This window comes from Centruroides vittatus, unplaced genomic scaffold, assembly GCF_030686945.1.
Source record: "Centruroides vittatus isolate TY-2023 unplaced genomic scaffold, ASM3068694v2 scaffold_944, whole genome shotgun sequence".
NCBI classification, from domain to species: domain Eukaryota; kingdom Metazoa; phylum Arthropoda; class Arachnida; order Scorpiones; family Buthidae; genus Centruroides; species Centruroides vittatus.
This window is the reverse complement of record NW_027122722.1, coordinates 2,259,679-2,521,528: the sequence shown is the minus strand read 5'-3', so window position 1 is coordinate 2,521,528 and position 261,850 is coordinate 2,259,679. Positions and strand designations below refer to the sequence as shown.

The following is a 261,850-nucleotide window of genomic DNA, read 5'->3' as shown; positions in this document are numbered from 1 at the left end:
GAGGGTGAAACAATAGAAAGAAAGGATCCCTCCGAGTGGTGCACGTAAGGTTACTACTACTATGTTTAATGATGGCATGCAGTTTTTAGAGAGGATGCGCACACAACGTGCGACAGCGAAAAGCGGCAGAATGACATCACTTTTTTCGCCGCAGAAGTCAATTTTGTGCCGCTTTTCTTGTGTCCCCATTTGGCCTTCTGGTGCGGCAAAAACAATTAGGCCCTCCTACCTGTTGTTCCGGCGTGCATCCTTTCTAACAGAAACCCAAACCTGAGGTCGGGAAAACAGGTGGAAAACTAAAAAGGTGAAAAATAACTAGAGCTCCAGGTCTTATGGAAGGGGAAATTCCCGGGGAGAAAGGGAGATACAGGCAATTAGAATAAAGAACAAACAAAATTTATAAAATAAAAAGGATTTTTATTGACAATATTGACAATCTATCAGTAAGAGTGGTGTGGAAATCTCTCTTCCTACTGTCACAGACAATAGTCTAGTCATCTTGATGGAGAAAACTCCGGGAAAAGCACAGTGTGATGTTAGAAAAAAAGCACAGTATCCAGGATCAGCTACAGCGCCTCTGGAACGAAATCTTCTTCCCACAGTTCTGCTTCTAATGAAGGGTAAGAAGTGGGTTGGCTGCCTGAAATCATCAAATACACCTCCTTATTATAACCCCAAATTGTGGTACTCGGGGTACGTACCTGTTGGCATGTCTCCAGACGGGTATTCGGGCAGACAATCCTACAGAGCAAAAGAAAAGACAATGTTAGATGGCAATAAAGAGAAAGGTCCAAAAACTGCAACCCATAGACAGCAAAAGTAAGGGGACGACTGGCATATGGGACACGGATGCAGACTGCAGGTAGAAATGGTCGACAACACCAATCGTCATCCTTTCATGTGAATCCTGAAACCCATTGGCTAAGGACTGAGGGAATAAACTGAGCCATCAAATAATCGGTAATGGCACAGCAGTTACTGGTGGTTGGTCTTCTGGAGATGAGGTTTCCCATCTAAGCTTAAAAGACTGATAGGGAAAAAATACCAACATTTCTTCTACAGATATGAGACAAATGACAAGATTGATTCATCCCTCTCCCCAGGGGCGTAGCTACCGTGGAGCAGTTGGAGCAAACTGCTCCAGGCGCACGAATCATAAGGGCGCCAAATTAGAAAAGCGAAATAAAAACTTGTAAAAACATTTGTAAAAAAATTACAAAAATTTCAAATTTTCGAACAAAACAAAAGTAATTAATTTATAGAAATTCGCTGAATTTTGTAGATTTATTAGTCACACACAGACAAAACGAACCTCTTATCTCTAAAGCCGGCTAAGTATTTTATTGCCTTGTTTACTCCATTCCTGACTAATTGGCCGCGTTTCTTTATGCAGCGAGAGTGTAGCGAAAATAACGTCACAAGCAGTTATCGCTACACATCGCTGAATCATAGTTTAGAAACGCTTTCCGCTCGAGCGAAACATGGACGCCGTAATCTATCCTTTAATTCCAGTTACAGCCAAAAGTAGTGCTTTAGTTAAAAAACTACAATATTTAAATAAAAAGATATAAAGAATTGAGCATTTCTCTTTCCGAAAATGTGAACGAAGTAAAGAGATGGAAGATGTAAAATTGTATTTTCTTATTCTTTAGATAACTTTCAGAGTCATTTTATAAAATTTAATTCTTCTTAATCTTTACATAATATTTTTATCAACACAACAGTCACTTCGACTTTTTTATTTTTACAGAATAATATCGTATTATACACATTAGCGTCCATTTTGCTTTACACGTGTAGTGGACGTAAAAGCTGCTTTATCTTTGCTGTAGCGATCTCTTGCAGCAAACATTTAGAAACGGTTCGCTACATTGCACCGCTGCATTTAGAAACAGGTTTCAGTGTGTTCGCTGTAAAGCGCTTCTTGAGCGCTGCATAAAGAAACGCGGCCATTGCAAGGGCGGTCTGCCTCAGGTAACGTAGATCAAAGTTCGTGAACGTATGTTAGAGTTTGCGCTTGCCCAGTACGATTTTTGAGGATGTGTATCCTTTGGTACCGTTTTGCTAATGTCTTCATTTAACAAGAAATGTTGAAAAGCACGAAGAGTCGAACCAACATGGAATTTCTTGCAAAGTTTACTATCGATGGAAAAGTGGTTCAACCATAGATGTTAGTCAGCAAGAAATTAACAATGGGGTAAATTATTGATGCAAAGTGTTGCGATGTATAGATGTAACTATAACGCTTGCTATAAATAACGCTTGCTTGTTAAAAACGATGCCCTTGAGTTATCAGCTATATGGAATATTAAACCTTCTTTTCCCCAAAAAAGATTGCAAAAATTCTTTGATGAATTACAGGTATATGAGCACATTGAAAACAGTGAACAATGTTTCAAATTCCAAGTGTTTTATAAAGTAATGGATTTAATAATTAACCAATAAACTATTAGATTTGAATCCATTCGAGAATTATGTACACTTTTTAAATGCTTATCACACGCATATCTTGTCGCGTCATCTGATAAAAATATACTGGAAAGATCAGAATTGTTACAATCGGCATATACCTCTCACATTTCGCCTAGTTTTGGACCTCAATTGCTTCAATTTAAAATGTAAAAAACACATTTTAAATTGAAGCAATACTCACTCACTTGTTTTAATACTCACTTAAAAGAAATTACCTCTATACGCCAAGTTGCCCAACTAATTTTTAATTCATGCTGCAGCTTCGAGTGGATCCTCCAACATTATTGCAGCATGCCTCATTTTTTAAACTTTACCAGTGACAACAGCGACAGCAGAACAAAGTTTTTCAAAATTGAAATTAATCAAATCGTATTTAAGAAGCAGCGTGTCACACCACCTTCTTAGCTATTTGACAACTATATCAATTGAAAAAACAATAGCTTGTCAACTTGATTTAGAGAAAGTGATTGACCAATTTGCAAATGAAAAAACCAGAAAACAACAATTTTGAAGCTTTTTTATGTATTATTAGCGAGGTTGCGGCCCAAGTTTTCATCTCTAAAATGTGAACGTCAAACTTTGAGCGCCGCTTACAAGATAGTGGCGCTCGACATTCAACGTTCACGTTTTAGAGATGAAAACTTCAGCGCCAACCTCGCTATTATGTATTTGTTATTAAACTAAACTTGCATACATTTTGTCAATACAGTTATGTAATATGTAGTAAATATTATTAGGTATTCCGTACTTAAAGAATTATATTTGCATTTACTAAATTGAATATCTAATTATTGAAAATGCCTTGAATCTCAAATAAATTATTAACAAGGTTGAGGCCGAAGTTTTCAATGAGAAAATGTGTACGTCGGACATTCAGCACTGTCTTCCTGTAAGCGCAGAAGTTTGACAATGGCGTTTGGAATGTCGAACATGATTCCGCTGACGTTCGAAACGCCATTGTCAAACTTCTATGCTTACAGGAAGACGGTGCTGCACATCCGACATACATGTTTTCGCATTGAAAACTTTGGCCTCAACCTCACTATTATTGAGTAAAGTTTTAAATTGAAATAATTAGATATACTTTTTTAAGTTACATGTTCAAAACAAATTTTGCGAGATCTCTTTGGAGGAACTAGGGGGCACACCGACTCTACTTGCTCCAGGATGCTGAATATGTAGCTACGCACTGCCCTTTGGTTCAATGGTGGGTGGCCATGGGAGATTAAGCAGCCAATATCTTTACTCTGTTTTGTTTATCTTTTGTTGAAAATAGAAGGGTTTTAACTAACTCTAAAACATATAAACTTTGTTTTAGGTAGTGAAGAAAGGCAAATTTTCTGGCCATCAGATCCTGTTCCCATGTTTGGTGAAATAACCATTATTAATGCCAACAGCCCAGCTTAACCTTTTTGATATTGTGAAAGAAAGTGCCAGCAACTGTGTGGTGATGCTAACACTGCTTCAATCATTGGCCTCATTAGTATCACTACTGGTACCGAGGCACTCTGTTCCACTGTGACAGAAACAGCCCAGCCCTGTAAATGTGTGAAGAATATCCCTAGACCAAACAGACAAATTTTTTTTTATCCAGTCTCAGATTTTTCCTGTGTGTCAAACCAGAACTAGCAATTTTTCAGACCTTAATCCTTTTTGTCCCGTGGAAACCTGGAAAAACATCATTTTTGCTCTTTAATTTTTATTTGCTTTATCAATGCTTTAAAAATAGTTTGCCATTCATGTTACGATTTTATCTTAAAAAATTTTTTTAAGGTAAAATGATGCGTTTTATAAAGATGCCAATGGTACTTAAAAAGAAATAAAAACAGTTTTTTTATTAATTATTACGGATGGAAAATTAACGGTGTGCCTATTCATCTGTTATCTCGCGATTCTCTTCCAAGTATTTTAAGATGTGAACATAAACCCAACCTTGATCGGATGGACACTGGCAACCACTTCATCTGTTTAAAACTAGTTGTATTTTAAGAAGCCAAGTCTAAATATTACAGTTGTATTCCCAGGCAATGGAATGGAAGGAAGAGAGTGAAGAATTTTTAAGAAGAGAAAGGGAAACCTACCAAAGTCCAGGCATTTCCTGCAGCTTGGTCATCAGTATCGAACAGCTGTAGAAAAAAAACAAAACAGATGAGAAAGTAATACAAAAAAAAAAAAAGACAAATAGGCAATGCTTAAAGAGAATCAATTAATTGTCCCTAAGCCAGTCTCATCCATTATTATCCACAGACTAAATCTTTTCCCTAATAAAAGTTGTTCTGTCATCAAATAATACTGCGTACTTATGTTCTTCTCCCAAAATAATTAACTTTAAATGTTTATTTTCAGACATTTCCAGTCCGATGATTCTTTGAAAGCATTGTACAAATTACAATTTTACAACATAGCAAATTTGATTGTTACAAAATCATTAGTATAAAAATAATAAATACTGTTAAATGCTTTGGACACAATGAAGTAATCACATTTCCTATATTCCAAATTCATGTTTAAATAAGATGACAACTCACCTGCTTATTCGTATTTTTCAACTATTCAAATAAGTAACAATCTAATATAAATCATTATTCTTCTTAGTCTTCACATATGATAAAGGTTCTTAAACTTTGCAAGTTCACAGTCCCCTGTGAACAGGGCCGGATTTACCAATCCAGGGGCCCTGGGCACAAATTCAGTGGGGGCCCCCTTTAAGAGTAGGCAAATTTGATGATTTAGAAAATTTACACAGAATACTTTACATAGGTATTTTTCAATTAAATTATTTTAATTTAATTGAAAACTACCTATGTAAAATTTTTTCCTGAAATTTTCCGATGTTTCATAGGTTTTTTCCAGGGTTTGGTTTTCTTTGCCTGTGGCCCTCATAATTAGGCCACACTAGGCTGTCGCAGTAATGGAGAAAAAAAAAAAAATTATGTTTAAGCATAGTTTTGTGGGGGCCCTGGACACCAGCCCCAAATGTCCCTATGTAAATCTGGCCCTGCCTGTGAAACAATTTTTCCAGTGCATTTTGCATACAAAACTAAAAACACATTAATATACAGTGGTGCCTCATATAACGTACTTAATCCGTTCCAGGTGCACGTCCGTTAATTGAAACGCATTTTCTCATAGAAATACACGTTAAAATGTCTAATTCGTTCCGCAGCATAAAATAACCGTACTGTATCATAAAAGAATGAACATGGAGTGCGTTCTTTTATTCCTCCGCGTAACTCTGCGCGAGCGACATCCGTTTAAAAATTCCTGCGGAACGCGTTCCTAAATTCCGGTGGGAGTGCGCGCCGTCGAATGGCAAAAACGGCCGCTTGTAGCAGTAAAGCACAAGCGGCCGTTGCTTGTGGAAAGCAACACAGCGTCCTCCATGGCTCAGATAGTTTCGTTTCCGGGTCCATTATGTGGTTTTATGAATGAAAATTTAGAAATTGTGAAAGCGCAAGTTAGCGCACGCGGTGATGTAAGTGTCTTTACGAATTTTTTTCGAGGCTATTTTGAATGCTCTTTCAACAAATAATCCATTTTATGGTTAAATTTTACAATTGGGACCCTTCTTTTGCCTTTAAAAGCTCATATTTTAGAATTATAGATTCCTCCATCGCGATACTATCGATAGTGCGGGCGCTGCCATCTTTCTTTCTTTCACCGTCATTCCTAAATGCCTACAAACAGCAGCGCACTCCCATAGTAGCGGAGACGCAGAGCGACCGCTATTAAAGAACGCGCCCATGGAGCAGTCACCAATTATGCCGAAAAGTCCGTTGTTCGCAGCCAGTCCATTGCTCGAGTCACGTAACGGCCAAACAGAAAGTCCGTTGTTCACAGCGTCCGTTATATGAGGCACCACTGTATTTTAAATTAGGACCAGCTGCATACTATAATAATTAAGCCTGTGGTCTCAGCTTAGCTATCAGTCAACAGCAGATCTAATAAATCTTTGTACAATTACTTCTTAAAATATGCTTTTGTGATAATCAGAATCTTCTTCTGTCCTGATAATGCACCTCAGAATATTTTGAAGTTGCCAACATATGGTACAAAGTAAAATTGCCCAGATAATCCGAGATAAAATTTTAGTTACTGTAATATTAAAATTATTATAGATATGTTCTTAAAGACACTTTTTAATATTTAAGCTTCTCAACTGTTTTGGAATCATAACATAAAACTTCACCAACTGCTTCTGATTTGCATTTATTTGATAACACAAATGTTTTCAAATAAATGCAAATACAGGCTTTCTTCCGGTTATGATTTTGTTCTGCTGAATGTGTTTTCCATTTTTTCAGAATCATTTGTATAAAAACAAATGATGGAATGGAACAATGATGGAATGTTTTGTTTCTGGTTGAGAATTACTAAGAGAAAAGATCATAAAAGATCTTTTCTCTTAGTAATTCTCAACCAGAAACAAAACATTCCATCATTGTCCTCCCAATCATAAAGCTCTCTTCTGCACTCAGATGGTCATTTTGAAGCTTGTTATGTTAATTATGGCTGAGGCTCCTTCAGGATTGTCGTGTTGTTCCCTTATCCAAAATAACATCACCACCTGGGAATTGTTAACAGTGTTCAATCCTCTTCATTTTTTTTGTGTCTTAGGAACCTGTGACATTAGAAACGTGTTCAGAAACATTAAAATTCATTACCACACAATTTTATTGTACTTATGTTGTATTGGTTTCTGTTCTTATATCAATTTTATTCTTCTCTCTAATAATTGGCAAATACAATATATTTACCAGTCATACTGCTTTTCCTTCTTCCTGGAAATATAAAAGAAGGTCTAGTTGAAGAGATTCTGTGTCCTAGATTTTCCAATGCTCTCTAACAGGACACACAGCATTATGGCATAGAAACAAATACAGTAATATTTATTTTTTAATTTGGATAATCCAGTTTCTCACCTGCTTAAAAATTTATATGGAAGTTGATGGATTAGCACAAATTCCTTACTGACAAAAATCAACAACTTCTCTTCATTTTCATCAAACTCCAACAATACATCAATACTGATTTCAACCAAAAGATAATCAGACTTCATCCTGGCTGGATATCAAGGTTGTCCTAATGCTACATTTTAATAGTTGTGGAATTACTACATTCATTGCAAAACTAAAATCACAGCTTTTTCCACACTCCATTCATCAATTCTTGCAATCTCAAATTGACAATTGAGTTGTGAAAACTTCAATATTTTGTCTAAAAACTAATTAAAACTTGAAACACCATTTAGATACAAAGAAACTACCATCTAGCCAAACTGGAAAACTAGCCAAAGTCAAATGAACAAAATGTTTCCAATAAAGTCTTATTTTTGTCTTTCTTAACAAGTAGCTTGAGTTTTCTTTCTTTTCAAATATAGTATTTTGAAAATAAACTTGTTGAAATTCAGAACTGTGAAACATTGAAATAATGTAAAAATCTCATGTAAAAGAAAAACACCATGGGCGTGCATGTAGAAGCTTACTGTGCATCCACTTAAACATCTATCTGGGAGCAAAAGAGATCTTTCTGGTATTGCACGAATGTATGTATATGTGATGCATGCTTGTTCCAGCAATGAAATAACTAAAAGAAATCAATTTAAGACAATTTAGCATAAATTACAAATCTCTGATTTTTAAAGGATAAAGACAACATTGCAGAATTCATGCAAAAAAAAAGGAGCTTTAGTTTGTTAGAGAATGTGTTTGAAATAACTGCCTTCATGGCAAAGACACAAATAATCAAGTGTGACATTATATGGGTGGCAAGTAGCACTTCCATTGTCACCATTTCGCATGCATATTGTATGTCTCTCTCTAGTTTGCCAATGTTGCATAGTACCATTATGTACAAATCATATGCAAATGATTTTGGGTAATCCTGTGATAAAAATCCAGAAGGGTTGGTCCTGGAGAATGGACCTTGGAATGGGACAGAATCAGCCCATCTGGCAATTGTCAGACTGCCTGTGAGCCACTGATGCAACATTGTCAAGGAACAAGGCAATGTGCCATCTCACCAGAACCTAATCCAATGCAGTCGAGCTAGTGGCAAGTCATCAAGCAATCATATTTTGAACATTCAGATATCAATCTCTGTTTAATTAACTTTTCCAAAAATGAATGGACCAGTAAATATACATTGTTATCTATCACCTATGCAAATTTCATGAATTATTTTTGCTGTGAATATTTATTATAATGTGTTATTAATTAGCTAATTAATTGTGCAATTGTATTTTTATGAGAATTTTTTAATCAAATTAATTAAATTGTTCTAAACTTCTATTTGACCAATTTGACATCGGTAAAATTTTTAAAAATGCTATTGGATGTTTTCTATGACATCAGTAGGTTTTTTGTTTTTTTATTCAGTAGAATTTTTTTTCCATACTTTTTTTTTGGGTCCCGCCGTATTTCAATAGCATAAAAATCGAAAATTTTGTGTTATATTTGAATAGATGTGGTTAACTAGTTCCCCTCCTGCTTTAAACTGATCTTCCCGAGACATACAAGAATATCCTGGGAAAGCAGTCACCAGCTGTTCTCAAGCTCAACCCATTTGTAAACAATGTAGACTGCATGTGTGAATTTTCACATGCTGTCAAATGAAAGAACAACAATCCTTGCAGCTATATTTATCACAAAAAGCAGCTTTTTAAGATTATTTTTAATTTTTTATACAGTTTTGCTATATAAACAATTTTTGGGGGTATTTATTTCGCAGCAATTTTTTTGGCTGTCAGATTTGCTTTTAAGTGAAAATAATTATTTAATATTAAAAATAAAAAAATGACATGCTTCTCAATCAACACAAGTAAGTCTTAGGCATCAGTTTAGATATTTCCAAGGCATTTGACAATAGGGTTTATACAAAAACCAACTTTTTAAAACACCAGTTTTCGAAACTCAACTTTTCTACGAAACTGATTTTCAAATTTTTACTCAAAAGAAGGAAATAAGAGATATTTACAACATGCCAATTCCAAGCTAGACATTTAGGTAAAATGCACTCTGTGTCACATACATTGATCTGCCTGGTAATAAATGTTGTGATAGTTGTGACTCCATTCCAGGAAAACAATGATTCATCAATCCATAAAATGTACCAAGTTGCAACTTGCAGTGCCATAGATTTAATATTGTGTTGCATCACTTGAATCAACATGCAGCATCTTTTGCATGTCATGTCAGTTACAGATGGCAATGGAATTGGTGCATGTTGTGGCGATATAATATATCTGGTGTATTTGTATTTGCTAAAGTCCACACCTAATTTAATCTAACCAATGCTGGAAAGATCATTTTTTCCCCTGGATAGATGTTTAAGTGGATACCCTGTATATGTTTTATAGAATGTCACATCATTAGTATTTTCATAATATAGTAATAATTATAACAATAGCAATAAAAATTTCTAAAAGAACAAACAATTTGAAATTTTTACCGAGAGCAAATCTGATGGATCAAGGTTTATTTGTTCTCCAGAGAGTTGATTATATAACCAATTTAATTCATTGTCAACATGATCAAGATGTTCTGTAAATGAACTTCTGAAAATAGAAATAGCTTTCATAAGTCAAAATATAAGTATTCATAATTTTAAAAGACCTAAGAAGTTTTCAATAATAAAATTTTGTTTGAGATATTAAAATTATAATATAAATATGATAATTAACAATTATTCAACTTCCAATAAACAACTTACATAAAATCTCAAAAACCTGACAAATTAGTCCAGCAGTTGTTGAAATTATCACCTTTCTAATGCTTTCCACCTACTCTTAAGATCATCACAGGAAATTAAATTACTGGAATGCTCAATTAATTACAGCAAAATTTTAAAAATGTATTTGATTTGAATGAACATTTCAGTATTCAAATTTCCAGATGAAGACCTCCAGAGTAGGTCAAAAATTTAGAAAGCTGATAATTTTGACAACTGCTGGACTAATTTGTCAGGTTCGTAAGATTTTATGTAATAGATATGATAATTTTTATTTCTTTAAAAAGAAAACCTACTTTGATAAATTTTCTATTTTAGGAATAGATTCTAAACTTGATGCAGCTACTTCTTCACTTTTGGCAATCTCCGTACTCTTATTCGGCATCACTTTTGTTTCGGAAGGAAGACTGTCTGCAATTTTGACATTGTCGATCAACGTATCACCAGAAGCCATTGAGGGAGACTCAGATAGCATCTTTTGATCGGCATTTGTTTTTTTTGTCACCAAGTTCTCAGGATGCAATATTTCCAAAAGTTGAGAATCTACTTGATTTGGATTAATTAGACTGTCACTAAAAAAAATAGCAAAACAGTAAATGACAAAAGTAAAAGTAATTAAACAACAGTTAATAATAAATTGTCCTTCAACAAAATTATTTACATTAATCTATTTATTCTAGAGTAGAGTAAAATAAAAAAAATCAAAATCAATATTCACTGAGATATCGTAAAGGTTTGCAAGACTTAAATGTCAAAATTTACAGGTTAAAATTTTCTAAGTCACAACATAATTTAGGGTGAATAAAAACACCTCAATATCTGAATGATTACACAGGTCTGCAAGTAAAAAACTGCATGGGATTTTTATACATTTTCTTATAGATTTCAACTTGGTAAAAACCAAAAAAATATCAAAAAAAATTCCATCTTGTCAATTTTTTTTTTGTTACACTCAAGTATTTGTTTGTATTTAGCATAAAATTCCTAGTTAACTTAAAATTTAGTTTCTTTTTTCTTTATTTAAAAAATGGCCTTAAAATAGAGACTTCTCACATTAATTCTATCAATTATAGCTGAACTTGGCAATAAATAAATAAAAATGTCAATGGTTGAAGAGAATAGTGGTAGGGGAAGGTGGGTTAAGTAGCTTTAGCATTAGGAGGAAGGTCACATGATCATGTAGAAACAGATTAAAAGTTAATAGTGAATAATATTACTGGTGAGATTGAGCATGTTTCGACATGTTATCCAGAATACTAGGAATAAATATAAACAACCTGCTGTTGGATTAGATCATGTTTCAACAAGCTAAATAAGTTTAATATCTCGCTGGCCATCTAATGCCACATTCAGTTTATATCCAGCATTCGAACGCTACTGTGCTTGTATTTTTATTCCAGACACCTCCTCACAATTTTGTCAGAATGGCCTAGGTGGTATGATATTCGGTGAGACGACCATCCATCTTCTCTCAACCTGATGATCCTTCCCCTCTCAAACTTGGTTAATTGTTCATACGGTCTTCAATTGTGATGTAAAGGCATCTCTAGTGATGCAGTGTCCCTCTGCAGCAAATAAACTACAAACAAGATGCCTCTGCATGCTTTTTTTATAGACCAAGCTGGACACAGTTTAACACCCTCTGCTAGCATTACACAAAGAAGCCATCATGCTAAAACTTTAATGATTTTCATATTTACTTGAGTCTTATCTGCATGCTAAGTTTCACAGCGATATGACAACTCCTTCTTGGTGTGCTTTTTATGGCAATGAGTATACATGAAGACTATTTTTATAGGAAAGATACTAATAAGAAATTAAATTAAAATTAATAATGATGAATACCAAGAATATTTAATTTTTAAATTAAAGATTTTCCAGAAATTAATAATACAAAAATTAAAACACAAATTCAGTTAAATAATTTCATTTTGTCATGAGAAAGATATTAATATCTTAATGAATCTATGCTACACATCCACAAGAGCCGAATTATCGGGCTAGAGTTGGCTATAATAAATAAATAATTAATAAGACAATTTGGCACTAGAGCTCGGCGTTAGGCGCCATCTCTTACTAAACTTAATAATTATAATTAAATTAAATAAATAATTTTAATAATTTGGAACTGGAGGAAAAGAAATCGGCCCGAAGCGGGACTTGAACCCGCAACTTCTGCGGTAGCGTAACTGGTAACGTGTCTGCACGGATAGCAGAAGTTGCGGGTTCGAGTCCCGCTTCGGGCCGATTTCTTTTCCTCCAGTTCCAAATTATTAAAATTATTTATTTAATTTAATTATAATTATTAAGTTTAGTAAGAGATGGCGCCTAACGCCGAGCTCTAGTGCCAAATTGTCTTATTAATTATTTATTTATTATAGCCAACTCTAGCCCGATAATTCGGCTCTTGTGGATGTGTAGCTTTGTAACGGGTTAGTCGTTATTTATTTATAATGAATCTATAAATGTACAAATTTTATAAATCCCGAAGATGTTCTTACAGCATTGACTATTTGAGTGTAAGGAATTATCAATTGTATATAATGAATTTAATTGCTTTTGAGTAATATGAATAGAATCATGGATCATATTTACTTTTTAATCAATAAAAGTTGTTCTAGTACTTCCATCTTTACATTACATAATCTGTTAAGTAAGATTTTTGTAAAACTTTCCATCTTCCAGGGATATGTTACTCTTAAAGAGATTAAAAAAAACTAATGAATGATGGTGTGAGGAGAGTTTGTGTGGGGTGTGTGTGTGTGTGTGTGTGTGTGTGTGTGTGTGTGTGTGTGTGTGTGTGTGTGTGTGTAAACAACAATTTCAAATTTATAACTTACAATAAAACCTAATATAATATATTATAGTTAGTAGTATATAGATATATAAATTTACGTACGGTGACTGTAGTGGTTCCAATATATTTAACTCTTCTAATGTTGCTGTAGGATTCACATTAGTATCAAAAATTGAAGACATTGCACTATCTACAAATTCAACAGAACTTTCAGCATTTTTGGTCTGCGATGACGAAGAACAAGAAGCTTCGTTTGTCGGAGAAGAAAGTAGATTTTCATTGTCTAAGTGATCGGTGACATCTCGAATAGTAAGACACTGCTTTTCCTTTTAAGTTAAAAATAAAAATTAAAACTACGAAAATGTAACAAAATTTTGTACTGTAATATGTTATTTAATTCAACAATCACTGCTAATTTTATTAAAATTTATCAACTTAAATGAGATAATGTACATATTTTATATTAAATATTTCTGTTAGCATTTTTACCAAATATAAACAAAATCTATAAATTTTAAAAATTATAAGAATTTAAACTTAATCATATTTTGTTCTTTTTTATCTCAGCCAGTGTTAAAAGCACAAAATTGCATGCATGTCCCAAACAAATCAATCCAGACATGCCTCACTTAACAATCAAGACTTGGAGCTGGCACATCATTTTAAGTTTTTTTAGTTTTTTACCAGCTTCATAGTCATTTATAATAATCATTTTCATCTCAAGGTTGATAGTCTTCCTTCAACCCTTGGTACTTCCTCTAGGAGAAATCATGCTCTTTCTTTTCACTGGCATCTTGTAACTATGGGATGCATAATAGAATACACTTATAAACAAAATATGTAGCCTTGAAGATTGCAAGTGCTTCATGTATTAAATACTGACCAACTGCAAGAATGAGACTCACACTGAGAAAGGGGATTCCCCACACTGGAGAGCTGGTTGTAAATCTGAGTGCAAACAGGTAGGGCATTAAGTGAGACATGACCATATTTCCAAATTTAGTCTTCCAATTAAATGAAATGCAAAACTTATTCTATTGGATAGTAGTTTTAAGCTGTGGACAAACAAAGTAATTCTAGTTGACAAAATAATAATAATAATAATAATGTAGTTATTTTATTAACATTATAAATTAAAATGAATATGTAAGATTAAAAAAAACAAAATTTTTTTTTTACTGTACCCAAATTGTTGTAAGTTTTGCAGAATTAATTCAAATTCTGGCCAAACACATTAAACTGTAGAGCATTCATAATAGTATAACATTAACTTTCTAATAGGAATTTAAAAAACTGTTATTCAATATTGTCTTAAATAATCCATATATAAACACCATATGTCCTTGCTTCTAAGATAAAATCTGATTTCAAATTCACGATAAAAAGTTTTTACTCCAAAAATACTTGTAAGAATTCAATTTTATTAAGTAACAAGTTAAAAAAATAATAGAAAGTTACAATAGAACAATAAAAGTTAGTAATGTCATTAAACAAGTAATGTCTCTTAAAGTGCATATTTTAAATATTATTTTGTTGCTGAAGTTTAAATTAAATGCTTGTTAATGGTGATGTTCACTTGAATTAATGTGAACACCAAATAGAGTATATAAAAACACCTACTGTACTACCGATTAAGACATCATTGCCTCTCTTTTATCCATTTTTGTTAATCTAAAGTAAAGTGTATCTTAGAATTGAGAAATTAATTTCATAAGTTTTAACATATCTTAATATCTACATGCCTTTCTTACCAACACAAATTTATTTAAAAATTAACATTTTTCAAATATTTTAATCTGTCATTGTCATGCTTAAATCTAGGAATGCATGTGCAACTTTCTGGTCACAAGTATGAAACATCATAAAGAAAATTTCAAAAAAATCCAGGACAAAATATATTTATATAAAATACATTTTAAAAATACAAAATATTAAAGACTAATATGAATAAATTATTCTTGTCATCCTCTTCGTCATCACAGGAACTGATTTACATAAACATAGGCAGGGAAAGTAGCCTAAAAGAAAAGTCAACTTCAACAGTGTGGATCATGTTCCTGTGACAATGAAAGAGGATGACAAAGAATAATTTATTTCTATTAGTCTTTAATATTTTGTATTTTTACAATGTATTTTATATAAAAATGAAACAGTTTTTAATACGAATGTGCACATAGGCTGCCAAATAATTGCAACAATTAAAAAGATGCAACCAGACCTATTTTTAGCCTAAGAATATACATGCAATTTTCTTTTGTGCCTATACAAATTCTTTGTCTCATCTGAGGGGGTCTGCTTTTCTTGCAGCATATGGTGCATTAAAAGTGTATAGTTTCTAATAATAAAATAAGTCAAAATTCTACATCCTAAAATGTAGAACTTAGAATCAACCATATGCAATATTTAAAAATAACAAAAAGTTAACAAATACAGCTTTTTTACTTAGATATTGCAAATGATAAATACATATAAAATCACAATTAACTTATATATATATTTTGAGTCTAAACTTTAACACTTTAATATGTAATGATGTCAATACAGCATTCTTTATGCATTGAATGTTACTTTTTACATCAGTCTAATTAATAGTTTCTTTCTTGACTAAGCTTAAAAATTTCAAACAGTTCTATGTACTTGGCTAGGATCAGATCTTTTGTGTTTTTATCATGGTTGCTCTGTTTCACAATATTGTATTTTCACATAGCAAATGCAACAATAGCTAAGATGTAGTCCTCTCTTTATTCACTACTATCACATTGTAGATCTTTAAAAGTTAAAATTAAAGAAGTACCCTTGACAGAACCTGTGAATTCCTGCTGGCTATTGTTCCACTCATTTTTCTTTGTCTTTCCTGAATATCTGATTTTTAAATGTAACTTAGTTGTATACTATGTTGCTAGTTCCTCAGAACAATACAGTATATATATACAAGGTGGTTTGTCAGTTTTATATAGATATCAATTTTTATGACTTTATATATATTATACAGTATGAATAGTGTAATCTGAATGAGATGATTTAAAAATGCTTTGGTATCAGTTCTAGTGGCATCAAACATTATCTAGGCCTCTGGCATGACCTCTTTTGTGTGCTCAAGAGAATTCATATTGGGTGCATAATTCTTTTAACGTGGTTTCTAACATTTGCAGATTAATTTTTCTGAATTCTTCAGAGATTATCATCCTCAAGTCATCCAGACTTTTAGGTCATCGTGTATAGGCAATATTCTTCACAAACTCCCACAGAAAACTGTCAATTTAATTTTTAAATATAGTACAATTAATTCTAAGTTCTATATTTTAGAATTTGAAATTCTGATTTACTTTATTCTTAGAAAGTACTGTATATATTTGCAATGCGTCACATGCTGAAGTTAAGCAGACCACTCCCAAATGAGGCACAAAAAAATGTGTAAAACCCAATGATTGAATAAGATATTCAAAAATGTTAATTTTAAATAAATCTGTATTAGTAAAATTAATATATTTTCTTGAAATTCAAAATAAACTTGAGTAAATAACTGGTTATTTATATAATATTACTTTCTCAGCAGTTAAAGAATACATCATAGGGAAACTATGATAGGGTAGATGTACCAGTTCTGGCCAAAAAACAAATTTAACTAAAAATATAATCACAAATGAAACAAACTTTTATTGTTAACTGTGTGAACAGTTAGCAATAAAAGTTTGTTTCATTGGACAGATTTGAATATGTGGTGATTATATTTTTAAGTTAAATTTGTTTTCTGGCCAGAACTAGTACACTGGTCAAAACTGGTACATCTACCCTAATTGGTCAAATTTTGACTCTCCAGGAATCCAAAAATGTAAAACAACTCTTACAAAATTCTGTGTCTGTTTGTCTGTGTTGTGTGCACACAATGGGTAGCTCTTTTATATTTTATCTCAGGAACCACAGGAACTTTGGTTCATATCATCCTGAGATATAATGCAAATTTTGAAGCTTGGCAGGGTTATTTCTATACACGCAGCATTGATGCTATTAATTAAATTTGGTAATTAAAAGTTGAGAGGTGGGTAGATAGAGGGAGGGTCATGTGTCATATCTCAAGTAAAGTGAAACTTAATAAGGTTTTACTCGTTACTGCCATATACATTTTTTTAGAAACACACTCCTACCACCAAAAATAAGCATCTATCTTTTTAATAAAATCTCCTAACAGACAGCACTGCACACAACTTTACCTCTGTAAATTACAAGTGCCAGAAAATCAAGCAAGAGCTCTTGCCAACTTGTTTTTCCTCTTTTATGTTCCCAGACAAAGCTCCTACATTAATAAAAAAATTGAACTGAAGATATTTTATTAGTACTTACTGGTAAGTTATCATCTCTCTTTTGCTTTTTCTGAGATACTAATTGATCATCATCAACTTCTTTTCCTTCCTGAATCATCAATGGCAAGCTTCTTTTGACAATTTTTCTCCTGTTGGAAGTTGGTTGTATTACAGTCAGTAGAAACTGGATTAGCTATAAAAATAAATGGCAATGTCAATTTCCAATTTTAAACCAAAATATACCATCACACTAACATATTTTATGATACAACAGACTTTTGTTAAAACTAATATCATAAAAAGAAAGTTCACAATTACTCAGGGGTGTGGATTATTCATGCATGATATATATACATCACACAAAGCCTGATATAAGCCACCTATCTAACACTTGGTTCATTAAAGGCTAATGTTGCAAAAGTATAAGTTTTCAGACTAGCTCAAAAATATCTTTTATGATATAATTATTAGCCTAATATCATAGTGTTTATTTGGAAATAATAGTTTTACATATATACATTAATAAAACTCCAAATTAACATAAAAGTGAAAGTGAAATATTAACAAAGGTAAGAGAGAAACTGGAATTTCATGTTCAAATCACATACCTTTCTATATTCTAGAAAATAAAGCTTTATTTAGCTAATACTTTTGGCTTCTTTGCTAAAAACATCCTTGAGTTACACCCACACAGAAGAGAATGTTTGTTAAAACATATCTTCAAAAACTAAACATTATGTAATAGAACATGTATGTTTAAAAAGGAGAATGTAAAATGTACATTGAAACAGACAAATATAATGTTTCAGTGCCATGGCTCTTTTTCTTTAGTATTGTATATTAATGAATGTTATCTGAATATTTGAATTGTTATGTTGAATTTGTTTGAATTGTTGTATTTGAAAATGTTCCATTGTTGAATACACATTGAAACAAATGTTCTCCTCTTTAGATATACATATTTTATTTCAAAATGATTGATTTTCGAAAATAAGTTCTAAGCAACATTCACTTCTGTATGATGTAATCAAACAGGTTGAAGTTAGTTTAGATTAGTTATACAAAATTTGATTTGTCAGGACAGAAAGGTGTTTGTATATGATTTGAGTCAAATTGTCAAAATAAAAGAAATTGTTTTCAGTAACTAAATGCAAAGCTTCCCTTATGTGTAGAAGTGTAGAATTTAGACATTGATTAGGAATGTGTTGGCTAATATGATCGCAACAAAGAGAGGAACCGAGCAATATCATAAAACGACAGCAATTTTGGGTATAATCAAATGACATTGATCAAAAGAATGTAATAGGCTTTGGCTTTGTTTTCTGTTGTATAAGCTACAGTTTATACAACAGAAAACAAAGTATAATAGGTTCTTTTGCATGTGGTCTTCAGTCTCCAATGACAAAGCAATTACATAGAGGAAATTAGAGTGGAATGAAAAAAAGAGATGTCTTAATAGTCCATTGTACTTTGTGGGCTTTTGCCTCAAAAATCTCAGGCAGACAATATTAAAGAAGGTTGACATCTAGTCCCGGGTGAAGGTAGCAGATCAGCAAAAAGATAATCCCTTTTGCCTTGTTGGAGTACAGAGAAGGATCTGTGGCAAGGCAGATTGAATGCAACTGCGACAAGAAATTTTATGCTCAAGCAAGAAAGTCTTGTTTACAAGTCACAAACTGCAAATTAATAATGCAAAAAATAGAATATAGCACTTTTAAGCTTTGTTTCCACATCACAGAATGTTTCGTATATCTCATTTAATGCATATTAAATGAGATACAGTAGAGCATTGTTTATCCAAATCAATTGGGGACTGGGGTTGTTCAGATAACTTATTTTTTGGATAACTGATTATGTATGAAAAAATATATTAACTTATCACATGCTGAAATTTCTCTCTATTGTGTGTCACTATGTGTTGAATTTTTGTCGATGTTAAGTCTAGCCTAACGTAAATTCTTTAAAATAATAATTGTGGTTATTGTATCGTTAAAAATTATTTCTTTATTTTGTACAAACAAAATAAATATATTGAAAAATATAAAAACAAAAAAATTGAATTTTGGAAGTTAATCTAGTATCAAAAACCTTTGATTCAGCACGACACAGTCTGACTGGAATGCTTTCAGTTAACCGACATTTTGGTTGATCAGTTTTCGGATAAATGACACACTACTGTATTTTCTTATTAAAGATTGCAGCATTACTTCTTGCTGCCTGCAGATGGCTTTGCTTGGTCAGCCATATTCAGCAAATGAAATCAACAAGGTAGCTAAGGAGACAAATTCCGACTTTTTGACAATTTTCAACAATTTGTTGAAAATTATATATATATATATTGATACTAAGTAATTTGCTACTAGAGGTAGACATTAGGCATCATCTCTTATCTAAATTAACAATTATAATTTTTAAATAATTTATGAACTAATTTAGAATCATTTTCTTCTAGATGATTCTAAATTATTTAATAAATTAGTTAAAAGTATATATCAAACCAAGTTATGCTCCTCTGTACATTCCATCATGGTCTAATGACCCTTACAAGTGTAAACTTTCTGCATTCAGAGCACTGCTTGGAAGAGCCTTTTTGTATTATTCCAATATGCAGAACGGCTTAAAAGAAATTAGTAGAATTAAAGAAATCGCAACAACTTTAAGGATATAAAACATCCACTACAGAAGAGCTCATCAGGAGTTATGAAGAAAAAAACGATGAGTCTCCAAAAATCAACAACAGAATCAATAAACTCACAATACAACAAATGATTGGGAGACACCATAAATAAGTTGGCAACTTACAAAAATTCAAGGATAGTTTACAAAAGAGCTCTTAATATTTACAACTTACTGAGGAATGATAAAAGACAAACTAAGGAAAAAACAACAAACTGGAGTATACAAAATACCTTATGAAAATCAACAGATCCAAAAAGATTACATTGAAGTCACAAAAAGAAACTTTATGGTACAACTCACTAAACACAAGTACAATGTATAAAAAGGCCACAATAATACAATTTTAGCAGCAATGTCACAAGAGAAAGGTTCTGTTATAAAGTACAAGGAAGCAAACATTATTAAAACAGTATGTTCTCTAACAATCGCTATGAATATGAAAAAAAAAAAAAATATACAATATCAAGGAGAAGTGCCTTAAATGCAAACACATTACCTACAGCTTGGAAATATATCATTGAACAAAGATTAGGACATGAAAACCCCAAAATATGTTCCCCCTACAAATCATATTTGACTTTTATGTTAAACTTTCATAGTTTTTGTTTTTCTTAATTCCATTTTTATTTGTATTTTGTTAGCCTTATATATGTATTAAGTTTATATTTATTTATTGTTAAGCTTATATTTTTGTAACTTATTTAATTTGTTTAACTTTAAATTTGTATTTAGACTACTTCAAAAGTTAAAATTTAAATGGCATGTTCTATTTGAGAAACATTTTCTAAAATGGATTTAAAAACCTGATGATGGCCTATGGCAGTAGGCTGAAAACATTGGTTAATAAAATTCTCTCAGCAAATGCTTAGGTGTTGTACTAAGTTTGTAATCTATATCTTCTGAGTTCTTCCAAACTACATTCAGACCATTGTATCAATTAAAAGTAGATTTAATTATAAATATAAAATCTATTATAACGGAATAGAAGTAGAAAGGAAGTGGCAAGTCCAGAGAGATCTATGCCATCAAACTGTGATTCAAGTTGTGATATTCTTAAACTACCACAGGAAGTTTGGACAAATTTTATGAAAAATAATCTTACCTGTATTATTTGCTTCACCTGCATTACAAATATCTTATGATTTAATATTTAAACAATTTATATTAATTAAATTATTCATTTAAAATATCCTAATTCATTAAAATTCCCTTGTATTATTCTCATTATCATGTATAAATGATGCCACAAATGGCATACAGCTTCGCTATTCCAAATGATAAAAAAAAAAAAGCTTAAAAAATTATCCACACATTTAATTTTGTGGATTTATGTATTAATTATCAGTTATTTAAATGTATGCTCATTGCCATAAAAATTAGCACACCAAGGAGGAGTTGTCAGAATCTAACAAAATTGTACATGTGTGAGTATAATGTGACAAACAATGTGAAAAACAAATGATATAAGTAAGTGATTACAAAATGAAAGCAAAAAAATCATGTATTGCACAAAAAACTACAAACAAAAGGAGGTTCTAGTATCCTGTTGGATCACCTCTTGCGTGAATACATGATGTGATATAGGCAAACATAGAGGCATGCAGGTGCCATATTGTGTCCTGCATCATCTTGATTCTCAGTTGCTGCAAGTGGTCCTCTAGTTTGGCCAAATTCCTAGGCCAGCGATTCTCAACCTTCTTAGCTCCGCAACCCCCCAAATAATAAATATAAATAAAATTAATACTTTGCAACCCCCCACCCAAAGAAATAACAGTAAGCCTTACTATTACTAATTGAATTTTGACTGTAATTATAAATGGAAATTTTTAAAAATATTATATAATCACATTGCACTAATTTTATACATTAAGAAAATACCAACAGTATAAAATATGTAATACAACTATTCCTATTATTTTATGTCGCTGCATTTATAGTGACGGGTATGAACATGCATGTATGACGTGTATATACATGGAGCAATTTACAAGTTCCAACTTGATGTGTACTGTACATGCTCTTTGTAATTTGACCCACGTATGGAGAAAATTTTAAATGAAAAACAAATGCAACCATCAAATTAATTTCTTTTCTTTACATGTGTACTTTATTGTAAGTAAAATGTTTATAAGTTTATAATAAATGATTTTTCTCATAAAGTGATTTCGTTATTGTCTTGCGACCCCCCAGGTTAAGAAACACTATCCTAGGCTGTTCAACCTGGCATCCCAGACAAGTTTGATCAACAACAGATCAGAGAACAGGGCAGGCTGGGGAAGTGTGGCAATGTGGCAGAGGAGGTTCTGTGACACCCTTGCTGTGTGTGCTCGAGCACTGTCCTGTTAAAAAATGAATGTTGGAAGCCCTGCCACAAGAGGCAACACATGTGGCTATAGGATGTCGCTGGGCTGTCACGGTCCCTTGGATCACTACTACAGTGGTAAATAAAACTTTACAGACAAGCAAAAATCCCACCTGAACAACTAACTTAATTAAAATTATTAGTTCAATCATGTTCATATGCTTTAAAAAAGTAAATCAATAGGTTTATACAATAATGAAAGGATAGCAATGACAGACTTCAATGCCACCCCACAAGCAAGAGAACTTCACAATCTACAAGGAATTTAAATTTTAGACATACAATCAAATTGTTCATTAGTCTTGAAGTTTGTAAGTCAAATATTCAGTAGGGTAACATTTTGTAAGTTAAACATAGGTAGGGTAGTTCATGTAAATACTTTTTAAAGTGATAAATTTTTATATTCTTGATGATGAACTTATATCAATAAATAAATTCAAAATATTATAAACATGGTTATGTGACTTTGTCACTTTTTTAATACAAATCAAATACATTTCAGTATGAAGTGGGTTATTTACACAATTTTTAATATACTATACACCAGGGATGAGCAACCTCTTTCTATGTAAGGGCTGCATTTCAAAACATTTGAACTGACATGGGTCACATACAAGAGAAAAGAGGGGGAAAAATGCCAGTAAATCATAATTATTTATTCATATATAATTATAAATTAGCATAGGTATACTTAATTTAGCTTCTGGAACTGACGTGAACAGAATATATCGAAAATATTTGGTTAAATATTAGTCACTGCTAGTTTTAAATTAGTTTTTATGTGAGTCTGTTAGCTGGTTTCTTGTTTTAATTTTTACTAAATTCATTGTGGGAAAAACTATTCACATACATAAGTTGTAGAAAATAACATTTGAATTTTTGCTGACTATTCCTTAAGCTGGGAAATTGATATATTTATTCATATTTCATGTGACACTGGCTGCAGGTTGCCCATCTGTTGTACACCTTCATTTGATTAAACATTATATTTACATTTAAATATATTGCTGGCCATAAAAAATGCAACACTAAGAAGCAAGAGATATCAAAGCCAAATGTCTAAAAATACATAGTATATGTTACAAGAATGAAACCATTAATATGAGTTGATTAGACTTCCAGAGTATGAATTATTCAGAATCGCATGTAGCCACAGTAGACAGCAATAACTACTGCTCATTTTGGCAATAACAGAATGAGATGCCAAATGTGTGCTTAAGTAATGTTGGTCCTTACATATTTGACATGTAGCCAAAGCTGTTCTGTAGTAGCAGCCAGTGGTGTCTGGTATGCTAGCTGTTGAGAGTTCATTTACTAAATGTGGTGTATGGAGAACAAATCCAGTGAATGCACTGGCCAAGGAAGAAGCAAAACATGGTGGCTATCCAGGAACTACTGGACATTGAGTACCAAATGTGGTTGCTCACTGTTGTATTGGTAAATGGCACAAGAGAGGCTCTCAAGGTAAAGTACCACCACAGGCTCCAATACTGTTTTTTTGTGGTTTTAGGCTCTTTACCACTCAGAGAGCACAAAAAGGCCAGAGTGATATTTTTAGACGGGTGTCTGTGCTGGTTAGTAGGTGGTGTCCCAAAGAGGGCTCATCACTGTCCCATATAGGGCTCATAAGAAAAAACTGGTTCCTTGTGAGGGCTCATAGATTTTATTCTGTGTGTTATGTGTTTATGTAGTGCTTATTACTTACCAGTTTTAATAATAAATACAATAATAATAGTTGTATAGGAAAGTTGCAGATTGCATGTTGTAACCGAACCAAAACCTAACCTGTCTTCTGGATTAATCAAAGCTACTGAGGAAGAAAGAGTAGCAGCGAGTAATTCAATGATAACAAAGTCCAGCAATTTTGAATAGTAATTTTAAGAGGAAGAAGTAAAATACTCCATTGGAGTAAGAGCTTACTGCCTTCCGGGAGGACTTTAGAGGGGAGCTGGCTCCCATTTGGGCAAAAAGGCGGAGGAACCTGAGAAAACTCCTTCCAGCAAGCTGGGAAAAGCTTACATAGTAATTTTAATGAATGGTTGTAATAACATGGTGCTGGGGCTCCAATACTTTCTTTATGTAATGCTAGCTGGACATGGCAAAGCATTACGTATGCCTCATTGAGCCTATCATCTTAGTACCATCAGAAACATTCACACATCATGGTGTTTCATACTGAAGTGGAATTCTTCTAAAATAAATGATGTAACCCCATTTGCCTATCTAAAAATGATGTTCCTGATACCATTGCAGTTTTAAATGCCTATGTTGTAGTTAATGGCAACCAAAGCAATGAGCACCTATAAAAAAAAATACCACACTGCTACTGACTAAATCTAATACTGGTTGATGTGTAAAACTAAACTGTCGAGCTAAGGTGTTTAAAATGGCTATATGATCACTTAAAGCCACATGCACATGTCCATCCTGCTATTCATTAGTGACAGAACCATAAAGAACTTTCACATCCAAGTTTGTTCTGTTCCTTTTCTACTCACCGACACCATTTTCTCATCAACCCTGCCACATTCCATCAAATGCAAGCACTGATTTCTCAAAAGGATAATCTAAAATCTTTCCCATAATCTCAGTTCTTCCCCAATCAAAGCCTGAAACTTTATCATACAGTTTGCTGCTCTTCAATGGGGCATACTTAATTATTTCTGTAAGCAAAAACTGTAATGTACAATTTGCATGTTTCCTATGTTCTAATCAACTTGTAAATTTTGGGTCTATTTGATATAATCTTCTTGGTGTTGCATTTTTTATGACCAGCAGTGTAAACAATAAGTATATTGTAGGAAAATATAATGTACTCAATAATATATATACTTTAGCAACTATTTGTTGTTGTTTTGCATGCTTCTGTCTAAGAAAGGCAATTTCTCTCCATAATGCTTCATTTTCTTGTGTCATGGCTGAGAGTAAGGAATTGACACTCTCTTGTCTAACTTGAAGTACTTTTACATCATTAAGTATATCTTGAATGGTGTCAGAACTATTACTGATTGTCTCTCCCGATTTCATATTCGAAGACTATAAAAACAAAGAAAAAAAACATGCTATAATACATACTTACAAACATAGGTGTAAAATATATATAAAACTTACAGATGTTTTCCTTTTTATATACGAAAGTAGTTCTTTTCTTTGTTTTGTAAAACATGGATGATAAAATTCTATTTCATCATTTTCTTTCTTCAAACTAGACCTTGTTACATTGGTTACTTTCCGAAATCCATCTATCAACAAAACAATATACTTAGTAAGATGCATCCACATTAGTAAAAATTTGCATTGTATCTGGCAAAAAGTTTTGTGCATGCAAACAAATTTTCACAAGTGTTGACATGCATGTCACACAGAAATGCACACAAGAATTTTTGCCACATTCAAGATATGTGATCCATTCACTGTTGGTTTTTGGAAAGACATCAGAAAGATTTATTTGTGCCACACCCATATTTGAGTGAGGACACTTAAGAGATTTTGGCACGTAGACACTTAGTTTTCATGATAGTGACTGGAGTTGGTGTTATACTACTGTGAGATGCCCATGTTTTTCTTACTCTTGTATCAAAAGTAACACATTATCTTAATCAGCATAATTTACAAAACTAAACAATTGACAAAAACAACAAAAAAAGAGAAGAAATGTACAGCAGTCTTTTAATATCTCTCAATTAAAAGTAACAAACATGAACAAATTACCACATATGATTCGAGTGCTGCCACACAACGCAAAAATTTTTGTGGAAATAAATTCAAATTTGCAGGGAAAATATTTGTGTCAAATTCTACATTCAATGCACAATGCAAATTTTTACTATTGTGTGTTGTGTGGCAGCACTCAAATCATATGTGGTAATTTATTCATGTTTGTTACTTTTAATTGACAGATATTAAAAGACTGCTGTACATTTCTTCTCTTTTTTTGTTGTTTTTACAATTTAAACAAAACAATAATTTTTTTTATTGAAAAATTGATTATAATGTGTTTGGCACATGTGCTATAATGTTTATATGCAATTCTTATTGAAATTTTTTAAGAAGAAAATCTCTGTTTTTATATTTCATACAAAATAATTCAATATTGAACACAAATTCTTAAAAATTCAATATTTTTAACCTTAATTTTCATCACTTTTCTCTGCAACTTCATAACTTAAATTTTGAAATATGTTATTATATATATAACATTTGATTATATATATATATATATATAATCATATTTTTATTTTTTTACTTTAACAAAGCTATGTACAGTAAGACCCTGCTTAATGTTGATTTGATATAATGCGGTCTGCTCGAAACCTAAAAAAAATCTCAAAATTTATGCCAATTCAAATTAACGGCATTTCGTTGATTCATAAAAAATACGATTATTCCCAAACACGAACCAACCAGCAAAAGATGGCAATTCGTCATAGTGATGTACTTTCCTTACATCTATGTTTGTTTGGTGCAATTTTGAAAAAAATAGATCATCATGCATGTCATAGGCAATATTGACTTTGCTTGGCAAGAATTAACTGATAAATGCATGAACAAAATGTGGAAGAAGTTATGGCTTAAGGTATCCAAGAATTCTCAATGAGAAGAGTCTATCATTGACCAAACTCTCAACCTAATCGATAAAGCAAGACTAGATGTAGCCAAGCAGGATATTGAGGTGGTTTCTGGTGAGAGCCTTCAAGAACTGGCAGAACAAGGAATTCATGTAGAACTGGAAAATAGTGATTCTGAAAACAAAGAACCCAAAGAATATCTCTACAGATTTCCTTAGTAAGTTTGGTAATGATAACCAAAATCGTCGATCAAATTGTAGTGAATGATCCAAATTTTGAAAAAAGTGCAAAAGCAAGCTGAAGTGTTTTGGATGCGATCTCCTGCTACCAAGATTTGCTTAAGAAAAGAAAAAGAAAGCAACAAATGATACTAGATGATTTCATTGCAAAAAAATTAAGAATTTCAGAAGAGCCAGAACCTTCATCACAAACTGAACTTCATATTTCTGTGTATATGTTTGTGTGTTATTTAACATATATTATTATGCAAATTAATTTAAAAATAACTTAAAATTAAAGTAAAATCTGTTTACTTTTGGTCAAGTGTTCCACTTTCCCTATTTACTCTGTGTTAAAATGACTTTGTTTAATGCTGTTTCATTTAGCACTTTGTCATATAGGAATGTATCCCCTGCATTAAGTGGGATCTTACTGTAATTGAAACATTTTTCATGATTAAAGTTATAGTTATGAAGTTGCAGAGAACAGTGATGAAAAATAAAGTTAACATTGAATTCTTAACTTTATATATATATAAAACTTATATAATACGTACGCATGTGTGTGCGTGTGTGTGTATTATATATAAGAAGCATAAAATGCCATAGCAAATGCCAAAAAACAAACTTTTCAAGCAAGGTAAAAAATGCTTTCTAGTGAATGAATTCAATTTTACAATAAAATGGTAAAAAACTCGCTAGATTACAAATTCTCTATAATATCAAAATGATGTAAATGTAAGCTGTAATGTTTTAAGTGCCAAAAGTCATGACTTTTATTTTGACACTAACATTATAGTTTCACTCAAATAAATTCAACTCCAAAATACAGCCACTTACACTACCAATACCACCACAATATTTTTTGCAGCAAAAAATATTTTGTTTAGAATTCAATTCTTCAATAAAATGTATTTAGAGAAAAATGGCATTTACAACATTATGGAATTGCATGCCTCTATATATATATATATATTATTAACATAATAACTGTCTGGATAATCCAACATTACTATAATTTTATGAGCTTATCTGTGTTCCGATGTCAATTTAAAAACAGGTACAGGTTATGCAACAATGCAAGTTATCTGCCAATTTTCACTTACAATTATAAACTTGTCCAATAGCTTTTTGACAAGACTATATCTTGTTTATAGTCTGCATCTTTCTTTAAAATCGTAGAAAATAATAAAAGTTAACTCACGCCAAAGTTGCATATACTTCTGATAAGTAGCACTGAGTTCAGCGTTAACGTAGATTCTTCTTTTTATTGCAAGTACTTTCGACGAAAAATTACGATCGTCGTCTTCAGGCGAATGTGGAAAGAACAAATTTGAAAGAGGCACGATTGACGGTGCATGCGCCGACAAGCGCACACGTAGCGTGTGTGCTTTTCAGCGCATGCACCGTCAATCGTGCCGATTTAAAATCTCCTTCGAACCGGCGAAGTTACCGAACGCTAAAAGAATACATTATTTTTAAAAATTTGCCAACGAAAATCTTCCGTTATCGGTTTGGAACGTTCGGCACGTGCCTCTTTCAAATTTGTTCTTTCCACATTCGCCTGAAGATGACGATCGTAATTTTTCGTCGAAAGTACTTGCAATAAAAAAAAGGAAGAATCTACGTTAACGCTGAACTCAGTGCTACTTATCAGAAGTATATTCTTTAAAATCATACTGCCTGCTGTCTTATCAGCTTACAGGTATGAAGGAGTACATGTTAGGAGTTGAAATTTGGCACAGAGTATTAGGTGCCCAAATCATGCGCACATAAAAAAAAACCAAACTTGGAGGTAGTCGGGGGACCAAGAACTGAAACACAATAAAATACAAAATGGCGACACTTTCTACAAACAGGCAGTAGTGCAAGATTTGCACATGCGTTGCTCGTTGGTAAGTTGGAAATACGAATATTGTGAAATTGAATTTTGACAAATGAATCTTTGAAAAAAACCCATTTACCTGTCCCGTGTTATTCCCCACATATTTCTGGTTGCCACGTGCTAACCTTGATCGATTGACCAGATATATCTCATTTCATCATTGGAATTTTTGAAACTAGATGGCACGTCGTTATAATTTTATATTAAAACTAACTTCCAAAATAGAATTATTTTTTCTTTTTTACATTTATTAATATATATATATTTTGTTTGTACAAAATAAAAAAATAATTGCGAACGATACAATAGCCACCATTATTTTTTTCAAAAATGGGAAATTTTCACATTGACAAAAATTCAACCTGGGGCATCATGCAACAGAGAAATTTCAACATTCAATAGGTTAATTTCAATGAAAATGCATCGTGGAAGACCTCGTGGCTGTGGCCGGTGAAGTTTGAATGATTGCCCTCAAAACCAGTGATACCAAAGATGATTGGAGAAAGAGAACAAGACCCGCCGTGAGAGTCAAAGTGATCCTGCTTAGTAGTGAATTTCCAAGACATAGTCTTGTCCCAAATATGGCCTTGCCGTTTTACTTGTTCTGTTTAAATTCACCAAAAGTATCTTAAGAAAATATGAAAACTTTTAAACTAACACTTCTCCCACACTGGGTTGTATAAACAAAAATTAAATACCTTCTAAAACCGATAACCGGCGTGAAATATTTTCAAAATGGCGAACGTTTTCGCTGCTTCTCCTGGGCTCTTCCTCAGGCCAATTCTTTTTGCTGGAACTGGATTCGATAATCAAACAGCATAAATAAATGGAACGTGTTCCGTATTTAAAAGATCGAGTACGTGCGGCAACCACATGCCGTTCTAAACATTTAAATTTCTTTTATTCCGTTGGGAAAACGATGCGTGCATCTTATGATAATTACGTGTGACGTTTACCGATTTACGACCTTTCTTCCAATAAAAATTGCCAAGCAGTGGAGAGATTCATTTCTTCTTTGAAATTGATGCATGTTGTTGTGCGACCGGCCTTGTAAATTTCTCTCTCTTCCAAAGTTCTCAGATGTTCTTGATGTTGGGTGGTGCGGATCACTTTTGCCTCATTAAAAATCGGTGTTATATCCGGGTTTGCTGCATACGTGGACAATGCCGTTGTGTATTTATGGTGGGTAATGTTGGATTTATGCTCCTTTATTCTAGTGCATAGTGGGCGTTTAGTGGATCCTATGTACAGTAATTGTTTCTGCCAAGGGATACTATATACTCCCGGAAGTCTATACGGGTTATGTGCGTCTTTTCCGTTTCTCAATAGGCTGTATATGGAAGGGTTTCTCCGATAAGCGATTTTAATTCCCTTTTTCTTCGCAATTGCGTTGTATATTGTTTTAAGGTGTGGGTTGTATGTCACCGGGGTCCTTTCTGTGTTTTCTTCTCTGGCATCTTTTTTCACTACGCTTTCTTGGTTCGTTTTACTGCTTTTATGGAGGTGCCGGTTATATAACTTTTTTACGATGTTACTGTAACCATGTTCTCTTGCTATTTTATTGATAAATGCTAATTCCTGTTGTAGAGCCTTGTTTGTGGAAGAGTGCGTGTAGGCTCTTTCTACTAAAGCCCTAAATGCAGCTATTTTATAGGAGTCGGGGTCACGGGAGTTGAAGGGAATGTACGATGGTATAGTTGTGGGTTTTCTAGACCCCAGTTTGTACTATCCTTTTTTCAATCCTTATTTCCTCCAATCCAATCATTCATTCCCTTCAACTCCTGTGACCCCTACTCCTATAAAATAGCTGTATTTAGGGCTTTAGTAGAAAGAGCCTACACGCACTCTTCCACAAACAAGGCTCTACAACAGGAATTAGCGTTTATCAATAAAATAGCAAGAGAACACGGTTACTAGGGTCCACTAAACGCCCACTATGCACTAGAATAAAGGAGCATAAATCCGATATTACCTGCCATAAATACACAACGGCATTGTCCACGTATGCAGCAAACCCGGATATAACACCGATTTTTAATGAGGCAAAAGTGATCCGCACCACCCAACATCAAGAACATCTGAGAACTTTGGAAGAGATAGAAATTTACAAGGCCGGTCGCACAACAACATGCATCAATTTCAAAGAAGAAATGAATCTCTCCACTGCTTGGCAATTTTTATTGGAAGAAAGGTCGTAAATCGGTAAACGTCACACGTAATTATCATAAGATGCGTGCATCGTTTTCCCAACGGAATAAAAGAAATTTAAATGTTTAGAACGGCATGTGGTTGCCGCACGTACTCGATCTTTTAAACACGGAACACGTTCCATTTATTTATGCTGTATGATTATTGAATCCAGTTCCAGCAAAAAGAATTGGCCTGAGGAAGAGCCCAGGAGAAGCAGCGAAAACGTTCGCCATTTTGAAAATATTTCACGCCAGTTATCGGTTTTAGAAGGTATTTAATTTTTGTTTATGAAAACTTTTGCATGAGACAGAGATATTCATCTGCCATTGCAATTTTTCCCAAAATGACCAACAATAAATCATATATACTTCACCTTTATACAGTCAAACCTCTAAAAAGATACCCATTACAACAATAAATCCCAGTACTCTGTACAAAGATAGAATTTCCACAGTCCCAGCCAAAGTCCTATACAAATACTGTAATTTATCACCTGTTACAATAATATGACTCTCGGGATGTGTTGGCGCAACTTGTGGCTGACCGATGTAGGTACCATGCAGCAAAGAACCAGGAGTACCTACTTGTTAATTGTGTTACCTATTGACCTTCCACTCTCTCCAGAATGGTTTGCCTACAACTAGCTAATTGGTGGCATTGATAGCGTCATCACTGGCTTAACCAATCCTACTGTGAGGAACTGAAAACACCAATCAATCACGTGTTTCCTTTCCTTTTCCGACCAGAAAAGAGCTCCAGCTAGTAGCAGAGGAGGAGGAGGAGGAGGAGGAGGAGGTGGTGGTGGTGATACTAACATGTGGAGAGAAAAAAGTAGCAAAAGCACAGCAGATAAATTTGGATCTTTCAAAAATACTGATACTGGAATGAAATTAACAGAAGTTGTAGTCAACTTCTGCTTCATTCCACTCTATATTTGCTTTGCTCAGTCAATCCTAGCAATATTTTTAAAAAAACAAAGAAATAGAGTGCAGTGTAGTAAATGAAAACTTAAAACCTTCTCAGAAATATCTAAAGACACCTAATTACAATGTTGTAAACATTGCAACATTCCATTGGTTTACTGTGGACTTACAATGTATTTAAACTAATCTTTACTTTCTTAATGATCTTGGTTCTTAAATTTCAAGACTGCATTACAACAATATCTCTGGTGTAACAATACTATTTTAAACCTCACTATGATATTTTGGAGACCAAAATATCATAGTGGAGTTCAACTATATGTAATGCACATTTAAAGTAATAAACACATACATCATTCCAGTACTGACATATTCATTTAAACTATACATTAAGCACAAAACTAGAACAAATTCCTACAAAAAAAGAAAAAAAACAAATAAATAAAAAATGACTATGATCATCATAAGTTCTCCATTGAAAGAATACAGTAAATCTTTATTACAAATCAACAAAAACAGAATTTTTGTACAAAAAGCACGAATTATCAAAATTACACATGGCTGTAACTATTGCAGATAAAAACAATACACAATTAAACTTACATAATGCTGTGATCTAATATAGTACAAAAGAGAGAGGCAGACACCATAAAGCAGTTCTGTATCTAGAAGATACTCCACAGCAGTTATCCTAACAATTGTGACTGGCATCGTGTTGACTGAACTGTATCAAACTGCTAGCTGATTTGTATTGTAGATGGTTCTTTGAGAAACAGAAGGATTCATGAATGCCACACAAAACCTGGTCAAAAATATATGTATATAGTATTGAGTTTAATATATTGTATTCTTTTGTTAGTTGATGTTTCATTTATGAGTTTTCTGCAATTTTGGCCTGCTGGAATCCTAAATATCTATAGCCCTCACTCATACACGGATTCAATGAAATGGAGACATTATTGAGATGTTTCTATTTCAAAGTGCAAAGTCCTCCTTCAGAATTCTTTTTACAATGAATTATTTTGTATTTGTCTTGATAAACTTTAAAACTGAATTTAAAAAAATATAACTATAATCCTAAAAATGTTTAAAAAGTTAAATTTATAGAATTATAGTTATATTTTTTAATTCAATTTTAACTAAATAAATGATCCCATTGAAAAATTTAATTTTAAATTTTAAACTTTATTTGGATGTCTTTGGAATAAGTGTGTGTAACTCCTAATAACTGCTTTTGTGGATGAATAAAATTTCTTGCATTCATATATCTCATGTGAGATAATATGTATGTGCTGTTCTACTGTATCTGTACTTTTTGTTGTTTAACCTATTTAGAGTTTGTTGGTTTTTAAAACCCGGTTTTTTGAAGAAATGTACATAATTTGAAAACCGGGTTTTCCCAACTAAAAATCCAGTTTTTGAATTTAGACTTAAACATAAAAATTAATTAATTATTTGATTAAAAACATCAACATTTTGACACAAAATCGTCTCTAGCATAAAATGGGAATATTGTTAAATACTAAGATTCATAAAACTAACTACAAAAACAAAAAAAGCATCCAATTCTCCTACAATAGGGAAAAATCCCGCAACAATGGAAAAATGATAGAAAGATTTCTACACTTAAAAAAATGTGTTGTTTTAACTTTGATATCAATGCTTCTCACATTTAGAATGAAGCAAAATATTGTAAAATTGTAGAGCTCTAAAGTTTTAGGCCAATACATTTAGCAGCTGATGCCTTAGAATAACAAGATTTGCATCTTGTCATCCTACTTATTAACAAGTGAAAGCATATGCGAATTTTTGTTATGTGAATTTGAAAATTTGTAAACTGAAATTAGTTCCAAGTTGTTAAATGTTGTAGAGGTACAAATTCAAGAGAGAAGAAAACGGGATTAGTAACACTTCTCCTTTATTTACAAAATCCACAAAACGTTTGAACAAAGTTATCGAACATATTTCTTCCACTTGATGCAAAAATCTGCTATTATTAAGTTATCTGGACAAATATTATCGAGATTATATCCAAATTATTCTATAGAAGATGACTGCGATGTTGAAAAAGTGGCAAAGAAAATCAAGCAATAGCTTTATCAAATGCTATGGAAAAATTGATTCATAAATATATTCAAGAACCTGAAGAGGTGAATTTATCCAGCCCCAAGACACTAAAAAAGGACTTTTCAGTATTAGAGTACAAATGGAAGAACGAAAAATTTAGATTTATTATTTTTTAATACTTTAAAGATGATTAATAGTGAGCTAAGTAGCTCACCAGCTAAGTAGCAAGTGAGAGTTTTTTTTCTATTTCTGGCAATTTTGTGTGCAAAAAAAAAAAAACACGGTTGAGCAATAGATCTATAGACATTTTTTGCTTTCTAAAATCATATTCTCTTAGGAAAAATAAGAAACAAAATAATATTTAGTAAGCATTCATTGTTATTTGTTTTTCTTTATGGTTTTATATGGAGTAAATTTTATAGTTTAATGTGATAATCTAACAATTTCTTTTTTTTTTTGTTTTGTTTTGTGACGATGTCGGTCAATTTTATTTTGTTATATTTTTGAAATTTTATAAATATTAAATAAATTTAAAAGTTTTAAAAGTTGTAAATATTCCTTATCTCCATTGTTTTGGATGGGTGAAAATTTGAAAACCGGTTAAAAGCAGTTTGGTAGAGAAGTTGAGATTTGAAAACCAGTTTTTTAAAAAGTCGATTTTTGTATAAACCCTAAAACTATTGAACAGTAGAAAAAGAATAAAACAAGAATAAATTTAAGGAAGCTCTCTGGAAAATGCTTTGCCTAAGGTGTATTTTGTTTCTTTTGAAGCTTGTGTTGTGAAGTGAGGTATAGCGTTGGGAATAAAAGTATTGCACTATGTTTTCTATGAATATAATGAGTGTTGGCTGCATGTGGGTGAGTTTAATATAACCGGAGTGTGGATAATTATCTGCACTCTGGTTATATTAAAACTTCTGTTGGCCACACTGTCTTATCAGTACTTTTTGTATGAGGTTGCTCTCTCTCCAGTCACTGCTGTGCAGGTTCAAACGCATTACATCAGTTCAGTTGTGACTGTAATGTGAGAAATAATTGCTGCCCCACTTGTGATTAGGAAATGCTACAATTAAGAAGAACCCTTTGGATGTGGCTGGAGTAGTTTATAAACTAGTGTACATGCACAGATACGAAGGTTTACATTAGCAAAACGAGAAGAAAACTCGGAATAAGACTAAAGGAGCATGAAGCGGCGATAAGATTGAAATGAATTGAATTCCCCTGATATCAACATTGTAGCAATAAAACCTGTATTATTGACTGCGATAATATAAAAATATTGTATAAAATACAAAATGTAGTTATAAGACGTATTGTGGAACATTATTGTATTAATAATTATGCAAATACCATTAATTTGAATACTGGAGTCAGCATAGATGCATGCTGGGAAGTGTTAATAGAATATAAAAGCACTGATGATGTTAAACAAAATAACCACTGATGAGGCTGTAAAGTGAAATGCATATGGTGAAAAAAAGTTTAATAAAGAGTAATTGTTAACTTCAATTCTTCCCACTTGTGTGTTTGATGTTCCTTCGAAGTCGGGTAAAACAAAGTAATTTTTAATTCGTCAGTTTTAAAGAATTTTAAGTATTTTTTAGACTGTTTATATTTTTAAAAGTTATAATAACCGATCCCATTGCTTTTATTTATTTTATACATTAAAATGAAAAAGGTTCTCTGAAAACAAGTTCCATCCACTGAACAAGGTTCTACACTTCACATTCCAGTCACAAAAGTAGGTAAAGGTGGAAGAAATGCAACATTTTAACTATTGTATATATGTGATAAATGATGGATTTTATCAACTGGCAACCAAACAAGGTATTCTGAAACAGCCATACTCAAGATTGCAGTTCACAGTGTGTAAATAGATACTTTTAATGCTAAATGATGTATAGTACCCAAAGATAAAGAAGTCTCTCTCAAGTCAGCAGCAACTGAGCAGTAAACAGGTACTAGGACAAGGATTTGTGAAGTGCATGTGCAAAAATACTTGCCAGAACCTAAAATGCTGTTACCCAAAAAAAGTTCTTTGTAATTTAAAATGTCATAGTGCTGCATGCTGTAATAAATAAATCAGACAGAACAATGAATAACATTAGCGATATAATTAATCATTTTACTTTTACAGATATTAAAAATAAAAGACTATACAATAAAAGAGTCTTCTTTTGTCCTCTGGAAATGTCTTATAGCAGAGTCGACCTTTATTGAAAGGCTACTCATCCATCTCAACATGCAAAACGAACAAGTAGCCTCTAAATAAAGATCGACTCCACAATAAGACTTATTTCCTAAGAAGTGAGAAGGGACAAAAAATGACTTTTATCGTAGTCTTTTATATTTGTGAATTTACATTTAATGTCCTGGCCATTTTTATCAAATAAAATGATGTTGTTGTTATTATTATTATATACTGTTGAACTTGTCTATCTTAAACACATTTATCTCAAAAATTAATTTTTTCCTTGCATTTTTGGGATAAATTCAAGACATTTTCCATATTTGTCTCAAATAACTTTCTCCTGAAACTTCTGTATCTGAAACTGTGTGAAACTAGTAAAGTTACAATTACAATTTCAAAGCTCAGTGACTATATTTTAATAACATAAATTGTAGTTGAGAAACATTTCTTGCAATAAAATACATAGCTGCAATTAAACCTATTTTTCTGATTGGTTAAGAGTTTGGTTTGATTTATTTGCTTACAGCAATATGACACACAGGCAATCTGCTGAGGGGGATGTCTCACAAGAGGACTTCGTGGGGAAACTGGCCACTATTTAGATGTTACAAATGCAAAGAAAATCCAGAAAACTCTACATGGCCAGCCTGTTGGTAAAGTGCAACCTGCAACCAACTATCAGTGTTCAGTGGTTTTATCTACTTGGCCACTGGTGGCTAAGGCTACAAGTTTGGCTTGCATCTGATTGGTTGAAGAAAATCAGGCATTAGAAACTATTGACAAACTATTCCTGTTAGGATATGTTAAAAATCTTTTATTAATATCTAATACAGGTATGTACTGTACTTATTATTGTATTAATAAAATACTATCTCTCCAATCAAACCTATTACTGTTTACTGTGTAGGAACCTCTATCTCAAAACCTATCTATCTCGAATATTTTTCTCATTCCCATGAGATTCAAGATAGACATGTTAAACTGTACTTGTACTTTGTTCTATATACTTTACCTAACAAATTACAAGTATTTTATAGAATTCCTAGGTATTTTATGGAATGCCTAGGCATTCTATACATCTGAATTTCATAATTTATCAGTAGCACACACTAAATATAATAATTATAGCATTAAAACTCAATCAAGACAATTAATTCAACATAAATCATCAATCAATAAATAATAGAAGTAATAATAAGGCTGACACTGGGCAGAGATGGAAATATAAATAAATATCCAAATTTTTAATAAAAATAAAACATACCTGAAAAATATCAAATGAATTCCAAAATTAGCCAACCCTCCATCAAAGCCCAGTGCCAACCCTGTAAAGTTAAGGTAATATTTTTATGACAAAAAACTAGTTGTTAAAACAAACAAAAAATACATTATAACCACAATAACTTACATTTTAACATACAATAATATAATCTATAGAGCAATAAAGAATCATTATCATTTAAAAAAATTCTTTTCTAAAAGTATACATACTCCTAAATATTGATAGCAGAAATGCTTAAAATAATCACAAGAAAACCAATCAAATGATAAGAAATAAAATCAAAGTTTATAATACACACAAAATTCTGACTGGAAAAGAACCATTTAAATACATAGAGGACAAACTTCAGGTATTTATACAAGAATAGAAAATAACTCCATCTCCATAAAAAACTTAATGTAATAATTAAACCACCATATGTATAAATAGATCTTTGATACCAAAATCAATACTATCAAGTAGTTTATCACAAAAACTGTTTTACTACCTTCTTTAACTGGGTGTCTTCTTAAAAACACTCAAAAACCAAAAATCCAGCAGTTTGTAAAACTAAACTTTACTGTCCAAATAAAATGAATATTTTATGTTTTAAAACAACCATCATCAGGTTTATACAAAATTTAAATATGACATGCACAGTCAAATGCCAAGTTTAAATTCTAAAAAGTTCTTTTTAAAATGCCATCTGATTGGGTGTCGTAAGGTTTAGCTACTAGCTTCCAAATGACTTTTCACCATTGTAGTTCCACCACTGATGTACGATCAGACAAAGTAAACACAATGATGTTCACTCATCAAAGAACTATGAAGAATGCTTTGCAACTTTATATTTGAAATCTGTTAGAAAACATACAAATATGTATGTTAAGGAGAAAGCAATACCAAATTTTGTCCTAGCAGCTGAATCTAAGTAAGATTTTTTTTCCAAAAATCAAAACTGCAAACTTAGAATGGTACTGTACATATAGCAAATTCAGCCAAGATTTGCCAAATAGTTCTTTCTACAGAGAGCTTCAACCACCTAAAAAGTAGGTTCTTTAATTATGATCAGACTGTAAATATATTGCACTCTGACAATCATTTCTCATCACAAGAATCTTGACCAACTTCTATTAATCAAATTTCACAAGAAACTTAGTCATCAAAGTCTTATTAAGATATAAAGTTTGTAAGAAACTTAAAATTTTTTGGGTATACTATAGATTACTCCCTATGGAATTTCGTGTGTTTGGGTATATATCTGAACTCAGGGGACCGAGACGAGTTCAACGATACTCTACTTTTGGACCGGAGACGAAAAATAAAAAAGTTATCATACTTTTTTCCGGTGATCGCGCAATGATAGGGAGTCGCATCGCTCTCCGCTAAGTCAGCCTCGCTATTGCAATCGGGAGTCCCGTCACTTGCCGTTAAAATTGCCTTTAGTAGACGTTTCCCCCCTTTTTTTTACTTTGTTCAAGAACTACCGTGAATCGATCACTAGTTTAGCACATGGCGGCGTGTGGTGGCGCCCATACGAGAGGTCAGTCGGGCAACCATGTTCGCTGCCATAAGTAACATTAACCGAAATGGCGATCGCGCAATGATCGGAAGTCACATCACTCTCTCCACTCTCGTATCACATGTTTAACGCTCCGGGAGATGACCGTAGTCCGACGTCACGGTTTGCAGACTTTACCGCAAGATGGCAATACTAGCAACTACGGTGCCATCTGCATGAGAGCATTAAAAAAGCATGGTAACTTAAAAAGTGTGATAACTTTTTTATTTTTCGTCTCCGGTCCAAAAATAGGGTACCGTTGAACTCGTCTCGGTCCCGAGTTCAAATATATAATCAGTCCTGAAATTCCATACGGAGTAATCTATAGTACACCCAATTTATCAAGTTTGTTTTTAAAAATTCGACCATTGTTTTTTTTTTATTATTATTATTTTTAGTATTTAGAATATTGTCAAGGTTCTGTACTTTAAAAATAAGTATTGTTTTTGACAGAACTGACCAAATACTTCATTCTCAATTACAATGCAAGCAATCTTTATACTATATACTAAACAAGAAGTTATCTTAGAAAGTTTAAGGTGGTTCTTAAGTAAATATATTATTTTTATCAAACATTTTAACCTAAATAAAGTTAGTAAATAAATAAAATTTTCTACTAATATTAAAGTAAAAAACAACATATATATTATAAATAACAAATAACTAAAATGAATACATTTAATAATCACTTACACATATTCAACTGTCGTACAAAACTTGCCATATTATTATGCTTAAAATAAAGAGGAAGAAGCTCTTTTGCAAATTCTGCTTGATCTTTAATAATGAAACTATTTTCAGTCTGTAAAATATTAGCATATATTAGTTTTTAATTAGCAAAATCAGTTTATTACAGTTTAATTAAATACAAACTACATATTCTGTTCAAAAAATTTCTACGAAAATGAACATTTCAAAAAATAAAATTTCATTATTGTAATTGTTAAAAATTTAAAGGTTTAATCATTTCATTATTAAAAATTGCCATCAATAAGATATCAATGCCTTTTCTCAAGCTTGAGCAATTTAAAAATGAAAATATTTAAAAATAAAAAAGTTTATCAAGTTTTTCAATTGAAAAGATTTTTCTATAAATGTCCAGGCAATAATGAATTCTTATTATTAATAAAAAAAGGCAAAAGTAGTTTCAATATTTAATTAATTAATTAATTTTTAAGGGTTTCAATCTCTTTAATGAACCATCTTCAATACCATGGAATAACTTCAATAACCTAAAATTATTATTACCATATTTACTTGCATATAAGACGAGGTTTTTATTCACTTTTCATGAATCATCCTATACGTGCGAGTGAAGGATTATTTCCATTTTTGCAATAATTTTTGTGAACCGTGTGTTTGCATTTTTTTCCAGATGCTCACCTTCTGGTGTTTAAAAACAAAAGAATTTTATCTGGGTTGTTTCAATCATTCTTGTGTATTGTCAGGAGTAAAGATGAATAGCATTATGAAAAACAAAGCTTTTGAATTGAATTCCAATTTGAAATTCCAAAATCACATAGGAGCTCGATATAAGTTTTAATTTATTCCCACACGAAAACAGAGGATTATTCGGAAATCAGAATTTGGAAAAACTTATAAATGTAATTGACGAAGAGTGAATTCGACTGTTAAGAATTGGAAAAAAAGGTTCCCAATTGTCCAGCTTCATATTAACAAAAATTATGTTGTTGATTTTACAAGATTTTTCCTTAAAGTTTAAAATTCCAGTAATTTTTGCAGGACAATGTGTGCATTTATGTTCATTTGATATTTTACTTGTGATTAAATGGAATAAAATTAGAAATTATTTAAAATATGATAAAAAATTGCAGCCTGGAATCACGACAATGTCACAATAAATAACTGTTCATGTACCATATTATATTTTGAATTTTTCGAATTAGTTGAAAGTATTTGTTAATAAGTAATTCACATTTACATGAATTTTCAGTATTCATCAGTACATTGTGTCCGTCATATTTGACCAGAAATTGAATTTTGGTCTCTCCCAAATGAAAACTGCAGTAGAGTATTAGGAAATTGTAGGAATTATTTTCTTAATAAAATAACAATACCACAATTTAAAGCCTTATCATTGGAGTATGACAAGTCCTAAACATTTAAGAAAGATGGTGAGTTTAAAGATTAATTATATAAGGACAAAATGCCTAAAATAAGGAAAAATTTACATTGTAAAAATGTAAGCAAACAAGTATGCACTATCCAACATTTGAAATAGGTGAAGCTTATGCCAGATTATTTTGGTACTTTTAGGTCAACGGGATGCCAGAAGACTATCGCATTTAATAATTTGGCCCACGCAACTGTACCAACTTCAAGTAGCCCACTTGACTGTCCGTGGAGTACTTCATATTGTATAGTTTTAGAGGGTATGGAGCTTCCCACACCCTGGCACAAGTCTACATGCAAAGCGTGTAGAATAGACGATAGACCAATACATAAAAACTGATCTTGGAAAATGACTATCACGTGAAGGGTGAACAATTTTGGAGTGGTGCAAAATTCCTCATTCAGAGCTTAAATCTTATCCATTGCCATACATATTGGCCAGCATCCTGTTAACCAAAAAGTACCATTATTTTTAATACCCATCTTCTTTTTCCATTTTTCTTGAAAATTTGACCATATGCAAGCTAATGCATTATACCTCTCATAAAAAGTCTTGCAATGTACAGTCAAACCTGTTTTTATGCGGGGGATAGGGACCGTATTAAAAAAAACGCATTAAAAAAATCTCACGAAACTTCACGAATGGCTGTAAATAATAGTTTTCGCGACACAATTAAAAAATATTTTTTTTATGCGGTCAACAGGGACCGCATAAAAAAAGTCTCACATAGAAAATAACTCAAAACCGTACGAAATAGAATTTATTGACAACAGATGTCAGCACTTGACTGCATCGTCTGGTCTATCGTCTGTTTTACATATTTTTGTCCAGGTGGTGTTTTGTTGACTTAAAAAGTAAATTATTTCATTTTTCGCATATTCATGCAATAATATTACTATAATAAGTGCATTTATGCTATAATAAGTTTATTTAGCTATAATAAGTCAACGTAAGACATGACGAATCGCACGAGACTAGTCGCCAACTATACCGCACAAATTAAAAATTTGCATTAAAAAAATCGCACATAAAAAGAGCGCATAAAAACAGGTTTGACTGTATTTTCATAGGAACGTATTATATCTTGCACAAGATTTATTATGAAAGTTAAGAATGCTTTAGAAGAAAGGTGAGAATCGACAAGTCACTTTAATTTAGCACACCCCATCGATCAGACATAAATTTGCAAGCCACGGTCACACTTTCCCCAGAGACAAACTTCTCCCAGTTTAGGGAGGTAGCCAGAAATTGGCACACGTGTGCCCACGTAGCTGACAGCCTGCATAGCCTTCACATGGGTAGATAAATTATCATAAACAGACAATGTCCACTGATCACTAGCAACACATTATCATTCAAGAAGTCACCATGTCAGTTCAACAGCCCTAGCTTCTCGCAAGCCATACGCAAACCGACGACGCCAGCAATGTCAATAATAATAAAAGAAAAAGGCCGAATGAGAACAAGTATTAAATTTTATTTGTCACCCAGCGACGATCTGTACAGCCCATTTGAGACCAACATGCCCAGTTTTCTGTCTCATCCAGCGGTCAACTGCTGGCAACATTCTTTTTTACGATGTTTATTTTAAAACTCAAACAGGGCAGCGATGGGAGAGAACAAGAGGTGGAAGAGCCTTCTGGCAGAAAATGTCACCCAACATGGCTACATCCCCACTGTTATAAGCAGTTTGGCAAATTAAATAGTTTAGGATACACTAAAGAAAACAGACATTTGTATCAAAAGTACTCACCGTCAGTTTTCGTTTCTTTTGCTATATTTTCCAAAATATTGTTTACTTAACATTTTATCATAATCTATGACCAGTGCTTTCAACGTCTCGCTACCAGTCACGTTTTTAAAAGCTCTTTTTGACAACGCTTCTGATTCGTCACATTATCAATCACATACCATACGTGTCCGCCTGGCACATCCCGTCGGTCGCCAATTATCATAACCCGGTCGGTTGTCGAATGGTCCGGAAAGCTGCCGATCTCCACCCCAGCACACAAACGGCGACGGCTTCCGCCCGATTTAAAGTGCAAGAACTTCGTTTTACCGCCGGAGCCAGAAAAAGTCACAAAGCAAACTTCGGTAAGGCCAACCAAAGCAGACCAACGTGGCCAAAGGATAAAAGGAAGCGAGGGAAAAAACGCGCGGGAGACGAGAGGTGGAGGAACCCACAGCCCGGCAGACAACGTTCCTTCCGCGAAAGACGATCCGACCGCTTTCGGGAAATACGCGTTCTCGCCGTTACATAACCTCGACGCGGTCGGTCTACGAATTTCGACGTCCTCGTCTCTCGGCAAACGCGGAACAATTCAGAATTACGTCGTTCCGCATCTGGACCGAGGGTCGGGGCGTCGAAGGGAAAGAGCAGACGTCACTTTCTAAAGACGAAACGAACGACACTCACCGACCCCCATTTTATCAAATGATCGTAGGACGAATCTTCTACTAATTTCCATAACTTGGCGAGAAACGCCGGCACGTTTGCTTCGGAGCTTTCTAATGAGTGCATGTTTCCTCGGCCTCGCACTCGACGCAGGGAACGAGTCCTTCGGTTAAGCTAATCGGACGTGCGAATGGTCGAAAGAATATAAGTTAATTACGAACGACGGACGTAATCTCCGCATTACTCGAAACTTCGAAAGGAAAAATAAACTGGTTCCAAATGAAAAACAAAAGTTTGTCTGCGTCAAACCGTTCCCACGCGATTTTCTTGAATTAGTTAATTCCCACCATCGACGCTGGATGGCGGGAAGATCGGCGGACAAAATTTCGTAAATCTTGTAAAAACTTTATAAATGTTCAAAATTAAGCGAAATCGATATCTAGAACAGTGATGGCGAACCTTTTTAAGAAGTGGGTCAAATTTTGTTTATTAGTTTTTTAGTACTAGCTCGTGGGTCACTAAGTCAGTGGCATCACTTGGAAAGGGGAAGGGGAGGATGGTTAAAAACGACTTGTTTTTTTTTTTGTTCTCACTTTTAAAATCCTCTAAAAAGTGTACGTTTCGTTTTTGTTTTACAACTTTTACTTTTGCAAGTGAAGAGCAAAAAATAAAGGTCGACGTCAAAAAAACTGATATCAATGGGGTGATACTATGCCCAGTCGGCAGTCGCCCCTGCACTGAGTATTTGAATGAACAAGGAATAAAGAAAATCACATATACATTATGAAATATTATTTATTAATAGATATGGTTACAGGTATGTATAATAAAGTTAAAGTATATTTAATGAGAAATCTGTTGTTTATTTTCAGATAGTTTCTTAATGTTAGGTTCATATTCCGTATTCATTAGTTTAACGCATTTCGCAGTCAATTCATTTCCAAGTTTATTTCTATTAGTAGATTTTACAAAATTCATTGAAGAAAACAATTTTTCACACGAATATGTGGACCCAAACATCGTTAAAAGAGTATTAGCAAATTTTTTCATTGATATAAAATTATTTGGTAAAGAATCCCATACGTTTAATATAATATTTTCAATTTTTAGTGTGGGATCATTATTATCTGCACTACTTTCAGACGTTTTTCCTTCTACTTCGGAAATCAAATTTTCAAATTTATTTTTCTACATTAAGCTGCTTTGAAATTCAACTAATTCCATTTCTAATCATGGATACCTAGCCATATAAATTCGGTTAACTCCATCGTTTCGAATTCCGTTTTGTATGGATATAAAATAAAGTGAAATGTATTTTCCAAACTTTTAAATTGATTAAATCTCTTCTCAAAACTTTGTTTTATTTCCTGTATAATCATTAAATATTTTTTTAATTGCATTTTCTTGAATGTCAAGCGTATTTTCAAAAATTAGTGTTTTTAAAATGGTTTTGTAATTGAGGAAAATATTTCGTGATTTTCATTTCAAAATCCTTAGTAAAGATGTCAAGTTTCGTCATAAATATTTTAATATTTTCAAACATCATTAAAACAATTTGTCCATTTCCTTGAAGTTTTTTATTTAGTTCATTAAAATATATTCTCTCCAACTAAAATTAGTAGTGACTTGCCCCTGTATATCATACTTTTCCTTTAACAATACCTGTAGAGTCGTGCCGACTATCTAACAAACACCTTTCGGGAGAAATTTTTGAATTGAAATCACGTGATTTCCGTTGCGAACCGGAAGTTCCTATATAGTTAATAGGACCTCCTGCCCTTAAAATTTTCATATCGGTCTTGAATTTCATTTATGTAACACCGTTCTCGAGATTAAGGAAAGACAGACGGAGGGACGGACGACAGTGGAAATCTATGTCTACAATTTTTTCAAATTGCAGCCTAAAAAGAAAACAGATCTGGAGGTGGAGCCAAAATATTTTAAAGAATCATTTTTCCACGAATATTCTTCATAAAATTCTCGGTTTCAACCAGCGGCACCCGTAAACTATGAAAAAGAGGGGGGGAGTACAAGCTATAAAAAAAGGGCATGGTACTGTACATTATGCAAGGAGCTTCAAACTGATTCAAGGTCGGATCCGCGCTCCCATAAGGTGGCGCTGGTTGCAGTTGGGTCTAACTTAGCCTTGAAAACGAGGAATGGGGTTTTGGTCAACATACGATGAAGTTGCATGGGCCAGTGACAAATTCGTTCATTAGTTATTTTATATTTGCAGAACAGACTAGAAGTCACGAATTTTCTGTTGTTTCGGGTCTCCTTGGGAATTAGAAAAGGGCAACCGAGACGAAAAGGGGGCACGTGCACCAAGTGCCCCAATGTACGGGCGCCCCTGCCTTCTACAAATATATGGAAGCTTCGCTAGCTCCGGTTTCAGTTTCAAAGCTGTTCAACGTAACGTGGAACCTCCACACTTCAGTTTGGAAATGCGAGAGTATATAAATCAGAATCGTTGGAATTGCTGGATTGGAGAAGGAAGTTCTGTAGTTTGGCATGCGCTATATCCTAATTTTAACCCTACTTGACATTTCCTTTGTGTTTATATGAAAGTTCTAGTATGTAAAGTTCTGGTAAGACTCCTGTTACTTGGTCTGGCAAGACCACTCGCGCATACGTGCAAGCTATTCCGGAAATATTTCATAGAGTTCGTAAATCCACGAACTAACAAATTACAATCTCTAGTTGGAAGTAAATGGACGATATTTCAAAGAACTGAATAAAATAACTCGTCTGCCAAAACGGCTCATTTGCGAATATGGGTTTATTGTCGATAAATGTCTGTTAGGTATCTTTTACTCGGAGTTTTTCGGACTGATTTTGGACCATTCTGTATAAATACATCACTGAAGCTACGTGAAATTTCGAACTTTGTGAAAATGTGTAACAATAGTACTTTAAAATCATCCGATAGACTGAAACAGAACCGAAAATGACGTTGAAAAGTTTTGGTTAGAAGTTCGCATACGTATTGACAATGCATAAATGCGTTCGGTGATCGATAGTTTTTAAATTATTTGTTAGTTTCTTTGATAGCTGGATTTTGTTACATCGATAGTTTTTAAATTATTAGCAATTCCTGCTTCAAGCGCCGAAGTAGAGAGTTCTTCCTTACGTTAACATATATAACAAACTAGCATGTAGGCCCGGCGTTGCTCGGGCAAAAGTAACGATAGCGAAGATTAAGATTATTACGTTATAGTCACAAAAGAAAGAGTAATTTCATCAACGAACTATTTCTAAAGAAAGGTCGAATTTTAAAATCGAATGTTCTAATATTGATCGATTTTCACAACGTTTTCTGATTATATCGTTCGATTTTCATCGAATGTTCTAAAGAAAAACCGAACTAATCTGTTTAAATTTGAAAACCGAATGTGTTCTAACATATTACTCTTTTTCTTTTTTCTTTCTTTCTTTTCCAGCGCCCGTAAATTTTGCACGTCGCTTTCTCTTGTTCTCCATTGTTACTTAACACTTCCATTGTTACTTAACACTTTGGTACTTAAATTTGGTACCCTAACTGTGTACCAGATTTCAACTTTCAATTCCTAACCGTTTGGGCACGTCTCGATAATGTATATAGAAGCTTTAATCCTGTCCCTCTCCCCCGTGGGGAGGAATTTCGAAAAATCCCTTCTTAGTGTGCGTTCTCGTGACGTACCCTGTGTACCAAATTTCAACTTTCAACTCCTAACCGTTTGGGCTCTGTACTGATTATTAATATTATTATCAACTCGTCTCGATTATATATATAGATAAACCGAAAAGTCAAACGAAGATGAAGCATTTGCAGAACTTGACTTTTTCTTCAATCCCTTCGTCCTCCTGGCCGTTTATAGAACGTTTATTAAAGGAAATCTAAACTACATTGTTATTTCGGTTCGATTATTAAATAACTCCATTTTTCTAAAGCAAATAAAAAAGAAATTCACAAAGTATGTAGAAATTAAAAAATATACGAACATCGTATTTTTTAACTGAGTTTTGGGTGATAAAAAGCGGAATAAAGCTGGCAGCACGACGGCAACTTTGTAATTTACCAATGGTCCCGAAACGATCGTTGCCTATAGTATTTTATCATTTTTAAAGTTCGGTCGTTTAGGCAGCATTCATCTACTGCGACATGTATTTGTTGGTATGTTTCGCTTTTCAATCGAATTTTCTCGCGTATCGAATTGTCGAAACCAGTCCTAACTACGTTTCCGACAAGCGAACGGTGAAATCGACGTCCGATCGCCGCGCCACTACGCTCGTAGCGGTCGATCGAAGAGTTAAAATCGTAGCGTGATGTTTTGAGACTGTTCGGCTGGCTTATTACCGTAGTTAGGATTGCGCCCTTTGTTTATAAAATGCGCCTCCATTGGCTTTACATTACATTGGCTCCTTACATTGGCTTTTAATCGAAATAATTCGGGGATCCCGAATTATTTCGATTAAAAGCCAATGTAAAAAAAATTTTTTAACGAATTTACTTCCGACCGTTCTTTACCGAAACGAACCGAGGTGTCCGACGATAATCGTCTAAGATAATTTTTTCGCGCTAGAAATTTCGGAAATTTATGGCTGGGCCGAGTTTAAAATAATATAATTATATTAAATGATTAATTTTTGTGTTTTGTACCTTTTAAATGTATTTAAGCAGTAGAAATTGGTGAAATGCCGTAATTTAGATACATGTTTATTGTATTGGGTTGTTCGGAAAGTAATTTCGTTTTTTTTTATTACTAGAGGAATTAGATGTATTTTTACCAGCCAATTTTATTTTAAACCACATTTTCATTATATACTTCAACAGCTGACATTTTAAGGCTTATTTGTAAAAAATTTTGTTTGATTCTGTACAATTGTTTTTTTTCGGTGACCCATCAAATATGGAAAATCGAAAGCATCATTTTCGGCATATTTTGCTTTTTTATAACTAAAAAACAAAAATGCTGTTCAAACAAGAAAAAAATTGTGGTACATGTTTGGAGAAGATGTGTTGAGTGAAAGACAGTGCCAAAACTGGTTTACAAAATTGCATTCTGTCAATTTTAATATCGAAGATACACCACATTCTGGATGGCCATTTGAAGCCAATGAAAACAAAATAAATGTACTGATTGAAGCAATCTGCCGTATAACAACACGTGAAATCACTAAGAGATTAAATCTGTTAAATTGAACCGTTTATTATTACTTAAAACGAATTGGTTTCATTTCAAAGCTCGATATATGGGTTCCACATGTTATTAACGAGAGATGCTCTCTATGGTGGATTTTAAAGAAATTTGTTTTTGAGCTTTTACCAGACAATTTAACAATTGATTCGAAAGTGTACTGCCATCGAGTAAACAAATTGAGTAATATCATCAAACAGAAAAGGCCAGAATTGATCAACCAACCAATTGTAGTGTTTTACCATAATAATGTCAAATTTCACACAAGTTTGGTAACTCTTCAAAAACTGTTATAGCTTAGATGGGATGTGTTATCACACCAACCATATTTGCCAGATCGGGCACACTCAGATTATTACTTGTTCCAGTCTATACAAATTTTTTTTAATTGTAAGACATTTACTTGAAATGATAATGTCAAAAATCACTTGGATCAGTTTTTTGTAAACAACAATCAAAATTTTTATGAATGTGAAATCATGCTACCACCAGAAACAATGACAACAGGTATTTGACCAAAATGGTCAATATATAATTCAATAAAATATTTATTTATTATAAGAATATTGCATTTATTTTTCTATGGAAAAAACTAAATTACTTTCCGAACAACCCAATATAATTAATTAAATATCGAAAAAGAAATTTGTTAAGCCACTGGTTAAGGATAGATTTTTAATATGTTCGCACGAGCGATTGCTATTTTTAGTTGAAACATTTGATATATACACCGGATGATCCATTTATAATGTCCCCGTCAAATATCTTGTAAAATATGTATCCAGTTAAAAAGTGATCAGAATAAAAGCTATTTATTTTTGAGAAGCGTAAAAATTAAGCCGTCCTCTTTGTATAGAGAGCAGAGTAACTAAAATTTGAACTGTGGTTCCCCCATTTTTTTTATTTTGGATTCTCCTTTAAAGAATAATAAACTTATTCAAAACAGTTAATGTTACCCTAGGTATACAAAATGGCGGCACGTCTCTAACTCCAGCATATAGAAGTGAGGAAACAGTGGGGACGCACGTTTTTCTAAACCTAACCTATTCTAATAAATTACCATAATTATTAGCAACTAAATTATTAGAATAGGTTAGGTTTAGAAAATGTGCATCCCCACTGTTTCCTCGCTTCTGTATGCTGGAGTCAGAGACGAGCCGCCATTTTGTATACCTAGGGTAACATTAACCAGAAATACTTTTCTGGTCTAATTTATTATGACTGACCGAGAGGTAATCAGTTACGTAATCGAGATAAATGATTTTCATTCAGAATTTTTCGAGGAAATCGTCTTCAAAGAAGGAACGTTAATTTTGTTTTGTTACTTCAAAAAATTTTGTTATTGTTAACTGAATTTGTGAGAAGATTAATTGTTAAAAGATGTCCTAGTAAAAAAATATTTTTTAATCAAAATGGAAATTTGTTAACTAATTTCAGACTTAATTTAATGAGTTAAATAATTTGAAGCAAATAATGGGGATACTATGGAATTTTGGGACTTTGAGTATACATTTGAACTGGGGACTGAGACGAGTTCAATGATACCCTACTTTTGGACCAGAGACCAAAAATAAGAAAGTTATCATATTTATGATTTCTTGCCTTTCACAATGCATTCTACACCATTTTAGTGTTTTCCACTAGGTGGTGCTGTTTGTAGCTTAGTATACGTTTTCTTTTTTTTTTCTCTTATTCAAGAACTACCATGAATCAATAATTAGCGATGTTAAACACTCTGCGGCCTGCTGGCGGCTCCCCTCTGGGAGGAGTCCGTCGAGAACTTGAACAGTCAAACTCCACCTAGTGGAAAACTCTAAAATGACATAGAGTGTATTGTGAAAGTCAAGGAATCGTAAATATGATAACTTTCTTATTTTTGGTCTCCGGTCCAAACAGTGACGTAGCTACGTATTCAGTGCCCTGGAGCAAGTAGAATTGGTGTGCCCCTTGTTCCTCTTCCGAGGAACAAGGGGCACACTGATGCTTGCTACTGATACTTGCTACCAATTTGCAAAATTTGTTTTGAACATTTAATTTAAAAACATATATCCAATTATTTCAATTTAAAACCTTTACTTAATAACAATTTATTTGAGATTCAAGGCATTTCAACAATAAGGTATTCAATTTAATAAATATATAATAATATAATATACAATATAATAATAAAACAAAATATAAATCTTTAAGTATGGAGTACCTAATAATATTTACTACATAGTATGTAAACTGTATTGACAAAATGTATGCAAGTTTAGTTTCACAACAAATACATAAAAATAACTTCAAGATTGTTGTTTTCTCGCTTTTTCGTTTGCAAATCAGCCAATCACCTTCTCCAGATCAAGTTGACAAGATATTGCTTTTTCAATTGATATAGCCAAAGAACTATGACAGTGTTGTGACATGCTGCTTCTTAAATAAGTTTTGATTAATTTTAGTTTTGAAAAACTTGATTCTGCTATCGTCGCCGCTTGTAAAGTTAAAAAAAATGAGACATGCAGTAATGTTGGAGAACCTACTCGAGGCTGCGGTGTGAATTAAAAGTAGTTCAACAACTTCGCATATAGAAGTAATTTCTTTTATCTGAATATAAAAAAACATTTTAAATCAAAGCAGTTGGGGTCCAAAACTAGGCAAAATGTTGAAAGGATATGCCAATTGTAACAATTCTGACCCTTCCAGAATATTTTTATCAGATGATGCAACAAGATATGTAGGTGATGACCACTTAAAAAGTATACAAAATTGTTGAACGGATTCAAATCTAATAGTTAGTTGATTAATTATTATATCCAAACATTTTTTTACAAATGTTTTTACAAATTTTATTTTGCTTTTTCTAACTTGGCACCCTCGTGATTTGTGCGCCTGGAGCACTTTGCTCCAACTGGTCCAAGGTAGCTATGCCTCTGGGTCCAAAAGTAGGGTATCGTTGAACTCGTCTTCATCCCCTGAGTTCAAAGTCCTGAAATTCCATAGGGAGCAATCTATAGTACACCCCAAATAATAGAAAATTTGAACATTTATTTTTTGTTATTTACAATAAATTCTGTATTACCTGATCTACAAGTTTTTTGGCCATCTTTTATTGGCAGCATTCTTAACTACTAAAAGTATTTGGAGCTCTTAGTAGGGCGTGTTGGACCGCCGCTTGCAGATGCGGTTTTCAATAATGCCATTTTCTACTGATGAGATGGCATCCTCACCCGCTGGTGTCTTCAAGTTAGAGAGAGGTTGTTTGCCACTTTTCGGGGAAGGTGGATTGGTAGAGGAGGTGCATTTCCCTAACCTTTCCGTTGTCCCAATTTGATCCCGTTTGATTTTTTTTAATGGGCTACTTTACGTAGCCCATTAAAAAAAATCAAACGGGATGGGGTTTGTCAAATGGCAGCTAAAAATGTTCCAAATTTATGACAGTGCATAATCGATACCTTTGCATAGATAATGGCTGACAGATTTAGGAGGATTAAGGAAGATTTTATGAGTCACCTTTCATATTGTCAGGTAGTGTGGGGCATCAATTTCAAACACTTTGTAAAATGTCCTTGTCGTTGCTCATTTTTCTAGGCACTTACAAGAGAACTTTTCTCCTTTATTTCTGCAAAGAGGCATGAAATTAACATATAATTTTATTTCTGATTTAAAACAATCTGGTAGTTATTGCTCAATCAGTATTGTATGTATATGGTTGAAAGGTTACTATTCTTACAGTTTATGTTAAATTTTCACATAATTCTGCATAATAACATAACCAAGAGAATACTGCATGTCATGCTTGCTGGGTTGCATTCTTACTTTGTATAGCATTCCTATGGTGTGTTATTTTCTGAATACCCGGTATATACCATTTAATCCTCTTGCAAACCTTGTAACCGCTGCTGTCAAAGTTCGTACTTGAACGTTTTCACGTACGAACTTTGACAGCACCGGTTACAAGGTTTGCAAGAGGATTAAATGGTTTTACCCCGGTGTGTATAGGTGAATTACCTGGTATATATTTGTTTTCTAAGGGAGCAGGGGATAGCTTAATTTTTACTAAATTGAAAAGGCCACTTGAGAGTAAATTACTTTTATTCCGATTGCTTTTGTAATTGGACGTGTATTTTACGAGTCGTTTGTTGGGGATGTCGTAAATGGACTGCTCCATGTGTGCCGACGGCAGGATGGGCGATTGATTAAGTTGGCAATCTGCCTCTCTGCAGGACCCAGGATGGAATTTGGATGGGTCAAAAATATCCTGAAAATTTTTTAATGACCAGTTTATTTGGATATGTCGAACCATGTCTCCTGCTGCCTGGCCGAGTCCGTAAAGGGCTGTCTAAAAAGGTTCTCTTGGTATACTGCATTGTCTTTAGACCAATTAAAAAGCAGGTGTAAATTGGAGGCATATGATGGTATGCTTCAATATGGAATGCATGGCAATGTTTTAATGTTTTAAAATGTTTAGATCATACATAACTTATGGAAAAGCTGCATTACCAAACTTATTTGTGAAAATAAGTTTGGTAATGCAGCATTTTTTGATAATTCATAGTTACTTTGATCTCATAGGTGCTGGATTAACAAACTTCTACTGAAGATATATGAAGGCTATTAACTATAAACAGTCAGAACGTATCAATTATACAGGAACCTGTAAAGCACATTTTCTTTACAAAAATGAATTGCATGTTTCAAAATTTATTTTGGGAGATTTTTTAATGTGTGTGATTTCCTAATCAGATTAGATTGAATTAGGACAAAGGAAATTACTTTGATTGCAGAGATGATGTTAATTTTGATATGTAAGTAGACCATATTTCGATTCCAAATCAAAGGAAATTGAGTAAATTAGCTTAATAATTTTATAATCATGTTCAATTTTGTATATCAAAATTAAATATTTAAAAAATTTTGTATAGAATTCTCTTATCAGATGTTCATTTTAAATAATATGCTGTATTCATAAATTAGTTTTAAAAAAACTACAGGAAGCATACAAATGATTAGGAATTGTGTAGAAACTCCATTGCATTAATTAGAAAAATCAAAATTAAGACCAATTGGCAATTAGTTTCTGCTTATATTAAATATTTTTTCATCTGTTTACCTCTGCAGCAATTTTTATTTAATTTTTGATTATTACAGACTTGTCATTTGTTGAAAAGAAATGCCTTAGTATTGAAAGAAAACTTCATAAAGAGAATGAAATTCTGTACCAGCTCCTGTCTAAACAGTTCTCGGGTAATCATTTTTATTGATCTTTGCTCAATATTAAGTAGTAATTAATAAGCTGACAATTTAGTATTTAAATAATTTTTTAATACTTCTGGCAATTGTTTTCTGTTCTGTTGATCAGGACTCAAAATTTCTTGTTGCTAGATTACCACCTACTACTAAAACAATGTCCTAGGACAGGGGTGGCGAACCTATGGCACGCGTGCCCAAAGTGGCACGTAAGAGAAATCATCTGACACGTAATGTATCATATGATTTCTGTCCTTTTCAATCATCCTTTTTTCAATCAGATTTTTTACATTTATTCAAATTAAAGCGTATTCGTTTAATTTCTTTAAATATCATTATTCGAAGTTTAAGACTGGCACGCATTAACATTTTTAAAGCTAAGTATGCTTACAATATGGCATGCGGACTCAAAAAGGTTCACCATCCCTGTCCTAGGACAATTTTGTTTGCTATCGATTTTTGTGTCTTTTCTCTATGGGATAAACATTGGAATGCATTGAAGTGACAGGATTGCGATATGATTTCTGTGGGAATCAAAGTGTGTATATGGTAAGTGGCGAAACTCTATTGCTAAATTTCTTGCTTGATGATATCAGTGCCCTACAGTCAGTAATGGTTGTGTAGACTCGCTCATTGCCAGGTTATATCACATGTTATACCGACTATTATTAACTACATTGAAAATAAACTTCTTTACACAAGAAGTTTGTTTTATCTCTATTTATTGTATATTTGCAAGCTTGTTTTATGACTATGTCTTCAACTCCCGGAAACCAATTAAGTCCATATCCCAAGGAAGAAAGGTAAATGGTTTTGATCATACAGCAATTACTATTGATTGTTGTATGTATATTTAGTTTAATTACAATTTATCATAATGTTGTTAAAATTTAGATTATGAAGATATGAGAAAGTATTCCTGAACATTTTTGTACATATAATTAGCCCAAACACATTTCTAAAGTTAATTTAGTTGTTTAAGTGAATTATTTACTTATATTGTTCTAGACACACAACATGTTCTAAATAAATTTACCATAGTTTTTACTCGCTTATAGGAAGAGGTGTGACTTTAAAAATCAAAATAAAGAAAATTAGATTATTAATACAATTTAATTTTATTTTGTTTAATCACAAATAAAATGTCAAATGCATGTAAATGCACACATTGTCATGCAAAAGTTACTGGCATTTTAAACTTTAAGAAAAAATCATGTAAAATCGGCATAATTTGTTCACATAAAGCTGGACAATCAGGAAATCGGAAACCTTTTTTGCCAATTCTAAACAGAATTTTTCTAAATTAATAACTAAATTAATAACTAAATTAATAACTAAACTAAATTTTTCTAAACAGTTGAATTCATTCTTCGTCAATTACATTTATGAGTTTTCCCGAATTCTGATTTCCTAATAATCATCTATTTTCACGTGGGAATGGATTAAAACTTATATCAGGCTCCTGTGTGATTTTGGAACTTCAAATTGGAATTCAATTCAAAAGCTTTGCTTTTCCTATTACTATTCATCTTTATTCCTGACAATACACAAGAACAATTGAAATGATCCAGATAAAATACTTTTGTTTTTAAACAGCAGAGGTGAGCATCCAGTAAAAATGCGAACACACGGTTCACAGAAATTATTGCAAAAAATGCAAAGAATTTTTTGCTCGTGCGTATAGGACGACCTAGGTTTTCGAAGCAGTGAAAAATGAATAAAAACTTCATCTTATATGCAAGTAAATACGGTAATTATAAATACCAAAAGCTAAAGTAATACAAATATTAAAAGTTTGTAATACTACTTCAAATATTCAAGAATTAAGTAGAAAATACAATAATTACCACAGATTATAAATAAAAATAACAAGAATTGTGTATAAAATAATTGGAAATATATTAACCGATTGTTCCTAAATAAGGTAGTTTTTTTGTCTATATATGAAATTATTATCCTAATTAATTTACTAGAAATATACAGGGTGAGTTTTTTTATCTTGAGACAATGAAATATCTTAATTGGATCTCATTATTTCGGAAAAAGGTTTAGACAAAAGTTGTGGGTTTTTGAGGGGGCAATCAGTTGGTGACCTTGGATGTAACCTTTGAATTTCAATTAGCCATTTGAAGGTCAAGTCCAAATTTGACATCTAAAAGTAATCTCAAGTGCGATAATTTGAAGCACAGCTCAACAAATGCATTGAAGTGGAAGGGCATCATTTTGAACATTTGTTATAAAATTTTTCTCCAAAACCAATATCTCAAGCAACGGTAAGAAGTAAAGTGACTCACTGAAAACAAGCATCTCAATAGTGAGAGGCAAGGGGACTCATTGGAAATAAGCACCTCAAAGGGAGCAGGAAACTACTATGTCCACATCGTTACTCCTGGATAGTGATAAAAGTAGTGAATGCTTCTAAAGGTCAAAGTAATAAGGTCGTGAAAAAATTAAATTTTACCTCCCTGTCTATTCCAGTAATAAAAAGTATGGTTTCCCATTAGAAAAAGCTTTCAATATTAATCTTAAAATAACCTTGACCTTTGACTGAGACCGTAAGGTCAAGGATATATTCGATTGTGAAATTTCTTGCTCTTTCCATTGCCAGGGTCAAAAATATGTATTCCCATTGAAAAAACAGACTTGACCTTCAAATGACATATTGAAGTTCAAAGGTCACATTCAAGGTCACCAATTGATTGCCCCTTCAAAACCCTACAACTTTTGTCTAAACCTTTTTCCGAAATAATGAGATCCAATTAAGATATTTCATTGTCTCAAGATAAAAAAAAACTCACCCTGTATAATATATAGATAGCATATTTATTGATATAATTTTATATGTAAACTATAATCATGTAGTTATTTTTGTTGCATGTTTTTTACAGATGTGAACTTGGGGTAACAGCATGGAAAAATCCTAAATTGTTAATAATCCTACATTCCAGAATTTTATTTAATTGTAATGTGCAATTATGTTGTAACTATTAAACAAATATACATAAGTTTAATTATTAAATAAAAGGAAAGCTTTAACTTTGCTATCCAGATATCCTTTACTTTTGTTTAGGAAAGCAATATAATCACTTTTCTAATGTTAAAGATGTTATTATATAGCCTGCAGACATTAAATAAACATATCCTCATTAGAATGCTATCAATTTAAAACAGAAAAAAAAAACATGCTAATAATGAAAAATAAATCAACAAACACCTTTTAGGCTGCTATGATTTGCTTTTATTTAGCAAATGTTTTCAACCTGGTCTAATAAGCCATCTTCAGGCTAATGATCTTTCTCAGAACATATTTTACCATTAAATATTGTTCCATGCTAATAATGGTCAGTATAACTTGGAAATGAACAAGTGTCTACACAACAGTTACTAGGGGGCACTGATATTGAGCAATCAAATTAACAACAGAGTTTCACCACTTATCATATGCGTCAGGGGTGAAAACCTATGGCACGTGTGCCCAGAGTGGTACATAAGGAGAAATCATCTGGCACAATTTTCATTTACCATCTGTCTTTTTCAATCATCCTTTCAGTTTATCAGCTGATCACTCTTTTTTCAATCAGACTTTTACGTTTATTCTAATTAAAGCAGATTCATTAAATTTATAATTTTTAATTCTGTAATTATAATGTTTAATGATGATTATTATTATTATAAAGTAAATGCAAATGTGTGCTATTTTTTATAATTATAAAATCTTTGAAAATAGTATTTATAGTTTTGTTTTGAAATGTCATTGCTTGCCAATGAAATATATTAATTTATTGTACAGTATTTCAAATTACACTACATTAAGATATTTTAAATTTGTTCCATTAGATTGGACTTAATTTTGTGATCTTGCTCAACTTATCTATTTAAACATTCACGTGACATAGAGTGATGATACTGTTAAATACGATAAATTAAGAAATAACGACGCATATCCGTGGCTTCTACCAAAAGCGTACGTAGATTTAACCACAATTAAGCCCTTTCCTCAATGCCCTAAACTATATTCAGTGAATTCTCAAGTCTGTCGTAGTGCAAGTTTATGGTCGGCGGGTATTAATACCTGCGAAGAATCCATTCAAAATGCTTACATATATTGCATAACGAATGCGAAGTATTATATTTACATAGAAAACCAATTTTTTATCACTCATCCACCCGGCGATAATTATATTTACAATGGAATCTGGGAAGCAATATACAACAGGATACTTCAAGCTCTGTCTGAGAATCAAACTTTTCGGATATACGTCATGATACCATTGATGCCAGCCTTTGAAGGAGACATAAGATCAGAGAAATCAATTATCTCACGCTCCGTAACCGATAATTTATATTCATCTATCTGCAAGGGTCCTACGTCTTTGCTTCAGAGGTTATGTGAATTGGTACCGGATCCAACGGAGTACATCAATTTCTTTTCGCTTCGGAATTACGGTTTCATGAATGGAAAATATGTTTCCGAAATGGTATATGTCCATAGCAAACTGCTAATTGCCGACGATAACACAGCAATCATTGGCTCGGCCAACATCTTGGTAGAAGAGACAGTGAAATTGCCATTGTCTTCAATGATTATGAAACAGTTTCTTCAACAATGAATGGTGCCGAGTACAAAGCTGGAAGATTTAACATTAGTTTAAGAAAAAGAATATTCTCTGAACACCTCGGATTACCAGAAAATGACCCGTTATTGAATGATCCTATATCACATTTTTTCTACAAACAGGTATGGTTAAAGACTGCTGTCACAAACACTGCTCTATACGAAAAAGTGTTTCATTGTGTTCCCACGAACGAAACTACTACTTACAAGGAGCTAATGGAATACACAAATCGACCAAGCCTTGCTGTTACCGATATAAAATTAGCAGAAATGTTATTGAAGAAGATAAAAGGATACCTTATTTTGTTCCCTTTATACTTTTTAAGTAAAGAAAGTTTGAAACCTTCTGGGTTGAAAATACAAAGACTGTTGCCAAATTCCGTTTATACATAATTTCTTTGTATATTAATTCACGTTGACTGCCACGTGACTTTTTAGGATTCTGTTGTAAAACGCCAACTTAATTTAATTATATTATATTATTAAAAACTCTAATCAGAGTATATAGTAATAATCAAATAGCATATAAAATGTGTTTTTCTTAAAATAAAGGTATTACGAATTATCTCGTAGTTGGCTTATGTAACAGAAAGCTCTTCGCTAAAGCCAAACTACGAGTTAATTCGTGCACAGACACGATTCGTCCTGTCACTTCGCTACAGCCAATCGGAGATGTGCGTCTAAATTCATTAGTAATAAATCGGATATAGAGGCGAGCACATCACATTTACGTCTTTTTTGAGAGTGTTATTTTTTATTTATTTTTATAATCAAATTATAAATATCCCAAAATGGATAAGAAAAGACCACTGACTAAAAAACAACTTGATTACTACACTAATCTAAGTGATTCAGAATCTGACAAAATTTTTGGTGAGGATGGGGGAGTTTATTTGGCAGCGAAATGGTCCTGTTACTGTATGTAAATGGAAAGACAAACGAGAAGTCCTTACCATTTCAAACATGCACGTTGTTGAAATGGTAGAGGTGTTCAATCGCAATGGAAAATGTTCGACGAAACCGAATATAATTCGAGATTATAATCATGGAACGTCTGGCATTGACGATCAGATCAAATGCTATCGTACTACACAGCTCTAAGAAAGACTATTAGATGGCTCAAAAAGGTTGCATTACATATTATAGAAATATATATACATAATGCACACAAACTCTTTCAAAAAGCAACTTCTTCTAAAATAAAACTTATGCTTCTCTATAAGCTAACTTATGCTTCTCTTTTTCTCTAAAATAAAACTTATGCTTCTCATTATGACGAATGCTTCTCTAAACTAAAAGTTTAGAGAAGCATTCGTCAAAGCGTTGATTGGAGAAGAGATTCAACCAGTTTCAAAAAAAATTAAATTGCAGAAGCTTCACTATTTACAGAGTATCCCATCTACTCAGAAAAAACAACATCCGACAAAGCCATGTCGAATTTGTACCAAAGCTAAAAAACGCCGAGAAACGCGTTATTTCTGTCCAATCTGTCTTGAGAAGCCAGCCCTTTGCGTAGAAGATTGTTTTAAAAATTATCACAAACTATAAAAATATCGTTTTGCTTTTGATTTTGAATAAACATTTTATAATATTTTCTGTTCGTTTAAATTTATATTTTTGTTTTATAAATTATCACAAACAATAAAAATATTGTTTTGCTTTTGATTTTGAATAAACTTTTTATGATTATATTTTCTGTTCATTAATTAATAAATGTTCTGTTCATGTAAGCCAAACTTGATTTTTTGTTCTTGCCCCTGAAGCTATCTATTCATATTTACACTGATATACTACGAATTACATCGTAGCTGCACAAATATGGCAAGGAAACAAACTACGATATAACTCGTAGGTGGCGTCCTAGGCAGAAACGGTAACTACGAGTCATCTCGTAGATGGCAGTCAACGTGTTAATTTTACTCGACTGCTTATGTGTTTACTCTATTGAAACCAGTAAAAGTAGTATGTATGCTTGGAATTTTAAAAATAATTAGGAAAAATAGTAGGCTTTGAAAATTTAAATATTTTTGCAAAAGTTATGCAAAATCCTTACCACAAGTGGGCGTTTTAATTTTAGTTTAGTTTTAGCATCGACATTCGATCGATTTATCGACATGTTTCTTATTTTATTTTCTGTTAAAATTAATGAGTTTTCATGTTTAATTGTGAAGTTTGAATGTTATTTAAATAGATAATGAAATAATAAAATTATGATTTACATTTATTATATCAAAAATAAAACAATAATAAAAAAAAATCAATTTATTATAGGTAAACTAGCTGACCCGGCCACGCGTTGTTGTGGCTCAAAATGTATCTATTATAAATGTATCACACTTCCCCCGTGGGGAGAATTTCAAAAAATCCCTTCTTAGTGTACATTCTCTTGACGTACCCTATTAAAACGCAATCAAAAACGCATCTAAAATAGTATAATAAAAGCCGAGTTCTTCACAGTAAGTCTTAATCCCGTCATTTTTCCCGCTGGGGAATATCGAAAAATCTCTTTTTAGTGTATATTCTGTTGACGTAACCTATTAAAACGCAATTAAAAACGCAAAAAACCGCATGTAAAATAGTATAATAGAAGCCGAGTTCTTCACGGTAAGCCTTAATCCCGTCCATCTCCCCCCACTGGGGGGATTTCGACATGTATATTATATAAAAACACGTGCGTATTCGAATGCAACGTTGTGTCAAAATTTCAAAGGAATCGGTAGGAACAAACGAACGTTATATTTTATTTATATAGATAGATAGAAAATGATCTGCTTCAGTCCATTCTCACAGAAAAGCAGAATGCCTCACAGAAAAGCAAACTTAGGTCGTCGGAAGTTAGCGCCATCTGTTGGACATAAAAGCCTTAATCCATATATAAATATATTTTTGAAAGGGGGAAATGGTGTAGGGGTATGAAAAATAGATAGTAGCCGATTCTCAGACCTACTGAATATGCATATAAAATTTGGTAAAAATCGGTAAAGCCGTTTCGGAGGAGTACGGTAACTAACATTGTGACACGAGAATTTTATATATAAGATTATCAAATTATCATATATAAATTATTATTAAAAAATGGAGGTCACAAAAAAATTATGAAATATTTGGTGGGCGGCGAGTATAAAAAGGTTAAAAACCACTGCCCTAGACCATTACTGACGCGCAATTAACTGATTGCCCCTGGAAGTCGGCTTCTTACAGAAACACAGCTTCCCTGTCATCAAATGTCACGGCACGCCACTGATATTAATACTACGTAATTTGGACTAATTAATTAGCCATGTTATACCCAATAATAATCGGGCTGTATCATTTGATAAATATGTGATTTTTTCTTGAAAAGTTAGTAAGTTTCTTCAATTGACTTCTATCTCTAAGAAAAATTTAATATTAATTATGATTTATTCTTTGACATATTCTATTAATTTAAATGCTAAAATTCAAATGCCGTCAAAGTTCCAAATATCCGAATTCAAATATTCAACAGAATGTTTGGAATGAAATGGGAAAATAACTTAAATAATTTGAAAAATTCGAAGGAAAAAGAATTTGATTCTTTTCTTAGCTCTGATGAAGAATTAGAATCGAGTACAGTGCCATATTTTTCTTACATTCGAATTTATCAACAGCCATTTAACTTATCAGGCATTCACCTGGATTTACTTCTTCCGAATTATCCTCTCAAGATCAAATTTCTAACCGTGGAACGTGAAATTGAGACTCATCTCTTGCATAGAGACATTTTCTCAATACGAGTTCGTCACGGTAACTTCCAGTGGATCGTAAAAAGAAGTTTCAACGAAATCGAAAAGTTGTACAATTCTTTACAGAAATATAGTTTGGGTAATTGTGCATCAAATATGCCTAGTTTCCAAGCCAGGAAGAGTTCGATAATTCGATACGAAAACCCTGTAACCAGAAGGGCAAAGCTTCAACAATATATGAGAGCCATCTTGAATGATCCCAACTTAAGAAACCATAGAAATACCATGGAGTTTCTTCAAATTACGCCTTTATCTTTCATACGTGTGTTAGGACATCAAGGTAAAGAATGTTTATCCCGTGTTAATTGCATTGGTTATTCAGAAAACACCTTCTTACAACTAGAAAGATACATCGCGGGCCATTGCACAAGATGGAGGACGTTCTGGATAATAGCCAGAGAGAACTTTATTTCTTTGATAAATCCATTTAATGGTAAAATAGCGTACGTTATGCTAATCGATACAAGGTTCAAAGTGCATTACGGATTCTTTAGAACGGGATTTCATTCTCATATTGTCATTAAGAATTTGTCCATGAGGTTAGCGATAGATTTAGAAAACAGGAGGACGTGTAAAGAATGGATTGGTTTCCTTCAAGAGATTAAGGATGGATCTGCAAAAGATTTCATAAAAAAAAACAAGTTCAAGTCATTTGCACCAATCCGATATTGTACCCAAAGTTGTTGGTTTGTGGATGGTGCCAGTTACTTTGATTGTGTAGCCAATGCACTAGAATCTGCTACAGAAGACATATTCATAGCTGGTTGGTGGGTCTCTCCAGAATTCCATCTTAAACGTCCCTCTGATGAATCAGAATGGTGGAGACTTGATAATGTGTTGAAAAGGAAGGCTGAACAGGGGATTAAAATATTTGTTCTCTTGTATAAAGAAGTGGAAGGTACTTTAAGTATTGGTAGCGCCTACAGTGAAACAGTTTTGATGCAGTTGCACAGCAATATCAAGGTTCTTCGTCATCCAACTCTCAGCGATTTGAATATTTGGCTATGGGCTCATCACGAAAAGATCATCATCATTGATCAGTTGTATGCTTTTGCGGGAGGCTTGGATATTTGTTATGGTAGGTGGGATAATAGAGAACATAAATTAACAGATTTTGGAACTGATACAGTCTCACACAAGAAAGATGCGTCTTCTAAATATTTAAATAGCGACAGTCACAAGGCTCTGGCCAAAGCTGTAGCAGAATCCTTTCTTCCAGAAGAAATATCAAATTCTAAAATTCCAGAAATTTCAGATTGCAGGAAGAAATATCAAATAGCAAGCAAAGAATCATCAAAATGGGAAATTGGAGAAACGGATATTAAATCTCAGAGAGTTAAACGATTCGAATTACCATTTCATAAGAAACCAATTAATAAGAAATGTCCCTTACAAGACTTAAAATCAAAGAAGTTTTGGTTAGGAAAACACTACACTAATTTTGTCTATCAAGATTTGCACAGAGTACATAAACCATTTGAAGATCAGATAGACAGAAACATAATACCTCGAATGCCATGGCACGATGTATCTTGTCTTGTAACAGGAAGTGCTGCCAGAGATATCGCTAGACACTTCATACAACGTTGGAATAACATTAAAGGAAATTATAGATGCATGGTGGGATGCACACATGGATTCCATAACCATGCATACTATTTAGTTTAACAAGAGTAAGTAGAACATAAGAATAAAGCATAGGCTAACTTGTTCAGGATATTAATAGAAAATTATGTATATTTTGCACAATGGTACTAAATAGGAGAAAATGGAAGTTAAAAAAGATTGAGACAAATTTTTACACCTAACACAACACTGCAATGTGCCAACACTACATTGTACATGACCATGATTTCTATTTTATCATCCCATCTACGATGAAAAAACAGGTTGCCTCAAAGAGGGTATTTCATGCAAAGGAATTATGAGTCTGACTGGTCATTGGTCAGATAAAAGAGTGGTTGGCTTAAGGAGGATTAAAAACAATAAGCATTATGGAATGAATTTTGACTAAGAAAATCTGGCCAACTAAAGGGGTGGTCATCAGGAAAGGTTTACCATACAGGATTAGCACAAAGTCCCATCACTACTATAGAAAATTAATTGTATGTTCAATTTGTTGTTTGTTTCATATAAAAAAACATGAATACCATTTACAAGTAATATACAAGATACAAGTAATACCATTAAAGGAATATAATTGCTAGTTGATGGATTTATGAAAGGAAAAGAACAGAAAAAATAATGGAACAGGCTTCCAGCAGAGATTTGGATGACAGTCTCCTCCAAAATGAGTATTTTTGCAGTGGAAGGTTGGGTGCATAAGATTTTTACAACAGGTAGTGCAAAGGATGAGCATAATCAACTCCAAAAACAATTTGTTAAATAAACTAACATTTTCAACCTTGTTTAAAGGCCATCCTGGGCTCTTAAGATTGAACAGAAAAATGGAACAAAAACAAATTTAAAATACATTTGTTTGAATGATTTTATTTGTATTGCATATCACTTGCTGAGTATACAAAATTGAACATTAATTGCAGCCCCTTTATTCACTACTATATAGATTTTGAGTATTTCCATATACAGTGGTGATATCCATATTGTTCCAGCTTCAAGGAGAGTAAGCCTTACAGAACCATCTCCTACAGCAAGCTACTAAACAGAATATACATGGATATAGCATGACATTTCATTGTTTAAATTGCTTATAAAAGGAGCCCAACTGTCATCTCCTTACTCAGAAATGACAAAGAGCCTGTCAACAAAACATCTCTTCCAGGTATCCCTTGATTCCTTTGCACAACAACAGGGTAGATCATTCCAAGGCCAATCAGAAGGGGGACAGGAGGGGAAGCTGCCCTGGGTCTCGCAATATTAGGGGCCTCAACTTGGCAACTTAATATGTTAGACAAAAATATAGGAAAAGGCAAAGCGATGTCACGGCTTGTAGAATGGCCTTAATTTTACGGTTAAATTCTCCAAAAAAAATATTCGAGAAAAACTTTTCCAATTTTTAATATCGAAAACACTTTTTGTCTCAATTGTCCATAGCTAAAGCAGGTATAGAATTTATAATCAAACTAAAAGACCCCTAACTGGACAATAAAGCCTTTTCAGTGTCTGGTGCCAGTAATACAATAACAATATATAGGCCTTTCTGAAATGTCTATAAAATCGTTCTGAAGGCCTTCTGAAGACTCTGAAATCCTTCTGAATGTAAAAAATTGCAACCGAAAATGAAATCATTCCAGAATTTGAAATAAATCATCAATTAAAAAACCAATAAAAATAAAGACCAAAGACCAAATTATTGCTACAGAAATATAAAAATGAAATAAGTGATGAAACTGTAGAAGAACTAATACTGCTGAAGCATGTTTACAAATCCAATTTTAAACTAAGCACTAAACCAGCAGAATTACTTAAGGAAATTATCGACATGGGATTCATAAACATATTTTCCAATAACGATTGTACTTAGAATTTTTTATCCTTGCCCGTGAGTGTAGCAGAAAGTGAGAAATCATTTAGTGTTCTGAAAAAAAATTAAAAACTATCTACGATTGACTGTCAGGAATGATTAAATGGACTAGCAACACGCAACATTAATTACCAGATAGTGCATATTTTAGTCTATTCTAAAATAATTAGTGAATTTGCTAATGTTAAAGTGTGCAGAGCTTTTGTAAAATAATTAAATGTAATAATCCAAAAAATATGAAATACCATTTTTATTTTATTTACTTTAAAAAAAAATTAAAAAAAACGTTATTATTAAATAGTTTTTATTGCTGGAAACATTAAGGTTTTTGTTTTTTAATAGTTTATTTTTCCAGTAGCTGATTTACTTATTGCATTTTATTTACTTATTTAACTAAATGCCACTATAGCCATTGGCCTTTTCCATGTAAAAAAAAAATACAAATATAAAAAATAAACAATCAACAAAACAAAATAAAGAAAAAAAATACACAAAACTAGACACAATTCAATTTTTTAACAATTTGTTTAAATTGCCCATGAGTTCTCAAAACTTTATATTCTTCTTTTAAAACATTCCAGTTATATATGAATTGTAAATCGGTGTGTCTCGGCCAAAACAGTGCTTAACTTTTGGTAAAATCAAATTATTTTTCCATCGATAATTGTAGTTAAAAGGCCTAAAGTATTTTTTTAACTCATCACATATATAAGATTCTTTCCTGCCAACCTTCATTAGTTTAAAGCTGTCTAAAAGAACTTGTTTTTTATATAAAACTTTTAATTTATCTATATTGGTCTGGATATAATAAGTGGTGACAGAAGAATTATAAGGTAACTTGTGTAGTGTTCTAATAAAGTTGTTTTGTATGACTTACAACCTGTTTAATACAAAAGAAGAAGCTGTATCCCATACGGAAATACCATATTGGAGTTTGGGTTTCATACAAGCGTGATATAAACAGAAAAGTCTCAGAATTTATATAACTCATTATTCTTTTCAATATTCCAATAAATCTAGAAAAGACAGTGTTAAATTATTGATATGATTGTTCCATTGTAATTTATCATCAATTTCAATACCCAAATATTTTACAGTATTCACTCTTTGAATATGTTTATTATTAATTCTTACTTGTATATCATCTAAATTGACTTTTTTCTGTTTATTTGACAAACAAATATATTTCGTTTTATTCTCATTCATTCTAAAATTATAATTTTCCATATACAGTCAAACCTGTTTTTATGCGCTCTTTTTATGTGCGATTTTTTTAATGCGAATTTTTAATTTGTGCGGTATAGTTGGCGACTAGTCTCGTGCGATTCGTCATGTCTTACGTTGACTTATTATAGCTAAATAAACTTATTATAGCATAAATGCACTTATTATAGTAATATTATTGCATGAATATGCGAAAAATGAAATAATTTACATTTTTAAGTCAACAAAACACCACCTGGACAAAAATATGTAAAACAGACGATAGACCAGACAATGCAGTCAAGTGCTGACATCTGTTGTCAATAAATTCTATTTCGTACGGTTTTGAGTTATTTTCTATGTGAGACTTTTTTTATGCAGTCCCTATTGACCGCATAAAAAAAAATATTTTTTAATTGTGTCGCGAAAACTATTATTTACAGCCATTCGTGAAGTTTCGTGAGATTTTTTTTTATGCGTTTTTTTTAATGCGGTCCCTATCCCCCGCATAAAAACAGGTTTGACTGTATTTACTTTAATTTAGCCAACAAAGAATTTATATTATTTTCAATTAATTGAAGATTCCAATCTGCCTAAGTTATAACAATATCTTCTGCATACAATATAATATTATTTTCAGGAATAGTTTCTATAATATCATTTATATAAATATTAAAAAGTAAAGGGCCCAGAATGGATCCCTGTGGGACACCTTTGTTTACTTGAAAAGGTTTAGATATTGAAATTTTTACCTTAACATAGACTTTATTTTCTTGTCCACAATTTTATTTTAAATTTTGAAGGGCCTCTAAAATATTAGTTGCTCTGGGCCTTGCATTTTCTCTGAAAGGCCATGATCATTCCTATGAATGTATTGGTGCATTTATAGGTCTCTACTTACTAGGATCAAAGAACATCAGGACTCAATTAGAAAGAACTTAACAGCTTTGCTTCTGATTAAGATGTTGACATCATTTTTTTATTAGAGTATATCTAATCCATCATGCCTCAACTCCATCTCATCTTAAATACTTGGAAATACTCAAAATCTATAAAGTGGTTAATAAAGGGGCTGTGATTAACAATAGAGATACAGCACTAATGTCACGTGTAGATGGCATTTTTTACACATTGTCTATTATATCTGTTTTTGATTTTGTTACATCATTATTATTTTTAAAAGATTCCTTGTTATATTTTTGATCATTTATGTATCTTAATTTTTATTTCTACTTATTTTTATGTATTATATTTATGTTACTTTTAGTGCCTTTAAGTATTTTATTTTATGTTAAGTGTTTTTATGTATTTATATTATTCTTATGTTAAATATTTACCATATTCAGCAGGTGACGAATCAAATCATTCAACAATGTATTTTAAATTTGTTTTTGTTCCATTTTTCTGTTAAATCTTAAGAACAAAAATATGGCCTTTAAACAAGGTCGAAAATATTAGTTTATTTAATAAATTGTTTTTTTAACTGGATTTAGGTGTTTCTGGAGTTGATTATACTTTGTGCATCCAGTTTTTTTTCAATGATTAATGCAAAGGGCATTGTCATTCAGGGTATAGCCAGATCTGCAGAATATTTTCTGCATTGATTTCATGGATAATCTCAACACTGGCTCCATGACTTTGCTGTATTTTTCACATCTGGTGGAGGATCCTCTGCTTCTTTGATTATCCTTTGCCCTACCTGTTGTAAAAATTTTACATTCCCATCAGAAAAGTTCTTTTTGGAGGAGGCTGTTGTCCACATCTCTTCTGGAAGTATGCATGAATTTCTTCCATTGTTTTCCTTGTTTTTTTCCCTTCCATAAATCCCACAATTAGCAATTATACATTCTTAAATGGTGTAGTTATTTGTATCAGCCATTATTCATGTTTTTTTTATACAAAACAAACAAGAAATGGAACATACAATTAATTTTCTATAGGAGTGCTAGAACCTTATATCCATTCTATAGGTATAAGGTCTTATCACTAAGGGGGAGAAATTATTTTGAAAACTGTGATTAGTTCTGAATGCAGAAATGCCATTTTACTATGCAGTGTGAGTGAATGACATCCAATGTTTCCTTGATGGTACATTCATTTCAATTTAATTAATAATCAAAAGAATTTCATAGCTTGTTAATAAAGACGAAATGTCTGATACTGAAAATGAGAAAGAAGATTAATTCAATTTCGTTATATAATTAATAATAAAGCATTTCTTACAGTTTAAAGCTGTCTTTAAATTAATAAATTTTTGAAATACATTGAAACATTTATTGGGTTTGCTTTTTTGTGGTAACTATAATATTGTATAAAAATAGAAATATTTGTCAAATAATCTGTTGGATTATGTTGGGCTATAATATGGATACCATTTAATAATTAAATCTTAAGTAATTTTATCTAGAGTAGGTGTTAGATGCCATCTCTTGATAAATTTAATAATTATAAATAAATTAATGTTTAATTTTAGAAAGTTCTGGAAAAAAGAATTGGCTGGGAGTGTGACTTAAACCCACAACTCCTGCATACCATTCAGATGCATTGCCAGTTATGCATCAGTGCAAGTAACCATCCTGGTTATTTGCACTGACAATTGGGAGCTGGAGTTAGAGGTTCAAGTTCCACTCTGGGCCAATTCTTTTCTTCCAGAACTTTCTAAAATTAAATATTAATATATTTATAATTGAAAATTAATTTGAAGACATAGTCTGTCCAAAATTGGGAACCACCATTTATTCACTTCTTGTGTTCCAGAATACAAACATTTGATGACTTGACCTTTCTTTTTAGGCTGCTTGGCCATCAAATTTAAAAACATTTTTTTAAAAACACAGAAAAATATCCTATTAAAATTACAAAGTTAAAATTGGAACTGGCAGATCTTACAGACATCTTTGTTTTTGTTTCCATCCTTACTACTTATGTCTCCAAATTAATTTTCATAAAATTGCCATCTGACAAAATTCTATAATTTATTTATAGTTATTAAATTTATTAAGAGATGGCACCTAATGCCTACCTCTAGACAAAATTACTTAAGATTTAATTATTAAATAGTAGTTGTATTATAGCTGGATATAAACTGGCAGATTGTTTGGCCAGCTTTTTTTAGAAATTGGGTTATTGAATGTTTATATTAAAAAATATTATGTGAAGATTTAATAAAGAATATTTTATTTTTGTACATAGAAGACAAATTATCTACTTTTTATATTTTTAGGATTCATTTGACAAGAAAAACAGTTCAGACTTTTTGGATACTGTGAATAAATTGTATGGATTTTTCAAAAGACCAGATTACTATCGCAGAGACAAGATTGAAAGAGAACATTACAAACTGGTGTATCATGCCGGTCTAGATAACTATGTAAAGGGTTCTCAACTTGTAGTCACTCTCTCAACATTTCTTACTATGGCTGGTGGAATATATTTAGGAATATCGTATTGGATGGGAGGAAACATAATTTGGTCTACAAGCCAACTAGAGAACGATGTACAAATAATATTAAGTTTAATCTCGTTGGTAATTTTCAATTGTTCGGTATCTTTTGTTTACTTACGTGTGCCCTATCGAATCTATTATCGACAAGAGACGGACCAGTTTCTGTTCTTATTTTGTTCACTGTTCAATATCTTTAGATATAAAACAGTCTGGTGCCACTCGGGAGAAATGAAAGTGCGTACTGATCCACTCTGTCCTAATATAACTGGGGAATACCGTGTCAAGAACCAGAACTTGATCCTGCACTCCTATAAATTCATTTCTCCTACTTATTATAATTTATTACTTGGCAATAAACAATTGGACAATTAACAATATTTATTATTTAATTTTTTAATAACGTTTGAAGATTTATTTCATACTAGCTGACCCGGCCACGCGTTGTTGTGGCTCAAAATGTATCTATTATAAATGTGTAACACTTCCCCCGTGGGGGAATATCGAAAAATCCCTTTTTAGTGTATATTCTGTTGACGTTACCTATTAAAACGCAATTAAAAACGCAAAAAACCGCATGTAAAATAGTATAAATAGAAGCCGAGTTCTTCACGGTAAGCCTTAATCCCGTCCATCTCCCCCCCGTAGGGAGAATTTCGACATGTATATTATATAAAAACACGTGCATATTCGAATGCAACGTTGTGTCAAAATTTCAAAGGAATCGGTAGGAACAAACAAACGTTGTATTTTATTTATATAGATAGGTAGAAAATGATCTGCTTTAGTCCATTCTCACAGAAAAGCATAATGCCTCACAGAAAAGCAAACTTAGGTCGTCTGAAGTTAGCGCCATCTGTTGGACATAAAAGCCTTAATCCATATATAAATATATTTTTGAAAGGGGGGAAATGGTGATCTTCACATATGCCACAAACCTTCGCGGGAATGTATTAAACAACTTCCCAAAGTTTCATGGCAATCGGATAAATGGTGTGGTAATGCATGAAGGACAAACACACACACACACACACACACACACAGACATACATTCGTTTTTATATATATAGATTATTTTATAATTAATAAAAATTAACAAATTCTAGTCATTTTAAATTTTAAAATACAGTGAGTGATCGGTTAACGAACAAATCAGATAACGAACATTTTCGCGAAAGATTTTTATGTTTGGACAACGAATACATGATTGGATAACAAACACCTCACAGAACAAACACAAGAAGCAGCAACGTAAAATAATGAATACCGATTGGTCTTCCCTTGTCTTCAAGCAACAATTCAAAACTTTTTGAAGCGCGGGAGACGTCGACATCAACGTTCAACCCTGTTGGATAGTATTCCTCCAAACTTTGAAACTCTCTTCCAGCCTTTTATTTTTCTGAGAGAAACAATTTTTTATAGTATTTGCAAGAGTGGGTTTTTATTTTCAAAAGATGAGAGTATAATAGCAAAGGTAGAGAGTGGGCAGAAGATGTCTGATGTTGCTGGGCAATATAGCTTGAACAGGTCTACAGTAGGCTGCAGTTCAATCTTATCTAAGAAAGATACAGTATAATCAAGAAGACTCAAGCAGCTAAAAGAGTAACAAAAATCATATCTGAGAAATAAAGAACATTGAAGAGCTCATAATGGAATCTGCAACTGATCTGAGGACAAAAGAACACCAAGAAACTTGGCGAGATATGTTTTTTTCTGAAAAAGAGGATTAATGCTGATATCTGCTATTAACGATCTTTTGAAGAAGTGGGAGGATGTCAGAACAACGGTCTTAGAATGGCATCCAAACCAGGTTGAGCTTAATAGGCTTAGGGATCTCTACAATTACAATGCTATTAATTACTTCTGAAAAATCCTGAAGAAGAGAGAAAAGCAATCGACATTGGATAGATTCTTTAACCTCCACAAACGGAAAAAACATCTAATAAAAATGCAAGACTGTGTATATATGTATTTTTATTATTACATATAAATAAATGTAGTAAAAAAGTATATATTTTTTATTTTTTTGGGGTCTCCAGAACGAATTAATCAAATTCCCATAAAAACCTATGGTAAATCAATAATCGGTTAATGAACAATTCGGATAGCAAACAAAGTTTTGGAACGGATTATGTTCATTAACCGATCATCCACTGTATACAATGTTTTTCTTCTACTGTTGTTAAATTATGAGAAGTATCATTATATCTATTTGAAATATATACATAATTTAAAACTGCATTTGAAAAATGATTTTTTTTTTTGTAGTTTTTTTAAAGCATCCTTTATTTAAATTTAATTCATTTACTGAAATATCACTATCAGTCCAGTGAATATTAACATAAAGCTAAAAAAAAATTTTTTTTAAAATTAAATTAGAGTAGGGACCCCATAATGGGTAACCTAAAGCATTGATTATTATTTTGACCAACTCCAGTTTTTCCCAAAAATGACTAAGCTATCACCTAGAGAGATTAATTGGGAAACTAAAGAAATATTTGGTTCTCATAACTATTATGTAAAAAAATGCAATAAAATCAAAAGTGACAAGTAGGCCATATTGGAAACAGGGTGCAGCCAATGCTCCCAATATGGCCCAATTTGTAAATCATGAAAAAACAAATCTGAAAATGACAGTTTTTTATTCAATTTTGTTTTAAACTGAAAAATTCTTAGTTCACATTATTTCACTCAAAAATATTTTTAAGATTATTACAAAAACATTTATGATTCTAAAGTCATAATAAGACAAAAAGATCAATTAAACCAGAAATGCATCATAAATTTAGAAAACTACAAAATGTATTTTTCAAAATGTTATTTATGGAAATTTTACTATTTTTGTTATATAAAGGTGTGTAATGTTTGCATGTTTGTTTTCATTTACGTAATTGTTTGTTAAGTTTATTGTACCATAGTAGCATGTACTGAAGAGGGCTAAAGCCCAAAATGCATTTACATTAAGAGTGGTAATAAAATATATTGGATGATATTCTCATCTGTTTATTCTTTGTTGGTCAGAAGGAATGTGGCTGTTCATGTCAGGATTTGAAAAATATGTTTTTTTTTTAGTTTTCTAAATTTACTATGTATTTCTAGTTTAATTAATGTTTTAACCCGATCCATAACAGTCAAATTTAAAGAGATCAATGTATGCAGTGAGAAAACTGAGGCTACTAATTTTGAAGATTAAGGCACGTATATACAAATGGAATGGCAAAGATGTAAAAGTTCAGTCTGTTTAATAAAGTCAGATTTCATATTTGGGTAAAAAAATAGCCTCCAGTCTTTAGCTGAAAGTCAACCACATTCTTCACGAACATGTAGTCCACATAAAACAAAGATGCATGTCAAGACACCACTGAATGGCATTTTGTATTGATTATGGATGAATCCTGCTTTTGTCTGTGGAGGAATGACGGACATGGACAGGTGTGGCAGTATCCCAGAGTACCTTGTGTGCCAGCCCTTTTTGAAGAGCATCGCACTGGCCCCATACTGAGTATCATGTTCAATTGGCAATTGGACAGCTGTGGTGCACATTTCCGGTATTTTGACAGTGGACCAGTATGTCACACAAAATGTGGGGCCTGTGGTTTGGCCACCAGGGCAGGCCACACCCAACACGATGTTCTGGCAAGACCCTATCCAATCGCATGCTGCATGGCAAACTCACCAGCCCAAATGGAATTCACATCCTTTCCTGGCTGGCAGCCTCATTGGATCTCTCTCTTGTTGAACATCCATGGTACTTTGTGTGACGTGAGGGGCACCAGGGACCACCATCAAATACCATACACGACATGTACACCACTGTGAATATAACTTGACAAGGGATACCTCTGGCAACCATTAATCGCCTCATTGATAATATGTGTCACTGCATAGCAGCCTATACAGCTGCCCACGGGAGCCATATTCCTTACTGAATAAACAGGTGTCTGTTGCATATCTTTGTTTGTTCTTTTAATCATTTGCATATCTCTGTCAACTCTACTGGTCTTGCAATATGCATTCCTTTGTGGTGCCTAATGCCTACCTCTAGGCCAAATTATTTGACATTTAATTAGTAATTAGTAGCATTAATATAGCCCAATGTAATCCAGCAATTGTTTGGCATCAACAACAGTTGTATTTTCAACATGTTCCTTGGTAGTAATGTCTACTTGTTTTGCTTCTTGTTTAACAAACTGCATAAGGTTTGTGTAAGCTCAAATGACAGCCTTGGGATGAAAATAGATGAAAAACATCCATGTTATATATTTTCTCAGGTTTTCCCACAATGTCTAAATGAAGCATAACTTGCTTCAATTTCTCAAAATGGTCAGCAACTACAGCTCTGTTTACTTTTTGAGCACAAGCTGGATTCAGTTTTTGAGCTTTTCTGTTTATGACATTAGAGTTTTACTTGAGAAAACTGCTCATCCAATTTCTTCCAGAAAAGTTTTTGATGGTAGAAAATGGTTTGGAATATTGTTTAGAACACAAAATTTGTACACAAAGATGGATGGATGACTTTCGTCGAATGGATAGCCTATTTCTGCAAATCTTTGTATCCTTTCACAAAGATTGTATTCTTGTTCTGCTAATAGCATGCTTTTACATCGTAGTTTACATTTTTCAGTCTTTGATCTAGATAGCTTCTTGAGGGTCTGCAAGAAATTTTGTATTCTTTGACTGCTTTTCTGTCCAACATTTCATTTTGCCAAACCTCCTTAAAGATTTCGATCTTTCCACATAGAATTCTGGGTTGCTGAGGGGGGGTGTTTGTCAGGACGTCACGCAGTCACAGCTCTCATATGGGAGCGGAAAAGACAATGAGACAAGTTTTCCATGTTTTGGCCGTTTAATAAATTATTAACTTAAAGGTTTTCTTACAAAAGAGATAATTCTCCGTTGTTACAATTCTTGCGGGGAGATACCAAATAAAGTCTGAAAGTTCCTTAGGCTGTTTCCTCTCAGTCCTTCGATGTTTTCGAGATCATTGGCCCCGGGGCGCATTGTTTAGCTTCGAACAGATGATCCTTGAAGCGGGAGAACAATTCCAGGGGAGTGAGCATCACTTCAAAGGAGATGAAAATCCAACATAGGATGTTTACGGAAACACCAAGTCTTAGGAACGATAAACAAAGATCCAAGAACGTTACGTTCTTGAATCGCGTATTTTTATACGTTTTATCCCAGATTCCGTTTTTTGATTGGCTTCTCTTTGTCACCTGATGACAATTCGAAACCCCGTGGAGGGCGCGGGAGAGGTCAAACTCGCGACTAAACACAATTCCTCTCTAACCACGTTTCCTTCGACTTTGGTCTTTTTTACACATTTCATCTTTTGTTTTAAATTTTATATAAAAAACTTTCTTTGTTCAAACGAGACCTTTAATTCTTCCTTTGTTCATTTCTGAAAAAGATCTTTAATTTCTCGTTTGATTGTCAACATTCGGACCACTAAATCGACTTCCGTCCGGGACCTCACAGAATATTGAGACAATTCCTGTTAAACCATCTGAAATAGAATATTCAATAACTGATAGATTGATTTTAATATTTAAAATTGTCAATAACAGTAATAACCACAAGTAAATCGGCAAGGCCGTATTTGGGACAAGCCTATGTCTCGGAGACTCACTACTAAGCGGGATCACTTCGATGCTCATGGCGGGTCTCGTTCTTATTCTCCAATTATCTTTGGTATCGCTGGTTTTGAGAGCGATCATTCAAACTTCGCCGGCTACAACCACGATCACGAGGTCTTCCACGGTGTATTTTCATTGAAATTAACCTATTGAATGTTGAAATTTCTCTCTGTTGCATGATGCCCCAGGTTGAATTTTTGTCAATGCGAAAATTTCCCGTTTTTGAAAATAATAATTGTGGCTATTGTATCGTTCGCAATTATTTTTTTTATTTTACACAAACGAAGTATCTATATTAATAAATGTAAAAAGAAAAAAAATTATATTTCAGAAGTTAGTTTTAATATAAAATTATAACGACGCGCCATGTAGTTTTCAAAAAGTTCCGATGATGAAACGAAATATCTCCGGTCAATCGGTAAAGGTTAGCACGTGGCGACCAGAAATATGTGGGGAATAACACGGGACATTGAATAGGTTTTTTCAAAGATTCGTTTGTCAAAATTCGATTTCACAATATTCGTATTTCCAACTTACCAACGAGCAACGCATACGCAAATCTCGCACTACTGCCTGTTTGTAGAGAGTGTCGCCATTTTATTTCGGTTCTGGGTCCCCTGACTGTCTACAAGTCTGTTTTTTTTTTATACGCGCATGATTTGGGCACCTAATACTCTTTGCCAAATTTCAACTCCTGACATGTACAGTACAGTACTCCTTCATACCTCTAAGCTGGTAAGACATCAGACAGTACGATTTTATAAACAAGACATAGTCTTGTCAATAATATATTTTCCCAATATAACCCACTATTCCCCATAGACCACATAAATAACCCACCTATTCCCCATAATGGGGAATAGGTGCGTTATTTACCCCTTAAAAATAACACCCGAGATTTCTCGCCTATTTGCCGATTCCCGCGAAATCTCATGAGACATCAAACATCGTTACTCGGCTTGATATACACGAATCTGACTCGAGGAAAATTAACATTCCTTCTATATGATCTTTTCTATGATAACACCAATTTCTGTACTTTTACATCCAATAAAAGTTTTTGTTTTTGGTGTTTTCCGGTCTGTACCCCTAACAATGCTATAAATGACAGAAAATAATGTGATGTATTTAGGTAGGTTTGGCAAATAACACACACTTAGCTATAAACACCATCTCCTACGAATGGTTTCATGTAAAGTTCCCGCCAACGGCGACGAACAGCTGCTTGTCAAATGATGTTAACACCGTTGTACTGCAGCTATCGAGTTGCGGTTTGTTTCATTTGATAAATAAAGGATTTTTATTATCAAATACATGGTGTAAATACTAAGAATTTACGTTAAATAAAAGTGTTTTTATTCGAAATATAGCATTAATATAAATTCGTTTATATTTATTTTCGTTTTTGCATAAATTAATGCTTTTATCTGTTTGTTCTCATTATTGTCTTTAATTCTTTAGTTTTTTAATTTAGTTGATTTAGCTACAAAATAGGCCCACCAATGGACGAGCGGTTCTGTCGCTAAACAGTGGGAGTTCGGTCGCGGGTTCCCGCCGCGCTCGGATGGGCTGGCCAGTGGACTTTTCCAAGTTTTCTCCACGTTTGTAACACCTGAATAGGGGCCAGTTTCCCTTACAAGACCTCCTGGAAGGCATTTCCCCTCGCGTAACATCGCGTCCCAGAGAAGGCAACGGGAAACCACTCTGGGGGTGCATATACTTCTGGAATTCAAACTGATCCAAGATCCCTTCGATCGTTCAAATCGTGTATACAAAGGAACTACTGCGATCCGATCAATCTCTATTTACGTATACAAACGCCATCTAGGATCAACTGGATCGCGATCAAACTAATCCGAGCGGAGGGTAGGATCGTTTGGATCGGATAAAAGAGATTAAAGATGGCGGCTTCCATGGTTGAAGTTAAGCAGTAAATAACGAAGAAACACGTTTCATTGTTGACAAAGAAACTTATTTAAAACTTATAAATGGCAAGTAAAAACATCATTATTAAAATATCCGATAAACCGAGATGAAAAAATAAGTATTTAGAGACAATTTTGCTACATTGTACAGCAAGAATCTATGGCGTGCACTTTCATCTTTTCTGCAAGTTTTATTTTTTAATTTTGTGAAATTTTTATTCAAATTTTATTTTGTGGAAAACAATTTTATTCACAGAGTAATATGATTTAAAAATTCGTATGAATGAGCACAAACAATTTTGTCAAATAAACGATAATTCATAACAGCGTATGTCGTTTAGTACTAACTACAGTTTTAATATCGAGAGATAAAATGGATTATTTTAATTTAATTAATTGATCTTTGTTAGTTAACATATACAGAATTTCAAAGATATTATACGTATAATATTTTTAAAATTCAGTATATGTTAACTAACAAGCAGAGACTATTATTAACTAACAAACGTTTGCGCCATCTTCGATCCTACTTGTATACTTTCCGCCATGACAGAAGCTATCTGTATCACGTGACAAGGACTGATCCGATTTTACAGATCGATTCATACAAAAAGAAAAGTATATGCACCCTGGATGTAACTTTCCCTAGGATACACCTCGGCGCATTACTTACTACTTACTAACCTACGCCAGGTGTTCGCCGACGTCAGGAATCTGATATGGCATACAAAGAAGAAGCTACAAAATATGAAAGAAATGAAAATGTAAACAAACTCAGTAAAAGCACGTGTTGCTGTAGTCACGTGATTGGGTTTGTGACACTGCTATGCACGTATCTAACGTGTAAGATATTACACTAATTCGTATTTTTAAATGATTTTCTTTCCTTTAAAGTATTTTAGTAAATAAATGTACTACAGTACTTTATATTGTTGTTATTGTTTAGAACTTTAGATGTTCATTATGAATTAAATCTAAGTGTATTAAAACATAAATGATAAATTTTAAAATAATAATAATGTTTCCAGTGAAAAGAATATATTACAACATAATATTAAATAATAATTATAAAGTGAGTTTAAAATTTATTTTTTTCTTTTTTAAATGTAAAATATATATATTATATTATATTTTATATATATATATATATAAAAGATAGTTTTTGATCTGTCCTCCAGATGGCGGTAAAGTAAAATAAATAGTTCTTCGGTTAATTTTTATTATTATTTTTTTATAATCAAAAATTTGATTAATTCAACTAATTTAAAAATTCTGAAATACACATTTAAAATTGTTTACATATATATATATATATTAAATTAGAAGTAACTTTTTGTTTTTGTGTTATAATTTTAAATAATAGCATATTTTTTTGTATGTACTGTACAATAGAAAAAGACGTAGATGATAATTAATTAAATATTTATATTTTTTAATGCAAAAACACAAAATTTATACTGTAATTTATTGACATTTTAAATAAATGAATCAGTATGTTGTTTAGTTCTCACGTAGTATAAAGAAGGCACTCGTATAGCTGCCTATACGAAATACAGTGGTGCCTCATATGACGTACTTAATCCGTTCCAAGTGCACGTCCGTTAAGTGAAACGTCCGTTATACGAAACGCATTTTCCCATAGAAATACATGTTAAAACGTCTAATTCGTTCCGCGGCATAAAATAACCGTACTGTATCATAAAAAAAATGAACATGGAGTGCGTTCTTTTATTCCTCCGCGTAACTCTGCGCGAGCGACATCAGTTTAAAAATTCCTGCGGAACGCGTTCCTAAATTCCGGTAGGAGTGCGCGCCGTTGAACGGCAAAAACGGCCGCTTGTAGCAGTAGTTTACGGTGGAAAGCAACATGGCGTCCTCCAGGGCTCAAATAGTTTCGTTTCCGGGTCCATTATGTGGTTTTATGAATGAGAATTTAGAAATTGCGAAAACGCGAGTTAGCGCACGCGGTGATGTAAGTGTCTTTACGAATTTTTTTTCGAGGCTATTTTGAATGCTCTTTCAACAAATAATCCATTTTACGGTTAAATTTTACAATTGGGACTCTTCTTTTGCCTTTAAAAGCTCATATTTTAGAATTATAGATTCTTCCATCGCGATACTGTCGATAGCGCCGGCGCCGCCATCTTTCTTTCTTTCACCGTCGTTCCTAAATGCCTACAAACAGCAGCGCACTCCCGTAGTAGCGGAGACGCAGAGCGACCGCTATTAAAGAACGCGCCCAAGGAGCAGTCACCAATTATGCCGGAAAGTCCGTTGTTCGCAGCCAGTCCGTTGCTCGAGTCACGTAACGGCCAAACAGAAAGTCCGTTGTTCGCAGCGTCCGTTATTCGAGGCGTACGTTATACGAGGCACCACTATATCTCTTTAACGATAAATTTGGTTACACTTTAGACGTACGGCAGTTAATAAAATTAAATATTTAATTCACCGTGCTTCATTATTCTCACAAAGAAAGAAAATACTATCGACTATTATTAATTAATTAAATTTATAATACGGTTCAATATCAAATGATATACAATACCGTATTTACTCGAATATAAGACGATCTCGCATATAGGACGAAATGTGACTTTAAAGATCAAAATAAAGAAAATTAGATTTATTAATACAATTCTAATTTTATTTCATTTAATCACAAGTAAAATATCAAATGCACGTAAATGCACACTGTCCCGCAAAAATCTGTAAAATAGACAATATAATTTGTTCATGTAAAGTTGGACAATCGGGAATCTTTTTTGCCAATTCTTAACAGTTGAATTCACTCTTCGTCGATTACACTTATGAGTTTCTTCGAATTCTGATTTCTAAATAATCATCTGTTTTCACGTGGGAATGAATTAAAACTTATATCGGGCTCCCGTGTAATTTTGGAATTAAATTCAAAAGCTTTGCTTTTCCTATTGCTATTCATCTTCAAGTCTTGGGGTCTTGCCCGTTTGTCTCTGTCGGTCCGTTCGTCTCGTCAAGTTTGTCATTGTGTTCGTTTCCTTTTCGCGCTGTTGTCTAGCTGTTAAGTAGTATTAAGATTCGCGATTGCATTCAGTTTTATTAGTATTAAGATGTGAGTCTTCCTACTAACAGCGACTTGGCATTAACTTCTACACTTAGCTATTCGTGACGGCACTCAATTATTGGTGTTCGCTACACTCAGATTTCCTTTTAGACCCTTCGGGGACTACGGCCTTGCAACCTTTTTTTTTTTTTTTTTTTAAACTCTTTCCGCCCTGTGGGCACTAAGAGGGCCTCTTTTAGAAGGCCCATTATGGGTTCGGCCAGGCCCACAATGGGGCGACCGGGTGGTGAGGGACGGGGCCCGACATATCCGAACGGACCACCCCCGAAAAATTCTTGGGGATTATTCGACCCGTTCGGATTCGATCCCGGGTCCCCCAGAGCGGTAGGCTGCCACCTTGACCGCTCGGCCATCCGGCCTGGCCTTGCAACCTAAAAACTGCACGCCAACATCAAACATAGAGGGTACTGTAGCCATATGTACTACTGTACGCCGTTCAGAGGGATCCTACCTTTCTCTACTGTCTATCTCCTCTCCTTCCTTATTCTCCTCCCCTTTCCTTTACCCTCTTTTCTGCCAGCTAAAAACTTCATGTACGGCCGATGTGTTTCTTGTATGTATGTATGTATTCATCTTTAGTCCTGACAATACTCATGAACGATTCAAACGACCCAGATAAAATACTTTTGTTTTTAAACACCAGAAGGTGGGAATCCGGTAAAAAAAAAAAAAATGCGAATGCACAGTTTACAAAAATTATTCAAAAACGAAAAGAATCTTTCGCTTGCGCGTACAGGACGACCTAGGTTTTTGAAGCAGTGAAAAATGGATAAAAACCTCGTCTTATATGCGAGTACATACGGTGCCTCAATCCGTACATAAGGATTTAATTGCATGTGAAAATAGCTGTAGAATATTGTCAAACGGCGTGAAATAAATTAACAAAAATAGTTCTTCTTTGAACATGTAACACTTGGTTTACAACTGCAGGAAAATAAATACGTTTTTCTTTGATATCCTTGTCGAAATCAGTAACACCAATTAAATGCATGGTAATAATTCTTCTGCCATCAATGTCCCTCATACACAAGCCAACGTGCCAAATTTCGTTTCTTAATCTTTACTTCATCCTGAGATATTTAGCGAAATAGACGCCAACACACACACGTTTTTTTTTTTTTTTTTTTTGCCTGTTTTGGATTTAGGCGGTCTCAGAACGTGGAGATTTTCAAACAGCTCGGAAAATCAAATTTGACACGATTCCATTACTTCCGTCGTCATGTACTGTACACATAACAGCCGGGGAAAGTAAAACGGAATTGTTTGGACAGAATGTTTCATAAGTCATTTTACAAACAAACGTAAAAAATATTAAAATATATGCAAACATAATGAAGAAATAATTAACACAATAAACATAATCTACATAAAAAACGTGAAATGATATATTAAAAAATTAAATAAATATCTTATATACAAAACGCAGATAAAAAATATATAAAACTGTCAGAGAAAAGTGTAAATAATATTTTATTTAACAATATCGTGATGTTTAATGTATATTAAAGATAAATATACAATCCGACACGTCAGCGATAAACAACTGTCTCTCCTCCGGTTCAAATTACAGTTCTCTCTCTTTCCCTTCCGGTCTATCTGTAAACGGTGATTTATAGTTTTTTTTTCCATGTAAACATACCAGCGATACAATATACGTAAGGCTCTTGGACAGATCTGAACCCTCACTAAAATTCGCGCTAAAACTATTATTTATTTTTGAAAAAAATAAAAAAAAAACCTAGAAATAATTATTTTATATAAAAACGCGACGGGAAAGTAAACAATTCCAGTTTGCATCAGTCTGAGTCACAACCGATGCATCGGTGAACGGTTTAACAAGCTTTTACTGGAAAGTCTGGCAACCTAACAAGATGGAGGAAAGAAACACCGTATTTGGCCTATATTGGCATTTGAAGACTTATTTTGTCAAAATAACATCGGATTAAAACAGATGAATAGTAAAAATGATGATGACAATGAAATATTTTCATTAGCTGCTATTGTTGCTATGATGAAGCCTAAAACAACTCTCTATAGAAAAACGATAACGTTTCCTACTCCATTTTCAAGTGTAGTCTTCTACTTACTACTAGCAGAGTCGATAGATATACTGGTCCTTGAGCTATGCTGTCAAGTAGAGTTAATGTGTCAGGATGCCGATAGCTGGCGTTAGAATCACACTAGGGCAAGGAGAAGTTGGTTTATCTATTTGGTTAGTTGCACCGCTTTCAAGCATTTTTGTAACTTTTGTTCTATTGTTCTGTCAAAAAAAAAGTCTTATTCGTAATTGTGAGGTTACGGAAAGAGTCGAAACCAGTGGCGTGCCATCATTGGAAGCGATGGAAGCACCGATTCCACCTTCCAATGACTTTCTCTTGTATTTTATAAAATATAAATTTTCATATTTTAACGTACTTCGCATTAATTAAAATTAATATTATATTATAACTGCATTATGTATCTTTTACAAATTTCTATACTACATGTGAAAAAAACGATAGATTGCTATTGCGATTGATGAAAACAGATTGCTATTGTATATTCGAATAATTCAGTGGCGGAAGGAATGTCGAAACCGGGTCAATTTCCAATCAGCCAGATTATATAGGCATTGGCACATGCGGTTTACAGAGCACCAACGTCACCCGGTTTAGCTGGTGGATGCTTCAGACATAGAGCATCTAATTTTATATCCCGGACCGGTTGTGGGCTGTTAGCCGCCTGCCTGCTAGATATTCGGCCGCCCATGCCCGATTACGTGAATCATGAGTAGACTAAATTAACGGCGGGCAATCCCGGCTTGCGGGCCAGCTACGGCTCGCGAAAAGTTTCTATCCAGCCCACGAGATCTTTAATAGATTATTAAATTGGAAAAGTAACTAATTAATAGTTATTTTTCCAATTCTTTGTAATTTTCGAAACGACAAGAGAAATAAATGTAGTAATTAACTTTTTATTTATTTATTTCATATTTGCAGACTAAAAAAATTACGAGTCACAAGAAGGCGTCAATTAGCTACTAAGGCCCGCGGAAAAAACGTAAAATTTATTCTGGCCCCTGTTATAAAAAAGGTTGCCCACCCTAGACTAGATTTATAACTTAACCCAATCGATAGGAGTTTACTGGCATGTTTTTATGATAGTTCTGTATAGTTGACAGGAGTTTAAAAAAAAACTCCATTAAAATATTTGATATATTTATTCCGCGTTTATTCTGCTCTCTCATCTTATATTACTTACGGATTTCAATGTTAAATCGGTGATATTACGATTTAGTATGTCCCATCTCTAAGGAGATGCAGAAGAAACGTGTACAATTCTAGTAGTTACAAGTAGTTAAATAATTAAGCGATTAGGGAATTAGAAACATAAATAAAACCCTGCTGAAAGAGCCGAAATTTTACTTAAACAGAAGCTTAACCGAACCAATCTCTTGCTGAGTACAGTGGGGTCTGATCTCTTCATAATATTAGATGTAATAAACACAAAAAATTTTCCAGTTTAATGAGAGTGACCGAAAAGTTGTAAATTTTGGAAATTTTTGTGGACACTGGTCCTAAAACGAATTAGTTAGAAAACGAACGACGGACAATCTGTTAAGTTTAACATATTTAGATTTTTACATCTATGGTGAGAAACGTTTAAAATCTACAACTACCCCGTCGCGTCCTTTGTTATATACTAGTGCTGCGACAAAAGAAGCATTTGACATTGACCGGTATCGGCACCCTCGGGATTTGGCACGCACACACCTACCTGGACCGTCTCTGATTCCATTCATTAGCCACTCGTAGGGAGCTACAGTATTTCACTAAGTGGATTGTTTTAAGATTTAAAAAGTAAAGAATATTTTGTTATTTTTATGTACGTTTCTTCACAAAGTTATATTTAATTATAAGTTTCTTTAAAAGTATATTCATACAATTGAATAATTTTCTGTACTAGGTATGTATATTCATCGCACATTTTGTTTTACCAAGTAAGTTTTTTTTTAAATTTTAATTTTAGCCCTTATATCGTGGCTAGTGATTAAAAAATTTATTTTAAAAAAGTTTTGGCTCAAGACCATATAATGAAAAAGAAAACATTATTAAAAGAGAAAGACCAATGCCTAAATTAAATATAAATACGTCGACAAAAAATTTCGACATTTTGACGATAAAATTTATGACGAATGACGATTCTTTCGTAAAATTGAAGCAATTTGGAAATCAAAAAGGAATAGAATTTAACATTGGTAGACAATATAAAATAAATATTGAAAATTATAACGAGATAATTACGATTAATAGATATATCTAAATTAATAGACGTTATATGTATTTTCTCAAAGCAAGAATTGGCATTTAGAAGGCATTTAGGGAATTTATTGAATCTAATAACGGAGGTAATTATATTGAACTTTCTTATTTATTAAGTACGTCAGATAATCTATTAAAAATACATTTAAAGAAGTGTACGGTTTTTACTAGCTTATCGAACAAACGAATACGAACGGGCCCTGACACGCAATTAATTGATTGCCCCTGGAAGTCGGCTTCTTACAGAAACACAGCTTCCCTATCATCAAATGTCACGGTACGCCACTGGTCGAAACAAAAATTTAATTTCAAATTAACTAAAAGCGAAAGCGCTATCGTCGAGTCGGACCAAAGGTTATGTTAGTTATGTAAGAGAGAGGAGAGAAAAATACTGTAGTTGTTAAAACAAACGCGAAAACAAATGACATAACGGATCAGATAGAATGTAGGTCGGGAAAGGTAGAACCCTGACTCAAGCACTCATAAACAGTCGATCTAGGAAAAAAAAATTTCGGAAAAGGGGAAAGATTTGATGGATAGAAAAACATCGCGTAAGATCGTTAAAGTTCCAAAATGACAGAAATCACAAACAACGAGCTAAATTATGAGCGCAAGGCTTATGGGTCTATCAACAATCTCCGGGCATAGTCGATGAAAAGGGGTCAAATAGACGCCTCGAATTCTCGCAACCCGATCAGGACTCGGTTTTCACCTGGAAACAAAGGAAAGACCAATCGGAAAGCGAGGAATGGGATGTGGTCCAATCAGAAATACGGATAGCGGGAGAAAAACTAAAAATCGGTAATTCAAGGTCGAAGAAATGTCTTCCTCTGGATTAAGCCCAAAGTCGTGCTCTTTAAGTTGTGTTGTGTTGCCATCGACCACATAGGAAGCCGCCGCTTCTTCGCCGATCATCTGCACCCGTCCAACGAACCCTTCTCGTCCGCCCTGAGTCTACCACCGATAAACCGAAACTCTCGCCATTCCGAAGGAACACAGATTTGGGGACTGTCTAACATTTATGTAAGCATAAATATTACAAAATAAATGGCTTTTAACTTTGTAAGACACTTCTCATCATTTGTCTGCTCCACCACAACCCACATACGAACATCCCTTAGGTTCATCCTGACGCGAAATAAATTGACTCCCCCCTCTTTCTTACATAATTACATTTTTTAATTTTATATCATGTATAAAAAAACGAAAAGTATATTTGGTTTAGAAAAAAATTAATAAGATGTTCATTTAAAATTACAGATGAGGATGTGCATAAATCAAAAATAATTATATTTTCGATTTAATTATCCAGGTTTTAAATAGAGATCTGTTTAAAACTGTTATATTGCTACATATTGTGAATGAAAGTTTTGTACATAATGTTCAGAGTATAACATATCTGTTCAATACATAGGTAATGGCAAAATAAGTAAATAAATTTGCATTTTACTGTTTAATTTTATCACATATGTATGACATATTAATAATTAGGAAAACCATAGCTGATACATTTAAATAGCCATAGAAATTTAATCCAGATAAAGACAAACTATTTTTAAAATAATTTATTATCTCTAACATTATATAAAGTGTGCTATATAATTTTACTGGATTCAGTATAGTGAGAAATAGTATTTGGGATGAAATAGTTTTGTATTTTTGACACAAGAAATTACATTTCTTATGATACTCATATTGGGTCTACATATTTTGGTAATTTATATAATATTCCGCACTATCAAAAGTAGAATACGAATGAAGATTTATTAATGGCCGACTACACATGTCCTTTGTTTATATACATATATAAGTTTTAAATATCCCTAACATGTCTTTCTTTTAGCCTCCATGTCATCACTAATCACCATAACTGTCGATATCTAATAATATTGTCTGAACTCTTGCCATCCTACATATACCTATTTTATTTGTCAACCTCTAACTCATTTTCCTCTAATCATCTCAAAGTTATTATGTACCCGTAAATATGTTGAATATGTTGTCTAAATAGTTGGAATTTCCTCATTTTTTTCTAACAGCGTGTATTTGAAATTCAAGAACTACATCTACCGATTTTTAATCCCCCTCTTTAACATGTTCCTAACTTTTTGTAAATTAATTAAAGACGCAGTCTGTTCAAAAAAATTTCTTAGTAACTACCATTTATTCTTATCGCGTGTTCCAGAATATATCTTTGACGACCGGACCTTTCTTTAGAGCAGGGGTTCCCAATCTTTTTTATACTGCGACTCCCTTTACAAGCTGTAATTTTTTTGCGACGCCCTTCTAAAAGAAGATACCTGCGTGTAGTTCTAGCAGACATTAAAATTACTTTATTATTCAAAGAAAACTCCAAAGAATATAGAATCTTAATAATTATTATTTATTAGAAAACATAACAGTACAAGTAATGAGAAGGATGAGCTTGCTTTTCTGAGCATAACTACTCAAATCGAGGCTGAAGTTTTGAAATCTCTACTCTCATTTCTTTTTCTAAATTTATTTGTGACCTGTATTTCGACTTAATTACTGAAACTGCAGAGAAGCCAGTTTCACACAAGTACGACGTAATAAACGGTAAAAGAACCTTCAAAGCTGTAGTACTGATAGTAGGATATTCTTTGGATATATTGCTCCAAAATTCAAATAGGTTTTCTTTATCGTATCGTAGTTTTAGGCTCGTATCACAAGATAGTTCTAACAGCTGTTCTTCATCGACTGTTGAAAGTGTAGATGGGGTAAGCTCGATTGGAATGGGTCTCTAATCCAATCGTATTGATCTAGATTCTTTGAAAAATATGTATCAAAATGGGCGCTTAATGTTGATAAGTGTTGGATAAATATCAATTGCAAACTTGGCTCCAGATTTTGAATAAATTTTTCTTGCAGAAAGCCATTTAAGACAGGAAAACAGTCAGTATTTCCTTGCTCCTCTTCTATTTTTCTTTTCCACAACAGCAACTTCTTTTTAAACGCTGCAATTTTCTCAGCCAGTTGCAGTATATGCGTTTTGTTTCCCTGCAGCGATTTATTAAGGACATTTAATTTCTCAAATATGTCGCGAAGATACGCCAGTTTTATTAAGAAGTCAGTATCTTTAAACTTTTCTGCGTCACGATGCGATTCGATCAATAAATACGTGTACAACTCATTTTTTAATTCGTATACACGAGAGAGTACGTTATTTCTCGACAACCAACGAGAGTTACAGTAATAAAGTAAAGATGTATCATAAAACTCTTCAAGCCTGGAATAACTTAAACACAATAACTACTCGTTGAACCTTTACATGCAATTCCAGGATAAATGATTACCAGTTCGTAATCTCAAAACACAGTCTCTAACGTTTTCGATATACATACGAGATCATCATCAGGATTCATTGAATTGGAATGCGGATATTGGAAAGTTTTTTAAATTTATTTAAAAGCAGATAGACGAGGATTTTTTAAAGCATTCTTTAAAATAATATTTTAAATCGCTTAAATCGAATTTAAAATGTTCAAAACAATTTTTAATTGGATTGCTCCCTTAGGTATAACGATTGCCATGCATAAGATACTTGTCCTTCCTCTTTGAAATTAATGCAACGACCGCTCTTTACGGATTTAAATATTTCGAGAGTTTCCAGTGTCCTTATGTGGTCGTAATGTTTAGCACGTCTTATGATGGAAGCTTGGTCTAGATGGACTTGTATGTCGTTGTCAGCAGCATACCTGGCAAGAGCGGTGTTGTATTTTCCTTCAGTGATGTCATACTTGTGTTCAGCCAGCCTTACTATCAGAGATCGTGTAGTGGCGCCGATGTACTCAAGATCACGCTGGAATCTATTGTCTCTCAGCGTAATTTTATAAACGCACGGGACCCTACGCATGTCGGTGTTGTCCTTTCCGTTTCTAATGATGTTATAAACCGTGGGGGCACGCCTATAGGCTAACCTGTCACCTCTGTGACGGGCAATCTCTTTATATAAGCTTTGCATATTGTGGTTATAATCTAGCACTACGCGGTGCGTGTTGTGAGCGTTTTCACTTATTGATGTAACGTTATTGGGCGTACGAGTATCATTGTTGGAATAGGCCTTTGTTAATTTACGAATAAGGTGTTTTTTGTAACCATGCCTTTTGGCTATGTCTTCAAGACGTTTAAGCTCTTTTAACGTGTCCTCATAGTAGGTGCAGTGGGTAAACGCACGTTTGACTAAGGCACGAAAGGCAGCAATTTTGTAGGTATAAGGGTCGTATGAATGCGCCGGTATAAACAATGGAAGGTGAGATGGTTTATGATAAATATCGGTACAATCATATAGTCATGCTAAAGGCAGATAAAAGTAGATCGATGGTTTTGTTAAAAGAAGAAAGGTATAAAGCCCTTATAAACCAGTATATCAGAGATACCTGCTGTGAGTAGATTCAAGATAATTACGTCGACAAGTTACACAGACGTGTCGTTAATTTCACACATACGGCATGCGCCAAAAACTTAAGAATTAGCAGGGCTATTATGACTTCTTCAGATACCCCTAAACTATTTGCCTACGCAAAGACTCACAAACCTGGGTACACCATAAGACCTATTGTCGATAAGGCTAAATCGCCTACTAGGCTATTAGAACAACGTATACATGACTTGCTCAATTTTTAGTAACCCTGTGCAGCTTATTAATGAATTCCAGCATCTCCAAGTGACGCATAGTACGTATATAACAACGTTAGATTTTATTTCCTTATACCCATCAATACACTTACAACCATGTTTCTGCGCACTTAGAGATTTTTTACTGAGTATAAACAATATATCTACTCAACGCAAGCATATTTTAGAACTAGCTGATATGTTATGCTATTCCTTTTTTTTTCAATATGATTACAAAACATATTTACAAAAAAGGGGTGTACCGATGGGTAGTCCCCTATCGGGTGATCTATGTGAGATGGTTATTAGGTTGTTAGAAAAAACAGTCCTACCATCTTTCCTTCCTAACATTATCATATACAAAAGGTACGTCAATGATATTTTCATATTATGGAAGGATACAGGGCCGGATTTACCAATCCAGGGGCCCTGGGCACAAATTCGGTGAGCCCCCCCCTTTAAGAGTAGGCAAATTTGATGATTTAGAAAATTTACACAAAATACTGTACTTTCAACTGGATTTCAACTAGGAAGTTGTAAATTTCATTTAAATTAGGTTATTGTAAACATACATATATTTTATTATGTAAAACTAATTATTTTAATTTAATTGAAAAATACCTATGTAAAATTTTTTCCCGAAATTTTCCGATGTTTCATAGGTTGTTTCCCGGGTTTGGTTTTCTTTGCCTGTGGCCCTCGTGATTAGGTCACACTAGGCTGTCGCAGTAATAGAAAAAAAAAAATTATGTTTAAACATAGTTTTGTGGGGGCCCTGGGCACCGGCCCCAAATGTCCCTATGTAAATCCGGCCCTGTTCCCACGGATTAGCAACGTGCTTTCTTTGCAACGTGACATATCTTCCGAATGAGTTCATCGGAAACCTAACACACAAAAAGTCATCTATTGGATATAAAACTTAACCTTACCAAAAATGGGCATGAGAAATAAATGGGAAGACCCCCAAATAAAAGATGAAAGATCGATGACGACAGAGCAGTTCGCCGTCATCGAGAGTTGCAACTATACTCAAGAAGATTCAATCGACTCTGCCGCCTATCTAGTCATCGCCGCCAGCGGCCAGATCATCATCCTATTAGACTAGACCAGATCCTACCTGCCAGGTGCCAATTTCATCATCCTACGGGACGAGTCCACCTTCTCCAACCTGCAAGTATACGATCTCCTCAAAAGACCTACAATTTCAGGTATTTAACAGCTCGCGATCACTTGTAAACTCTCTCTCTAGTGGTGAGAACCCGCTACGAAATGGCTAATGATTTGCTATTATAATTATCCTATCCTATATGTAAATTAACGGGTATTAATTTTGTTAAATGAATAGTAGCGTGTACTTCTTTGGAGTACGCAGTCTAAGTCTCTTTCCTAAATACAAATGTTACAGTATAATAATCAGTACCGTAAATGTCAGATTGGTGACTGGGTTGGGTAAACGGAAATCGGATTGTGAATGCTCGGGTACTTGCCAAAGTTCTTATTAGAAATTGCACCGGAGGGCCTAAGTATTATTTTGAGTGATGAAATGGTCGGTCGTCATTCGTCAGAAGGGAGTAAAAAAAAATCTAGCAATGACTCTCGCTCGATCCTCTCAGCCCTAGAGTGGGAGATTAAGGATTCCATTAGAAAGTCCGGTAACTTTCAATTATGCTACGATATAAAATTTAATAACAAAAACCCGTGGGGTAATTTTGTTGAATTATGATAAGTGTTTATTTAAATGAGATTTTCACGTTTAAAAAACACTGTGACACTAGATCGAGGTTAAAAATTGTCTGCCGTCGTATGTTATGAGATATTATTAAAATTAACTTTTATATTATTAATTATTATAAAAAAGACTTAATTTTAAAGATAATGGCGCGTTTTCAAAACTATTGTAAATGCCAATATCCAGTAAAATTTTTTTTAAGACCCACCCCTCTTTTTTTTTTTTTTTTTTTTTTTTTTTTAACTCTTTCCACCCTGTGGGCACTAAGAGGGCCTTTTTTAGTAGGCCCATTATGGGTTCGGCCAGGCCCACAATGGGGCGACCAGGTGGTGAGGGACGGGGCCCGACATATCCGAACGGACCACCCCCGAAAAATTCCTGGGGATTATTCGACCCGTTCGGATTCGATCCCGGGTCCCCCAGAGCGGTAGGCTGCCACCTTTACCGCTCGGCCATCCGGCCGTCTAGACCCACCCCTCTGGAGAAATAACACAGGACATCTAGCTCCCCACTTCTCGACCTTTAACCACCAAAATTTAATAGCATCGATACCCCTTATATACAAGTTACCTTGCCTTATTTCGTTTCTTACTGTTTACTCTATCCTCGGATACTAAACAAAATAGATGCCCCCGACGCACACACACTCTCAGACGTATAGGCTACATATACACGTACACATACATATGGCATTTTCTTCCAGTTTTCTTGACTTTTTTGAATTCGGGAGGTCTCAGAAAACGGAGATTTGCAAAAAATCCGGAGGGTCAAATTTCACACGATTTCAATACTTTACGTATACGATACACAACAGCTCGGAAAGTAATATCAAGTTTGTAGAACCTCTAAACTTCCGTGTTTTTTTTTTTTTTTTTTTTTTTTTTCGTTTGCCAATGGAAAAAACCGATAAATCCGTCCGCCATTGTGTTTCCATGAGAATTGACAAATTAATTTGTTTCCGCGAAATTGTTAAAATATAAAAAGTTGTTATCACGAACAGATCTATAAAGGATCCGAAAGTCTGCTGTTTATATCATTTGTTGCAAATAAAGAAATTATTCGTAAATAATAAAATCAAATTTTAATGACTTAAAATTCAGAAATTTTGCATTTAGATTCGTCGAAACGAAGCGTTATTTCTATTTAAAATTATTCATTGAGAATTTTGTTCACGTCTATTTTAAATGATCCGACCATCTCGATTTAGCCGTATTTTTTCAAAGCGCACTTCAGACAAATAAACGAAGGTCCACGCCTCTTCCTTTTTTTCAGGCGCTTTAACAGTCCGTTCGGTGCGATCTTTTCTCGGCACATTGGACATCGAATTGTTTTCGTACCAGCGGAGGTTTTTATGTCTGAATATTTGGCTGCCTCCTCGCATAGTCTCATGTGTTTATGCAGTTTCGAAACTTGTTTTGTTTTCCCACACGAATGGCAGATGGCGTAATGTGTGGCCATGAACGTCCTTATTTCCTTTATTCGCTGGTCACTTTTATTAATTCTGCCTATTGGTGAGCGACACATTGGACAGACATTCATGATGTTTCTGACCCCCTCGATACACGTCTTGCAGTAGAGATGGCCGCAAGGCAGGGACACCGGGTCGTTGTAAATCTCCCAACAAATTGCACATCTCACATGAAAGATGTCAAATTCTTCTGCCATTTTTCGACTTGTAATTCCAACAATTGGCCAGATATTACTGTTCTATGATACAAATTGTTTCTATTGTTTATTCGTTCAATTATTTCGTACCCAGTCATATTATAATTTAATTTAGATGTTGTACTCTTTAAATTTACCTCTTTCGTATACAAGAAATGCATTATCGTGTCGAAGTGGTCTTATTAAATCCCATTTAGCCTAATAACGCTAACAAAATTTCCTACAAATCGTCTTTCTCCCTGGCGATACAGACAAACAAAACACAAAACTATATTTTCCTATTACTTTCCCGGCTGTTATATATAACAGAGGGGAAAGTATAGCCATCGGTCAAAAAGTGACCCCCAAGATTTTTACATTTTTGGACTCGGAGAATCTTGTAACGTCGAGAAACGCAAAAAACTTCGATATTTTTTTCTGTATGTATGGACGTTAGTGTGTGTGTGGGAAACGAGTTTGTTCACTCTGTTTGAAGCTTAATAACTCCAGTGCTTTTTGTCGAAAATTTCCGAAATTCTTCAGGGAGATAAAGAAGGTTGCGTGTATCTCCAGTAGGGTGGACTTATTGACGATTCTACTGGTTATTAGCATTTACAATTTTTTTTTTTTTTTTTATAAAACCCATTCCTTCCCTCAGAATTAAGCTATTTGCCATTTTATAATTGTTAAAAATATTTTAAAAATTTAAAATAAAATATGATAACAGATGGCGACACCAAATGTCGCCGGAAAAGTTAGACAATTCGTTGCTGAATTTTTAATTAAGTTAAATAATATTCATGTCCGTTCTGACTAGGTTTGGTTTGATGAGATACGGCAACGCAACGAGAATATCTTTAGAGAGGACTTTCTATAGGAAACTGGCTTCTATTTCCGTGTTACTAACGTAGAAGTCTGATTGGGCAACTTGTTATAGAGTGCGAACCCGCCGCCAACTGCCAGAGTTCACTGGCTTTATTCATTGAATCACTGGTGAGAGTTCTGACTAGAACTATTGATCTATCTATATAAATAAGAGTTTTGAATCTCAGAAAAGCTAGTCTTAAATCAGAAATATTTAACACTTTCGCATGAAATAAACGTATATTAGTAGTAGTTGTGTGAAGATTAATATTTAATAATAAAATCCAAAATAATGAAATAATATCTCGTATTAACCATGTTTTATAGCGGAACAGATTTTCATAATTTATTCGTGGCTACACAATCTATATATTATTAAAGTACTTTTCGGATTGCTAGGTGATAAGCGCGCGCCAACAATTTAGTTAATGTAAAGTTGGAAATGTCTATTGTATTTGACATATTCAAATTTACATTTTGTTGTTTTATTTGTATTAAAAGAAAAAAGAGAGAGAATCTGTGAACAACGAATGTAAATATTTTGTACTTATAAAGAATTGAAAAGCAGACCTGCACCGGTCTAATAACAAATTGGGTGACGCGATGATCCGAACATCTTTGGTACGTCCCGTCACCCAATACATAAGTCTATATACGAGGGTATATAGACTTACGTTCCTTATAAGACTATTATATCGAATTAAAATATGTGTTTTAAAATGTGTAAAGGTGTCTCTAAATCATCATTTAATTTTTATTGGGGGGTATAAAAGTAGCATTTGCCTAAAGGGATCGCGTACCCTTACGGCGATGCCGAAGAAAATAGATCATTTTTTAGTCTTGCATTGCACTATTTAACGATAGTTGTTGTTAAGACAAAAGTGTGACCAACGGCACCCCTATTATTATTATTAATATTATTATTTTTTGCTTTTTTACGGTTAGTAAAGATATGAAGAATGAAAAGTCTTTGAAAAAAATAAAAGTTTTTTAAAGTAAGTTTATTTACAAACAACACAAAAACATTCAAAACAAAAGTTATTATTATAAAGGTGATAAAATGAGCTCTCAATTTTTGATGATTTAATAGTGCTAATTGATTCCTTAGCTTTCCTACCAGTAACCACTTCTTGATCATTAGAATCTTCACGTTTTCTTTTTTTAATGAAAAAATTATTCATGATATTGAACGACATAATTAACTTCGATATTTTATTATAAAATTTAATTACAAGTTAATAATTTATTTTTTCTTGCTGTAAAGAAAAAAAAAATTTGTATATAATGCTATTTCGTTATTGTCTGAACATATAACAATAATAAAAACAACTACTTACTGCATTCAACGCATTTATATTGCACTTCTACTCGCTGCAGGAACAGAAGAACAGACAACTAGTAACTAGTTCGTTTTTTATCTAGTATTTACGTGTCGCCAATTACCGAGTCACTGAGACAAGTGGTGACGTAACAAGATTAGTAGAAAAAACCAATATTCATTTTTTATAGTTGTTTTAATTATTTATTTAATTTAACACTTTAATTCCATTATTTTAAGTAATTTTAATTTAATTATTTAAAAATTTCGCAGCACCCTTGTGGCGTACTTGCGGCACCCGCTTTGAGAACCACTGCCTTACGGCGATGCGAAGGAAATAGATAATTTTTCAGTTTTCATTGCACTATTTAACGATAGCTGTTATTTTGAAAAAGTGTGACCAACGGAAAATTAGGAATATATAATATTACTAATTTCAAAATAAAAGCAATTAAATCTCTAATTTTTCAAATAGAATAGTTAAATATTGGTAATAAAATACAGTGGGTTGGTAATAAAATACAGCTCATACAGTGGGTTGATTTTCTGAAATTTAATTTCAATTAAATACTTGTACGTTCGATTTCTCGTTATTATAATGACTTTTTATTCTTCTCGAGCGGTTATCGAGCAACCATCGATTAATTGCAGCTTAAGTAAAACAAAACCGTAAGGAAACAAAAAATTTTGACGCCAATGACGAAAAAGTTTATTCATATAGTTCACATATTTGTCGTTTCTATAAATTAAAATAAACTAAATTAATTAAAATAGTAATGGTGACAGTCATTTAATTAATATAAAATTAAATATGCAGTGCTTAGACACGAGTTATTCGCGTAAACACGCAAATATATCGAGAGAGCTTCGCGCTACGAATTTGTTCAGCTGAAAACACTCGTACCGCCATTTTTCTTAACATATTCGTTTCACTACAAGGATGATCGAGTCTAAACACTCGGATTCTACTATGTCATTATATATTCTGCAGAAAATTAGACTAAAAATTTCACCAATCCCGAAAAAAGTTAAGTACAGTAATTGATGTAAATGTATTTACAAACAAGTAGCAAAGCAATTACGAACAAACACCGATGTTTAAAAGACTTTTACGTTACGTCACTACAAACTGAAACGTTTCTGAAACGAACTGTGCCGATATAATTCTGTCAACGTGTTTTTCAGGCCGAACACGTGGCTTATAATCACCACTTTACTGAATACAGTCGACACCCCAAGGGGAAATGGAAATGTGTCGAGTTATCCGATGTGACGACCAGTGCCGTAAATAGGGCGGTACCAGCGGTGCCCAGGCACAGGGCGCAGTTCCTGGGGGGCGTATAAATGACCTGGACCAAGTTTTATATCATAGTTTTGGGGCGTAGTTACAGAAGCTCGCACCGGGCGCATAAAAAACTAGTTACGACTCTGGTGACGACTAAAGCGAAGTTGAAAAAAAACCCACAAAACTACAATTAATAAAATACAGTAGTGCGTTATACAGTAGTATAGGCTTACGATACATTGTGTTCTCCATTTACAATTACTCTGTAGATGAAGACCTGAAAAATTCGTTTAGTGTTGTTTGTTTTGAGCACTTAACTGTCTCGACTTTCTTTTTCAACGATCACGAACGCCTCGAAAACATCATCTTCGCAATTGTCAATCGTTGCCACGTAACGTCTAAGGATTCTTAATGCTTCTAGCGTGAGAAAATGCAAAATTAATTTTGGTGTGACATTGATGTAGATTGTATATTTTCTTTTTGTTTATCTGTTATTGTTTTATACATAAAAATAGCATGTTAAGGCATTTTTATTAATATGTACATATATTATATATATATATATATGTGTGTGTGTATATATTAATAAAAATGCCTTAACATATATATTATATATATATTAATAATATTAATATATTATTATATTATTAAATATATTAATTATATATTAATAAATCGAGAACCCCTCCTGTAAAAAAATGAGTTCGCATCACACGTGCGGAGTGAATTCATTTTTTCAGGAGGGGGTGACGACTTATCGGAGTGTGGCACAGCAAAAGTATGTCGACTTATCCAGTGGTGACGAGTTAACCGGAGTTTTTTAACATTAATGCCTATGTAAGTCGGCCGGGACCACAGAAAACTGACTACTTAACCGATGGGGTCGAGTTATCCGTGTGTCGACTTATGCGGACTCGATTGTATTTACAATTAGTATCTGCATCGAGTAGCTGTTTTTACTTTCCCGGCTCGTAAAATAACCAACGGAAAGTAAAAGTATTGGTCGTAATTGGTCGAATTTCGCCGGAATTTTTGCATATCTTGACGTTTTAAGGTTCTCTGATTCCAAAATCATCAAAAAGGGTACAAAAGTTTGTATGTATGAAGGTATGTGGTCTGTATGGGTGTACTATAGATTACTCCCTACGGAATTTCAGGACTTTGATTATATATTTGAACTCAGGGGACCGAGACGAGTTCAACGGTACCCTATTTTTGGACCGGAGACGAAAAATAAAAAAGTTATCATACTTTTTCACTTACCATACTTTTTTAATGCTTTCATGAAGACGGCACCATAGTTGCTAGTACTGGCATCTTGCGGTAAAGTCTGCAAATCATGACGTCGGACTACGGTCATCTCCAGTAGGGTTAAACACGCGATACGAGAGCGGAGAGAGCGACGCGACTTCCGATCATCGCGCGATTGCCATTTCGGTTAATGTTACTTATGGCAGCGAACATGGCGGCCCGACTGACCTCTCGTATAGGCGCCACCACACGCCGCCATGTGCTAAACTAGTGACCGATTCACGCAGGGCCGGATTTACCAATCCAGGGGCCCTGGGCACAAATTCGGTGGGGGGTCCCCTTTAAGAGTAGATTTGATGATTTAGAAAATTTACACAAAATACTGTACTTTCAATTAGATTTGAACTAGGAAGTTGTAAATTTCATTTAAAAATAAGGTTATTGTAAACATACATATATTTTATTGTGTAAAACTAATTATTTTAATTTAACTGAAAAATACCTATGTGAAATTTTTTCCCGAAATTTTTCGATGTTTCCTAGGTTTTTTCCCGGGTTTGGTTTTCTCTGCCTGTTGCCCTCATGATTAGGCCACACTAGGCTGTCGCGGTAATAGAAAAAAAAATTATGTTTAAACATAATTTTTTTTTAGTTTTGTGGGGGCCCTGGGCACAGGCCCCAAATGCCCTATGTAAATCCGGCCCTGGAAGGATAAACCAAATATTGAAAGTTTCATAGAACACATGAATAACAACCCGTATGGACTTTCCATAAAATTAGACCAAGCCAGCAATTATAACGCGTACTTTTTAGAACTCAATATTAGCGTTATAAACGGAGTTATCCGTATCGATATTTATCATAAACCATCTCACCCTCCATTGTTTATACCGGCGCATTCATACGACCCTTATACTTACAAAATTGCTGCTTTTCGTGCCTTAGTCAAACGTGCGTTTACCCACTGCACCTACTATGAGGACACGTTAAAAGAGCTTAAACGTCTTGAAGACATAGCCAAAAGGCATGGTTACAAAAAACACCTTATTCGTAAATTAACAAAGGCCTATTCCAACAATGATACTCGTACGCCCAATAACGTTACATCAATAAGTGAGAACGCTTACAACACGCACCGCGTAGTGCTAGATTATAACCACAACATGCAAAGCTTAAATAAAGAGATTGCCCGTCACAGAGGTGACAGGTTAGCCTATAGGCGTGCCCCCACGGTTTATAACATCCTTAGAAACGGAAAGGACAACACCGACATGCGTAGGGTCCCGGGCGTTTATAAAATTACTCTGAGAGACAATAGATTCCAGCGTGATCTTGAGTACATCGGCGCCACTACACGATCTCTGATAGTAAGGCTGGCTGAACACAAGTATGACATCACTGAAGGAAAATACAACACCGCTCTTGCCAGGTATGCTGCTGACAACGACATACAAGTCCATCTAGACCAAGCTTCCATCATAAGACGTGCTAAACATTACGACCACATAAGGACACTGGAAACTCTCGAAATATTTAAATCCGTAAAGAGCGGTCGTTGCATTAATTTCAAAGAGGAAGGACAAGTATCTTATGCATGGCAATCGTTATACCTAAGGGAGCAATCCAATTAAAAATTGTTTTGAACATTTTAAATTCGATTTAAGCGATTTAAAATATTATTTTAAAGAATGCTTTAAAAAATCCTCGTCTATCTGCTTTTAAATAAATTTAAAAAACTTTCCAATATCCGCATTCCAATTCAATGAATCCTGATGATGATCTCGTATGTACATCGAAAACGTTAGAGACTGTGTTTTGAGATTACGAACTGTTAATCATTTATCCTGGAATTGCATGTAAAGGTTCAACGAGTAGTTATTGTGTAAAGATGTATGCTCGGCATCAAATCTTTACAAAGCTTTTGGAAAAATCTTGCCTTCACGGGTCTTGTTTTTATAAAGTTTACCACTTTAATAATTATATCCATCACAAGATTTAATTCAGGTGAAATATTTTTTGCAGCCAGGGCCTCCCTATATATGACGCAGTGTCCATTTTGCATTTGGAGCAGTGTTTCCCAACGTGGGGCCCATGCCTCACAGAGGGGCAATTCGACTTTTAAGGGGGGCATTTCGAAAATGGACTCGTCCATAGTTTACGTTAACCGTATAGTCGCTGTATGCTATATTTATTGTAAATATTGATTTAAGTTAGTTTTAGTTTTTTGTTCTTTGTTTCCCTTTCCTTCTAGAACTTTTCTTTATAACCCTTTTCTCTTGGGGTGGGATTAACAATTCTGGGAACCACTGAGAACAAAGAGATGAACGAAGCCCTGATGCTGGTGAAAGAGTAGAAAGGACATTCCTTCCCAGACCTTGAGATGGACAGACATGAGTTGTGGTGTTCCAGGTCGCGTTTGGCAACAGTTGGAAAGTGCAAGAGACTTTGATGAAAGGATCGGGTTTATCGTGGTTACGACAAAACAGGGTGGCAATTAAATGTATATGTTGGGGGCATAAGAATTTTAGAAAGACTTAGGTGGGGCATAGCATGAAAAAGGTTGGGAAACACTGATTTGGAGCCTTGGTTTTAATGAGAGCTTGAAGTCCTCCGTACTGCCCTGACATTGCGCAACCTCCATCCGAAAACACACCGACACAGTTATCCCATTAAATGTTATCTTCTTCTGTGTATGAATCTATGACCGCAAACAAATCATTATCCTTTCCGGTATCAGTCATTTCTTTGCAAAATAACAATCCTCACATACATTTGTTTCTTCCATGTACCGCACGTAACATATTAATTGAGCGTCATTATTACTGTCGGTCGCTTCATCCCGTTGAATGGCAAATAAACCAGAAAGTTTTTCCAGGATTTGCTCATTAATGTTTTCAGCTATATCACGAATGCGATGACTAGTCGTATTGTTAGAAACAGGAATACAGTATTTTTAATTTCTTTAGCCGCCGATTCTCCAATTATCGCTGATACCATATCAATCGCTGCAGGTAAAATAAGATCTTCAGCAATCGTGTGTGGTTTTTTGCATTCGGCAATACGGTGAGCAACCTTGTAAGAGGCGAGCAGTGCTTTGGAGGGAATAGAAGCTCTGGAAAACAAGGATATCCACTGATTTTTCTGTTCTCGCAATTTTCTTAGAAAAAAATCTCGCGGTTTTCCTTGTAAATTACTGTGAGTTGTTTCTAAATGACGTTTCAATTTATTAGGAAGCATACTTTCGGCTGCCAGCACCTTATGACAAACAACACATTGGGATAGTTCCGCATTTCCTTTGCTAATGTAGGTAAATCCAAAATCTAAATATTGGTCATCATATTTTCTGTACTTTTAGTTTTCTTTGTACTCTTTCCTGAGTCTTCGACAGGTTTTCTATTTATTTGAATAAAGTTATCCATTTTACGATGCGTAAATTAAATACAACACACCTGAAATCAAAACACTGATTTATCAACGCTTATAATCGACGAAAACAAAATACTGAGCGAAAGAACGGGAAAATGGAGGGGCGGGGTGATGAGACGCATGCGCCGCGCGCTCACTCATTATATCGCGTGCAGGCGACCTGTGGGTACCGTCTCGCGACTCCTCTAGGATAGCGCCGCGACGCCCGACGCACAGTTTGGGAAGCCCTGCTTTAGAGACTTCTTGGCCGTCAGGTTTAAAACATTCCTTAGAAAACACAGAAAATATCCAATTAAAAATTATTAAATTAAAATTGAAACAGGTGGATCTTACAGACGTCTTAGCTGACGACCGGATGGCCGCGCGGTCAAGGTGGCAGCCTACTGCTCTGGGGGACCCGGGATCGAATCCGAACGGGTCGAGAAATCCCCAGGAATTTTTCGGGGGGTGGTCCGTTCGGATATGTCGGGCTCCGTCCCTCACCACCTGGTCACCCCATTGTGGGCCTGGCCGAACCCATAATGGGCCTACTGAAAGAGGCCTCTTAGTGCCCACAGGGTGGAAAAAGAGTTAAAAAAGACGTCTTAACTTCTTTCATCCTTTCCATTCAGGAATTTTCGGGCCTTTATATCTACTGGAAAAATACGCTGTTGAATGTAGATTACCGTAATCTCCCTCTGGTGACGAGTTAAAACTTTTTTAAAAGTTGATTTTTTTAAAAATATAATAGTGATGGATATAAAAAATTATAAATTAAATATGCATGGACAGATTCAAATTAACAAAAGTTGTTTCTTTTACCATGATTACTAAAATTCAAGTTCATAATTAAGAATTAAATTATAGTGGTAGAAAATAATATAAAAGTGCTTATATTATTATATTATTTATAGTATTTTATTATGTTGTTGAAGTCGACAGACAAACACCATGTGTATGTTGTGATTGGGTAAATCAAATTAGCAAGCAGTGACATTAGTCACACTAGTGAGACTTTATTAAACTAATTTTTTCGTTAAGGCATGAAATATTATTTTGTATCATAAATGATACTGAAATATTATAATGTACTCAAATCTAAAATGTACTAAAAATCTAAGTGTACTTTCAACGTACTCGAAAAGGCAAAATGTACCCGAAAAGTACAAATGTACTAGGAATGGAAACGCTGCATCTAACCCGTGGCAATATGCAATGCGTTGATTGGTTGGTGTGCAGGCGATAGTATACACATCAGCCGCCAGGATCGCTCGCAGCAGTTGAACATGATTTTGCCGTCACTGTCCACTCAACGGGTACGTTCGTTAAGTCAAACGAGTTAAACGAGAATGACGTCGTCGTTATTCTTGTTTCGTTAGACTTTTCGAACGATTCGTTATAACTAAATGGCTGTTTCTAAAATCGAAGATATGAATGTTGATATTGCAGCCTTATCCAAAATATTTTTCTTAGGTTGCTTCGGATGGACAGTTATTTCAATCATTTCACCTTTTAATTCACAATTTAAACACTCAAGTAGATCTAGAAACATCGATATCGTCGGGCGCCATTTTCTTAACGAAGTAAACTAACTCTTTCCTTCGTGAGCTTCGTTAGGGTTTCGTTCCATACGTCATCACCGCGGAGCATGCGCACTGAGCGAGACTACTACTATTCGAACGATTCGTTACTAACGCGTTTAACTCGTTCGACTTAACGAACGTACCCAATGTATGCTTACTCCATGGCTATTCCAGGCGCCATACGCATGAGTAATGAGAGAAATTTTATTTTGTTTAAAAACTTTTATAACGCAAAATCGAATGGAAATATAACGTTGTAAATAATATCACGGAAAGATCAGAAACTTTTTGGCAAAGTTAATTATTACAAGTAGGTCAGATTCATAAACAAGTGAAATAATAAAACGATACGACTCGCACCGTAATCGGGCAACTTTTTCGTATCGTTCGGACACCTAGCAATGCAGAAAACGCACCGATCATTAAAACACACACGGCACCACACGACCGAAATAAACGTCTATTTATCCGTCAGAAAACGTAGGGAAATAAGTGGGGGTTTTAGGCCGAGACTCCACTAGCGTAAAAACTGGCCGTAATTTCTTTTAATCACGTGACCATGATATTTTTCGCCAGAGCAAATCGTAAAACGCGTCGAGCAGTGTTCAACTTTCGACGCGAATACCGCTCGTAAAACGGTACCGTCGACCAATCGGAAGCCGGTTGATTCTACGTCATTGTGACATGTGCGAAAATGGCGGGAAACGGGCTTTCGTGTACGTTCTACTCAGATCTGGAAAGATTTTTGGAAAACATCCGAAAGTATCCGCGTATCTACGACAAGAGATATCTCCATTATAAGAATGGATGATATGCCTAAAACAAGCGATATGGACGGCCATAGGAAAATCCTTCAATTTAGATGAGTATATAAAACAGCTAAGCGTATAAGTGCAGTGTAGTATCTTAATAAAACGATAATAAAAGTTAATGTATGAAAGTAAAGATATTATTTTTAATATATTTGTAATTATAGTAAAAAATATTGCAGAATATAATCATTGTCTTTATATCACTATGTCACGTGTACAACCGTAACCATCGATAGTACCATCGAAGTAAAAACTTGGCTAGTGGAGCCGGACCACTACCGCAATCCGAGGGCAAAGGCAAAGAGGTCACGTGATTAAAAGTATTTACGACCGGGGTTTATACGCTGGTGGAGTCTCGGCCTAACAATCGACGCAACTTAAATTTAACCGCACCGCAAAATATACGGCCGATAATGTGGAAGGGGAGGGCGGAAAAGTCGACGACGCGCTTCTCTTGGTCTGAACAGAGTAGAATGTGGATTGGAAAATTTCCAGACCAAAACGTAGTTACGGTACGCACGGGGTTCCGACCTGCGACCTCTGACCTTCGAACGAGCAGAAAATACACTCGGCGAGGAAGGAGCGACCTCCGGTTAAGTGGGTCGGCCGAAAATAGAAGCGGCGAGTAACCGACGGACGGCGATGGAAATAGAAACGAGGCGTTGTCGGAAGGAAGCGGAAGAATGTTCGATTGGCGAGAAAAGGCGGAGAATAACGGCGAAAGACCTTTCGTCTTTACCTACTTTTAAGTACGACGAGACGACGGATGGAAAGGGGTCGAAGGAACAACCCCCGAAAGTGTTGTTCCTTCCTTTACTAACAAAATCTTGGTTATTTTAGTACGCGAATTACAAATTACCCCCTGAGTTGCGTCTTTGTGTACCGAGTGGATATAAATATAAAGCTGCTTCCGGTTCTCTTCTCTTCGCTCGATTAAATTTACGTAGCCACACGTGCGTGAATGCGTGATTACGTGTGTTTACGGTGTCGATTGCAAAACTTCGAAGAATAATTTATCGCTTGCGTAGTCGATCTTATTGAAAATAACTTATATATTAGAATATTAGGCCTCTTCTGTAGTACTCAAATGTAAATTAGAATAACGTTATTTTGGATTACTAAAAATATCGAAAATTTAATAAATTATCAATTAATTTCTTTCTAATTTACGTCGTATTTATATATGTTACGTGTATCCGTGTACTCGCATGCCTTTAATTGTATATAATACTTACGTGTTATATTATATGTACAGTACACTATATATATGTACCTTGTGTATAGTATGTGTGTATATCTGAGTCTATGTTAAATGTAAAATTCAGAAATATACACAAAAGTCAAACTATATATTTATATCTGGTAATGTGATGTATCACTTATGTGTGAAAGTGAACAATACCATATATACAAATAGACAATATACAGTATTTGAATATAGCCTGCATAATTATATACATACACACTAGACATTTACGTAATAAGTCTATATGTATATATTCTGATATCTGTGTGTTGTTTTTTATATCTATAAATATATAAAAGGTTATTTATTTGTGCAGTTCCTTTTCGTATTTTTTAATTTTCTTGTAAAACCTTTAGGTGTCATTTAAATAAAAATTTAATAAATCTGTAATCTGATGAATTTTTTAAATTATTAATTTTTTGTTTTTATTAATGACAGATGAGGGGGAAGAAAGTTCTTAAAAACGGACAAAGAGGTAATCTTATATCGGATCTTGATTCCTTCTATTTATAACTCCCAGACGTGACTTCTCCTGCGATATATTTAGCTTTGGATCTTACTCTTCCCGTCTCTCTTGGTGTGGTTTTCTACGATGTGGCGTTTTGGCAACCTGACAGACGGACTCTGGGAACGAGACTGCGGAGACGGAAGGAACGCGTCGCCGTTCGGAGTTCGGCGGTGGTTTCGGTGGGGTCGCACGCGTCTTCGTCGCGATCTTTCCCAAAATTATCGGTGATGGAGGATTAGGTCGGGTGCGGTTTCCATAGGAGCGGATGTACCTCGGTGGAACCGGAAAACTGGTTTTATTGCAAGGTGAGTCACTTGCTCGGTACCTTTGTGGAAGAAATTTGTTGAATCTTACTTTTAAGCTGGTGTAAAAGCATAAATTAGATTTATTGTCGAGTGACAAAATTCTGTTAAATAAATGATTAAAGAATGCTTTTTTATAAAAATTTTATTTTAAATTTTTAAGTAAAATTATTTGCATTATGAAGAATGCATTACAAAAGTAAAAAATCTCTACGTTCTGTTCCAAAATAAATAAAATTCTTTTGCACTAAAAACTGAGATTTTTGTGTAAAAGAAATGCTTTTTCTTATTATCATAAATTATTATAATATGCTTAACAAATTATGAAAATACTTTACAAATAAAATTGCATAATGCACACAGAAACTGGTAAATTATGTTGCTTCCGATTAATTCAAGGCAGTGTATTTTTAGTTTTCAAGAACACTGTTTTGAAGTGGAAGCCAAGAACTATAGTTAAAGGTATTGTTTGCTATAAACCATAAAATGTTAAATTAACATTTATTGTTTGTAGCGATGGTACTATATTTACAAATAAATACGTAACACAACATTTTTTTACTTTAATGATGTAAATCTGTTTATATTTTAATAATATAATTAAAATAATATAAATATAATTTTTTAGTAAAAATATGTAATTGTTTTGAGGTATTGAAATATAAATTTAGAGAAAATATTTTTTCAGTTTATTGGTACAAATGAATATTGAAAATTTTAAAATTAAAGTAAAATGGAGTTTTAATTGAAGATTGGAAGAAACATTCTATTATTTATCAAAGAATGTAATTAAATTGAAAGAAATATTTTGTGGTAATGGAATGATTAAGCAATTTTTTTTAATGGCATCTTGCCTAACTAGAAATATATTTCAAGCAAAACTCCTACTTGAATTTATTTTAGTGAGGATAAATAGTCAAGTAGATATAAGTAAGTTATTTTAAAATTTTACTGGTTTCAAATGCTATTTTTTTCTTAATGAAAATAAAAAAGTAATGCAATAAATTTCATATATTTAAATTATGTATGGAATTATTTGTCCAGCATTCACAAAGCAGATTGTTGACACAAATCATTTCTGTTTTATTTTGGTATTTAGGCAGTTAGCCAATACAGTTTTAAAGTTAAAGAAACATAGTGGAGGACTTTTAAAATAAGATTTGGCCATTCAGTTAATATTCTATTTCAAAATGCTTTGGGATAAATGTCAATTACAAATGATTTGAAAATTATGATTGAGTCCAATGAATTGAGCATATAGCGCATACTCATTATTTTAAATTATTTTAAACCTCTGAATGCATTAACATTATTTTAATATATACTTTTTTCTGACATTTTTAAATTTAATTACGAATGTGCTCTAAATTCATAAATAATTATTTATGAATTTAGAGCACATTCTATTAGTTATCAAAATACATACATATATATCCTCATGCTCATAATCTGAAAAGAGTGAGCAGCAAGTAAAAGGAGATTACAATCTTACAAACCATTCATTCAGTAACTTTCTCTACACCTTCCTGTTTCTGATCCCCCACCTTGATGTGGTGAGTAGGCTTGCATGCCCTGTAGGCCCCGTGGACTATAATGGTGGCAGCTTTGCTACCAATAGGGATACTCATACTTAACAGGTAAGAGGATAGGGGCCAGACTAAGGTGGAATCACTGATTCTTGAGGTTGTGGGTTGTGCATGGGGCTTAACACCCCAACCATGTAAAAAATTTTTTTTTTGTTAAAAGAAGAAAAAAGGAAAGAAAGGCAGGGTCTGGAGTAGTGGGGCTACTGACCTAGAGAGTTATCAAAATACTTATATTGATGTTAAATAGCTTAAAAAAGATTTTTAAATGACTTAAAATTTTAAGTTTCTGATAAAATATGAATAAATAGTTTCTAAAGAATGCCACTAAACAAATATGAAAAAAATTCTGGAAACATATTGTTACATTCAATGCCGTACATTATAGTGTATAATGTACAGCAACTCCAATCTGTAGAAAGTTTATGATATTCGATATTCAATGCTGTCAAGAGCTTTAGAGTGGGTTACTTTAATCTTTTGTTTTTTGAACAAATGAAAAACGTAGAATGTTTCTTTATTAACAAAAAGCAGATATTATTTTCTGTTAGTAAAAGAAACATTATTGTTATAGGGATACGAATTGCTATGGGCCCCTAACTTTTTGATGGACCTGGGAAAAAATCTCTAGCTTCTCCTCTTGACAGTGCTAATATTAATTAAAATTTTTATGGTAGAATATTCAAATATACAGGTTGATCATAATTTAAGTTTCACTTTGAACTGCCTATAAAATGAAAACTACTGGATCAGATGTTTCCAAACCTGGAAGTTATAAAGGAAGTTATGGGATTTCATAATCTGCAAAAAAACCAATTAGTTCAAAATGTCACCACCAGGGAGAAAATGGCACTTTATGAACACCCAGTGTTTATGCAAATTTGTATTGTGTGTCATATGATTTTACTGCTAAAGCGACATCAGACATTTGTTAGAACTGATAGATGTGATTCCCTGGCATATTCATAATATTCTGGCAGATATGCTTTGAATTACTCTGGAGAGCACAATATTGCATTTTCATCTGGTTGCAGGAAATGGTGGACAGCACATTGAACATCTGCTGCCAGGACTGTTATTTGTAGTGTGTAGGTCATCTGTTTATGGAATAAACATTGATTTTTCTCCCTAGTGGTGACTTTTTGAACTAATTATTTTTTGCAGGTTATGAACTCCCATGACCTTTTTTATAATATTTCCAGGATTGGAAATGTTTGGTCCAGTAGTTTTCATTTTATAGGGGGTTCAAAGTGAAACTTAAATTATGATCACCCTAGTATATGTGATATCATACAGTATGTATGACATATAACATGATATAATATATATGTCACTATATACTGCTGTAACAAGACATTAACAAATAAACAAACACACCAATATAACAGCAGTAAAAATGTTTTTCTCAAACATTTTCAGTCTAATTCATATACCATTATCAGGAGTTTAATTGACAGTGCAACAAATTCAAAAGAACAAATTTAATCTATGTTTGAATTCAAACATATAAAAGTAATTTTATAACCAAAAATAGTTTTACATAAATAGTACTGTTTTATGTAACTTAAAATAAATGCTGTAAATAGATACATATGTTCATTAATTATGAATTAATGTAAATTTCCATGCAGAGAAAATATCTCCATTCCTATCATTTAAATACTCTTCAATAGTTTTTCATGAATATGTCTATCCATCCTGCCATAAGCAGGCTGAAATTTTGTGGAACAAGCAGTGTTGCCACCTGTCTGGTTTTCACCCGGACAGTACGGTTTTTAATTCATTCTTCGGGTTAACAATTAATTTTGTCCATGATTTTGTAGAAATTGTGAAATTATGATGAAACAAAGTACTAGCAAATATTTTTATAAATTTATTTTAACAGCGAAAGACTACACACTCTCACCGAAAGTTAATTTTTCCATCTTACGCCGATGCATGTTGCAACCTGTCAACCCTTTTTTTTTGCTTCTCAGCTTTTTAAAGCTAAGTTATTTCATTTCCTAATTTAAGTTGCTCCTACACAAGTGCCTAATTGGTTTAGAACTGGCATGCACGTTATTCTTTGCATGGTAAAATAACATTGCGCATGCAACAGGGACTTCTGTTCAAACAAACCTGACCTGCCGTCCGGGTCAGCAATTTTGAAAAGGTGGCAACACTAGGAACAAGGCTAAGGTCATAAAAATGACAACTCTCCATTATGAACAGTTATGTAAGAATGGGTAGAGATATTCAAGCAGAAAACTATGAGAGAATGTTTAAATGCCAGGGATGCAGACACACTTTCCTTCAGGTAGAAATTTGCTTTAATTTATAAATTTTGAACATTCAGTAAGACCTCATTTAGTGCTTAGGATGCGTTCCTAGACGACAAAGTGCTAAATGAAACAGTGTTAAATTAGGTCATTTTAACCCACAGTAAATAGGGAAAAGGGAACATGCGACCAAAAATAAACAAACTTTAATTTAAAGTTATTTTTATATTAATTTGCATAATAATATATGTTACATAACACATAAACATATGCACACAGAAATATGAAGTTCATTTTTGTGATGAAGGTCTTGGCTCTTCTGAAATTTTTGATTTTTTTGTGATGAACTTACCTAGTGTCACATTTGTTGCTTTCTTTTTCTTTTGTTAAGCAAATGTCAGTAGCAGGAGATTGCATCAAAACACCTCATCTTGCTTTTGCATTCCTTTCAAAATCTGGATCATTTGCTATAGTTTGATCAATGATTTCGGTTATTGTTACCAAACTTTTACTAAGGAAATCTGTAACAAGTTCTTTGGGTTCTTCATTTTTAGAATCACTATTTTTCAGTTCTACATGAATTCCTTGTTCTGCCAGTTCTTGAAGGTCATTGTTGGTAAGGCTCTCACCAGAAACCTGTAGTAACTCTTCGATATCCTGCTCATCTACATCTAGTCTTGCTGTATCAATTAGGTAGACAATTTGGTCAAAGATAGGCTCTTCTCATTGAGAATTCTTAGTTACCTCCAGCCATACCTTCTTTCACACACCATTCGTGTACTTGAAAGTTAATTCTTGCCAAGTGAAGTTGATATTGCCTATGGCATTCATGATGATATATTTTTTCCAAGATTGCACCAAACAAACATAGATTTAGGGGAAGTACAGCGTTATGAGGAATTGCCATCTTTTGCTAATTGGTTCATGTTTGGGATTAATTTTATTATATATGAATCAATGAAATGCAGCAATAATTTAAATAAGTGTAAATTTTAAGCTTTCTTTTTAGGCTTTGAGCAGACTGCGTTATATTGAATCAGCATTAATCGAGGGAGCACTAAGTGAGTGAGGTCTTACTGTATGTATATATTCAATAAATTTATTTTAAGTTTATAAAGCAGTATTTATTTTATATTTACATAAAACCATTTTTGGTTGTCAAATTACTTTTATATGTTTGAATTCAAATGTAGGTTAAATTTGTTATTTTGAATTTGTTTCTCTGTCAATTAAAACTCCTGATGATATGATCTATGAATTAGACTGAAAACATTTGGGATAAAGTTAATACTGTTATTATTTTGGTATGTTTATTTATTTGTATATAAAAGGAATTGCTTTGTTACAGTGGTGTAACAAAGATTTTTCTCTGGGATGATCTAAAAAGTACAGTCTGAATGAAGAAAAATTAAGCATACCATAAAGTACTATTTATTTATAAACAACAAAAATTATTCATTAATAAAGTGTAATTTTAGATTTGTTGTTTAAAACAAAATTGTTTTAGTTTAAATTTTATTCCTAAAGCCTCTGGGGATTCAACACCCACATTACATAAATACACCACAGCTTTGTTACGATACTTTATAATTTAATATTTTAGTGTTTATGAAACTGTGCCGGTGCTTATTCTGCAACTTGAACACAAACTATATGGTGTATTTTCTCGGACACATGGCAAACTTAGTGATGAAATTTGCCATGTGTCCGAGAAAATACACCATATAGTTTGTGTTCAAGTTGCAAAATTTAATATTTTATTTTTATTTCTATATTAATTACTACGTCTGCTAGTTCTCTTTTTTGATCCCTTGTTCCACATTTTATTTTCGACACAGCTCTATTTTTGTTTCTTAGAGTTCTTTTCTTGATTCTTTAAGAACAAAAGTATTATGGATGGCTCTTCCAATTACAAAAATAAAAACTGCAATTGCTTCAATTGCAAAATGGAAGCAGACTTTCTTCAGTTGGAAAAGATGAGTCCTTTGGCACAAAGTTTGGATGACATGCTGCCAGATGGAAAATTATCTCGCGACAATGTAAGAAATGTTCTTAGGAAACAGTAGATCAGCTGGGAGTGGAAAATCAAAAAGAAGAAAGGAAGAGTCAGGAGCACAAGTAGAGCTATTTCTATATTAAGTTATCTGAATTTCAATGATGCAGATTGGTACAAATTTTCTGTTAATAATAAAGTAATAGCTCTCTACTAGAATAATTTTTTTGGTGTCTTCTAAATATCCATGATACATTGACAATAAGTTATTCATTTGGTTCTGTAAGGTTTTAGAATGTTGAAAACATATAGAGTATTTGGGACTTATTATTTTACAGCTATTAAACTTGAAAACTATATTAATGATTGTTGAAAAAGTAAGAATTATGTTTATTTTATGCAAACATATATAAAAGTATATTTTTGAAAAAGCTTAGAATTATTTAGAAATAAAAGTAATACAAATAAAAGAAATTAAAATTTATAATTTTCTACATTAAATGTTTAAATATTTAAATTAAACTTATACTACAACCATTGCTTAAATAAAATAAAAAGTCCCAAAAACCTTTAAAATGTAGCAAGGAAATTTTATAACACATTTTTGACTTTTTAATGCCATTTTTAGGTTAATATTTACAGAAAATCAAAATATAAAGTTAAATTATAATTTTAATACTTAATAATTTCACATATACTTTCAACAAATTACAATTGTCATCTTTGGATGAAATTGAAACATAAGAACAATACATTAAAAATTTAAAATTTGTTGGAAATGAACACAAAAAATAAATTAATGTGTAAAATAAAATAAGTTAAAATAAATATGAGAAAAATTATTGTGACATTGTCACAATGCTGCAATTATTGGGGCAATGCTGCAATTAATGGGCTGCAATTATTAATCTTATTCTTAATTTATTTAATTTAAAATATATGATCTAGATCTCAAATTAGTAATGTCTTGCCCCTGTACATCATAGTTTTCCCAATAACAACAGAGTTGTGCTAGTCATCTATGTAACTCTGTTCTGGGGAAAATTTTTGAATTGAAATTAATATATTGATTTTAATTAGTTAATCTGGGCTTCTTGCCCCTGAACTTTTCATATCTGGTCTCAACTTACATCTATCTAGCACCATTCTCAAGATTAAGGAAGGACAGACAAAAACAGATGGACAACAATGGGAATTTATACAATTTTTTTCAAATTACAACCCAACAAGCATATCTTGTATTGCAAATAATATAACTATAACTAGTTTATGCAAATTTAATGCCTAAGAAAATTAGTATGTAATAAGTAGTCTTGTGAAGTCTGGAAACCAAAATGGAATGTCTCAGTCTTGGAAGGTGAAAGTCATAGTCTCAGTGGTGAAAGTGTATATATGTTGAGATTTAAATTATAATTAAATGTTAAATTTAACAGTGTATGTGCCAAGGTGGCAACATGAGTTGGAAGGTTGTGGTGCAAAAAGGGCAGCCATGTTGTAGCTCCAATGAGCCAGAGATGTACAAGTGTTCCATTTGTGTTTAATAAAAAGTTATCTGTGTTATCTGGTCAGTAGAGTCATTTATAATACAATAAGCTTTGGGAAAATTTAAAATAATAAAATTGTTAATATATTTCAAATTATTTATGTCACAGATTGGAGCAGTGCTAAAAGTATTCTGGCAACAGTGATCTAGATATTAGTTCTGAAATGTGAGAAGAAAATTTTGTTCTTATGTATTTTGCATACCAGCAACCTCAACTCCTATTAAAGGCATTATTTCTCAAAGTGGCTTCATTATGAGTTTTTGGCATGATATAATGACAAATTCATTTATAGAATTTTTAAAGTGAAATAAAGAACTATGAAAGCTGTTCTGTCTGATTTTCACGGAATAGCCTTAATTTACATTTTATGACATATGTTCTAGGCATGCTTATAATGTAAATGAAAATGCATTGTAATGCTAATAACATTCTAAATTTGAGGCTTATTGCATTATTTGTAATTTAATTTTGTTGTTTTAATAATTAACTTTTGTAATTATATAATTATAACAAATTTCTCAAAATTTAGTGTTGGTTTTATAAATGAAATATACTGATAGTAATAGAAGGCTTTGTCTCCTCTTTGTCTTGGGAGAAAATGTTTTTGTCTTAGTAGAGGATGTCTCACTCACATCTTGGTCATGCAAAATAGTATCTTATTAACAAGACTGGAAGTATGTCATTTACCAAAGAGAAAAAGTATTATGTTGCAAAAGTGAAATTAAGAAAATACTAAGATTAGCTTTACTGAGCATGTTTTAGAGTGATACCCAATGTTCCAGGAGTTCTAAAGTTGGACTATTGCAAGGATTATTGCTTAATATACCGTATTTTACGGACTATAAGACACACTTTTTTCTTTGAAAAATTGCCTCCAAAATTCAGGAGTGTCTTATAGTCCGTAGCATCTTATAGGTATTTTTTTTAAAAAATTGCTTAAAAATTAAGGTGCATCTTATAGTCCGTAAAATACAGTATATAAAATCTCTCATATGAACATAAATAAGAATAAAAAATGTGTGCATGTCTTATTAAGTATATATATATATATATATCAATGCACATAATTATAAGAAGCTAGACAAATAAAACTAATACAGCCCTAATTAGATAAATAAAGCATAGAGTTGCCAACTTTCTTGTACAAAAAAAGAGGACACTGCACAGACATTAAACAATAGAGAACATTTATAACAGAAGTTTGTTGTAAATATTTGTTCACTAACTAAATTATAAAATATTAAATAGACAATAAACAGAGTTTTAAACTCAATGATAGAATTATTAGTAACTGTTGCACAATGCTATCCTAACTGTGTCCCTAAATTTTATTTGCTTGTCTGACTCTGATTAATAGTAGTATTTTTCTCTTTCTCTTACTCTAGTGAGTGACAAAGAGGAAACTATTACTTTAGAATAAGAAAATAAAAAATTGGAATGTCATCTGCCAGTGAGATTTTAGAGATCATGAAGTAAAATTACACAAAAATAAACAAACTGCTTAAAAGGAGTACAATACAATTCATTGGAAAACCATTTTCCAAAGGAAGAACAGTTCACCAATAAACTTTTATTAGGGCTGCCAACTCTAATAATGGGTGAGACAAAAGTCTGAAAACACTCTTATCCTGAGCAATGTTGACAAAATCGACATGCCAAGATAGAAATTTGGAGGGAGCCATGGGAGGTCAATTTGTCAATATTGCTTGAGATAAAAGGGTGTTTTCAGACTTTGGCCTAAGACTATTTCAACTATGAGTATTGAACATTTTTCAGAGTTAAACTGTGTATATTCAAGCAGTATTTGAACTGTTTAATAGAAATTTAAAATATAGTTGATGTTGGAATACATGATTCTGAAGAGCATAACTGTAGTCAAAAATATTAAGCTATTGTGGAATTACAGGTTTTACAAATAACCAAGAAATATATACAAACAAAGAAAAACTTTAATTTTTCTACCCAAAATAATGTACAGGTTGTTTTATAGGATGCCATATAGTCTTGATTCCAATACGTGATATTCATCACCTGAATTATTACACTAGACATATAACTTGACTGATTTACAATGCGCAACAATAACTATAAAGCTTCTTATAATCTTAACATTGGTCTCGTAGCATATTACAAATGATATAAAAATAATCTATACTTATATAACTAAGAGAAAGAATAGGGCAGGGGTGGTGAACCTATGGCACGTGTGCCCAAAGTGGCACGTAAGAGAAATCATCTGGCACGTAATGTATCATATGATTTCTGTCCCTTTCAATCATCCTTTCTGTTTATCACCTGATCATCCTTTTTTCAATCAGCTTTTTTACATTTATTCGAATTAAAGCATATTCGTTTAATTTCTTTAAATATCATTATTCGAAATTTAAGACTTTGGCATGCATTAACATCTTTAAAGCTAAGTATGCTTACAATATGGCATGCAGACTCAAAAAGGTTCGCCATCCCTGGAATAGGGGATAGAGCAGAAGTAGGAGATAGGAAAGGGGGTTCCCAAATCTTAGTTCCAGGATCCTTATGAATGGTCACTTGTGCTTGGACTTTCTTCCTCAAGTTGTATGTCAGGACGTCTTGTTCTCTATTTATTGAATTAGTCACTATGCTGTAACAAGCATGGTATATCCTTAAGTCCTTTAATAACTTATCAGTAATTTTCTACTCGACATCTCATGTCCCTCATTTCCTCTTATCAGTAATCTTCTACTCGACATCTCATGTCCCTCATTTCCTCTGTACGATGCTAAAATGTACCAGAAGGGTTGTCACACACATCTGTCCACACCACGGTCCAAACCTCAACTTCTCTCTTACTCTCTCTTTTGCCTACAGGGCTGCATGCCCTCTTATGGTTTTGAAGATTTTCTATGACCATATATGGAAAGAAAGTTCGAATAGGAAAATTCCAGGTAGAACAGACAAAAGGATAAAGGGAAAAACTAAGAAAGAGGAATGGAAACAATAATAAAATTATAAAATACAAATATACGATTACTATATACGTATGGCGTGCAGCCACACTATTTTGTTAAAACTGTTAATTTTGACTGGCTTCTTGTGATTATATGTGTATTTTAAACAGGTTACATATACAATGTATTCTCTTGAAATTACCCAATTTGATTTGGCTATAAAATTTAATGGTTAAGGATATAAGTTTACCAAAGATTTTTATATGACAGAAAAACTCACCAAATTTTATTCTAAAAATTCATCAAACCTTCGTGTGTGCTCCAGGAGTCACAGTGACAACATCAAGGCAGTAGGCAACTTCCTGCTATGTATGTTGCAGCATGTCCTGTCTCACAGTTGCAACGACTTTAATGATGCACTCTGAAAGATCCTGAAGGTCTCTGACAAAACTTGCATAAATCATATCTTTCAAGTAACCCCACAGAAAGCAATCTAAGGGGATCAGATCTGGTGATCTTGGTGGCCATGCTATCAGTCATACCAGACCCGCACTTTCTCCTGTGGCCAAGTGATGACTGGACAATAGCGAGGTTGCAGCCGACGTTTTCAATGTGAAAACGTGTATGTCGGTTGTTCAGCACCACCTTCCTGTAAGCCTAGAAGTTTGACAATGGCATTTGGAATGTCAGTGGAATCACGCTCGACGTTCCAAATGCCATTGTCAAACTTCTAGGCTTACAGGAAGGCGGTGCTGAATGTCCAATGTACACGTTGAAGCATTGAAAATGTTGGCCACAACCTTCTTAATAATGCTCATGATTTAACTTCTGTGCAATCTTGCAATACAAAAACAATTTCTTTAAAATTTGATGAGTTTTTCCACTGGACACCACTTGTTACTTTTATATATATCTTAAATCATTCATTTTTTATGGCAAATTAAAATTGGGAAAACTTTCAAATGGAACACCCTATATTGTAAAAATGTTTTAAATTATACAGACTGTTACAAAAATGATGGGTTGAGTCTACATAATTATTGAGATAAAAAGTTTATGTAAGCATATTGTTTGAAATGCATCATTTCTGAGATATACCTCTTTAAGTGTCAGCAGCAAGTGGAATAAGTATTATGTGACACTAATCACATCATTATGGCTAAGTGTGTTCAGTGGGTTGTTCATATATTATTATTTCAACCAAGAAAGATGGAACTTTCAGGAACTGTTCTGGAAAATGAATTGATCATGCAGGATCTCCATCTTGGTGTGTTCAGTCTCCAGATTTCAATTCCTTCAACTTCCATCTATGGGGATTTTAACAGCTTTAGCATATTATAATCTAGTTCATGATACTGCAGATCTTCATCAGAGTACAAAACAGATGCCAGCAAATCTGGAACACATCGAGAATTTTTGAGTTGGTGAGGCAGTCCTTGGTATGATGGACTCGACAATGCATTGTTGCACAATGAGGTCATTTCAAACATCTCTGAAAAATCTACTATGTCAGTAATTTTCTTAATTAATTTGGCTTTATTTTTGCTATTTATTGTATTATTTGAACAAATTAAAAATAATCATTTGAACTGAATACAGGTATTTTTCAAAGTTATTCAAGATGCATTCAACACATTAAAATAAGTGTAAATACTGTCTATCAGTGTTAATTTTAGTTGATGAGCAACTTTCCTAATTTGTTGTGTTTGTGAATATTGTGAAATTGCTTACCAATTAAAGTTAATTACTGCTGATAGATAATATTTTCATTTATTTTAATACAAGTATTTTATTGTTTAAAGCAAAACTGAAGTGGATATATGGGTATACCTCAGAAACAATATTTTATGCATTTTAGACCATATGCTTAAATAAACTTACTTTTATTTCAGTGAGTATAGTACGACTGCATCTAGCCTGCCCATCATTTTTGTAACACCCTGTGTATATGATATATTTACACTCCAGTAATAAAATAAAAATGTAAAGATATTTGGTATATGTATAGCAAACATCTGAGCATACCAAAATAGCTTAATTAGTTTAAATGTCAAATGTTTTTGATCTCTTTAGTAAAGCAATTTGAACCAAATGTTTGAATAGCTAACCAGCTAAAATATAATATACATATTATATTTTAAGTGACTATTTTCTTTAAGATAAAATTTAAAAAGTTAGAAAATTAATACAGAGATATTCATTTTTACTTTTTAATTTGAACATAATTCTAAATGAATTAAACAATTTTTTCTATTTTTTGATGTAATAAAAATGTGTGTGTGTGTTGTGAAAGGTGCAATTGTGCCCGATTTCCACCAAGGTGATAATACTACAATATTGAGACAGTATAAAATGAAATAACAATAAATTTATTGAGAAACAATGCACAATGAAAGGGATTCAGATACCAACTCTAGGGAATTTGCCCAGCTCTGCCCAAGAACAAAAGGGTCCAGCATGACAGACAAAGAGGTTTTCATGCTTACAATAATAAAAAAAAAGGGCACAATACATATTACAAAAATTTACCTTTTAAAACTAACTTATGCCTCAAGATGTGGAATGGGAAATTAAGATAGACAGAGAATAGAGAAAGGAAGTGGATACTCATACTCGGTTGATCCTTTTGTTTCTAAGATGACTATTTTAGTTGATTCTCAATAGGATTTCATCCTTCCTTTTGGGGAGGTTATCATATATTTTTTTTTTTTGAGGATAACAGAGATTGTCTTCATTGTCAATTGTTTTAAGCCTTAGGACTCTGGTGGCACAAAGCCTTCAGGAAACTCCTAGGTTCTTCACTACGGTCTGGCTCGACCTTCTCTCTTTGTCTGAGAGAAGGTCGATCTGGCTGTCTCCCTCTCGTCTGAGCTCTCCTCTCCCTTCTCTGAAAAACTGTTACTTTCACATTTTGGGCCTTCAGGCATTTACTCTCCCAATGGGATGGTTCAGAATGTCAATCAACAACTGAGTGAAGTAGAAATAAAGGGCAGGAGAAAGTTCTAGAAACAGGAAATGATAAGAATTGAGAACAATACACACACACATTTTTATTATATCAAAAGGATAGGAAAAATATTTTTAGTTGGTTAGCTATTCAAACATTTGGTTCAAATTGCTTTACTAAAGAGATCAAAAACATTTGACATTTAAACTAATTAAGCTATTTTGGTTTGCTCATTAATTAATTGGTAAATAAGTAATCAGTTTTGCAGTCCAGTTGGAATGATTAGATTGACAGAAGAAGGGATTGCAACACAAGGACAATCTGCCAAGGGATGTACCTCCTGGGAGGACTTTCAATAGAGAAACTGGTTCCTATTTAGGTGTTTGACTTATGAAGAATGCTATGCAGCCAGCCTGTTGATCAAGCACAAACCTGGAACCACCTGTCACTGTTCAGTTGTTTTGTCCGCTTGGTCACTGATGAGTGCTTAGTTGGAATGAATGGTCCTGCAGTACTAACATTGTCAATCAACTGGGTACATTCTTTTTTTACCTTGTGAGCTTTATGTTTTTCAGTGCATGCTGTCACAAATGACTCTTTTGTGCACAGCAGCTGGTAAAAAGTTTACAATTAACTAACAAGACTTATCTACCCCATAAATTATGATAAGGATTTGATAGTATTTACAAGTAGTATTATTTACATAGTATTTAATAGTTTTCACCTTTCTATCTCTGTCTTGTTCACCTGAATCCCATCATATTTTTCCTTTTCTTTAATACTTATAGCAGACATGGGCAAATGCGGCTCCTTTTGAGTTACATGCAGCTCTTGCTGAAAGTGTTAATTTCTGCTTTTTGGTTATTATTTTTACAATTTTATTTTCACAATTTTGTGAAAATATGTAATTATATATGTTACCGGCAAAACCCGATTTTACGCCAAACTAGTTTGGCGTAAGCGTGTCAGGCCAAACTAGTTTAGAATTATTATTCAAGTATATTAATGGTTAAATATATTTATGGTTAAAATAAAATTAAAAAGCAATCAATTAGATGAACAATATTTATTCAAACATAGTCTACTTAATTATAAAAAACGTAGTTAATGTTACCCTAGAGATCGAAGATGGCGGCTCGTCTCTGATCAGAAGACAGGGAACAGTGGGATGCATGTTCTAACCTAACTTAACCTATTCTAATAAATTACCATAATTATTAGCAACTAAATTATTAGAATAGGTTAGGTTAGGTTAGAACGTGCGTCCCCACTGTTCCCTGTCTCCTGATCGCTGGAATCGGAGACGAGCCGCCATCTTCAATACCTAGGGTAACATTAACCAAAAACGGTATTGATTAGAAGTGACACAACACTTGTACAAAACTATAAAATAAAAATAAGCTAATCAGTACTTATCAGTTTGTATTTTTTTTTATTAAGCCATGCACTTTAAATTAACTTTCAAAAATATTTTCAAAAATTCAAACGAAATAATAAAAATAACTTTTAAAATCAAACTAAAATTAAAAATGAACTTATTTGTGTTTTATGATGAACTTAAATTAACCATTAATATACTTGAATAATAATTCTAAACTAGTTTGGCCTGACACGCTTACGCCAAACTAGTTTGGCCTAGGCAAAACTAGTTTGGCGTAAAATCAGGTTTTGCCGGTAACATATATAGGTAATATTTAGTAATTTATTTCCAAGTTGGTGCAATAAATTAAATTGACATTTCAAATCTATTCTTTGAAAACAAGTTCTCGACCCAGATGGGGGACACCCTATCCTTCCCTGCCTTACCATACTCTCTGCCATGACAGTACAGAACTGTGGCTCCCATGCATTTTGTAAAACCTACATTTCGGCTCCCACTGAACTCTTGCTTGCCCACCTCTGACTTACAGTCTGGATCCCAATATTAGAAATGGACCACTGCCATCCTTCCACAGTTCTTCAACCCAACCTGCCACCAATCAAACCAGTTATTTCTGGAAAGAGGGCCCAACTCAGAGAGAAATGGCCATAGAGAAAGTCGGAGGCAGAAGCTAAAGACAGAAAAGATTGAAGAAAGCATACTATATTCTAAGTATTAAAAATAAGGAGTACAGTCCCAGTACCATGATAAATTCATTCAAATAATAACAATTTTTAATTCAGGAACTGTTTATTGTCTATACATTAAATGTTTATGACCTTAATTTAGATCATTTTTGCATATACTTCCAAACAACTAATTTTAGAACACCAAATGTTCTAAGAATACAAGATCATTTAAAACACAGCCATTAATATCAGGTTAGTATCTGAGATTCTAAATGCACTTTTTTCTAAAAAGTTAAATAAAATAAAAATTAAATTGATCTAAGAATTTTTTCAACTTGATTCAGAAAATGAACTCTTCATTAATATACAGTGGGTGATTGGTTAACAAACATAATCCATTCCAAGACTTTGTTTGCTATCTGAATTGTTTGTTAACCGATTATCGATTTACCATAGATTTTTATGGGAATTTCATTAATTCGTTCTGGAGACCCCCAAAAATAAAAAATATATACTTTCTTACTACGTTTATTTATATGTAATAATAAAAATACATATATACACATTATTTATTCAATTATATACCAGTAATATTGTGGTGATTATACATATATACACAGTCTTGTATTTTTATTAGTCATGTTTTTTCTGTTTGTGGGGGTTAAAGAATCTGTCCAATGTCGATTGCTTTTCTCTCTTCTTCAGGATTTTTCAGAAGTAATTAATAGCATTGTAATTGTAGAGACCCCAAGCCTATTAACCTCAACCTGGTTTGGATGCCATTCTAAGACTGTTGTTCTGACATCCTCCCACTTCTTCAAAAGATTTTTAATAGCAGATATCGGCATTAATTCTCTTTTTCAGAAGAAAACATATTTTGCTGAGTTTCTTTGTGTTCTTTATTCAAGAGTTCTTGGTGTTCTTCTGTTGTAATCAGTTTCAGGTTCCATTCAATGTTCCTTATTTCTCAGATGTGATTTTTATTACTCCTTAAGCTGCTTGAGTCTTCTTGATTATACTGTATCTTTCTTAGATAAGATTGAACTGTAGCCTACTGTAGATCTGTTCAAGACATTCTGCCCATTCTACCTTTGCTATTATACCCTCACCGTTCAAAAATAAAAACCAATGCAAAACTTAACAAGTGCCTGCTCAACGGTCTCGCGAATACTATAAAAGAATTGTTTCTGTTAGAAAAATAAAAGGCTGGAATTACAAGGGAGAGTTTCGAAGTTTGGAGGAATACTATCCAATCAGTATATACTGGGTTGAGTATCGATGTCAATGTCTCTTGTGCTCCGAAAAAGTTTCGAATTGTTGCCTGAAGACAAGGAAAGACTGGTATGTATGGTTGTCGGAATTAGATTAAGAAGGATGGAGACGGATTCATATGAACAAGTAACAAGCACGTCTTTATTGAACAAGAAGCGGTACAGAACTGACTTGTAGTGCGCAGGCGCGCTACAACATAACATATAAGAATTGCCAGAGATGGCGCTGCAATACATAGCATCATCCCCTCCTAAGGAGAATTACAAACAAACATAGTCTTGTAAGTAGGTAGGGGTTTTACGATGTCTACGACTTGATTCTTGAGTATTAGACGAGTCTGAAGCTAAGGCAGTATCTGAAGATGAATTTTTCATGTTATCTTTCTGAGGAGTGTTTTCTACTATTGGATTATTTTCTTTTTCTTCCCACCACAGCTGAAGAGGAACGAATGAAGCACCTTGAGATTCGACGGATGCAGATGATCGAGATCTCAGTTGATCAATGTGACGTTTCCATACGGAACCATTAGGAAGCTCAATGTTATATGTAACAGGTGAAAGTTTCTGAATAACTTTACCTGCAACCCAATATTCTTTAGAACAAAAGTCATGAGCAAAATTTGTGTCTCCTATCATAAATGAACGCTGTGGACGAACTACGTTGTTATTCGATAAGGTTAAAGGACGCAACAAATCTAGTCTTGAGCAAAGTTTTCTGTTGAATAGCATCTCGCTTGGTGTTTTACCAGTAGAACAGTGAGGAGTAGAATGGTATGAAGTAAGAAATTGAAGGAGGGATGTCATTAAATCCTTTTCACGAATTAATTTTTTTAAAGAAGACTTAAACGTTTTGATAAATCCTTCAACTGCTCCATTAGTTGCAGGATGGTACGGCGGAGAGAATGTCTGACGAATTCCGTTCTGAGCTAAAAACATTCTGAATTCACGAGATATGAATTGAGGGCCATTATCAGAATGAACATGTAGTGGAAGGCCATGACGACTAAACCAAGATCTAAGTACCAGAATAGTAGCGGAAGAATCTGTGGATTGCATTATTTGAATTTCAGGATATTTAGTTTTTGCATCAATACCTATTAGAAACATTTTTCCAAGGAATGGACCAGCAAAGTCAATGTGCAATCTACTCCAAGGCTCTTCAGGAATTGGCCATCTTAAAGTATTAGTAGAGGGAGGATTTTGATGGTAAGACTGACATAAAATACATTCTTTCACTGTTCGTTCTAGATCACTATCAATGCCTGGCCACCAAACAATTGATCTTGCTAACATTTTCGATTTAACAATACCTTGATGTCCAGAATGTAATTCAATGAGAACATTTCTGCGAAATTTTTCAGGAACAAATATTCTATCACCCATAAATATTAAGTTTCCTTCTAGAGAAAGGGAATCCTTGAATTTAAGAAATGGCTTAACAGTTGTATTTATCTGAAGCCAATTATTCTTGATACACTTACGCAAAACATTGAAAAGTTTATCTGTACGACATGCTTCTATAAAGGCACTATTGGTAAAAGGAAGGGAGTCAAACTGCAAATTAAATAATGAACTTGGAACTGAGTTACTAAAATCTTCTATGAATAAATCATTAGTAGTATTTCTGGAAAGGCCGTCAGCTATGATATTAGTTGCAGAGGAGATGTACTTGATTGTATAATTATAGTCATTCAGTATGATGCTCCATCTTTGTAGTCTAGCAGGAGAATCGATTAATGATTTCATAGTTGGGTTAAAATCTTTAAGCGAAAAGTGTGATTTTGGAGACTCCCTTGCAACACGTTTAAGAGATCAATTTGTGTCAGGCTTGTACGACCCTAGAATTCGTTCAAATCTTTTTGCTAAAAATGAATCGGAATTAGACCTTCAGAAAGCGATCAATTATGCTATTGCTATGGAACAAGCTCTGATTGATGCAGGTCGTTTCAATAAATTGCCACTCGAAAACGATTGTTTTAAAATTCGTTCCACAAAGTTCCCTAACAGAAAGAAGGAGTTTAGTGAGAATAGTTCTAGAGATAAAACTAAGTTCGAAACAAAGAAAACTGGTAGTTACATTTGTAGATCTTGTGGAAGCAAAGATCACTCTCGTGAGAATTGTAGATTTAGAACATTTACCTGTAATAAATGTGGCATACCTGGTCATATTGCAAGGGTTTGTGGAAAAACTAAGCATCCTCATGTGAGCATACACCAACTATCTCGTACCAACAAAGATTCGAATGGTTATTCAGAGATAGATAATTCAACTTATTTTAATCTTTTCAATATTCAAGATGTCTCCACACCAGTTCCACCTATTATTCTCACTCTATCCATTAACAAGAAGAACATTAGTTTTGAAGTTGATACTGGCTCCCCACTTTCCATCATTTCTGAATCCACTTTCAACAGAGACTTATCATCCTTTTCTTTACATGAGTCTAAACATTTTCTTTGCACATATGGAAATTTCAAGTTGAATGTATTAGGATTTATCACAGTACCAGTTCTTTACAATCGTTCTTGCCATAAACTTCGCCTTTATGTGGTTCGTCATGGTAATGCTAATCTCATTGGAAGAGATTGGATTCGAGAGTTAAAGCTTTCATGTAAAATCAACAGTATTACTCCTGGGATTTCTCATACAAACTCTAATCTGCTTACTCTACTAGACAAATACTCTACTGTATTTTCTGATGGTATTGGATGTTCTAAATCAATATCCCTTCATTTAACCTTAAAACCAGATGCACATCCTATTTTTCTGAAACCAAGGACAGTTCCTTTTTCTCTCAGGGATAAAGTTGAAGCAGAGTTATCTAGGTTAGAAAAGGCTGGAGTAATTTCTAAGATATCCAACAGTGCTTGGGCTACACCTATAATTCCAGTAGTTAAAAATGATGGTAGTGTTAAGATAGCTGGACTTTTTAATCTAACCCTGAATAAGATGTTACAAATAGATGTCCATCCAATACCTTGTTTGGAAGAGATTTCCATGAAATTACTTGGAGGTGAGAAGTTCTCTACCTTTGACTTAAGTGATGCCTATAACCAATTCCAATTGGATGATGAAAGTAAAAATTTAGTGGTTATCAATACTCATCTTGGATTGTATAAGTGCAATCGTCTCTTATATGGTATTGCATCTGCCCCTGCTTTATTTCAAAGAGCTATGGAGAAATTATTCTTCACAATTCCGAAAACGCAACCATATTTTGATGACTTGGTTACTTCTGGTACAAATCAGTCAGACCATTTCAGTAATATTGAAAGAATCCTATCCATTTGTGAAGTAGAAGGAATCAAACTAAATAAACGAAAGTGCAAATTCTTACAAAAGACCAATCTATATTCATTATTTTATGTTGCTTCTTCTTGTGTTTGTTCTGTTAGGTGTTTGTTATCCGAAGATGTGTTTGTTGTCTGAACATAAAAATCTTTCACGAAAGTGTTCGTTAACCGATCACCCACTGTATTCTACAGTTGTAGCATACCACATGCATCTGTTTTATTTATAACTCATCTATACTTACCAAAAATTAAAATATAAACTTGTTCTAACAATCTGAATGGGATGATTTTACTTCTCTTGCTTAACAGTCTAGCATTATTTCAATTTAAATTAACATTAGCTTTAATTACTTATTATATGAGCATAGTGGAAGGCATATAGATTCTAGGATTTTTAAATGTTCCACAATGCTTTTTAATCCTAATATCTATAGATCCGAAAAAAGAAGCATTTAGAATTTTAAAATTCCATTCTGATATTAATATTGTATTTTAAATTATTTTGTATTCTTACATTTGGTGTTCTAAAATGAGTTATTGGAAATAGATACTGAAGATAACCTAAATTAGAACTGAAAATTTATTACATATAGACAATAAACAGTTTTTGAACTAAAAGCTGTTATTATTTGAATAAGCAGAATGTTTAATTATTAACTAAAAATCATTCAATTTTACTGTTTTGGAATGGAATAGGGTGGAGAGAATGTTGGAGAGTGGTAACATTAATCATTTTTAAGTGTCTTTTAATCCATCACAGAAATCTGGTAGCTGATAGCTATCAGAAATACATTGGCTGCTTGTTATATCATGCACATCGGGAGACAAATCAAATGAGCAAATAATGTATCAGATGGCATGATATATCTATTTATTTTGTGTATTTTATATTGCCATGTCGACTTTACTTTTTTGTGGGTTGTATTTCAACAATGGTAGTTTTAAGATCAATGATTGGAATGAGGTAATATTTCTTTGCCAGTAAAAATTCAATGGCAAGTGATTTTTTAAAAAAGAATTGTCTAAAGTGCTTTTACATTTGGACAACAAAAAAGCATGATATATCCAAATGAATGGTATAATGAGGGGCTACTGTACTGGTTTATAATTCTGAAAATGTGTTCGGAAATGGGATGGCCACTTTGAACATGTGTTTTATTCAAACAAATAACAAAATGGTTTGAGTTGGAGTTAATTTTGGTATAAAAGTTTTTCTACTGTGTAGTTTAGCAAAAAATTGCTATTTTTTAAAACATTATTAAGGAATACACTTTACTTATGTTGTTTAATTGCTATCCATTCTTCTGATAGATCCTTTGTGATAAGCATAAATTTTTCTGAAGAGAAAAATTCATATAAGGAACACACTGGTAGTTGACTATTTCAACTTTAGTGGTACTATTTCACTTTTACTGTTCCTTGTATGATTTGTTCTCTTCAGTAAAATTTATGCTTATCATGAAAGACACTACTTATTGATCATACGTAGTACAATAAAAATATAAATTTATAAAATTTTAATTTATTGAATTAATAACTTACTTAATATTGATTATTTGTTGTTGTTATATTTTGGTAGAAACAGCATACCTGATCTTTCTCCATCGCTGCTAAGAATTGGGCAAAGATAAATCATGGAGGAAAAAAGTAGCTTAGAAGGTATTATTATATGTTCACTGTTTAAATAGGAATATTTTATTTATCTTTTTCTTTCATAAATGTTAATAATTTAAAATTTGAATGTATTTAAAAACTGAAAACATTTTAAATAACTATACAAATATTTTACTTTTATATAATATACAAACTTTTCTAAACCTTTATATACAAGCAAATATATAAACTTTTTTATATGTTGTAAAGTACACAAGAAACTTTTATCTTTCTTGTGTACTTTATTTCAAAGTGTTCCAGTTTTAGTGTTCATTTTGTTTTTTATTTGTTGAATTTTTAAACCCATCACAAACCCAAACAACAATTTTTTTATGTATATTTTAATAAAGGAAATGCATTTTGGGTCTTAGTGACCCCTTCTCAACAATTCTTTTATTGATTTCAATTTATTTTTACATCATTCATAGAGTGAAGTTACAGTCGACTATTTTCAAGAATTTATTATTTTAGAAAAGAAATGGATGTATAGGCCTCTATATATATATATATGATGTAGGCCTATGTCACACTAAACCTGTCTAAAATGGAAAAAAAAAAACTTCAGAATGGCATGATTTTTTACATTAAGTTTTACTATAAGCTAAAAACCTGTCCAAAGAAGAAACAGAAGGTTTTGGTTATGAAGGGCATTACTTAACATGAATAAAACAAAAAATTATGATTTCACTTGTAAGTAAATAAGTAAAATCACCTCCAGTTATAACAATCGTTGCAGAGCATGACAAACTGTATTTCAAGAGCAATTTCGAACCTTGTCAGTGAAAGAAAGGTCATATGATGAGGAGACATACAGGCAGGATGTTGTATATAATCAAAAGCAGAATTGTATATCTTTAAGAAGTGAGAATTTTTAAGAATCAGAATGACTTTCAAAGAATTGAATTTTCAAGAACAAACAACAACTGTAATTCATGAAAACAATGGGAATAAGGTAACATAATGATGCTAATTTGCCTTGTGTGGAGTAGTTAGTAACTAATTAATGCAAGTATTCGATAACAAGTTGATTAAAATGATGATAATTACAGATTGAAGTAAATGATTATGTTTAGTGCATTAAAATTCTTTGAAAGCCACATCACAGAATAACTTGTTCTCTGTATTACTGTAATGCAATTAGAAATTCTGATGGCAGAGTGAAACACTAGTCCTTTATTCTTGAATTGACTTGTTAGCTATTATGTTACCCAGTGTCGGCCCAAGCAAATTCAGTGCCCTAGGCAAATGACTTTGAATTCGCCCCATTTAAAAAAATTTGCAACAATATAAAACACCTATGTAAAATAGAGTATCTAATTTTTATTCAAATACGTAATAAAACAACATAGTACAGGATTGTTTATTTATTGTAATTTATGCACATACTTTTGCCATGCCGCCCCCGAATTCAAGCGCCCTAGGCCATCACCTACTTTGCCTATATGAATGGACCGACCCTGATGTGACCTCATAAGGATTGTATCTGATAGTGCTGCTTATTTGAATACTTATTACAAGCTCTTGGAAAGAGAACTTTTTTTTTAATCAAATAGTTCTCAATTTTTGAATTCAAATACTCCCATCTTTAGTTGGAATCATTTTGAATTTGTGAGACTCTGGATAGGGTCCAAATCTCTTGCCGAAATTTGTTTAAAAAACTGTTTTGTTTTGTAATTCCCATCCACCCAGGAGTGAATTTTATTGGGAATTATATGATAAATGAAAATAACCGATATTAGCACTAAAACGAATGAACTAAACTAAGATGTACTGTACATTAAAATTACTCGACAATATCTATAAACTAATACTATACAATTATTTCCTGACAAGCATTGTGATTCAAGATATGTTCACTTCCTTTCATGGCTTGCTTTGCTTTCTTTTATCATAGATTCTGTCAATCTTCCTTTCTTTGTCCAGTGGTCATCTCGTATGAGAGTGAAGTGAATCTCGAAGAACCAAAAAGGCAAAAAGATGATTTTCCCTCAGTTCCAAAGGTTTTTATGTCCTCTCTCTACTTTCCATATGCCATCGATCATCTTCCAACCAGGGTGCACTGTTAAAAAGGAAGTTCTGTTAGACGTCAGGCGCACATCTGGCAAGCCGAGACTGTTATAGTCTTGGGTGATGGTGACCAACTGAGGCATAATGACAGTACCAAGTTGAGAAACAAATTAATATTAAAACAGATGAAATAAAATAATAAAAAAATATGAACACGGAATGGGAGTACCACAGTTTAGAATAGAAAAGAGTGTGTGAAATGTGGAATCCAATCTCTCACTCCTAATGGTTACAAAAACAACATACAAATATTTTTAACAACTTATCATACAAGTGCAACTGATAATATTTATGCCAGGGAGAAAAATACGTTATTCTGAGTTATGAGGAGAAATTTTGAAAATTCAAGAGACATCTCTACCTGGTGTCATGATCCAATGAGACATTAAACATTGACGTCAACTTTACCATGATCCTGAATTTGGTCCCAAAAAGCCCTTGTCAACAAGCAAAGGACCACTTGCAAAGTGAGGATGGGTGGGATCGGGACCAACAAAAATGTCCAAACAGAGTTGTGAATCCTTTGAAAAGCCCGAAATCAAGGACGCAGAGGCTTATCCCACAAAAGTTTCACACATACTAGTTAGTTACAGATACCCTACCCTAAGTATGACAACTCTCTCGGTGCACCATTCTCTTGGAAAACCCTTTGATTGGTAAAATAACAATTTCTTTTTTCCCGTTCCAGCAATATTTTAATTACGTAAAAACGTTTTCAACTGCTTTAAGCAGCCATCATCAGTTAAACAACAAAAAAGAACGTAGAATTATAAAATTATGAAAATAAGAACGAAGAGTTCTAAATTTATGAAAAATTAAACGAAATTCTATTGCGTTCGTGCAAATTGTCGGTAACGCACTTGCGCGTTAATCCAAACGTAAAACAAAAGGTAGTAACATATCAACCTAGGCATCATAAAATATTACATTAAATATTTACATTAAATATAACGATAAACTAAAAGTGGCGTTTTAATGATGTTCTGTTGCTTTAACAACGCTCCGTTAATTTAGGTTATCGAAGAAGGATTTCCAGGCTGATGCTAACGTGTCCGCATCTCTATGGTTGATGCAGTTTGTGGTTAAATGAGCTCTGTGTATTTCCATTTTTTCAATGTGTTTAACAGCTTGTCTTGATCTTGCGGCCCTCACAATCAAGGCTTTATCCAAAATACCATTATCCCTTGCTCTTTCGCAAATGCTGCCAGTACCGTAGAATCAACATTCTTGTTCACCAACTGCTTATGCTCATATACTCTCTGTTTTAGGCTCCTCATCGTAGCGCCAACATATACTAGATCAGTGTTAAATCAATTATCTCTAATTGGGATGGAATATACTCCTGTTCTGTCATTGTGCTTTTCTTTTCTCTTATCGTTTCTCAAGATACCGTACACCATTGGGTTACGCCTGTATATTACGTGCAGATTCCTATGCCTCGCTACCTTCTTAACTACTTTACTTAAAAACGGTATAAAATCCAGAACTAAATTTCTTTGCCCAGTTTGGGGTTGTTGCTGGCCCTGTTTACGTTTATGCATTCTCGTAATCAGGTCATTGATTACTTTCCTCCGGTACCCATGTTGAATCGCTACGTTTCTTATGTATTCTAACTCATTATAAGTATCACAGACATTCGTGCAATGCGTGTGAGGGCCGCAAGATCAAAACAAGCTGTTAAACACATTGAAAAAATGGAAATACACAGAGCTCATTTAACCACAAACTGCATCAACCATAGAGATGCGGACACATTAGCATCAGCCTGGAAATCCTTCTTCGATAACCTAAATTAACGGAGCATTGTTAAAGCAACAGAACATCATTAAAACGCCACTTTTAGTTTATTGTTATATTTAATGTAATATTTTATGATGCCTAGGTTGATATATTACTACCTTTTGTTTTACGTTTAGATTAACGCACAAGTGCGTTACCGACAATTTGCACGAGCGCAATAGAATTTCGTTTAATTTTTCATAAATTTAGAACTCTTCGTTCTTATTTTCATAATTTTATAATTCTACGTTCTTTTTTGTTGTTTAACTGATGATGGCTGCTTAAAGCAGTTGAAAACGTTTTTATGTAATTAAAATATTGCTGGAACGGGAAAAAAAAGGTTGTTATTTTACTGTATAGAAACAATTCCAGTAAGCTTTATTTATTCCTTTGATTGGACCTTCCAAGTTTCATTGTACCATTTTTCATTTTGGACATTGCTGTAGCTGACAAGAGTGAAGACACCTGAGATCATCATAAATTTAGGACCGTCATCAGGACTTTTACCCAATTAACTTGTTTTAGAAAATAGGAGATATATGAAATATTGTAAGCTATTTTTTTGTATCCAAATAAAATGCATTTTAATTGTAAATGGAATTCTTGCCTCAGTGCCCATTCCACCCATATACACTGATCCATTCTGAATTCACTCTTGCCATTCTGAATGACAATTCATTCATAACAAGAGAGTGTCAACCATGTTACTCCAGATAATATCAAGTCCATGATTAAACCTCACAGGTGGTACTCACAAATTAAATGTAGTAATAAAATCTTTTCAATATATGTAAAAGTGATCTTACTATAAAAGTGAATGTAACTATGTGACATTGAGGTGGTGTAGCTTAAAGATAAATACAAGAAAAAACACTAAAACCTGTTGAAAACTGATACTTGCCAAAATGGAAAAATTACTTTGATATTGTGTGATTCTGGTTAACACAGATTTTGCTGTATAGTGATCAATAATGTGTAAAAATAACTGAGCAAGGGTTGTACATATCTCAAATGCATGTTATTGTCAATAATGTAAAGATGAAGAAGTTAATAAAAGAATTGGTGTTTTAATCCTGAGATTTGTGACTGGCCTGTAAATTTAACAAGCAAAAAGATTTTAGTCACCCTTAAAAATTTTTTTTTGTTTGTATATAGGCTATTTCCAAAACTGAAACAATTTATAATAGTTCAAGATCGTTCAAATTTTTGAAAATATGAAAACTGTTATATCTAAAGCTAATTATTATTATTATTATTATTGTATTTATCTATATAGTGAAGTTTTTGCTGAATTGTATTATCTGTTAACTAGTTTTCTTAATTACAAACACATCAATAGTAAGTGGGTCTATATTTCATAAAACTTCCATAATTTTGTGTGGATAACCTCTTATCTGTTAAAAAGTCAATTTGAAATCGGATATGAGTTATCTATTGATTTTAATTTGCAATTATGAATTCATCAAACAGCTTTTACTTTTTTTTGTATAAGTAAGAAATATATATTTATGGTGCAGTTTTTTTACTGTTTTTTAGAACACAGTTTTTTAAAACACTTGTTAAAAAATTAAAACTTTAAAGGTTAAGACAAATTAGATAACTGTTGTTTTTTTAACTATAACTGCATTTTATCAGAGGCAAAACAATACTAAGGTTCACAAAATGTTAGCATTTATTACTATGCATTTCAGATGCAAATTTTGTTTCTTTTGCACCCTCTCTTCAGGTAATACAGATCTAAATTAGGGAAAAACATATAGATAGTACAAAACAATACAACATTTAAATGATTTACATTATATAAACTGACCTCTTTTGCTAAACACAAAAATGCTCCATTTAGTTACCTATCCTCAAGGCATTGTTCTACCAGCCTTTGTCTGTTTTCGTGCTATTTTAACCTCACCACAATTACAAACAATTTTTTAACTGTAAATATGTAATTTTAAACAAGATGTATACAAGTTAACACCACCTTACAAGATATCCCGGAAGTAATGGTATGTTGTAACCTATTATAATATAAAACAATTTGTAATATGAGAAATTCATGTTTATGTTTTATTATGTAGCCGACAGAAGAGGGGCTTATGCCCAAAATGCATCTTGGCCAACAGGATATTCTCAAATAAAGATTGATGTCAGTAATTCCCAGTGTCTGTCTATGCACCTAGTCGTGACAGTAAAAACAGATAAAAGAAGATACAGTTTCAGAATACATAACCTTAGTATTGTTTTGTCTCTGATAAAATGTGGTTATATTTAAAAAAAACAATGGTTTTCTAATTTATCTTAACCTTTAAAGTTTTAGTTTTTTAAGAAGTTTTTTAAAAAAATTGTCTTTTGTTGTCTAAAAACAAACTTTTACTCTGCCTTAAGTCATCAATAGTGTCTTTAAAAATTCTGAAAAATCTGTTACAAATTACAGACATTCATCCATTATTTTCCAAAGATATGTATATGCAATAAAGATACAGTAATCAGTACCACAAAAAGCAGGTGACAATTTTGACCCTGGGACTAGCAAAACAGCAAGTAAAAATCTGTTGTAGAGAAGCAAACTGTTCAGAGACAAACTCTGATACTCAATGTGGAAGTCACCCAGCTGGCTAATACAGGTATACCTTGCTTTACGTCGGTAATTGGTTCCAGGAGAGGTGACATAAGTCAAATTTACTTGTGTAGTTACGATGTAAGTCGAAACTACGGTGGAAAACGCTAATAAGGAGCACTTAAAACCACTAAATAAGACGACAACACAAACACAGATGTTTTCATGTTCCGTTCTCTAGGATTTATGATGATTATATTAACATTTACTGTAAATGTACATATTTTAATATGGTTTTATGTGCTTTTAATGCTTTTCTAGTGATATTACAACTTCAATATTTGTGGCGGATGGATGTAAAGTCAAATAAAATTACTTAAACTCGATTTTTATTTTTCCATATACTTTTTTGACAAACGACGTATAATTGAGAATGACGTAACTCGAAACGACATAATTCGAGGTATACCTGTACAGTCTTACGTTCAGATTCACATAGTAAACATTTCTAGAACTTTAAAGAATATTTTTTAAAAAATCTTCTATAGAACATTATCTGGGATGGAAATATAAAGTTGTATCCGAAAATGTTTATCTTTTAAAATGTTCTTTTAACTTCTTTATTTTACAAGTGTAAGTTTAAATCTTTAAGATTTTGTTGTTTAGCATCCATTTTGCATTTTGACATTTATGAAGTGTAGGCATTTCTATCTCAGTATTCTATTTTTCTGTATCATTTTTTTATAATTATATTTAGAATGAACTGTAAAGAAAGAAAAAAATATGAAAAGCACTTTAATGTTTGAGATGGTACTTTCTAAACTGAAGACTGATAAGTGTCATGTTTTCAAGTCACTTACAATGGTTACAGTGGTATGGGTTATGCAGTGGTTTTATTTTACTTTTAGCAATTTTCTGTAGGGTATATGCTAATGCAGTTTATGTACTTTTGTAAGTTATTCACATGAAATTATGGTAGTAAGTATGGTAGTTTAACATAGTTATAAAACTGGTATTGAGATTAAAATGTTTGTGTGATATATACATATATAATAATCTATTTCTAGAACCTTCTGGGCATGTTTGTGATCTTTGTGGAGCTGTATCACCATCTATATTTTGTTCTCAGTGCAATAAGAGGTACTTTTGTGGATCTTGTGATGATATGTATCACACTCACCCAAAACGACAAACTCATGTTCGTCAGCCATTGATAGATACTAAAACTGAAAGTCCTGTTCGCCCACCAAAGAAACGATCACATCTCCAAACATCTGCTATTTCTGGTTCTAGAGATTCTTTTGTTGAAAAAGAACGTTTAGATACTTCTGGAGTACCAACTCCTCCATCAAAGCGAAGGTCAAATGTTCAAACTCCTGTAGAACCATCAGTAAGTGCCACAAGTCTTTCTTCTCTTCCTGAAACATCTAACATCTCTTCTGTTTCACCTTCAAAAAGACAATCTGATATTCAGATGCCTGTTGAAAGTTTGATAAGTGATGAGAATTTGATAACTGTTCCAGAAAAATTAACTGAATTTATAACTATTCCTGTTCCTCCACCAAAACGAAAATCTTCTAGAACTCCTGAAGTCGTGAAAAATATTAGCTGTGAAAGCATTTCTGAAAAAACGAAAGATGAATCAGATGTATTCAAGATTCCACCTGTTCCTCCTCCAAGGAGATCACATTCCCAAACATCTGTTGACAAAGGAAGTACAGAAAGTTTAGAAAAAAAATCTGTTTTAGAAAATTTAACTTCTGCTCCTGTTCCACCAAAGCGAAGATCACATTTACGAACACCTGAGAGTGAAACCAGTTTACCTGCTTTAGATGATGATAAAGAAGTATTATTTTCAAAAGAGCAAAGTATACCAGTTCCTCCCAAGAGACATTTTCACAGAAGGACTCCTGATAGTGTTTTGAGTCTTCCAGCTATGTCATATCATGTAGAAGCAATGTTTTCGGGTGATTCCTCAACATTACCAATCATACCTAAAAGGAGTTCACGTTTGAAAACTCCTGATAGTGTAACAAGTCTTCCTACTTTACCTGATCAGAAAGAAGCTATGTTTTCTAGGGCCGATATTCCTACACCTCCACCAAGAAAATCAATTCGAACATGTAGTAGTATTACTAGTCTTCCTAATTTTTCCATAGAATATACTACCGCACCTACACCTCCACCTAGAAGAAGATCACGGCTTCCAACTCCAGAGAGCTTACCTGATAGGGAAAGAGCTTCTGCTACTCATTCGCCTACACCTCCACCAAGAAGAAAAAAGCGAGAATTAGAATTAAGCAATTTATCATTACAAGTGAGTTGTAATTTTAAAATATTTATAGTATATTAAGTATTATAAATGGATAACATTGATTAACAAAATATAGCTAAACAACAAATTAACAAATGTAAACAATTTTATATTGTATGCAGTTAATGATAGGATATAATACAGTGGTTCCCAAAGTAAATGCTACCACCCTGTGGGTGCGAAGTAAATCTAGGGGGAGTGAAAAGAAGAAAGTGGGTGGCAGGGGTGCTGGAGTCAGGGTATTGACTGAATGGTTACCATAGATGAGTGTTGGGGTCATCAACAACCTTTCCCTTTCCTCTGTTAAAATGAATAAGAAGAAACATTGCATTTAGTGGTTTCCAGATGTGGAGAACAATGTACAGTAAGGATGCAAAGTATGAGGTTCTTAGAAAAGTATTTCTAAGAATATGTGGTGACCAAATCGGGAGTTTACCCAATCACTACCAGAGGGAGTCCTGAGAAATATAAAGACCGGTTTGAACATGTGCCCTTCACTTTTTTCGACTTCTCGTCTCTGTGTGTGAACTATTTTTAACAAGTGCAAACTTTGAACTCTTTGTTGGCGAATACTGCCACATTGGTGACCTGACACAATCCAATTTCATCTGGACATTCTTCCTATCAATCCCAATGATTTTTTTCCCCTCATAATCAGATCCACCACTTATTTTATTTTGTGATACTTTTGGCAATCACATGGCCACAGAACGATCTCCAAGTAATTCCCTGTGTCTACACTAAGTAAGCATATCATTTTTTTTTCTTGCTTAACGGAATTTCTGTCTGCTCGTATGCCTGGCTGTTCAACAATTTGTACATTTTATATTAAATCAAATATTGTGCCCTCATTCTTTTGTTCTGGGAACCACCATGCCTCTCAGCGCAGGCCAGACACAATGGCCGTTAATGTGACTCGTGTCGCTGTAAAACTGCCATTTTAGAAGCCAAATCCGACATTATGGTTCGCGCAGCTAGAGGCACAGTTTGCCATCTGTGGAATATCTGCAGATTCAACTAAATTCAATCACGTGATTTTCACAATCAAATCCGATGTGCTCAACTCTGTCAGAAACGTCTCATAGAGCTACACTCTGAGAGCCAAGAATCAAAGATTCGCAAGCTTCTGCAAGGTTTGGAGTTAGGGGACCAGCGTCTGTTGTTACTATTAACGCATATGTGTGCTCTTGCTGGCGAGACAGTAGAGGAACCTCTATTATAATCTCTGAGGCTATCAAGATTACCAGTAAACATACAAAGTATTCTTGCCACACTAAGTGAGGAATTATCCCAGCTAGCTACGATAGCTGATAAAATCTTGGATCTGACCATCAAACAAAGCATAAATTCTGCTTCAAGTCAGCAGTCAATGCATTCTTCCTCCTTAGAGTTTCAAATAGAACAGCTTACGAAGCAAGTAACAGAGTTATCGGCCATAGTGAATCGCAAACAAGCATGTGACAAGAATAGTACTTGTTCAACATATAACACCAGGAAGCATAATCAGTCCCAAGGCTGTTACCATCGATTCAAGGAGCCATCCAATAACCAATGCTTCTACCACACCAATTTCGGCAAGAGATAGCCAGGAAATGCACACCTCCCTGTTCTTTTCAGTCTGTGGAAAACTAACAGAGTGGCTGTCTGGGGCCAACAGTTTCAACCGCTCGATTGACCGAATTTTCATGGCCGACCCATCTACGAACTTGAGTTTTTTGGTTGACACTGGTGCGGATGTTTTAGTGATTCCAAAACCTCTCTCCCCACAAGCAAAAAACCCCGGGAAGCTAGTCAATGGCACGAGAATCTCGACTTATGGCACCAAGCTACTAACGCTAAACTTTAATCTTCGAAGAAGCTTTCCATGGCCGTTCATCATTGCTGATGTCACTCAACCGATTATAGGCATCAACTTCCTAACTCACTTCAACCTCCTTGTGGATGCACGGCAAAACCGCCTCATAGATGCATCCACGCAGCTCAAGTCCAAAGGTAAGGAACGGCCCAAATCAGCTGTAAATATCACCATCACCACCTTACACAAATATTCTGAGTTCCAGTGATTGCTGGCAGAATTTTCATCAATAACAAATCTGTTGCTTGCAGCAACGAGGAGCAGCAAGACCTCCATTTTTCACCACGTCGAGACAACAGGCCCACCTGTATTTTGTTGCAGGCCAAGGCAGCTAAGGCAGAGTTCAGATATATGCTACAACAAGGCATCTGCCGCTCATCAAAGAGTCCGTGGGCAAGCCCACTGCACCTCATTGCCAAGCATAACGGTGACTGGCATTCCTGCAGAGACTATTTCCATCTGAATGCTGTTATGGTATCCAGTCCCACACATCTAGGACTGCACTCAAGTGTTAGGGATCTACAATCTTCTCTACACTTGACCTCGTAAGAGCCTACCATGAGGTAACTGACCATCCAGCAGACATTCCAAAAACAGCAGTCACAACACCTTTTGGGTTGTTCGAATTTCCGGTGATGACATTCGGCCTCTGTAATGCAGCCCAGACCTTCCAGAGGTTCATCAGCCAAGTCCTCCATGGTCTGGTTTGCTGCGTACCTTACTTTGATGACATGCTGGTCGCACCCAAGAACAAAGAAGAGCATTTACGACATCTTTGAGAAGTTTTTCAACGTTTCTTCGAATATGGCATAACCGTAAACCCTTCTAAATGCTCCCTAGGACAGCAGATTGTGTCTTTCCTCTGCCATAGAATTTCAGCAGAGGGTGTGAGTCCACTTCCAGAAAGAGTTTCATCCATCTGAGAGTTTCTCGAACCCACTACCATCTGAGAGCTGTGCCAGTTTTGGCAATGTTAAACTTCTATTGCTGTTTTCTGCCCAAAGCTGTGCAGGTACAAGCACTACTCAACTCTTTCCTAGCTGAAAGCAAGAAAATGACAACAAAAAATAGTATGGACTCCAGAAGCACGACTTGCATTCTCTCAATGTAAAGAAGTGCTTGCAAATGCTGCTTCATTAAACTTTCCATCATCCACAAAGCTGCTTGCACTTATGGTTGACGCTTCAGACACAGCTATAGGTGCTGTCCTGCAGCAGAAGTACCAAGGAGCATGGAAACCCCTTGCCTTCTTCTCTAAGAAGTTGTCGACAGCACAGTGCAATTATAGCACATATGACCGTAAATTGTTGAGCGCCTATGCAGCCGTGAAACATTTTCGGCACATGCTAGAAGGTTAAAATTTCATTTTTTTACAGATCATAAACCTCTGACTTTCGCATTTTGTTAGCATTCCAACAAAGCTTCTTCGAGACAACTTTGCCACCTCGACTATCTGTCACAATTTACAACAGATATACAGCACATAGAAGGTTCTCACAACATAGTTGCTGATTCACTATCCCATATATCTATGATAGACATACCGTCTCAGATAGATTTTAAAGAACTTGCAACGAACCAACAGTGAGCTTAAAGAACTTCTGGACAAGGCAAGCTCCACAGGGTTATCGCTCAAACCACTTCCAGTCGATGACTCTACTTGCCAACTCTACTGTGACGTCTTGTCAGGGACTGTTTGCCCCTATATACCATCATCACTGTGCAGAGAGATATTTAACATGCTGCACAACCTGTCACACCCAGGCATCAGAGCTACGATTAAGTTCTTGCAGCAAACATTTATTTGGCCATCCATGCCACTGCCTGGATTTCCTCCTGCCTGCAGTGCCAACAGTGCAAAGTTACCCATCACACTTCAGCTCCTCTCGTTAATCTCTTTATGCCAGACGAACATTTTTCACACATTCACATCAACATTATTGGACCTCTCCTGCCATCTCATGGATTTGTTTACTGTCTGACCTGTGTAGATCGCTTTACACGTTGGCCAGAAGCATTTCCCATCCCAGACATCTTAGCAGAAATAATGGCAAAAGCATTCTACTCTGGATGAGTCACCTGCTTTAGTGTCCTGAAGCAGATCACCACAGATCAGGGTAGGCAGTTTGAGTCAGCTCTCTTTCAAGCTCTAGCCAGCCTACTTGGTTCGAAACAAATTCTCACCTCTCCCTACCATCCAGCCTCTAATGGACTGGTCGAGCGTATACACTGTCCACTCAAGATGGCGCTAAAATGTCACACTATTGAGAGGTGGACCAACGTGCTCCCAACCATCCTCTTGGGTTTGTGCTCTACCATCAAGGACGGAATCAATTCCACGTCAGCAGAGTTTGTCTACAGAACCCACCTATGACTTCTGAGAGAGTTCTTCACTTCAGAACATAGTTCGGTGATTGACCCAACTTCCTTCGTTGGGCAGCTATGCAAAACGATGAGAAACCTGTGTCCAGTAGTGATGACTGCACATGCAAAATGTGCAGTTTTCGTCCACAAGGAACTTTTCACCTGCGATCACGTATTCATCTGACATGATGCAATTTGCAAGCCTCTACAACCAATCTACGATGGACCGTACAAGGCGATATCTTGGCAGGGAACAGTATACAAAGTCCAAATTGACAGACGAACATCATCTATAAATATTGATCAGTTGAAGCTAGCCTTTATGCCATCCTCCGAAGACAGATCTGATCTCAATGTCTCAACTTCAAACACACTGTCTCATACTTTGGTCCAGCCAGTTCCTGCAGACACGTTGAACCCTACCATGGCTGCCGCACCGACAACTACCTGCTCAGGATGACGTGTTCGGTTCAACCTACACTATTGCTAACTCCTTGTGCCTCGGGCACTTGGGGGCTTGCTAACTCCTTGTGCCTTGGGCACTTGGGTACTGTGGCAACAAAATCGGGAGTTTACCCAATTGCCACCAGAGGGAGTCCTGAGAAATATAAAGACCAGTTCAAACATGTGCCCTTCACCTTTTCGACTTCTCATCTCTGTGTGAACTATTTTTAACAAGTGCGAACTTCAAACTCTTTGTTGGTGAACACCACCACAAATATTTCCGCACCTTTCTCATGCAATGGGAAAGGGGCATTAGGTGTAAGTTTATGGAACCAAGAAGGCAGTGACTCGAAAAAGTTTGGGAATCACTGATATAATACATCATTTATCTGAATATAAACATCATTTAATAAGTAATTTAATGGCAGTCCTTTGGTCAGATGTATGAATATTTTTGTGCATTGCACAACAACACATTTGATACTGGTTATGAGAATGCAGAATTTATTTGATCTATGCACTCACTATCAAGTGATTCACATAATGTTACCCCTAAGAAACAGTGTATTCACCCTGTTGACATATTTGCATAGAAGGGTGCTAAAAAGGCTGGACTTAACCAAAATTAGGCACTGTATGAATACTTTTTGCACTCATATACAGTAGTGATATTCAGCGGGTTCGCACAGGTTCGGCCGAACCCGTTGTTAAAATTTTCAGTTTTTCCGAACGGGTTCGCCCGAATCCGTTGGTAAAATTTTCAGTTTCCCGAACCTTGTTAAACACACGGAACATTTCTCTGTTCCATTATGGGATGGCAGATTCCAAAGAGAGCTTGTATACATCGGTTCAACGAAACGTTCACTCGACAAGCGTCTACGCGAGCATAAGTATGATATTGACAGCAACAGAGGCACCACTACCCTCTCTGCTTATGCCTTGACCCCGGGCATAAGTGCTGATCTGCAAAATGTGGAATTGATTAAAATATCCCACCGATTGGACCATCTGTGATCCCTGGAAACTCTGGAAATATATAAGGCTGGACTGCGCACAACCTGTATCAATTCTAAAGATGCGTGTAACATTTCTCAAGCTTGGAAGTTTTGTTACGAAGGGGATGTTCCCCATAGCTCCATTTAATGTACATCCGTATCCCTTCGTTTATATATAGAATGTAATTACGTTGTGTTTTTGCGCCACACATATTACACATTTCAACAACACGTAACACAAACGCGCAACGGTTCTATTTGAAAATTTGAATACGTTCTGAAACAGTTTTGAATCTCAATAGTTAGAACCTGATGAAGACCGAGTTAACGGTCGAAAACGTTTGTTTTCAATTATTATTACTGGTTTTTAAAAGGTTGAGTGTGAATTATTTCTCAGTGGTTTTGTTTTTTTTTTTTTTTTTAATATATTAAAATATACGTATTATACTCTGTAACACTACTAAACTAGAGCCTTATACCCCGTTCGCACTGAGCATTTCAATCTAGATTGTGAGCAAGATCAGGGACTATGTCTTGGTGTGATCTCTCTCAACCGTTTCAATCTTGACCGAAACAAGGTTTAATTGCGATTGATTCAAGAGAGTTCTTGAAACTAGATCCAGTCATAAGAGAGATTCCAGAATTCCACGCACACGAGAAAATACAAGATGGCTGTGGAACACGTGTCAGGCTATGGACAGCGAAATAAAAAGGATATTGTATTTCGAGAAATGATGACATCTGTCTATTATCAGCAGTGCCATTCGGGGTAAAAAATAAAAAATTTCTCTGCCTAAAAATAAAAAAAAAAGGTCGACAGCACTAATATACTATTGTTACCTGGTCTTCGCCCAGGGCTCATTACGTTTCAAATACGCCACTGATTATTAGATATATCGCAAGAAAAGGTATTGTATTTATTTCTAGCCAAAACTTCCATTTTGTTTGTCAGTGATTGTCAGGGAAAAATTTTCTGCTAGCGAACCCTTTGTTAACTGTTTTGAATATCACCACTGCTCATATATATTAATATTCCGCTATATATTGGATGAATCAGAGAATATTTGGAATTCTTATTTTTTATAAATGTTAAATTAGTCAGCACTTCTGAACTATTTTTGACCTTGCTGTTTAGGAATTAAAAGTTTATTTGAGAGAATCCATTAGTATATTGGTGTCGAAACTCATCAGATCTACATAAATCTCATAAAGTAGCTTCACATAATATATGACACACAAATGTTCTCATTTTTTAATGTTCTGATGAAGCTTGAGTGTAAAAAGCAAAAATACTCATTAAATGCTTTATTTTCTAATTTATGAAGCTTAGAGAATCTATTCTTCAACAATTCTTTTTTATGATATTTAGTTCCTGTTTTAGAGTGATATCAATACAAGAATATTTGTAAGCTATACATATTTATAAAATAAATAGCATAATTAACAAAAGCACCAATCTGATTCAAATTTTTTTTATTTTTTTTGTCAACAAAAATTTTTATCATTGTATCATCAATTTTGTGAAATTATTAATGGACTGTTAAAGATTGATAAGAAAAATATATCTTGTACAGTACATGCAGTCAAACCGCATTATAGTACCATCCAAATGCTAAATGCATAATTTTTCAGTGCAAATTGTGAGGCTCTGGATAGGTCCAAACCCTGACTAAAATTTGCATTAAAATAATTTTTTAAAGAAAAAAATAGAAGCTAGAAATAATTTTTTTGTTTGAAAATGCAACACAGAGTTTTAAACAATAGAAGAATGTAAGTTCTAAGCTCAACCATCTCCAGTTGGAATCAAATTAAACTTCAATTTTGACCTTTCCCATGATTTAAGTTGAGATCTCTTTACATTTAGTAATGAGTGATCAATCACTTAGAAAGCAAAAACGAGGAAAAGTGACCAATTGGAATGGGCAATCGAGGAGAGAAGTTAATAAAAACATGGGAATTCAATGACGTGACAGCTTCTTCTCCCAAAAATTCCAAGTGTTGGATCAATTGTTGTTTGTGTGTTGTGTGCCCATTTTCGTCTCTGTCTCTCATCCTCGAATTGTCATCTTCCTGTCATCAGAAGTCTACCGCATTGTCCCAGAGTTGTTGAGACGTTGAGGGAACTGTCATTTGTGAACCAGGGACACTCCTTTATTTGGAACTATCTTGGAAAGGAGAGGAAGACCCAGAGGCAGCCACTGACTTAGAACTTCCAAGATCACAGAAATCTTGTAAGCTCCTTTCATGTCAAATAAACGCATTCTTGTAACTGTAGAGTCTGTCCCGGTACCAATCGTACCCACATATGACTCTTTGCAACCCCTTGACTCTCTTGACATTTCCCCCCTCGCTGGATACTTCAGTAATGCCACATTCCATTTAGTGCCAATTTAAGAGATAAACAAATGATGACATAGATTGAGAATTGACATTTATATTTATTTTTTACATTAAAATTTACTACTTTGCTTTTATTTTGGAAAATAAATTTTTTCTTATATAGCATATTTTTAGTCTTCTAGTGAACATAAAAGAGAATGTCTTCAATCTCAAGATGAGATAAAACATGAATCAGAAATAAAAGAATCTACGTTAAAAGAAAGGAGAATATTACAAAGTTATGGTTAGTAGATTTATTAATTAAATATAATTATAATAATATTTTCAAATTGTTTTACTATTTAGTATTATTTTAACACTATATTTGTTCTATATTTCAAACTATTTTTCTTAAAATATCTCTATGTATATACATACATACATCCAAATCTGAATCTGTGGCAAATGAGCTGTATCTCTGTGATCAAAAAGTATTGGGAATGGTTAAATAAAATGCAAGATTTAAATTTATTCATCAAAATTTATTTTGTTCTCTTCAAAATAATTCCTTCTCACTGCAACGTACTTATGCTAACATTTTTTCCAATCTTTAAAATATGCTTTAAAGTTGTTTTCCTGAAACCTCTTCGGGACTTGCAGTAAATTTTCTTTTATGGTGTTAATCAACTCAAAATGGTGACCACAAAGTGGAAATTTCAGTCAAGGAAACAGGAAAAAGTGACACAGTGCCATATCGGATAAATACACCGAACCGTATTTGTTGGACTTTTGGCCAAAAATTTGCAAACGAGCACTGTGAGTAGTTGCATAGTTGTGGTGCAAAATCAATGAGTTTTCTCACCACAAGTCAGGTTGTTTTCTACGAATTGCTTCAGGCAAATGATGCAAAATACTCAAATAATATTTTTTGTTGACAGTTTGGCCAGTCAGAAGGAATTTGTGATGCACAATAGTACGAGAATCAAAGAAAACAGTCAACAGAACCTTGATTTTTGACTGACTTTGACACGGTCTTTTTGGTGTTGCTTCACCTTTCAAGTACCATTTACTTGATTGTTGAGCCATTTTGGTGTCAAAAGCATAGATCCAAGTTTCATCACCTGTAATGATGCATTTGAAGAAAGATTCACCTCAAAAAAAACATGTCCTTGGCCACTCAAACACATTGTGGTCTTTAAAAAAAATTCAATGTTTTTCAGATGACTTGTTTATTGAAGCAACACTCCATAAGCCCAAACAATCTTTTAAAATTTCTTGACAAAATCCAAATGATACTGGAATGTGTTCAATAATGTTCCTAATTGTTAAATGACAATCACCAAATACCAAATTTCTGACTTCAGCAATGTGTTGTTCATCAGTTGAAGTGGGTGGTCTATCAGAGTGTGGTTTATCTTCAACATGTTATCTGCATTTTTCAAACATTTTGTACCACTTGTAAACTATTGCTTTTGATAGGCTATCATCACCAAAGATCTTTTGAAACATTTCCAACATTTTTATAGTAGTAATTCTGTTGCAAAAACAAAATTTAATGAACTTTCTTTGCTCAATTATACTTGACATTTTGAAAAATCTCCAGCACAAAAATTCTTTACACACAAAACAAGGATTTATTTGCAAATGAAAACAGACAATGACGTATGGATTTCTGCTAGATGTCAATGAAAGTTGTACCAAATGATAAAAAAGGACAACAGTGCCCTCTTTTACATGCACAGTTTAAATGAACCATTCCTGATACTTTTTGATCACAGTAGTATGATTATGTCTCATATTAATCATTAAGAAGTTGTAGATTCAAGTCCTGCTCTGGATTGATCTTTTCTTCCAGAATAGTCAAAATTATTAAATTTAATGTAAAATTTAGTATAATTATTGAATTAAGGTACAGGATGATGGCTTAATTATAAACTTTCTGTGCAAATTACATACTTAATATATTAGCGAGGTTGAGACCGAAGTTTTAAACGTGAAAACGTGTACATCGGACGTTCAGTGCAACTTTCCTGTAAGCCTAGAAGTTTGATAATTGTGTTTGGAATGTCAAGCATGATTCCACTGACTTTCCAAACACCATTGTCAAATTTTTAGACTTACAGGAAAGTGGTGCTGAACGTTCGACGTACACATTTTTGCGTTTAAAACTTAGGCCACAACCTCGCTATTAACTAAGTTCTAACCTGAAAGTTAATCTGGCAATATAAATAAACAACAACTAACCCATTATACATAAAGTAAGACACCAACCAATGCCGAATTATCGGGCTAGAAACGACTATAGCAATATTAATAATTTTAAGATAATTTGGTACTAGAGTTAGGCGTTAGGTGCCATCTCTTGCTAAATTTAATAATTAGAATTTTAATTAAATAATTTTAAATAAATTTAGGCCTAACTGGAAGAAAAGAACTTCTTCCAGTTAGGCCTAAATTTATTTAATTAAGAGACTCCAATAAAGCAATGAAAAGTCGATAATTTAGAGTTGGAGTTTTAGTTAAGGATTATGTCTGACATTTTAAACTTTATGTTATGTGTATCTTAGAATATGATATTCATAAATTAATATATCTTTATTTGGTAAGTGGTATATTAACAATTACCTAGTTTTTAAAATATATGACAATATATTCTAGAAAACATAATTCCTCCCCCCAGAAGAAGCAAACCACAATCAGCATCTGATTTGGTATTATCTAAAATACCATTTGAAGAGAAAAGAGCAACTTTGCCTCGCTCAGCAGATTATAGCCAAGTAGTTAAACGACCAGTAAGCATCTCTGTTTATCAATTTTACATCATTAAAATCTCTGGGTGTAAACTCTGAAAATTTATTTTAGATATCTGCCACTCTCGCTCTTGGAGAAGATCTGCAGGATTGGGGAAAAGTCACGTCTGCACCAGATGTTAGAAGTGTTAATGTCTGGGAGAACATCAAACAGTCACAAACAGAATTTCAAGAGGAAAATATTTTGTTTGAAGATTATGTTAAAAAACAGAGTGATTATTATTTATCTGAGTTAGTGGCGTATTTTTTAAACAATAAAAATTTTCAATTAAAAATTTAAGTTATTAATTGAATTCAGTAATAATTTTGTATTTATATCAGTGTTCATCAATCAAAGGATGTTCCACCTCAGACATCTAGTCCAACACAATTACAAGCAAGTGGAACTGTTGCACCATCTCAAATTCATCCTCATTTTCCATATTCTCAGCCACCATATACTACAGCTGTTCCTCATCTTTCATCTGTCTATTCTTCAAGTTGTCCACAATGCTATGTACATTCTTGGTCAAATTTAACTCCTACTGCCAACTGGCCAACAGAAAAAGAAGACTTGGCATTGCATAAACATGGAATGAAGCGCAGCCATAGTGCTATACATGATCCATCTTCAGTACATCCAGGTAAGACAATAAATTTTTTATAATTAATCAAATTTAATTATTTTTTTAGTTTACGTTAAGTTTTTTGAAATGAATAGATGCTGTACTCAATAAACATATATTATATATATTATATTTAAGATGCAACTTTTGTTCAAAGCTAAGGCTAAAAAAATCATCCTGTATCTTATATGCAAAATTGTGATCTCTCATAGACATAAATTTCCTAAGTGGCCTTCAGTATGCTACAGATAGCCTCTACCTAGCCCAACTATAACTAAACAATAACATTTTTATTCAACATATTATTATATGCTGTAACTAAACAGTTTTTGCATGTATTCATGTAGAATATTTTGAAGTAACTTTTTTTTTCTCCTGATAAATTAAAGTGTGTAAAATAAAATGTTACTCACAAAAACCTTTAACCGGTTCATAACACACAATATCAGTCACTTCAAACGTTTTCAAAACCCCTTCTGGGTTCTTCTTCAGGTACAAAATTAACTGGAACGATTTTTGAAGATAAAAAAGGAAGCAAATCACATGCCGAACAGCATCGAACGTCGAAGTTTTACTTAGGCCAAATGTTATTTTAAAAAATATCGATGTCACAAGGCATCATGGGAAACAAATCGTCACAGCTTTAACATAAGATCGAAAGTTATTTTTAGAAATGTCAATGTCACATGGCATCCCGGGAAACAAATCGTAAACGCTTCCCTAGCTCCTCCACAAATCATCCTTTATGTAAAAGATACTGTTAAAGCTCCGTATGCATTAGAGCCTGCCAAGCCAAGGAAAGAGTGACTTCATCCCTAGAATTGATGGATGAGGAAGTACTGCAAGCCTTATAAATCTCCATCTGCTCCAGCCATTTGATATGGTCTACGCGTGTTGTGGTGACAATCAATCTGGCTTTTGATAAGTCTGCTGTAATGTCAGGATCAGAGGTGTAGGTAGATAACGAGGTGGAGCATTTACTGTGTTGTATGTCGTGCAAATGCTCCTTCAATCTGACCTTAATAGCACGCTTTGTCGATCCCACATACACTAAGTCCTTATCAAAACGGTTATCCCTAAGCGGTACCGCATACACTCCCGGAAGTCTGTCCATATTAGATCTGTCTTTCTCATTACGCAGCATATCAAACAGGGATGGGCATCTTCTGTATGCCAGGGAGACATCCCGTTGCCGTGCGATCCTATTATATATCGATCTCAATACAGGGTTGTAAGTAACAGGCATCATCTGTTTCTCCATGGTTTGGCCGCCATTTTGTGAAATATCGTCTGCGGAACAAGGAGCCTTCATTCGATAGATCTGCTGTGAAATTTTTTGTATAATATTGTGGTGCCCATGCCTCTTGGCTAGTGCCTGTTGGATAGAAGGCACTAAGAGAGGAGTTGAGATACTTGGATGACGTAGCCAAGAGGCATGGGCACCACAATATTATACAAAAAATTTCACAGCAGATCTATCGAATGAAGGCTCCTTGTTCCGCAGACGATATTTCACAAAATGGCGGCCAAACCATGGAGAAACAGATGATGCCTGTTACTTACAACCCTGTATTGAGATCGATATATAATAGGATCGCACGGCAACGGGATGTCTCCCTGGCATACAGAAGATGCCCATCCCTGTTTGATATGCTGCGTAATGAGAAAGACAGATCTAATATGGACAGACTTCCGGGAGTGTATGCGGTACCGCTTAGGGATAACCGTTTTGATAAGGACTTAGTGTATGTGGGATCGACAAAGCGTGCTATTAAGGTCAGATTGAAGGAGCATTTGCACGACATACAACACAGTAAATGCTCCACCTCGTTATCTACCTACACCTCTGATCCTGACATTACAGCAGACTTATCAAAAGCCAGATTGATTGTCACCACAACACGCGTAGACCATATCAAATGGCTGGAGCAGATGGAGATTTATAAGGCTTGCAGTACTTCCTCATCCATCAATTCTAGGGATGAAGTCACTCTTTCCTTGGCTTGGCAGGCTCTAATGCATACGGAGCTTTAACAGTATCTTTTACATAAAGGATGATTTGTGGAGGAGCTAGGGAAGCGTTTACGATTTGTTTCCCGGGATGCCATGTGACATTGACATTTCTAAAAATAACTTTCGATCTTATGTTAAAGCTGTGACGATTTGTTTCCCATGATGCCTTGTGACATCGATATTTTTTAAAATAACATTTGGCCTAAGTAAAACTTCGACGTTCGATGCTGTTCGGCATGTGATTTGCTTCCTTTTTTATCTTCAAAAATCGTTCCAGTTAATTTTGTACCTGAAGAAGAACCCAAGAGGGGTTTTGAAAACGTTTGTAGTGACTGATATTGTGTGTCACGCACCGGTTAAAGGTTTTTGTGAGTAACATTTTATTTTTTACACCCCAAAGTGCGGTTATTCGTTATTAAAGTGTGTATTTTAATTTTACTATTTTAAACCAGAATACAGTAAAAAAATTTAGATACCAAGTCTAATCCAGCAACTTCAACCTTTAAATTTCCGGTACAAACGACGAAAATTAACAGAAAAAACTAACGTTTTCGAATCTCCATCGAGATCTTCCTCAGGTTTGTTAATGGAATGTCGTGAGAATAGAACTCTTTTGAAGTTCAAAAAATAGAACATCTCCAGCGTGCGATGACGATGCAAAACATAAGATTGATATAATAGACCTGAGTCTACTAACGTAACGTTGCAAAATATCAATGCAGGAAATAAAACCATGTCTACCATCGTGGATTGAGAGATCCCTCCAAAAAAGGGTTTCTGAACGTAAGAATGACGTTGCCAAAAAAAGGCACACCACCGCCTGTCGACGTATGCCACGGACTTCGATGTAAAAGCGGACTTCGATAACGCCACCCTCATTAAGAAGTCGTTCAAAACGGACCACATTAGGGCATTGGAGACCCTGGAGATTTACAGAGCTACCAAATCGGGGAAATGCATTAATTACAAAGACAGCAACGTTTTATCGTACACGTGGCGATACATCTCGGAGGTCAATCCACGTTGGTAGACATGGTTTTATTTCCTGCATTGATATTTTGCGACGTTACATTAGTAGACTCAGGTCTATTATATCAATCTTATGTTTTGCATCGTCATCGCACGCTGGAGATGTTCTATTTTTTGAACTTCAAAAGAGTTCTATTCTCACGACATTCCATTAACGAACCTGAGGAAGATCTCGATGGAGATTCGAAAACGTTAGTTTTTTCTGTTAATTTTCGTCGTTTGTACCGGAAATTTAAAGGTTGAAGTTGCTGGATTAGACTTTATATGTACCGGTAGTCACGGGTGAAGTTTGTTTTTAGATACCAAGTTCCAAAGGTGCAGGATGGCTTAATTAAATACACTAAATACTTTTTCGTAAACATTCTGCAGTGAAAATGGAAGTGTATCCAGGGAACTGGCCACCTGGCTACCAGCTTTCCCCAGTGGGCCATCATTAAAAAATTAATACAAGAAAATAATATAATAAGATTAAACACAGCCTAAGTTTTTGAATTCTATATTATTTTCATAGAAAGAACCCTGTGTTTGTCTCTTGTTTGATGCATAGTTGATATTGTAAAATTGCTTAATAATGGGATGTATTCCAGTTTATAGTACACATTAGTATGTATGTCTCTTTTTTTAAAAATTATATTATCTAAAAAGTATTCAGAAGTACTACTATGTTGGTCTACTTTAAATGTTATGAGAATTGCACAGAATCTGTCCAAAATCTAAATAATAATTTCTTTTTCATAAATTCAGGAATTCAACAATGTATTAAAAGAACGCATCTTCCAAAAATTTAAAAAAATTGCACGTCTTGAAGGTATGCGCATGCTCAATGTAGCTCTTTTTTATTTAAAGAGCTACATTGAGCATGCACATATCTTTAAGACGTGCAATTTTTTCAACAATGTATAGAATGTATTCTATTGATGTGAAGAAACCAAGTAAAATGATCAAAACTATGACAATGTTATACATAACTTCCAAGTTTGCACAGAAGAGTGCATGGATGCCAATCCATGCACTCTCTGCTGTGCAATTGAGCAGACAGATGATGTGGAAGCATTTTAAAGTGTGTGCTGTGGAAACAGCAAAAGATGTATATGGAGTTTCAATAGTGGGTCAGGAGAAAGGTAGGTGTATGGTGGAATGAAGAACTAGTGCATGCTGTGGCTACCAAGAAAGAAGCATACCTAGGTATATTCCAGTATGAAGGTGGAGAGATTAAAGAAATGTGAGGTGATACAAGTAGCAAGATAAAGTAAGGAGAGGGCAGGTGAAGAATGAATACAAAGGTTGCAAAGGGTATTTGAGGAAAATAGGGAAGTATTCTGAAAGAAAATGATAAATATGCATGCTAAAATAGAGAAAGAAAGGTATAATTTGTGTCAGAGATGCAAATGATGAGCTAGTATGGGATGAGCAAATGAGTATGAAGTGTATGACAGATGGTGTGAATACTTTTGATTGTTTATTGGTAACGAGCAGGGCACAGATGAATGAAGGAGCAGATGAAGTATGGAATGATGTAGTTGAGAGTGATGGACATATTCTTGCCACTGACCTTATGAGTGCTATTAAGAAACTGAAAAATGGCAATTCTGTGGTAATAGCTGAGATGCTAAAGTATGGAGAGATTTATATGACTGACTGAATGATCCATTTACGTAAATTATGTTGGGAGAGTGGTATGGTTCTAGAAGACTAAAATAGAGCTGTGATTATGCCTATCTATAAAAATCACTTACTAGTGTAGAAAAAACCTTAGGGGCTAGTGTCTGATAGCATCTTACACTTTGCCTGTATTATTGAAGTGTCATCCTGAAGGCATTATTTTCTTCATTCAAATGAACAAATGAGTGCATCAGAGGGTGTGAGTTTCAGGCTGTAAGTGGATATGGCACCACTGACATTCCTATTTGTTCAAGAACCTGTAATGATGCCAAAGAAGTGTGAAGTTGTGCATTATCTTGAAGTAAACAGATTGCATTTAGCTGTTTCAGTGGTCTATTTTTTATGGATGGCTTCTTGAAGTTTCTGAAATGATGCAATGTAATGATTGCTGTTCATTGCTGTCCCACAATTGAGAAAATCAAGCAAAATAGAAAGATCCCAGGAGATATTCACTATAACCTTGTATATTGAGCAATGGCTTTTGAATTTCTTTAGTCTAGGGAAGCTGGAGTGCTGCCTCTTCATCAACTAATTTTTGGTCTCTGGATCATAAAAATACAGCTAGTTCTGTAAAGTACTATTTTAATTTCCGACTATTATCGACTCTACCGGGTGCCGGAAACAACCGTTAACCTACCGGGTACTTTACTCGGATTTGCGTTAGCGTGCCAGGCCTGGACTTTAAGCGTGCACCGAATTAAATAACGACAAGATTTGTCAACAACCAAAATTAACGATTTAATTAGTCGTCTAGTAATAACTATATACAATATTTAGTAAAAATCAAACAATAATTTATTTAATGAAATGCAACAAAATCAACCCGACAATACTCAATTCAAATCTATGTCTAACTTAACTCTATTCCCCTTGGGATTCCGACAAAACCAAAAGTTTAACTTATAACAATAATTCTTATAAACTAGAGATCCTAATCGTCACCTCAATATACTCGGAACCTATTTCCTCAAACTCTCAAGACTTTCTCTGACTGTCGATCCACAATTCGAATCACTTCAAAATCACCTTGGAACTATTCGAGATCCTATCGGACACCTCTCTCGTTTACTGCTACGAAGCTCACCAAGCTCGTTGCTATCCGGAATTCACCTCTCTGTCTTCACTTGAGATTCGGGATTTATAGTGTGAGGTGACGTCACAAGTCTGAATGCGATCACTCCCCTCATTTACATACTTAATGCTAACAAGAACTTTTTTCGTTGTCTGGCAGCCTATTTTTCGACAATTACTCACTAACCTTTTACATTATTTGTTACAGTTTTTCCGGGACGTTTTTATTACTTAAGGTCTAGCGAATCTATCTCGTGCTTGTGGGGTCTCCCCCCTCTTTCTCGGTGCAGACTTATTCTTTTTGCCACTCGGGAAGCGCAAATGTGCGCGAGTCCTATGGCGCTTTTCTTTCGTCGGTGAGTTGGGTTTTATTTCTTCTCTTTTTAAATACTTAAGGTGATAGGTGAGAAAACCTTCGTCCTAACAAAACATAAGCCCCAAACCAAAAATAGAATAATAAGCAAAATAAAAGTAAAATAAAAAATAACGCTTGGACTTGGTTCCTTACAGTTCATTAGTGCAAATATTCTCAAAAAAAATGTCATTTTAAGCTTCAAATGCTATCAACAGTTTTGAATATACACGCAATCTTTTCTCATTCAAATCAGCTGTTAATTGATGAGGAAACCACTTGACCATTACTCTCTAGTATTTCAGATTGTGGATAATCTAAACAGCACTGTTACCGCCACCAAGTTCCTCAGAAATCTTTCAGACAGTGATACTCTAGTCTGCACAAATCTTGTCATCTACTCTGTTTTGGTTTTCCTCTTCAACACTAGTTCCATCCTTCTTTAAACTTTTTACCCATTTTTGTACTATATTCACATTAATTTTCATCTCACCATACACTGAGTCTTTTACAGATGTTGGCAGCAGTACATCCTTCTTTGCTCAGGAATTTGATGACATAAATACTCAGACACCTTCCATATTGGTTCCAGTGTGTTTATTGGAAAAAAATGAATGTTTTCAATCACTTTCAGAGATTTTCATATGACACTGCCTTGGCCCAATTTGCAAGTGAGTCTGGGGGTGTCCCCATGTAGGGATGAGGCTAAGCTTCTACACATCACCTTTGATATACAACAGCTAAGAATAACAGAAGCTATTGAAATTTATATAAAGCTATGCTCAAGGGAAGTTGCATTAATAGTAAAGAAAATATTAACCTATAGCAAGTGTGGCAAGCAATGATATGTTACCTTCAACTGTAGCAAACTTTAAACAGCATTGTAAATTTTTTCACCTCAGTTACTAGTTATTAATATGTGTGTTACAACATTTAAATATTTTTCTAATCTTTCTCCAATTGTATTATGGAAAGTTGTGTGCATAGTTTAACAAATTTTTATTATGTTATATTTCATCACTAAGTATGTCACATTTATGTTTTGAATTTGAATATCATCAAGTGACATACAGAATGTTACATTCTAAAAAAGTTGTTCAAATAATAGCATTTGATTTATGGAACATATAATAACCTGACAAAGATCGTTGAAAGTGATTGAAAAGATTAGTTTTTTCTAACAAATGTGCCTACTGGAACCAATATGGAAGATGTGTGCAAGTATTAATATTATTTTCCAGTTTCTGAGATGTTTTTAGAATTCATGACAGTCCTTTGCTTCTGCTACAGGTTTTCTAGGTTTAATTCTAGGTTTTCTACATGGTCTGGAAAACCTAGAATTAAAAAATAATACCGTTATGCAGGAAGAGTTACTTTAGTTACACTACCTGGTAGTATAAAGGCATCATATTTTGGTTAACAGTTTCAGAGAAAATGTCAAACAGGCATTACTTTCAGAAAAACCCTGTATTATGTTGTTGTTATATTTATATTGTGATTTATAGAACTTATTGATGCAGGCCCCCAAATGTGGCCGAAAACATTTGTTTATTAAACGGTTACTGCTGGAAAGTGTGAGAAAGATGTGAATTTTTTTTATTATATTGTGAATAATATTTTTTGATATATTTATAACTTACTATTTATAGTATGTAAATTTAAACTGAAATATTTATTTTAACTGAAATTGAAAATTTATGATTACAGCTGAAGGTGGCCTAAAATAGGTCTAAAATGTTTTTGTTGTAATAAATAAATTTGGCTTTCTAGTTTCATTTACATAATATCTCTATAAGTTATAATTTTATTTTTAGAGTAGACAAAAATTTTTAATTATGTAGGGAAAATAATCTTTTTAATTTTATTTTGTTTTTAAATATTTATATTAAATTATAATCATTTTTCATTTTATTAAACATTTAATCACAGGATACCATCCTGCTGGTCCAGGACTGTATCCTTATGGTAGCATGGTTCCTCATATCTGTCCACATGGACATCACAGTCCTCATTCCTATGCAACAGATAGTTCTAGTCAATCATCGTCATGTCAGAGACGACCGAGAAAGAAACGAAGTAGTTCCAGAAAGAAGAAAACCGAAAGTGATGAACGACAAAAGCATTCTGAATCTGGAAGTGAGTCAGGTGAAGTCGATGTGCATAGTTTCACTTCAGAAGAATTAAAAGGTAAACATACATAATACATATATATATTTATATATATGCATACATAAAGTGAAACTTCCATTAATGGACACTCCCAAATAGCAGACACCTCTACTAAAGAAACAATGGAAATAAAGACTTTTACAGTACTAAATTTACACTGTACTAAATTTTCAAATTTTGAATAATAAAGATGTTACGAGAACCAAATATAATTTTCTTTTATTATCTTTTCATCTCTTTTAATCAGTTATGAGTTATCAAAACACTCTACAAGTTCTCTTGTAAGATTTCTTTTTTAACTGATTCATTTTACTTAATTATAAACTGACTAAATAGAACTCTTAATTTTATTTTAGGAACTAGGATACTATTTGTCTTACATAAGCAATTTTGGAAGCCTAAATTCTAGCTTTAGACCTGTCAAAATTCAAACAGATTTAAATTAACATTTATCCAAAGTCTACTATAGTATAAATTTATAAATAATTGTAGAGTAATTGTATCCTGACTACTAAAACAGAGTTAAGTGTTTTATTTGATCAATATATGTTTGAGTTTTGTTGTATCTTAAGTTTGCTCTTTGAAAATTTAAACAAGTATGAATGAGATAGGATTCCTTGTAAATGAATTTACTTAAATAAATGTTTAGTCCTTGGTAAATTTTAGAATCTAATTTTACTCTTATATTTTTCTATTTAGAATAAATATTGTTGAAATATTTACTGGTAACTAAATTTGTTTGAAAAATTAATAATATGAATACAGGTATACCTTGAGTTACGTCGTTCCCGATTATACGTCGTTTGTCAAAAAAGTATATGGAAAAATAAAAATCAAGTTTAAGTCATTTTATCCGACTTTATATTTGTCTGCCACAAATATTGAAATCGTAATATCACCAGAAAAGCGTTAAAAGCACATAAAATCATATTAAAATATGTACATTTACAGTAAATGTTAATATAATCATTATAAATCCTAGATAACAAAACATGAAAACATCTGTGTTTCTGTGTTGTCGTCTTATTTAGCGGTTTTTAAGTGCTCATTATTGGCGTTTTCCACTGTAGTTTTGACTTACGTCGTAACTACACAAGTAAATTCGACTTACATCACCTCTCCTGGAACCAATTACTGATGTAAGGCGAGGTATACCTGTACAATTAAATTTGACTTTAAAGAAGTCATGAATCTTCAATAAAGAAAAAAAAATACATAGGTGAGAGGAAGAAATACTTTTAAGTAAAAACAAGTTTTCTTTCTCATCTACTATTTTCTTGAAAGATTATGTTTAAGATTTTGAAATGAAGATCATTGTGAAAATTTTCAGAAATATTAATTATCAAAATAATTTTTTACTAAACTTTGCTCATTTTATATGCAAAATAGAGTATCAAACACTTTGAAATCTGTTGTTGATTTAAATGTTTAAGTATTTGATGAGTTTTTATTATATGACATAAAGTAATACTTTAATTAATTTTAATAATGATTTTATTTAATAATTAGGTAGTAATGAATATATTCAATTCATTAAATTATATTTGGAAAAATATCTGACTTCAAATACACAAATAGTTAATCCATAATTTCTAAATGAATAAATTTGTTTTTCAGTTACATCTGAAGTGAAACCATCTACAGAAGATTATCACCATAAACACGAAGACACATGGGTTTGTCAGCATTGTACTTACATTAATGCACCAGGTAGCAATATTTGTGAAATATGTTGTAAAACAACTCTTCCTGAAACATTTATAACAAAAGAAAGTGAAGATAAAGAAAAACCTGAATTTATTAGTGGAGAAGATGTAATGAGGGAAGGTCACGACCAGGTTAGAAAATTTACATTTTGTTAAAAAAATATATAATAATAATGTTCTATTATCTTTAAATCTGAAAAATATCAGTTACTCATTTATTAAGTCTAAATCATATTTTATTTTTCTGAATGTTTTAATTAAAGAAATTAAAATGTGAAGAAGATTTTGAACAGACAACATTAACTTCTGAGAAGATTCAGCATGTTGAAGAAACTTCTTCAAAATTAGATACTTTTGAACAAGCTTCAGAAATTTTATCTGAAAAAGCAAAAACAGAAACTGAAAAGCATGAAGTAACGTTGGATGTTAGTCACCCTGGTGATCAGAAAGAGTCATCTTGTCAGACAAGTCATGAATCTCTGGGAGAATTTTCATCGCGTGAAAATTTAGAATTTAGTTCACATCCCTCGAGAGCAGTAATGTCGGATGTATCTCCCCAGACGTCTCCTCTTCTTGGAAGGAAGGGACTCCGTCGTCCGACACCACCGCCGCTCGGGTTTTCACCTTTGTTTGGAAGGAGTGCACATGCTGGACATTCACAACAATTAATATCACGCACAACAGGTCACAGTGATTTAACCGTTGCAGGTCGTGGTCTTCTTCCACACGAACCAGTCCACGATAGTTCAGGTTATGGAACGACAGATTCTCTTTATCACAGCTGGAGTCACCCATCTCTTTTTGGTGATGCTAGTCATGGTCAAGATCGATCGTTTTCTCCTCGTCCATTGAGTCCAAGAATAAGCGAAACTAAAAGAGGAGAAAGTGGATTATCTGCTAGTGATGGTGTTCAAGTAGGCTATGCTACACAGAAATCAAAGGTATGAATTTTTTATTTTTAATATGTTCCAAATGCAGAGAATATAAAAAATTCAAGGAAATACTAAGTTTTCATAAACAGTATTTTTGGACTGAGTAAATCTGCTTTCAGTAGAACTTACTACTTTTAATGCCAAACAGTCTTTCCAAAATTATCAGGCTACGTAACTTAGGAACTTACTACTAAAAAATGCTTCTTAAAGCACAAATTTAAATATTTTTAAAATTTTGGTTACAGCATAACACTTGGAATGCAACCATTTAAAGCAGTTGATTTAAGCAGACTGTCTAATAATTGTATTTTTACAGTAAGTTTTCCTCAATGAAAGTCTATGTAATCAGTGAGACAACTTCATATAGTTATTACAGTACAATAAATCACTCACCAAATTGTAAGAAAAAGTGCTTAAAAGCAATCTAATAAGCATTTTTGGAATTTTTGCAATTTTATCTTTAAATCTAATATTGACAAAATGAAAGAATTATTTTAACTATTTTATTCCAAATCAAACATTTTCATTCAAAAGTTTGGAAATATATTGTTCAAAAATGAATTTCTTTGTGTAGCACAAGATCTACGACATAGTCTCAAAGTTGATAAAAGTTCAGAATTTGTATCCCTCTATACAAATATTTATATATAATATATAAACATTAATATTAATAGGCCTGCTTCAGGCTAATGTATTTATATGTTTTAGTTTTTTTAGACCTGAATATACAATTCAACGGTCACATTGAAACTGGGATATGATTATTTATTCCAGTTTCTTCCAATGACCCCTATAATTACAATGTGCAGCATTCAGAGCTCTAACTAAATGAATATTCACACACTGAACAAACATCCTTGACACACATAAGGAATTAAAACACATTGGAAACATCACAGTTAATGTGGATACCCAAGAAAGATACAAAGATAGGCTTCTACATATACAAGTAAGGCAAATAAACATTATCCAACTAATTCTAGCAACCATGAAAACACAGATACGTCCAAGTGTATAATTGTTGAGTACAATCAAAGACTTCATTGAATACATAGAGAAATTGCTGAACATAAGGGAGCTGCATTTACATACCAGCACAATTCCTGTGTATAAACTGTTATGCAATGATAAAGATGAGGTGAATATTTTGCAAGCACAGTACCAGGGATATATAGTGTCTCAGTTTGGATATATAGTGTCCCAGTGGATCTAATATATATGAAATTGCAATTAAATCTCTCATTTAATTGTATTTCATATATATTAGATCCACTTAACAAAAAGCTAGCAGAAAGCAAATATGACATCAAAAAGAAAATGACTGATCACTACCCTCTCAATCTTTGCCACCAAAATGGATGTTAAAGCTAACTCAGGACAAGTCAAACTAATCAGACCTATTGTCCGTATGAACCAAGCCAGATCACTTAAAACCCTGGAAATATTCAAGATACAGTACAAATAGAAGAGAATGCCTCAATTTCAAAGACAGTGAGAAGTTATCAATTGCCTGGAAATCTTTTTATGATGAACTGAGAACAACTCAGGAAAATGGAGTTTTTAATTAAAGAAAATATACATTTGTAACATCAAACTGAACCTTTTGTTTTAATTTTATCAAATTGCACATCATTATATAATTTGTTAATTTTGTATGGAATACACTTTTGAATTTTAAAATTGTTTCAAAGTTTGAATTTTGCAATGTTTATGTTAGAACTCTCATATTCTAAAAATAGAATGTATAAATACAACCTGATGCAAGCCTATTAATTAATTAAAAACATCTGTATATTCATTAAAATTGTTTGCTGGTGTGAAAATAAGGTTATTTTTTTAAGTCATTTGTGAAATCTAATTTTTGGAATTGTTTTTTTTTTTTATACCAGAGTACCTACAACTAATAGTCAAAAATCTTATTTCACTTTGAATATTTTCACCACCAAAGTAGAGAAGTGCCTATTGGATCTGTAGTAGCAGGAAATTCTGTGGAAATCTATCTGATGTTTCTTGAATCTTCCAGTGATGGATGAATTTAGTTGCAAGATAGCAGTAGTGTTCTGTTGATGTAGATGACATCCTTTTAATATGGTATGAAAAGATGTATACCAAGATTCATTAGCAAAGATTAATGCAAATAATTTCTCTACAAATGGATCAAATATATGAAGCAACTGTCTTCGTCTTAGATATGAACATCTGTGTTAAGAATGAAAACAAAAGTACAGGTATCCAGGGGCAGATCTAGGTTTATTGGGGCCTAGGGCTTATTGAAGTCCAATGGGGCCCCACTTTTTATTAGATTATGAATCTTTAAATTGGGGTTTAAAATTCATTTTTAATAACACCAAAGTCAGAGTTGAAATATATTTATTTATGAAATGGTATTGAATGACAAACTTTATATCTTATATAAAAAAATAAGAAATAAAGAAATATTTACATTGATTAATTACTGACCAATTACGTTACATTGATTACAATAAAACAAATAATGCTAAAAATTATCAGTATTATTATATTATTAATATTAACTATTTTTTACTGTATAATAAGTGCTCATTGTTAATGAAAAAGTATTAAAAATTTATGACGATAATTTAAATTTTGTGGGCCCATGACACATGGGGGCCCGGGCTTAAGCCTTATTAGTCTCTATATAGATCTGCCCCTGCGGGTATCCCTCATATAACATGGTAGTTACATTCCGAAAAAGTGCTGTGTTACGCAAATCCATGCTATATGAAATGAAAGACTAATAGAAAACATAGGGTTACATTCCAGAAGTTACCAAAAGTATACTATTCTTTCTCATTATTAAGAGAAATATATTTATTAAAGCAATCGATAATTTATTTCCAATTAATTATTAACTAACAATCACAATTAAAATTATTGTATGATGTGTTAATATTAATTTTAGTTAAACAAGAGCTTTTTTTTTTTATAAAGTTTTGCCATCATCTCAGCTTTTTGTTGATCTTGATTGGAAGTATCAGCAACATTTTCATTTTTTTATTTTTATCATTAAAAATTTTTATGGATGACGAAACAAATATATGTTATTAATTGAAAATTTGTTCTAGCAGGTCACATTTGTTTGGTCACATACCAAGCTACTCTTTTCCAGAATTTGTGTTCAAATACCAAATTGTTCGAGTACCAAGATACTGCTGTATTTAGTTAATCATTTTTACGAATGAAGTAATCATTCGTAGGTCAGTAATACCCACGGTTTAAAAAAAAGTTTAATAATACTTACCTAAAAATGTTTAAATAAACTTTACTAAATATGAGGATTAATCTATAAAAAGAAAACACAACAACAATATTAATGGCTAAAGTCTGAAAGCGATGACAACAACACCTGGTTGATAGGAAAGTTAGTGCAATTTTTTCTTCCTAGTCCTATAAGTTTCCATTAAAGTAAACCTGACAAAAAAAGCACAAAATAATTTGAAAATTTCAATATTCTAAAATCTGTGGGCAAATTTGAGATGACACACATGCTTACTTGAATAAAAAAAAATATAGAATAACAAATTTTACACTTAAAAATTGCAAAACTTTGTAGGGAGGATTTTCAAAACCATGATAGTGCGAAACTATGATGTAGAAGTCCCGTGTTGTACAAGGGATACCTGAATACAGAAAACTTTGTGTCCCAACATGTATTCCTTGTAGCTCAAGTAACATGTTTAAGTATAAAATAGCTGCATAATAGACCATTATAATTTCATTCACACAACAGAGCTTTCAAGCAGAGATCAATTGTATATAGAGAATAGAATAAGAATATAATTTACAGCAAGGTTAATATGAAATCCCTTTTGCTCCCAGCAGAAAAGGTACAAACACAAGTTACAATAAAAAATAGGAATATACATAATATGTCTTAGAGCAATCAAACTTCTATGAAAAAACTTGACAGACAAGCCAAGAATAGTTTCAATGTATTGTCCTACCATATTTGACTTGCGGCGACCAGTAACTTGTCACAGACTCGACAGATGGCGCCACTCCTCTAGAGGTTTCCCCCATAGCCTCGTACACGGGAACACTGTTATTGCCGTTGGATTCTGGGATACCAGTTTTTGTTGGATGTTAGCAGCTAGAGCACGTGTAGCTCTAATGTGTACTGTACTTGTACCGATTGTTCATGAATAAATATTGTTAGTGTTTAAAAGGTAGTTGTGGACTCCGCGAGAATCTTTTTACCGCATCCTGAAAAACGCAAGTTTTAGTAATGATTGAAATGGATGGGTGATGGACTAGCCATTTCTTCTGATTCCATGTGCGGCCCTCCATTACCCTCAGACTATATCAAAAATGAAAGAGTTACTTCCACAAACAAGAAAGGTGAGAGTTTATCAGATTCCCTTAATGAAAAAAAATAAAAAGGGAGATTAAATTCTATGTGGAAATCATGTACCAACAGCTAAATAGCAGACTTAATAAACACAGAAGATAGAGGCAAAGCTACTGGGGGTTTGAAGGGGCATCTCAGCCCCTAACATTGACATATTCTGCTGAGGATGCATTTACTTTTTCAATTGGTAGAGTGGGATATGAACATCCAGTCACATGAGTCACATGACCAAGAACTAGTGAGCACCACGTTAAAAGTAAATGTTTGAGCACTCAAGTGTTTATATAAGTAACAATATTATGCCAACCAAAACACTCGAAAAACTATTAATTGCAGTAAAACTTTAATTACTAATTAGTAACATTTTTGGCCATATCTACCTTGGGTATAATGTAAAATCAAATGCAAGTTAATATTAAATAGAACAGTACAGTAGTGCATCGTTTATCTAAATCAATTGGGGACTGGAGTTGTTTGGATAACTGATTATGTATGAAAAAATATATCAACCTATCCCATGTTGAAATTTTTCTCCATTGCGTGTCGCTTCGTGTTGAATTTTTGTCGATTTAAGACTAACGATAATTTTTATAATAATAATCGTGGCTATTGTATTGTTAAAAATTATTTCTCTATTTTGTACAAACAAAATAAATATATTTAAAAATATAAAAACAAAAAAAATTATACTTTAGAAGTTAATCTAGTATCAAAAACGTTCGATTCAGCATGATACAGTTCGACTGGAAAGCTTTTGGTTAACCGACATTTCGGTTGATTGGCTTTTGGATAAACAATGCTCTACTGTAATTTAAAAAAGATATTCTACGAAGGGTATTTTTTAAATAAGGTCCATTTTTAATAAGAAGAAAAATACTGTAAATATCATTAAAATATATTTTTTCCCATATTTTACATACTTTTATCTATTTTTCTACATTTGTCATACTGCTCAACAATTTTTTGAATTCTGACTTCAAAGAAATCTGCCACCTGTGAAGAAGCCCGCCACCTGTGAAGAAGCCCAATCCACGACTGCAGTTTTCACTTCGTCATCGTTGAACTATTGATCATCAAGGAATTCCTTTAAGTACTGAAACAAGTGAAAATCACTGGATGCAAGGTCTGGACTGTAAGGTGGATGATCCAATTGTTCTCATCCAAAAGAATTGATTAGACCTTGTGTTTGTGCAGAAACATATATGGCCTTGCATTGTCATGGAGCAACATCACACCAGAAGACAGTAGGCCACACCACTTGTTTTGTATGGCATGCCAGAGTTTTCTCAAGGTCACACAATATGCATCAGAATTGATTGTTGTGCCTCTCAGCATAAAATTAACTAACCAAATCCTTTTCCTGTCCCAAAAGACAGTTGCCTTGATCTTTCATGCTGAAATTGTCTGTTTGGCTTTCACTTTGGTTGGAGATGATATGTGTCGCCATTCCATTGACTGTTGCTTGGACTCAGGAAGTCATGTGAGACACCCAAGTCTCATCTCCTGTAATGATGTGGTCCAACAATTCATCTCCTTCCTGATCGTATCGAGTCAAAAATGATAAAGCACTACCCAATCTTTTTGTCTTGTGATCGTCAGACAGCAGTCTTTCAACCCACTGAGAAGACAGTTTTTGATAATTCAGTTTCTCTGAAACAATGGCATACAAAACTGACCTCGAAACCTGTGGAAATTCAATTGATAACATTGAAATCATGAATCATTGGTCCGTTTGAATTTTGTTATCCACATCGTGAACCAAATCTTCAGAAATCAGAGAAGGTCAGCCAAGGTGTGGCTCATCATGCACATTAACCCGCCGTCCTTGAACATTCTCACCCACTTTCGAACTTTACTGTCACTCATAGCATTATCACCATAAACTTCACAAATCTGACGGTAAATTTCTGCTGCTGCCAAGTTTCTTGCACTCAAGAATTGAATAAGAGATCATATCTCACAGTTGGCAGGCAACTCAGTTTTCTTAAACATTATAAACTTCTACAGCTCAGCACACAGACAGGAGATATGGCAGCAAGTGGCATCTAAACGCGCACAAATCATGCTATAAGCAGACATGCATGCGCACTGCCGCGATCACGCATCATTCTCATTCACAAATGGACCTTATTTAAAAAATAGCCCTCGTAGAATATAAAATGTGTAAAGCTGGACAATTTAAATTACGAATAAAAAATACAGATCTCAAAAAATACAAAGTAAAATACAAAAATACATTTGAAATAAATATATATTAATAAATAATAATAATATAGGAGAAAATAACAACAAGGATAAAAAATAAGATTAGTACTTCTAAAGTCATAAGACATTGCCCTATTCTTTTTAACTTCATCACAAAACTGGATATGTATAAATGATAAATTACCTTTAAAACCTTGTTTTGGAATGTTAAAAGATCTGAAATGATCTTAATAATAGATCAAAAACATTTGTCTATTAAAGTTATTTACTGAAATTTTAAGGTTTTAAAGGTATGTAATTTATCATTGCCCTAAGGTACAGCAAAAAATGTTAGTAATTAAAGTTTTGGTGCAATTAATGGTCTTTTGATTTTGAGTGTTTTGGTATCTGTCCCTGCAGTTTCCAGTTGTTATATTATACCAACCTATGAAATTTTTGATGTGTTACAAAACACATCAAAAATTTCAAAGCTTGATTACTTATTTCAGAGTATTTCAGGGATATTTCAATCCAAAATTTTGTTTTTAAAGTATAATTTGTTGAAATTTCTATAAGGTGTTTTTGATTCTTTCTCTTTTAAAAAGAGTTAGCATTAGTAGATTCGACAAAAAGATTTTAATCCATAGTAACTTTTCTAAATGAGGGAGATACTCTCCAATATTTGTATATAAATAACATGATTGGAACCTTAGCATTTTCATATAAGGTAATCTCACTCATAAGTAGAATACAACTAAGATTTTCAAAGCAAGCAAGTTCTCCTGTAAGTACACATTCACTCCAAAGTTTAAAGTTGAAAGGGTTTAATTTTATTCTTGAGTTTTGAAGTATATTACTCTGATATTCTTCATTCCAACGTTTACTTTGATTAGATATACAGATATGTGCATAAAGGTATGTGATTTTTTTTTGTATTCAGCATTTATCTTTTAATCTTCAAACAAGTTTCAAACAATAATCAGACAAAAAGAAATCTATTTCTTCATGTAGTTCATGAAACTGAGCAAACACTTTTTCATGAGAAGGCCAGCAAACTTCAACATAAAGTAAATTTTTATGCAAACTCTTTGTATCTTCAGAGAACTAAAAATCTTTGAATTAAGCAGTCTTGACTATAAAATTTACTGTTTTTATTACATCATTCAATATTTCTTTCAAGTCTTCTGGCATTCACTTTATTACCATCTACTTAGTGATGATGAAGACAACAATGGATATTCTTGATGTCCTAATTTTTTCTTTTTATGCATTCCACAGTACATGAAAATTTTCCAACTGTAGTTACAGCCAGTGGCGTAGCGTGGTGGGGGCGGCAGGGACGGCTTGTCCCGGGCGGCACTTTAAGGGAGCGGCAAAATTTCACAATAAATAATAATAATATCTTGTAAAAATTTGAACCATTTCATTTCATATTTTTGTCGCACCTACGATTCGGACCAATTGAAATAAGCACAGAATTTTTCATTACTTATTCTGTGACGAAACTGGGGAATCCCCTTTCTTTAAATGAATGTATAATAATGACATCTTGTTCATTGTAGTGACTGACAACACCGTCTTTACTGACTTGTAGGGATTCCCCGTATTTTATTTAAGGGGGCGGCGAAATTTTCCTCCGCCCCGGGCGGCTGACACCCACGCTACGCCACTGGTTACAGCTCTATTAATGTAAATACTTGAACATAATTGCCATTGTATTTTGTTTTAGCTTCGCCTTATTACTTTATTGTGTTGTAATGAGTTCTTATATTTAACATCAAGAAATAATAATCATAATTAAAATAATACAAAAATTAATATTAATAAAAAAAAAACTAAACTATGTAATCAATTACTATAAAATATTAAATATAAACAAACTCATTTTTTTCTTTTAGATATAACTTATATCTGAGTATCAGTGTATATGAAAGGAATGGGTATTATATTGTTTAGTCTCTCACTATTTTAATTTGAATGGAAATATTCCTTTTATGGTTACTGATATATTAATGTTATATTGATATTAGCATAATTTAAATATTTATCAGGTCAGTCCATAAGTCCATGCCATTTTTATGACCTTGAGAAAAATCTTGTTTTGCTGTTAAAAATGTCAGTCTAATGTGATAATTTTTACACTGAAGTGTTAAATTGGATCTCATTCATATAATACTGTTCAGAATTGTAAACATTTTAGTTGTTTATTTTCATTAAAATGGAAGTAACCAATGAATATAAAAGATATGCTTTATACTTTTTATTTTTAAGTGGTGAGAATGCTACAAATGCATCCAAAAAATAAATACTGTACATAATCAAATTGTAATTAGTGCAAAGACTGCACAGAAGTGGTTTGAAAGATTTAGAAACAATGATTTTAGTGTGGAGGATAAGGCTCGTACTGGAAGACCCGTTGACTTTGATGATGATGCTCTCTCTGTACTAGTTGAAGCCGAACGATCTTTAACAGTTGATGAAATTGCAGAATGTTTAAATTCATCCCATGGAACTGTTCATAGACACCTACAACAAATCAGAAAAGTTTCAAAGCTAGGAAAATGGATACCACATGAACTGTCAATAGCTAACCGACAACAACGTGTAAACATTTGCACGTCTCTTTTATCCCGTATTGCTTTAGAACCTTTTCTTGGTAGGTTGGTTACTGGAGATGAAAAATGGATCCTCTATAATAATGTGACAAGAAAAAGACAATGGACAAGCAGCCAAAACTGACTGCAAAAGGTGGGTTGCATCCAAAAAAAATTCTTTTGTCTGTTTGGTGAGATATGTCAGGTGTAATTCACTTTGAGCTGTTAGAACCTAATCAAACAATTACAGCTCAAATGTATTGTGAGCAATTAAAGCGTTTAAATGAAAAATTGAAAAAAAATCAACCGTCATTAGTGAACAGAAAGCAGGTTCTCTTGCAGCATAATAATGCCAGACCACACGCTGCAAAAATAACTGTACAGAAACTTGAAAGCTACAACTGGAAAATTTTACCTCATCCACCATATTTGCCAGATATTGCTCCCAGTGATTATCATCTTTTTGCAGTTTGCAGAATTTTTTAAAAGGGAAAACTTTTGAGGGTGGGAACAATGTAAAAAAGGCTATTTCTGAATATTTTGATTCAAAACCGAAATCATTTTACAAAGACAGGATTAAAAAGCTACCATCAAGATGGCAAGAAATTGTACAAAATAATGGTGAATACATTATAGATTGAAATAAAATTTAATTAAAATTTTTTGCTGCTTTTTTGTAGATAAAAACACACATGAACTTATGGAGTGACCTGATATTAATGCTTAAAAACATTGTTTGGGAATGTCTTGCAGTTACAAACAATCCGTTAGATCAAGGGTGGGCAACCTTTTTTATAACATGGGCCAGAATAAATTTTACGTTTCTTCCGCGGGCTGTAGTAGTTAATTGATGCCTTCTTGTGACCTGTAATTTTTTAGTCTGCAAATATGAGATAAATGAAAAAAGAAGTTAATTACTACATTTATTTCTCTTATCGTTTTAGAAAAATTACAAAGAATTGGAAAAATAACTATTAATTAGTTAGTTATTTTTCCAATTTAATAATCTATTAAAGTTCTCGTGGGCCAGATAGAAATGTTTTGCGGGCCATAGCTGGCCTGCGGGCCGGAGGTTGTCCACCATTGCATTAGATGGCATTTGTCTCTGAATATTTACGTTATTTATTTATTTTATGAATATGTTCTTAAAAGTTTCTTTTGTTATTCTGTTACTTTATGTTAAATTGTATGATGTAATGCAGTTTTGACAGGTGTCTCTGTAACTGCAGTGAGAATAACATTTTTAATCACATTGGCTGCTAAATAATGAAAACACGGAAGGTGTTCAATGATGAGCGTGAAACATATTTTTTTTAATAGTTTTATATTATTAAATGTGTAAAAATAAAAATATTTGATTTGAATTCATAAAGCACTAATGGTTTTGAAAGAAAATGTTGAAAGAATTATAAATTATTACATAAATTTTTCTAGATTCAGTGGGAATCTGATCCTGGACAACTGAGCAGAGATAGTGATTTTGTACAAAGTCGACTTTTAGGAGAGAATCATAATGAAGAGTTAAAGAATTTAATTAGAGTAATTATATTATATATGTATATATTTAAATTGGTGTCATAATTATGCATGTGTGTACATAAATATAATTTTAAAAATATTTTTTGGTTAGGAAGCCGAGCAGTACGGATTTTCCATAGAAGATGTTCAAGTTGCATTAGAGAGATGTGGTCGAGAAGATCCATTGGTTTGGTTAGAAGAGAATTGGCAAAGAATGATAGAAAATGTTGCTGCTCTTGCTACTGATTATAGTGATGACAAAAGTAGAATGGAAATTGGAATTGTCTCACCAAATGAAGCAAGAGATGCTCTTAGAACACACAGAGGGGATATGAGAGTTGCAATTTTAGAGTGTGTCAACAGCAGAAAATTAAAGGTAAAAATACACTTACTGAGTTTAATAATTTAAATTGTTTAAATTTATATTTTCAGCTAGTCAGTTTTAGATTTTGTTTAATTTTAATCTGTGTCATTATTTTCAGAGTCTTTATAAACGATATATAAATTATATTTATTCATAAAGCTTTTAGTCCTTTTTTCCCACAGTATTTTATTATTTTATAGCTACTATTTTGACTATTTAATTGGACTTATCACATCACGATTTTTGAGGAACTTTTACTTGGTTTTTTTCTTTTTATTTTTTATTACACACTAAATCTTCAAGATGAAAGGTATCTTCAGGTTTTCTAGTTGGAGTTTTACAATTTGATATTAGTTTACACTTAAAAAATATTTTATTTCATTACATGGTATTTTCTTCATTTTTAACAGTACACACTTGTAGACTTGTCTGTTTTTTTCTTTTTTTCCTGTTTTTCAAATAGATTACAATTTTTCCCTTCCGATACATTTTTCAGAGAGCACTGACAAATTTTTGCTTTCTGAAAAATTGTCAGTGCTCCATGCATTCAGAAAAACCCCTGAATTTTTTTGCATTTCTAAATGTTTCAAAGTGTCCTGAGTCCAAAAATGTACAAATATCAGGTGGCAATTTTTGACCAATTACCATACTTTCTCTCTGTTATATATAACAGCCAAGAAAGTAACTGGCAGTGTAGTCACTTTGTTTTGTTTCAACTGCAAGCACCTCGTCTTCACAATATGGCTATTACAAATGTTCTATGAGAAGACTGTCATAGTTTTAAACAGTCATACTTCAAGAGGTGGTAAGTCAAGCTATATCTGTGCAATATCTCTAGGTTGCATAAGGTATAAACTTCAAAATAAACTTATACCAAAAATAAAGCATGTAAATGAGAAAACAAAGAGCACTTCACTGTTAACTGTACACAACAGTGATAAATTAGAACTATTTGAATTGGAAAATATATATACACAAAAAACTTTCATCCAGAAAAAATAAAAAGTGTTTGTGAAAAAATTTGTTGCACAAAGAACATTTTCTTTTAATACTTAGGTTGAAGATAAAATGCAATTTTTTTTCATTTAATCATTCTTAATGTTGAAGTCTACATATCTAAAATGAGATACACTTGAACCAAATGCATTTTTATGAATATTTTATGAAAGTTTCCAGTTTATTTTCTAGAATTATAAGAAGCAACAAGTAATTAAAGCAATAACTAACAAATTGAAAGATGAACCAAACAACCGTAAGTTTTCTGTGAGTAGTGCTTCTTACTATGCTCATGACAAGGCCTGCTAGTAGCTTTTCTATTAACTATTTTAGTAGATATAAAATGAGAAAACAAAAGTACAATGCTTGAAGAGATTTTACAATTTATGAAAGAAATCTTGGACATCAGTTTGTTTTATAGAGAAGGTGGAAGCAAATATTTGCTATTGTATGGATTTTGACTGTGGAAGTGAACCCAATAAAGACCCTTGAGATTTACAAGGCTACCAAATCGGGGAAATGTATTAATTTCAAGGAAAGTAACGTATTATCGTATGCGTGGCAATATATCTCTGAGGTGCATCCACATTGGTAGTCATGTTTTTATTCCTGTTTGGGTAAATTGCGCCGTTATTATGGTAGACTCCTGTCTATTAAATTTACGTTGTATCATTCATCATTACTGCACGCTGGAGATGTTCGATCTTTTGAATTTTGAAAGCGTTTGATTCTCTTCGCATTCCATTATCAGAACCGTCAACAAACCTGACGAAGACCTCGGTGGAGGATCGAAAACGTTAGTTTATTTGTTAACTGTCGTCTTGTGTACCGGGAATTTTAAGGTTGAAGAGGCTGTATTGAACCCAATAAAAAATCATCTGAATTTTAATGAAAGTGCTTGAGAATTAAGTTCTATAGACAACCAAAAGATAAACCTCCATAGCATCATCATCAAGCAAGGTTGAATATGCCACTTTAGCAACAGCATCAGCTGAATTACTTTGACCAAAGAACTTATTAACTGACTTTGAATAACTAGTAAAACTCCTTCTAAAATTCTGGAAGATAATTGATCTTGTATTCATCTACTTTCAAAATGGGAATATAAACAAATATGACAAGTTGATGTCAAATACAATTTTATAAGAGATTTTTATGAAATGAATTTGATAACCATTGAATATCTGTGTTTCAAGGCATTTCTATGCACGCAATACACTAAAATTCACAATAGATTAGGACTGATCAAAATAATTAGAACAAAAGATAACTTAGTGATTTTAAATTAGGAGTGTTAGAATGTTGGAATTTAATATTCCAAGAATTATTCCAACAAACACAGAAATTGGCATACTTACTGGGTTTGCTCTACATTTTTTATACAAATATAAACATCTAAAGCCCTATTTTCAGATTAAAATCAAATGATTGCTGAATTACATCAGGCTATAGTCATGCTACTAACTACTAATTAAATTTGAAGTAATTTGTGTGTAATTAGTAGTTAGTAGCATTAATGTAGCCCAATGTAATCTGGCAATCATTTGGAATTTTTTGTATTCTGCATATAAAAATGCACATAAAACTTAACTCAAATGCAAATAAAGTTTGATTTTTATTTTTGTAGATATTAATCTAAACTCTAAAGTTAAAAGAACTACCAGATTATTGGGCTATATTAAAGTTAATTTTAATAATTAATCAATAAGTAATTTGATTAGAGATAGACAGAGGTAGTATAGTCAAATTACCATACTTTATAATTAATTATTAAAATTAGCCTTAATATAGTCTGATAATCTGGTAGTTTGTTTGGCTTTAATTTAAAAAACTGGGTTATGGATTGAATGTTCATATATAATCTATAAATATTCATAGAATAGGAAAGAGTAGATAAAATAGTTTGAACTGTTAAGCCACAATGATTGTTGGTAGATAGCTGAGCTAATTCTACTTAATTGCAAATTATTTTACTAATATTCAAATGCTAACATAATTTTTCAACATTGTTGGTATCTATCATCTGGAAGTTATCTTTTCCAGTTTTTATGCTTGATAATGTAATTATCATTTTTCATAATTATTAGTTTACATTTTTATATTTTTAAAATGACATTTTAAAAATTCTAACTTTTGTCAGTATTTGTGTTTGCATTTATAATTCACCAAAATGAATGAAAGTTTTCATTTTTGTATAGATTGAAGAACTTTCTGCCAGAGGAAACTTCAATGAAGACGATATTGCTGAAGCTCTTACAGCAAATCAGGGTAATATTGAACTGGCATATGCAGATCTTGTTAAATCTACTTTACAACCTTTTCTTTATTCATCATGGGAGCAAAAGGATAAGCAGAGTATTCAAGAAACTGAAGAATCTACTGTCTTAACTGTTTCAGAGTCTGAAAAAAGAAAATCTCCTAGTTTGATAAGTAAACTTCATTCTAGAATGAAAGATATAGAAAAAAGAGAAAAAGAAACTTTAGAACATGAAAAACATTTTTCACACTTGACTGAGCAAAAGGAAGAAAAATCTCTTTCAGAAGAATTAATGAAATCTGAGGTGAAGGATAGCACAGAAATTAGAGATATTCAAAAATCTATTGAATTATTGAAGAGTGATATTCATATTCCAGAAGAAATAATTCCTGTTGTTGAAAATGGTAATCTTAAAATGCAACATGAAGAAAAAATAAAAGAAGAAAGTGAAAGAAAATTATTTTCAAATATTGAAGAAACTGAAAACATTTCACAAACCAAAAATATTGAAATTGATAAAAAACCAATTTCTGTTGAGACGTATGAAGCAGAATCACCAACTGTATTTAATATAAAGCCGGTAGATACAATTAAAACCGAAGCTCCTATGTTACAAGCTTCAAAATCATTGACATCTGTTGCAAGACCCTTAACACCTGATATGTCTAAGAAGAAAACCTCCATTTTACAAACTTCAAAATCTTTATCTTTTGAAAGTACTGAAAGTAGAAAACCAATTTTACATACTACAAGACCATTAACTCCTGTGATTAAAAGTAGCAAATATGAAGATGACTTTTCAAGAGCTATCTCGTCAGAATTACTTGCTGAAGAAATGGGTGATTTATTTGCAAGTGAAGAAACAATGGAGCAAATAGAAACTGAAGAATCTATTGTTGAAACTAAAGAAGAAATTCAAGCAGAAGTAAAAGAGTGTATAATGGAAGAAAAAACTCCAGATATAAAAGAAAAGATAGAGAAAGATCATACATCTACAAGTGAGGAGGATTTTGAAGATGCTCCAGGTGTTGCTCAAGTAGAAGATATTACAGAATATGGTAGTGTAAAATATGGAGATTATGGGTTTGCATCACCAGCAGCACAAATGTATGCATCATTGATACAGTCAGCTGAAGTCACCAGTCCAAAGAAGAAAAAACAGAAAAGTGGAAAAACTGAAATAACAAAACCATCACCTGCAACTGGTCCATCTTTAAAGTGGGTCTCACCAGGTAGGACTATCCTTGCTGAAGATAAATGGCCAGTGAAACCAAATTTGACAACTCCCCAAACTCATACTGAGGAATCCCATGTAAAAGATCATAAAACTTTTAAAGAAGAAATAGTACCGGCATCAACCTTCCACAATGGTAAATTGTTATATGAAAAATCAGATCAATTGGATTCAAATGGTAATAAAATAGCTTCAGACAATGAAAGTTTAACATCGGATACCTATGCAGATGCATTTGAAGAACATGCATCATTCCGATCTTTTAAATCATTTTCAGATACTGAAAGTTTGGCATCTGATGCTTACACAGATGCTCTGGAACCCACTTCTCCTCCTCCATTTTATTCTGAATACAAATCAGATACTGAAAGTTTGATATCTGATACTTTCACAGATGCACCAGAAGAATTATCTTCACAGGCAGAATTCAAAACTCCACCAATGACTGATACTGAAATAGATTCAGAAGGAAAGGAACAATTCAAAAAACATTTAATATCAGTATCTGATAAATTAAAACCTGAACAAGTATTAGAACAAAGTGCTAAATTAAGTGAAATACATACAGTGGAAAAGACAGTAGAAGAAAGTGAACAAGAATCAGTTCCATTAGAGAATGTTGAATCATGGGCTGTAGCAAGCTTATATGAATCACTTATGTCGGAAGTGGTTGTAGAAAAAAAGCCACTAAAGTCTAAGTCTAGCACAAAAAAATCTGTTAAAGACAGTAAATCCACAGAGAAAAAGAAGGAAATTCCATTGACAGAAGAGAAAATTTTTAAACAGAAAGAAATGAAAAGTGTAGAAGGGAGCATACCTGAAAAGTTAATTTCTGAAGACATAAGCAAGCATATGAGAACAAAAGAAATGAAAGAAAATATTGAAATATCAGAAAAGTACACCAAGGAAATACCTGTACAAAAAGATGTAATCAAATCTGAAGTATTGAATGTTGAACTTCCAACATCAGCATTAGAAAAAACTGAACAAATAAATTTATCAGATACTATTAAATATACTTCAAACATATCTGAAACATCATTGGAAGATACACTAACAATAAAGGATAGATCTTTAGAAAAAGAAAGTACATATAATGTCACTGTTGTGCCAAAACTATGTATTGATGATAATCTACATGTTGCAAAAGATACTGTAAAAGATGAAAAAGAAGGTGAAATTTTATCAAAACAATATCAACTTCAAGAAGAAAAACATAAGGAGATCACACCACTTAAAAAAGATGATGAAAGTTTATTAAAACAGGAAAGTTCACAATATTTCCAACTTCAAGAATCAGTCAAAAATAGTTATGATTATGAAAAAAGAGAAACTATTCCTGAAGATTTAATTACAGATGTAGGAAGTATTGATTCTAAATTAGTTGAACAGAATTTAATTGTAAAAGAAATTGCTTTGAAAGACGAATCTGATATGACAACTTATGAATTACAAAGAGATAATGACATTCTTGTACAGAATATTTCTGTTTTGGAATCAGATGAACAAAACATTAGAAAAGAATTTCATGAGATGACAACAGAAACAGATATTGATAAAATACAAGTCACTTATGCACACTCACAAAAAATAGAAAGTGATAAAATGTCTTATGATGAAGATAAACATTTTTCAAAATTGAGAGAACCAATGGAAACAGAAGTCACTTATGCAATGGATGATACAATAGTTGAAAAATTTGCACCAACTGAATCTGAAAATTTACCTGAAGAAGAATTACAGTTTTATGATGATGATGATTATTTTATTACTGAAGAAAGAGAACAAGATTTGCAATACTTACAAGAAGAAGTACAAGAACATTTTTCAGCTGAAATTGCCGATACATTTGCAGATGTTGAATCTTCTCTTAAACAAATAACAGAAGAGCTGGAAGAGGAAGAAAGATTATTTCTATCAGAGCCATTTTTAAAAGAAACAAAAGAAATATTTACAGTACAAGAAGAGAATATTATAGAAAAATTGCCTAAGTCATCCCAAATTCAATCCAGTGAACAATCACTACCAAAAGATGATGTTACATCTCTAACTGAAAAATTTCCAGTAACTGGTGAAACATATGATCATAGAATTTTACCTGAAGCTGAAATCAAAAGAGAAGAAATGAAATCAGAAGGTGAGAAAGTAAAAAGAAAAATAGAGGATGAAGAAAAATTATTTTCATTAGATACAAAGTATAGTAAAGTAGATAGCAGTGCAGAATATGCATTACTTGAAGATACTCAAATATCTTCTGAACATATCAAATTGGAGGAGGTAAAAGATTTTGGAATAAAGATAAAAGAAGATCACGAAAAATTAATTAAATCAAAAGAAGAAACAAAAGATATTAGTGCTAAAGAAGAACAAATTGTAGCGAGTTCAAAAGTACCAATTTCTGAAGAATATACAGAAGTACAGTCATCTGATTATAAAATAAAATTACCTAAAATAGAAAAATGTGAAGTATTGGGGACAAAAGCAATTTTAACTCAACAATCTAAAGAAACTGATTTGGAAAAACCTAAAGAAATAGAAACATTGAAAGAACATTTCACTGAGAGATCTGAAATAAGATCATTAGTTGCTGAAGAACATTTTGAAGAGAAAGCAATTACATATGAGAAACAACACTTGCAATTGAAAAGCGTAAAAGAATTTGGAATGAAAGCAGCAGAACTCCAACAAGTAGAAGATATGGGATTAGAAGAAACAAAAGATATTAGTCAAAAAGAAATGCCAAAAGAATGCTTTGCTGAGAGTTCTGAAGCAGAGACATCAGCTTCTGAAGAATATGCTGAAGAAAAAACACTTACATACAAGAAACAACACTTGCAATTGAAAAGCGTAAAAGAATTTGGAATGAAAGCAGCAGAACTCCAACAAGTAGAAGACATGAGGATTAGAAGAAACAAAAGATATTAGCCAAAAAGAAATGCCAAAAGAATGCTTTGCTGAAAGTTCTGAAGCAGAGACATCAGCTTCTGAAGAATATGCTGAAGAAAAAACACTTACATACAAGAAACAACACTTGCAATTGAAAAGCGTAAAAGAATTTGGAATGAAAGCAGCAGAACTCCAACAAGTAGAAGACATAGGATTAGAAGAAACAAAAGATATTAGCCAAAAAGAAATGCCAAAAGAATGCTTTGCTGAAAGTTCTGAAGCAGAGACATCAGCTTCTGAAGAATATGCTGAAGAAAAAACACTTACATACAAGAAACAACACTTGCAATTGAAAAGCATAAAAGAATTTGGAATGAAAGCAGCAGAACTTCAACAAGTAGAAGACATGGGATTAGAAGAAACAAAAGATATTAGTCAAAAAGAAATGCCAAAAGAATGCTTTGCTGAGAGTTCTGAAGCAGAGACATCAGCTTCTGAAGAATATGCTGAAGAAAAAACACTTACATACAAGAAACAACACTTGCAATTGAAAAGTGTAAAAGAATTTGGAATGAAAGCAGCAGAACTTCAACAAGTAGAAGATATGAGATTAGAAGAAACAAAAGATATTAGTCAAAAAGAAATGCCGAAAGAATGCCTTGCTGAAAGTTCTGAAGCAGAGACATCAGCTTCTGAAGAATATGCTGAAGAAAAAACACTTACATACAAGAAACAACACTTGCAATTGAAAAGTGTAAAAGAATTTGGAATGAAAGCAGCAGAACTTCAACAAGTAGAAGATATGAGATTAGAAGAAACAAAAGATATTAGTCAAAAAGAAATGCCGAAAGAATGCCTTGCTGAAAGTTCTGAAGCAGAGACATCAGCTTCTGAAGAATATGCTGAAGAAAAAACACTTACATACAAGAAACAACACTTGCAATTGAAAAGTGTAAAAGAATTTGGAATGAAAGCAGCAGAACTTCAACAAGTAGAAGATATGAGATTAGAAGAAACAAAAGATATTAGCCAAAAAGAAATGCCAAAAGAATGCCTTGCTGAAAGTTCTGAAGCAGAAATGTCAGCTTCTGAAGAATGTATAACAATAAAAACTTCTATTTACGAAAAGAAAGAAGCTAACATAGACAGTATTGCAGATATAGGAATGAAGGCAACAGAAAGTAAAGAATCAGAAAAATTGCATATTGAAGAAACTGAAACAATTAAAAAACAAGAAATTAAAGAGCATATTGCAGAAAGCTCTGAGACTGAAATGTCTGCATTAGAGAAATGCAGTGAAGAAGAGTCTTTATTACTTAGAACAAAAGATGTGTTTTTGGAAAGAGAAGCATATAAACTTGATGAAAAGTTTAACAAGCAAGAATATGTTACAGAGGCTTCTACAGAAGAAATGACAACTGATGAAAAACATATAAAAAATATAGCTTCATTTGAAGAGAAGCAAATTTCTTCAGTTCAAGAAACTGTTTCAGAAAAAATTTCAGAAGCTTCTGTAAAGTCCATGATAACAGAAGACAAAGACGAAACTGAAAATATAAAGGTCAAAAGTTCTACTGAGAGAGAAAAAGAAAAAGTATTGAACGGAACTAAAATGGAAGATGATAAATTGCAGGAAATTAAACTATTTTCAGATGTTCCAAAACCTCCACGTCGAAAATCTAAAGCTGAAAGGAAACAAATAGAGAAAAAAGGAGAACAAGCCTCTTGGCAATCTTCAGAAAGTTTAGCAATAAGTGAAGCTAGTACAGAAATATCAATAGCTGAAAGTGAAGAATCAATCAATTTTTTTGACTATATGAAATCATTTTCTTCCTCTGAAAAAATAGATTCAGCAAATAAATCTGAAACTGCTTCAACTGTTGCACCTATTCCACCTCGCAGAAAATCAAGAACTCTAGAAAGAAAACCAAGAAAGTCTGAAGATGACGTTTTAGCCCAACAGAGCAAAAGTGTAGAAACACTATCAACTGAAGAAAGTGAATTTAATTATTTTCAATATCTAAAAACAGCCGATAGAGGTGAAAATAAAATGCCAATTCGTCCAAGAAGGAAATCAAAATCTGAAAAAGATGAAACATCATCACAAATTTCATGTGAAGATATATCATCTGAAATTGACTTCAATATTCAACACGTACCTCCTCGAAGAAAGATAAAATCTCATGAAAAAATTGATATGGAAAGTAAAGAACAAGCATCTGTATCTAGCATAGGCATTCCTGCTGAAACAACATTAAGTAAAATTTCAGATGCAACTGAGCCAATGGAAGTAGAAGAAATGAAAGATTCTGCAACATTTATACAAGAGGAGGAAACTGTTCAAAAGCCACAAAAACCACAACGTACTTCAAAATTAAAGTTAAAAGAGAAAAAGTTTGAAAGTTTAGAATCAGTGACAGAAAGTATAGCAGAAAAAGATGAAATGAAACTGGAAGATATTTCTTTCATAAAACTTGAGGATATACAAGCTGGAAATTTAGGAAAAGTGGGTGTTGAAACACTAACAGAAACAACTTCCTTAGAAACTGAAGAACAAAAAGATTATAAACAAGAAGTAATAATTAAGAAAGAACATAGTCAACATGAAATATCAGAAAAACCAGAAATGACAGATACTACTATACAGATGAAATATAAACAAGAGAATTTAGACGATGTTCCTGTTGTACCAAAACGAAAGAAAGGTATAGAAAAAGATGTGCAAGGATTAATTCCACAAAAGACAAAACTACAAAAAGAAGAAAAGGAAGAGGAGATTATTACTGAACAAAATCAAGTTATTTCATCTAAATCTACAGAAAAAATGGATGTTGAACCATCAACACAAATATTCCCTCAAATACAAGAAACACAGAAGAAAGAAATGGAAATGGTTTTGCCTGAAATCACAGAAAAAACAGAATCTACAATACAAAAAAAAGAACACTTTCCCCAACTAAAAGAAGAAATTGGAAAAGAACAAATATTTATAGAAAAAGAAAAATCTCGCAAAGAAGAGCAAAAAGAAACAGCAATAAATTTAATAGAAGGTGCAGACATACAGAAATATCAAATAAAAGAAGAAATTAAGGAAATAGAGGAAAAAGAAAGAAAAAGATCAGATAAGTTAAAAGATGATGATGAAAAGAAAACAGAAATAGAAGACATATCTACCACAGACATTTTTCTACCACAACCTAAAATAAGAAGAAAGGATGTAAAAGAATCCATCAAAGAGCAATCTTCAACTCAGATACAGAAAGAAAATAAACAAGAATTGAAAGTAAATGAAAAAGAAATTGTTGTGAGTGAAGAAAAGAAAGAGGAGAAGAAAAAAGACGAAATCAAGCCACCTGAAACCAAAGTGAAGAAAGAAGTCAAAGAACCAGCGAAGGAAAAGTCTCCACCTCAAGTAAAGGAAGAAGAGAAGAAAGAATTGAGAGTAAAAGAAAAAGAAATTGCTGTGATTGAAGAAAAGAAAGAAGAGAAGAAAAAAGATGAAATCAAGCCAGCTGAAACCAAAGTTAAGAAAGAAGTCAAAGAACCGATGAAGGAAAAGTCTCCACCTCAAGTAAAGGAAGAAGAGAAAAAAGAATTGAGAGTAAAAGAAAAAGAAATTGCTGTGATTGAAGAAAAGAAAGAAGAGAAGAAGAAAGATGAAATCAAGCCAGCTGAAACTAAAGTAAAGAAAGAAGTCAAAGAACCAGTGAAGGAAAAGTCTCCACCTCAAGTAAAGGAAGAAGAGAAGAAAGAATTGAGAGTAAAAGAAAAAGAAATTGCTGTGATTGAAGAAAAGAAAGAAGAGAAGAAGAAAGATGAAATCAAGCCAGCTGAAACTAAAGTTAAGAAAGAAGTCAAAGAACCAGTGAAGGAAAAGTCTCCACCTCAAGTAAAGGAAGAAGAGAAGAAAGAATTGAGAGTAAAAGAAAAAGAAATTGCTGTGATTGAAGAAAAGAAAGAAGAGAAGAAAGATGAAATCAAGCCAGCTGAAACTAAAGTAAAGAAAGAAGTCAAAGAACCAGTGAAGGAAAAGTCTCCACCTCAAGTAAAGGAAGAAGAGAAAAAAGAATTGAGAGTAAAAGAAAAAGAAATTGCTGTGATTGAAGAAAAGAAAGAAGAGAAGAAAAAGATGAAATCAAGCCAGCTGAAACTAAAGTAAAGAAAGAAGTCAAAGAACCAGTGAAGGAAAAGTCTCCACCTCAAGTAAAGGAAGAAGAGAAAAAAGAATTGAGAGTAAAAGAAAAAGAAATTGCTGTGATTGAAGAAAAGAAAGAAGAGAAGAAAAAGATGAAATCAAGCCAGCTGAAACTAAAGTAAAGAAAGAAGTCAAAGAACCAGTGAAGGAAAAGTCTCCACCTCAAGTAAAGGAAGAAGAGAAAAAAGAATTGAGAGTAAAAGAAAAAGAAATTGCTGTGATTGAAGAAAAGAAAGAAGAGAAGAAAAAGATGAAATCAAGCCAGCTGAAACTAAAGTTAAGAAAGAAGTCAAAGAACCAGTGAAGGAAAAGTCTCCACCTCAAGTAAAGGAAGAAGAGAAAAAAGAATTGAGAGTAAAAGAAAAAGAAATTGCTGTGATTGAAGAAAAGAAAGAAGAGAAGAAAAAGATGAAATCAAGCCAGCTGAAACTAAAGTTAAGAAAGAAGTCAAAGAACCAGTGAAGGAAAAGTCTCCACCTCAAGTAAAGGAAGAAGAGAAGAAAGAATTGAGAGTAAAAGAAAAAGAAATTGCTGTGATTGAAGAAAAGAAAGAAGAGAAGAAGAAAGATGAAATCAAGCCAGCTGAAACTAAAGTTAAGAAAGAAGTCAAAGAACCAGTGAAGGAAAAGTCTCCACCTCAAGTAAAGGAAGAAGAGAAAAAAGAATTGAGAGTAAAAGAAAAAGAAATTGCTGTGATTGAAGAAAAGAAAGAAGAGAAGAAAAAAGATGAAATCAAGCCAGCTGAAACTAAAGTTAAGAAAGAAGTCAAAGAACCGATGAAGGAAAAGTCTCCACCTCAAGTAAAGGAAGAAGAGAAAAAAGAATTGAGAGTAAAAGAAAAAGAAATTGCTGTGATTGAAGAAAAGAAAGAAGAGAAGAAGAAAGATGAAATCAAGCCAGCTGAAACTAAAGTAAAGAAAGAAGTCAAAGAACCAGTGAAGGAAAAGTCTCCACCTCAAGTAAAGGAAGAAGAGAAGAAAGAATTGAGAGTAAAAGAAAAAGAAATTGCTGTGATTGAAGAAAAGAAAGAAGAGAAGAAAAAGATGAAATCAAGCCAGCTGAAACTAAAGTTAAGAAAGAAGTCAAAGAACCAGTGAAGGAAAAGTCTCCACCTCAAGTAAAGGAAGAAGAGAAGAAAGAATTGAGAGTAAAAGAAAAAGAAATTGCTGTGATTGAAGAAAAGAAAGAAGAGAAGAAGAAAGATGAAATCAAGCCAGCTGAAACTAAAGTTAAGAAAGAAGTCAAAGAACCAGTGAAGGAAAAGTCTCCACCTCAAGTAAAGGAAGAAGAGAAGAAAGAATTGAGAGTAAAAGAAAAAGAAATTGCTGTGATTGAAGAAAAGAAAGAAGAGAAGAAGAAAGATGAAATCAAGCCAGCTGAAACTAAAGTTAAGAAAGAAGTCAAAGAACCAGTGAAGGAAAAGTCTCCACCTCAAGTAAAGGAAGAAGAGAAGAAAGAATTGAGAGTAAAAGAAAAAGAAATTGCTGTGATTGAAGAAAAGAAAGAAGAGAAGAAGAAAGATGAAATCAAGCCAGCTGAAACTAAAGTTAAGAAAGAAGTCAAAGAACCAGTGAAGGAAAAGTCTCCACCTCAAGTAAAGGAAGAAGAGAAGAAAGAATTGAGAGTAAAAGAAAAAGAAATTGCTGTGATTGAAGAAAAGAAAGAAGAGAAGAAGAAAGATGAAATCAAGCCAGCTGAAACTAAAGTTAAGAAAGAAGTCAAAGAACCAGTGAAGGAAAAGACTCCACCTCAAGTAAAAGAAGAGAAGAAAAAAGATGAAATCAAGCCAGCTGAAACTAAAGTTAAGAAAGAAGTCAAAGAACCGATGAAGGAAAAGTCTCCACCTCAAGTAAAGGAAGAAGAGAAGAAAGAATTGAGAGTAAAAGAAAAAGAAATTGCTGTGATTGAAGAAAAGAAAGAAGAGAAGAAAAAAGATGAAATCAAGCCAGCTGAAACTAAAGTTAAGAAAGAAGTCAAAGAACCAGTGAAGGAAAAGTCTCCACCTCAAGTAAAGGAAGAAGAGAAGAAAGAATTGAGAGTAAAAGAAAAAGAAATTGCTGTGATTGAAGAAAAGAAAGAAGAGAAGAAGAAAGATGAAATCAAGCCAGCTGAAACTAAAGTTAAGAAAGAAGTCAAAGAACCAGTGAAGGAAAAGTCTCCACCTCAAGTAAAGGAAGAAGAGAAAAAAGAATTGAGAGTAAAAGAAAAAGAAATTGCTGTGATTGAAGAAAAGAAAGAAGAGAAGAAGAAAGATGAAATCAAGCCAGCTGAAACTAAAGTTAAGAAAGAAGTCAAAGAACCAGTGAAGGAAAAGACTCCACCTCAAGTAAAAGAAGAGAAGAAAAAAGATGAAATCAAGCCAGCTGAAACTAAAGTTAAGAAAGAAGTCAAAGAACCGATGAAGGAAAAGTCTCCACCTCAAGTAAAGGAAGAAGAGAAGAAAGAATTGAGAGTAAAAGAAAAAGAAATTGCTGTGATTGAAGAAAAGAAAGAAGAGAAGAAAAAAGATGAAATCAAGCCAGCTGAAACTAAAGTTAAGAAAGAAGTCAAAGAACCGATGAAGGAAAAGTCTCCACCTCAAGTAAAGGAAGAAGAGAAGAAAGAATTGAGAGTAAAAGAAAAAGAAATTGCTGTGATTGAAGAAAAGAAAGAAGAGAAGAAGAAAGATGAAATCAAGCCAGCTGAAACTAAAGTTAAGAAAGAAGTCAAAGAACCAGTGAAGGAAAAGTCTCCACCTCAAGTAAAAGAAGAGAAGAAAAAAGATGAAATCAAGCCAGCTGAAACTAAAGTTAAGAAAGAAGTCAAAGAACCGATGAAGGAAAAGTCTCCACCTCAAGTAAAGGAAGAAGAGAAGAAAGAATTGAGAGTAAAAGAAAAAGAAATTGCTGTGATTGAAGAAAAGAAAGAAGAGAAGAAGAAAGATGAAATCAAGCCAGCTGAAACTAAAGTTAAGAAAGAAGTCAAAGAACCAGTGAAGGAAAAGTCTCCACCTCAAGTAAAGGAAGAAGAGAAGAAAGAATTGAGAGTAAAAGAAAAAGAAATTGCTGTGATTGAAGAAAAGAAAGAAGAGAAGAAGAAAGATGAAATCAAGCCAGCTGAAACTAAAGTTAAGAAAGAAGTCAAAGAACCAGTGAAGGAAAAGTCTCCACCTCAAGTAAAGGAAGAAGAGAAGAAAGAATTGAGAGTAAAAGAAAAAGAAATTGCTGTGATTGAAGAAAAGAAAGAAGAGAAGAAGAAAGATGAAATCAAGCCAGCTGAAACTAAAGTTAAGAAAGAAGTCAAAGAACCAGTGAAGGAAAAGTCTCCACCTCAAGTAAAGGAAGAAGAGAAGAAAGAATTGAGAGTAAAAGAAAAAGAAATTGCTGTGATTGAAGAAAAGAAAGAAGAGAAGAAGAAAGATGAAATCAAGCCAGCTGAAACTAAAGTAAAGAAAGAAGTCAAAGAACCAGTGAAGGAAAAGTCTCCACCTCAAGTAAAGGAAGAAGAGAAGAAAGAATTGAGAGTAAAAGAAAAAGAAATTTCTGTGATTGAAGAAAAGAAAGAAGAGAAGAAAAAGATGAAATCAAGCCAGCTGAAACTAAAGTTAAGAAAGAAGTCAAAGAACCGATGAAGGAAAAGTCTCCACCTCAAGTAAAGGAAGAAGAGAAGAAAGAATTGAGAGTAAAAGAAAAAGAAATTGCTGTGATTGAAGAAAAGAAAGAAGAGAAGAAGAAAGATGAAATCAAGCCAGCTGAAACTAAAGTAAAGAAAGAAGTCAAAGAACCAGCGAAGGAAAAGTCTCCACCTCAAGTAAAGGAAGAAGAGAAGAAAGAATTGAGAGTAAAAGAAAAAGAAATTGCTGTGATTGAAGAAAAGAAAGAAGAGAAGAAGAAAGATGAAATCAAGCCAGCTGAAACTAAAGTAAAGAAAGAAGTCAAAGAACCAGCGAAGGAAAAGTCTCCACCTCAAGTAAAAGAAGAGGAGAAGAAAAAAGATGAAATCAAGCCACCGGAAGCCAAAGTAAAGAAAGATGTGAAGGAAAAGTCTCCACCTCAAGTAAAGGAAGAAGAGAAGAAAGAATTGAAAGTAAAAGAAAAAGAAATTTCACCACCACAACAGAGTGAAGAAAAGATGGATAAGGACATCTCTCATGCTAGAGTCAGGAAAAGAAAAGAAATCAAGCAATCAGTAAAAGAGAAACCAGTAGTTCAGACAGAGGAGAGAGAGGAAGATGCTAAGACAAAAGCAAAATGTATATCGTCTTCTGAATCAAAAGAAATTTTAAATAAAGATTCAGTGAAAGATCAAAAAGTGTCAAGAAGGAGAAGAAAAAGCTCTGTTAAAGAAAAACAAATAGAACATAAAACAAAAGAGGAAGGAAAGATTTTAGATGACACTACTTTAATTTCAACTGAAGTAATTAAAATAAAACCTACAGACCCTGATGAAATGTATGTTAAAGTCAGTGAAAAAGATACTTCTATTTTATATAAGGAGAAGATTTCTTATAGAAAGCCAATTGATTCAGAATTAACAATACATTCCATTAAGACAAGAAAGGAAAAGTCATTTGAAAAAAGTGATAGCATGAAATCTCTTGACAAAATATCTCCAAGTGCCTCTTTTACATCTTTAAATAGCTTAAGAAGGGAAATGTCATCATCTTTAACTTCTTTGCGTGGTTCTGCAGAATATATTTCCTCAAGAAGTCCAAGTAAAACTAGGCAATCATTTTATCAAGAGATCATTCCATCTGGACTTCCGCCTCGTCCAAAGCCTAGAAGAAAAATAAGAGAGTCAGTGGCTGAAGCAACTCACATGGAATCTTCTCCAATATATTGTAGAAGTCATTCTGATCATTTCTATTCCAACATGAAAGATTTAGATTATTATACAGCACCGAATCAAAAATTATACATGAGAAGTAACCAAGAAATGAGAAGAAAACAGATTTCATCATTATCTCCAGAAAGAATGGTAATCTCTCCAGAATCTTCATACTTACATGGTATTGATAAAAGATTTCCTACACGAAAAAGTTATGACAGTCATCATGTTCCACATTCATCTTCCTTAAAAATGAAGGAATCCTATTTTAGTGGTGGTAAAAGAGAACATGCATTACCTTTTGTCTCTTCAATGCTGCCAGATTCTAAAAGAGTTGAGATGCATGAAAAAACATTTAAAGCTTATAGAACTCCATCTTTGGAAGATGTTCGTTTATATTCATTCAGATCACAATCACCTTCAAAAGTTTCAGCAAGTTCACAGAAAGAGTTGGACTATGTTGACTCAACAGTCCCCAAAACTAGTAATGAATTAACAAGATCAATTTCATTGAAGAATTTGACAAAACCTGAATCAAGACCTACATCTCCTATTATGGTCAAAAAAGCCACTCCTCAGAAAGAAGATTATTTGACTGTATCTGAAAGAAGAGCTGAGATTAGAAGAAGAAGAAAACAACAAACTCAATTGAAATTATGGAGTTCCTTACAGGATATTTCAGTGGCTAGTGGAGACATCACTTTCAACAGATTAAGAAGAGAAGAGCCTTGTTTCATGCGATCAACATCTGTTAGAGATATAACAATGGAAGATGAGAGGTATATATCTGCATTCCGAAAACTACAAGATATAATTACTGAGCCTCCATCACCACCGCCTAGATTATTGAAAGAAATGAGAAAAGAAATAGGAATTAAAACACAATATAGATCTCTTAGAGAATTAAGTACTGAAAGTATTCCAGTACCTCCACCCAGGATAATGAGGCACATCAATTATAAATACATTCCACAGAAATACTCAATAAGAGATACAGATAATACAGAAGGATCATATTATCGTATTAGAACAAGTATTCTTCAAGATTCTATTAGAACATCAAGAGAAACTCTTAGGCAAAGTTCAGAGGCAAAAACAATTTACAAAATTATTTCTAGTAGGGAACAAAGTAGAGAACAAGGTATTTCTGAAGATATTTCAAAAACACATAGAGGATTTCAAATTCACTCATATTCCATTAAAGATATTAATAAAAAAGGTTCTCTATATCTACCAGCTACTCAACAGATTTCAAGCTACAAAAAGGATAGTTCTTCTCCAATTCTACCTTTAACAGAACGTAGCAGAGAAAGAAGTAGAAACTGGAAGAATCAAACAATTAGTCAATATTCTCCAATATTAAAGGGAGAAATGTATACTTCTTTAAGTAAAAGAGACAGAAGTATATCACCAATAGAAAGATTAAGGAAAATTAGCAATATGGATGATGATAGAGAAAAATTTATGGAGACGAGTCGATCATCTCCAGATTTTAGTATTGAAAAAGTTTTAAGAAGTAGATATATTTCTCCGGTAACAAAAAGAACTAGTCGTAGCATATCTCCTTTAACAAGGTTAAAAGAAATTTGTAATAAAGATGATGTAAATAGAAAATCTGAAGAAGTAAAACAGACTTCATCTTATTTTAATGAAAGTGTTACTGTGAGACACAGATACGTATCGCCTGTAACAAGAGGAAAATCTAGGAGAAGTATTTCTCCAATAACAAAGCTAAAAGAAATATGTAATTCTGAAACTATAATAGAAGATGGGGAAATAAGCAGATCTTCACCAGATATAGGTTTGGAAATCAGAGACAGATACACTTCTCCTTACAAGACAAGAGATACTAGAAAAAGTATTTCACCAGTGAGAAGAGTAAGAAAAATTAATTCCGAGCAAAAACTTGATCAAATCCAAAGGTCATCATCTCCAATATTATCAGAAAGAAATAGAAGATTTAAACCTATTTTACCAGATATTGCATTTGCTAGTAGACAGTCTCGAACAAGAACAAGATGTCCTCCTATGCCATCTGATAAGAAAACTGCAAAGGTCAGTATGATAGCAAATTTAAATGACTAAATATCTAAAGTTAAATTTTATTGGGCTATGGTTAGCCAAAAGATAGCCCAATGGCTTTAGACATTTTGTATTCTTTATAGATTTGGACTTGACTTTAGTTATTTGAATAGTAAAATTAAATTTTAACGTATGGGTAAGTTACTATAGCAGTTTATAATAGTATATTTGTTATATCCATAGAATGAACGATCATTTTAAGTGATATTTATAGAGTCCAAAACTTTATTAACTACACAGGTTGTATGTCATGAGAGCATGTTTTCATATATGGTCACAGTCAGCAGGTGGTCAAGAAGGAGACTCAAAAGACAAAGGGGAGAGGGTACACCCCCTGACCAGGAGAGGGTTACCTGACCAGGTCAAGGGGCAAGTCGATCTGGATTGCTTTCTGGTGGTGGTCTACATGCATAATATGAAATTGTTGAATCAATATTACTATTAAACTACATGCTTTCCCTCTGTTATGTATAACAGAGGGAAAGTATGGCAATCAGTCAAAAAATGACCCCTCAAAGATTTTTACATATTTGGACTTAGGATCTTGAAATATAAATAAATGCAAAAGAATTCAGTAGTTTTTTCTTTATGTATGGATGTTTGTGTGTGTGAGAGGGGGCATAATTTTGATCATCCTCTTTGAAGTTTAATAACACCCGTGTTTTTTGTAGAAAATTTCTAAAATTTTGTGGAGAGGTTTGTGTATTAGGAGAATTGATGCTATTAAATTTTGGTGGGTAAAGGTCTTGGTGTGGGGAGATAAAGAGGACTCATGTTGTGTCTGGAGCAGGGTTGGACTTAATGACAATTTTACTGGTTATCAGCATTTAGAATTTTTTATAAAACTCATCCCTACCTCAAAATTAAGCTTTTTGCCATTTTATAATAATTAAAAATATTAAAAAATTTTTAATAATAAAATATCATAACATATGGTCCACACATACAATTTTAAATGTTGCTGGAAAAGTTAAGCAACACATTGCTGATTTTCTTATATCTGTTCTCTCCTGGAAAAAGGTCTAAAATGTTCCATTTTCATTTGTATCGCTTTCTAGCAAATTCTAATTTTGTCTTCCCATTCCCTTTTTCATCTTTGTTTTACTTGGTTTTCTAAATTTTCCAATCTAAAATAATCTTGGTCTGTCTGTTGTCATTTCCACTTAAAAGATTTGATCTGGACTACAATTTTTATCTTTGACACTTATCCATGTATTTTTCTTTCTGCCTTTAAGTGTTAATCCCATCATTGATTGTTCCATTCTTTTCATGTCTGAATCAATTTGTCAGTGCTTTGTCAGATTCTACATTTCTATCAGATTTGTGTGTTAAAATAGGGAAAATGCACTGCTTGAATGCTTTTTAAGATTTAAGGGTATGCCAGTTTTAAAGATAATGAGTTTCTTAAATGAGATCTATGGAAGTTTTATTCTTTGTCCAATCTCCAGTTCCATTTCATCTTCCACATTTATAAGCTATCTAAGGTAGCAATAAGTTATCACTTCTATTAGTATTTGTTCTATCATTACTGGGTGGCTAATGAACACTTGTTTTTCGTTATTTTGGTTTTTCCTTATTAATTTTTGGGCCAATCTCATTGCTTGCAGTGCAAAATTCATCGTCTGTTGTATTTCTGTGGCTGTGTTTAAGAAAAGTATATCGTCATCTGCAAATCTTAGATTTGATAGTTATCAATTGTTTATTTTTATTCTTTTGTGCCAACTTGGTTCCTGAAATACATCATGGAGAGCTGCTATAAAAAGTTTTGGTGACACAGAGTCATCCTGCTGAATTCCTATTTATTTTTATTTCATTTGTTTTGTGGCATAGTGTTAATGTTGCTGAGGCATTTTAATAGATTTTATTTATTATATTTATGTACTCTTTCTCTACAGGAAAAGTCTTAATTAGCAAATTTTAGAGGATCAAATTCTCAATAGTTTATTAATTAAGATGTTCTTTATTTACGATTAATAAATTTTTTGACAAATTCTATGAATACTGTATAGGCTATAGTATATAATTACAAAATCTATACAGTTTTGTTGCCAAAAATTCAGTTATACTTGTTTGTCTTTCTTATTTTTAAGCAACTTAAATGTTACCGATTCCATTTCAAGGAATATCTTTGTCTATATCTTTTTGGAAGCTATGCTGGTAGCTCTTTCTCATTTTCCTCTTCCATAGTGACTTCAACTTGAGATAATGCAAATGTGAAAATGGAGGATAATATAAAAGGTTCTAAATGCAAAATGAAGGACAATATTACAACAGGTGGCATCGATGATGGAAACTCAACTTCGTTAAGCATTTTTTTTTATAAATCCTTTCAGAGAGAAGAAATGGATAAAACTACCATGATATCCAAACTAATTGAAATGGAATTTAATAAAGAAGAATCCAGGCAAGCAGCAGAACATTGTGACACAATATATCAAGCAGTGAAGTTCTTACAACAGCAATGTGACTTATGCGAAAACTATTTTCCAGCTAATCAGGTAATAGAAACTAATAAATTTTTTTAAAAATTACAATAAACATTTGTTTTAAAGTAAAAATTATTATAAGTGAACATATACAATATATTTATAAATAAATTAAAATTATCTGGGCTTTTTTCAAGAAGAAAAACACTAGTATACAAATTAAACACAGCATTTATAACTCTTCTGAGTTTTTCTCAAACAGCAACAGTGGAAAATCTTACAAAACCTTTTAAAATTGGAAAATATACTATAACATATTTATTATTAATATTTTATAAAATTTTATTTAAAATTGCCAAAATTATTAAAATTAAAATTAGTTTTGTAAATAAACAAGATATTTTCTTTAAATTGATTCTTATTACTATCGGGAGATGATATTTTTCATTTTCATTTTATGCAGATACATTTCAGATGTTAATAAATACTGTATAAGATTATACCAGAGGCTTTGTGTGATTCCCAATGCCATTCTCTCACTGTACAGAAGACTTAAATCAATAAAATAGGTCATTGGCTGGTAAATTACCACAACTTAATGAAATTTTAACTACATGTTATATGTTATTTTTAGGTCACGGATGAAAAACCATCATGTGGAATTTTAATCCGTGGTTGTGTACTCTGATATTGCAGGATTGATTATCCAGAGTTTATGTTTAAAAATTACAGTGTGGAAACTCCTTTATGTTATGCATGACAGTTACTGGTGCAATAGCTACTTTAAAAGTTTATGATTAATGGATGCACAGATTGTGATTGTAGCAGAGAGAAAAATGGTTGTAGAGTGAAAAAGGTCAGGAAGCAAAATATGAGAGAGTGCATTTCCAAGTATCATTAGTCTTGATAGAATTGTTTTTAAATGAGTAAATGTTAAGATAACTCTAAACAAAATGGCTACATACATAAAATGAATAAGTAGAGAAATAATTTCATGTGGATAACCTGTGAATTATCTGTGTTTGAAAAATAATTTGAAAGGGGGTGCAAGTTAGGCTTATATGCCAATTTTAAATTCCAATCACAAGTTAAAGTTGATTTACAGTATGATTATTTTAATTATACTGTTTAATTTTTTAGAATTTTATTTTATTATTACTGGACAAATGAAATTAATCATATAATAAAAATGACGAATAGTATTTATTTGTTTTTACACTTAATTTACATAATTAGGACAGTTCATAAACACTTGCAATCAGATTAAGTGGCCAGTGAGTATAGAGGTGAATTTCTCAGTAATTCAGAGAGATTTCTCTATAACCACTTTCCTGTTAGGTATAAGTACCATACCGTATGTACGAGGCATCTTCAAACATACATTACCAAAGAAAATATACAAGCATGCATCACTCTGTGAATGCAAATGTACTAAGTTATCATCTTTGTTAATACATGCTTGGATTGGAATTTATTTAATACAATCAAATTTCTGGTTTCAAACTTAATTCAATATATATTGTATATGGAAAATTTGCAATAAAATACCCCAAAACCTTTAAAATGCAGTTCTTGATTACCTGAAATGAAAATGTATATCTTCTGTATATCTGAAATATACAGAAGCCTGGTGAAAAAGGACAAGCTATAAATTTTCGGAAATCTTATAAAATTGCATCGGCATGGAAAGCGGTGGCTTTACAGATATAAAAGAACAAATAGACTTGCACAATCAAATCTGCAAAGATTTTAATTTTTTAAAAATGTTCTAGAATTTCTGTTTGGCAAAGAATTTTCCTTTAAATATTAAATTCACAGAAGCAATCACAAAACTTTGTGTCTTCTTTTAACGTCCTTTTCGCACTCGGGAAATAACTGTCTTTACGGCGGAGTCGACCTTCTTTTGTAGGCTACTCTTCCGCCTCAATATGTAAAACACGGTTTAACCGTGTTTTACATATTGAGGCGGAAGAGTAGCCTACAAAAGAAGGTCGACTCCGCCGTAAAGACAGTTATTTCCCGAGTGCGAAAAGGACGTTAAAAGAAGACACAAAGTTTTGTGATTGCTTCTGTGAATTTAATATTTAAAGTATGAATTTTGTCCTGGCATGTTTTAATTATAATTATATTTTTTGTAAAAAAAAAAGAATTTTCCGTTTGGCAAATTTTCGTTCAATACTGATGAAGGTCAGTTAATCCGACCTAAAATGTTTCGTAATCAAGAAAATTAAACTGCATTTTAAAGGTTTTTGGGTATTTTATTGTATTACTGTAAGTGCAGTTAGAGATATAATGAAATATTTGTTTTGGTTTTAGAACAAATCTGTTTTTGAACAACTTTTAGGAACGAGTTAAGTTCGAAACCAGAGGTTTGATTGTATTAAATAAATTCCAATATATATATATGAGGTGTGTTCAAAAAGTATCAAACTTTTGGTCAGCAAAAATACATTTATTGATTTTGAGGTACAAAACCCTAATCCCCTTCAAAGTAGTCTCCTTGGTAATGTATATACTTCTCCCAGCACTCCTGCCATTGCTGGAAACACTTCTGGAACGCCTCTTTTGGAATGGCCATCAGCCAGTCCGTCGCATTCCACGTGATATCTTCTCTTGACTCAAATCGGGTTCCTTTTAGCAGCATTTTCAGCTTGGGAAATAGCCAAAAGTCACACAGAGCCATGTAGGGAGAGTACGGAGTGTGACGAACCACAGGAATGTTGTGTGTGGCGACAAAAGTCTGAATCAGATGCACAGAATGGGTGGGTGCGTTATTATGATGGAGCTGCTAAGTTTTGGTTGACCACAGATCTGGTCATTTGCGTCACACAGCATCACAAAGACGACAAAGGACCTCCTGGTAGTACTCCTTTGTGATGGTTTGGCCTTGTGGTGTGTACTCATGATGCACCACTCCACGGGAGTCAAAAAAACTGTCAACATGACCTTGACATTGCTGCAGACCTGCCATGCTTTTTTGGCCTCGGGGATGACGAATGTTTCCACTGTGACAACTGCATCTTGGTTTCTGGGTCATACCCATAAACCCATGACTCATTGCCTGTGATTATGGTGTTCAGGAAATTGAGATTACTGCTTGCATTGTCCAGCATATCCTGTGCAATTTCCAGACACCTTTGCTTCTGCTCCACTATTAGCAGTTTTGGTACGAATTTCACAGACACTCTCTTCATACCCAAATCCTCGGTCAAAATTGAATGTACCAATCCAATGCTTACTCCTGTCTTGTTTGCAAGTTCTCTGACTGTGATACGACGATCCACCATGACCAAAGTCCGCACTTGCTCAATGACAGTCTCATTTTGGCTTGTTGAGGGTCTGCCTGAATGTGGTTCACTGTCCACTGATGTGCAGCCATCTTTGAAGCAGTTGTACCATTCCTTTATCCATGTGTTGCTCATGGCATCATCCCTGAAAGCCTGTTGAATCTTGCAAATGGTTTCCGCTCAAGTATCGCCAAGCTTCTGGCAAAATTTGATGCAATATTGCTGCTCATGTTGTTCAGTCATTTTCCAACTTACTGGAATCTGACGAGCACTGACTACACGTCCTCACTCATAGGCCGACTGCCAGCAACTGATGCTTCCTGCGGGCAGGAAAAAATTCAGGACTGTGCATGATTGTCCCCTCCACATCTCCACCGAAGGAAGCCTCCTACACATCATTAGTTTACACGGGAAAAATAAAGGTCTGATACTTTTTGAACACCCCTTGTATAACAATATATATATATATAGTTTTATATATATTGTTATACAAGGGTTGTGTGTTGTTGTGTATGTGTATATACACACACACACACACACACACGCACATTAAAAGTAAAATGTTCTGTCACCACCAACTGAAAACCAAAACTAACCCTTCACAAAGAAGTGCTTTAAATAGACTCAAGTCTGACTGCTGGATGAAATATAACCAATTCAATCAAGACCAACAACAAGTACTTTAACCACACTTTTTGAAATATTGTGTTTTGATTGATTTGATTTTAATTTAATTTAATTTTTATTTTTAGTTTCAGTTTTGATGTAAATGTCTGTTTTAATTATTATTTTTAATTTTAATTATTAGTTCCCTGTGGTGGTAAAAAATCATAGAAAAAATTTTCCACAAAAAACACTGGAAATACATTATTAATTTAAATGTGATTCATCATCATCAATATGCCTACAAACGTAATTCCTTTATAATAGATGCACTGTTACATTTCAAACAGGAAGTCATGGCAATTTAGACAAATCTTCTTCAGTCATAGCAGTATTTTTAGATTTATCCGAAGCTTTTGACAGTGTGGACCTCTGGATCCTGGAAAAAAAAACTGTTTAACATTGGTCTAAGACAGTGATGGGCAAAGTACGGCCCGCGGGCCAACTCCGGCCCGCGAAAGTATTTAATCCGGCCCGCCGAGGGTCCATCGACATGGATAGTATATGGCCCGCTATAATTACGTTTTGACGGTCGAGAAGTATAAAATAGCTTCTACTTAGTAGAATAATAGATGCATAACCTATAGGTGAAGCTAAACTAGCCGCGTAGTTCAAGTGTTGCGTAATACGGGGCGCAAAGCGTGGTGAAATGAGAAGCGCGGGCGGCGGGGGCGAGTGAACTCGGTCGCCACTCGCCAGCTGTCACTGACCGAGCCGCACGTTTTACGTTAATTTTGTCTCTTGTTCTTGCTTGTTCGCGTAACGCTTTACATTCATAATCGTTTTTAAAAAAATCTGCGCTTTTGGGATAATGGCGTATAAAAAACGAAAAGTCCGAGTGTCGTCTGTTTAAAGAAGAGTGGGCTTGGAAATACTTTTTTACGGAATACAACGGTAAGCCAGTGTGTCTTATTTGTAATGAAGCAGTGGCGGTATTTAAAGATTTTAACCTTGCTCGTCATTTCAACACCAAACATTCAAAAACCAAATATGCTTTGATGAATGACGCAGAAAAAAAGGTAAATGCGGAAAACCTAAAAAAAAAATATCTGCTCAACGGAATGTGTTTATAAAGCAAAACACTGCTCAAAAGACTTCTACACTGGCTGGATATGTTGTGGCTTATAAAATAGCTAAAAATAACAAACCATACTCGGAAGGATAATTTGTAAAAGATTGTATGGTGAGTATGAATAAAATTTTATGTCCAGAAAAAATTAGAGTTTGAGTCTGTCAGCTTATCACGAAAAACAGTAACAACGCGAATTGATGCCATTGCATCAAACTTGTCAACTCAATTTAGGCAGCGTATAGAAAACTTTAAATATTTTTCCGTGATGATGGATGAAAGTACGGATAGAAGTGACACTGCTCAATTATTAATCATTAGAGGCGTTGACGACGAATTTAATATCACTGAAGCTTGTTTGCAATCGATAAAAGGAAAAACGACGGGGCAAATAATTTATAACGAATTTTCCGAAGGTCTTCAAAATTTAAATGCGCCTATTTCAAAATTATGCAATATAACTACAGATGGAGCCCCAAATATGGTTGGAAAAAACGCGGAATTTTCAGGTATTTTTCGGAACCAGAATCCTAATCACGATGTTGTATTTTTACATTGTATAATTCACCAGGACGTCCTTTGTAAAGCTGCAATAGATATTACCCATGTACTTAATGTGGTTTTAAAACTAATTAATACGATTCGATCTCGGGGCTTGGTACACCGACAATTCGAAGAATTTCTGATTGAAGTCGACGCAGATTATTCTGACCTTCTTTACCACACGAAAGTAATATGGTTAAGTTGTGGATATGCATTTGAACGGGTTTGGAATTTAAAAGAGGAAATACAAGATTTCTTAAAGAATAAAACAGACAAATGGTCTGATTTCCAAATCTTCGAAGACAAAGATTGGCATACCGATTTTGCATTTTTTACTGATTTGCTCGAACACTATAACAAATTAAATAAAAAATTGCAAGGAAAGAACCAATTTATAGATGAGACTTGGGGTTGTCTGAAATCATTTAAAACTCAGCTTTTTCTGTTTTATAACTGCATGGCGAAGAACGATTTAACTCACTCTCTGCATTTAAAATCCATGTCACCAGTGAGTGAGAACAAACTAAAAGAATTTAGTCAGGCGTTGAAAAAACTTCACACAGAATTTGAAACTAGGTTTCAAGATTTTAAGAACATTCAATCATCGCTAGATGTTTTCTCGATGCCGTTTAATGTAGATCCGGAAAATGTATCTGCAGAATTGCAGTTGGAAATTATTGAAATGCAGTGCAGTACCCATTTAAAGCAATTGTTCTTGAATCCCACAAAACTAGATTTTTATAGAGCACTGCGGAAATCTGAATTCCGAAAGATGATTGCTCACGCCCAGAAAATTATGGCGATGTTTGCGTCGTCTTATGTGTGCGAACAGACTTTTTCGACCATGAAATTGCGGAAAAACTCAATCAGAAACCGATTGACTGATGAACACCTTTTCGCACTGCTGAAAGTTGCTTCGTCACAGCTGGAACCTGCTTTCGAAAATATTATGGAAAATCAAAAACAATTCCATATGTCTCACACGCCTACCATGGCAGGGCCTTCGAATAAAAGTTAAATTAATTATTATTTAAGGTAAAAGGTAATTTGTAACATTTGTGTGTGTGAAGCTTCGGAAATGGGTCTAGAATTTGTGCAAAAAGGGGAAAAGAAATTTTTTTTCTCGTTGTTTTGGAATAGAAGCCAATAATTATTATTATTATTATTATAAATTTATGTTGAAAAAAACCATCAACAAGAAAAAACGGGAAAACGAAAAATGAATGTTTTATGTCCATAAAAGGGTATGTCTGTAGAGATTTCCAAGAAAGTCGGACTTCTCAGGTTAAAACAATAGATGAATTTGAGTACTTAGATCGAACATCTTCGATAGGAATCGAATTGTCAGTCGATGTTGACTCATCCGACGACCAGGGTTCCGATCTCGTTACAATGCATAACGAGGGGGGGACCAATTAGAGAGCGGAGGCAAGTCGACATCGACCTATCGAAACGTTCGATCTGGGACTCAAAGGAAAGTATAAAACCCTGAGAAAAAGAGGAGGTGACGTTCTCGGTCATTAGTTCTCTCAGTACTTGGCTCGTCCTATCTTGGACGTGTGTGCTTCCGTAAAATTAGAAGGGAACTTTTCGGACATCGAGGAAACAACCTCTCTGTCGTGTCGCCTAGAGCCATCCAGGTTCCTCGGAGAAAAATCACCTGAAGTCGTGCCCAACGCCTCGGGGTCTACGATCATTACACTGTCCATGCCGAACTGTAGGAAAAGAAATCCCGAACATTCGAACTTTATCTGGACTTAATTCTCGTGCTTTGTGCTGTGTTATCCCTTTGTTCAAGGAAATATTGTAAGAAATTTTTATTTTATTAAACGGTTTTGAGATGGAAAACCTGTCTCCGTGAAATCCTTCCACTCCCACACGGCAGTGTTGACCGCTCGATTGTCGTGACATCTTTTCACCCAATCGGCAAACCTCACATGTGTAATGCTGTAATGTTTTTATAATATTATGATTAAAAGCTTTAACACAAAATGCATTTTTTCTATAATTCTGGCCCTCCTCTAGAATTTCTTAAACTTTGTGGCCCCCCATTAAAAAAGTTTGCCCACCACTGGTCTAAGAGGAGTGCCTTTAAAATGGACAATGTCATATTTAATAAACCAAAAATATCATGTAAAAGTAAATAACGTATGCTTAAATGGTTTTTTACCTAAAATCAGAATTCCCCAGGGATCAATACTTGCGCTTTTACTTTTCAATATTTACTTGAATGATCTGTTTGAAGTGATACCAAAAATTCATATCATTGCATATTGTTCTAATACACTCCAATGATAACCTCCAAGCAGCACAACATGAATTAAACAATGTCCTTTCCAGGTTAACTGATTATATGAGTTCAAATATGTTAAAATTAAACACAAATAAAATGAATTACCTTTGTTTTGTAAATAAAAATAAAAACGTTGATATAGTACAATTTCAAATAGATATAAATGAAAAGAAGATAAACTCAGATATAATAGACACACAGACAATTTAATTAAGACTGTTGCTAAGTTCACTGGAATTATAAGGAAAATACAAGACTTTTTAAATATTAATATGATAAAACAACTATATCACACTTAAATTGAATCAAAAATCCAATCCAGTATTGTCATCTGGGAAACCATGACAGATTATATTGTAAACCACTGAGGATTGTTTCTATATTGTAAACCACCTACAAAAACAAAAATTGTCTTATGAGAGCTATATTTAAACTGAATCATTATGAACTAATCTCCACATATTACCATCAAGAAAAAATAGATAAAATAAAGACAGTATATGTAAAACAAACCATACTTTTTTCTTTTAAATTTATAAAGCTGAAAACAAACAAACACTGTCATCTAATAGACATAATGGAAAATTACTGCAGGAAGAGAAATTACAGCCATTGATTAAACTATAACTACTTAAAACCTTCTACAAAACTTTCAATAGGACAATCTGCTCCAGTTTTCCAGATGATAAAATATTGAAACTCATTAAATAAAGATATTCAAGAAATAACTAATCAGAAGAAGTTCAAAACAACAATAAAGAAACACCCCCTCAGCCAGATTCTTACTAAAGTGATGTTTTCTAACCAGTAAACAAACCACTGTCCCTGAAGACTACATATTTCTTCCCTGTGTATCTTATAATGTTAAAACGTACAAGGTCATACACTAAAAACATTGGAAAATATATTGTTTCAAAGAAGTATTATTGCCTCTCCCCTAAGCTTTCCATTTATAGTCTCGGCTTTCGTCTATGTAACTCCGTTCTCAAGATTAAGGAAAGACTGACAGATGACAGTGGGAATTTACAGGTCTGCAATTTGAAAAAACTGTAGACCAACAAATAAATGCAAACATTAGAAATAGTTAACAGTAAATGACAGTGGCAAAAACTACTCAGACATCCCATTAAAATGTTTGTGACAAAATTAAAGTGCCTGTATTGACAGAAAATACAAATGTACTTCAATTGACCTTTCATTGTTTGCAATTTGGTATGTAATACAAATAGATTAAACTAAATTAAACACACATTCATAAACCAAATAAAACACTTCATGTACTCTTATGCTAAGATCTTGAATTTATAAAACTGTTTATAAAATTTCTACTTATATTTTTCATTTATTTAATTTAAAATATATGCCCTCCACCTTCAAATTAGCATTATCTTGTCCCAGTACATTATACTTTTCTGTTAGCAATGGAGTCATGCCAGTCATCTATATAACTTCTATCAGGGGATACAAGTCCAGATGTATCAAGTTTTCAAATTCACCCATCTTCTGGGAAATATGATGACATAATGATCTTCTATGTGTTTAGGTGAAAATTTTTGCACATGAATTAGTGAAGTATTTTTAGGAAATTTTAGGAACCTTTACATAAAGTAATTCCAGAAATATTAATCCATTAAATATTTTATAATACAATTTACCTATCAAAGATTTGAAGCCTACTACCTTCTAACAAAAGTATCTTAGTATCTTTACTATTGTTCTTGATATATCTCAAAGCTATTTAAATAAGGTAAATTCATTAAGCTATTTAATAGCATAATGATTTTGTGTAATTCAAGATTTACACCATCTATATGAGTTAATATCAATATATGGAACATCCACATAGAGATACTAATTTTCAGTGAATGATTGACTATTGTATTAAAAAGGCCCCCAAGCACATGTTTTGATATAGATTGACAGTGATGCCATAAAGCATCATGGCAAATTGCTAAGGATTTTAGTATTTTATCCATATTTGTTAAGTTTGTTAATTAACAACTTTTGACCAAGTACAATCCCAGGTCCTCTATGTCAGGGGTGGCCAACTTTTGTGTACATAAGATCTACTTTTTATCTTAAAAATGTGTTGTGATTGACTTGTTGTCATAGACATAGTCTAAGTGGGGAGGGGGAGATGTGAAATACATACATCCACCAAAGCCGAATTATCGGGCTAGAGTCGACTCTAGCCCGATAATTCAGCTTTGGTGGATGTATAGCTTTGTAACGGGTTAGTTGTTATTTATTGATGTGAAATACATACTATGTTTATATACTGTATTTCACTGCAAGGTGCACTGCTTATGAGTCGAGTCATAACTGCATGCATACTGTTACATTCAGTTACAAATATAATACATTAAGTTAAGATATCGAGAGCGATCAACCAAAATTGGCTTGGCGTTCGATTTGTTGGCCACCCCTGCCCTATGTGATCCACATATTGTACAGTGAAGCCTTCAATTTGGAATGGACATAAGACAAATCTTAACAGTAAGAAACAGATTGCTTTTGTCTTTGGAACATTTGGTATTAAATTAAACAATTTAATTCTTCCTGTAAGATCACAGGATCATCATTAATGATTTTGATGTCATCAGCTTATAATAGGGTTTGGTAAGCTGACATTCAAGAAAATCTTATTGTTATAACAATTATAAAATAGGTTACTTAACACTGAACTCTCTCGAATACTAGTGTAGGGGGTAAAGGAAAAAAAATTGCAGATTATTGACATCTAAAATATAATTTTGTAATAGAAAATAATTGCATCCATGCCATAAAAGTAGATTCTAAGTCAATTCATTACTTAAGATTGACAATAAAGTCAACAAAACCACAGAATTGTATGCTTGTTTAATATCTAAATACCCTACATCAGCGCTGTCCAACTTATCATAGCCCGCGGGCCATATTTTCTTCACCAAACATTTCGGGGGCCAAGAAGGTCGATAAATGAAAAGTCAGTTTATGTTAATTAAAGAAATATTTTATTTATACTAAAAAGAAAACTTTAAAATATTCGTAATATATTAATGAGAACATTGTGGCCGTAATTTTCACATAGTAAAATAATTTTAATATTAATAATAATAATTTAGTAACAAATTTATTCATAGTAAAATGTACTCGCGGGCCGTAAAAATAATTTGGTGGGCTGTATACGGCCCGCGGGCCGCCAGTTGGACAGCCCTGCCCTACATACATAGACCTTTTGGCCTAAAAATCTTCTATAACATTGTTGAGTGTGAAGCAGATTTATTATTGCTGATTTGCAAGTAATACTGTAATTTTGTGTGATTCACTAATACAAGAGATTATATTAGGAAATATACAAGTATTGATAAATTTCTCAAAGATTAGAAGGGCAGCAGAATTCAATATTGGACAATAGGAATGTATTTCTTCCTGATAAATAATATAATTTCTATTTTGAATTTTTACATTTTTTCCAAAACTTCTAATTTGTCTCATATACAAACCTTTAATAAACTGAAATATTTAAAAAGAAAAGATGAATACAATAGAAATCCTACATTTACTATCCAACATCAGAAATACATTGAAATGATGGTGTTAGGTCAAGATTTACTTGGCTATCTGAAAATAGTGTTAAAGTGTTTTCTGGTAGATTAAAAATGTAAAATTTTTAGATATTTATAATCTTAAATTCATCAAAAGAAAATACTTAATTTTTCAATATTTTATTTAGGATGTTTTTTGAATTTCATTGGCCTTTTTATTTTTATATTTAATGGAATAAAAATAATATAATTTTAATAGTTATATAGAAATATAAATATATTTCATCATTTATTATTTTTTAGATGATAAATATGCTGCACTGTTCTCATAAGTCATGTAAAGAATGTTTAAGAGCCTACTTTATGGTAGAAATTCAAGATAGGAATGTAGAAAATTGGGTGTGTCCTCTATGTGATAAACCAGACTTGAATGATGAGAATGCCTCTCGTGATTATTTCAATCATCTTGACATAATGGTATCTATCTTTTTACATAAACACAAAAAATAAATGTATAAGTATTTCCACATAATTTTTTTTTCAGCTTAAAGCTTTAATGGATACAAGAACATATGAATTGTTTCAACAAAAGTTAAGAGATAATACATTAATGAAAAATCCAGATTTTCATTGGTGTACACAGGTATTATTTGGTTAATTAAAGAATTTAATTTTCTGTAAATATTTCTATTTCTTCTAAATAAAGAAACAATTATTTGTCTCATTCAGTGTTCGTCTGGATTATTGGCCCGTCCCGGAATTATAAAACTCGAATGTCCTGATTGCGGAGCCATCACCTGTACTCGTTGCCACTGGCTGGTAAGTTTTTATATTTGGATTTTATATTTGGTAAATTATTTAATACTCAACTTGATTTTGATATAGTGGGACAATGAGCATGATGCCAGGACCTGCACAGAATTTCAGGCATTAAAATCTACTCAAACTCCTGATGAAGATGAAGGATTGGAATTTATTTTAGAAAAACAAGGAACCAGTAAGAAAAATTATTATAGGAATGATTTTTAGATATTTTTTAAGTAACCATTAAATCTCTTTTATCAACAGAATGTCCAGAATGTCGCATTCATTATAAAATGGCAAAAGGTGGATGCTTGCAATTTTATTGTAGCAACTGTCATAATTTCTTTTGTAGTGGATGTAGGAAACTGTATAAAAAAGGAAAGGTAAGTATTTTTCTTGCTATTTCAATATACTCCAATTTAATTTAATACAATTGCAGCAATAAAATGTATGTAAAACTGGATGAAATAAATAATTTTAAGCTAAACCATTAAAATCCAGCAAAGATTTTTAATAAACAAACATTTTCAGTTGCATTAGTGGGCATCATCAGATTTAAATATAAATTATAGAACATTGAACATTTAATAACTGCCAAATATCTGCTGGCAGAAAGGGTCCAATGGTCTGCAAGATACAAAAAAATGTATTACCATTATGATACAACTAGGACTAATGGCACAAAAGGTGCACAGTTTATTAATATCTAAATTAATTTATTTATGAAAAAATAATAAACAGTATTTTTTATATTTTATTTGTAAAATTAATGATTTAACATGGTTAATTTGCTTCATATAAAAGTTACAATGATGGAGATCAGGAGTAACAACCCCCTGTAAGGTTGTAATAGGAATAACAACACCCTGTAAGGTTGGAGAGTTCGGAAATTTTTCTAAAAACAGTTTTAGAAGAAAAGAATTTATACAGTGCGAAAATATTTACTCACCTGTATTGTGACTCTAGAGAATAAAACTGTGAGAACCTTGTATATAGAGTTTGGTATAAGAAAGATAATATATTGGAAAGAGAATACTTTAAGTAGAATATTTTAGTACTTTTTAATTGATTGATGGCATATTAGTTTTGAAATATCTCCATTATTATTAATAAATCTTGTGGCAAAGTCTCCAAACATCAATAAAAAAAACCTTGTGTTGCCAATCTTTCTTTAAACTTTGCACTCTCTATTCCAACTAACAATCAGTTAGTTGGAATAGAGTGACTATGTAACATTGGAATGAGATTCAAATTTTGATCTTTAGAAATAATGATATTTCTTAAGATTCTCATTATTATTTACAAAGTTGAGTTACAAGATGTATTTGGGAATGAGATATGCTCATAAATTGAGATTACGCTATCATTATCATAGTTTTTGTAATTTCTGAAACTTTGTACTTTATTGTGTGTTTATATGTTTTCATATTGACTATCTAATACTTCTATAAAATGTGCAAAATGGGTTTTTCAATTATTTACAATGAATTAAATATTTTGAAATGTAAATTGTAAATCTTATTTTTTTACAGTGTAACTAATTTTAATTTTCCAGGAATGTGGAATATCAATGCACTGCTATAAACTTGGCTGGCATGCGCATCATCCAAGAAATTGTCTTTTCTTTTTCAGAGATAAGGAACCGGATGATTTGCAGAAATTTTTAAAGGTAAATTTAAAATGGCATTTTAAATATTTAAATCGTAATTGATATAATTATAATATTCTGAATTAATTTTATAGGATAATGGTTTTATATTTGAAAATAAGCCTCCAAAGGATTATACAATGAAAAAGTGGTGTCCTGTAAAAGTACAGAAATATAGCCCTAGAGGATGGCTTAAAGATATATGTGGTAAACAGGTACAAGAAGAATATGCAGGACTTTGCAGGTGTGTTAGATTTTAATTTGACTTTTAAGATATTAAAGTGAATGTATAATCTAACAAACCTTTAACGAATTGCAGAATACATTATGTAGAGTATCTGGTTGGAATTGTCAATAGACATTTGCTCGATCCGCTTGCCATGATGACTGTCGAAGACATGAAATTAATGTTGCGCAAGGCACGAAAACCGATACCCGAAAAAAGAAAGGACGAATACGAACACAGATATCGTACCAAACTTCTAAAGGTTGGTAGATTAGAAAAGACATTTGATCAATCTCTCTTAGAAAATTTAACTTATCCTCACAATACCCACTTTGTAACATTACATTTTATATAGTATACATATTGTATAAAACTCACATGGATAAAACACTTTAATTTGGTTAACATTTTGGACATTTCATATCACATTTATCAATGATAAGTTTTAGTAATAAGCATCATTTTTATTATCCAATGTGTCTTCAGATTAAAATTCAAAATTTAAACTATAGTATTACATAAACAATCATATTTTGTTATTAATTGTGTTTACTAATGCAAATTTACTTTCAGCAGAAAATCTCATTAAAAAATATATTTTCATATTACACATTAAATTTCTAGAAAACACAATGCAACACTGGAAAATGACATTACAACTCTGTAAGGCAAAGCATTTTTTGAGAAAATTCAATTCTGGTTCTGTCTGGCTTAATAATTCAATAGGTTAAACATAACACAAAATACAGATACAACATTAAACACAACAAATATCATAACACATATTACCCCTCTTCATGTACACAAATGACATACTCTACACCTATATTCATACACAGCTAAATTGCCTATTAAAACTTTCACACAACTACTTCACTGACATTCAAATGGAGTTTCACCTATACAAATGCAAAATACTTCCTTCACATTGAAAAAAGAATCCTAAAAAGAGATGATTTTGCATTTGGTCTTGAATCCGTGGTTGAGGGTGAAGTCTACAAATATTCAGAATTTAACAAGCCAAACTCACATAATGTGCACAAATAAAGCAAAGACTAACAAAGAGATATGATGACAGATTAAATTCAATATGGTGGATGCCTCTTATTGTGATCACATCAGTTCCAAGCCAGAGTGAGCATAAAAATAAAATGAAACAACATATCTTGTTTGGTATCAAGTAGTAAAAATTTTATTTATTTTTGATTGTCTACAGTCTTTATATAATAAATCATTGATAAAATGTACAAATATTGCATCATAAAATCATCTGATCAACAGAGTACTCCACATTGTTGGGCCTCCGGCACTTGCCACATTTTGAGTTAGTTGTTGGAGGATTAATTATGTCAACCTTTTTGTTTTTTCTTCAGCCACATCAATATTGTACTCTGTAGCAACTTCTTCCATTACAGCAGAACAGATTTCTTCTTCTGTAAGCAGTTCTTCAGTGCAGATGTCTTTGTCAATTTTCATCTATGCATTGAAATCAGACACTGATATTGCTGGACTTATATCATTACCGTTTTTTTCCACTTTCTCTTCAGCTGTATCTCTGTTTGCAACTTTAGTAAATCCCATACTTAAAATAGTTGACAATCATGGTTTATGTAATTTTGTTCCAGCTTTAAGAAGGTGAAGAGCTTCTAGATGAGATCTTTTTTTCAGTTCTCATGCATTCATTTTCATGATTTCAATGTCTTGGAGAAGTCAGCTGTGTATTTTATGGTGAAACTAAGCTTTTATAGTTTGGGTTACGCCCTGATCACAAGGTAGGTTGAATGATGTATTGGGTGGCAAATATATTAGGTTTTTGGTCATGTCCAGCAACCAGTCTTTAAAAAAAATCTAGCTATGAATTGCATAACTTTTCCAGCTGTTATGACATTTTATTTTTAAAATAACATTTATATTATTAATTATTACATAATGGCAAAAAGCTTAATTTTCATAGTAGTGATTTTATTAAAAAAAACTGTAAATGCTAATAACAAGTAAAATCTTCATTAGGTCCAACCTCTCTCAAGGGGGGTGGGGATACAGAGGAGAATCATCAAGCCCCCTCAACCTTTTTTTTTAACTTTTTGGATTCAGGGGGTCTCAAAACATGGAGATTTGCAAAAAAAACTCTGAGCTATAGTTCCAAGTTTTTTGACATCTTGTCCATTTGAGTAAACATTTGCTCCTTTGGGAGACAGGGAAGCTGAAGCAACTAACATGACACAGGTGTGCAGACTGCCTACAGATGTCTGAAATAGTTTAGCTGGTATTGCTAATTAAATGGCATCCTTGTAATAAAAACACAGCTTAGTGCAAAACATGCATTTAAAGCAATGAACACATGTTGTCTCAGACTGACATATTCATTTGGAGTTATACATTGGACACACATGCACACACAACAAGAACACTCCAGAGTAACATATGAACAACATTAATAAAACACAATAAATACCATCCTAAGTCATCAGCCTTTCTATGGACTCTTCTACATAAAAGATGGAAGACAAAGGATTCATGGATATAATAACTCACAGTGTCTGTTATTTATTTGTTGTGAAAATTTCTACAAAAGAAGAAATAATACAATTTCACAAAGCTTCAACTCTGGTAGACATCAACAACATATTAATGTGTTACTAATTTAAGAAGTTTAACATATTAAATCTGCACAAAACTAACTTGAATGTAGCACAGTTTAGAAAAGCCATAAACAACAGTCTTAATTTCAGAAGGAACTCTATGATAGACATCCTAACAATCTTAGCCAGAATCACAGTGGCAAAACTACATCAAAATGCTGGCTGGCTCAGAGATGCCTCTTTGGAGAGATGGAGGAGTTCATAAATGCCAGACAAGACCAGATCATAAATACAAGATACTACAGAAATTATAGTTTAAAGACACAATCATACCACATCTTAAATAAAAAAACTACAAGCAAACAAATCTCCTTTCAAAAAATTGTATAAGACACTTTACAGAATCACAAGTTTATAAAACACACACAAATGATTTTGGACCACTTATAGATGGTACTTGTAGAAAATGCCACATCATACACAAAACAACATATTATATTAGGTTGTAAGCTTTCGTCATATTTGGACTACTGGTGTCACATAACCAAATAACAAACATAATACACAAAAAACTCGCATATAAACACAAATTACTACAGACCAAGCTCCTTGCTACAAATACATACCTCAAGTCTTAAGAAACACATACAAAGTATACTATGGCCAAGCCATAGTCACAGACAAAAATTCATTACAATACATCAGACATCACACTGATTGACAAACAAAACAAAATTACATATTATGCCTTTGTCCGCTTTTGACTTTCTTGTGAACTAGGACTTGTTATACCAAGGTAAGAGAATCACCTTGCATAATTTCAAATTAAAACACCTTTAATGTAACGTAATCCTGTATGCCACTACATTTTAGCACTAAATTTACAGTTAGAGTTAAAACACATAAGACTCCTAAACAATATTGGCCATTAATAGATATTAAATATTATGTATTGTATGGTTTGAAAAATTTGTAAAAAACAAATTAAATGAACTTGAAATATCTAGTTATAGTATAAAGAATACTGACAATTTAATAACAAATTTAAAAGGGTTTGATATACAGATCAGATATCCAATGAACACATTCTACGACTTGAGTATGTACCCTAGCATACAAATAACGGATATTCAAGATGCCTTACAAACAATGAAATGCCCAGAATGGTTCATAGAGCTGAGCATATTTATAATTAAAAATAATTATTTTCACTTTGACAATGTATATTATACAAAAAAGAAGGAATCCCTATGAACACATGTGAGTCCAAGATTGGCAGACTTGGTTATGAAACTTGTCAATATCAAAATGGCTAGTATAAGGTGGAATTGTTTCTTTCAATACATATGTAGATGACTGTGTGTTGATTTTTGATGAGAAAAATTACACCAGATCAAATATTAGTCCAAATAGAATAAAATCATAACTTTTGAATTAGAAATGGAAAAAAAATCACTCTCTTGCATATTTAGATTTATTACTAATAAGAGAAGACAAAATACTTGAATATCAAAATATATAAAGCCAATTATTGTACCAAAAGTGATAAACTATTATTCGTCTGTTCCAATTTCAGTGAAAAGAAATGTTTTTAAAATGTACATCAAAAATCTTAAATATAGAACAACCAAAACAGATAAAGAAGATGAAGAGATCAAATCAGTAATATATATGTTCATGTTAAATCAATATCCATACTTATTAAGTAAATAGTTAAATGAAAACACAAGAAATAAGTCAGAAATTGAGTGGAATAAAAAATAAATTACCTTATGTTCCTAAAATATTCAAAATGATAAAGACAATTGTTAAAAATGAAAGCATTACATTAATTCCAGAACAAACAGACTTAACAAATTACTAAGATTGAATAAAGAAGAAATATCCACTGGTACATTTGATAAAACAAATTGTACACTCTTTCTAATGTAGTTGTTCAGAAAAATACAGATACATTGGAGAAACAAAAAGAAAGTAAAAAAAAAAAAGGATAACCAAACACATAACAGCAGTAAAGTATAATTATCCTAATTCGGCAGTAGCAACTCATTGCAGTACACATGGATGTGAAATAAATCAAAATACAGTAAAAATAGAAAAAAGCAGAGGAAAATAAATACCTACAAAAGACAGTTGTTTGAACATTTGGAAATAATTTCATCTAAAAATTTGGGCAGAATGATAGATAACTCCTGGAACAGTCTGTTAAATACAGAGCACATTTAAAAACCTTAAAGAAGAGTTAATGCCATATGATGAAGTGGTGTTAGCAGGATAATTTCCCAGTTGAGTTGTGTGTTGGTAATTGGTGTAATGAATAAGTGCTGTTTAAATGAATGAAATTGCATTGTTAGAAACAGGAAAACATTCAAGAAATTTTACTGGTAGGATGATTTATAATTAGTACAGAAATAATATTTGTAATTTAGAATTAAATAATTGGTTTTGGTACAGAAAGAATTTAAAAATAGTAGTTTAAAAGTCTGTTCTGAAAATGTTAAAAGGAATATATGAGTGTGTTAAAATATAAACTTGTAAATATATTATAAAATATTAATTTAGGAGAAAAACAAAGCAATCTTGTGACTTCTTAAATTGCACTTAGATGTGGTCCAGTCATAAAAAGATTTATGGCAGCATGAGGCATCTATAATAAAACAAGTAAACGTGGGAGGATGACCACCCACATTCCAGTCAGCACGGATGTATAGGAAAGCTTTGCATGAGACCACCTTTCTGATTGGTCAGAAGTTGGCTCCCAAAAATCATTTAAATTGGGAAGAAGATCGGAGACAGAGGTGTGGAGGATAAGGTTTGTACTGATAGCACTTAGATCTCAGATACTCAGCAAGGCTTGGAAGAGAGAACACTCCTCCAGAAGGACAATCAGGTACAGAAGTACCCATCTGTCCCTGATTGTCCAAAAAAATATTTGTATAACTTAATATATAATTTTTTTTAAATTGTAATTAGAAAATGTAATGTCTGCTGAGGAGGGGATCTGGTCCAAAATGTTAAAATGTAGTGGCACACAAGATTGTTACATTAAAGGTGTTTTAATTTGAAATTGTGTGATTTTATTCCCTTGGTATAACAAGTCCTAGTTCACAAGAAAGTCCAAAGTGGACAAAGGCATAATATATAAGTAACTTAGGACAAGAAGCACCTATCACAAATGTAACAATTTCAAACATTCACAAAGTATAAAACACATATGCTAAAAAAACTAGAAAATATTCAGAACTTGCCCATAAAATAAAGCACACAAATAATAGATAATAATAGGTAAAAAGCCATGACATTCATACAAGAGAGAGAACCACAGCCGTCTACCACGTACACCATACAAAAGTCCAATATACATTAGACCATAATAATAATAGCTTGAATATCACATAACGGAAAACAGCCATACTAAATAAATTTCACATTGCCGGGAAATTGTTAAATACAAACAGTTTCATTAACAGCACAAACAAAATAACAGCTTTCTTCGGTAGCTATGCTTTGACTTTGATCTTACATAGCATTAGGTGTCAAGTTTTGATGAATTCAAACTAAAATTACTTAAAAGTGAGATATTATATGTTCAAATCACAAAATGATTTAACAGTATTTGCTAATTTAACCAAATAAACTTAATATTTCCATATTTTGTGTACAAAATATGGAACATAATATTTTAGACACACTTATAATTATTAGTAAATAATGTTTTTTTATTTATTTAAAAATTTGTAACTACAGGGAAAATTCAAAAGTTCCCTTTAGTCCACTTACATGTAAATTTATTTCTGAATAATTTCTTCTAACAAAATCGCACAAAACATTTTTTCAAAATATTTTTGTTGCTAGTTTAAATCTTAAATACAATAAATTTTTCCCTGTCCACTACGTCTGGACTTTAGTCTGGCAGAATCCTCTGCAATGACATTGCTTGACTTTCACATTTACATGACCTCACAATAACAGTCAAATTATTGTTATTTTGACCTCTAGAAAAATTTTTATTCTTTGGTATATTAATAAAATGACATTCCATGTCAAAGTGACCGAACTAAAACGGAGATGGTGGAGCAAACAAAAACAGAAATGAAGGCTGATAAGAATCAACGGTCCTTTTAATTGAATATCATACAATTTTTCAAGAAAGCCATTAAATATATTAGTACTAGACATCACGACTTCCATTAAATTACACGGAATACGCGTGAAAATCTTTGTTCCAGATCAGGATCGAATTAGATCCTGATCTGGAACAAAGATCAGGATCTAATTCGATCCTGATCTGGAATTTACGTTTCGTGTAATTCGGTCGACGACAAATGCCTTAATTAAATTAAATGCACTTTTTCAACATTCTATACTTTTATATTTCAAATATAAAAATTTTCTTATATTAAATATTTTCAGATGATATGGCAAGAGCTTCCTTTGGAGAAGTTAGAAGGAAGTTGAGCGATTCAACGGACTAAACTTTAACTCGTATGAATCCGTCAAGAAGTTTCACGACCCGATGTCAAAACGTGGCTATTTTGTACATTGAAAATGTCGCCGACCGGCTCAGACGAACAACGCCGGTATCTTCGGCGTACAAAATACGTCCCGCACAAAGCTAGACTATAAGGATTTTAAAAGTAAATAAATTTTCATATATACTGATTGGAATTGAAATTTTTTTTTATTTGCTGTGTAATCTAGGTTTAAGATTTTGTTTCAATGTCTCCCATGATATAAATTGTCATTACTAGTCCTTCGTTCTTAAGTTGTGTGAATTTTTTAAAAAATAAAAATATCTGATTCATGTGATAAAGCTTTAAAAAAAAAAGTGTACATTTTGCTATATAATCCAAAGTTAACAAAAATAAAATTATCTTTTATTTATGTTTTTTCTCCGTGTTATGAAATAAGTGTAGAGAGTAATTTAAAAGAATATATTCATTACAATATTGGTTTGATCAACATGTCTGTAGTCACCCATAAGGTTTGATTATTTTGTTATTGCATCTTCTGTCCGGTTTTGAACTAGACAGATTATTTCGAATTTGACTACAAAACGCGACTTAATTCTCCGAAGGAACACTTGTTATATAAGAAAAGAAAATACAAAATTTGTCGTAGTTAAAATCTTACTATTTTAGTTATTGCAATTATTAATAAAACAAAAATTGCCTCAAAAACTAAGAGACTTCTAAGAAATTACATGTTCAGAGATTTTCAGAAATTTTATTTTCCAAACCCAATACAATATTGGATATCACTTAAATCTTTCCTTCACAGAATATCTCTCTAAAGAAAGGGAGATGGTGCAAAAGGTTAATTTAAACATTTTCAAAATTTAATATCGTATGAAGTGAAACATCTAATCTCATGCCAGAGTTACAATATTTATTATAGCTAATATTCCATCATTCAAAACCAAATTAACAAATTCAACAACGTTTTGGCTATTTTGTCGTAGCACTTTGCACTGTTTCTCGCTACTAAAATAACTGTTAATACAATACATAAAATCACTGACGATCTCGTTATTTACTTACGAGAAAAAATTTTGTTTTCCTTATATATATGGTAACATTTATGTACAAAACAAAGCTCTCTAAGAATTAACAAAGAAAAATATCCTCCTTTAACCTGCCCACAGAGGCAGAACCGCAATCTCAGTCGACACTTGCTAGGCACATCGGTTTGACTGAGACGTCGAAGCTCTTGAACGGTAATGTTTAAAAAAAATTACAGTGCAAGATACAAAACATGCATTATCTAGAATCTTCAAACGTGATTATTGCACACGGTAAAACTTATTTCACATGAGTAAAAAGTGCAGTCTGTATACGTTAAATCCCATAACAACAAATTAGAGACAAAATAGCACCGGACACCACGCGTTAACACGTCGTGTATTGTGTACACGTTAATCATACAACAAAACAGAACAAAGCATACCGACGACAACAAATGGCGATTTTGTTCCATGGGGAACATAAGATTTTTGTCAGACCACTCTACGCCCGAAATATACCGTTACTGCCAATGTACGTCAAACTATAAGTTTACTTTAAACGTATATACAGTTTTACTTAAACACGAGTCTTTGCGGTCGTCGAACGGATCGAAAATTCTTTTTTGGTGCCCGACCGAATTATTCGACGAATCCGTGTATAAAGAAAAATTGAACGACTTTTTAAGAATATGCATCTTCTCGAGGAACTACATTTATTCTCGTGTGTGATAACCTGAGTAGATTCCTATATTGGAGCTGCCTTTATTTCGGTAGTAAAATCTTTGGCATGGAATTCTATGTAGAAGGTCTTGTAATTTTTAAGCATACTAGAAATACTGCACAAAATTTCATATCAGAATATTACGAGGAACTATTTTTAAATGTAGCACCAGAGAGTGAGAAGTGAAGGGTTGAATCATAATCTAATAGAGAAGCCATTGCTATAAATTGAAATGTTTCTAGTTTTTCAATAAATGTTATTATCTTATTTCTGTAATTAGCTTTCTTATTTAATATCCTTATTAGAATGCAATTCAATAGTTTAAGTTAGATTCCAACTGGCACGGTCACTCAAATTTCTTTTTATGATTCTTTAAAATTGTAGTACCGGAAAACTCTAAATAAAATTTAAATTAAACGAGCACAAAAGGTGATCTCGGAGAACTTTCGTCCGCTCGGATGCAAAAAAAAAATAATAATAATAATGGGAATGTTAAGGCTCTCAACAGCAAAATTATCCTAACGGATCAGACCAGACATATCACAGATGACATTTGATGGCAGTGATCACGTACAATACATATTGTGTAGCTCTATCCTTTGACGCTCGCGGGAAAGCGACGCAATTTTTGACACGATTCCGACGGTACACAACGTGGATTGTCACAGTCTTATCACTCATCTGTCGGGAAAGCATCACATGCTTTACCAAGGAAGAGCTTTATCACAAGGGAAGGGCGTAGCCCAACAAACTTGTACTTAAAGCACAACAGCAATATTTTAAAACTATTATATAAATAGTTAATTCAATACAAATCACAATCTAAGTAAAAGCATGCTAAAGATTACCATCAAAGCACCAAAATTCTTCTGCAGCAACATTTTAAAAAATTATTTTTGATTAATTTCAATTGAAAAAAACATTTAATTTTTTATTCCAGAGCTATAACAATGTGTTTTGAACACTAAATTATCACAGCAGATAACTTTTAAGTATAATTTTTGGAGTCATTTTTATCAAAATGAGCTTTTAAAAAGCATTTTTTTAAAACATTTTTGATTTTTTTGCATTCTATTGCAAATGTTAGAAAATTTTTGATTGCTCTTTATTTTAACAACAGTTACAAATGCAAATATCACATGAATTTTAAATTTGAATTTCAAAATAAAGATTTTGTCAAAACAAAGCAAACTCTCAAAAATAACAATATTTGTTTCCGGTCGTATTTCGACATGATTATTCTGGAAGGTTTCGAAAGTCAACCGGCCCCGGCACGTGCGAAAACCAATGTCTCGATTTATCGTGGCAGATTTTCAATCGAAAACAATCGAGCCAAATAATAAAATATGCTATAAAATTATCTTTGAAATTTCATTTAGATCATTTTCAGAATTTCTATGCATTTTATAAAAAGAAATTTTAAAATATTTTTTTATTATTATAATTATTATTTTATGCATTATAAATTATTTTAATAATGAATTTATAAATTATTGGTGCACTTTTATTGCACAATAACAACTTGAAATAAAGTTTTTGTATATATTAAATAATAAAGTATTATTTTAAAATCATAAATTTTGAGTCATTATTTCCTGAACAAATTCCACCAAATTTAATTAATCAGAATGCAAATTTGAATGTGAAAATTAATTTGAATAGAAATTACTGGCATTGTAACTACAAGCAATACTATGAAAATGATAAGAAGCATTACAGTTAAATGAGAAAAATAATTTTAAATCTTTTTTTTTTTTTTAAACTAATGTAAACTACAATTATATATAAATTAAATATACATTTTTCTTAGGAAACTCAAAAAAATTTTAAAATGTTGCTGCAGCAATAAACAAGTTTTAAACTTTTTTACAACTAAAAAAAGTTCTAATTAAAAAAAAAAGGAATGTCATACAACACATATCTTTGTTCACGTGCATGTAATTAATATGGAAATACATTCCTTCTAATTGAATATAAATTTACGTATAATTTCGAGCTTTTATCTTTTGGTAACTTCCTTTCTCTGACAATGAAGTTTTCTTCTGTGCAGTAATAACTGATAACTGTACCAAAAATGTGCCTTACATTTCTTGCATTCATAAACTGGCTTTCGATGGTAGAGAACGTGAAGCAGATAATTTTTCTTGTAACGGAAGTACAGGGGTTTCTGACATAACTTGCAAATGAGAAGTGGCGTTTCTAGATATTTCTGAATCTTGGCGGCATACTTTGCAAGAAATAACTTTCTGGCGATGGCTATTTTACAGTCGTTATCACAAACCGGTAGATTTCCAGAGAGAATGCAGTCGGTGTTTACCGAGAGGTGAATCAGTTTCCTGGGACTGGGTTGCTTCCGAGTCCTGCGGCCATTGCCACTGTTCTGGGACTGGACATCGGAACTCTCGTTGGATGCCGTCGCCGCACGTTGACTAGACTGTCGGTCGAAACCCTCGGCAGAAACTACGAGTGGCATTCCGTTTGACGGACTTACATGCATTCTAAAATACTTTTGTTCAACTTTGTTACATAGTTGGCAGAGACCCATGTGGTGATATTCTCTGTAGTGATGAATGAACGAGTGATGCGTACTGCACGGCTGAGCGCAGTGCGGACAGTGTATGACGCCATCGTTGTCATTGTGTTCCTTCTGTACGTGTTCCCTGAGGACCGATTCGAGCGGAGTGCAAAACGTGCACTCGTCTCCCGCTCTACAGAGTAACAATCTTCCACTGTGGAGTTTCATGTGTTCCATCATCATGCGTTGGGTAGCACTCACGTAGCCACACAAGGCACAACAATACGGATATCGTGGATCGCCAAATTTTTCATCGGGAGGATTTTGATGGTAAACTTCAGTATGTGTCTGAAGAGAATTTTCATTAGCAAATTCACAACCGCACTGACGGCAAATAATTTCCGACGTTTTGTATATATTACTGTTGCTCGAAGTATCTATGTTTGATAGGACAATACCAAAAATTCACTTTTGTAAATTAACATTTCATGGTATATAGTAAAAATATTAATAAAAGCTCACCTTTAATTTTGTAATGTTTCTCTTGTCTATGATTTTCCAAAATTGAAGGATTTGTAGTTCGGAAATCACATCCTATAATAGAACACTGAAGCAAACTCTGGGAATGGGCCAATATCGAATGCGTTTCCAAATCTGATCTAACATCAAATGTTTCGAAGCACAGGCTGCAAGTTAATTTCACTTTTGCCGCACTTTCAGCACTACAATAACAAATTAATTAGTTTAATTTTTTCAAATACATAATTATATTTATAATTATGAGATTTTATAGTTAACATGAATTGTATTTGAATAATGTTTGTTTTTTAAAATATAATAACTATGCAGTTGATGAAATTTCAACCCAAACAATAAATCAATTAAAAATTTTAAATGTCTTTCATCCTTTTAGTGGTAAATTCCTTTAATTATTAACTTATAAATCAAAATTGTATACTTTAAATATAAATTTTAAAACTAAAATTAATCTACTTCATCAATAAGTGAACTTTTTAGTTTTACAAAGTTCACTTACTAATAAAAAAAGCTCTCAAAATAACAAAGTAACCCTTATTCTGGCAGACCTTTCTTTATAGGTACTGCTGAAATATGAAATAGTAACCTACATAGTAAAGTGGCAGTAATCAATAACTCAAAACTGGGTATACTTAATAAACAAGGTGAATGAAACCAATTCCAGCACAAAATTATAAGAAATCAAACATTTTCAACTGTATTAAATGGAGTATCTTCAGGCTAACTGCAGGAAATAGCCTGAAGATACCCATTTAACACAGTCAAAAATATTTGCTTTCTTGTAAGTCTGTAAAGGAAATTGGTTTCATTCACCTTGTTTATAAAGTGGCAGTATCAGCAATTTATGAACACCAGTAGTGTGGAACACAAGAAAGGTGCTGACAATCCACCAGTTAGTAAGACGTTGATAAGGCAAAAGAGACTTATGTAGAAATGGTTCATGAATCCAGTTTGGAATTGATAATCCTGTTATTGACAGTTATGAAAGTGTTGCATAAGTGCTTGAAACTATAAGCATACAAAATTTGATTGCTTTGTGCACTGAAAGAGGACAATAAAACCATGCCATTATGACTTCATTGTTCAGTTGCTCAACAAAATTGACAGTGACACCTTCTTAGAAAAAAGTCATCTTTATGGGCAAAGCAACCTTCTATGTTTCTGGATATGTTAACCACCATAATTGCCATAATTGTTACGTTTGGGGATAAAAAATCCTTGTGTAGTCTGTGAACATAAATATGGGATGGCCCAAAGCCAATTCTTGGTGTGCATTGGTTGTGGATAGTGATTGGACAATTCCTTCTTTATAGTGACCAGCACCACATACTTGAACATGCTAGAATATTACATCAAATACAGGTGGAACACTGGCAACCAAATGTTTACTTTAAGTGGATGGTGCATGACTGCACTAGGGGTTGACTGTCTAGACCAGTGGTTGGCAACCTTTCTGACCTCACAGACCACTGAACTCACAATTCTGAATCCCGTGGACCACTATCGTAAATTTTTTTAAACGATACAAAATCTGTAGTATAATTATGATCATATAAGTTCAATTTTTACTATATTAATATGAAACTCACATGTTTAATTATAACAAATTAACGCAAGCCTAAAGTTCATTGCCTCTTGTTTGAAATAAGCTTATGGATTCTTAGTGCTTTTCCACGAAAGACGACTATCACACTCATAATATTGTTTATTATTTATTATTTATTGATAGCAGTCACTTCGTATTTGGTTTTAGATTTGAACAGAAACCCCGAATAAGTGAAAAAAAGCAACTAAGCATTTTGCATTTCTTTCGTAATACTTTGCGTAATCTTCAGTTGATCAATGTCCAAATTTCTCCACGGACCACCAAAATTTATTCGCGGACCACTGGTTGCCGACCATTGGTCTAGACCAGGGGTGTCAAACTCAAACAACTTAAGTGCCAATTTTTTGTCTGGAGTATGGCAGTGGGCCAGATGTTTTTAGCTTTTGTAGCCAAAAATTTTCTAAAAAGTAGCCCAAAAGTAGCCGACTCAAAAAACTCTTTTTTAATAACCCGAGATTTGACAATAAATTAAAAAAAAAACACCATTTGTACTTTTCCAGCAATAACTTTAATCACAGAACAAACATTTTCGGCCAATTTACAGGCCTGGAGCAGTCTGTAAACTGATCCATAAATAAGGATTGCAAAACTCAAAGTACAAGGATAAATTGTAATTTACTAATATTTCAAAAACACTCGTTTTATATGCAGGATAGTGCAAATTATGTAATAAATGATCTTGCGAAGGCAGACTTTAATTTGAAATTCAAAAGATGAAATAGAGAAAACATAATGTAAACAAAAAATTAAACAAAAATAAAAATGTGTTATGTTGTTTTTAATGTATTGTGTCAGCCTGCCTAATTGCTGTTTAATGTCATTTATTTGTGTTTCTATTCTTCTCTGCCAGGCAGGCTTGTGATAGAATTGTGTTTTCTGTGTAACTGTCTGCGATTGTATTTTCAGTCCATGTTATGTCACTACTGTGAGTGCCCCAGCATAAACTAATGTATGAATATCTGAGAGTGTAGAAATTGAATAAATGTAGTGTGGTAGTAAGCAGTGGTGATATTCAGCGGGTTCGCACAGGTTCGGCCGAACCCGTTGTTAAAATTTTCAGTTTTTCCGAACGAGTTCGCCCGAACCTGTTGGTAAAATTTTCAGTTTCCCGAACCTTGTTAAACACACGTAACATTTCTCATTGGTTTTGTTTCTTTTAAAAAATATATTAAAATATACATATTATATTCTGTAACACTACTAAACTAGAGCCTTATACCCCGTTTGCACCGAGCATTTCAATCTAGATTGTGAGCAAGGTCGGGGACTATGCCTTGGTGCGATCTCTCGCGACCGTTTCAATCTCGACCGAAACGAGGTTTAATCGCGATTGATTCAAGAGAGTTCTTGAAACTAGATCCAGTCATAAGAGAGATCTGTTAGATAAATTAGATAGTCTGTTGTCATTGTTGCAAGGGAAAAATTATATTATTGGGATAGATTCAAATGCTAAATCTGTACTTTGGGGGTCATCATTTACAGATACTAGGGGTCAGAAATTGATGGACAGTATTTCGAGGTGGAATTGTGAAATAGTACATAGAGATAATAGAGTTCCAACATTCTCATCGGCGATGGGGGAATCATTTGTGGACGTCATGCTAACTTCATACCATATTGATAGAAAGATATTTGATCGGATGGTAACGTATGAGTATACTACTTGCGATCATGCCCTGTTATATTGTTGTGTAGAGTTATTGTCGGTATATATAGAAAATAGGTATTTTTCATATGGGGATAGCAAGAGGGTTAACTGGAACCGATTTAGGGGCATTTTATCAAGATTGATAGGTCCGTGTGTAACCTCTTGGGTTGGTGATCGAGAAGACGTGTTTAATTATTGCTCACATATACATAGATGCTTAAATCAAGCTATTAGGAAAACTTTCCCATCGCACAAGGATAAGTCTTTGGTTCCAAGATGGTGGAGTGACGAATTGGATAAGATGAAGAAGCAGGTCTGCAAGGCGCGTAGAGTATATCAACAGGAATCAGATGTGATTTTAAAGGATTTTAAATTAGCAGAATATAGGAGTCTTAATAAGCAATATAAGAAATTAATTACAATTACTAAGGCAAATAGTTGGAAAAATTTTGTAACTTCAGTTGTAGCTAGGAATGTATGGGGTATAAGTTAATAAGTTAGCTCGAGATAAAATTAAAGTTAGAGATATGCTTCACGTAGTTAGGAATCGGGATACTTATTTAGTAGATTGGGATGAGATGGCTAGATTCTTATTAGATTCCTTATTTATAAAGGATAATAATGTATTAGATACAGAATATCAAGTTAAAGTTCGGGCGGATAATGATCAATATAAAAGTAATCGTACTGTGGAGTTATTTTCGCGACAGGAGTTTTTACGTGTATTAAGAGATTCTAGAGGAAGGAAAGCTCCGGGATTAGATGGGATCACATATAAAATATTAAATCATGCCGTACCTGTAATAGGAAATCATCTATTGTATTTGTTTAATTTATGTTTGCTGTATCGTGTGTTCCCGAATAGGTGGAAAGTCTCAAGGGTTGTAATATTTTTAAAGGATAAGAATAGGGATCGTGCTGATGTTAGATCTTATAGACCGATATGTTTATTGTCGATAGTAGGTAAATTATATGAACGGTTGTTAAAGTTACGACTGTCTTCATTGTTTAGTTCAAGGATAGATAGATGGCAGTTTGGTTTTCGACGTGGGGTCTCGACCACGGATGCAATTTATTTGCTACGTACTTGGACAATGAATTCTACAAGTAAATATGTTCTGGGTATATTTTTCGATGTAGTTGGAGCATTTGATCATATATGGTGGCCGAGTGTGCTGAAGGCCCTCAGACAATGGGACTGTCCAATGGATATATACAGTGTTATTCGGGATTATTTACAGCATAGACAGGTATATTATATAGAAGGTACTAAGAAACATAGTAAATGGATTGAAAGGGGTTGTCCGCAGGGATCGGTATTGGGTCCAGAACTCTGGAATTATGTGTTTAATTCGGTTTTACAATGTATAAGAGAGATGGATATTAAGTATATTGTGTATGCCGATGACCTTGCTGTCATTATTGAGGGTAATAGTAGACGGGAATTGGAGGATAGGGGTAACTTGATGATAGCGGTCCTGGTGAACCATTTAGAACAGTTAAAATTGGAATTCTCATCTAGTAAAACTAAGATGGTGTTACTGAAGGGTAAGTTGAGTTCGGATCACCCCCCCAGCATTCGAATGAACGATAGTCCACTGAGGATGGTGGGATCAGTCCGCTACTTGGGAATGCAGCTGGGTGCGGGTTTGGATTTTACACCTCATGTGAGATATATCGCAGATAAAGCAGTTACACAGTTTTGTAGCTTACAGAGCTTGGCAGGCCGGGGGTGGGGGCTGAGGCTTCCTGCACTCCGGATCCTGTATTCGTCTCTGTATATACCAGTAATAGTATATGCTGCTGGTGTGTGGGGCGGCGGACTTCGGCCCCTTCACCGTGGGAAACTTGAAACATCCCAACGGAGAGTACTGTTGATGGTCATCCGGGCCTATCGGACTATATCAACTCCTGCGTTGCAATTACTCGCGGGTGAATTACCTATTGATATAAGGATTGAATTAGAATACTATAAATACTTGTTGAGGTCTAATATACCTTTTGTTTGTGGAGATACTATGTTTCAGCCAGGTTCATCGGCCGATGCAATTAAAATAAAGGTGAAACAAGTACAAAAGTTATTGCTAGATAAATGGAATGATAGGTGGTGTGGGGAGACGCGTGGTCGGATAACTGCTCGCTTCTTTCCCACTGTCTATAGTCGGGATGATGCACATTGGGTTATCCCAAATTATTATTCTTGTCAAGTCTTATCGGGACACGGAGATTTTCGAGAGAGATTGTTTGGTTTTCGGTTGGTCGATTCCCCTAATTGTGAATGTGGGGAACTCGACACCCTGGAACATTTCTTATTTCATTGTCCAATATATAATAGCGTTAGAAATGATATTATTATATGCAGGAATGATATTTTATTATATAGTGGAAGAATAACTGATCTATATTTAAAAATAGTTGAGAATGAAGATAATTATGCTAAGTTCTTGAAAGTATTTGAAGATATGTTGAAATTAAGACAGGAGATTAGGATTTTAAGCATATAACTTTGCTTTATCTTATCAAGTTTTTCTTTTAATTCACTTATACACTCACATATATTTTAAATAGCGTTTTACATACCTTTTGACATACATTTTAAAAAGCTTAATTTTTAGCAATTACTATTGTAGTATAAGGTTTTTTATATATACAGATTCAGTCCAGCTTTAGATTACAGTATAAAATATAATATATAACAAAACAATTATATTATATTAAATTATTTTTAGGACTTAGTAACCGGTAAGTCAGATGACAGGTACGGCTGTTTAGGACGGGAGACGGCTGTCTTCTCGGACTGGCCGTCTTCTGATATATATTAAAAAAAAAAAAAAAAAAAAAAACACGTAACATTTCTCAGTGGTTTTGTTTCTTTTAAAAAATATATTAAAATATACGTATTATACTCTGTAACACTACTAAACTAGAGCCTTATACCCCGTTCGCACCGAGCATTTCAATCTAGATTGTGAGCAAAGTCGGGGACTATGCCTTGGTGCGATCTCTCGCGACCGTTTCAATCTCGACCGAAACGAGGTTTAATCGCAATTGATTCAAGAGAGTTCTTGAAACTAGATCCAGTCATAAGAGAGATCCCAGAATTCCACGCAGGCGAGAAAATACAAGATGACTGTGGAACACGTGTCGGGCAATGGACAGCGAAATAAAAAGGATATTGTATTTCGAGAAATGATGACATCTGTCTATTATCAGCAGTGCCATTCAGGGTAAAAAATAAAAAATTTTTCTGCCTAAAAATAAAAAAAAAAGGTCGACAGCACTAATATACTATTGTTACCTGGTCTTCGCCCAGGGCTCATTACATTCCAAATACGCCACTGATTATTAGATATATTGCAAGAAAAGGTATTGTATTTATTTCTAGCCAAAACTTCCATTTCGTTTGTCGGTGATTGTCAGGGAAAAGTTTTCTGCTAGCGAACCCTTTGTTAACTATTTCGAATATCACCACTGGTAGTAAGTGAGTGTTTACCAGGGAGTTGGAGTTGTGGAATTTTGGTATTTTAGCAGAGTCGGAGTCGTCAAAAATCTCCCTGACTCCGACTCCTATTTACTTTCCCAACTTGTTATGTATATAAAAAAACGAAAAAGTATTTGAATCGTGTCACATTTGACTCTCAGAGTTTTTTGCAAATCTATATGTTTGGAGATCTCTCGAACCCAAAAAATGTCAAATAAAGGGAAAAATTTGCACATCCATGTGTGTATGTTGGCATCTAATTTGTTTAATTTCTTTATTCTGTTCTGAAGTATTAAACAATATCTCAGAGTGAGTAAGGTTTAAGAAACAAAATTTGGCACAGTAGCATGTGTATAAAGGGAATTAATGCTATTAAATTTTGGTTTTTTATTAAAGGTTGATATGACCCATGACCCATAAAAGGGGTCATGTGTCATAAAAGTGCCCATAAAAGGGGTCATGTGTCATATCTCCAGTGTGGTTGGACTTAATGAATATTTTACTCATTATTAGCATTCACAATCTTATAATATAATCAAGATGGGTTAATAATAATAATAATAAGCTCAGAGTTCAAACAGTTAAGAGTTGAAATTTGATACACAGTTAGGATACATCATAAGAATGTACACTAAGAAGGGATTTTTCAAAATTCCTCTCGTGGAGGGAAGAGGGAGAGACTTAAGGATTACCCCGAAGAACTGCATTTCTACCGTACTATTTTAGATGCGGTATTTTGCATTTTTGTGAAAAATCAAACATACTTTTAAACCCATCTAAAAATTCTCTAATTAGTCTTGGAAGAGAGAGGACCTAATTCTTGCACCCAGTGAAAACGGGTAAAATCGGCTATAATCTAAATATCTTAATCTTCGTTATCGTTACTTTTTTGCATGAGCAACATCTGGCTCATCTGCTAGTTTTTTTTATATGTTTTTTTTTATAAAACTTGTCTCTATCCTCAAAATTAAGCTTTAGTTCTAATATGAGTACAGACAGAAAAGGAAATATTACAAAATTTGAAGATGATATTTACTATGCACTGGAAAAAATAAATCACATTGACCACTCTTCAAGTTTGGATGTTAAAATGTTAAACTGCACTATCCAGACAGTATCCAAAATACAACATTGATTGTCACAGCATTGCCACCAACCAAGTTTCGGTAGAGCATTTATTTTCTGCTCTTAAAATTATTAAATATGATTTAAGAGCTTCAGTGAATGCTGACTTAATAGACATGATTTTTTTTGTAAGGAGTAATTCAGTTTATAACGGAGGATGAAAAATAATAAATTAATCAACATGGCAAAATAAGCAACCTCTTTTTTACCAGTCTAAATGTTATATTTCTCATTCTTGACTTAGTTTAATGTATCTGTATACTTATACATTACCCAATATACTCGTATATTATGTACTATACAACATTTTTATTAAACTAATTTGTTTGTATAAGAATGTATTTACTATTTTTATTCATACATGCTTACCAAATACCAATGCCATCATCAAATGAGTCAGTAAATGTGAACTTATATATTCGGTAGATGTGTCAAATTTTAATGTTTAATTAATTTTTTAAATTGTTTTATTTTGTATTTTTTTTTAAATAATCAGAATCATTATCATTATTTCTTTCCCAGCTGTTATACATTATAGGCCTATAACAAAGGAAAAGAATGACTATCAGTCAAAAAATGACTTTCTCAAATTTTTACTCTTTTGGACTCGGGAAGCCTCGAAATGTAGAGAAGTGCAAATGGATGTTAGAATGTGTACCAACCAATTTAGTTCAACCATTTTGAAGCTTAATAACTCCTGTGTTAAACCATCTGACTCCGATTCAAAATCGTGCTTCCCATACAGTCTAACATTCGTACATACGGAAAAAAACCAAATCTTTTGCATATCTCAATATTTTAAGGTGCCCTGAGTCCAAAAATGCAGAAATTTGTAGTGGGATCATTTTTTGAACAATTGCTACACTTTTCCTCTGTTATATATAACAACAGAAAAGTAAAAATTATCCTATTGACTCGTTACTTAGAGGAATATTTTAGTTTTCGAATAAAAAAGTTTCTACATTCTATCTTTATTAGAACTATATTTATTGATGCTAATATTCTGAGGTCAAGTGATGACGTCAGAATTTTCGAGCCTACTTTGTTAACAAGTCTGCCCCTGGTCAGAATCAGAGTTGGAGTTGGAGTCGGAGTCATGTGAAAATCTACCGACTCCACAGCCCTGGTGTTTACATAATTTAGTGTTTTTCCTACTTCCTTTGACATACTGATTTTTGGTATTCGTGGTCGTTGTGTGGGATCTGTACCTGTATATTTAGTGAGTGTTTCCTGAAATATAAGTGAGAGCATATTAACTAAATCTATGTCTATGTTATCAGTGGTGGATGAGGAAGTGTCCATAGTATCATTGGTGGTGGTAGTTGTATGTGTGTTATTATCAATGCTTGTTGCTGGATTATCCTGACAGGTTACATGATCTTCATTAATGTTAGATGTTTCTGTCTGTTGATGTATTTGATCAGCAACCTGTTGTTTGATAAGTTCAAGTGTTGTTTGTGGGATAAGGTTGTTGTGTATAATTGTTCTTTTTTGATCAACAACCCTTTCTTCAGTGACAGCGAGGTGAGGATATTGTTGTGTGAATCCATAGTATAGTTTTTGTCTGTATGCTGTCATGTTTGTTTTGAGTTTTGTGATGGTGTAGTAAGTACAGATGATAAACTCGTTCATTTCTATTGTCTATTTCATCTGTTGGCATGGTTTTCCAGCCTTTGTGGTCTGTGGATGCATTGCCACAGAAACACCAAGAGTAAGTTGGTTCCTCACATCTGTTGAGGACATTGCAGTAGCCATGCTTGGGCCGGTGCTGCTTTTGCCACTGGTAACCAAGGGAGATTGTGGCCTATTTTTCGAATGTGAGCCTCTGCCTAACCCACGAAAGTGGACCTTGTTAACTCGGGCAACGTCCGAGCCGGTATCATATTTAGATCTGGTTACTACCATGATAAATATCTTCACAGAATGTGGGTGTGGTCACTCTTAGCTTCATTTCTCCCCATAGACTTATGGCATGGTTGATCCCTACAAGGAGCTTGTGCTGCAGCCTGCATTGCTCTATGGTTCAGTAAAATTACCGGGCTCTCCCACCATGACCAGGTGGTGACCACAGGAGAGTTGTTGTTGTTGTTATTATTATTATTATTATTATTAGATAAATGAAACAGAAATGAAGCAATTTAGTAAATTATATAATTTTATCCTTCTGTCAAATTTGACACATTGCAATACTTTCCCTTGTTACCTATACATAACAGCCAGGAAAGTAAAACACGGCACAGTGAAGTTAGGGCTATTGTTTTAACACGTTCACAATTTGTTTTTTCCCCCATAAAATACATTATTGTATTATTTAGATTATAGATTGAATAAAAAAATTTCATTTCCAGCAATCATTATGGAATTATATACGACGAAGCAAAATCAAATCACCGGAACCTATCCGAGGACACAAGTAACCAGAAACTATTATAAATACGTCACTGGGAACCAAGCAACAAAATATAATCTGAGAAACGTTTCTCAGACTTTTGGACAGTAGGAAATGACATACGAAAGATAAGACGGTGTCGGTTACCACAAAATTTTGCATGCAGAGGATGTAATCGGCACATTCGTAACAAAGGTCAGGCCATGCAAAACCACGTTGACCGGCAGCAAACGTTAAATGCGCGCAATTTTACTTTTACCGATAAAAATTTACTCTATAACGACAAAAATAGCAAACAAGTTTCACATCCGCAGTCTCGGCCGTTAAATTCCTCGGGAACGATGCAGACAGGTGACGAGCACCAGAAATTTATGGCTTTCGAAGACACAAATTTCAACGGGAGTGTTTAATATCATTAATTAAAGTACGGATCAAACAGAAAGACAAACAGAGGAGAACCAAGCGAGAGGCACACATGCAGGTTCTTTTGCAGTTTCAGGAAAAAACATAGCAAAGTTTCGCATTCTCCAAAGACCACGCACGACTTCAGAAGAAGAGAAACCCAATTGAAAGGTTGTAATTCCAATTTAAAATGAGCAGGTAACCCGCACTCTGTTTCAAATAGCCTTTTAAACACAGATGACACAAAATTACATTAGGTTACTGAAGCAGTTTAAGCGGCGCGGGATGAAAGATTCCGAGTCCGTTCTACCAATCACACTGCGAGACGATGAAATGTTTACAGGAATTAAAGTGACCGTTCTCTACACATTCAAACTGGCCTTAAGCGGTCTCCGATCAATCACAAGATAAGAGTCTGCCGGCGCAGCCAAACACGACGGCAAAGTTCCGTAAGAAAGTGCACTGCGCACTTCATGTTTCTTTTCCCGCAACACCCCGTACCTATATTAAAAACGTGCCCGGCGTCCATCATCTACCAGGCAATGCGACTTTCACTTCCACGGTCGTCTCCCACACCCGAAAACCAGCATTTTTCCCGGACTTTGGTGGCGGGGGTGGAAACCCGGACCGATCCAGAACCACGCACGACACCTTTCCCCATTCCCAACACGTGAGTGAACGAAAAGAAAGTTTAGACGCATTTTGCCGGCGTCCATCGTCGGGGATAAACAGAGCGCTACTTTTTCTGAAGAAATGAACTGACGCCCAGCCGAAAGAGTCGGTCCATTCTCACCAGCGAAACCCGGAATGCAATTTACCATCGATAAACCCATGGGTGGGAGCGGGAGTTGAAACCCCAGCTGTAAACTTCCATCAAGATGGACAAAAAAACAACCGGAAAATTTCCATTTCGCAAATTACGCCCGGACTCGACGGATTTCGTCATTAAGGACGCCATCGGAAGGCGGAGTAAAACTTTTTTCCGCACTTCCGTTTCCATTCCTCGATCGACGTCGGTACTTTGCGGGCGGTTGGGTTTATTTGTTTACGGCAAGGTGACACGTAGACCGTCTGCCGCGGGGAGTGCCTCTCGGGAAGTCTTACGGGAAACCGGACCCCGTTCGGACGTTACAAACGTCGACGGCCGGGCGGGAGGGAAAATCATTCCTTCCCTAAATTACCCGTTTCCGGTTCGTTTTTAGAAAAGGCGCGTCCGGAAGAACGGAAAACAATTTACTAAAACATTAATTAGTTTTAGTGGTTGTTTAAAAGACGGTTTATAAATCCGCCCGCCGTTTCCCGGAACTCTTCCTTTTCATACGGCAATATAGTAGTATTATTTGGCGGCAAACGTGCAGAAAGCCAAGGTCCGGCGGGCGGAAAAAACGGGTAACCGACGTAGGACGGGAAAAAAGCGGGGATAGAATTAAAACCGTCGGTGGAAGCGATGAGAGTTATCGGAAATTTTGTAAAAAGTTAAATTGGAATTTTCCTAGCGTCGTTTGTCTTACGGAAGAAAAAATGGAAAGCGGCGCAGCGGAAGCGGGACGGACAATTGACCGTCTCGGACGGATTTATCGACCGGAAGGGCTAAATGGCAAGCCGTCCACTAAAAACGAAACGAGTATGATCGACGCCCGGGCCGTTACCGGTGGCAACCCGTGCCCACTTCGGCATTTTCTTTATCGCCGTATCCACTTATAATTTTCGTCGCGTTTCCATCGTACCGAGTCAGGGCAAGAAACCAGTGGCCAAATATTTATTTCCTTCTCCCCGTCCGTTCGCCGGTAGATACGTTTCCTGCGAATTATAAAATGTCGCTGCCACAGAGTACGTCGGGACAGCTTTCGTCTCCGTTCTAAATTTACGGGTATTTGTAGTGCCTGAGCGCGAGTAAAAAACACCCATGTCGTCGGTTCTCCCTAAAATACGCTGCCGAATTTCCACCTTCCGCCGGTTTAAATACTGTCGAATTCTTTCGGTAATTTTCGCTATTTCCGTTTCCCCGACGCGGCGCGACGCGGGCCTTTCCGCCGCACGGTCGACTGCCGGTTCCGGCCGAACCGCGTTTTCCGCGCACCCGCAAAATTTCCGTCGGTAAGTAGTTTACGTCTGCCGCCAGGCGGAGCCACCGTCGACCACCCGGGCGAGAGGGACGGGCCCGGACGCCTCCGGCCGGAACGAATTCCGTCCGAGGCGGCGGGCCGATCGATTTTGCGTCCGTCGGCCGAGCGTCCCCGACGTGGCGCAACGCCCGAGCGCGGTGGCGGGGGACGGACGGAAAAAGCGGAGGAGAAGGCGTCCGAAGGAAACGGCCGGCTTTCCGCCCGTGGACGAACGAGAAGAGAGCGGAAGCGCCGAAGACGGGAGAAACGACTAAAAACCCGGTCCCACCAAGGACGCCTCCTGGCGGAAAAAGCGGGGAGGCGCGGTGCCCGGGTCCCGCGGCCGGCCTTTGCGTTAATTAATGCGGCGTTTTCGGGCGGACGACCGTCGATTTTCGGGTTGCCGTCGAGCGGGAAAGAAGGCGGGGAGAGTGGTTGGGGACCGAGGATTTACCTGGAAGCGAGTCCGCCGAGAGCTCTCCAGTTCCAGACGGCGAACGGATTCCAGTCGACGATCTTGTTCATGGTCTACGGGTTGCCGTTCCCGTCCGAATTCCTACCGACGACGTAATCGACCGCTTTTCGTCCGACATTTCTCCCGCTTCGGCGTCCGCCGTCCGCCATTTTGTTACTTCGATTGCGTCGGTCGGAGACAGATGGCGCGGCGGCGCCCGACGTTTTCCTTTTCGTCGGTCGTCCGACGCGGCGCGGCCACCGACCGGGCGTCGTCTTTCTCGCCGACGGGAGAACACCCGTTTGATTTCGCAGCGCTGGAAACCCAGGGACGGAGCACAAATCGAAAACAATCCCTTTCCCCGTGTCGGGTGTGCGACCTTCCTCGTTCTCGGTTCGGTCGCGCCCGGAAAGCCCTTAGGACGACGCCAAAATCCCTGTCTCGCACGCAAAATTTCTAGGAAAATCGAATTTTCGGAGGCCAGAGTAAGCGGCGGCCGGCCGAGAGCGGTCTTCCGGGTTTTCTTCGCGCGCCTAAAGGCCGGTTTCCGGCGTGTCGTCGCCTCTTCCTTCCGAAACCCAACCCGTCGACGGCCACGCGCCCGGGCGGTAAATTACTACCGTTCGACGTCACAATAAGGATGGGCGCGGTCTTCCGCCGGAAAGAGTAGGACCGACTGCCGAATTCCGATAATAATGCCGTACGGAAGCAAAAAATTAGTCTACCGAGTTAAATCCCACGGAATCGAGGCCAAAGCGCGCCTCGATTCCCCTCGCGCGTTCGCAGCGGTGGCGAAAAGATGTAGAATTGTATTCGGTCGAGAGCGACGTAGTTTGCGGCTGCTAATGGAGCCGATAGAAATGACAATACGGAACGAACGTTGGCGTTCTCTATAGTACTATAAACAAAATGGCGGAAGTAAAGAAAGTTTACGTTTTGTAGCCGCCAACTTCCAGACCGTAACGTTAACGAAAATCGTTTTTAAAATTCTCGTTAAGCCAGAACTTTAACATTTATTTTCGATAAAGTTTGTTCCGACACGATTTGACGGAGAAATAAAAAACCATCTGGCAATGACTTGCGCAACTTTTCCGGCAAAAAACTTTAAACTCTGGAGACGCCATCCGTTAGGAGATTTTATTTAAAAACCTTTTTATATTATTAATTATCACAAAATGGCAAAAAGTTTACTTTTGAATTTCATAAAATATTGTAAATGCTAATAACGAGTAAAACACTCGTTATTAGCATTTGCAATATTTTATGAAATTCGTCTGCCTTCAAAAGTGTTTTACTCGTTATTACTTTGTCTAAGTCCGACGGCACCGGAGTTACCACACGCCTCCATATCCCTACTCCTTCATCTTTCAGAGCCAAAATTTAATATCATCGATCCCCAATATAAATTGTTCCCGACGAAATTTCAGAAATTTTCGTCAAAAAGCACGGGAGTTATCCAGCTCGGAAGTGGGCCAACAAAATCGTTCAATCACACACACAAACATCTATAAACGCAGAAAAATCCCCGAATTCTTTCTTTGCCTTTTTTTTTTTTTTTTTTTTTTTTTTTTCTATTGCTCGACGTTTCGAGGTTCTGCGATCCAAAAATGTAAAAGTCTCGGGGGTGCTATTTTTCCATCGATGTATTTTTCTCTCTGCTATATAAAACAACCGGGAAAGTAATACAAATAATATACTATCTACCAGAAAGTAATTGGTCACCTGTGATAGAACAGAAAAACGTAGTTTATTCATTATCAATAATTATTACAGATATTACAGCACCATTTGGGGCATACTCTCCACCAGTCCTTGTATGACGACTGGCGGGATTTTCTTCCACTCGGCTTTGAGAAAATCGGTGAATTCCTTCACCGATTTCGTGCGGTGGGGCCACTCCTTCAGTCGATGCTCCAACTCGTCCCAGAGGTGCTTGATAGGGTTCAGGTCCGGGCTCTGAGCAGGCCAATCCATTCGATTAAACCCATTGTCATTATACCAAGCAATGCTGGTCGTTGCAACATGACAGCTGGCGTTATCGTCCTGGAAGTAACATGGATCCAACCCGTAAAACCGCCACAACGTAAGAAGCACGTGGTTATCCAAAATAGTGCAGTAGGCATCGGCGTTGAGCCTACCATCGATTTTGACCAAGAGTCCCAGGCCATACCAGGGAAAAAACCCCTACGCCATAAGTCCACCTCCGCTGAACTTCACTGTTGGCACACACATTCCTGCAGGAGGCGTTCTCCGGGCAGACGTCGAACCCGGACTCTCATCCGAACCTGAATTCGCCGATCCAGAGAACCTGTTTCCACTGTTCTAAGGTCCATTGTCGACGTTCTTTGCACCAAGCTAGCCAAGCAGCGCTGTTGGTCCTGGTGATGAAAGGCTTGTGGGCGAAAGCACGTCCATGATAACCAAGCAGATGGGCTTTCTTAGGGATGGTATTCATCGAAACAACAGTCCCAGTTGCCATTTGAAACTTCCCACGGGTGTGGGTCATCAGTTGGGTGCGGTTCTTCCGAATTTCTCTGGACAGCACGCGTAGGTCTCAAACTTCCAGTATCGTAGGCCTGCCTGGTCGGGGCTTATTCTGACAGTCACCACTCACCTTCCACTTGCGAATCACGTAGCCCACTGTCGATTTTGGGTATTTCAGCTCGCTGGATATGTCACGTATGGATCGGCAATTTCTGTAATAACCGACGATTATACCTTTCTCGAAATCAGACAGCTCCGAAATGCGTGGCATCTTGCAATGTGACCAATGCCGATTTTCTTTCCCACCCGATATTTATCCTCGGTGGCCGTGACGTGTATTAGGACGGCGCATGTTGCTGTTAGCAGGGGGGTCCAATTACTTTATGGCAGGTAGTGTATTTGTAATAGTGATTTTGCGCCGGTCATTTCTACATTCTTTACGGCCCGCCCAGTACATTTACGGCGTTTTTCGTATCCCCGGAATTAACGGTCGTTTCCCCGTCGACGTCCTCCCCCATTTTCCGTGTCCGTCCACGCGGGTTACATTCCGTTATTACCACGTGGGAATTTTGCTCGGCGGCGCAATTGTTTTCGCGGTGACACAGTCACTGCCGGAAAGGAGCGAGAGGAACGAGGCGACGATTTCCGCCGGCCATCGCCTCTTTCACGCGCCCGGAAGTTTAAAACGGACGACGACTGGAATGGCGGCCGCATTTATTCCGCTCTTCGTAAATTACTTTCCTGGCGTTACACGGAAGAAAGAAATTTAAATTTGCGGTCTCCAGACTGTGACGGTTCGAAGGGTAAGGTAAACCAGCCTCATCCGGCGGAAAACGGTTACACGAGATCTCGAAACGACGAGAATTTTATTTTCGCCGAATCGGCCAAAGTCGGCGACAGAGTTGCAGTGTCGAACCGAAAGAAAAACGATCGAGTCGACGTCCCCCGCCTCGGCATCTCTACGAGAAACGGATGCCTACAAGCCGGTCTTTATTCCGGGAGGACGTATTTGGCGTCCAAACGAAAGTTTTTCGCTCCACCGCGGCCAGGGTAAAAGCGCGGACCTTTGTAGAACATTTCCGAAACAGCGCTGCACCTGTCCAGGCCGACCCAACCGACGGTAATTTGTAATTATGGCCGAAATATCCGACTTGTACTACGTTTGCCCGTCGGTATTGAACGACTATAGAATGACCTATAATACATTTGCCTTTCGAGGCCATTCGTCGTCGGTCGAAAATGGCAAATCTTTTGGGAGCGATACGTCGGACCACATCCCACTCCACTCGGACCTGGAAGAATCCGTAACGGGCTACCCAAAAAACAGGTCTTAGTGACCGCCGGGCAGAAAAAGTTAGAAAACCGATCTCTCACCACCCGGGATTTCGTCATTTTTAACTTCTTGCTTTTCGGAATTTTTCGCTAGTGGTTAAACACTGGCGAAAACTTCCGCGTATTTTCAACCAGTCAGATCGGATCCGGGTCCTCCTGGCGGTAAGCAGCCAGCTAACCTCTCGGCCATCTGTAACCCGGAACGATCCAGCTTTAGATAAATATCAAAATACTAAAATAAAACTTCCACCCGGAAACTAATTTGAGCATTGTGGGACAATAACTAAATATAAGTTGTTACAGAGTTCTAAGCGCAAACTCGGAAAGATAATTCGCATTTAAAACGGAAAAAGAGGAAATGGAAAGACGGGGTACTCACTGATATTCCTTGACGTGGTCTTCGAGAATGCTGCTGTCTTCGGTCAGATAGGAACACTTGAGACAGGCCAGTTTTCCGTGTAGTCTCCAGACGTGAGTGGACAGACGTTCTGCCCTGGCGGCTTTGTAATCGCACAGAGAACAGGCGAAAGGCTTTATGTGCGTGTTGAGATGCCTTCTGAGACACCAGCTGTCCACGCCTCTCCACGGACAGTACAGACACACGAAAGATTTGAAATCCTTTTTTCTGTTCGTTTTCTGATCGGGGAGAACTCGAACGGGAACGGAGGAAGAGGCAGGGGTCTGATAGCCGTTCTGAACCCGCGTCTGTCTCCAGTGATTAGGTACCAGACTTCTGCTGCGCGAGGGATGCCTTCGAATTAGCGAAACATTGTAGGGATAATTTTTATGAATGCGGAAAAAGTGCTTCTTGACGTGGTCGGCCCTGTTAAACATCTTGAAACAGACGTAACAGTGAAAAGGTTTGTCTTCCCGATGAATATTCTCGTGTCTAGCGTACAGATCGCGTCGATCGGTAGCGTAGGGACATTTGGGACAGGCGTACCGTTTGTCGGCGCCGTCGGCGGTTTCCTTGTCGGCACATTCGGTTTCGTTTTTGAGGGTCTGCAAGATCTTCAGAATCTCTTCCAACAGGGGCTCTCCTTTCCATAGCGTGGTGGGCACGTTTCGGACTCCGTGATGCTTGGACAGATGCATTCGCACGCACCGCGACCAGGCGCTGCTGTAGGGACAGCGCGGACACTGGAAAACCTTGGCATTGGCATGGGTTCCCAGGTAATGCTCGGCGATCCTGGACATGAACCCCACCGTTCCGCACACCACGCACCGGAACATCTTGGTCTCGGGATTGTACGAGGCCACCGGAGAGTTGTCCCAACTGAGACGTCCGCTGCCGAAAATCCATTCTTGCTTGGGGCCGGGTCGTTGTCGATGCGAAGAACACTCCACTCGAGGGTTGCAGCAGATGCACTTGTCGTAGTGGCCGTTGGACACATGTCTGGCCGGACGCTGAGGCCCGGTCGACTCTTCGGTGGTTTCTTTTTCCACCTCCGGACGGCCGTCGCTCATCTCTTCATCGAAATTTCGCAAGTTTTCGCCTGAAAGACAAGAAAGAAACGTCAAAACACCGAGCCGCTTTAGGTCTCGAAATGTCGGAAGGTCGTCACGTGGTAACCGTTTCTGGGCCTTTCTTGCGAAATGTTACGCGGCTATCGATTTTCTCAGTAGGCCTACGTTTATTCGCGTCTGCAGTCGAGGACGCCGACCCGCGGTTACTTCCGCCCGCCTATAATCCGCCACTGTAAAATTCTAACGCCGACGGCCTAACCGATGTACCTGGCCGGTGACAATTTTCGAAACGCTAACAAATATAGTCCGGCAGTGACGGACGGTTAAAGGTGCCCATCCGAAGAAAGCCCATTCCACTAATATTTGCGGGCGGACCCAGCATCTGACCGGAACTATTCCGAAGTTCCGGGCGGATGCTGAGTCCGCGTGCTAAGCCAAGAGGAATAACAAAATCTAGAATTTTATTTCTTTATTTCGGGACGGCGAAATACGTTACGTCGAAACCAGCGAGGAAATTCGTCAAATCGTACGAAGGGATTTAATACGAATCACTTTTCCCGTTCTTTCATTCTTTTTTTTCCCAGGAGAACACTCGTTTATCCGCGCTTCTCCACTTAAATTTCCGAAGGACAAAACTACCAGTAAATGCATATTTACATCCTCTTCCGACAATAATTCTCGGCGGCCGTCGTCCGTTCCGAAAAAAAACACGCCCGGCACCAAACTTCGTCCGTTCCTTTACATGGCGCCATCCACGCCATTTGGTCCAAGTGCGAAAGCGAAACGTCGATTCCGTCCCACCGATTTGCAAAACGCCGCGGTGACGGAATCGTTATTCGTTTCCGAACGTATAAATCGCGCGAAAAGCTAACAAAAAATAAGGCGCGGTTTACGATAAAAACTGAAAATCGACAGGGATCGTCTCCGCACCACCGAAGTGTCCGGAAACGTCGGAAATTAGTGGCAGTTGGCACCGGGGGCGCCACCCGGAGTCTTTCTATGGGAAACCGGTCACCGTTATAACCGAAAGGAATATTCGGTCCAACGGGAAATTCCCTTATGTTTTCTATCCCGGTGGCACTTATCGATGGTCCCCACATTCTACAGTGGGCCCCAGACCAGGATCTTTGGACAGTGCCTTTTGTTTTGCTTCCACGTTCGTAAACTTAGAAAAATGTGCCCAAGTATTTTAAACGTAAAACACGCGGCAAAAGGAACCCCGCCTGATTCGGCGCTCGCACTGGTCCCATGCGACGAAGTAACGATTCTCGGATTCGTCGGTCGACCGCCGATTTAACCGGAAAACGGGTGTTGGATATTGGTGAAGAAATTAGGCAACTTCCGGTTATTAAGCGTTGCCGGACCCAAGCACGAAAACTGCGCCACTCCGACGAGGAAGAAGAAAAGGGAAGCTCCGGGCACGGGCGTGGGGACTTACCGCACATACCGTAAGTTCGGACGGCGTTACGGATTGCCTAGGACCAATTATTCCGGTCGGAAGTGGACACTTGGCGTCTTTAAAATAATTTTTCCGACTGTAAACTTCAGCATCCGCAGAACTTTTTAAAGTCCGAAACGTCGGGAAACGCAAAACAAAAAAATTGGACATTTTACTGTACGCGTGGATGTTAATTAACTGGAGTGCGCGCGGGCAGAATTTCGTCCACCCAACTCCGAGTTTAATAACTCCCGAGCCTTTTGGGCAAAAACTTCTGAAATTATGCGGAAAGATTTGCGTATTAGTAGATCGATGCTATTAAATTTTGGTGGTTAAAGATGGAAGGAGTACGAAGATAGGGGGTAGCGTTTGGTATCTCTGGTGCTGTCGGACTTAAGACTTTACTCTTTAGCATTTACATTTTTTTCTATTTTTATAAATCTCGTCTCTACCTTGGAAATTAAGATTTTTGCCATTTTATAATAATAATACAAAAACTTTTAAAATAAAATCTCGTAATGGATGGGCTCCACACAATTTTAAAATTTGGCCGGGAAAATTACGCGACTCGTCGTCCCAGGTTTTAAACTCGAGAAGATGAAAAAGGAAGGAAAATTCAGTAGGCGCGGATTTAAAAAACTTGTGTAATAAATGTAAAAAAGAATGACAGGAGTAACGAAATTGGAAAGCGAATTAATAATTTATAACGAATTCGTACGATATTATTAAATGGCGGAAATCCAGTTTACTACGAACTATGTTAGGTAAAGACCAGAGATGATAACTCAAATTACTCGATACTTAAGGAACTATCGTCGGGATTAAATATAACATTGGTTTTAACTATGCCAACCGCATCCGTACTTGTCCTCCCACTGCCCTAACCAAACGCCTCCGACCGCGGAAGAAGCCGGCCGGTGCCGTGGCGTAAAGCGAAACGCTCAATATGGAATTATCCGTCAATGCTCTCTGATACCATTTACGAACCACCATCCGGCACGACCATACGGACGAACTGCCAGTACTGTACAGTACGTGGCCACGATATGCCGGACGGTCACTACTCCCGGTCTAGCATAAATCCTCTGCTTCCACCGTAGTCAGTGGAAGCAGAGGATTTATGCTAGACCGGGTTCGAACTACCCGTATCCAGCGTTAAACTATTTATCTTCGGACGGATTCCTTGTTTGCAGTTCTTCCTTCCGGAAACGACCGTACATCGGTCCGGTCGTTATAAAAAATTAAGTCAAATATTTTACGTTAACGTCAGACATTTGCATCTATACCTGGCACTTCGTCGACGGGAATAGCGTGGGAAAGACGTGGAAAAAATGGTAATCTTTTCGTATTATCACCCGACGTAAACACCGAAAACGGCGCCGTTTCTTTCGAATAACCGAAAAAAAATGACCAATATTTAAAGAAAATTCGATCTCGTAACCCTTTAATTAAGGAAAACGAAAAATTAACCACCAGTCTACGGAAAGCTAATTGGGGTACGACGAAGAAATGTGTAACGATTAAGACCCACCGGTGGCCGAGCGGTTCCATTCCCCCAACACCGGGAGTTCGGTGGTGGGTTGGCGCCCGGTCGGGACGAGTCGTCAACGCGGAGTTTTCTCGCCGTCCGTAACGCTGGAATAGGAAACCGGTTACCCTTAAAAGACCTCCCGGAAGGCATTATTCCCCGTGTATAAAACAAAAAATACACATAACCGCGTTGCATAACGTGTCCCGCGAAAAACTTGCCACGGTGCACCATAGCCTAGTAGCTCTCGCCCAACGCGAAAGACAAGACAAGAGGTAACGACTAAACACCTGAACAAAGGAGTAAAATGCTTATATTAGAAAAGGAGAAAAAGTATTATAATAAACTGCTCGGGGTGCTGGTCAGGATTATAAATTTCGAAGGATAAGCCGCAACCCACCGATTAATTTTACAAAAAGTAAACGGGTCCAAATTACCTCCGGGCAACCACCGAGTTTCGGATCCCGCCCGGGCAGCCAATTCTCGGATTACGGGCGATAAAGAAGCGGGTGTATTTATCTCTCGATACTCCAAAACGTTTCCCCGTTGGTTCCTGCATCCGACTGTCGAAATAAATCCCCCCCGAAATACTTTCCGACGATTTCAAAACAACCGTTCGCGTTTATATATTATTATTCCGTCGAGTGGGGATTTTTTGCCAGTCGCTGGGGTAACAGTTTCCCCATTCGCACGTACGACGGATCGTCGGTTACCGGTTATCGTCCGACGACGAGATCTGCCATCAACTTCTCCATTGCACAATTAAATCGTTTTCGACAAACGCAATTTATCCAGTCGATAGCGCGCTGGGCAGCAACCTAGACAATAGTTTAATTACCGGCCAAGTCCCGGCATTTATCTAAAGATTTGCGCGGTAAAACGAAACCACACCATTTCGTTTTACCGCGGTTCGATCTGGTCCGAAAGTAAATACGTCTTGATAGTGACGGTTTACGACTACGCTAACCACGGTTGGCGCAATCGGTTCGTTATAAAGCGAGTCACGTTTATTAATTTCGATTTTGGAACGGTAAATAGACGTTTGTTTATAAATGAATGGGACCCGGGAAATGGGTCCTCTTTAGCCGTCGGACCGGCCACTGCCGATTTTTTCGTCCACCGCCCCGGGTTCCACAAACTTATATCCGACCTGTTTATCCCGGCGCGAGGAAAGCTGGGAAATATTTCTTACAAAAATAGAATAAATAAGACAAATAATAAAGTTGCCTTATATTTAAGGGGTGACTACTAAATATTTTAAACTAATTTACATATATTTAATACGACAATCCTATGGTAATATACTATTGCTTGCCAGTGTTCGGTCATAAGTTCGGAAAGGAAGATAGATATTATAGATACAGAAGAAATAGATATTATAGTGTTTCGATCCTTTTTCGGCCATGATATTGGATATTTTGTATATTTTATATTGAATTAGTCTTAGATTTTCTTTGTTCCTTTGTCTAACTCTTTCTAGAACTTTCTTTGTCTAACTCTTTCTAGAACTCTCTTTGTCTAACTCTTTGCCCTTGGGGGAGGATTATCTTTCCCTCAATAGTAAGAACGAAAGAGGGAGTGAGGCCCTGAAGCAAAACAGACAGTCTGGGTCGAGCTCTTGACGAGAGAAGGTAGAGCTCCAGATCGAGTGTCCGACGATTGGAGGCTACGAGGAGCCAAGGAATCGATAGGAAGGAATTCCTATAAGAGAACTTTGAAGGAAGTCTGGGTTGGAATCCCAAAGAGGTAGGAGCTGAAAAGGAGTGCTCCAGAAAGGGAGAAGGGTGATCTAAGAGGATAAAGTGCAGAGAGAGATCATCGAGGAAAGACGACTCAGTCTGAAAGAAAAAGATTATAGACGAAAGATCTATAAGGAAAAGGGCTACAAACGTAACAAAAGAGAGAGATCCGAAGTTGTTCCCCACCTAAAGACACATCGCAAAGAAACCCGGGTATTTCTACTTCTTTTCTTATCTTTCCTTATTTCTTCTATTCTTCCAATTTCTTTTAGTTTTAAGTTAGTATAAGTTAGTGTAAGTGAATACGGTCCTCGTCAGATTGTCGCGTGTGTGCAAGACAACTGTTTTTTGAGGACAAACTTTTAATTCCTGTATATATAAAATTCTAGAAGTTGTAAAGTTGGGATCCTATGTAAAGAACCTGTTCAGAGAGAATAAAACTACTTTGTATTAAGTTTTATTTTGTACCATTTCGCTCGCGGGATCGTGTACCTCTTGTTACGAACACCACAATAGCGTTTCGATCCTTTTTACCACGTACAATAGGCTACCTATCGGGAGTTCCTGTATTGTCGTTTCTCTAGACTCTTGCTATAAACTTCTTAATCGAAAAGGGCTTAAATTTGATAAAGACGAAATGCATTTTGATAATTTATATAAAAGAATATTGTTAAATAAAGGCATTTCTATCGTCTCCAATTTTGTTTTTATTGTCCTCGGATAGACGGTGGCAATCGAAGCGTATTACCAGAAAGAAGATCGTCACATTCAATATACGTAAATTAATTTAAAAATCCCTTTAAAAAACTCTTTCTACCGGCCTGGCACTCGATGACATTGCCGTTCGTTGTTTTCCGTATCCGGAAACCACCGAACTCAATGCTCGGCCACAACCTGTCCACCGTCTTAACGGAAGAAAGGGACCGTGGGTTCGCGTCTCCGACTCCGGCGCCCCCGTCGCCATTCGGATTCCGGTCGCTCCCCTAGGTTTACTCGCCGCCCTCCGGGGCGGTAGCGCCCACTTCTTCGGGTGGCGTTAGACGCCGGAAGAAAACCCGGAAGACTCCGCGAGGCCACGACCGGCGTTGGAAAACGTCATCCGTTCGTCGGGCCGTTTACTTGAAAACCATTCCGCGTAGGCACTAAATACATAGATGTATCGCGCACACGTCATGCACTTAGTTTAAAATCGTGGCGAAAAATAACAGAAACTGCGGCACCGGGAGTCCACCAACGGTGACGAAATTTTTGAACCAGCCAGCGAGCGAAAGAGATGAAACCGGGCAAGGGACGGAGGGGATTGTCCAGTAGGCAGCGGATCCGGTGGGGTTGGTCCTAGGGAGATTGAATCGTGGCGAAATTTTTGACGAATAATCTATAAACTCCCTTTCCTTCGAATTTCTTAGTTTTAAAATCTGGAGATATCGTTCCGGTCGATGCCGCGCCAAACAGCCAAGGCAGCGCCGTCTAGCTTACAACTAAGCGTGAAAAGCTAGAGAAAACGACGGGTCGACGGATCCGTTTCCGTCAGTCTTCGAATTTGCCGCTTCGTCGGCGACCTTTCGGAAATTCCCGACGACGGTCGATCGAACACTGAAACGACCATCGACCGACGCATCCGGAAGTTGCGTAGACGACCAAGCTCTTCCGTTTCCCGCATAAAAATCCCCCGTTCCGTCCAAACCGGGTTTCTGGACAGGTTGGCCCCGCGGAAGCGTCTTCGGCGCCCACCCTGCGCCACGGAAACGGCAGACGCGGGCTGTTGTAAACCGGTAAATCCGGAAGCGGAAATTCTCCGCCAACGAAGGAATTTTCGTTTTCTATTCCCGTCGCCCGGTAACGGCGGTGCCGACGTGGGGAGCGGATTAGCAGCCGTTCTTCTACCCCCCGACGAAAGTCGACGCGTCTCCCCCATCGATCGACGGAACGAAATCGAAGACGTCCGGAAGAGCTGAAACCGTCACGTCCGGCGTTTCTTTCCGTGGGGCCAAGAAAGAGGAACTCCCGGCGCCGGGCGATCGATAGCGTCGTCGGCTCTCTTCGGGGGTAGAAAGGAGAAGAGCTTCTCCCCACCGCGTCCCTCTCGGTGCCTTCCCCTCCCGCCGCCCGACGATGGAGACGTCCCGTTCGCCCGCGCCGTCGAAAGGGGCGACGGCCGGTTTCCGCCCCCGCCGTCTCTTTTCCCGCTTCCACCTCCTTTTCGCTCGACGACGGACCGAGGACGCCCAAATGGTTTTGCATTTTCCCCCACCTCTTTCGTTCCCATGCGTCCTTCCCCTTTCACCCCGGCGGCCGTTTTCCCCGAATTACGATTTTTCCTTCCAGATGTCGCGACGCGCCACTTCTCCGAGTCAATTTCGTCTTCCGGCCGAATCGAACGATACGTCGGCCTTAAGGCTTCTTAATGTTTTGCACCGTCCGACGGTCGAAATTTAAGTGGCGCCGATGTCTCCGCCGCGCCACGCGTCGCGACCTTCGTCGGTACTCGGCTGGCCACCCCGTTCCCGGTTAAACCAGCGGTCGACGGGAAAGAAAGAGGCGCCTCCGCCGGTAAGGTCGATACCCTTTCGCGGGCGTCCCTCTCCCGGCCGGAGAACGGGTCCCCGACCGCTTCCGGTTTGGGCCGCCGCGGGACTCTCGCTCCGCCTCCTCCCCGTCTCGTCCGCCCGACGGCGCCGGCCGGAAACGCTTCCGTCGGCGCGGAATAATACCCTACGCCGGACGGGTCGCTCCGCGCCGTATCCTTCCGAGGTGGAGAAAGGAGAGCGCGGAAAGCGGATGGAGATCCGCCGGTCGGTGGCTTCACCGTTCTTTCTAGCGGATGCTCTTTTCCGTTCGTCGATTAGAAATGGCGAAGAACGGAAAAACAAAAAAAGATGAATATCGACGGACGTCTTCGTCGGTCGGAGACGTTTCGTTCCGGCAGATACTTCTCTGCGTTAATACAAAAATTTACGTTTAAATACTCGCCGCCCAGAGAAAAGAATTTGTCGGTACGGAGCCGACGTTTTCGTTTCGTTCCGACTGCATCGGTCTTTGAACGAAGGTCGCGTCGGGATCCCGGAAGAGCGCCGCTCGTCCTTCCAAAAACAGACGAGGGCGTCGCGGCGGCACCTTTCCCCCCTCAAAACCCAAATCGGGTGTCTGGCTCCCCAAATTCGCCGGTGCCGGGAAGATCGTTTTCACTTAATTACCGGGCCGAAGGACAGGCAATTCCGCGCCGATCGGCGCGCACACGTGGGTTAGCCTATAACCGCGTTAACGGGGCCGGAAGGTTGGCAGTCGATACGTCGACCGGGCTCCGGCATTGCGGCCGAGGGGAGGGAAGGCGGACGGGGAGGGCGCCTTCGTCCCGCGCCACCCGGGCATCGGGATGGGGTTCGATGCCGGCCGATCGCGAGGTGGAGGTCCGAGGGGCCACCGGTCGACCTGGCAGTCGCTCTCTCCACCCCTTTCGTCCCGTCGTCCCCGTTGAACCAACGAAAGGGTGGCGGGCGAGCGACGCGGCCGACGACAAACGCCGCCCCTAGCCTTCCCCCACGTACGCGCCCCGAAAGACGTAATTTTACGAACCCCGGATTCACTCACCTGGCGCTAGCGGAGAGAGATTCGCCGAGGAGCGGAGCGGGAACCGTCGGACGCGGCCGTCCTTTCTACACCGTTGGCTACGCAACACGCCCCTCCACCCACTGCGCGAACGGGGACGGGGAGGCCGTGACGTCGAGAGACCGGGTCACGTGACGCGCCGAGGTGGTATAGGGGGCGGTGCCCGATCGCCCCACGCATTCCGAAACGGGGAGGCGCGGAGGAGGCGGTCGAGACGGGGGTGGCCCGGGAGGGTTTCCGCCGTTAAAAATTTATCGCGCCGGCTTCTTTCCGCCCCGGACTGCCGGCCGGCGCCCCGCTTCCTTTCGAACCCTTTTCCGTTTTTTGGAAGAGGAAAGAATTTTTCCCGTGGAAGAGAAGCCGCGGATGCCAAACCGCCTCTCTTCCTCCGGTACCGCGTTCGGACGTCGTCTCCCAATTATTACGATAATTAAGCCCGGATTCGAGTAATGCGCGTTCGATAGTGAGGGACGAAGAAGGAACCGGCGTCGTAAGCCACCCGCACCGTCTCCTCGTCGCCGTCGTCGAGAGGAAGCGACGGTGCCGATTTCCGTCTCCGTCGTATTCGGTTTCTCATCCGCCATCCGCCGAGCGGATCCGTCGGAGGCAGCGGTTCGACGCCTGGCCATCCTGCAGACTTCCCACCCAACGAGATGGTAGCGCCATCTGGTCGTCCGTCGAAAAATTAGCAAGACGTTATCGTCGACCCTAACGAGAGTTTCGTCTAATTTCGTTTCCCGTCGCGTTTTACCGAATGGGGGACATTTTCGGAAGTAAGCTCAAGATCATTGAAAGAACGGTACTGTAAGCCAATGTCGAGAAATTTCCGAACTTTTGACGTAAATAAAGTTCTGCCCTCTAACGCCGAAAATGGGCAACTCGTATTGTAAGTAACGGAGTTACGTAGACTATTGTTTTTTTTTTTCGAAAAAACAGAACAATAACGGAGAGAGGCTTTTTCTATACCATCCTTTTTTACAAATTTTTGTAAATTTTTTCCTATTTAAAATAAATTTATAAGTAATTACTAGCATTTGAGAAAGTAACAAACGATTATAAAACAACATTTCGGAAAATAATTGTGTGAATAACTGGTGACGTAGAATCTATAAATAAAAAAAGCTAGCAAGAACTTAGACGGCACTCGAACGAGAGGTTATGGAAATTGGGGAAAGAATTCCGACAATTTTTAATTACATTATGTTATAAAATTTTTGTAATTATAAAAGCCTAAAAGGAATAATTTTGTTATGCAAAACTTCTCTATTTTTCAGTAAAGAACATTTTAAAAACTTGTATGTGGCGCCATCTGACTTTACTAAAAAGTAATTTTATTATTATTATTTTGGGCTTAGTGGGTTATACTCAGTTGACACCGGTGGCTGTGTACTATGCCGGACCAGAGTCAAGGCATAGCAACCAAAACAAAACTAAAATAAGTGTATCGGTGTCAGTGTCTGTATTCAGAAATTTCCTAACAATGTGGCATGTATTATATATATTATATATAATGTGCCTTCTTTAGTATGATGTATGTATTTCTATTCAATTGTAATGTGCCCAGGCTTTTGTGTAGTGTGTGTGGTATAACACCTGTAGAAGAGAGAACAACAGGTGCAATAAGCACCCTATTCATCCTCCACAGATGCCTTATTTCCTGGACGAATACTGTGTACTTGCTAATTTTTTCTGTGAATGTGTTTTGTACAGTACATTGTGAGTGTTTGGAATGGATACATCTATAGTGTATGTAATATTATTGTTTGTCAATGAGTGTGATGTCTATAATGACGTTCTCTTGTGAGTTGAAAAATTTTCGACAACGTGAATGAGGAAATCCAATAACTGGAATGTGTCGTTAAATCATCTTAAATCCTACTGTGCAGTTACAGTTGTCAATTCTCCCGGAATTTGGCGAAAAAATTTAAACTCTCGGACTTCTAAACAGAGGTCTATTCTTCCCGTATTTACTCGACAAGATGATTAACTTTTTGTGTTATACACGAAAACAAACTAAAGAATAGGCGACTGCGTTTAGATATTAGCGAGGTTGCGGCCGAAGTTTTCATCTCTAAAACGTGAACGTCAAGCGCCACTATATTGTAAGCGGCGCTTGAAGTTTACGTTTTAGAGATGAAAACTTCGGCCGTAACCTCGCTGTTGCCGACAGCTAAAAACGTCAAATCTCGCGGAATCAACTCTTCGGAAGCTGAGAAGCACGTGTTTAAAATCTCAGGTGATAAAGATTAAAAAACAAAATTTGGCGAAGTAGCTTGTGTATAAAGGACTATTAAACTTTGGTAGTTAAAGGTCGAAGGGGTGAGGAAATGGGTCACGCGTCATATCTTGAGAGTAGTCGGACTTAACGAAGATTTTACTCGTTATTAGCATTTACAATTTTTTATAAAATTCGTTTCTACCTTTGACATTTTATAATAATATAAAATTTTATATAAAATATCATAACAGATGGCGCCACACACAATTTAATTTATTTACGATACTTTAAAAATTGATTTTTAAATAAAATCTCCGAACAGCCGGAAAAGTTAGGCAACTGGTTGCAAGATCTTTTAAAGTCATTTGTTTATCGGTCGCATTTTCATTTTCAAGAGCTTCTAGATTTTTTCAAATGCATTGTTGTTGGCTAATCTGAAACAAAATTTGTTTTCTCTTTGTTTATATAGGATACTAATAGGCGCGTGGCACAATCATGCCGCAAATGTATATACGTGATATATTGTCTACATTAAATTCCTTTTGTGTTGCAATGTTGCTTATGTCTGTTTTATGGTCTGTCTATGGAAAAAATCAATTTGACGCGTGAGGTCACTTTCGATAAACCAATCAGCATATTCCGGAGGCCAACGAAAGATAGGCCTGGTGCGGTCGAAACATCGGTAAATCACGTGACCAACTTAGTGCTACTAGTCTATCTCCGAACAGCCGGAAACAGTATAATGTGGTGTTACAGTAAATACTCTAGAAAAATTACTTATATAAGAATATCTCATATCATATTTATGAATATATTACGAACATATTTTGTGTTTCGCTTAAACTTCACACATTAATAGAGTAAAATTTTACTATTTTTTCAACTTTATATAATAATACAAGCAATGTTAAATATTTGTATTTCTTTAATACCGCAGTTAAAAAAAGTTAAATAAAATATAATATTCCACATTCAAAATAAACACCTTTATTAATATTAAAAAATACTTTACATTTTCTTTAGAAAAACGATTACCTAATATGTCAGTATTTACAATGAGTTGTTATTTGTTACTATTACAAGATATATACATATCATTTCAAAATCAAGAACATTTACAACTCAATATAACATGAAAATAAACATGGTTTTTTAATTTTGCATTAATCAATATTTAAATATAGTACATACCTTACATAAAATAACTATATTTAATTACATTGTAGGCTATAATTAACAAAACATTTAATACACTATGTTTTTAAGATAAAATTAATGTTAACTTTAATAATTACAAATATAAATTCTGCTAATTTAATTTTAATTTTTTAATTTTACAGCTTGAAGATATTTTCTGAGATTGGAAATCACTTATCATTTTAATAAGATTATTCAAAATAACTACGACCTATAAAGTTTGTTTTTTAGTCGAATTTGCAAAGTAATTTTGCAAAGACGTTCGTCAAAAAGATTAAATGATGATAGAGATAAATATCGATTAAGTTGAATATTACTAATCTTATTCACACTCGATAACCAATGTTTTGCACATAAAAATGTTTCCCGAAATTTATTAATTATTGTTTGCGACGTAAACCGCGAAGCGGCAATTGCAATAATAGCACATTCGGTAGGCAAAGTTAATTTTTCTCTATCGAGATGAAAACTTAATTCATTTGGAAATTGAACTGCTTCTTCTTTATTTGATTCGAGCCAATTCTGACAAATAAAACATTTATTTTTCACTGTATAGCCTGCAATATAGGTTAAAATTGGTAACATAGATTTGGGTACATTTTGGAAGGAAAATTCATTCTGAAATATTGTATAAAATGGATCTACATTAATTACAGAATTTTTAGTTTTCTTTGCAAGGTAATACTGTTTTTTTGTTAATGTTACCTATAGTAGCGAACATGGCGGCTCGTTTCTGAAACAGTGGGGACGCACGTTCTAACCTAACCTAACCTAACCTATTCTAATAAATTGCCCCTATTCTAATAATTTGATCGGCAATAATTATGGTAATTTATTAGAATAGGTTAGGTTAGAACGTGCGTCCCCACTGTTTCAGAGACGAGCCGCCATGTTCGCTACCATAGGTAACATTAACCCTGTTTTTAATTGAATATCGTAACCTTTATATGATAAAATTACAAAGCTTTTAAATCTCAATTTTTTTTTCACTTTCTAATAACTACGTATAACTGATATAATAATTAGACCCACTTAACTGCTCGTAACGTCCAAATCGTTCCTCTACGTTATCACTTTCTGACACTTTGATAATTACAATTTAAACTATCTTCTGTTATCAAACATATATGCAATCAATTTTACAAAGGTCTTATTTGTTATGATTAATGTCTGAAATGTTAATGTGTCTGATACCGGATATGTTAATTTCCACTTTTTTAGCCATAAAATCATCTGACTAAGAAAATCAATTTGTAAAGCATTTAATTTTTTTATTGGTTCTCTAAATTTATCATTAAATCTTTGGCCTTGAAAAGCGTGCAAACATTTACAATTCTCCACCAAGTTATAAATATATGCAAACAAGTGCACGTATCTTCATATCCCGAAAACATACTGGGATTATCGCTGGCGATACATCTCAAAGCAAAAATATTTTTTCATTAAATATTCGCAATGCTAATTTAACATTTTGTTTTTGAAGATTAGATGGATATAATACTTTAATTGAAGGTAAATGCCCATATTTCACTAAAGATTGTTTTTCTAGTTCGTATATTATTTCCAATGTTTAAATTGTGTTTCATTTACATTATCATCATCATCATCCATGTCGGGAAATTTAATGGATTTATTTTCAGATCTTTTATTTATCCAATTATTGCCAATACAATGAAACGAACAGAATAAAAAATAAAAAATAAGTGTCTCAAACTCTCTAAAAGATATGGAAGCGATGACTTCAATTATTTTCAGTTAATAAAATTTTACAAAGCTTTACGGATTAACAGTATCGTTATCTTCTGTTAAAAAATACAGTAACTTTAAAACCTATAAAAAGTTAAAAAAAAAAAAAAAAAAGTTTCCTTTTCACGTCTATAATTTGTTCTACAGCCAATAACATTACATTATCTTAGCATTTTGAAAAAATTTATATATTCTGCAAAACAGTATACAGTATATCCAATAATATTTACTTTTGAATGTATGGTACTGTACACACATACACATTAAAATAATTAACTTTTACCTTACTTTTAATAAGTTTTAAACAAAATATTTAAAAATGACTAAAGTAGTAAAATTAAATATTCGAAAGAAATAGAAAATGACTGTTATTCATTGATATTTGGGTTTAAAAAAATATCAAAACACAGCACATTTTGGCCTAACTACAAACATTACTAATGATGCATTTGAAAATAATACTCACTCATTGAGATATTATATAATGTTATAATCCCATATAAGAAGTAAAACAACGGTTTTTCTAAAACAAAACTGCTGAAAAAACCTTTAACTGAAATGAACCTTTCGAAATTCGAACCTACAGTACTGTACGTGTAGCGAAAAACACAAGAGACACTACACAGCACTAAGTTGGTGACTAAAACGCCCTGGCCTCAACACTTTTCGCATAATATGTCAGGAAATGTGTGAATTTTATTTTATTTTCTCTCGCTAGATGGCAGAACGACTTTTTCATTAATTGTGTTAATTTTTTATAACATGAATTAACTGTCAAGAATCATGCATTTAATAACTACTATAACGAACTTCCTCGTATTCTAGTACCAGAACGTTCAAGTTTCATAACACTGTTTATAATGACGGTGACGTGTTTAACAAATGAAAAAGAAACCGGAAGTAACTTGTCAGAACTAAGTAATCAATGGCTGATGCTTATTGATTAATACCCAAGTTGATTCTTTCCATAGACAGACTATAGTTAAAAGTGATGTATTTATAATTATATTAGGGTCTTTGTCCCCTCCACATGTTCAAAAATTTCTTGACCTTAATTAGATCCCAGTTAGGATGTCGAAATTTACGTCGATGTAATAGTTTTCAGCGATGGTAAATCCTGCTGCATTTACGGGACTTGTGTCGTCTTCGTATCACAATAGCTGCCACGAAATTTTAAGCGTTCTCGTTGCCGGAAGGAAATCCGGCTTTGTTCAAGACAGAACCTGCTTTCAAGCATTCGAAATCTGCGAAATGGCTCAGAGAACATCGAGTGCTTTGGCGGCGTTTCGAGAGATGCCTTACGACGTTTGTTTGATGACATGCTTTGTAACCATTTGCGCTTACTCGACTTTGAAATTTTGATTACACCTCGATCCTGACTAACGGTACGCGTCCACCGGAGACAAACCTTCTCGAGAACGAGTCTGTATATTTAAGTTACAAGTGGAACTGTACCAAGAACACTATCTGACGGTGTTCAAGACACCAAAACTACAAAATAGACTCTTGAGTGCAGACGCGTCTACTTGAGTAGATGCGGCTACACTCGTGTCTGGAAAAATTCTCGTAGTTCAAAAAGTTTCGTATATTCGAGAACGGTATCAAGCATTTTTACTTTGATGGTAAATAACGAATAAGAAAAAGGAGTGGGCCGATAGGAAATATAAATTCATAAATAATAATTTAAAAGTTAATTAGTATTTACGAAGGGAATGTTTAGGAAACACAAGTCATTAAAATTATAAAAACTGTGATAAAAAAATACTTTTAGAAATCTGTAATGTTTCGAAATGTAATCGACAAAACGGACAACGTAAGCTTCAAGAATGTTACTTCATAAGATTTCAGTAAATATTAAAAAATATTTCAATAATTAAAACCTTACGACAATTTAGACGACGGTCAAAATTATTTTAGTTTCCTTTGATAAAGATACAGGCCTACTTGGCGCTTAGACCCGAAATGTAGAAAATAATAATACAGGTAATCTTGTGGGTACCACTTCCGAGTTTCAAGCTTATCTTTACCAAAGAAAAACTGCTAAAAACATTTTGACCGTCGATACATAGCCCAAACGATTGTCTCAAATACTCGGGCTATAAATTCACTAATTTTAATAATTAATACTAAGTAATTTGCTACTAGAGGTAGAGTCGATAGATATACTGGACCTTGAACTATGCTCTCAAGTAGAGTTAATGTGTCAGGTTGCCGAAAGCTGGCGTCAGAGTCGCGCTAGGACGAGAAGTTGGTTTATCTATTTGGTTAGTAGATAGTTTTACCGTTTTCAAGCATTTTTGTAACTGTTTTCTACTGTTCTGTCAAAAAAATCTTATTCGTAATTACATTTTTTAATTTTATATCATGTATAAAGAAACAAATAGTATTGATATATTTGGTTTATAAAAAATGTAATAAGATGTTAATTTAAAATTACAGATGAAGATGTGGATAAATCAAAATAATTATATTTTCGATTTAATTTATCCAGATTTTAAATAGAGATCTGTTTAAAACTGTTATATTGCTACAAATTGTGAATGAAAGTTTTGTACATAATGTTCTGAGTATATCTGTTCAATACATAGGTAATGGTAAAATAAGTAAATAAATTTGCATTTTACTGTTTTGTTTTATTACATATGTATGACAATATAATTAGGAAAAACCATAGCTTATTCTCTGATACATTTAAATAGCCATAGAAATTTAATCCAGATAAAGACAAATTATTTTTAAAATAATGTATTAACTTTAACATTACATAAAGTGCTGTGCTATATAATTTTACTGGATTCAGTATAGTGAGAAATAGTATTTGGGATGAAATAGTTTTGTATTTTTGAAACAAGAAATTACATTTCTTATGACAATCACATTGGCTCTAGATATTTTGGTAATTTATATAATATTCTGCACTATCAAAAGTAAAATACGAATGAAGATTTATTAATGGCCTACTACACGTGTCCTTTATTTATATAGGTTTAAAACGTCACTAACATGTCTTTCTTTTAGCCTCCATGTCATCACTAATCACTATATCACTGTCAATGTCTAATAATACTGTCTGAACTCTTACCATCCTACATTTACCTATTTTATTTGTCAACCTCTAATTCATCATCCTCTAATCATCTCTAAGTTATGTGCCTGTAAATATGCTGAATACGTTGTCTAAATAGTTGGAATTTCCTCTTTTTCCTCTAACAGCCTGTATTTGAAATCCAAGAACTACATTTACTGACTATTAATCTCCCTCTCTAATCTGTTTCTAACTATTTTTGGACTCAACTTTAATCTCTTCATCTCATTAACAAACTGTGAACAACATATACCATAGCTCCTTTCTCACTGCAAACTACAATAATTCACCTAATATTAATAAATAAATTAAAAAGATTCGAGCTTAACCTCGATAAACTCCAAAGCCACTCTAAATCCTAAATCTCTTTTTTTTGTAACACTTTAAATATATCCTGTCGTAACACATGGTTTAACATTCCTATACATTTCCATAATTCAATGTATATAATTTTCATCGACTCTTTTTTTCCCCCCGATTCAGAGTTCTCGGGAATCCCGAAAGCATCCCATATTAATAATGTATAAAAAGGCTTAACTATAAATTTTTTTACCAATTTTTCCTACCCTTAACGAAATCTCCCAAAAATATTTAAAAATGAACACAAATTGTAAGCGAAAAACAAACAGTCTAATCAATTTAAAGTCTAAAATCGTGAAAGTGACAGTTAATAGAAATATAAATATTAACGACATTTACGAATAAATAATGTTCAAAACCGGATTAAAATAGTATTTATAATCAGTCCTTTAAAAAAGACAAAAGAAATATCTGAGTTAAAAACGAGAAAATTTCATATATTAAAGAATTTCGAATGTTTACAGCTGACTCTCCCTATGCTCGAGCCAAAATTACGCCGCGAAGCGATTGAAGTGGCAGAAATATTATTTTATTACGCCAGTATCATAGCATTAGAGCTATTGGCGACTCAAGGACCAGTATATCTATCGACTCTACCTCTAGTAGCCAATTACTTAGTGTTAATTATTAAAATTAGCGAATTTATAGCCCGAGTATTTAAGGCGATGTATGGTTTGGCTGTTTATCTATCTATGTACAGTACTGTACATCGGAGAAAAGGCCAACAGGCTAGAATCTCCATATAAATTGGATTAAAGAAGAAGTTTATCTATCTATATATATATATAGTGTATATATATCAGGGGTGGGCAAGCAAGAGTTCAGTGGAAGCCGAAATGTAGGTTTTGCAAAATGCATGGGAGCCGCAGTTCTGTACTGTCGTGGCGGATAGTATGGTAAGGCACGCGATTTTATTATATAATATAAATATAATATAAAACAAATATTGAATTTTTTTAATAAACATATTTACACAAAATTATAAAAATGAAATTGTAAAAATAATAATAAAAAAACAGAAATTAACACTTTCAGCAAGAGCCGCACGTAACTCAAAAAGAGCCGCATTTGCCCATGTCTGATATATATATATACAGCAGTCCGGATAACTCGGCCACACTCCCACTCCTCCACCACGTGTCTGGCGCCGGCGTGCGCTCAGCCGTTCAGTCTACCTGCAGCCTTTGCAAGGGTTAGTCGATTTCTTAACCCCGCTGGATAACTTGATGTGAATGACTGTGAATTCATTAATTTTCATTTTCATGTAGTAAAGGCTCTATGCCTTCATAAGTACGTATTTTTCCTTTGTTTAAGGGTCAGTTTATTCTCTGTCGTATTCTCAAGCAAACAATACATACAAGTACAGTACAGTACAGTATTTTCTGAGGAAACACTCGTACTTATTCTTTTTTAACTCTATTCACGATAACCCGGCATTGTCACAAACTCTGCCACCCTTCGGTTCACATTAGGCCGAGTTTTCGGGACTCTACTGTATTATATATATAGGGCCTCGGGTTATTTAAAATATTTATTTTTACCGTCGTCTAAATTGTCATAAATTTTTACTTGGCAATTTTTTTTACATCTCAGATGTTTTTGTTTAATAATTATATTATTACGTCAAGACATAAGACGATGACGTACAATTCGGTCGGCGCTCGACTGAACGCGTCGCCGACCAACGCGCCGCTGACAAATGCACTGCCGACCGATTCTTTCGATACGCCGTTTAGAAAAACCGCTATAAAAAGTTTTAATTGGCATAAATTTGAGCTTTTCTAATTCCGAGTGACATTTCGAATAAAATCCATTGGTTTCCATGCAATTTTATCTTTATAAGCATAAAATTAAGCCATGAAAGTAAATTAGCTCTATAGAAAACTCCCGTGAACTTTGACCTATCGACCCGGAAGTTTGGACGGCAACTCATTGATAACCAGAAAGGCTTACGTTTAAAATTTTGGCTTTCTAGACCCGGTAGTTTTTCTCTATCAGTGTCTGCAGTGCCGGATGAAGAAAAAGAAGAAAATGCGGTCTTTTCGGTGAGTTTTGCACTTTTCGATGGCAACCGCATTAGACTTGAAATCTTGCTCACTACGTAAGGAAACAATTTTCTTCCGAACGAGATATTCGGAATTACTTTGGCTGTTTGGGAAGCGGAGAAATCGACAACTCCGATTCCCGTATATGTAATCGGTCGGTGACTTTTTTACTCGGCGTGTAGTCACTGCCACGACTCCCGATATTTTCAGTACAATCCGACGTCAAAAATCTTAAAGTAGTCTTTAATCTGTCTTTTAAGAAAATTGCATGTGTTAATTTCGTATTTCTCACGGCGATCCGCGGGCCAATTAAATTAATTACTTTCCACTACTCTATAGACACGGCGATAAAATTTCTACGCATAATTCGCGCGGAAGGGTCGAGCGAGCCCCGACCGTTTCGGACGTCGCACCCGTCGCCTAATCCAACATTTTCGCATATTTCTAGGTTTCCTTTCTTCAATAAGTTTGTACACGACGAGAGAGGCTAAAACCGGACGATCGTCCATTTCGCAATTATCTCGAGTCTCCATCGTTTTCGTCTGGAGCATACAGAGAATGAGATTAGTGCCCGATATCGGTGTATCCGAGTTTTTTGAGACAGCGAGCGGGCCCGCTATCATCCTAACGACGGTTGGGGATAATCGAGATATAATCACAAATACACACGTAGCCTAAAACCTTACGTTTTTACTCCGTTGGCCAGACACACGAAAAAGTCCGAAATCTACAAATTTTCATTAAAGACGTTTGACTCGGGCTCCCCTCGATCTCCTCCGTCCTTTCGCACGTTCTTCCGTCAACCCGCGCCGCGCATTTCGGCAGAACTAAACCCGCGGTCCCCCAGGCCGGGAGGACCGCCAACGCTGCGCTGCGCCTTACTTCCCCGCGCCACCGGCGAAGGTAAGCGGATTTTCCGAAGAGGGCCGAGGCAAAAACGGGTTCTTCTTTCGTCCTCCCACTCGGACTGCCGCTCCGGAAACGACGAAAAACCTTGACTCTTTCCCACTCGCGATGGTCGGGCCGTCGGATCCGCTCCCCTGAATACGAACCCAGGACCCAAAAGGGACGTTTCCAGTTGCGGACCGGAAGCGGAGAGGGAAAAGGCGGCAGAAGATAGACCGGGATCCGGGCGGAAGCGCCACCCGGAAGGAGCGAGGAGGGCGGTCGACGACGGCTTCGGGACGTCACCCGGACCGGGTTAACGAACGCGCCGGAGGTCGAGGGGAGGGACGGCCGTCTACCCGTCTGCCGCGGAACGAAGACGGAGGACTTTTTTCCAGTCGCGGCAGGATGAGGATTCCGCCGCTCGTCGGGCTGCTAGTAGCCTGGTGCGCCTTGCGCCGCCCGCCGCCAGTCCGGGGTCGACAGAACTTCACCGGGTAAGGGAGGGAGCGAGTCGGACGCGCCCCGTCCCAAACGCTTTCTAACCGAGTTTTCTGGTCGTCGGCAGGCACAGGCTTCTGACGGCGGTGCCCGGGGACACGCGGGAGCTGGACGCGCTCAAGGCGCTGACGCAGAACTTCCTGGTGAGTAGCGGAGGGGGGAGGATTCTTCGCACTCGCTAAACGTTAATGCCGTCGGCAGGTGGACTTCTGGATCGAGCCCGGGGCCGTGGACGAGAACGTCACCCTGCGACTGTCTCCGCAGCTGGCTGGCGCGGTGGAGAGATACCTGGAATCCCGGCGCATCCGCTATCACGTGCTGACCGAGGACCTGCAAAGGTGAGCGAGGCGAAGGGGGCGGAGGAGAGTCCCCTCTAAATCGGTCTTTTCTTCCCGCAGGTGGATCGACCGGGAGCGAGAGGAGAATCGACGCGGGGACTCCGCCTCGGGACGAGATTCCGCTTCCGACTTCGAGTTCGATGTCTATCATCCGCCGGAAGAGGTAAGAGCCTGACGCCGGGCCGTTCTATCTGCCATCCGCGTCCGTAGCGGGTAGCCGACGACGGCCAGGGCCAAAAATCCCACCCCGCGGTCTGCCGGAAGCTGACTCTCTCCCCCCGCCGCAGCTGAGCTTCTGGCTTTTTTCTAAAAGTCCGTTCAATTAACCGGAATTAAGCTGGGGAATCGCCGTTTACGCTAAACGCACGTTCGTCCGGACCCCCCCTTGGACGGGGGACGGCCCCCGTCTTCAATTAAGGACGCCCGATTTCTATCGCGTCCTTAATTGATCCTATCCCAGGGATGGCGAACCTTTTTGAGTCCGCGTGCCAAAGTCTTAGACTTCGAATAATGATATTTAAAGAAATTAAACGAATACGCTTTAATTCGAATAAATGTAAAAAATCTGATTGATGATGATCAGGTGATAAACAGAAAAGATGATTGGAAAGGACAGAAATCATATGATACGTTACGTGCCAGATGATTTCTCTTACGTGCCACTTTGGGCACGCGTGCCATGGGTTCGCCACCTATCCTATCTTATTCTTAATTGAATCCTATCCGTTTACGCTTGATTTTTATCGCGCTTTAACGGGCCCGTGGGTTCCCCGTTCCCACCCATCGGCTGTTAATCCGACGACACCGAGTGGGTAAGGAAGGAAAGAGAAAAAGATCAAAATTTAACAAAAAAGGCTCTTTCCGGTCGTCGGAGACGGGTTTTATTTTCGTGAAAATGGGGTTTAGCGACCGGCGACAGAGAGAGGGTCGGACTAAACGGAAAATAACCGACGCAGATAAACGGTTACTTGGACGAATTGGAGAGCCGATTCGGAAATTTGACGTCGGTGAGAAACATTGGAACCACCTTCGAGGGAAAAAGCATCCGTCTGGTAAAGGTGAGTGGCGGGGAGACTCGGGTCCGTGGGGGAAAGCGTCCTCTGACTCCAGTGTGGCTTGCAGATTCGATCCCCGGGACCGGACAAACCCGCCGTCTGGATCGACGCCGGAATCCACAGCAGGGAATGGGTTTCTCCGGCTACCGGACTCTACCTGGTGGAGCGACTCCTGTCCGACTACGGCCACGACCCGGTGGTCACCCAACTGGTCGACACTTTCGACTGGTACTTGGTCCCCCTGGTAAACCCGGACGGCTACGAGTACACTTGGCAGTGGGTGAGTCCCGCTCTCTTTTCCGTCACCGGCCGCTGCCCCAACCCACTTTCGACTTTCCTTACAGAATCGACTGTGGAGGAAGAATCGAGCCATTTCCAGAATCCTTCCCGGACTCATCGTGTGTAGAGGCGTGGATCCCAACCGCAACTTCAACGTTGGATTCGGAGGTAAGAACGAAAACGCCCGCCTCCCGGCCTCTCACCCTTTTCTCACTCTTCGGATAACGCAGGCGCCAGCACCAGCGGCACCCCTTGCTCGCCCATCTTCAAGGGAGACGGCGCTTTCTCCGAAGCCGAGACCATCGCCATTCGCGATGCGGTGTGGAAGATCAGACACAGACTGAAGGCCTACTTCACCCTGCACTCCTTCTCCCAGCTGTGGATGTGTCCCTACGGCTACAGCACTCTGCCCTCCGACGACTTCTCGGAACACGTGAGTTACGGAACGCGGACGGTGCCTCCCGCCGACCACGGCCTAACCCGTCATTTTTCTTCGGCAGATGGAAGTTCTGAGGGAAGCGGTGGAAGCGGTGGAAGAGACGCACGGGATGCATTACAGATACGGACCTTCGGCCAGCACCCTGTGTAAGTATGAGGAATGAAGGGCGGGAGGAGGAGGACGGATGTGGTTGACGTTTTGTTGCTTTTTCAGATCTGGTAAGCGGAACTTCGTCCGACTGGGTGTACCAAGAGGCTGGAGTCAAGTACAGTTTCGCCGTGGAGTTGAGGGACACGGGGCTCTTCGGTTTCCTGCTACCCCGGGACCAGATTGTGCCCACGGCCGAGGAAACTTGGGCGGGAATTCGAGCGGCCGTCCTTTACATATCCAAACAATTAAAGAACTGAACCCACTTCCGCTCCTTCTCGCGACGCATCTGTAGCAGGGAATGGAAGCTTACCTCCAAAGCCCATATTCCGTCGGGACTAAAGCGGATTTCGTTTTAGCCGAAATTTTCTACGCTTATTTTACGTTTTCGTGTGAGTATTTGGAATTTGTCCGAATTGTCCAAATCGCGTTCGAGATAACGCAAGTCCTTTGCCAGCCAAACTGCTGTAAAAACCTAATAAATTATGGAGGTGTCTTTCTTTTCTCTCTGTCGTTTGGCGTCTCCGGGTTAAAGAAACGGAAACCTACCGAGCAATCGGAGAGTAGTTTAAGCCGGAATCTGTTGGATCGGAGGCCCTTCTAGCGTCGTGGGGTTTTCTACAAAACGAAAATCCCTTTCGTACTTTAAAAAGTACGTCCAGTTAGACAAGGGGAAGCGGAAAGGAAAATTTTAAAGCGCCAAACATTAGAGAACCCTCGGGTAGAAAATGGCGCCATCGCCTTTGCAAATACCGGTAAAAGTACCGAAGTGCGTCCGTAAAGGCGGTCCTCTTTGGACACCGGATCTAACGGCGTTTTTTTTTTTTTTTTTTTTTGCCAACTTGGAAGACGCCTCCACCACAAGACTATTTTACTATAGGGGACCGTTACGTTTTTCAAAGAGGCTAAAACTTTCGGAATCTATCCATCGGTTTATAAGAAGTGGACAATTATTTCTTTCTCTCTACTGGTTACGTCGTTTGTCGATGTTCAATAACGTAGCAATATAGGCACGAAATACAGATTTCCGACGTTCCTCTAACTACGATATATTCCGATAGCGTACGTCGCAGAGTAATTGTTTCTTCTGTCGTATTCGTATTCGGCACTAGAATCACGGGAAACGTTTAGCCATAGAAACCGCTCGGGTTATTCCCGCCAAATGTTGCCGATTTTATAAATTTTGCAAAATTTCCGGTCGAAATAAACAAAGGAGACGCGGCGCCGTTACGTAAAGATAATTTCTTACGTTCCGGGAACTTTGTCAAACGGCAATTACCGCAAAAGACGCATCACCCCACTTTGGGATTTTGAAACAAAGCACCAGAGGAAGCCCCCACCAGTTTTTTCTATTTAGCATCCGCGCGTTTTTATTTTATACTCGGAAAATACTTTTAGGTTTCCATAAATAAGTTTGACCAAATCAAATTAGATAAAATATGCAACTTAAAAATTGAAAAAATTATAAAGGACGCCGCTTGTCTTTTTGATAGTCTATAAAGAGCGGTTTAAAATTAATTTTTGAAAGGACGAAACAAATCGAATATCCAAAAAGAGTGGAGAAAAGAAAGTCATCGGCAAGGTTCGAAATAATTATCTTATTCCCCCGAGAACTACCGGAAAGAAATTCTTGAAAGGTGCCAAATAACCGTAACGACAGAAGGAAGAAAACTTTGCGCTAACGACTCTCGGTCTTTCTTCCGTCCGAAATAGCCTTAAAATTCGGGACGCGCAACGGCAATAAAACCCTCACAAATAAAACCGGCAACTTTTACCACGAAATAATTGTCAGACGACGACGGCTACTCCGTTTCGCCCGAGAAATTTTACGCCGCTCCCCTTACGTAAATATAACCGCCGACGACAAAACAATTTATTCCCAAACGGTTCTTCGATACGCCTACTATTCGACCGTTATCAAAGAGGAAGGCAAATTTGCACGCTAAAAAAAGGCCCGTTCTAAAAGAATACAAAAGACCTGAACGACCGGAACAAAGCTTCCGTAAGACTGTCACGTAAAAAGGGAAACGAGTTCGATTGTGGCAACCGTACTTAATCCTCTCGGCGTAGGACGTTAATTACCAAAAAATGCTAACAAAAACTACAGACCGAGACGGATGCGACCTCGGCTTTAAACATTTCAATAGCGACGTTCCCTCTAAGCTGCGCGGCCGCGCAGGCGAGCATTCACACTGATTTGAATTGTTGTTTACTTATTTCTCACTCGGTCTGCAACGTGATTATTGCTACGTATATTTCGATTAAATACACGGGTGTACTATAGATTACTATCTATGGAATTTCAGGACTTTGATTATATATTGGAACTCAGGGGACCGAGACGAGTTCAACGGTACCCTATTTTTGGACCGGAGACGAAAAATAAAAAAGTTATCATACTTTTTCACTTACCATACTTTTTTAATGCTCTCATGAAGACGGCACCATAGTTGCTAGTACTGCCATCTTGCGGTAAAGTCTGCAAACCATGACGTCGGACTACGGTCATCTCCAGTAGGGTTAAACACGCGATACGAGAGCGGAGAGAGCGACGCGACTTCCGATCATCGCGCGATCGCCATTTCGGTTAATGTTACTTACGGCAACGAACTTGGCGGCCCGACTGACCTCTCGTATGGGCGCCACCACACGCCGCCATGTGCTAAACTAGTGATCGATTCACGGTAGTTCTTGAACAAAGTAAAAAAAGGGGGAAAACGTCTACTAAAGGCAATTTTAACGGCAAGCGACGGGACTCCCGATCGCGATAGCGAGGCCGACTTAGCGGAGAGCGACGCGACTCCCCGCGCGATCGCCGAAAAAAGTATAACTTTTTTATTTTTCGTCTCCGGTCCAAAAGTAGGGTATCGTTGAACTCGTCTCGGTCCCCTTAGTTCAGATATATACTCAAAGTCCCGAAATTCCATAGATAGTAATCTATAGTATCCCCAAATACATTAAATCATTGACAAAAAAATAATATTTTGTATGGAAGTATGTTTTAAAATGAATTTTAATCTCTACTTTATAATTATTTTAATTTTTATAGGAAAAAATAAGATTTTATATATATATTCTCAGAAAAATTTTTTGCTCAGAATCTGCTCAGCAAAAATTTTTTTGTTCAGAGAAGTACATGTTCCGCTCAGCTACAAAAAAAATTAGAGGAAACACTGTTCAATAGAACATAAAAGTCTTAAATCCATTACAAAATTTTGGCCAAATCCATTGGCATTTGACGGAGTTCTACGTGCGAACTCGGGTCGGCGCGTGAAAGTTAAGAGCCGTCTAAACCGAATGGTAGATTACCGGTATTTTGAAGAACAGAGTAACTCTATCCTATTGAATAGGCAAAATGAAAACACTGCAACTCCTACAACTGGACGTTTGCGGATAAATTTAGAAGGATTAAAGAGACGACGCCGTGCAAATGCCAGATTCCTCCTTGTCTACACCCCGACGGTCGAAGACAGCTTTTCTGAACTGGTTAGAAATCGTCGGCGTGAAAGTTACCGCGTAAAAATAACCGCTCACCCGGCACGTTAAACCTTTTTGTGGAAATAGCAGAGTCCACTTAAACCTTTTCTCTAAATCAGTGGTTCCCAACCGGTGTTCCGTAAGCATCTCCCAAGTGTTCCGCAGATTTAGTCGCAAATCGGAAAGTGTACAATCGTATTCGAGCCGCCGAATATCAAAAAATTAAAATCATAAAATTTTCATAAACTTAAATATATATGTACGACTCGTACTTATGGAGTGTACTACTGTTTCGAATAAGATAAAGGCAATGATAAAAACTGAATGAAATATGTAAAAAACATCAGGCACAAGTTTCCCATTAAAGTTATTTAGGTATATTTTTTCCTGTCTTAGAATTGGCGTTAATAATATGAGTAGAGATTTTGAATTATAACCGCTCAATTCTAATAAAATAACTGATGACAAGCTTATGTATTTCATATTAACTTAAGTAAATGTTCTGCTAAAGAAAATTGCTCACAAAAGTGTTCCGCATCCTAGAAAAGGTTGGGAATCACTGCTCTAAATGAATAATCTTAATTTAAAAGCTTACTGTTGTTTAATCACAATCCCGTTATAAGCAGCTTGTATTATACACTGGGGGTCGGCAGCCTTTCCGTTACTAAGGGCTCATCAAGGATAAAAATCTTAAAACCA

The 261,850-nt window shown here is 34.7% G+C and overlaps 8 protein-coding genes and 1 long non-coding RNA gene across 10 annotated transcripts; 6 read left to right on the top strand and 3 right to left on the bottom strand.

Annotated features, from left to right (window-relative positions):
• Positions 1-396: 396 nt before the first annotated feature.
• LOC136990499 (heat shock factor protein-like) lies at positions 397-44,097 on the bottom strand. 2 transcript variants are annotated; one of them, XM_067288893.1, is made up of 11 exons: positions 43,754-44,097; positions 39,897-40,005; positions 25,451-25,581; positions 25,172-25,375; positions 17,339-17,491; positions 13,100-13,323; positions 10,497-10,772; positions 9,922-10,027; positions 4,554-4,598; positions 702-741; positions 397-640 (listed from the first exon to the last, which is right to left on the bottom strand). In XM_067288893.1, exons 1-11 carry the CDS (start codon positions 43,856-43,858, stop codon positions 567-569), a joined length of 1,467 nt encoding a protein of 488 aa, XP_067144994.1. In that variant the 5' UTR covers positions 43,859-44,097; the 3' UTR covers positions 397-566. The 2 variants fall into 2 exon arrangements, with proteins under 2 accessions (XP_067144994.1, XP_067144995.1); XM_067288894.1 differs by having other exon boundaries at positions 43,091-44,096.
• Positions 44,098-57,784: 13,687 nt separating this feature from the next.
• Positions 57,785-58,748, top strand: LOC136990545 (phospholipase D1-like). The gene is made up of 2 exons (XM_067288947.1): positions 57,785-57,814; positions 58,035-58,748. The coding sequence occupies exons 1-2, from the start codon at positions 57,785-57,787 to the stop codon at positions 58,746-58,748; spliced, it is 744 nt and encodes a 247-aa protein (XP_067145048.1).
• Positions 58,749-62,241: 3,493 nt separating this feature from the next.
• LOC136990544 (phospholipase D1-like) lies at positions 62,242-64,185 on the top strand. Its single transcript, XM_067288946.1, has one exon. The coding sequence runs from the start codon at positions 62,242-62,244 to the stop codon at positions 64,183-64,185; it is 1,944 nt and encodes a 647-aa protein (XP_067145047.1).
• A 28,990-nt stretch (positions 64,186-93,175) lies between these two features.
• On the bottom strand, positions 93,176-93,637 carry LOC136990542 (E3 ubiquitin-protein ligase RNF114-like). The gene has a single exon (XM_067288945.1). It carries the CDS (start codon positions 93,635-93,637, stop codon positions 93,176-93,178), a length of 462 nt encoding a protein of 153 aa, XP_067145046.1.
• Positions 93,638-105,848: 12,211 nt separating this feature from the next.
• LOC136990491 (E3 ubiquitin-protein ligase lubel-like) lies at positions 105,849-177,396 on the top strand. Its single transcript, XM_067288876.1, has 13 exons — positions 105,849-106,193; positions 127,636-127,715; positions 135,174-136,423; positions 144,593-144,701; positions 147,056-147,189; positions 147,260-147,438; positions 147,529-147,830; positions 155,869-156,126; positions 157,726-157,946; positions 158,078-158,755; positions 169,328-169,432; positions 169,524-169,787; positions 172,970-177,396. Exons 2-13 carry the CDS (start codon positions 127,691-127,693, stop codon positions 177,185-177,187), a joined length of 7,743 nt encoding a protein of 2,580 aa, XP_067144977.1. The 5' UTR covers positions 105,849-106,193; positions 127,636-127,690; the 3' UTR covers positions 177,188-177,396.
• LOC136990541 (titin homolog) lies at positions 177,198-212,183 on the top strand. Its single transcript, XM_067288944.1, has 15 exons — positions 177,198-181,303; positions 181,413-181,643; positions 181,729-182,396; positions 182,432-184,810; positions 184,969-188,204; positions 190,565-190,729; positions 202,343-202,516; positions 202,584-202,682; positions 202,769-202,858; positions 202,925-203,036; positions 203,108-203,226; positions 204,399-204,512; positions 204,587-204,735; positions 204,811-204,979; positions 211,713-212,183. The coding sequence occupies exons 1-15, from the start codon at positions 177,198-177,200 to the stop codon at positions 211,755-211,757; spliced, it is 11,856 nt and encodes a 3,951-aa protein (XP_067145045.1). The 3' UTR covers positions 211,758-212,183.
• A 315-nt stretch (positions 212,184-212,498) lies between these two features.
• On the bottom strand, positions 212,499-235,980 carry LOC136990493 (zinc finger protein 271-like). Its single transcript, XM_067288880.1, has 4 exons — positions 235,962-235,980; positions 233,981-235,097; positions 216,561-216,760; positions 212,499-216,475 (listed from the first exon to the last, which is right to left on the bottom strand). Exons 2-4 carry the CDS (start codon positions 235,066-235,068, stop codon positions 215,523-215,525), a joined length of 2,241 nt encoding a protein of 746 aa, XP_067144981.1. The 5' UTR covers positions 235,069-235,097; positions 235,962-235,980; the 3' UTR covers positions 212,499-215,522.
• Positions 229,337-229,915, top strand: LOC136990508 (uncharacterized). Its single transcript, XR_010883069.1, has 2 exons — positions 229,337-229,730; positions 229,762-229,915. It is a non-coding gene; the product is annotated as an uncharacterized lncRNA (long non-coding RNA).
• A 19,343-nt stretch (positions 235,981-255,323) lies between the features above and the next one.
• On the top strand, positions 255,324-258,174 carry LOC136990558 (carboxypeptidase B-like). The gene is made up of 10 exons (XM_067288960.1): positions 255,324-255,412; positions 255,484-255,559; positions 255,618-255,754; positions 255,815-255,917; positions 256,711-256,812; positions 256,877-257,089; positions 257,154-257,256; positions 257,319-257,521; positions 257,589-257,673; positions 257,741-258,174. Exons 1-10 carry the CDS (start codon positions 255,324-255,326, stop codon positions 257,932-257,934), a joined length of 1,305 nt encoding a protein of 434 aa, XP_067145061.1. The 3' UTR covers positions 257,935-258,174.
• The last annotated feature ends 3,676 nt before the right edge of the window (positions 258,175-261,850 follow it).

Excerpts from the sequence above, each read along its gene's own strand:
- LOC136990499 (XM_067288893.1), bottom strand. The coding sequence starts at position 43,858 with ATGCACTCATTAGAAAGCTCCGAAGCAAACGTGCCGGCGTTTCTCGCC. Across the intron at positions 10,773-13,099 it reads TTGGAACCACTACAGTCACC|TGACAGTCTAATTAATCCAA; the intron begins GTACGTAAATTT and ends TATTTTTTTTAG. Across the intron at positions 641-701 it reads GTCTGGAGACATGCCAACAG|GCAGCCAACCCACTTCTTAC; the intron begins GTACGTACCCCG and ends TGATGATTTCAG.
- LOC136990545 (XM_067288947.1), top strand. The coding sequence starts at position 57,785 with ATGTTTAATGATGATTATTATTATTATAAA. Across the intron at positions 57,815-58,034 it reads ATGATTATTATTATTATAAA|AGTGATGATACTGTTAAATA; the intron begins GTAAATGCAAAT and ends CACGTGACATAG.
- LOC136990544 (XM_067288946.1), top strand. The coding sequence starts at position 62,242 with ATGTTTGGAATGAAATGGGAAAATAACTTAAATAATTTGAAAAATTCG.
- LOC136990542 (XM_067288945.1), bottom strand. The coding sequence starts at position 93,637 with ATGGCAGAAGAATTTGACATCTTTCATGTGAGATGTGCAATTTGTTGG.
- LOC136990491 (XM_067288876.1), top strand. The coding sequence starts at position 127,691 with ATGGAGGAAAAAAGTAGCTTAGAAG. Across the intron at positions 157,947-158,077 it reads TGAGGGAAGGTCACGACCAG|AAATTAAAATGTGAAGAAGA; the intron begins GTTAGAAAATTT and ends TTTTAATTAAAG. Across the intron at positions 169,433-169,523 it reads AGTTAAAGAATTTAATTAGA|GAAGCCGAGCAGTACGGATT; the intron begins GTAATTATATTA and ends TTTTTTGGTTAG.
- LOC136990541 (XM_067288944.1), top strand. The coding sequence starts at position 177,198 with ATGCCAAAAGAATGCTTTGCTGAAAGTTCTGAAGCAGAGACATCAGCT. Across the intron at positions 184,811-184,968 it reads AGTGAAGGAAAAGTCTCCAC|CTCAAGTAAAGGAAGAAGAG; the intron begins CTCAAGTAAAGG and ends AAAAGTCTCCAC. Across the intron at positions 204,513-204,586 it reads ATTTGCAGAAATTTTTAAAG|GATAATGGTTTTATATTTGA; the intron begins GTAAATTTAAAA and ends TTAATTTTATAG.
- LOC136990493 (XM_067288880.1), bottom strand. The coding sequence starts at position 235,068 with ATGAGCGACGGCCGTCCGGAGGTGGAAAAAGAAACCACCGAAGAGTCG. Across the intron at positions 216,761-233,980 it reads GACCACGTCAAGGAATATCA|TGCTGAAAGTGCGGCAAAAG; the intron begins GTGAGTACCCCG and ends TTGTTATTGTAG. Across the intron at positions 216,476-216,560 it reads GAAACATTACAAAATTAAAG|ATACTTCGAGCAACAGTAAT; the intron begins GTGAGCTTTTAT and ends TATCAAACATAG.
- LOC136990558 (XM_067288960.1), top strand. The coding sequence starts at position 255,324 with ATGAGGATTCCGCCGCTCGTCGGGCTGCTAGTAGCCTGGTGCGCCTTG. Across the intron at positions 255,560-255,617 it reads CGCTGACGCAGAACTTCCTG|GTGGACTTCTGGATCGAGCC; the intron begins GTGAGTAGCGGA and ends TGCCGTCGGCAG. Across the intron at positions 255,918-256,710 it reads TCTATCATCCGCCGGAAGAG|ATAAACGGTTACTTGGACGA; the intron begins GTAAGAGCCTGA and ends TAACCGACGCAG.